The 288,358-nt window shown below is 47.4% G+C and overlaps 2 protein-coding genes across 3 annotated transcripts; both read left to right on the top strand.

Moving 5' to 3' along the window:
* The first annotated feature begins 88,240 nt into the window (after positions 1-88,240).
* On the top strand, positions 88,241-225,867 carry LOC132405668 (synaptopodin). Of its 2 annotated transcripts, none has more exons than XM_059990671.1 (4): positions 88,241-88,369; positions 165,773-166,355; positions 195,502-196,799; positions 218,602-225,867. In XM_059990671.1, exons 2-4 carry the CDS (start codon positions 166,010-166,012, stop codon positions 219,130-219,132), a joined length of 2,175 nt encoding a protein of 724 aa, XP_059846654.1. In that variant the 5' UTR covers positions 88,241-88,369; positions 165,773-166,009; the 3' UTR covers positions 219,133-225,867. The 2 variants fall into 2 exon arrangements, with proteins under 2 accessions (XP_059846654.1, XP_059846653.1); XM_059990670.1 differs by having other exon boundaries at positions 218,599-225,867.
* Positions 225,868-227,627: 1,760 nt separating this feature from the next.
* LOC132405671 (myozenin-2) lies at positions 227,628-286,063 on the top strand. Its single transcript, XM_059990673.1, has 7 exons — positions 227,628-227,750; positions 253,784-253,887; positions 256,869-256,871; positions 263,362-263,573; positions 272,853-273,018; positions 277,354-277,537; positions 285,877-286,063. Exons 2-7 carry the CDS (start codon positions 253,815-253,817, stop codon positions 286,061-286,063), a joined length of 825 nt encoding a protein of 274 aa, XP_059846656.1. The 5' UTR covers positions 227,628-227,750; positions 253,784-253,814.
* The last annotated feature ends 2,295 nt before the right edge of the window (positions 286,064-288,358 follow it).

Raw genomic sequence — 288,358 nt, 5'->3', positions numbered from 1 at the left:
TGTTCCCTCGACTTCCTCTTCTTGAAGTCCACATTCATTACCTTGGTTGTATTGACTTTGTGCAAGGTTGTTGTGACACCACTCAGCCAGCTGATGTAACCCTCCTCATCACCAGTCGATTCATCACTCCTGTACCCCTCTTCGTCACCAGTCGATTCCTCACTACTGAACCCCTCCTCATCAGTAGATTCCTCACTCCTGTACCCCTCCTCGTCACCAGTCGATTCCTCACTCCTGTACCCCTCCTCGTCACCAGTCGATTCCTCACTCCTGTACCCCTCCTCGTCACCAGTTGATTCCTCACTCCTGTACCCTCCTCATCACCAGTCGATTCCTCACTCCTGTACCCTCCTCATCACCAGTCGATTCCTCACTCCTGTACCCCTCCTCATCACCAGTCGATTCATCACTCCTGTTCCCCTCCTCATCACCAGTCGATTCATCACTCCTGTACCCCTCCTCATCACCAGTCGATTCATCACTCCTGTTCCCCTCCTCATCACCAGTCGATTCATCACTCCTGTACCCCTCCTCGTCACCAGTCGATTCCTCACTCCTGTACCCCTCCTCGTCACCAGTCGATTCATCACTCCTGTACCCCTCCTCATCATCAGTCGATTCATCACTCCTGTACCCCTCCTCGTCACCAGTCGATTCATCACTACTGTACCCCTCCTCGTCACCAGTCGATTCCTCACTCCTGTACCCCTCCTCATCAGTCGATTCCTCACTCCTGTACCCCTCCTCGTCACCAGTCGATTCCTCACTCCTGTACCCCTCCTCGTCACCAGTCGATTCATCACTCCTGTACCCCTCCTCGTCACCAGTCGATTCATCACTCCTGTACCCCTCCTCATCACCAGTCGATTCATCACTCCTGTACCCCTCCTCATCACCAGTCGATTCCTCACTCCTGTACCCCTCCTCATCACCAGTCGATTCATCACTCCTGTACCCCTCCTCATCACCAGTCGATTCCTCACTCCTGTACCCCTCCTCATCACCAGTCGATTCATCACTCCTGTACCCCTCCTCATCACCAGTCGATTCATCACTCCTGTACCCCTCCTCATCACCAGTCGATTCCTCACTCCTGTACCCCTCCTCGTCACCAGTCGATTCCTCACTCCTGTACCCCTCCTCATCACCAGTCGATTCCTCACTCCTGTACCCCTCCTCATCAGTCGATTCCTCACTCCTGTACCCCTCCTCGTCACCAGTCGATTCCTCACTCCTGTACCCCTCCTCGTCACCAGTCGATTCATCACTCCTGTACCCCTCCTCGTCACCAGTCGATTCCTCACTCCTGTACCCCTCCTCATCACCAGTCGATTCCTCACTCCTGTACCCCTCCTCATCATCAGTCGATTCCTCACTCCTGTTCCCCTCCTCGTCACCAGCCGATTCATCACTCCTGTACCCCTCCTCGTCACCAGTCGATTCCTCACTCCTGTACCCCTCCTCGTCACCAGTCGATTCATCACTCCTGTATCCCTCCTCATCACCAGTCGATTCCTCACTCCTGTACCCCTCCTCGTCACCAGTCGATTCCTCACTCCTGTACCCCTCCTCGTCAATAGTCGATTCCTCACTCCTGTACCTTTCCTCATCCCCAGTCGATTCCTCACTCCTGTACCCCTCCTCATCACCAGTCGATTCCTCACTCCTGTACCCCTCTTCGTCACCAGTCGATTCCTCACTCCTGTACCCCTCCTCGTCAATAGTCGATTCCTCACTCCTGTACCCCTCCTCGTCAATAGTCGATTCCTCACTCCTGTACCCCTCCTCGTCAATAGTCGATTCCTCACTCCTGTACCCCTCCTCGTCACCAGTCGATTCCTTACTCCTCTACCCCTCTTCATCACCAGCTGATTCATCACTCCTGTACCCCTCCTCGTCCCCAGCCGATTCATCACTCCTGTACCCCTCCTCATCACCAGCTGAGGTCCTGTCGACAAAACTGTCGTGGGTATAGAGAGAGCAGAGCAGTGGGCTGAGTTAATTGTCAGCAAGGAGCAGATGCTATTTCCTTGCATTAAATGTTGTGTGTTATAACATTGAGATCGTTTCCACCACCTTTCCTTCTCACTGTCTCCGTCACTATCTCCACTTTCCTGCACCTCCTCTTGCCTTACAACTGAGGTCTCAATCCTCCTTCAACACTGTCCGCTGAATTCATCTCCCAGTTTAACTGTTCGCTGCTGGTTAGGAAGGTAAATGCAAATGCACTGTTAGAGAGGACTAGAATATAAGATGTGATGCTGAGGCTCTATAAGATATTGGTCAGATTGCACTTGGAGTATTGTGAGCAGTTTTGGGCTCATATCTAAGAGAAGACGTACTGTCATTGGAGCGGTTCCAGAAGAGGTTCACAAGAATAATTCCAGGAATGAAAGTGTTAACATATGAGGAGCGCTTGATGGCTCTGGGTCTGCGCTTGCTGGGGTTTAGAAGAATGAGGGGGGATTTTAGTGAAACCTATTGAATGTTGAAAGGCCTGGATAGAGTGGACAAGAAGAGGATGTTTCCTGTAGTTGGTGAGTCTAGAATCAGAGGAGACAGACTCAGAATAAAAGGAACTCACTTTGGAATGGAGATTTGGAGGAATTTCTTCAGCCAGGTGACGAATTTGAAGAATCCACTGCTGGATATGTCTGTTGAGGCCAAGTCAATGGGTATGATTTGGGGTAAGTCTTTCAGAGATTGGTTGCAGACTCAGGAGATTCTGCAGATGTTGGAAATCTGGAGCAACACACACACGCTGCTGGAGGAATTCAGTGGGCCAGGGAACGCTTATGGAATTGGAACTGGTCTATTACTATCAGATGTACTTAGAAACAGTGAGAAACTTGTGCACTCTGTTCATACAGATCAGATCATTACACTGTGCATTGAGGTAGAACAAGGGAAGACAATAACAGAATGCAGAATAAAGTGTTACAGAGAAAGTGCAGTGCAGGCAGACAATAAGGTGCAAGGTCATAATAAGGTAGATTGTGAGGTCAAGAGGAAAGTGGGCAGTTGACATTTCAAGTGAAGGGTCTCAACCCAACAAGTCGATTGTCCATTTCTCTCCATAGATGTTTTCTGACTCTAAGTTCCTGCAGTTGTTTTGAACAACGGCTGGGACAAGTTTCAGCAATTCTGTTCCGCCCAGAAGCCTGATAATTTGTGCTGAGTCAGCGCCCTTGGTACTAACATCAACCAGATGTTTTCCATTAAAGGTCTCACTTTTGCACTGCTCCTCTGTCTGATAGTATCTTCAAAAACAATATGCCTTTCCTGACTTCCACAGAATGTACAAGGTCGGACTGATCCATGCTACCTTCTCACTTAAAGATTAGTTTGATTTGTCATGTGTGCGTTAAACATTGAAATATATTGTGAAATGCGTCGTTTGCATCAACAACCGCCACAGTCTGAGGATGTACCGTGGGCAGCCCACAAGTTCTGGCATGCTTCTGATGACAACATGGCAAGCCCACAGCTTACTAACCTGAACCGTTATGTCTTTGTAATGTGGGAGGGAATTGGAGCACCCGGAGGAAAACCTCTCCGCCATGGGGAGGATGCTGAAATTCCTTATAGCCAGCAGCAGGAAATGAACCTCGATCATAGACCTGGTGCTGGAAAGTGTTACGCTAACTGCTATGTAACTGTGCTGCCCTGACCATTACAGATCCCTCTTACCAAGTACACGGACTTTGACCACACTTCTCACTGTCTCAATAAAGCAGAATCAAAGACCCCACCGACCCCAGACCTTCTCTCTCCCCCACCCCCCAATCAGGCAGAAGATACAAAAGCCTGAAAGCACGTCCCACAAGGCCCAAGGACAGCTTCTACCCCACTGTTATCAGTGAAAGCACGTCCCACCAGGCCCAAGGACAGCTTCTACCCCACTGTTATCAGAGAGAGCACATCCCACCAGGCCCAAGGACAGCTTCTACCCCACTGTTATCAGTGAAAGCACGTCCCACCAGGCCCAAGGACAGCTTCTACCCCACTGTTATCAGTGAAAGCACGTCCCACCAGGCCCAAGGACAGCTTCTACCCCACTGTTATCAGTGAAAGCACGTCCCACCAGGCCCAAGGACAGCTTCTACCCCACTGTTATCAGTGAAAGCACGTCCCACCAGACCCAAGGACAGCTTCTACCCCACTGTTATCAGTGAAAGCACGTCCCACCAGGCCCAAGGACAGCTTCTACCCCACTGTTATCAGTGAAAACACATCCCACCAGGCCCAAGGACAGCTTCTACCCCACTGTTATCAGTGAAAGCACGTCCCACCAGGCCCAAGGACAGCTTCTACCCCACTGTTATCAGTGAAAGCATGTCCCACCAGGCCCAAGGACAGCTTCTACCCCACTGTTATCAGATTCTAGAATGAACCTCTAGGTAAATAAGACGGTCCCTTGGCCCCACAATCTACCTCATTATGATCTTGCGTGTCATCTGTTGCCTACACTGCAGTCTCTCTGTAACGGTAACGCTTTGTTCTGCAGTTTTACTGTTTTCCTTTGTTCTACCTCGATGATTTGATCTGTATGCACAGTATGCAAGACAAGTTTTCCTTGGTATCTTAGTGCAAATATATCTTGCCGCAGGCGATTCATCTCACTGTATGTTTTGGTGTTTCGATGTACATGTGACAGATAAAGCCAATGTCCTGATGAATGGTCTTGACTGTACTCTTTTCCACAGATACTGCCTGACTTGCTGAGTTCCTCCAGCATTTTGTGTGTGTTGCTCTGGATTTCCTTCATCTTCTGATTTTCTTATGTCTGTTATCATAGGACAATTTACAATAACCAATTAACTTATTAACTGGTACGTCTTTGGACTGTGGGAGGAAACCTATGTGGTTATGGGGAGAACATGCAAACTCCTTACAGACAGCAGCAAGAATTGAACAAATCTTTTTCTTAATCTTTGCTTTAACCCTCTCACTTACCATTTGGGCAACCTTGGCTCCGTCTCATCCTGTACCAAAGTTTCTGCGTGGTCACAGTTCACAAGGCCACAATTCCTGCAGGCCCAGCTCAGAAATCACTTCCAACAGTTGCCCCGAGCCTCTGGTTTGTGGAAATGGTCAGCTGGTTCCTTCCAGAGATCAAAGGCAATGCTCAAAGTCAATTTTTTCTTGCAGACGTTTGCAGGAAAATAAAGAAAAATGATAGAATTTGGGAAAGACTATACATATAGTGACAAATACTGACAAACAAAATAATACGGAGAACATGAATTAAGACCATAAGATATAGGAGCAGAATTAGGCCATTTGGCCCTTTGACTTTGTTCTGCCACTTCATCATGGCTGATCCTTTTTCCCTCCCAGCCCCAATCTCCTGCCGTCTCCCCGTATCCCTTCATGCCCTGACCAGTCAAGAATCTATCACCTTCTGCCTCATAAAGACTTGGCCTGCACAGCTGCCTGTGACAATGAATTCCACAGATTTACCATTGTGTGGCTGAAGAATTTCCTCCTCATCTCCATTCTAAAAGGATGCCCCTCTATTCTGAGTCTGTGTCCTCAGAATCTCCCACTATAGGGAACATCCTCTCCACATCCACTCTATCAAGGCCTTTAACCATTGGGTCACCCCTCATTCTTCTGAATTCCAGTGAATACAGGCCCAGAGCCATCAAACGTTCTTCATGTGACAAGCCATTCAATCCTGGAATCATTTACATGAACCTTCTTTGAACCCTCTCCAGTTTCAGCACAATTTTCTAAGATAAGGGGCCCAAACCTGCCCACAATATTCCAAGTGAGGCCTCACCAGTGCTTTATAAAGTTTCAACATTACATCCTTGCTGTTATATTCTAGTCCTCTCGAAATGAATGCTAACATTGCATTTGCCTTCCTCAGCACTGGCTGAACCTGCAAATTAATCTTCAGGGAATCCTGCACAAGAACTCTCAAGTCCCTTTGCATCTCAGGTTTTTGTATTTTCTCTCCATTTAGAAAACAGTCATCTCTTTCATTTCTTCTACCTAAGTGCACGACCAAACACTTCCCGACACTGTATTCCATCTGCCTCTTCTTTGCACATTCTCCTAATCTGTCTGAGTCCTTTTGTAGCCTCTCTACTTTCTCAAAACTACCTGCCCCTCCACCTATCTTCCATACAGCATGTATCCTTGGACATTAAGCATCCAGCAATCATCTTTCAGTGATGCCTACAACATCAAACCTGCCAATCTGCAACTGTGCTGCAAGTTTTTCTACCTTATTCTGTGTACTGCCTGCATTCAGATACTACAACTTCAGTGAGTTGTAGTCACTGAGTCCTGTGCTCACCCTTTTCAATTTTGTTGCACCTTTGAATTCCTAACTTTGTCTGAGGTCTTACCAACATCCACAATCTCTCCACTAACCGTTCTGGCAGTCTGGTTCCCATCCCACTGCAACTCTAGTTTAAACCTCATCATGCAGCGGTAACAAATAATCCCACTAGGATATTGGTCCCCCTCCAGTTCAGGTGCAAACTGTCCTTCTGTTCAGATCCCACCTTTCCAGGAAGAGAACCCAATGATCCAAAATTCTTATGCCGTCCCTCCTACACCAACTCCTTGGCCACGTATTAAACTGTATAATCTTCCTAGTTCTAGTATCTCTAGCACATGGTACATGTAGCAATCCTGAGTTCACAACTCTGGAGGTCCTGCTCTTTAACTTATCACCTAACTCCCTGAACTCCCTGTGCAAAACCTCATCACTCGTTCTACCCATGTCATTGGAACCTACATGGACCACAACTTCTGGCTGTTCACCCTCCCACTTGAGAATACAGAGGACTTGATCCAAGATCTCCTGGACACTGGCACCCGGGGGGCAACATGCCATCTGGGAATCTCGTTCTTATCCACAGAACCTCCTGTCCATTCCTCTGACTAATGAATCCCCTGTCACCTTAGCGTGCCTCTTCTTCCCCCTTCCCTATGGGTCACAGAGACAGACTCAGTGCCAGAGACCTGATCTCTGTGACTTTCCTCTGTTAGGTAGATAGATAGATAGATAGATAGATAGATAGATAGATAGATAGATAGATAGATCGATACTTCATTCATCCCCAAGGGGAAATTCAACATTTTTCCAGTGCCCCATACACTTATTGTAGCAAAACTAATTACATACAGTATTTAACTCAGTATAAATATGATATGCATCTAAAATCACCCTCCCAAAAAGCATTAATAAATAGCTTTTAAAAAATTCTTAAATGGTTTACTAAAGTGCATTGAGTGGTAACTTAAGCTCAGTCCTAACCCCGGCACTTTAACATGTCTTGCCCCTGGTGGTTGAATTGTAGAGCCGAATGGCATTGGGGAGTAATGATCTCTTCATCCTGTCTGAGGAGCATTGCATTGACAGCAACCTGCTGAAGCTGCTTCTCTGTCTCTGGATGGTGCTGTGCAGAGGATGTTCAGGGTTTTCCATGATTGACCGTAGCCTACTCAGCACCCTCCGCTCTGCCACCGATGTCATACTCTCCAGTTCTGTGCCCACGACAGAGCCCGCCTTCCTTACCAGCTTATTAAGACGTGAGGCGTCCCTCTTCTTAATGCTGCCTCCCCAGCACGCCACCACAAAGAAGAGGGCGCTCTCCACAACTGACCGATAGAACATCTTCAGCATCTCACTACAAACATTGAATGACGCCAGCCTTCTGAGGAAGTACAGTCGACTCTGTGCTTCCTGCACAGGGCATCTGTGTTGGCAGTCCAGTCTAGCTTCTCGTCTAACTGCACTCCCAGATACTTGTATGTCTTAATCTGCTCCACACATTCTCCATTAATGATCACTGGCTCCATATGAGGCCTAGGTCTCCTAAAGTCCACCACCATCTCCTTGGTCTTGGTGATATTGAGACGCAGGTAGTTTGAGTCCTGTATCAGTTTCCTATACTCTTCCTCCTGACCATTCCTGACACACCCCACTATGGGCGTGTCATCAGCAAATTTCTGCACATGGCAGAACCCCCACCCCCACCCCCACCCTGACAGTATCCATAGTGATATACCTGTTGTTGAGGGGGATGGCCACAGGGGTACTCTGCACTGGCTCCTTAACCCCTTTCCCCTTCCTGACTGTCACCCAGTTTCCTGTGTCCTGCACCTTGGGTATAACTACCTCTCTCTATGTCCTATTTATCACCCCTTTGCCTCCCGAATGATCCAGTGGTCATCCAGTTCCAGCTCTTTCACGCGGTTTGTTAGAAGATGCAACTAGAAGCACTTCTTGCAGTTGCAGTGGTCAGGGACACTGGAGGTCTCCCTGCCTTCCCACATCCCACAAGCAGAGCATTCAACTCTCCTGCCTGGCATCTCTACTGTCCGAGCTGAGCAGATATAAAGAAGAGAAGGAAAAAAACTTGAGCTTTTCTTTACTTTGCTTTCTCTGAGCGAAGCTTTGAAGAGCTAAAGCCTTAAGATCACCACTCTGACTCTGTCCACTCAGAAGATGGTCATTGCACTTGCCCCTCCTGACCTTTAATTCGCTTTTACTAATCAATCCCAAACGTCAACTGGCCACTGGTCAAAGCTCTGTTACTGATTGAAACCCCGCCTCCCACCAAACTTCCAGTGTCCGGATTGGCCGCTGGTCAAAGCTCTGTTACTGATTGAAACCCCGCCTCCCACCAAACTTCCAGTGTCCGGATTGGCCGCTGGTCAAAGCTCTGTTACTGATTGAAACCCCGCCTCCCACCAAACTTTCAGTGTCTGGATTGGCCACTGGTCAAAGCTCTGTTACTGATTGAAACCCCGCCTCCCATCAAACTTCCAGTGTCCGGATTGGCTGCTGGTCAAAGCTCTGTTACTGTGCAACGAACTGCTCCTTTTATACTCGGGCTGCGGACCTGATAGGAACCCCACCCCTCTTCAAACATCCAGTGTCCGGATTGGCTGCTGGTCAAAGCTCTGTGACACTGCCACAAACCACTCCTGCCTTTTCTCCTTGGGTGCTGGACCAGATTGAAGTCCCCACCTCTCCAGTTGTAGTCTTTGAGAGTAAGTCTGCAGGTTGTGGGACCAGTTCAGGGTTGAGGTGTGTGGAGTTATCCATGCTGATGGTGGCGTGGGTCCTGAGGCTCCTGATGGCAGCAGCGAGAAGAGAGAACAGCCTGGGTGGTGGGGTTCCCTGATGATGGATGCTGCTTTCCTGTGCTTCTATCCGTTGCTAAGATACACACTCTGCCAACAATAGCACATCAACTTGTCGAGAGAATTTCGTAAATTCACGTATTGTGGCAATTAGCCCATTGAATGTGTGTGCCATAACTGAAGCTGTTTTAATTGAATGACTTTTTATGAGGATTGTGATTGCTGGTCCTTCATGATGAACGCTGCTTTCTTGTTGCACAACTCAGTTGTGGGGAGGGATTTGTCTGTGATGAACTGTGCCATATCCACCACCTTCTCTAAACTTGCAAAAGGACGTGGCTTGTAGAAAGCTCTTGAGGAAAAATTCCAGAAGGACCATAGAGACAAGAAGGGAGGATCTGTGTGTCTGCAGCTGGAATTGTCCGCAGGCAGCTGGGTGGTGGAGGGAGCTGGCTTTAAATAACTACTGTAGAGGATAAGGAGTAAGCCATTCATCCATAAGACCATAGGAGCAGAAGTAGGCCATTTGGCCCATCATGTCCATCCCACCCAAGTAAGATCATCATGGCTGGCTCTTTTACCTCAGTGCCATTTTTCTCACTGACATTAAACTATTGATATCATATGGCAGTTGATTTATTAATGTCCCAATGTAATGACATACTGTTGCATACGGTTCATACAGATCAGATCATTACACGGTGTATTGAGGTAGAACAAGGTAAAACAATACCAGAATGAAGAATAAAGTGTTAACAGTTACACAGAAAGAGCAGTACAGGTAGATAATGTGCGAGGTCATAATGAGGTTGATTGTGAGGTCAAGTCCATTGTATTGTATGAGGGAACCATTCAAGAGTCTGATAAGAGTGAGGTAGAAGCTGTCCTTGATTTTGGTGTTAAGTATTTTCAGATTTTTGTATTTTCTGGCCCGATGGGAGAGGGGAGAAGAGAGAATGTCTGGGGTGGGTGGGGTCTTTGATTCTGCCGGTTGCTTCACTGAGACAGTGGAAAGTGTAGACAGAGTCCGTGGAGGGGAGGCTGGTTTCTGTGACGTGTCCACAACTCTCTGCAGTTTCCTGTGGTCACAGGCAGAGCGACTGCCGGACCGAGCCTGGAGAGGATGTTTTCTGTGGTCACGGGCAGAGCGACTGCCGGACCGAGCCTGGAGAGGATGTTTTCTGTGGTCACGGGCAGAGCGACTGCCGGACCGAGCCTGGAGAGGATCTGCATCTGGAGAGGATGTTTTCTGTGGAGCACAGAGTGCATCCTATCCAAATGCAACAATACTCAGGCAGCATCTGTGGGTAGGGAAACAAAGCCAATGTTTCAAAGTCGAAGAATCCTGTTTGGCATTGCTGCAAGTTGTTCTTACACTGGGTGCTGAGCGCTTTTGGAATCATTATTTGATTGCACGATTTAAGGCTGAGAAGTTAAACCTGGCAGTGTAACACAATGCTTAACAGTACCAGCGACCCGGCTTCAAATCCTGCAACTGCCTGTACATTCTCCCCATAACGACGTGGGTTTCCTCCGGGTGCTCTGGTTACCCCCCACAGTCCAAACACATGCCGTTTGGTAGGTTAATTGGTCATTGAAAATTGTCCTGTGATTGGGCTAGGGTTAAATTGGGGGACTGCTGGACAGTGTGGCTCAAAGAGCTGGAGTAATTAAATGAATAATGGCCATATTAGCTTAACCAAAGTTTGCAGAGCAAAGTGCATACACTTGCCACTTTCCTCAAGAAATCTCTGCCGTGACTTGTTGCACACTACTTTACAGCACTGTGGCAGATAGTGTATATAGCTAGGATGCTGAAGACTTCTGCACAGTACTGAATTTGTCAACGTGGAGCGGAGATCGAGTATGTAAATCTGGTAGGAGCGAAGGATACTGGGAATGGCATGGGTGGAGTGCCATAGGAGATGTGTGGGACCGTGCTATGGCAGGTGCAGACACGCCCAGCCCTGAGACACCAGGAAAGGTCATTTGAATCCAAACAATTGGTTTATTGATCACTACAGAATGTCTCTCTGGTGCTTCCTGCTCCCTCCCCTCTGCCTTCCCCTTTTCCCAACCATGATTCCCCTCTCCCTGCCCCCTTTCCACTCTCAGTCCACAATAGAGACCCATATCAAATCAGGTTTGTCAGGACTCACATATGTATGTTAGGAAATTTGATTTCTTTTTACAGTAACAGTACAGTTCAATACATAAAATTAATACAGTACTGTGCAAAAGTCATAGGCTCCCTAGCTGGAAGTAAACATGTGAATTCACACAAATGCTGGAGGAACTCAGACGGTCAGGCAACATCAACAGTGTAGAGGGGAATCAACAGTCGATGTTTCAGGTCAGTCCTGTTGAAGGATCTAATCAAGGAAGGTCGAAGATGCCAGAATAAAAAGGTGGGAGGAGGGGCAGGAGGTCAGCTGGAAGGTGATGAGTGAATCCAGGTGGGTGGGAAAGGTTAAAGGATGGAGAAGAAGGAATCTGAAAGGAGTGGAGAGTCGACCATGGGAGAAAGGGAAGGAGGGCGGGACCCAGGGAGAAGCGATGGGCAGGTGAGAAGGTGTAAGAAACCAGAATGGGGAATCGAATAAGAGGGGAAAGGGAGGGGAAGTATTTTACCAGAAGGAGATTCCGATTTTCATGCCATCAGTTTGGAGGCCACACAGGCAGAATACGAGGTGTTGCTCCTCCGGCCTGAGAGTGGCCTCACCCCCTGCCTAGAAGAGGCCATGGGCCAACTTGTCAGAATGGGATTGGGAATCAGAATTAAAATGTTTGGCCACGGGAAAGTTGTGCTTCTGGCAGAAGGAGTGGAGGTGCTCGATGAAGTGGTCCCTCAATTTACGACAGGTCTCCCCATTGAGGAGGAACCCTCATCAGGGTAACGGTGGGTCTCATCACCCTGGCTGTGTGTCACTAGCCTGGCCCTGGGACTCTTGCATAGTACAGTGTGTATTTGTTAGTGCTGGGTAGTATAGAATCATTTATTTGATTGTATAATTTAAGGCTGAGAAGTTACAGTAAATCTGAAGTTATAACAAAATAACCAACTGACCTAATCCGGGTTGTTTGAGAAACACTGATTAAGCTGCGTGCAGTGTTATCGGGATGTTTCACAGATGGAGGGGTGAGATATTGACCTGTCATCAAAGTACTTTCCATCCTTTATTCTTTGGTGGAAAAGAGTCATAGCTTCTGAATGAATGTGTTGTGTGCTGACGTGATAAAGCTTCAGCGAGGCAAGATAAGGATAACGGAGGACAAATAGAGCAGAGAGTCGCACACAGGTTCAGTAAAGCTTTCGGTTGTTATGGGAGATGAATTATAGATTAAAATGTTTGCTGCCACACAAATATTAAACAATCTCACAATCCTGGTGGAAAAAACACGAATGTTTTATATTAAGTTTCGAGGTGGTGAAAGCGGAGCCTGTCTGATGCATGAGAGTAAGCATTCAGCTCCAAATCCATGGACAATCAGTTTATACCAGGGCAGGCTCTGGCGAAAAGTGTTATGCTTATAAGCTCTTGGGGTCCATGCCCGTAGATCCCTCAAAGTTGAAGAATGTAGATGGAAAATGTTGACAAAGTGAAAGGGCTGGTCATGGGATTCTGGAAGGGGAGGGGGTGATCCACATGCTCCTGTTTACACCAGAGCTGTTGAAGCTGAGAGAGTTGAGGGTTTCAAGTTCCTCAGCGGGACATCACCAACAGCCTGCCCTCGTCCAGCCACGTAGACCACACAGCCAAGAAAGCTCACCAACACCTTTACTTCCTCAGGAGGCAAAAGAAATTTGGTATGGTCCCTTTGACTCCCACCAATTTTATCCAATGCACCACAGACGACATCCTATCGGAATGCATCCCGGCTCGGTACGGCAAAGGCTCTGCCCGTGACCACAGGAAACTGCAGAGAGTTGTGGACACGTCACAGAAACCAGCCTCCCCTCCACGGACTCTGTCTACACTTCCCACTGTCTCAGTAAAGCAGCCGGCAGAATCAAAGACCCCACCCTCCCCAGACATTCTCTCCTCTCCCCTCTCCTGTAGGGCAGAAGATACAAAAGCCTGAAAGCACATCCCACCAGGCCCAAGGACAGCTTCTACCCCACTGTTATCAGTGAAAGCACGTCCCACCAGGCCCAAGGACAGCTTCTACCCCACTGTTATCAGTGAGAGTGATGCACCATCAATAACTCACACTGAGACGTAGGCGAGATATCGGCTTTTATTGACTGGAAGAAGGAACCAGGAGTGAGTGTCTATCATACAAGGTCCTGGAGACTGAGGCCGATCTTCAGGCCGCAGGTCTCCTTTATACAGGGGCCTGTGGGAGGAGCCACAGGAGCAGTCAGCAGGGGCGTGTCCCGACAGGCACATAGTTCACCACATTCACTCCCCCTTCGTTTGAAAAAGTCCTCATGTAGCGAAGGTTCTTACAAGTCAAGCCGATCAGGCGGTCGAATCTGTCGCTGCGATCTACGTAGCACCGGCTGTGACCGCATAGGTGCCGGCAACATTGGCGATTGCACAGGGGACGGGGGTTGCGCGTGTTCTTGCCCACTAGGCGCCGGTGATCCCTCATGCATGTGCGAGGCGCCTGGTATAAATGCGTACGAAACGCCCGGTATACAAGTGTCGTGAGGAGTCTGTGTAGGGCCTGGTGAGTACGGTGTCACCTCTGGTGCAGGGTTCACAGTTACCGGAGAGCCTTCAGGGTAGTGGTCTGCTGCACCTGCGGGTGCCAGGTCGCGGATGGAGACCGTGTCCTCCCGCCCATCAGGTAAGACCACGTAAGCATACTGGGGGTTCGCATGGAGAAGGTGAACCCTCTCCACCAGCGGGGAGTATTTATTGCTCCTCACATGTTTCCGGAGCAGCACTGGCCCCGGGGACGTCAGCCAAACTGGTAGGGTGGTCCCAGTGACAGACTTCCTGGGAAAAGAGAATAGGCGTTCGTGAGGGGTGGCATTGGTGGACGTACATAACAGAGAGCGGATAGAGTGCAGTGCCTCAGGGAGGACCTCCTGCCATCGAGAGACCGGCAACCCTTTGGACTTAAGGGCTAAAAGTGTGGCCTTCCACACTGTGGCATTCTCCCGCTCTACCTGGCCATTACCCCGGGGATTATAACTCGTGGTCCGACTGGTAGCAATGCCCCTAGCTAGCAAGTACTGGCGCAGCTCCTCACTCATAAAGGAGGACCCTCTATCACTGTGGATATAGCAGGGATACCCGAACAGAGTGAAGAGCTGGCGCAGGGCTTTTATGACGGACGTGGCAGTGGTGTCGGGGCAGGGGATGGCAAAGGGGAACCGTGAGAACTCGTCAATAACACTGAGAAAATAGACATTGCGGTCAGTGGAGGGAAGGGGGCCCTTAAAGTCAACACTCAGGCGTTCAAAAGGGCGGGTGGCCTTGACAAGTTGTGCCGTGTCAGGACAGTAGAAGTGCGGTTTGCACTCGGCACAAATTTGGCAGTCCCTGGTCATCGTCCTGATGTCCTCCAGGGAGTACGGCAGGTTCCGAGCTTTCACAAAATGGTAAAATCGGGTGACCCCCGGATGGCAAAGTTGTGCATGAAGGGCGTACAGCTGGTCGAGCTGTGTGCTAGCACATGTTCCCCGGGATAGGGCATCAGGGGGCTCATTGAGTCTGCCAGGCCGGTACAGGATATCATAGGTGTAGGTGGAGAGTTCTATCCTCCACCGCAAAATCTTATCATTTTTGATCTTGCCCCGCTGTTGGTTGCTGAACAGGAACGCAACCGAGCGCTGGTCGGTCAGCACAGTGAATCTTTTGCCAGCAAGATAGTGCCTCCAGTGCCTAACAGCCTCCACTATGGCCTGGGCTTCTTTCTCCACCGCGGAGTGCCGAATTTCAGAGCCTTGGAGGGTGCGAGAAAAGAATGCTACTGGTCTGCCTTCCTGATTAAGGGTAGCAGCCAGAGCGAAATCGGAGGCATCACACTCCACTTGGAAGGGAGCGGTCTCGTCCACTGCATGCATCGTAGCTTTGGCAATGTCCGCTTTAATGCAGTTGAAGGCCGCGCAGGCCTCAGCAGAGAGGGGAAACGAGGTAGACTTGACCAGGGGGCGAGCCTTGTCTGCGTAATGGGGGACCCATTGGGCGTAATAGGAAAAAAACCCCAGGCACCGTCTGAGGGCCTTGAGAGTGGTGGGAAGAGGGAGCTCTAACAGGGGGCGCATACGTTCGGGATCAGGCCCAATAACCCCGTTTTCCACGACATACCCAAGTATAGCAAGGCGGGTGGTACCAAAAACACACTTGTCCCTGTTATAAGTAAGGTTCAGAGCTGCGGCCACTTGGAGAAACCGTTGGAGGTTGGCGTCGTGATCTGGCCTGTCATGACCACAGATGGTGATGTTAACCAGATAGGGAAATGTGGCCTGCAGTTGGTACTGGTCCACCATCCGGTCCATTTCCCTCTGGAAGACAGAGACACCATTCGTGGCACCGAAAGGGACGCGCAGGAAGTGATAGAGCCGGCCGCCCGCCTCGAAGGCGGTGTAGGGGCGGTCCTCTGGGCAGATGGGGAGCTGGTGATAAGCGGATTTCAGATCTATTGTCGAGTACACCTTATACTGAGCAATCTGGTTGACCATATCCGCGATGCGGGGTAGGGGGTATGCGTCAAGCTGCGTAAACCTATTGATGGTTTGACTATAGTCCACCACCATCCTATTTTTCTGCCCAGTCCGAACAACAACCACCTGGGCCCTCCAAGGGCTTGTGCTCGGCTCAATGATCCCCTCCCTGAGCAGCCGCTGCACCTCCGACTGAATGAAGGCCCGGTCCCCCGCGCTGTACCTCCTGCTTTTGGTTGCCACAGGTTTACAGTCGGGGGTCAGGTTGGCGAACAGCGGTGGTGGAGGGATCTTGAGAGTGGAGAGGCTGCAAGTGTCGGTAGCGCAGCTGTTGGCCTGGTTCTGGATGGGATGTGTGTGTCCGTGTGTGTGTGTGGTCAGTAGCGGGGTATGTGAAGAAGTCCCACAAAACTGAGGATTCTTGACAGTGAGTGGTGGGAGGGGCCCGTCGTATACCATAGTCACACTTTCGAGATGGCTCTGGAAGTCCAGCCCCAATAGCACAGGTGCACACAGATTAGGCATGACCAGCAGTTCAAAGTCCCGATATTCTGTGCCTTGCACCACCAAAGTCGCTACACAACCCGCCCGGATGTCTGCGGACTGCGACCCAGAGGCCAAATGGAACCTCCGACTGACCGGCCGCGTTGCAAGTCCGCAGCGTTGCACTGTGTCCGGGTGAATAAAACTCCCAGTGCTGCCCGTGTCAAACAGGCATCCAGTCCAATGCCCCTCCACCTGGATGTCCATCATGGACCTTGCAAGCTGGTGTGGGGCGCTTTGGTCGAGAGTCACAGTGGCCAGAGTTGGATCGCCGTCGGGGTACCCGGTCAGCATCGGAGGGTCGGGGGCGGGGCATGCTGACGCCGACAAAGATGGCCGCTCACATCCGGGGTACCCGGTCAGCATCCGAGGATCGGGGGCGGGGCGTGCTGACGTCGACAAAGATGGCCGCCCACATCCCGGCATGCAAGATGGCGGCCCCCACGTTTCACCCGCAGCGCTGCACTCCGCTCGAGGTTGAGACTTACAGACCTTGGCGAAGTGGCCCCGCTTTCCGCAGCTGGAGCAGGTCGCTTCTCGCGCTGGACAGCGTTGTCGAGGATGTTTCTTTTGGCCACAGAAATAACAAAGCACGAGTTTCTTACGGGCCACAGCCGTGGTCTGGGTCGGGGAGTTCGTGGAATGGCGACTGGCGGCGGCGTTGGCGAATTCGCTCCCGGGAGCCGGCGGTGGCGGGGTCTGAGGCGTCCACGAAACCGGCGGGGAATCGCGCGACTGGACAGCGTCGGCGTTATGCCGCGCAGCTTCTAGAGCGTTGGCCTTCTCTATCGCCGAGCTTAAGGTAAGATCCGAGTTCTCCAGCAGCCGCTGGCGCATGTACACTGACCTCAGTCCCGTCACAAAGGCGTCTCGCACCAGCAGCTCCGCATGCTGTTCTGCCGTGAGCGTCTTGCAGTCACAAGCTCGGACGAGTGTCTGTAGTGCTCGGAGAAACTCAGCGCACGATTCGCCAGGCCGCTGTTGCCGGGTAGCTAAGCGATGTCTTGCGTAGATGGTGTTCACCAGCCGCAGGTACTGTCGTTTGAGGGCGTCCAGTGCCCCTTCGTAGGTCGGCAGGTCCCGGATAAAGGAGTAAACTTTGGAGGAGACCCTCGAGAGTAGGATTCTGTGCATAACGGCGGGTTCAGTCGCACGAAGCTCCGCCAAGTACGATTGGAAGCATGCAAGCCAGTGTTCAAAAGCGAGAGCTGCGTCAGGGTCTTGAGGGTCCAAATCCAACCGGTCCGGACGCAAAACGGGTTCCATGTTTTAAAACTTCCAGTCAATAAAATTGATGCACCATCAATAACTCACACTGAGACGTAGGCGAGATATCGGCTTTTATTGACTGGAAGAAGGAACCAGGAGTGAGTGTCTATCATACAAGGTCCTGGAGACTGAGGCCGATCTTCAGGCCGCAGGTCTCCTTTATACAGGGGCCTGTGGGAGGAGCCACAGGAGCAGTCAGCAGGGGCGTGTCCCGACAGGCACATAGTTCACCACAGAGAGCACGTCCCACCAGGCCCAAGGACAGCTTCTACCCACTGTTATCAGTGAAAGCACATCCCACCAGGCCCAAGGACAGCTTCTACCCCACTGTTACCAGTGAAAACACGTCCCACCAGGCCCAAGGATGGCTTCTACCCCACTGTTATCAGTGAAAGCACGTCCCACCAGGCCCAAGGACAGCTTCTACCCCACTGTTATCAGTGAAAGCACGTCCCACCAGGCCCAAGGACAGCTTCTACCCCACTGTTACCAGTGAAAGCACATCCCACCAGGCCCAAGGACAGCTTCTACCCCACTGTTATCAGTGAAAGCACGTCCCACCAGGCCCAAGGACGGCTTCTACCCCACTGTTATCAGTGAAAGCACGTCCCACCAGGCCCAAGGACAGCTTCTACCCCACTGTTATCAGTGAAAGCACGTCCCACCAGGCCCAAGGACAGCTTCTACCCCACTGTTATCAGTGAAAGCACGTCCCACCAGACCCAAGGACAGCTTCTACCCCACTGTTATCAGTGAAAGCACGTCCCACCAGACCCAAGGACAGCTTCTACCCCACTGTTATCAGTGAAAGCACGTCCCACCAGGCCCAAGGACAGCTTCTACCCCACTGTTATCAGTGAAAGCAGGTCCCACCAGGCCCAAGGACAGCTTCTACCCCACTGATTTCAGTGAAAGCACGTCCCACCAGGCCAAAGGACAGCTTCTACCCCACTGTTATCAGTGAAAGCACGTCCCACCAGGCCCAAGGACAGCTTCTACCCCACTGTTATCAGTGAAAGCACGTCCCACCAGACCCAAGGACAGCTTCTACCCCACTGTTATCAGTGAAAGCACGTCCCACCAGGCCCAAGGACAGCTTCTACCCCACTGTTATCAGTGAAAGCAGGTCCCACCAGGCCCAAGGACAGCTTCTACCCCACTGTTATCAGTGAAAGCACGTCCCACCAGGCCCAAGGACAGCTTCTACCCCACTGTTATCAGTGAAAGCACATCCCACCAGGCCCAAGGACAGCTTCTACCCCACTGTTACCAGTGAAAGCAGGTCCCACCAGACCCAAGGACAGCTTCTACCCGACTGTAATCAGTAAAAGCACGTCCCACCAGGCCCAAGGACAGCTTCTACCCGACTGTAATCAGTGAAAGCACGTCCCACCAGGCCCAAGGACAGCTTCTACCCCACTGTTACCAGTGAAAGCACGTCCCACCAGGCCCAAGGACAGCTTCTACCCGACTGTAATCAGTGAAAGCACGTCCCACCAGGCCCAAGGACAGCTTCTACCCCACTGTTACCAGTGAAAGCACGTCCCACCAGGCCCAAGGACAGCTTCTACCCGACTGTAATCAGTGAAAGCACGTCCCACCAGGCCCAAGGACAGCTTCTACCCCACTGTTATCAGTGAAAGCACGTCCCACCAGGCCCAAGGACAGCTTCTACCCCACTGTTATCAGTGAAAGCACGTCCCACCAGGCCCAAGGACAGCTTCTACCCCACTGTTATCAGTGAAAGCACGTCCCACCAGGCCCAAGGACAGCTTCTACCCCACTGTTATCAGTGAAAGCACGTCCCACCAGGCCCAAGGACAGCTTCTACCCCACTGTTATCAGTGAAAGCACGTCCCACCAGGCCCAAGGACAGCTTCTACCCCACTGTTATCAGTGAAAGCACGTCCCACCAGACCCAAGGACAGCTTCTACCCCACTGTTATCAGTGAAAGCAGGTCCCACCAGGCCCAAGGACAGCTTCTACCCCACTGTTATCAGTGAAAACAGGTCCCACCAGGCCCAAGGACAGCTTCTACCCCACTGTTATCAGTGAAAGCACGTCCCACCAGGCCCAAGGACAGTTTCTACCCCGCTGTTATCAGTGAAAGCACGTCCCACCAGGCCCAAGGACAGCTTCTACCCCACTGTTATCAGTGAAAGCACGTCCCACCAGGCCCAAGGACAGCTTCTACCCCACTGTTATCAGTGAAAGCACGTCCCACCAGGCAAAAGGACAGCTTCTACCTCACTGTTAGCAGATTATTGAATGGTTCCCTATTGCAATAAAACTAACTCTTAACCTTCATAATCTACTTCAAAATTCAAAGTAAACTTATTTTCATTGTATGTATATGTTACCATATACTAACCAGAGATTGATTCTCTTGCAGGCCTCATGGGAACAAAACAAAATACAACAGAATTTATGGAGAACTATACATAAACAAAGACTGACAGATAAATAATGTGCACAAGAAGACAAACTGCAAATAAAAAAATTGTGAGCAGTTCTGGAATCAGTTCAGTGTTGAGGTGATTGAAGTTATCCATGCTGGTTCCGGCGCCTGATGTTTGTAGGGTAATAACTGCTTCCGAACATATGGTGTGGGACATAGAAACATAGAAAACCTACAACACAATACAGGCCCTTTGGCCCACAAAGCTGTGCCAAACATGTCCCTACCTTAGAACTACCTAGGCTTACCCATAGTCTATTTTTCTAAGCTCCATATAGCCATCTTAAAAGACCCTAACATATCCACCTCCACCACCGCTGCCGGCAGCCCATTCCACACACTCACTACTCTCTGTGTAAAAAACTTACCCCTGACATCTCCTCTGTACCTACTTCCAAGCACCTTAAAATTATGCCCCCTCATGCCAGCCATTTCAGCCTTGGGAAAAAGCCTCTGACTATCCACACAATCAATGCCTCTCATCATCTTATACACCTCTATCAGGTCACCTCTCATCCTCTGTCGCTCCAAAGAGAAAAGGCTGAGGTCACTCAATTTATTCTCATAATACATGCTCCCCAATCCAGGCAACATCCTTGTAAATCTCCTCTGCACTCTTTCTATGGTTTCCACATCCTTCCTGTAGTGAGGCGACCAGAACTGAGCACAGTACTCCAAGTGGGGTCTGGCCAGGGTCCTATATAGCTGTAACATTACCTCTTGGCTCCTAAACTCAATCCCACGATTGATGAAGGCCAATGCACCGTATGCCTTCTTAATCACAGAGTCAACTTGCACAGCTGCATTGAGCGTCCTATGGACTCGGACCCCAAGATCCCTCCGATCCTCCACACTGCCAAGTCTTACCATTAATACTATATTCTGCCATCATATTTGACCTACCAAAATGAACCACCTCACACTTATCTGGGTTGAACTCCATCTGCCACTTCTCAGCTCAGCTTTGCATCCTATCAATGTCCAGCTGTAACCTCTGACAGCCCTCCACACTATCCACAACACCCCCAACTTCTGTGTCATCTGAGGCTTCTGTACCTCCTGCCTGATGGCAGCATGGCCTGGGTGGTGGGGATCCCTGATGATAGACGCTGCCTTCTTGTGGCAGGGCCCCATGTGGACGTGCTCAGTGCTGGGTGGAGTGTTGCCTGGGATGGACTGGGCCATATCCACACATCCTGGCCTATGTACTATTTATTTATAGATACAGTGTGGAGCGGGCCACCGCCCAGCAGCTCACTGAGGTACCTCTAGCCTAACCACAGGACAATTCACAATGACCAATTGATCTACTGAGCATATGTCTTTGGACTAGGAGGAACTGGAACACCTGGAGGTAACCTCTGTGGTCCCAGGGAGAAAATTCCTACAGACTGAGGCTTATTGTCTGCCTGCTCTGCGCTGTTTCAGTAGCTTACTGCTCTTCCCGTTACTACCCATCCGCTCTATTGCAATGAAATTATCTGAGTGGACAGCATGCAGAAGTCGGTTTTCTAGTCCTAACGAAGGGTCTCGGTCCAAATCGCTGACTGTTGACTCTTTTCCATAGATGCTGCCTGACACGCTGAGTTCCTCTAGCGATTTGTGTGTGTGGCTCTGGATTTCCTGCCTGTTTTCCACTTGGCTCAGCACACGTGGCGGTAGTAAGGCAGGTTACTAGTGATCACCCCCAGTTTTTGCAGCTCACTGCTGAGTACATTTGAAACGCGGTCGCAGGAGAGCAGCGTCCAACATCCAGGCCAAGCTCTCTCCTCACTGCCCCTATCGGGAAGGAGCCTCAGGACCCACACCACCAGGTTCACAAACAGTTATTACCCCTCAACCATCAGGAACTGGAACCAGAGGGGGAACTGCACTCACCTCAACACTGAACAACCTATGGACTCTCTTTCAAGGACTCATGTTCTCAGTGTTATTTATTACTTATTTATTAGTAATACTTGGTTTTTTATTTGCACATTTTCTGTTATTTTACACATTGGTAGTTTGTCAGTCTTTGTGTGTAGTTTTTCATCGATTCTGTTGTATTTCTTTGTTCTACTGTGAATGCCTGCAAGAAATATATCTCAAGATAGTATACGGTGACCTACATGTACTTTAATAACAAATTTACTATGAACTTTGTGTCCTGGGGCTGTTTTGTGCTGTTTCTCTATGATAAAGCTACAGAAAGTTGTACAGTCAGCCAGCTTCATTGTGGGCTCCAATCTCCCCAGCATCAAGGACATCTTCATAAATTGCTGCTTCTGTCATTAAGGACACCCACCACCCAGGACATGGCCTCTTCTCACTACTACCATCAAGGAGGAGGTACAGGAGCCTGAAGACCCACACTCTACTTTTCAGAAACAGCTTCTTCTCCTCTGCCATCAGATATCTGAATGGACAATGAACCCATGAACATTACTTCACTTCTTTCCCTCTCTTTTTGCACTACTTATTTAATTTATTTTTTAATATACATGTTATTAAAATGTATGATTTTTATTACAATCTACTGTTGCTGCTAGACAGCACATTTCACAACATATGCGGATGATATTAAACCTGATTCTGATTCTGTTTGAAGAATATAACCAAGAGAAGCAAAGCAATGGCAATTCTTCAACCACCCTTTCACAATCTGCAGCAGAGCCCTTTGCTATCGAAGGGATTGATGCCACTTGCAGGAAACAGGACAATTGCAGAAGAATGTGATGATGACAAGATAATCTGTTTTAGTGACATTGCAGGAGTGTTAAGCAAAGGCCCCGGGCAGAAGCTGTTCTTTTTAACACCAAGCTGCCTGAAATCAAAGACTTTCCGAAGTATAAGGTTCTGTTTTTGATTCCAGAAACAATATAAATTAGGTGTGTGTAATTTCTCTGGGTGTGTTAACTTAGTTTCTGGCCCAGGGATTTGGAGGTGACAGACGGAGGAGTAGCTCACAGGGAAGAGAAACACAAGAGATTCTCAGGTGCTGTAAATCCAGAGTAACACACACAAAGCGCTGGAGGAACTCAGCAGGTCAGGCAGCGTCTGTGGCGGGGTTCATAGCCCCCTCTTCAGCCTCAATGAGGCCACTCTCCGGCTGGAGGAGCAACTCCCCATATTCCATAGGTGTGTCCTCCAGCCCAATGGCAAGAACATCGATTTGTCTAACTCCCGGTAATTTCTCCCCCTCACCCTTCTCTCCTTTTCCATTCCCCATTCTGGTTCCCTCCCCCCACCCCCTCTCTTCTCCTTACCTGCCCAGCACCTCTCTCGTGCCCTGCCTCCTTCCCTTTCACCCATGACCCTGACAGCTGCCAGCTTGTCGTCCACTTTCCCCTCCTCCGCAATGTCTCATTCTGGCTTCTACCCTCTTCTTTTACAATCCTGATAAAGGACCTCGGTCTGAAACGTTGACTGTTTATTCATTTGCATCTTTGCTACTGGGTCTCCTGACGTTCTCTGTGTGTTTGACACTGAACTAAGGGTGATCTCAAGGATATTTTCAGAGTGGCGACCCATCTCTGGTGGGGGTGACCAAGGGATGCATAATTATTTATAGAACGTAGAACAGTACAGCGCAAGAACAGCCTTTCGGCCCACACTGTATATACTGACCGTGATGTCAAGTTAAACTAATCTTTTCTGCCTGCATATAATCTATATTCAAAGTAAATTTATTATTGAAGTATGTGTCTGTCATCAAATACTACCGATTATTTTCAAATGGTTCAAATGTTTCCATTTAATATCGGAGAATGTATACGGTATACAGCCTGAAATTCTTACTCTTCACAGACATCCATGAAACAAGAAACCCCATTGAATGAATGATAGAAACAACAGAACCCCAAATCCACCCCTCCCCCTGCCATGCACAAGCAGGAGCAGAACCATCGAACCCCCCATTTGCATCAGCAGAAACATCGACCCCCCCCCCCCCCACCATGCAAGCAAAGGCTAAAGCCCCTAAAGAGATCTGGAAAAGAGTCCATCGAAAACTACAATCCATAACCCAGCATTTTGGAATCTCGGACTCGACAGAGAAGGAGATCGCTTCTGCAATAACAAGAGCGGAGACCAGCAACGTGCTGGTCAGGTGACACAATGTTCAGATGTTGCCTCTTCAAGCGTACCCGCCCCGCCAACTCAAGGACTGACAGGATCCTACTTGCAGACTTTTACAGGAAAGCAAAAAAAACTACAATAGAATTTATAAAATCTCTTCATAAACAAAGTGACAAATGGCCAATGTGCAAAAGCAGACATATTGTGCAAAAATGACTGAGAACCTGAGTTGTGTAGCCCTTAAAAGTGAGTGAGTAGGTTGTGGAATTAGTTCAGTGTTGGAGTGAGTGAAGTTATCCACACTGGTTCAGGAGCCTGATGGTTGTGGGGTAATAACTGTTTCCTGAACCTGGTGGTCTGGGATCTAAGGCTCATTGTGGTGAGTGAAGTTATCCACACCGGTTCAGGAGCCTGATGGTTGTGGGGTAATAACTGTTTCCTGAACCTGGTGGTCTGGGATCTAAGGCTCATTGTGGTGAGTGAAGTTATCCACACCGGTTCAGGAGCCTGATGGTTGTGGGGTAATAACTGTTCCTGAACCTGGTGGTGTGGGACCTGAGGCTCATTGTGGTGAATGACGTTATCCACACTGGTTTTGGAGCCTGATGGTTGAGGGGTAATAACTGTTCCTGAACCTGGTGGTGTGGGACCAAATGGTTTTGTATCTGCTGCCTGATGGAAGTAGCAGGATGTGAGCATGGCCGAGTTGGTAGGAGTCCCTCTAACAGTGAGAGTAGTATTCCTCCATTCCCTGCATATTCTGTAAGACCACAAGACGCAGGAGCAGAATTAGGCCATTTGATCTGCTCTGCCATTCAATATACCTACAAATTCTTGGCCCTCCACAAAGTCACCACATTCTGACTAAAGAAATTCCTCCTCATCTCCGTTCCAAAGGGAGATCCCTCTATTCTGAGGCTGTGTCCTCTGCTCCTAGACTCTCCCTCTATAGGAAACATCCTCGCCACACTCACTCTATCTCGGTCTTTCAATATTCAGTAATCAATGCTTGAATATTGTTTTGTCTGTCTAACAACCTCCCGAGTGATCGTGTTGTATATGCTTCCACCACCACTCTCCCTGTGCCCCTTGTGGCTGTGACGTTCTACAGACAAAGGTGTGGCACAGAGGAGCAGCAGACAGCCGATACCTCTCAACCCCAGATCCCCGGGTTCGATCCCCACCCCTGGCGCTGCCCGTCTGCTGAGTTTGCACGTTATCTAGCAAATTCCTACAATGGAGAGATTCTAACTGGTTGCATCACTATCTGGCATGGAGGAGCCACTGCACAGGATCAGAAAAAGCTGCAGAGGGTTGTAACTCAACTGGCTCCATTATTCTTGTGAAGTGGTTCTCCAAAACAGATATTGGTGCACCAGTTAGAATGGTACTTCTGTAGAAATTTGTGAGAATATTTGGTAACATACCAAATCCCCTCAAACTCCAAATGAAGTAAGGCCTCTATCATGCCTTCTTTGTAATTGCGTCGATAGTTTGGGCTCAGGATAGCTCTTCAGAGTCCAAATGAAGTAAGGCCTCTATCATGCCTTCTTTGTAATTGCGTCGATAGTTTGGGCTCAGGATAGCTCTTCAGAGTCCAAATGAAGTAAGGCCTCTATCATGCCTTCTTTGTAATTGCGTCGATAGTTTGGGCTCAGGATAGCTCTTCAGAGATGTTGAGGCCAGGAACTTGAAAGACATGAACAATATACAAATTCAGGGAGCCTCCTGTTTCTCTTCACTGGTTAACCATATAACCATATAACAATCACAGCACGGAAACAGGCCATCTTGGCCCTCCTAGTCCGTGCCGAACCCTTAATCTCACCTAGTCCCACCTACCCGCACTCAGCCCATAACCCTCCACTCCTTTCCTGTCCATATACCTATCCAATTTTACCTTAAATGACACAACTGAACTGGCCTCTACTACTTCTACAGGAAGCTCATTCCACACAGCTATCACTCTTTGAGTAAAGAAATACCCCCTCGTGTTTCCCTTAAACTTCTGCCCCCTAACTCTCAAATCATGTCCTCTAGTTTGAATCTCCCCTACTCTCAATGGAAACAGCCTGTTCACGTCAACTCTATCTATCCCTCTCAAAATTTTAAATACCTCGATCAAATCCCCCCTCAACCTTCTACGCTCCAATGAATAGAGACCTAACTTGTTCAACCTTTCTCTGTAACTTAATTGCTGAAACCCAGGTAACATCCTAGTAAATCGTCTCTGCACTCTCTCTAATTTATTGATATCTTTCCTATAATTCGGTGACCAGAACTGTACACAATATTCCAAATTTGGCCTTACCAATGCCTTGTACAACTTTAGCATTACATCCCAACTTCTGTACTCAATGCTTTGATTTATAAAGGCCAGCGTTCCAAAAGCCCTCTTCACCACCCTATCTACATGAGACTCCACCTTCAGGGAACTATGCACTGTTATTCCTAGATCTCTCTGTTCCTCTGCATTCCTCAATGCCCTACCATTTACTCTGTATGTTCTATTTGGATTATTCCTGCCAAAATGTAGAACCTCACACTTCTCAGCATTAAACTTCATCTGCCAACATTCAGCCCATTCTTCTAACTGGCATAAATCTCCCTGCAAGCTTTGAAAATCCACCTCATTATCCACAACACCTCCTACCTTAGTATCATCGGCATACTTACTAATCCAATTTACCACCCCATCATCCAGATCATTTATGTATATTACAAACAACATTGGGCCCAAAACAGATCCCTGAGGCACCCCGCTAGTCACTGGCCTCCATCCCGATAAACAATTATCCACCACTACTCTCTGGCATCTCCCATCTAGCCACTGTTGAATCCATTTTATTACTCCAGCATTAATACCTAACGACTGAACCTTCTTAACTAACCTTCCATGTGGAACTTTGTCAAAGGCTTTGCTGAAGTCCATATAGACTACATCCACTGCCTTACCCTCGTCAACATTCCTCGTAACTTCTTCAAAAAATTCAATAAGGTTTGTCAAACATGACCTTCCACGCACAAATCCATGCTGGCTACTTCTAATCAGATCCCGTCTATCCAGATAATTATAAATACTATCTCTAAGAATACTTTCCATTAATTTACCCACCACTGATGTCAAACTGACAGGTCTATAATTGCTAGGCTTCCTTCTAGAACCCTTTTTAAACAATGGAACCACATGAGCAATACGCCAATCCTTCGGCACAATCCCCGTTTCTAATGACATATTAAAGATCTCCGTCAGAGCTCCTGCTATTTCTACACAAACTTCCCTCAAGGTCCTGGGGAATATCCTGTCAGGACCCGGAGATTTGTCCACTTTTAAATTTCTTAAAAGCGCCAGTACCTCCACCTCTTTAATTGTCATAGGTTCCATCACTTCCTTACTTGTTTCCCACACCTTAGACAATTCAATATCCTTCTCCTTAGTGAATACCGAAGAGAAGAAATCATTCAAAATCTCTCCCATCTCCTTCGGTTCCACACATAGCTGACCACTCTGATTCTCTAAGGGGCCAATTTTATCCCTCACTATCCTCTTGCTTTTAATATAACTGTAGAAACCTTCCGGATTTACTTTCACCTTATTTGCCAAACCAACCACGTATCTTCTTTTAGCTTTTCTAATCTCTTTCTTAAGATTCCTTTTACATTCTTTATATTCCTCGAGCAATTCCTTTACTCCATGCTGCCTATATCTATTGTAGACATCCCTCTTTTTCCGAACCAAATTTCTAATATCCCTTGAAAACCATGGTGATCTCAAACCTTTAACCTTTCCTTTCACCCTAACAGGAACATAAAGATTCTGTACCCTCATAATTTCACCCTTAAATGACCTCCATTTCTCTATTACATCCTTCCCATAAAACAACTTGACCCAATCCACTCTCTCTAAATCCCTTCGCATCCCCTCAAAGTTAGCCTTTCTCCAATCAAAAATCTCAACTCTAGGTCCAGTCCTGTCCTTCTCCATAATTATATTGAAGCTAATGCTATTGTGATCACTGGACCCGAAGTGCTCCCCAACACATACATCTGTCAGCTGACCTATCGCATTCCCTAACAGGAGATCCAACACTGCCCCATCTCTAGTCGGTACTTCTATGTATTGTTGCAAAAAACTATCCTGCACACATTTCACAAACTCTAAACCATCCAGCCCTTTTACAGAATGAGCTTCCCAGTCTACATGTGGAAAATTAAAATCTCCCACAATCACCACCTTGTGTTTACTACAAATATCTGCTATCTCCTTACACATTTGCTCTTCCAACTCACGTGCCCCATTAGGTGGCCTATAATACATTCCTATCAGTGTTACTGCACCTTTCCCATTCTTCAATTCCATCCAAATGGCCTCCCTAGAGGAGCTCTCTAATCTTTCTTTTTCAAATTTTTTATTGATTTTCATATATACATATAAAAAAACATAACATAATAATGAGTAAATTATGAATACAATAGACTTGAAATCACATTGATAATAAGATAACAATATCCTATTAAACATCAGCAGAAAAAAAATACCTTAATCAATCAAGTCCATATGATTATATATGAAAAAAAACAAAAATAACCATTAAAAGAGAAAAAAAATTTGAAAATATGTGAAAAAAGTATATATTAAGAAAAATAAAACTCTAAACTAAACTAACATGGGCAATAATAACAGTTTATAAGTATATGATAGTGTCAAAGAACTCCGGAACTCCATACCTGAACAAGAATAAGCAGAAAGAAGTTCTGGAAAAGGCCAAATTAATTCATATGAAAATGTCGAATAAACGGTCTCCAAGTTTCTTCAAATTTAATTGATGAGTCAAAAATAGTGCTTCTAATTCTTTCCAGGCTCAGATAAGAAATAGTTTGAGAAAGCCATTGAAACGTGGTAGGAGGATTTACTTCTTTCCAATTTTGTAATATAGACCTTCTGGCCATTAATGTTACAAAAGCAATCATTCGTCTGATTGAAGGGGAAAACTGATTACCATCTTCATTTGGTATGCCAAAAATTGCAGTAATAAAATGAGGTTGTAAATCTATATTCCAAATTGAGGAAATAGTAGTAAATATGTCCTTCCAGTAATTATGTAAAGTGGGACATGACCAAAACATATGGGTCAACGAGGCCACTTCTGAATGACATCTGTCACATTGAGGGTTAATATGAGAATAGAATCGAGCAAGTTTATCTTTAGACATATGAGCTCTATGTACAATTTTAAATTGTATTAAAGCATGTTTAGCACATATAGAAGAAGAATTAACCATTTGCAAAATTTTTTCCCATTTATCCGTTGATATATTATATCGAAGTTCTTTTTCCCATTCTTGTTTAATTCTAACTGATATTTCTGGTTGTATCTTCATAATCATATTATAAATAAAAGCTACTAATCCCTTATGACAAGGGTTTAAGGTAAAAATCAAATCTGTAAAGTCCACCAAAGTTGAATTAGGAAAAGATGGTAAAACTTTATGTAAGAAATTTCTAATTTGTAAATATCTGAAAAAATTAGATTTAGGTAATTCAAATTTGTTGGAAAGTTGGTCAAATGACATCAAAGTATCTTCAAAAAAGAGATCACGAAAACATTTTATACCTTTCCTTTTCCATATGTTAAAAGCTTGATCTGTCCAAGAGGGTTTGAAAAAGAAATTAAGTAAGATAGGGCTATCAAGAACAAAGTTTTTCAAAGTAAAAAACTTATGAAATTGAAACCAAATTCGTAATGTATGTTTAATAACAGGATTAGATATTTGTTTATTAAATTTAACTAAATCAGCAGGAAGACAAGAACCAAGAACAGAGAATAGAGAATATCCTCATTACATTCCAAATTTACCCACTGTGGGCACAATGGTGAATCCAAATCTAGTTTCCAATACATTAAATTACGAATATTATTTGCCCAATAATAAAATCTAAAGTTAGGTAAAGCTAAACCACCATCTTTTTTAGATTTTTGTAAATGCTTTTTACTTAACCTAGGGTTTTTATTTTGCCACACAAATGAGGAAATTTTTGAATCAATGTTATCAAAAAAAGATTTAGAAATAAAAACTGGTAAGGCTTGAAATAAGTATAAAAATTTCGGTAAAATCATCATTTTAATAGCATTAATCCGACCAATTAATGATAAAAACAAAGGAGACCATCTTGTAGTAAGTTGATGAATTTGATGAAGCATAGCTAAAAAATTCAGTCTAAATAAATCTTTATATTTCTTGGTAATTTTTATACCTAAATAGGTAAAGTTATCAGTAACAACTTTAAATGGTATCCTATCACTCAATAAAGTTTGTGCATTTAAAGGAAATAATTCACTCTTATCTAAATTTAGTTTATAACCAGAAAAAGTACCAAATTGAACCAACAAGGATAAAATAGCGGGAATAGACCTATCAGGGTCAGAAATATATAACAGCAAATCATCAGCATAAAGTGATAATTTGTATAACTTCTCATTACGGGTAATACCAAAAATATTAGGAGATTCACGAATAGCAATAGCTAAAGGTTCTAATGCAATATTAAATAATAAAGGACTTAAGGGACAGCCTTGTCTCGTACCACGAGATAATTGAAAAAAAGTGGATCTATAGTTATTTGTAAGAATAGAAGCAACAGGTTTATGATATATTAATTTAATCCATGATATAAAGTTAGGACTAAAATTAAAATTTCTCAATGTATTAAATAAATATATCCATTCAACTCTATCAAAAGCTTTTTCAGCATCTAATGAAATAACACATTCTGGGATTGTGGGTGGTGAAGTATGAATTATATTAATCAATTTTCTAACATTAAAAAAGGAATGCCGATTCCTCATAAAACCAGTTTGATCTTCTGAAATAATCTGTGATAGTACTTTTTCTAATCTAATGGCTAAAATTTTTGTAAGAATCTTAGAATCTACATTTAATAGTGATATAGGGTGATAAGATATACATAAAGTAGGATCTTTATCTTTTTTAAGAATTAGAGAGATATTATAAAAAGATTCATAAAAAGATTGAGGTAATCTCTTCTTAGCAAACGCATCATTAAAAATTTCACATAACCAAGGAGAGAGCAAAGAAGAAAAAGTTTTAAAAAATTCTGCTATATAACCATCAGGACCAGGAGCTTTCCCTGAATTCATTGATGAGATAGCCTCTCCTATTTCCACCATAGAGATAGGAGCATCTAACAGGCTATGATCTTCATCAATCAGTTTAGGAATATTCAAATTGTTAAAAAAATTATCTATCATGGACTGGTCACCATCAAATTCTGATTGATATAGAGATTTATAAAAATCTTGAAAAGTATTATTAATTTCTTTATGATCAGTAGTTAAATTACCATCTTGTTTGCGAATTTTAATAATTTGTCGAGGAGCTCTCTAATCTATCCTTCCAAAGCACCGCCATAAGATTTTCTCGGACAAGCAATGCAACACCTCCTCCTCTGGCCCCTCCTACTCTATCACACCTGAAGCAACTAAATCCAGGAATATTTAGTTGCCAATCACACCCTTCCTGCAACCATGTTTCACTAATAGCTACAACATCATAATTCCAGGTATCAATCCACGCTTTAAGCTCATCCACCTTTCTTACAATGCTCCTAGCATTAAAATAGATACATTTAAGATACTCTCCATCTCCTCCTCTCTTTCCATCCCTAACAATGCATTCAAATTTATTATCCTTTTCTTTCTTCTCCCCTACATCTTCGGGCTGAGTGCATCCCTTCTCCATCACCTGCCTTTCCTCCCTCACACACTGTCTATTTACTTGCTCCACTGGTGAACTAACCTCCTCTCCCATAGTCTCCTCAAATAGTCTCCCGCCCCCCCATCTTACTAGTTTAAAGTCCGCCCTGTAGCCCTAGCAAACCTCCCCGCTAGGATATTGGTCCCCCCATGATTCAAGTGTAACCCGTCCTTCTTGAACAGGTCACGCCTGCCCCAGAAGAGGTCCCAATGATCCAGAAACTTGAATCCCTGCCCCCTGCTCCAATCCCACAGCCACGCATTCATCCTCCACCTAATTCTATTCCTACTCTCACTGTTGCGTGACACAGGCAGTAATCCCGAGATTACTACCTTTGCGGTCCTTCTTCTTAACTGCCTTCCTAACTCCCTATACTCTCATTTCAGGACCTCTTCCCCTTTCCTTCCTATGTCATTGGTACCTACATGTACCACGACCTCTGGCTCTTCACCCTCCCACTTCAGGATATCTTGGACGCGATCAGAAATGTCCCGAACCCTGGCACCAGGGAGGCAAATTACCATCCGGGACTCCCGGTCACCTCCACAGAAACGCCTGTCTGAGCCCCTGACTATTGAGTCCCCTATTACTATGGACCTCTTTCTTCTAACCCTACCCTTCTGAGCTACAGGGCCGTCCTCTGTGCCGGAGGCTCGGCCACTGTCACTCCCACCAGGTAGGCTGTCCCCCCCAACAGTACTCAAACATGAGTACTTATTGTCAAGGGGTACAGCCACTGGGGTCCTCTTCCCCTTCCTGACTGTAACCCACCTATCTGCCTCCCGTGGTCCCGGAGTGACCAGTTTGCCAAAACAAACAGTCACAGTAACATCCTCATGAATCTTTTCAGCATCCTCCCCAGATTAATCACACCCTGCCTCTAGCTGGGCAGCCAAAACTGCACACAATCCGCCAGACTCCTGCGAAAGCCACAGAGACGGCACACTACTGTAACAATTAGCTCAATGCCTTGACCACCAGTGGTCGCAATTCATTTCTGCAGCTGTCTGTAAGGAGCTTGTACGTTCACCCTGTGACTGTGTGCGTTTCCTCCAGGTGCTCTGGTTTCCTCCCACAGCCCAAAGGTGTACAATTACAAAATTGAAAAGGGTGAATACAGGACTGAAGGTGTTATATTTCAATGCTCTGTTGGTAAAAGTTGAAATCAAATCATTCAAAAGAGGTGACATAGGGTGGGAAGGTGTTGGATCATTGTTGGATAAGAGCGTGATGGGGGTTCTATACAGACCCCAAACAACAGTAGGATGTGCTCTATAAATTACAACGGGAGATGGAAAATGCCTGCCAAAGGTCGGCGTTACAATAATCATGGAGGATTTCAATACACAGGTAGATTGGGAAAATGGGAAAATCAGGAGGGGGATTTCCTGGAGTGCTTTTTAGAGAGCTCATGGTTGAGCCCACTAGGGGATCAGCCATTCTGGATTGGACAATGAACTGGAATTGATCAGAGAGCTTAAGGTTAAAGAACTCTTAGGGGTAACTGATCATAATACAATCAAATTTACCCTGAAATTTGAGAAGGAGAAGTGTATCAGTTTTACAGTGGAGTAAAGAGAATTACAGAGGCATGAAAGAGGAATTTGCTAGAATTGAAAAGAACACTGGCAGGAATGATGGCAGAGCAGAAATAGCTGGAGTTTCTGGAAGCAATTCGGAAGGCACGGGATATATACATCCCGAAGAGGAAGAAGTATTCTGAAGGAAAGATGACACGGCTATGGGTAACAAGAGAGGTCAAAGCCAACAGAAAAACCAAAGAGAGGGCATATAATAGAGCAAAAATTAGTGGGAAGTTCGAGGATTCTGAAACTTCTACAAACCAACAGAAGGCAACTAAAATAGGTCATTAAGAGGGTAAAGCTGGAATACAAAAGTAAGCTAGCCAACAACATTAAAGAGGATAGCAAAAGCTTCTTCAGATATATAAAATGTAAAATAGAGGTGAGAGCGGATAGTGGACTGCTGGAAAATGATGCTGGAGAGGTAGTAATGGGGAACAAGGAAATTGCAGACGAACTGAATAAATATTTTGCATCAGTCTTCACTGTGGAAAACACTAGCGGTATGGTGGAAGTTCCAGGTGTCAGGGGTCATGAAGTGTGTGAAGTTACCATAACTAGAGAGAAGGTTATTGGGAAACTGAAAGGTCTGAAGGTAGATAAGTCACCTGGACCAGATGGTCTACACCCTAGATTTCTGAAAGAGGTGGCTGAAGAGGCATTAGTAATGACCTTTCAACAATCACTAGATTCTGGAATGGTTCCAAAAGACTGGGAAATTGCAAATGCCAGTCCATTCTTCAAGAAGGGGGAGAGGCAGGAGAATGGAAATGATAAGGAGTTAGTCTGAGCTCAGTAGTTGGGAAGAGTTGGAGTTGAATGTTGAAGAAGTGGTTTGGAGGTACTTGGAGGCACTTGATAAAATAGGCTGCAGTCAATATGGTTTCCTCAAAGGAAAACCCTGCCTGACAAATCTGTTGAAATTATTTGAAGAATAACAAGCAAAGCAGGATAGACAAAGGAGAATTGGTTGATGTTCTGCACTTGGATTTTCAGAAGGCCTTTGACAAAGTGCCACACATGAGGCTGCTTAACAAGCTATGAAGTCCATGGTATTACAGGAAAGATTCCAGCATGGATAAAGCGGTGGCTGATTACCAGGAGGCAAAGAGTGGGAATAAAGGGAGCCTTTCCGGATTGGCTGCCAGTGACTAGTGGTGTTCCACAGGTGTCTGTCTTAGGACCAATTCTTTTTACATTATATGCCAATGACTTGAATGATGGAATTGATGGCTTTGTTGGAAAGTTTGCAGACAATGCTAAGACAGGTGGAGCAGCAGGTAGTTTTAAGGAAGTAGAGAGGCTACAGAAGGACTTAGGAGAATGGGCAAAGAAATAACAGATGGAATATAGTGTCTGGAAGTGCATTGTCATTCACTTTGGTAGAAGAAACGAAAGGGTTGACTATTTTCTAAATGGAGAGAAAATACAAAAATCTGAGGCACAAGGGGACGTAGGAGTCTTTGTGCAGGATTTCCTGAAGGTTAATTTACAAGTTGAGTCTGTGGTGAGGAAGGCAAATGGAATGTGAGCATTCATTTCCAGAGGACTAGAATATAAAGGCCATGATGTAATGTTGAGGCTTTATAAAGCACTGGTGAGGACTCATTTGGAGGATTGTGAGCAGTTTTAGACCCCTTATCTTCAAAAGGATGTGCTGAAACTGGAGAGGGTTCAAAGGAGGTTCACGAAAATTATTCCAGGATGAATGACTTGTCATATGAAGTGTTGGGTGAAGATAGATCATTCTAAGTGCTGAGCTGATTTGGAGAGGTTGGGAATAGCTTCTCCAGCAGTGAAATCTGGGCCAGACGCAATTTGCTGCCACAGGGCCTAGTTCCTAGTGTGAGTTTTGGACAATTTAAATGCCATCCCAGATAGTCTGGGAGCTCCTCTCTCTGCGACGCTACAGCTGTGAGACAGCTCTCGACTACTGTACTTTGTGTCTGCGAATTTCATGGTGACTTACCCCACTAATATGATGAACTGAATACCAAGGCCTTGGGCCTATTCTGAGCTGCTCCGGGGATTTGGATCTAAGAACTTAATTTGGTTCAGAAGGCTGGTGCTGTTGCTTGCTTCTACTGTTTGCGTGATTTGTTTTGTTTTTTCTCTTTCTCTGAGGGCACTGGGGGTCGGTTTTATTTTTTTGGGGTTCTTTCAGGTTCCTTGCTTTACAATTGCCTTTAAGCAATCAGATCTCAAGATTGTATAATCTATATATTCATCGATAATAAATACTTTTAATCTTGAATGTTCTGTTGGCATGTGTTTGGTGTTATGGAAGACAAAATTCCTCAGTTCATTTGATGGAATTTCAGTTTCTACAGAGGTAAGGACAATAATGCAGCCACAGACACCTTCGTCATCATCATTATGTACCGCGATGTATGACATCATCATTATGGGCCATGTTGTATGACGTGGGCGACCATGTTCTCATGACCACAATTGTTCTTGGCAAATTTTTCGGAAATGGTTTCCCATTGACTTCTTCTGGGCAGTGTCTTTACAAGAGGAGTGGCCCCAGCCGTTATGAAAACTCCTCAGAGACTGTCTCCCTGGCTCCAGGACTTGTGATCTGCATCAGCTGCTCATACGACCATCCTCCCCCTGCTCCCATGGCTTCACGTGACCCTGATTGGGGGCTAAGCCCAGGGGTGACCCGTAGGCTAGCGGAAGGTAGGAGCACATTACACTTCCTTTTGTACAGACGTAACTCTACCCCACCACCCTCAGGCACCCTGTCATCTAAAACCTTGACGAACTTCTATAGAAGAGTGGTGGAGAGTATATCGACTGGCTGCATCATGGCCTGGCATGGAAACACCAATGTCCTTGAACCAAAAATCCTATGGAAAGTAGTGGATACGTCCCAGCCCATCGCGGGTAAAGCTCTCCCTGCCTTTGAGCACATCTGCATTGAGCACCGTCGCAGGAAAGCAGTATTCAGCATCAGGGTCCCCCACCAGCCAAGCCGTGCTCTCTCCTCACAGCTGCCATCAGGAAGGAGGTACAGAAGCCTCAAGACTCACAGTATCAGGTTGAGGCTCTTAAATCAAAGGGAATCACTTCACTCAACATCATTCGTCTGTCACTGAACTGTCCCCTAACCACTGGACTCACTTTTAAGGATTCTTCATCTCATGTTCTTGATAATTAGTGCTTATTTATTATAATAATAGTTATTATTATTATTCCTTTTTTTGTATCTGCACAGTTTGCTGTCTTTTGCACGCTGGTTGTCAGTCACGTGCGGTTTTTCATTGACTCTCTTGTGTTTTCTCTCTAATTACCGTGTATGCCCACAAGGTAAAGGGATCTCAGGGTTGTATCTGGTGACATGTATGTACTTTGAACTTCTGAATTTAAACCATTTGTAAGATGAGAGAAGCTGCTACGGTTCAGGCAGAGCAGATGTGGGATGATGGTTTCTGTGGCTGCTGTGTTTGGAGGTCACTGTCTCATTCAAAACTCAATGTAAGTGACAGAACAGACCTGATGACCGAATGGCCTAGAGCTGCTCCTATGACTTGTGAGCTTATGGTCTAAATTTATTCAAAATTATGTACATTACCATTTACTACCTTGAGGTTAATTTTCCCGCAGGCATTCACAGAAGGATTGATAGATAGAATAGAAGTGATGAAAAACCACACACAAAGACTGACAAACAACCACTGGGAAAACTATTTGCAAATTGTGCAAACAAAAATACCGAGGACATGAGCTGTTGAAGGTGAGTCACAGAATCATCTCCTCGGGTTCAAAGCCTGGTAGTTGAAGCCAGTGCTGTGGGACATGAGGTTCCTGTAGCTCCTTCCCAATGGCAGCAACAAGGAAAGCACATGGGCTGGATGATGGGCGTCATCGGTGTTAGATGTTGCTGTCCCGCAACTGTGGTCCAAGTAGATGTGCTCGATGGTGGGGAGGGACTTACCCGTGATGGACTGGGCTGCGTCCACCACATTTTTTAGTCCTTTCTGTCCTTGGGCATCAGTGTTTCCAGACCAGCTTGTTATGTAATCAGTTGCAAATTCTCTTAATTTCTCCTGTATTAAGTCCACAAAGTCCATGGTTTTACTGACTTTGAGCACAAGGTTGTGATTGCAACACCACTCAGCTAGCAGATCTCTCTCTCATTGACCATAAAACGGTGGGGGACACAAGAGCCTTTTGAAATGGCAGACGTTCTCTCTTTGGAATGTTTTATTACAGATACCAGGCCATCTTGCAAGAAGAAGGCTGGGCTGTGTCTATTTCAATGCGTTGCTGCTGGAGGATATGGGAGGAATACTTGGCTTAAGTATAACATTTTTTTTGGCTTCCAATTAGGTTGTTTGAACAGGAAACTGAACCTAGCCCTTGCATTCTGCCAGCTGTTGTCATGAAGAACAAAGATTATAAAACACACGGAGCTGATGGAAGCAGCTTTGCCATGTGGTGAAATGTTAGCCGGGGTGTGTCTCACAACCCAGCCAGAGGCAAAGTAAAGGTAGCGAGGAAAAGACAGGGGGAGGGCCGGGTTCATAGAAAACTTTTGGCGGGGGGGGGGGGGAGAGAGAGAGGGAGAGGGGGGAGAGAGAGGGGGAGAGAGAGAGAGAGAGAGAGAGAGAGAGAGACAGAGAGGGAGAGGGAGAGAGGAAGAGAATAGAGACAGAGCAAATAATTGATAGAAGAGAGACAGGGGGATATGGAGAGCAGTAAGACAAATAGAAGGCCAGAGAAATGAGGATGGAGACAGTGATAAAAAATGCTGGAATGTTTGCGATGAAAATGCAATGACCAGCAGAGAGAATGGCAGGAAAACTCACAAGAACAGCACAGACGGCATATAGACAATGTAGAAACCAAGAGGAAAGCAGGAGAGAGAGAGAGAGAGAGTAAGACCATAAGACTTTGGAGCAGAATTAGTCCATTTGGCCCATTGAGCCTGTTCTGTCATTTCATCATGCCTGATTCAATTTTCCTCACTGCTCCAATCTCATTCCTCCACCCCCCCCCCCCCCCAACTGTATCCCTTCATGCAATGAAGAATATATCCACTGCTAACTTAAATGTACTTGGCTTAAACAGCTGCCTGGAGCAACAAATTCCTCAGATTTACAACTCTTTGGCAAAAAAAAATTGCTCCTTATCTCTATTCTGAGGCTGTGTCCTCTGGTCTTAGACTCTCCCAGCGGAGGAAACATCCTGTCCACATCCACTCTATCAAGGCATAGAACATATAGAACATAGAATAGTACAGCACAGTACAGGCCCTTCAGCCCACAATGTTGTGTCGACCCTCAAACCCTGCCTCCCATATAACCCCCCACCTTAAATTCCTCCATATACCTGTCTAGTAGTCTCTTAAACTTCACTAGTGTATCTGCCTCCATCACTGACTCAGGCAGTGCATTCCACGCACCAACCACTCTCTGAGTGAAGAACCTTCCTCTAATATCCCCCTTGAACTTCCCTCCCCTTACCTTAAAGCCATGTCCTCTTGTACTGAGCAGTGGTGCCCTGGGGAAGGGGCGCTGGCTGTCCACTCTGTCTATTCCTCTTAATATCTTGTACACCTCTATCATGTCTCCTCTTATCCTCCTTCTCTCTAAAGAGTAAAGCCCTAGCTCCCTTAATCTCTGATCATAATCCATACTCTCTAAACCAGGTAGAATCCTGGTAAATCTCCTCTGTACCCTTTCCAATGCTTCCACATCCTTCCTATAGTGAGGCGACCAGAACTGGACACAGTACTCCAAGTGTGGCCTAACTAGAGTTTTATAGAGCTGCATCATTACATCGCGTCTCTAAAACTCTATCCCTTGACTTATGAAAGCTAATACCCCATAAACTTTCTTAACTACCCTATCTACCTGTGAGGCAACTTTCAGGGATGTATGGACATGCACCCACAGATCCCTCTGCTCCTCTACATTACCAAGTATTCTGCCATTTACTTTCTACTCTGCCTTGGAGTTTGTCCTTCTAAAGTGTACCACCTCACACTTCTCCGGGTTGAACTCCATCTGCCACTTCTCAGCCCACTTCCACATCCTATCAATGTCTCTCTGTAATCTTCAACAATCCTCTACACTATCCACACCACCATTCTGCAAACTTGCCAACCCACCCTTCTACCCCCACATCCAGGTCATTAATAAAAATCACGAAAAGTAGAGGTCCCAGAACCGATCCTTGTGGGACACCACTAGTCACAACCCTCCAATCTGAATGTACTCCCTCCACCACAACCCTCTGCCTTCTGCAGGCAAGCCAATTCTGAATCCACCTGGCCAAATGTCCCTGGATCCCATGCCTTCTGACTTTCTGAATAAGCCTACAGTATGGAACTTTGTCAAATGCCTTACTAAAATCCATGTAGATCACATCCACTGCACTACCCTCATCTATATGCCTGGTCACCTCCTCAAAGAACTCTATCAGGCTTGTTAGGCATGATCTTCCCCTCACAAAGCCATGCTTACTGTCCCTGATCAGACCATGATTCTCTAAAGGCCCATAGATCCTATCTCTAAGAATCTTTTCCAACAGCTTTCCCACCACAGACGTAAGGCTCAATGGTCTATAATTACCCGGACTATCCCTACTACCTTTTTTGAACAAGGGGACAACATTCGCCTCCCTCCAATCCTCTGGTACCATTCCCGTGGACAACGAGGACATAAAGATCCTAGCCAGAGGTTCAGCAATCTCTTCCCTCACCTCATGGAGCAGCCTGGGGAATATTCTGTCAGGGCCCAGGGACTTATCCGTTCTAATGTATATTAACAACTCCAACACCTCCTCTCCCTTAATATCAACATGCTCCAGAACATCAACCTCACTCATATTGTCCTCACCGTCATCAAGTTCCCTCTCATTGGTGAATACTGAAGAGAAGTATTCATTGAGGACCTCGCTCACTTCCACAGCCTCCAGGCACATCTCCCCACTTTTATCTCTAATCGGTCCTACCTTTACTCCTGTCATCCTTTTGTTCTTCACATAATTGAAGAATGCCTTGGGGTTTTCCTTTACCCTACTCACCAAGGCCTTCTCATGCCCCCTTCTTGCTCTTCTCAGCCCCTTCTTAAGCTCCTTTCTTGCTACCCTATATTCCTCAATAGACATATCTGATCCTTGCTTCCTAAACCTCATGTATGCTGCCTTCTTCCACCTGACTAGATTTTCCACTTCACTTGTCACCCATGGTTCCTTCACCCTACCATTCTTTATCTTCCTCACCGGGACAAATTTATCCCTAACATCCTGCAAGAGATCCCTAAACATCGACCATATGTCCATAGTACATTTCCCTGCAAAAACATCATCCCAATTCATACCTGCAAGTTCTAGCCTTATAGCCTCATAATTTGCCCTTCCCCAAAAATTTACCTGTCCTCTCTGATTCTATCCTTTTCCATGATAATGCTAAAGGTCTGGGAGCAGTGATCACTGTCCCCCAGATGCTCACCCACTGACGGATCTGTGACCTGACCCAGTTCATTACCTGATACTAGATCTAGTATGGCATTCCCCCTAGTTGGCCTGTCAACGTACTGTGACAGGAATCCATCCCGGACACACTTAACAAACTCTGCCTCATCTAAACCCTTAAAGCCTTTCACCATTCAATAGGTTTCAATGAGGTCACCCTGCATTCTTCTGAATTCCAGTGAATACCGGCCCAGAACCATCAAACACTCTTCATATGACAAGCCATTCAATCCTGGGATAATTTTCCTGAAACTCCATTGAACCCTCCCCAGTTTCAGCACATCCTTTCTAAGAAAAGGGGCCAAAATCTGCTCACAATAACTCAAGTGAGGCCTCACCAGTGCTTTATAAAGTCTCAACATTACATCCTTGCCTTTATATTCTAGTTCTCGGGAAATGAATGCGGACATTATATTTGCCTTCCTCACCTATGACTCAACCTGCAAATTAACCTTTAGGGAATCCTGCACAAAGACTCCCAAGTCCCTTTGCATCTCAGTATTTTCTCTCCATTTAGAAAATAGTCAACCCTTTCATTTCTTCTACCAAAGTGCATGACCAAACACTGAGTGACATCTGCCACTTCTTTGCCCATTCTCCTGATCTGTCTAAGCCCTCTGTAGCCTCTCTGCTTCCTCAAAATAACCTGTCCCTCCACCTATCTTCATATCATCTGCAAACTTTGCGATAAAGCCATCGATTCCATCATCTAAATCATTGACATATGAGATAAAAAGGATCAGTCCCAACACAGACCCCTGTGGAACACCACTAGTCACCGGCAGCCAATCAGAAAAGGCTCCTTTTGTTCCCACTCTTTGCCTCCTGCCAATCAGCCACTGCTTTATCCATGCTAGAATCTTTCCTGTAATACCATGGGCTCATAGCTTGTTAAGCAGCCTCATGTGTGGCACTTTGTCTTCTGAAAATCCAAGTACACAACAGTTGTTTGTCTATCCTGCTTGTTATTTCTTCAAAGATTTGTCAGGCAAGAACTTCCCTTGAGGAAACCATGTGGATTACGGCCTATTTTATCATGTGCCTCCAAGTACCCTGAAACTTCGACTCCAAGATCTTCCCAGCCACTGAGGACAGACTAACTGGCCTATAGTTTCCTTTCTTCAACCTCTCTCCCTTCTTGAAGAGTGGAATGACATTTGCAATTTTCCAGTCTCGTGGAAAAGATCATTACTAAAACTTCCATGATCTCTTCTGCCATCTCTTTCAGATCTCTAGGGTACGCACCATCTGGTCTGGGTGACATCCACTTTCAGACCTTTCAGTTTCCCAAGAGGGTGATGGAGAGAGTGAGGGAGGAGAGGGACAAAGATAGGGAGGGACAAAGAAAGAGAAAGAGTGAGAGAGTGAGTGACAGTGAAAGAAAGAGAAAGGGAATGAAAGAGTGAGTGAATGAGTGAGAGTGAGAGAGGAATAGGGAAAGAGAGAGAAAGGGAGGGAGAGAAAGAAGGAGAAAGAGAGGGTGAGTGAGAGAGAATGAGAGAGCAGGGGTATAGAAAACGTAAGGGATGGAGAGGGATAGGGAAAAGAGGGAAAGGGACAGGGAGAGAGTGAGGGAGAGATAGGGAAGAGAGAGGAAGAGAAAGTGAGAGGAAGAGTGAGGGAGAGAGAGGGAAAGGGAGAGAGTGAGGGAGAGATAGGGAAGAGAGAGGAAGAGAAAGTGAGAGGAAGAGTGAGGGAGAGAGTTGGAGAGAGAGAGGTAGTGAGTCAGTAAGGGAAAGACAATGAGTTGATCTGGTGAACTATGACAATGAGGTGGCTTTGAGCTGGAAATCCAGATCTAGGAGTCAAAGAGTCTGCTGGAAATGGCACTTCAGCCTCAGGTCGACAATGTATCTACGCTAATCCCGTGTTATTTTTCCCGGCACTCCCATCAATTCCCCCAACTGACATTGACATAGCGGGCAATTAACCCACTGATTCCCAATTCTTTGGGATGAGGGAACAAACACGGTCACAGGGAGAACATACATATACCACTCAGACGAGGGCCAAAGCCAGGATTGAACCGGGTTTTCTGGAACTGCGAGGCTCATGGAAGCAGTCTGAGAAGCTATTTGGCCCAATAGGTAATTAGCCATAGAATGAATCAGCACAGAATCAGCCCCTTCAGCACAAACCAACCATACTAGCCCCATTTTCCTGTGTTTGACCCATATTCTTTTAAACTTTTCCTATCCATGGACCTGCCCAAGTGATTTTTAACCGTTGTGATTATACCCACTCTTCAACTTCCTCTGGCAGCTCATTCCATTTTCCCACCCCCTCATATCTTCCCTTATTCTCCTGTTTAGATTCCCCTACTTGCCTATGCACGGGAATCCCCTGTGTGTACATTACAATCCTAGGCCTGCGTCGACACCAGACCTTAGGCCTGTGTATATCCCAGGCCTAGGATTCCATGCACAACCTACACAGACTGTATCATCTCAGCCTGGTCACCAGGATCCAATTAGGCCATTGGGCTCACGTTGAGGGGCCACTTCCCTCAGCTGAAGGAGATTCTCCCTCAGCTCTATGTCCTGTTAGTGAGCTGTGGTTACTGATGTCCCACACCAATGCTGCACCAACCCCTCTATAGCCCTGAACTGTTAGAACAGGACCCAGACATGTGGTTTGCTGAGGGGACGGGGAACTAGGCCGGACCCTGTAGCAGGACAATGAGGTTAGACCTTGCAGATACCCAGTTGTAGGCAGAAGTGAGAACAGGCTCAGGCATGTGGTTTGGTGAGTGGACAGGGAACTAGGCCGGACCCTGTAGCAGGACTATGAGGTTAGAGCTTGCAGATACCCAGCTGTAGGCAGAAGTGAGAACAGGCCCAGGCATGTGTTTGGTGAGCGGACGGGGAACCAGGCAGGACCCTGTAGCGGGATTGTGAGGCTCGGCCTTTTGGATGCCCAGCTGTTTGGAGGAACTTGCAACAACATGTTCAAAGGAAGCAACCCTTATATGTTTTGACATGGGGGGGTTGTAATTTGTAGTATTTTCTTCTGATAAGTGATGTGTTTCAAAATGTACAAGAGCTTGATCCAAGCCCAACATCTGGGACAGCTGTGTCTTTATCTGAGCAAGCGGGAAAACTGTTCTGTACCTATAATGCTTCTTTATTCCTTAACTGATTTAAACAGTGAATAAATAAGGGTCAATCTCCAAAGCACAAACATCAAGTTCATTGTCATTCAACCATACATGAATACCCGGGAACACAGCCAAATGAAGTTGTGTTCCTCTGGGTCAAGGTGCAAAACACAGAACCAACTGCCACACGCAGTAAAGGCCCACATACCACATATAAACATACTGTACAGTCACTAGAAAGCATCATATGGCCCAAGCCCCTGAGCGGAGGTTGTGTCCGTAGATGTAGATAGTGCATGGATATTGTCATCTAGAACAAGCCTGCCACAGTCTGGCCATCATGCACGAGTGCAGCTGCAGATGAACCTGATCCAGCTTGTCTTCCACTGAGCAAACCCTGGAGAGCAGCAGCGAAGGGAGGGACCAGTCCTCAACCCAGCACGGACTGTGCCTTTGTGGTCTCCCACACTACCCTCTGGGTAGCGGCAACAGGCGACCCTACGGCACAAGGGCCCAGCTTGTGCTACAACTGAGGCCACGGAGTTCCCCCACCGTCAGTCTCCTCCAATGAGCCAGTGAACTAGAGAGGTATATTAGAGGTATGATAGGCTGTTAACAAGTTATTAAATAGTTCCCTTGAACAACAAGATGTATACTGTAAGATGTTGGTGAGGTCTAATTCAGAGTATTGCACGCAGTTCTGGTCACCTACATACAGGAAAGATATCAATAAGATTGAAGGAGTACAGGTAAAATTTACAAGGATGCTGCTGGACCGGAGCATCTGAGTTACAATGAAGGATTGAATATGTTGGGACTTTATTTCATGGAGTGTAGGAGACTGAGAGGAGATTTGATAGAGTTATGCAAAATTATACGGGGTATAGGGAGGGTAAATGCAAGCTGGCTTTTTCCACTGAGGATGGGTGGGACGACTAGAGGTCATGGGTTAGGCTGAAAGGTGGAATGTTTAAGGGGAACCTGAGAGGGATTTTCTTCACTCAAAAGGTGGTGGGAGTATGGAACGATCTGCCAGTGGAAATGGTGAATATGGGTTCGATTGCAACTTTTAAAAGAAATTTTGAGAGGTACATGGATGGGAGTGTTTTGGAGGGCTACGGTCTGGTTGTGGGATGATGATACTAGGCAGAAAATCAGTTTAGCACAGACTAGATGGGCTGAAGGGCCTTTTCTGCGCTGTGGTGTTGTATGATGTTACCAGTGCCGGAGGGCTTGTGTTATAAGAAGGGACTGGACGGACAGAGACTGTTTCCCCAACGTGAAGAAAACAGAACAGTAACCTTGTAAATTCATTGTGCCAAATAGGATAAAAACAGGCTGTTCGGCCCAACAAGTCCATACCAACCATGATGCCCAACAAAGCTAGTTTGATTTGCCTGCATATTGTCTGTATCCCTCTAACTTTTTCCTATCCATATACCTGTCCAACCACTGTTTAAATATTACCTGCCTCAGCCATTTCCTCTGGCAGCTCCTTCCATATGCTAACTACTCTCTGGGTGGACATGTTGCCCTTCAGGTCCCTATGAAATCTCTCACCTCTCACCTTAAACCAAGGCAGCACATAAAACTCAGCAGGTCAGGCAGCATCTACGGAAATGAATAAACTGTCGACGTTACATGCCGAACTGTGCATCTGCCTACTCCCATCAACCTGCCCCTGAACCATAACCCTCCCGTCCAGATACTTGTCCAAATTACTCATAAACACTGAAATCAAACCTGCTTCTGCTGGCAGCTCGTTCTACAGTGTGACTCACCTACCTCTACACCTTTCCTATCTGTGTACCTGTTTAAACACTGTTAAAGTACCTGCCTCAACCACTTCCTCTGGCAGCTTATTCCGTAGACAGACCACCTTCTGGGTAAACCTGAGTTGCCCCTCAGGTTCCTCTGGAGTCTTTCCCCTCTCACCTTAAACCTGTCTCCCTCTAATTCCCCAGCTCCGGGAAAAAAAAGCTGGATGCTTTCATCTTATCTGCTCCAGGACTCTGGTTTCCTCCCACATTCCAAACATGTGCTGGTTATGATTTAAAGCTCAAAGCTCAAAGTCACTTTATTATCAAAGTGCACTTTCATTTCAAGAAAAGGAAGATTCATTTTCTTGCAGGTATTCACAGTAAATACAAGAAATACAATAAAATCAATGAAAGATTGCTCCCAACAGGACAGACAACAACCAGTGTGCAAAAGACAACAAACTGTGCAAGTACAAAATAATAAATAAATAAGCAATAAATATCAAAAACATGAGATGAAGAGTCCTTGAAAGTGAGTCCATAGGTTGTGGGAACAGTTCAGTGATGGGGTGAGTGAAGTTGAGTGAAATTATCTCTCTGGTTCAGGAGCCTGGTGGTTGAGGGGTAATAACTGTTCCTGAACCTGGTGGTGTGGGACCTGAGGCTCATTGTGGTGAGTGAAGTTACCCACACCGGTTCAGGAGCCTGATGATTGAGGGGTAATAACTGTTCCTGAACCTGGTGGTGTGGGACCTGAGGCTCATTGTGGTGAGTGAAGTTATCCACACCGGTTCAGGAGCCTGATGGTTGAGGGGTAATAACTGTTCCTGAACCTGGTGGTGTGGGACCTGAGGCTCATTGTGGTGAGTGGTTACCCACACCGGTTCAGGAGCCTGATGGTTGAGGGGTAATAACTGTTCCTGAACCTGGTGGTGTGGGACCTGAGGCTCATTGTGGTGAGTGAAGTTACCCACACCGGTTCAGGAGCCTGATGGTTGAGGGGTAATAACTGTTCCTGAACCTGGTGGTGTGGGACCTGAGGCTCATTGTGGTGAGTGAAGTTATCCACACCGGTTCAGGAGCCTGATGGTTGAGGGGTAATAACTGTTCCTGAACCTGGTGGTGTGGGACCTGAGGCTCATTGTGGTGAGTGAAGTTATCCACACCGGTTCAGGAGCCTGATGGTTGAGGGGTAATAACTGTTCCTGAACCTGGTGGTGTGAGTCCTGAAGCTCCTGTATCTTCTTCCTGATGGCAGCAGTGAGAAGAGAACGTAATCTGGGTGGTGGGGGTCCCTGATGATGGATGCTGCTTTTCTGCGACTACGCTCTGTATAGATACACTCAATGGTGGGGAGGGCTTCACCCGTGATGGACTGGGCTGTATCCACTATTTTTTTGTAGCATTTTCCATCAAGGGCATTGGTGTTTCCATTCCAGGCTGTGATGCAATTAGTCAATATACTCTCCACTCCAAATCTATAGAAGTTTGTCAAAGTTTTGGATGTCACGCCAAATCTTCGCAAACTTCTAAGAAAGTAGAGGCGCTGCCGCACTTCCTTTGTAATTGTAGTTATGTTCTGGGTCTAGGACAGATTCTCTGGAATGATAATACCGAGGAATTTAAATTTGCATGGAGATGTGAGGCGCAGGTTTTTCCACACAGAGACTGATGGGTAGATGAAATTGGTTGCCAGAGCAAGTGCACTAAAAACATTCAAAAGACATTTGCATTTATCAATTCAGGTTTAAATTGAGTTTCAGATTCACTTGTTTTCACAGGTACATACAAACATACCGGAAAAATGTGTGCTTTGTATTAACACCCAACAATCTCAAGGGTGTGCCGGGGGCACCACACATCCCTGCGCCAACGTAACATTCACTCCCACAGTGCTCAGCAGGTCAATGTGTAACGGAGTGTAGCAGTTAGCGCAGCGCTGTCAGACTCGGGAGGTTCTGGAGTTCAGAGTTCATTTCCGGAACAGTTTGAACATTTTGTCGATGTGACTGTACGGAGTTCCTCCAGGTGCTCCGGTTCCTTCCCGCAGTCCAAAGACGTCGAACCCCAGGACAAGCTGTCTTTGGCCTTTGGCCTCCGCCAGACTCACTGTTTCACAGTCCCAGTGGACTCCCAAAGGTTCGCAGACTTTTGGCCTTTATTGTGGATTTCCAATCAAGCTTTGGGCTGCGATCTGGACCTCCGATTGACCTTCAGGTTGGAAAGGTTGAGGGGACATGGGTCAGACACAAGCAAATGGGATTACTGTAGGTGGGACGTCACGTTCAACATGGATAAGTTGGGCCGAAGGGCCTGTTTCTGAGCTGTATAACTAGAACACAAACAGGATATACTGAGCAATGGAAAAAAACATGTAACTGAGCAGAGATTGTGGGGAGTCAGAAACCAGTCACAACTTGTTTAAATTTCAACCTTAAGTATAAAAGAACAACAAACGTGTTGTGTGGTACAACTGTTATAGGGAAGGACAACAGACACAAAATGCTGGAGGAACTCAGCAGGTCAGGCAGCATTTCAAGCAGAGACCTTTCTTCAGGACTGGAAAGGAAGGGGAAGATGCCGGAATAAAAGGTGGGGGGAGGGGATGGAGACGAGCCAGGTGGGTGGGAAAGTCAAGGGCAGGAGAGGAAGGAATCTGATTTGAGAGGAGAGTAGACCGTAGGAGAAAGGGAAGGAGGAAGGGACCTGAGGGAGGTGATAGGCAGGTGAGATGAAGAAGTCAGAGGCCAGAGTGGGGAATAGAAGAAAAAAAAGGAAAAAAAGATTACAGAAGAAGAAATGGATGTTTATGCCAGCAGGTTAGAGGCTACCTAGATGGAGTATGTTTTCCTATCAAATTCCCTCTTCTTCAACCCACCTGTCTTCATCTATAACCTTCCTACGAGGAGGGGTTGAGTGAGCTAGGACTTTTCTCTTTGGAGTGAAGGAGGATGAGAGGTGACTTGATAGAGGTGTACAAGCTGACAAGAGGCATTGACTGAGTGGACAGCAGAGACCTTTTCCCCAAGCAGAAATGGGCTAATACTGGGGGCATCATTCCAAGGTGATTGGAGCATGGGAGGGGTGTCATAGGTTGGTTTTTCACACAGAGTGGTGGGTGTGTGGAACACCCTGCCAGGGGTGGGGGTAGGGGCAGATACATTAGGGACATCTAAGAGATTTTCTGACAGGCACATGGATGACAGAAAGATGGAAGGGTTGTGGGAGGGAAGGGTTGAGTAAATGGCTGGTCCAACACCATGGGCTGAAGGCCTTGTATTGCTGTGGTTTTAAGTTCTTAGATGTAGTGTTGATATTATGCTGACGGTTGCATCACAGCCTGATACAGGATTTCCAATTTGCTGGAATGTAAGAAGCCTCAGAGAGTCGAGGACTCAGCCGAAAATCCCACGGAAACACCCCTCCTCACCATCGGTACTATCCACAGGAGGCAATCCCTCAAAGACCCCGCCATCCCATTGCTCTTACTCTGGCTTCCTCCTACACAGGGGTACAGAGAGAGTGAGAGAGAGGGGGAGAGAGGGGGGAGAGTGGGGGGAGAGTGGGGGGAGAGAGGGGGAGAGAAGGGAAGAGAGAGGGGGGGAGAGTGGGGGAGAGAGGGGGAGAGAGGGGGAGAGAGAGGGGGGAGAGTGGGGGAGAGAGGGGGAGAGAGAGAGGGGGGAGAGTGGGGGAGAGAGGGGGAGAGAGAGAGGGGGAGAGAGGGGGAGAGAGAGAGGGGAGAGAGAGGGGAAGAGAGGGGGAGAGAGGGGGAGAGAGAGAGGGGGGAGAGTGGGGGAGAGAGGGGGAGAGAGAGAGGGGGGAGAGTGGGGGAGAGAGGGGAGAAAGAGTGGGGGAGAGAGAGGGGGGAGAGAGGGGAGAGAGAGAGGGGGCAGAGAGAAGGGTGGGGAGAGAGAGAGATAGAAAGTGAGAGAGAGAATAGAGAGAGAGTGTGAGAGAGAGAAACAGAGAGATGCAGAGACAGAGAGAGAAGACTGATAGAGAGAAAGGGAGAGAAAGAAAGAGAGATAGTGAGAGAGGTAAAGGGTGAGAAGGATACAGAGAGAGAGATATAGAGTGAGATGGAGAGAGAGAAATAGTTACAGAGAAAGGGGGGGAGAGAGATAATATTGACTGTTTATTCCTCTCCATAGACGCAGCCTGACCTGATTTCCTTCAGCATTTTGTGTGTTGTGCAAGATTTCCAGCGTCTGCAGAAACATTTGTGTTTATAAAGAAAGATAGATCTACAGAGAAAAGAGAGAGGGAGTGTGTAATACAAATACAGAGAGATGGAAAGAGAGAGAGAGAGAGAGAGAGAGAGATGTGGAGAGTGATTGAGACAGAATTACAGAGAAAGAGAGAGAGAGATAACAATGATTGTTTATTCTCTTCCATAGATGCTGCCTGACCTGCTGAGTTCCTCCAGCATTTTGTGTGTGTTAGTCCACATGATGCAGGCAATGAAAGAGTTAAAGACTACAGTTCAGTTTATGCCAATTGGAATAGATGCAGTTTCGTCCATTTGAAAGTGATTCATCTGGACATATTTCAACCCCTTGTGAAACGTTCCACGTTGAAAACCACCATTTCCCTTCAGTCATGGCCTTAATTGGAGCTTGTTATACATCTGAAGTCAAACAAAACTCTCTCTGTTCTTTCCCCAGAATGAATTTCGCTCTTCTGCCTTGTACAAACACATGAAAAAGGGGCTCTGCATTTACTTAGACAGATACACTCATTTAGACATCTAGAACAGGGAGATGGAGACAGGCTCCATCAAAAATCAGAGCTTTTGTTTGAGACACTCACTCTCAGTAGCATGTTATTGGGTTCTTCCTGTACCTAATAGAGTGGCCACTAAATGTCAGTTCATAATCTCAGAACGCAGAAGAGTACAGCACAGGAACAGGCCATTCGGCCCACAATGTTGTGCTGTACCAATTCAATTAGCAACCAAGTGGCCAACTAAAATTAATCCCTTTTGCCTACACAATGTCCATATCCTTCCATTTCCCTCACATTCATCTGCCTATCTAAACATCACTGAAAAGTCCCTAATGTATCTGTCTCTACCCCCACCCAGGCAGTGCATTCCAGATACCCACCACACTCTGTGTAAAAAAACTTACCCCTCACATCTCCTTTGAAATTACCCCCCTCACCTTAAATACATGCCCTCTGGTATTAGTAATTGGTGTTTCAACCCTGGGAAACAGATGCTGTGTTTGCTCTATCTACACCTCTCATAATCTTATAAACCTCTATCAGATCTCCCCTCAGTCTCCGCTGCTCCAGAGAAAACAGCCCAAGGTTGTCCAAACTCTCTTCAGTTTCAAGGTTCGCTGTGTTGTGCGTTCAGAGATGCTCCTCTGCATTCCACTGTTGTAACACTGTCACCTTCCTGAATCAGTCTGGCCATTCCCCTCTGACTTCTCTTGAGGCACTTTCACCCACAGAACTGATGCTCACTGGATACTTTTTTTTCATTTTTTGCACCATTTTTGTAAGCTCTTGAGACTGTTGTGTGCAAAGATCCCAGGAAATCAGTAGTTTCTGAGATACTCAAACCACCCTGTCTGGCACCGACAATCAAAGTCACTGCGATCACATTTCTTCCCCGTTTTGATGTTTGGTCTGAACAAAAACTGAGCCTCTTGACCATGTCCGCATGCTTCTATGCATTGAGCTGCTGCCACATGATTGGCTGATAAGATTTTTGCATTAACGATCAGGTTTACAAGTAATAAAGTGGCCAGTAAGTGCACAGACGAACACAGAAGTTTGAGGTATAGTGAGCATTAGGCGCTCGCGGAGCCTATTATTTAGATTGTTGGAGATATGGCATGGAACAGGCCATTCCAACCCAAAGAGCCGCCTGTCCAGCTGACCCCCATTTAACACTAGTCTAACCACGGGACAATTTACAACGACCAATTAACCTGTTAACTGGTATGACTCTGGACATTGGGAGGAAACCGGAGCACCCGGAGGAAGCCCATGTGGTCACGGGAAAGGCGCACAAACTCCTGGCAGATGACGTTGAAATTGAACTCAGAATGTCAATGCCCTGAGTGTAATAACGTCACACTAACCACTACGCTACCGTGGCGCCCAGTTAATCTGACCTTGCGTCAGTGTCGAGGTCCATACGCCTACAGATCACCATACCTCAACTCCACACCCAAGAACCATTCTGTACTGTTACTCTTTCACCTTGTTCTACGCTTTAGAATACTGTCTGCAGTTCTGGTCACCCACCTACAGGACAGATATCAATAAGATTGAAAGAGTGCAGAGAAAATTAACAAGGATGTTGCCCAGAGTTATAGGGAAAGGTTGAATAGGTTAGGACTTTATTCCCTATAGCATAGAGCATGAGCGGAGATTTGATAGAGGTATACAAAATTATGAGGGGTGTAGATAGGGTAAATGCAAGCAGGCTTTTTCCACTGAAGTTAGGTGAGACTAGAACCAGAGGTCACAGGTTATTGGTGAAAGGTGAAATATTTAAGGGGAATCTGAGAAGAACTTCTTCACTCAGAGGTTGGAGACTGTGTGGAACGAGCTGCCAGCAGTAGTGGTAGATGCGGGCTTGATTTCAACATTTAAGAGAAGTTTGGATAAGTGCATGGATGGGAGGAGTTTCAGATGTGTCAGTATTACAGTGGAGTAAAGGGAATTACAGAGGCACGAGAGAGGAGTTGGCCAGATTGATTGGAAAAGAACACTGGCAGGGATGACAGCAGAGCAGCAATGGCTGGAATTTCTGGAAGCAATTCAGAAGGCACGGGATATATACATCTCAAAGAGAAGTATTATAAAGAAAAGATCACACAACCATCGCTAGCAAGGAATGTCAAAGCCAACATAAAAGCCAAAGAGAGGGCACATAATAGAGCAAAGATTAGTGGGAAGTTCGAGGATTGGGAAGTTTTCAGAAACCAACAGAAGACAACTAGAAGGTCATTAAGAAGGTAAAAGTGGAATATGAAAGTAAGCCAGCCAATAATATTAAAGAAGATACCAAAAGTTTCTTCAGATACAGAAAGGTGAGAATGGACATCAGCTTGCTGGAAAACAATGCTGGGGAGGTAGTAATGGGAACAAGGGAGTGGCAGGTGAACTGAATAAGTATTTTGCATCAGTTTGCACTGTGGAAGACACGAGCAGTGTGGTGGAAGTTGCAGGTGTCAGGGGTTTGAAGTGTGTGAAGTTACCATAACTAGAGAGAAATTGTAAGGTCTGAGGGTGGACCTGGATCAGAAGGACTACACCTCAGAGTTCTGAAAGAGGTAGCTGAAGAGATCATGGAGACATTAGTAATGATCTTTCAAGAATTGCCAGATCCTGGAACGGTTCCGGAAGACTGGAAAATTGCAAATGTCACACCACTCTGGAAGAAGGCCAGTTAGTCTGACCTCAGTGGCTGGGAAGATGCTGGAGTCGATTATTAAGAATGAGGTCTCAGTGTACTTGGAGGCACATGATAAAGTAGGCCATAATCAGCATGGCTTCCTCAAGGGAAAATCTTGTCTGACAAATCTATTGGAATTCTTTGAAGAAATAACAAGCAGGATAGACAAAGGAGAATCAGTTGACTTTGGATATTCAGAAGGCCCTTGACAAGATGCCACACATGAGGCTGCTTAACAAGCTACGAATGCACGGTATTAGAAACATAGAACATAGAGACATAGAAAACCTACATCACGATACAGGCCCTTCGGCCCACAAAGCTGTGCCGAACATGTACTTACTTTGGAAATTACCTAGGGTTAACCATAGCTCTCTATTTTTCTAAGCTCCTTGGGCGGGTTTGGGTTCCTTATCTTAGAAAGGATGTGCTGAAACTGGAGAGAGTTCAAAGGAGGTTCACGAAAATGATTCCAGGATTGAACAGCTTGTCAAATGAAGAGTGTTCACTGGAATTCTGAAGAATGAGAGGTGACCTCATTGAAACCTATCGAATGGTGAAAGGCCTTGATGGAGTGGATGTGGAGAGGATGATTCCTTTGGTGGGAGAGTCTAAGACCAGAGGACACAGCCTCAGAATAGAGGAGTGTTCTTTTAGAACAGAGATGAGGAGGATCTGTGGAATTCTTTGCTACTGGCAACTGTGGAGGCTGAATCTTTATGTATATTTAAGGCAGAGGTTGATAGATTCTTGATTGGTCAGGGCATGAAGGGATATGGGGAAAAGGCAGGGGATTGGTGCCGAGAGGAAAATTAGATCAGCCATGATGAAATGACGGAGCAGAGTCGATGGGCCAAATAGCATGATTCTGCTCCCATATCTCATGGTCTTATGTTGTAATAGTACGGAGGGCCCTGGTCTCGGATGGGGCAGTTCAGCACGATCTATATGAGCCCTATGGCTTTTTTCTGTTCTGTTCTGATCTAGGACTCTGACTCATGGGAAGATGATTCAGACTATCTCCACTCGCAGAATCTTCCCCAATTCTGCCAGGTGAATGTCCAAATCTCCAAAACCGATACAGGTTCTAGGGTTGTGGTTCACAGAGTCACAAAACACTTTAACACTTCTAAACGGGATACGAGAGTTAAAGATACTCCACGGGGAATTCCAGGGCCGGGAAGTTCTCCAACATCAGACCGAGAGGAACATGTTGAATGCAGAGACAGAGCAAGGAATGAGAGCGAGCGGGGATTGGAAAAGAACGGTAAGAATCTCATGCCAAGTCTTCTTCCTTCTGAAGAAAATCAGCAACATCTTGTTGCTGGGGACCTTCCCACACCCACAGCCTCGAGCAAAACATTACTTCCTATCATTACATCCAAAACCCAGAGCCGGTCCTTCGGGAGAACTTCTTTGCACAAAGTCCAAGAAAGAATTGGAAATCTCTTTGGCAATTGACGTAGGGGCAATTAGAACAAAGAACGTAGAGCAGTACAGCACTGGGACAGATCCTTCAGTGCACAATGCTGTGCCAAGCTAATTATGCAAATAATGCCTAATTATACTAATCCATTCTGCCTGCTCATGATCCATATCCCTCCATTCTCTGTACATTCACAAGCCTGTATAAGAGCCCTTTAAACACCTCTATCAATTCTGACTTCACCATCACCCCAGGCACCCAACACTGTCTGAAAAATTCTGGCTCCATGCAATCTCCTTTGAACTTTTTCCCCTCAAACGCATGCCCTCTGGGGTGCACGGACCCCTTGCTTAATGGTATTGGTCCAAGACGTAAAAAAAGGTTGGGAGCCCCTGCTCTAGACATTGGTTATGACTGAGAGATTATGACTGTCTACCCTATCTTTGCCTCTGGTAATTTTATAAACTTCCGTCAGATCTCCTCTCAGCCTCTGCCACTCCAGAGAAAACATCCAAAGTTTGTCTAAACTCTCTTTATCGCTCATATCTTCTAATCCATGGGCGGTGGGGTGGAGACGTCTCTGCCAAAGGAAGTGTAAAGTGCTTCTTCCCTCTGCTTGCCTGTAGGTCACCTTTGGGCAAGGTGTGGCACCTGTTTATCCTGAACCCCCCGCCCCTCCAATCAGGGTCACGTGAAGCCACGAGCAGCCGGTGCAGATCACGTCCTGGTTATGTGACCACTGAGGCCAGGCAGAAAATCTCTGAGGAGCATTGATGGCGGTGTGACGCAGTTTGCAGCGGCCTCTCCAGAGTTGATATCTGTTATTTGTCAATCGGGGTGCTGTGCACAATCCTAATTTGATGAGAAACAGATGTGGGAGCACAGAGGAACATCTGGAAATCTCCAGGAAGGCCTTCTTCGCTGCTGCTGCTGCTGTGAGGTCCGGGTCTCTGCTGGGAAGAACAGGCCCCCAGTCTTCCGGGTCGCATTGCCAATGGCCGTTGGCGGGGGCGTCGTAGTGCGCTCGGCAGAGGATGGTGCTCAGAGAGGCTGTGCCGGAGGGGATGGTCGGAGGCTCGGAGGTTCAATGGACTCGGAGTCCACTGTGGTCTGGTCGCTTTCACTGTGTGCTGCGTCTGTGAGGTGCCGTGGAAGCCCATAGCGGGGGTATTCCCTTCTACAGCCTGTGTGGGATGACGAGTCTATCAGGACCCTGAGGACTTGTGGAAACTGTGTGGTGGTTTCTTTCAAACTTACAGTCTTTTAACATCTTTGGACTATTTTTACTGTGCCCATGCTCTGTTTTTTTAATCAATTATGGCATTGTTTGCACTGTTGTAGCTATGTGGTTTTTGTAGGTCTTGTAGCTTTAGTTTTCGGTTTGTTGGGTGGTAGAGTTGGTCTCCGGACTTGGTGTGTCTGGGTAGTCTTGTTTTGTCTGGTGGATTTGGAGCTCCTTTCTGGGGAACGCGCTAAGATGGTAGCGCAATATTAATACGCAGCAGCCTCTCCGGACTCTGGATTTGGGGATTGCCAAACGTTACATGGATTTTCTGGTGTAGTCTGTTTTGTCATGTGCTTTTGTGATATCATTCTGGAGGAACGTTGTCACATTTTTTAACTACATTGCAGTTGTGGTTTCTGAATGACAATAAACCGAAATTCAATTCAATAATGTCCGGGGTGACCCACCTTGTAAAGACCAGAAGAAGGCAATGGAAAGCCACTTCCGAAACTCTTGCCAAGAACAATCAAGGTCACGGATAGAGGAAGGAATGGGAATGGCTCTCTCCCCACGGGCAGCAATCCCTCACAGATTAGCGATGGATGGAAGACCGTGATCACCCAGGGCCCACAACGCAGCACACAATGACACTGATGCTGTGTAAGACAGTTAGCACTGTGGTTTGCACCTTGTCCCCAGGGGAAGGTTGTTTGTTTGGCTGTATGGTTGAATGACAATTAAACTCGCACTTGAACTCTGACAATCTTCTACACCATTCACAATGACAATCCTATCTGCTAACTGGTCCTCTCGCTGACCAAGGTGCCCATTCAAGCTCACCCCGTTTGCTAGTATTTGGCCTCGGAAGCATCTACAGGAACCCTTGGAATTCATAACGCATTAGACAATGAACTTGAATATTGGGAGAGATGCTGACTGGGAAGGACTGTGTTTTGAGAGTGCTGGGCTCTCGCAGTGAGGTATCCTTCTTCGACTGCTTCAATAAACATTTGGTCTTCTGTCATCCGTACTTCCATGGAGTATTGTGGGCAGTTCTGTGCCCCTTATCTAAGAAAAGATGTGCTGGCATTGGAGACGATCCAGAGGAGGATCACGAGAATGATTCTGGGAATGAAAGGGTTAAGATATGAGGAGAGTTTGAGGGCTCTGGGCCTGTACTCCTGGAGTTTAGAAGAATGAGGAGGATTCTCATTGAAATCTATCAAACATTGAAAAGTCTAGATAGAGTGGATGTGGAGAGGTTATTTGTTATAGTGGGGGAGTCTAGGATCAGAGGGCACAGCCTCAGAATAGAGGGACATCCATTTAGAACAGAGATGAGAAGGAATTTCATTAATCTGAGAGTGGTGAATCTGTGGAATTCATTACCACACACAGCTGTGGAGGCCAAGTCATTGGGTCTATTTAAAGTGGAGTTTGATAGGTTCCTGATTAGTCAGAGTATCAAAGGTTTCAGGGAGAGGGCAGGAGAATGGCGTTGAGAGGGATAATAAATCAGACATGATGGAATAGTGGAACATACTTGATGGGCCGAATGGCCCAATTCTGTTATGTCTTATGGTCTTGTAGTCTTTCCCTGGTTTATCACTGGATTTGGAAGTATATTTAGTTCAGGCCCCCCCTCTGAACTGTTGTCCCAATCTAACTGTAATTTATGGTCAGGGATTTTGGAAAGAATCTCATTCTCTATCGAGAAGGACACAGCAAAGATCTGACAAGTAAACAAAATCCGGAAATCATTTGTCAGGGGAGAAGTAATTGCCTGCTTAAGAGACCTTAAACTTTGGGTGGCTTGGCAATCAAACAAGCTCTGGAAAGAGTGGAAAAATCCTGTTCTCCGTGGATCCACGTAAAATGCACTATTCCGATCGGTGTTTAGATGCAATTAATTATCTTTCACAATTATTCTCGTTTGCAAATCAGACCCTAACAAAGCCCAGAGGCAAAATATTATTTGAGCTTTAAATTAAGGCCACCTCGTCTGGCTTCACGAAGAGTTTAAATGAATGAATTTGTTTTTCTTTAGAGAGACAGCACTGTAATGGGCCCTTTTGGCCCAATGAGCCTGCATTACCCAATTACACCCACACAACCAATCAACCTACATCTGTGGACTGTGGAAAGAAACTGGAGCTCCAGGGGAGACCCACCCACACACTGGGAGAACATATAAAGGTCTTACAGACAGTGGGGGGAGTTGAACCCAGGACGCCGGCACAGTTATACTAACCAACATGCCAGCAGTTCGTGGCTGGTTAATTTTCTATCTCAACCCCATTTTCCTGCCTTACATATCAAGAACCTATCCATCTCCACTTTAAATGCACCAGTGACATGGCTTCCACGATATCTCCCAGAGATAGTAATATTTCCTGATGTAATTATCAGCCAGTCACTACAAACTCTAAAGAGGGAGCTGCATTTCTGTAATATCTTTCTCGTTCATTTGCAAGATACAAAGAACCTAACAGAACATTTTACTCTTCCCAGAAACTGGAAGGGGGCATTCAGTCCTTGAAGTCTTTAACAGATGGATATGGGGAGATCATACAGCCTCTCAAAACCTGTACACAAAAAGACCATTACACACCCCTGGTGTGTAAACAGGCAAAAAAAAGAGATTCACTCCATAATTGAGTGAGAGTGGGGCCCTTCACTCCGATTTGGGGCTAGACCCTGAACAGGTTTCCTTCTCGGCTGTGCCCACGTGGATGGGCTCTGAGTAGCCATGCACTCATCCAGCTTTTGAAGTGAGAAGGATTTGCCCAGGATATATCATCTCCAGATGATAATGCACATCAATAACGGCATTGGGTCTAATCTGCCCAATGTTTTAGACCATAAGTAGAATTAGGCCACTCGGCCCATCAAGTCTGTTTGGCCATTCCGTCATGGCTGATTTATTATCCTTGAACAGTTTTGGTCATTGACACAGACAACACATTTCACTGTATGGTTTGATACTTCAATAAACATTTTGAGCTTTTTTTTAACCCATTCAGATACATATTTGTCATGAACTAATTGTGTATGTTGCTAATCGGTGCCTTAAAATAACCTACTGGCCACTGTTCCACAGCCAACACAAGGTTATCAATCTTCATCTTCATCAATTGGTATGTCACCAACTCATTCCAATTTCTACCGGTGTACCATGGAGAGCTTTCTTACTGGTTGCATCACCGGCCGGTGTGGAGTCTCCAAAGCACAGGGTCAGAAAAAGCTTCAGAAAGCTATGAACTCAGTCAGCTCTGTCCCCGGCATCCAGGACATGTTTCAAATACCTCAAAGAAGTGACGTCCATCATTAAGGACTCCCATCACCCAGGATATGGCCCCTTCTCATTGTTATCATTTGGGAGGAGGTACAGGAGCCTGGAGATACACACCCAATGTTTCAGGAACAATTTCTTCCCCTCCGTCATCAGATTTCTGAATGGACAATGATCCCCACTATTTTCCCTCTGTTTCTGCATTACTTATTTAAGTTATATTTTTATTTATACTTCTCTTTGTAATTTATAGATACCATTGTTATGCATTGCAATGTACTGCTGTTGCAAAGTCAAAAGATTTCACAACATATGCCGGTGATATTAAACCTGACTGATTCCGGTACGGAAATGTTCATCTTCAACAGTAGTTTTGTGGGAAAGACATCCAGATATCCTCTCCTCTTTGTGTGAAGGAGTGTTTCCTGTCATCACTCTGAACCCCTAACCCCATAAATCATGATTTAATATGCCGGACAGGGCATTGAAGAGTTGAAACTAGCTCTGGTCTCCAGCGAGAGAGCAGATGGATGCCATTATTTTAAACACTTACATTCACTCACTCTCTGCATGACTTCACGAGTCAAGATTGGAGATTGTTTAATGTCATTTCCAGTACACGAATGTAAAGGAGAATGAAGTAATTGTTACTCCGGATCCGATGCAGCACAAACAAACACACAGTAAGATAAAGAACACAACAATAATCATAATAAACACACTAAAATCTAAATACATAAGTTAGCTTATATAAATAGATTGATTATCTGTCCATAAAGTGACGTTAGGTTGGTACAGGAGGTGACTGACTTAAATAATGAAGTAGGCGTGGGTTAGTGGGTGGAGGTGTTGATCAGCCTTACTGCTTACTGCTTGTTTTTGAGTCTGGTGGTCCTGGTGTGGATGCCACGTAGCCTCGTACCTGATGGGAGTGGGACAAACGGTCCATGAGCAGGGAGGGTGTATACATGTCCTTGATGGCAGATAGGCTGGTTGCCAGGGAACCACTGGGCAGTTTTGGCTACCCATTGTTGAGCCCTCCTGTCTGCTGCGCTGCATTTTCTGTACCGAGCAGTGACGCAGCTTGCTCGGGTGTGCTCTCTACTGTGAGTCTAGAATCACCCGAGTATGGATGTGCAAAGCCTCGCTCCCTAAGCCTCCTCAGAACGCAGAGGTGGGTGAGCTTCCCTGACTGTGTAGGATGTGATCTGGGACATGAGGGTTTGTGTGAGATCTGCTGCCCCAGGAGTTTCAAACAGCTCACAGCTCCGCTGTTTGCAAACAGATTCCCTGGGTCAGCTGTCCCATGCCAACCAAGATTCCCATCTAATCTAGTTGCATTTGCCTGTGTTAGAGTCATTGAGCTCTACAGTATAGAAACAGGCCTTTTGGCCCATCTAGTCCATGTCGAACCATTCATCTGCCTAGTTCTATGGACCCGACCCCAGGCAATTGCCCTCCACACCCCTCCTATCCATATACCTATCAAATTTCTCTTAAATGTTAAAATCACCCACATCCATCACTTGCACTGGCAACTCGTTCCACAGTTTTGCTCATATACCTTTAAACCTTCCCCATCCCTCGACCTGTCTGTCCAAGGGTCTTTTAAATGTCGTTGATGTCGCTGTGTGAAGCACTTCCTCCAGCAGCTCGTTCCAGGTACTGACCACCCTCTCGGTGGAAAAGCTGCCCTCATGTTCCAGTTAAATGTTTCCCCTCTCACCTTAAACCATTGCCCTCTCATTAATTTCCCCAGCTCTGGGGAAAAGGGCTGTGTGCATTCACTCTGTCTGTGCCCGTTGTGGGTTTATACCCCTCTGTACGGTCACCCCTCAGTTTCTGCACTTCAAACCTGCTCACCCTCTCTCCATCACTCAGTCCCTTGAGTTCCAGCAACATCCTCATAAATCTCCACTGCACTTTTCCAGCTGAACGGTACCTTTCCTGTAGCACCACAACCAGAACTGAAGAGAAGGAGAACGAGAAAGGAAAGCAGACAGAAAGAGAGAGAGCATGAAGAGAGATATAAGGAGAGCAACATAATGAGGGAGGGATAGAGAGGGAGAGAGGGAGGGAGAGAGGGAGGGAGGGATAGAGAGGGAAGAGAGGGAGAGAGTTGGAGAGAGGGGAGAGAGAGACAGATAGAGATGAGAGAGAGAGATAGAAAGAGAGAGAAAGAGAGACAGAGAGGGATAGAGAGGGAGAGAGAGAGACAGAGAGGGATAGAGAGGGAGAGAGAGATAGAGAGGGAGAGGGAGAGAGACAGAGACAGAGGGAGGGATAGAGGGAGGGATAGAGAGGGAGAGAGGGTGTGTGTGTGAAAGAGAGAGAAGGAAAGAAAAGGGGGAAGGATGGGAGAGAGGAGGAAGAGAAGGACAGAGAGAAAGTGAATGAGAGAGACAGGATGAGGGAGAGGAAAATAGAAAACAGGGAGAAAGAGAGTGAGAGAAAGAGACGAAAGAGAGAGAGGTAGAGAAAGAATGAAAAAAGTGAAAAAATAGAGAGGGAGGGAGATGGAAAGAGATAGAGAGAGAGAAAGAAAGAAAGAAAGGGAGAGAGAGGTAGAAAGAGTTGGAGGGAGAGAGGTAGAGAGAGGGAGGGAGAGAGAGACAGAGAGTGTGCATGAAAGACAGAAAGAGAAAGGGGGATGGGGAGAGGATAAAGAGGGACAGAGAGAAAGTGAATGAGAGAGACAGGATGAGGGAGAGGAAAATAGAAAACAGAGGGAGGGAGATGGAAATTGACAGTGACAAAGAGAGAAAGAAAGGGAGAGAGAGAGAGAGAGGTAAAGAGAGAGAGGGAGAGAGAAAGGGAGAGAGAGAGAGAGAGAGAGAGAGAGAGAGAGAGACACACACACACCCAAAGAGAGAGAGAGTGTGTGGCCTGAACGAACTGCACAGCCAGATTAACCTGTCACTCTGATTAGCTTGGTGAGCTGCTGACAGTTCAGAAGCTGACTGTTTTGTGCTGGCCCGGCTTATCTGCAGGCACCGCACTTCCTGCTGGTCTTTGATTGCAAATGATGTCACTGGTTCTGCCAGAATGGATTTGTTCATGAATGAACGGGTTAGATTGACTGCCACGAACATGTCTCCACTGCACGATTCCACAGGCTCGACCTCACACTCTTTCTCCCTGTTCCTTTTACAAAGAAACAGCACAAGCTATTCAGCCCATCTTGACAGACTAGCTCTTTAAAGAGATATCTGATACCAGGATCAGGACAGTCTCATATGAACTTTATACAGTAGAGATTAAGAAAAGGGGACTTTGATTTAGAAGACTGTTGTTATTCCAAGACTGAGAGAGATTATATTAAAGATTCACAAGGCTGCAGTTGAGTAAATTGGTAAATTGTTTATCAGTGTCACGTGTACCAAGATAGAGTGAAAAGCTTGCTGTTCATTCAGATCAGATCATTACACCGTGCATTGAGGTAGAACAAGATAAAACAATAACAGAATGCAGAATAAAGTGTCACAGTTACAGAGAAAGTGCAGTGCAGGCAGACAATAAGTTGTGAGGTCATAATGAGGTAGATGATGAGGTCAAGAGTCCATCTTAACATGCCAGGGAACCATTCAATAGTGTTTTTAACAGCAGAACTGTCCTTGGGTCTGGTGGGACGTGCTTTCAGGCTTTTGTATCTTCTGCCCGATGGGAGGTGAGAGGGAGAGAGAATGTCTGGGGTGGGTGGGGTCTTTGATTCTGCTTCACTGAGACAGTGGGAAGTGTAGACAGAGTCCGTGGAGGGGAGGCTGGTTTCTGTGACGTGTCCACAACTCTCTGCAGTTTCCTGTGGTCACAGGCAGAGCCATTGCTGGACTGAGTCGTGGTACCTCCGGATAGGATGCTTTCTGTGGTGCATCGATACAAATTGGTGAGGGTCCAGGGTATACACCAAATTTCTTTAGACTCCTGAGGAAGTAAAATAACTCTCCCGAAGCTGGACTGGGCTGTATACACAACTCTCTGTGGTCAAGGGGCACTGAAGGAGGATTGGTCAGTGTTGACAGCCAGGAGAATAGGATTCCATACACATTTACTAGTCACCTCAGTAGATACCTCCTGTACCTAATAAAGTGGCCAGTGAGTGTATGTATGTGGTATTCTGCTGCTGGAGCCTGTCCACTTTGAGGTTCGACTTGATGTGTGTTCAGAGATGTGCAGCGACACCATTGCTATAATATGTAGTTATTTGAGTTACTGTCTCCTTCCTGTCAGCTTGAGCCAGTCTGGCCAGTCTCCTCTGACCTCTCTCATTAACAAAACACTTTTGCCCACCAAACGGCCGCTCAATGGATATCCGTTGGTTCTCACCCCATTCTCTGTAACTCTAGAGACTGTTGTGAATGAAAATCCCAGGAGATCAGCAGTATCTGAGATACTCAAATCACCCCGCCTGACACCAACAACCATTCCACGGTCCAAGTCATTTAGATCCCATTTCTTCCCCATTTTGATGTTTGGTCAGAACAACAACTGAACCTCTTGACCATGTCTGCATGATTTTATTCTTTGAGTTGCTGCCACCTGATTGATTGCATTAGGTATTTACATTAATGAGCAGGTGTGCGGGTATACGTGGTTAAACCCAGGGCAGGGCTACAAGACTGGGCTGTAAAATATAATTACCAGAGGAATGTAATGAAAAAGAACATGTATACCCTGAGGTCACCCTCCTTGGGGGCCAAGGCCTATCAGGAGTGTGACAGGAAGCCCGTGTTTATGATATTGATGGCAGCTTTCCGATGAACATAACTGTCCATGTAGAGATATCCTGCTGTTTACACAGGGAAGGGATTGGCTCATTCCAGGCAGTAATAACAAGGGTCTCCTGGGAGCTGAACTCCTGTAAGAAACCTACTTTGCCTGGACAAGATTCAAAGCTTCGGTGATGTTTAGACTGGTGCCCATGGTAAGCAGTTTCATGAGGGAGTTAAGGGTGACAGGGAGAAGGTGTGAGAATGGGTGGGGGGTTTAAAACAAAACATGGTTGAATGACGGAGCTGACTCGATGGGCCAAATGGCCAGTTCTGCTCCTGTCTTATGAAAAACTTGGAAGTATGTACCACAGGATGAAGAACCGCTATAACTTTGCAGTTACCAGACTCTTGAACGGACCTCCTGTACGATAGCATAGCGGCTGGAGTGCTCACTTCACTGCACTGGCAATCGCAGAGTGGATTTTGATTCCCACCGCAGTCTGGAAGGAGTTTGTACGTTCTCCCCGTGACTGCATGGGCTTTCTCCTGGTGCTTCAGTTTCCCTCCACATCCAAAGACGTATGGGTTAGGCTTTGTGAGTCTGGGCGTGCTATAGAGGTGTGGTGACACTTGTGGGCTGTCCCCAGCACATCCTCAGACTGTATGGCTGTAGACATAAACGACACGTTTCACTGGGTGTTTCAATGTAGGTGTGACATATAAAGAAAGCTAAAAGGTAGGCTAATTGTACCCACCTCCTCCACACTATCCTCAGAACACCTTGAAACGTTTCCCCTCTCATCCTAAATGTGTGCTTTGGAGGTTGACGAGAATGATTCTGGGATTGGAAGGATTAGTGAATGAGGAGTGTTTGATTACTCTGGGCCGGTACTCACTGGAATTTAGAAGAATGAACTTTCAGGCTTCAGATAGTGGGGGAGTCAAGAACTAGAGGGGACAGCCTCAGAATAGAGGGACGTCCCTTTAGACCAAAGAATGTGGTGGGATCTTGTTGAAACATATTGAATATTGGAAGATTTATATTTCAATATTCGATATTGAAATGTTAGATGGAGTGGACGTGGAGAGGACATTTCCAAAACTGTGGGAAAGTGGAGTGCAGATAGACTATAAGGTGCAAGGCTCTATAAGGCACTGGTGAGACTGCACTTGGAATATTGTGAGCAGTTTGGGACCCCTTATCTAAGAAAAGATCCACTGGCTTTGGAGAGGGTCCAGAGGAGGTTCATGAGAATAACTCTGGAAATGGAAGGGTTAACATATGAGTCGCATTTAATGGCTCTGGGCCTGCACTCAGTGGAGCTTAGAAGAATGAAAGAGGATCAGATATTGAAATACCTAGATGGAGTAGATATTTCCTCTACTGGGGGAAGTCTAGGACCAGAGGGCACAACATCAAAATAGAGGGACATTCATTTAGAACAAAGATGAGGAGGAATTTCTTTAGCCAGAGAGTGGTGAACCTGTGGAATTTATTAACACAGACAGCTGTGGAGGCCAAGTCATTAGGTATATTTAAAGCAGAGGTTGATAGGTTCTTGATTAGTCAGGGTGTGAAAGGTCACGGGGAGAAGACAGGCGAATGGGGTTGAGAGGGATAATAAATCAGCCATGATGAAATGGCAGAGCAGACTCGATGGGCCGAATGGCCTAATTCTGCTCTTATGTCATGTGGTCTTTTTTTTAGACTCTCCACACTGAGAAAAATACCATGACTACCCATCTTACCTACAGCCTTTATTATTTTACAAACCTCTATAAGGTCATCCCTCAGCTCCTCTCCAAAGGCAATTGTCCTGGCCTGACTATTCTCTCCTCATAAATCAAGTCCTCCAGTTCCGGCAAAATATTGTCTGCACTGTTTCTCCGCCCAGTCAGATCCATTTTACAGAGTGGCTACCAGAACTGCACAACGCACAACACGTGTGGCCAACCCAACAATTTGCGCAGCTGCAGAGGCTGGAATCAAGGGTAACATGCACGCATGCAAACCGCTGCAGGAACACAGCGGGCCAGGCAGCAGCTACGGACGGGAATGAACAGCCGACGTGTTGGGTTAAGACCCTTCATCGGGACTGAAAGAGGAGAGTTTTGAATGCAGCACAGCACATTATGTAAATCAACTTCCCCTCATACACACAAGCAAACCTACACGAGCTGGACCATTATGTAAATCAACTTCCCCTCATACACGCGAGCAAACCTACACGAGCTGGACTACTGCAGCATTGCAGACATCTTCTGCCCAGTGGAAACTCAGTTCTCAGCAATATCTAATTGGTTAAGTTTATTTACCTGGTTTATTTACACATTGCATTTGGATAGCCAATGTTTTTCTTATTTAAATATATTGCGAGGGGCCCCATTTCCAGCTTGCAAACTACTCTGGTTTTGAAGAGTTCTCAGGAACAGAACCCTGTCATAGGATGGGAAGGGATTATATCATCGCATTGGTGGCACTAGGACACACTAGGCTGCACTACTATACACCAGGACACTCTGTGACACAATAGGATACACTAGGCCACACTAGTTTGCGGAAGGCCACCTCAGGATATAACAGACCTAATGAAGACATACTAGTACACATTAGGCCTCACTAGCACATGCAAGGAAATGCTAGGCCACACTAGGCTGCACAAGGCTACACCAGGATACTCTTGGCCTCACTAGTATGTTCTAAGATGCACTATGCCATACTAGGCCGCACCAGAACACATCAGGCCACACTAGGACATGCCAGGCTGATGCACCATCAATAACTCTCGGAGACAGGAAGTGAACGATGGGCTTTTGTTAGCAGCAAAAAGGGAGCACGACATCTCGGAGACTGAGGGAGGAGCAGTGCCCCAATCGCCTTTATACAGGGGTCTGTGGGAGGAGCCACAAGAGCAGTCAGCAGACCACATAGGCCACAGCACGACCTATATTAACTAACCAGGTCACACCAGGAACATTAGGTTACATGAGGCCACATTGGATTGCATTGGGACATATCCAGCTGCACCACTGTGTGCTGGGATTCTACACATTGAACACTCAGCTACACAGTTGGACAAGGACAGAGTTAAGACTTAGCAATTCTAACCCAATGCATGCCTATTCCCCGGCGCCTCACTGTCTAAACTCCAAGGGCAGGAGTGGGGAGAACGCAGCACCGGGCTTCACGAACAACTCCTTCCAAAAGGGCGGAGAGAAGCCCAAAACAAAAGCTTCTTTGATCAGAAGACACACCCAACGACAAACAGAAGCATCTGCTTAACCCAACAAGTTTTGACAAGGTGAAGCTCCCACACACAATGCTCCTATCTCCTTCCTTCTGTTAATTCTGCCGAATCTGAGAAAGGGATCTGCCGTGACTGTAGCTCTCTGCCAAGGACCCTGGCTCCCCTCACCACTGATCCTGTGACAGGCAGCTCTCCACATTGGTAGCAGTCAATAATTGACAATAGGTTTATTTGAGGCCATCTGTTGGGCAGGGTCAACCATGGATGTTGCATCTCAGCTGTCCACATGATACACAAGCCAGGGCAGTATGATATAGAGGGCAGGCTGCCTCCATCCCACATAGCTGATGACTCGAAAGGAACGGCAGAGAGTTTGGCACCAGCGGCATCGCAGGAGTTGCCAGTCAAGTGTTGAACACAATGTAGGACTGCGTTAGGGACTCCAACTCTGGATTTTTCCCCCGGGGTTTATTCCCGAAGCCTTCCCAATGAGTGGGTAGAATCGTCAGGCAGTGGAGGTTTGAGATCAGAGTTTTCCCTCTCCTAGGTGAACTGTCAACCATGGCTGACAAGTCCCATCTGCCTGAAGTTTTAAGACATCAGTGACCCACCTTTGCCCCTTCTATCAGTAGAAACAGTACTGCCAGGCTTAGTAGCTAAGCCACACGTGAAGGCCAGGAGCTGGACTTGGGTGTCTGATGCCATTTGAGGCGCACACTATTGGGAGATCATCCCCATTACCATCCCCACCTGGCTATGAGTACCTTAAAGAACCATTAGGTTCATTGTTGTCACAGGTTCTGAGGTGAAAATCTTGTTTTGTATACTGACCATTCAGATTATTTCATTACAACGCTGCATTAAGGTAGAACAAGGTAAAACCATTACAGAATGCAGAATAAAGAAAGTGTTTCACTACAGAGAAAGTGCAGTGCAGGTAGACAGTAAGGTGCAAGGTCATAACAAGGTAGATTGTGAGGTCAAGAGTTCATCTCATCGTACCAGAGAACCATTTAATATTGTTATAACAGTGGGGTAGAAGCTGTCCTTGGGCCTGAAGGGACATGCTTTCACTGATAGTGGGGTAGAAGCTGTCCTTGGGCATGGTGGGACGTGTTTTCACTGATAACAGTGGGGTAGAATCTGTCCTTGGGCCTGGTGGGACGTGCTTTCACTGATAACAGTGGGGTAGAAGCTGTCCTTGGGCCTGGTGGGATGTGCTTTCACTGATAACAGTGGGGTAGAAGCTGTCCTTGGGCCTGGTGGGACGTGTTTTCACTGATAACAATGGGGTAGAAGCCGTCCTTGGGCCTGGTGGGATGTGCTTTCACTGATAGTGGGGTAGAAGCTGTCCTTGGGCCTGGTGGGACATGCTTTCACTGATAACAGTGGGGTAGAAGCTGTCCTTGGGCCTGGTGGGACGTGTTTTCACTGATAACAGTGGGGTAGGAGCTGTCCTTGGGCCTGGTGGGACGTGCTTTCACTGATAACAGTGGGGTAGAAGCTGTCTTTGGGCCTGGTGGGACGTGCTTTCACTGATAACAGTGGGGTAGAAGCTGTCCTTGGGCCTGGTGGGACGTGCTTTCACTGATAACAGTGGGGTAGAAGCTGTCCTTGGGCCTGGTGGGAGGTGCTCTCACTGATAACAGTGGGGTAGAAGCTGTCCTTGGGCCTGGTGGGTCGTGCTCTCATTGATAACAGAGGCGTAGAAGCTGTCCTTGGGCCTGGTGGGAGGTGCTTTCACTGATAACAGTGGGGTAGAAGCTGTCCTTGGGCCTGGTGGGATGTGCTTTCACTGATAACAGTGGGGTAGAAGCTGTCCTTGGGCCTGGTGGGGCATGCTTTCACTGATAACAGTGGGGTAGAAGCTGTCCTTGGGTCTGGTGGGACGTGCTTTCACTGATAACAGTGGGGTAGAAGCTGTCCTTGGGCCTGGTGGGACGTGCTTTCACTGATAACAGTGGGGTAGAAGCTGTCCTTGGGCCTGGTGGGTCGTGCTTTCACTGATAACAGTGGGGTAGAAGCTGTCCTTGGGCCTGGTGGGACGTGCTTTCACTGATAACAGTGGGATAGAAGCTGTCCTTGGGCCTGGTGGGACGTGCTTTCACTGATAACAGTGGGGTAGAAGCTGTCCTTGGGCCTGGTGGGACGTGCTCTCACTGATAACAGTGGGGTAGAAGCTGTCCTTGGGCCTGGTGGGACGTGCTTTCACTGATAACAGCGGGGTAGAAGCTGTCCTTGGGTCTGGTGGGACGTGCTCTCACTGATAACAGTGGGGTAGAAGCTGTCCTTGGGCCTGGTGGGACGTGCTTTCACTGATAACAGTGGGGTAGAAGCTGTCCTTGGGCCTGGTGGGACGTGTTTTCACTGATAACAGTGGGGTAGAAGCTGTCCTTGGGCCTGGTGGGACGTGCTTTCACTGATAACAGTGGGGTAGAAGCTGTCCTTGGGCCTGGTGGGACGTTCTTTCAGGCTTTTGTATCTTCTATCTGATGGGAGAGGGGAGAAGGGAAAAGGTCTGGGGTGGGTGGAATATTAGATTCTGCCGGCTGCTTTACTGAGACAGTGGGAAGTGTAGACAGAGTCCGTGGAGGGGAGGCTGATTTCTGTGACGTGTCCACAACTCTGCAGTTTCTGATGGTCCCGGGCAAAACAGTTGCCTTACCGATCCACGTTCCATCCGAAGTCCAAAGTAAGTTTTATTATCAGGGTACACAGATCTCTCCACATACAACCCTGAGATTCATTTTACTCAACAAAGCTATAGAATAGTAACTATAACAGGATTAATAAAAGATCAACCAGAGTGCAGAAGACAAACTATGCAAATGCAAATATAAGTTAATATAAGGAACATGAGATAACAAGATAAAGAGTCTTTAAAGTGAGATCATTGATTGTGGAAACATCTCAGTGGATGGGTAAGTCAGTGTAGTTATCTCCTGTGGTTCAAAAGCCTGAGGGTGAGGGGTGGTGATTGTTCTTGAACCTGAGGCATTTGTAACTTCTCAATGCTGTATCTCCGCAGACTCCTAAGGAGGTAGAAGCACTGCATTTATATGTTGGATCCAGAACAGGCCCTCCAACATGGTAATACCCAGGAATTTAAAGTTACTGACCCCGTCCACCTCAGACCCTCTGATGATTACTGGCTCATGGACCTCTTGTTCCCTCTCCTGATGTCTACAATCAATTCATTGGGCTGCTGACATTGAGTGAGACGTTATGACACCACTCAGACAAATTTTCACTCTCTCCTGCATGATGATTCATCACCACCTTTGATAATTCCAAGGTACACCTGGATGGAATGTTATCTATGGTACAACAATAAAAATCAGTAAGAGATTTTGGGAACCTGCCAAATTACTTTGGCCTCCTGAAGAAGTGGGTGCATTAATGAGTTTTCTTGTCCTTAGTATCAACATGTTTTGACTAGGACAGGCTATTGGTGTTGTTTATATGAAGGAACATGAAGCTCTCTTACATCTCCACCCCAACACCATTGATGTAAACAGGACCCCAATTTCCTGAAGTCAATGACCAGCTCTTTTGTTCTGTTGACCTTGAGGGAAAGGCTGTTGTCATAACAATGTGTTACTAAGCTCCACAGCTCCTTCCTGTACTCCAACTCGTCATAGCTTGAGATGTTTTTTTAACGAAATTGTAAACTCAGACAGCTTCTTCGTAGGTATTGGTCTTCCCAGCATCCATGACATCTTCCAAATGCAATGTCTCAAAAAGGCAGCATCCATCATTAAGGGCCCTCGACCCCGGCCATCTCCTCATTGCTACCATCAGGGAGGAGGTACAGGAGCCTGAAGGCCCCTCTCCTCATTGCTACCATCAGGGAGGAGGTACAGGAGCCTGAAGACCCCTCTTCTCATTGCTACCATCAGGGAGGGGGTACAGGAGCCTGAAGACCCCTCTCCTCATTGCTACCATCAGGGAGGGGGTACAGGAGCCTGAAGACCCCTCTTCTCATTGCTACCATCAGGGAGGGGGTACAGGAGCCTGAAGGCCCCTCTTCTCATTGCTACCATCAGGGAGGAGGTACAGGAGCCTGAAGGCACACACTCAACAATTCAGGAACAGCTTCCTCCCCTCTGCCATCAGATTTCTGAATGGACATTGAACCCGTGAACACCACCTCACTATATTTTTTTGCTCTCTTTTTACACTGTTTATTTAGTTATAATGTTATATATATAATTGAATAAAATATCCATTAATATATAAAAAATTATATACTTACTGTAATTTATAGTTTTTATTACTATATATTGCAAAGTACTGCTGCCACAAAACAACAAATTCCACATCATTTGCCAGTGATATTAAACTTGATTCCGATTCTGGGATATGACCCACCATGGTGGTGTTGTTTGCGAACATGTAGATGGACTCCGAGCGGAAACTGACCACACATCCAATGATTCCCTGACCCAGGTTTGTAAGCTTTGTACCCACATACAGGAGTTACTGTACCCCAGGAACTCCTTGGAGGAATAACCAAGTGGGATTTCACCAGACTTGGAGGTGACCTCATGGCGTTTTGAAATACAAGGGTTTGACAGGGTAAGGCCTTTCCTCGGGTTTGAGAAGTGGAGAAAAGTCAAGGGATGATGGGTTGGGCCATTTCTTTCTCAAAGAAAAGAATGTGTCTGCCCAATTCTCTGAGCAGTTCCAAGACTGTGTCTGGAAATCCGAAGCAAAACTGACAAAATGCTGGAGGAACTCAGCAAGTCAGACAGCATCTACGGAGAGGAATAAACAATCGATGTTTAGGGCTGAGTCCCTTTATCAGGACTGGTGGAGTACAAGGTCAGAATCAAGTGATTCTGACTCAACGTGACTCTCCCTCTTTTGCACACCACTGTTGTAACACGTTGTTATTTGAGTTACTGTCACCTTCCTGTCAGCTTGAACCAGTCTGGCCAATCTCCTTCGACTTCTCTCATTAACGAGGCATTTCCACCCACAGAACTGCCGTTCACTGGAGGTTTTCCACACCATTCTCTCAGAGACTGTGGTGAGTGAAAATCCCAGGAGATCAGCAGTTTCTGAGATACTCAAACCACCCTGTCTGGCACCAACAATCATTCCACAGTCAAAGTCACAGATCACATTTCTTCCCAATTCTGATGTTTGGTCAGAACAGTAACTGAGCCTCTTCACCATGTCTGCATGCTTTTATATATTGAGTTGCTGCCACGTGATTGGCTGATTAAATATCTGCATTAATAAAGAGTTTATCTATGTTGTTTTGTGGCAGTACAGTGCAAGGACATGAATATGCTACAAAATCAATAAACAGTGAAAAAGAAAGGAAAGTGAGGCCGTCTTCTTGGACCGTTCGGAAATCTGATAGGGGGCTGGAAGAATCTGCTGAGTTTTGGTCTGTGCCGTCTCCCTGATACACATTCAGATACACACTCTCACATACTTACACTTACAGTAAATCTCACACACGCTCACATCACAAGCACACAGACCAAGCACTCACACAGTCACAAACACACGCGCACAAAGAAGATTGTGCAGATGTTTAGACACACAATTACAACTGTGCACAGGCAGAGCCCAATAAACCCTTACAGACACACATATACACAGACAGTGTGTGTGTCTCTCTCTCTCACTCACTCAGTCACTCACACACACTCTTTCTCACTCTCACTCTCACACTCATATACAGACAGAGGCACACACACACATACCCTCTTATATATTCTCTCTCTCTCTCTCTCTCTCTCTCTCTCTCTCTCTCTCTCTCTCTCTCTCTCTCTCTCTCTCCCACCACCCCCCCCCCCACACTTTTTCCAGGAACACAGCCGCTTGTCCCCAGTCCTGACGCTGAGGCTTGTACAATGAACCACGTGCTGTTATCTGTCCCGCCGGCTGGAGTTCTCCAGATCCACTGGAGAACTTGCAAAAATATGGAATACACAGAGAGAGTTATTCATTCTCACAGACAGTTCCTTTCAAGGACAAACCCCATTTGCTTTGAAATACAATAATGCTGGTAGAAATTCACATTTGGATTTAATTTGCAGCCATATGTCTGGAATTGCTCACAGAAAGAGCTACTTGTACCTCGTATAAACTGTAGCCCAAGAAAACAAGGGGAATTTATATCAGGTTTTAAAGCCTCAGGAATCTTTCTGCCTGTTTGTCGCAGGGCATGGTGTTACTCCAACAATGACTCCAGATTCAAACCCGCTCCTCCATTGCAGAAACCCTCTCCCTAATCAATGCCACATCTGTGTTTTTTAAAATTCGTATTCGGAATCTGGGCATCACTGACCAATGAATCATTTAATACCCAGACTTAAAAGATGATTTAAACGCTGGGCTGGATGGATTGAAAAGGCAGGGTGTCAGGACCAGAGGCAAAGGTTGGGCTGGTTCTGCTCATTGTTCTGTGACATTTCCTCCAGTCTTCACTGCACCAAGGCTGAAGGCCTGCTCCGCTGAGTGTGAACCGAGGCTGAGGCTGTGGGCCTGCTCCGCTGAGTGTGAACCGAGGCTGAGGCTGTGGGCCTGCTCTGCTGAGTGTGAACCGAGGCTGAGGCTGTGGGCCTGCTCCGCTGAGTGTGAACCGAGGCTGAGGCTGTGGGCCTGCTCCGCTGAGTGTGAACCGAGGCTGAGGCTGTGGGCCTGCTCCGCTGAGTGTGAACCGAGGCTGAGGCTGTGGGCCTGCTCCGCTGAGTGTGAACCGAGGCTGAGGCTGTGGGCCTGCTCCGCTGAGTGTGAACCGAGGCTGAGGCTGTGGGCCTGCTCCGCTGAGTGTGAACCGAGGCTGAGGCAGTGGGCCTGCTCCGCTGAGTGTGAACCGAGGCTGAGGCTGTGGGCCTGCTCCGCTGAGTGTGAACCGAGGCTGAGGCTGTGGGCCTGCTCCTGATGCACCATCAATAACTCACACTGAGACGTAGGCGAGATATCGGCTTTTATTAACTGGAAGAAGGAACCAGGAGTGAGTGTCTATCATACAAGGTCCTGGAGACTGAGGCCGAGCGTCAGGCCGCAGGTCTCCTTTATACAGGGGCCTGTGGGAGGAGCCACAGGAGCAGTCAGCAGGGGCGTGTCCCGACAGGCACATAGTTCACCACATTCACCCCCCCTTCGTTTGAAAAAGTCCTCATGTAGCGAAGGTTCTTACAAGTCAAGCCGATCAGGCGGTCGAATCTGTCGCTGCGATCTACGTAGCACCGGCTGTGACCCCATAGGTGCCGGCAACATTGGCGATTGCACAGGGGACGGGGGTTGCGCGTGTTCTTGCCCACTAGGCGCCGGTGATCCCTCATGCATGTGCGAGGCGCCTGGTATAAACGCGTACGAAACGCCCGGTATACAAGTGTCGTGAGGAGTCTGTGTAGGGCCTGGTGCGTACGGTGTCACCTCTGGTGCAGGGTTCACAGTTACCGGAGAGCCTTCAGGGTAGTGGTCTGCTGCACCTGCGGGTGCCAGGTCGCGGATGGAGACCGTATCCTCCCGCCCATCAGGTAAGACCACGTAAGCATACTGGGGGTTCGCATGGAGAAGGTGAACCCTCTCCACCAGCGGGGAGTATTTATTGCTCCTCACATGTTTCCGGAGCAGCACTGGCCCCGGGGACGTCAGCCAAACTGGTAGGGTGGTCCCAGTGACAGACTTCCTGGGAAAAGAGAATAGGCGTTCGTGAGGGGTGGCATTGGTGGACGTACATAACAGAGAGCGGATAGAGTGCAGTGCCTCAGGGAGGACCTCCTGCCATCGAGAGACCGGCAACCCTTTGGACTTAAGGGCTAAAAGTGTGGCCTTCCACACTGTGGCATTCTCCCGCTCTACCTGGCCATTACCCCGGGGATTATAACTCGTGGTCCGACTGGTAGCAATGCCCCTAGCTAGCAAGTACTGGCGCAGCTCCTCACTCATAAAGGAGGACCCTCTATCACTGTGGATATAGCAGGGATACCCGAACAGAGTGAAGAGCTGGCGCAGGGCTTTTATGACGGACGTGGCAGTGGTGTCGGGGCAGGGGATGGCAAAGGGGAACCGTGAGAACTCGTCAATAACACTGAGAAAATAGACATTGCGGTCAGTGGAGGGAAGGGGGCCCTTAAAGTCAACACTCAGGCGTTCAAAAGGGCGGGTGGCCTTGACAAGTTGTGCCGTGTCAGGACAGTAGAAGTGCGGTTTGCACTCGGCACAAATTTGGCAGTCCCTGGTCATCGTCCTGATGTCCTCCAGGGAGTACGGCAGGTTCCGAGCTTTCACAAAATGGTAAAATCGGGTGACCCCCGGATGGCAAAGTTGTGCATGAAGGGCGTACAGCTGGTCGAGCTGTGTGCTAGCACATGTTCCCCGGGATAGGGCATCAGGGGGCTCATTGAGTCTGCCAGGCCGGTACAGGATATCATAGGTGTAGGTGGAGAGTTCTATCCTCCACCGCAAAATCTTATCATTTTTGATCTTGCCCCGCTGTTGGTTGCTGAACAGGAACGCAACCGAGCGCTGGTCGGTCAGCACAGTGAATCTTTTGCCAGCAAGATAGTGCCTCCAGTGCCTAACAGCCTCCACTATGGCCTGGGCTTCTTTCTCCACCGCGGAGTGCCGAATTTCAGAGCCTTGGAGGGTGCGAGAAAAGAATGCTACTGGTCTGCCTTCCTGATTAAGGGTAGCAGCCAGAGCGAAATCGGAGGCATCACACTCCACTTGGAAGGGAGCGGTCTCGTCCACTGCATGCATCGTAGCTTTGGCAATGTCCGCTTTAATGCAGTTGAAGGCCGCGCAGGCCTCAGCAGAGAGGGGAAACGAGGTAGACTTGACCAGGGGGCGAGCCTTGTCTGCGTAATGGGGGACCCATTGGGCGTAATAGGAAAAAAACCCCAGGCACCGTCTGAGGGCCTTGAGAGTGGTGGGAAGAGGGAGCTCTAACAGGGGGCGCATACGTTCGGGATCAGGCCCAATAACCCCGTTTTCCACGACATACCCAAGTATAGCAAGGCGGGTGGTACCAAAAACACACTTGTCCCTGTTATAAGTAAGGTTCAGAGCTGCGGCCACTTGGAGAAACCGTTGGAGGTTGGCGTCGTGATCTGGCCTGTCATGACCACAGATGGTGATGTTATCCAGATAGGGAAATGTGGCCTGCAGTTGGTACTGGTCCACCATCCGGTCCATTTCCCTCTGGAAGACAGAGACACCATTCGTGACACCGAAAGGGACGCGCAGGAAGTGATAGAGCCGGCCGCCCGCCTCGAAGGCGGTGTAGGGGCGGTCCTCTGGGCAGATGGGGAGCTGGTGATAAGCGGATTTCAGATCTATTGTCGAGTACACCTTATACTGAGCAATCTGGTTGACCATATCCGCGATGCGGGGTAGGGGGTATGCGTCAAGCTGCGTAAACCTATTGATGGTTTGACTATAGTCCACCACCATCCTATTTTTCTGCCCAGTCCGAACAACAACCACCTGGGCCCTCCAAGGGCTTGTGCTCGGCTCAATGATCCCCTCCCTGAGCAGCCGCTGCACCTCCGACCGAATGAAGGCCCGGTCCCCCGCGCTGTACCTCCTGCTTTTGGTTGCCACAGGTTTACAGTCGGGGGTCAGGTTGGCGAACAGCGGTGGGGAAGGGATCTTGAGAGTGGAGAGGCTGCAAGTGTCGGTAGCGCAGCTGTTGGCCTGGTTCTGGATGGGATGTGTGTGTCCGTGTGTGTGTGTGGTCAGTAGCGGGGTATGTGAAGAAGTCCCACAAAACTGAGGATTCTTGACAGTGAGTGGTGGGAGGGGCCCGTCGTATACCATAGTCACACTTTCGAGATGGCTCTGGAAGTCCAGCCCCAATAGCACAGGTGCACACAGATTAGGCATGACCAGCAGTTCAAAGTCCTGATATACTGTGCCTTGCACCACCAAAGTCGCTACACAACCCGCCCGGATGTCTGCGGACTGCGACCCAGAGGCCAAATGGAACCTCCGACTGACCGGCCGCGTTGCAAGTCCGCAGCGTTGCACTGTGTCCGGGTGAATAAAACTCCCAGTGCTGCCCGTGTCAAACAGGCATCCAGTCCAATGCCCCTCCACCTGGATGTCCATCATGGACCTTGCAAGCTGGTGTGGGGCGCTTTGGTCGAGAGTCACAGTGGCCAGAGTTGGATCGCCGTCGGGGTACCCGGTCAGCATCGGAGGGTCGGGGGCGGGGCATGCTGACGCCGACAAAGATGGCCGCTCACATCCGGGGTACCCGGTCAGCATCCGAGGATCGGGGGCGGGGCGTGCTGACGTCGACAAAGATGGCCGCCCACATCCCGGCATGCAAGATGGCGGCCCCCACGTGTCACCCGCAGCGCTGCACTCCGCTCGAGGTTGAGACTTACAGACCTTGGCGAAGTGGCCCCGCTTTCCGCAGCTGGAGCAGGTCGCTTCTCGCGCTGGACAGCGTTGTCGAGGATGTTTCTTTTGGCCACAGAAATAACAAGGCCCGAGTTTCTTACGGGCCACAGCCGTGGTCTGGGTCGGGGAGCTCGTGGAATGGCGACTGGCGGCGGCGTTGGCGAATTCGCTCCCGGGAGCCGGCGGTGGCGGGGTCTGAGGCGTCCACGAAACCGGCGGGGAATCGCGCGACTGGACAGCGTCGGCGTTATGCCGCGCAGCTTCTAGAGCGTTGGCCTTCTCTATCGCCGAGCTTAAGGTAAGATCCGAGTTCTCCAGCAGCCGCTGGCGCATGTACACTGACCTCAGTCCCGTCACAAAGGCGTCTCGCACCAGCAGCTCCGCATGCTGTTCTGCCGTGAGCGTCTTGCAGTCACAAGCTCGGACGAGTGTCTGTAGTGCTCGGAGAAACTCAGCGCACGATTCGCCAGGCCGCTGTTGCCGGGTAGCTAAGCGATGTCTTGCGTAGACGGTGTTCACCGGCCGCAGGTACTGTCGTTTGAGGGCGTCCAGTGCCCCTTCGTAGGTCGGCAGGTCCCGGATAAAGGAGTAAACTTTGGAGGAGACCCTCGAGAGTAGGATTCTGTGCATAACGGCGGGTTCAGTCGCACGAAGCTCCGCCAAGTACGATTGGAAGCATGCAAGCCAGTGTTCAAAAGCGAGAGCTGCGTCAGGGTCTTGAGGGTCCAAATCCAACCGGTCCGGACGCAAAACGGGTTCCATGTTTTAAAACTTCCAGTCAATAAAATTGATGCACCATCAATAACTCACACTGAGACGTAGGCGAGATATCGGCTTTTATTGACTGGAAGAAGGAACCAGGAGTGAGTGTCTATCATACAAGGTCCTGGAGACTGAGGCCGAGCGTCAGGCCGCAGGTCTCCTTTATACAGGGGCCTGTGGGAGGAGCCACAGGAGCAGTCAGCAGGGGCGTGTCCCGACAGGCACATAGTTCACCACAGCTCCGCTGAGTGTGAACCGAGGCTGAGGCTGTGGGCCTGCTCCGCTGAGTGTGAACCGAGGCTGAGGCTGTGGGCCTGCTCCGCTGAGTGTGAACCGAGGCTGAGGCTGTGGGCCTGCTCCGCTGAGTGTGAACCGAGGCTGAGGCTGTGGGCCTGCTCCGCTGAGTGTGAACCGAGGTTGAGGCTGTGGGCCTGCTCCGCTGAGTGTGAACCGAGGCTGAGGCTGTAGGCCTGCTCCGCTGAGTGTGAATCGAGGCTGAGGCTGTGGGCCTGCTCCGCTGAGTGTGAACTGAGGTTGAGGCTGAAGGCCTGCTCCGCTGAGCGTGAACTGAGGTTGAGGCTGCGGGCCTGCTCCTCTGAGTGTGAACCGAGGCTCGCTGTGGGCCTGCTCCGCTGAGTGTGAACCAAGGCTGAGGCTGAAGGCTTGCTCCGCTTGTGCGTGAACTGAGGTTGAGGCTGCGGGCCTGCTCCTCTGAGTGTGAACCGAGGCTGAGGCTGTGGGCCTGCTCCTCTGAGTGTGAACCGAGGTTGAGGCTGGGGGCCTGCTCCTCTGAGTGTGAACCGAGGCTGAGGCTGTGGGCCTGCTCCTCTGAGTGTGAACCAAGGCTGAGGCTGTGGGCCTGCTCCTCTGAGTGTGAACTGAGGTTGAGGCTGTGGGCCTGCTCCGGGCTTCATGTCTATGAGCTCAGTGACATTTTACTCTGCTGAGTGTGAAACGAGGCTGAGGCTGTGGGCCTGTGCCCACAACTCTCTGCAGTTTCCTGTGGTCTCAGGCAGAGCAGTTCTGTACTGAGCTGTGATGCATCCGGACTGGATGATGTCTGTGGTGCACTGCTAAACACTGTGAAGCATTGATGCGGACAAGCTGAATTTCTTTGTCCTCCTGATGAAGTAGAAGCATTCCCGGCTGTGACATCAATGTAGTTGGATCAGGAGAGGCACTTGGTGATGTACACTACTAGGAACTTAAAGTTATCAACTCTCACAACGTCAGCACCGTTGATTTAGACAGGAGCATGTGCACTGCCTCTGCCTGAAGTTAGGTACACAGATGCTATTCTTGCAGACCCCAGCAAAACTATAGCAAAATTGGAACCCTCCCTTACCATTCCTGGGGGCATCGGTAAAGTGAGGGGTGTACTTTTGTACTGCCCCTTTTGCCACTGGCTTTTGCGGCAGCAATGAACATCCTCTATCTCTGCCAGCTCTTGGCCATTTTGGTCTTGGTCTTGTCAATGTTCATGACTTCCTTCAACGTCCCAGTGGCTTCCTCTCAGTTTTCATGCTGGAGACTCAGGAATACCGTCACACTCAGATGTAGAAGGATTCTTCGTTGCTCTTTCTGTAGGCCCAGTCAGGGGTATTGGCCCTGAGCTGAGCCCCTGAACCTGGAGGACTGGTGGATCACTCTTAGTCTGGCCTCTACCCTTTGACCTTCCAAGAGCCAAAGCGTAAAGCCCTGACTCCAGCCAACATAGCTCTCCAGGTTATTGAGGCACACAAGCCTCCAAGCCCTATGACAGGATTGTGGTCCTCCCGGAGGAATGCGGGGAGGAAGGTGTGAGTTTCACTCCCTGATGACTCTGCTTCAGCCTCCAGCTCTGGAAACTGACGATAGATTGGGTGCTGTTTTATACAACTGGGACTGAGTTAGAATCACAGAGTTATAGAACACTGCCCCACAAAAACAGGCCCTTTGGCCCATCTAGCCAGGGCCAAACCATTAATCTGCCTCTTCCCATCAGCCTGCACCTGTTCCACAGCCCCCCATCCCCCTCCCATCCATGTACCTATTCAAATTTATCTTAAATTTTGCAATTCACCTACATCCACCACTTCCACTGGCAGCTCATTCCACTCCCACCACCCTCTGAGTGAAGAAGCTCCCCTCATGCTCCCCTTAAACATTTTACCTTTCACCCTTAACCCATGACCTCTAGTTCTAGTCTCACCCAACCTCAGTGGAAAAAGGCTGCTTGAATTTACCCTATCTATACCCCTCATGATTTTGGATACTGCTATTAAATCTCCCCTCATTCTCCTACACTCTGGAGAATAAAGTCCTAACCTATTCAACCTTTCCTTATAGCTCAAGAAATCAAGTCCTGGCAACATCCGTATAAATGTTCTCGGTTTGTTTTCAGTCTTATTTATGTATTTCCTGTAGGTAGGTAGCCAGAACTGCACACAATACTCCAAATTAGACCTCACCAATGTCTTACACAAGTTCAACATAACATCCCACCTCCTGTACTCAATACACTGATTTATGAAGGTCAATGAGCCAAAAGCTTTCTATTCACTGGAAATATTAAGGTTGTATTCACTAGAATATTAAGTGCGGATTTTCTGTGGGTGCCACAGTAGCGTAGTGGTTAATGTGACGCTGTTACAGCTCGAGGTATTAGAGTTCAATTCTGACATCTTCTGTAAGAAGTTTGTACATTCTCCCTGTGAGAGTGTGGGTGTCCTCCTGGTTCTCCGGTTTCCTCCCACTGGTGGACGTAGGTTAATTGTACATTGTCCTAGATGAGGCTATTGTTAAAGACAGGGTTGCTGGTCAGCAGGGCCCACTCCACGCTGTCTCTGACAGGGTGTTCGCTGCTGGCTCAGGTGCAGAGGACAGACACGACAGCGAAAAGAACTTCACTGACTTTTAATAAGAACTGTACAGAACAAAAGGAAATTCAAACAAAGTCTAAAACTCTTAAACTAAAACCTACCACTGTCACTGCAGCTTGGAAGCAATATCTTAATAATGAACTAACACCGCCGCTTCACAGCATCGATCTAAATTGTAATCTGCTTTCCTGGAATGCGGACTGAGGTAAGCTGGGAACGTTGTCATCGCTATGCTTTGGTCAAGACTTGACAAGACTGAAACAAAAGGAAGGGAGTTAACACAAACACAATGAAACTCAAACAGACAGGAACGTGCAGTCTGTCACTAGCGTTGTTGTCAACCCCGTTCAGCTGCCCACCTGCGAGGGTGCCCGGTCTCCACCGCTGAGTCCTTGGTTCTGACATGAAAGTCCAACATTTAAAATAAATAAATAAATAATATTCTAATGGAGATAGAATTACAGAGACTGCACAACCTGGGCTGTGTTCACTGGAATATTAAGTGTCGATATAATTAGTTTTTGGGATTTTAATGAGAATATATTAGATGGATGGAGAGAAATGGTTCTTTGGGGACGAAAGGACTGGGAATAATTGAAAGATTAAAGGCAGGCTTCTCAGCAGGGAGTTCTGAAACACTTTGTTCGAACATTTATTCCATCTGCTTTTCGTGAATTCCCACTGTCAAAATCCCTCACCGATCTCACGGGCTGGATCTGCCCCAATCCTTACAACTCCAGGCCCTCACTGACTTCTGCAGCACAGAAACTGTCCATTTGGCCCAACTCGTACATTCTAAACTGGAATTAATGAGCTCAGCTTTGATACATTGCGAGGCTGATACAGTAGTTTGGATGCACAGGAACACAAGAGGCTGCAGAAAGTAGACACAGCTTGGTCCATCACGGGCACTGACAACATATAGAGGAGGTGCTGCCGAAGAAGACCACCAAGGACCATGTCCTCTTTCCAATACTGCCTTTGGGCAGGTGGTACAGACCCACTCCACCAGGTTCAGGAACACATTCAAAATGCTGGAGGAACTCAGCAGGTCAGGTAGCTTCTACAGAGATGTCTTCAACCAAGGCCCTTCATTAGGGCTGGAAAGAAACAGGAAAGAACCAGAATGGGTGGGGGGGGGGAGGGAAGAAGTAAAGGCTGGCAGGTGATAGGTGAAACCAGGGGAGGGGGAAGGTAGGTGGGTGGAGGAGAAGGGATCTGAGTGAGTGGGTGAAGGGAGATGGAGTGAGAAGCTGGGAGGTGATAGGTGGAAGAGGTAAAGGGCTGACGATGAAGGAATCTGATAGGAGAATGATGGACCATGGGAGAACGTGAAATTGGAAGGCCACCAGTGGGAGGTAATAGGAGAAGAGCCGGAATGGGGAATGGAAAAAGAATGAAGAAAATACCAGGAATTGGAGCATCTGATGTTCATGTCATCAGGTTGGAGGCTACACAGGCAGAATACAAGCTGTGGCTCCCCTACCCTGAGAATGGCCTATTTGTGGCCGTAGAGAAGAACATGGACGGACATGTCGGAATGGGAACCTCCTCACCCGTCCTTCACCATAACAGAAATGGGAAATCAGTTTGAAATGCAAGTCTACCATTGGTGCAACGATAACCCTAACTCGTCCATGAAGGTCAATGGACGAACTCACACACCACCGTGGACCTGTCTGATGTTGAACAGCCTAGACTGAGTGGAGGTGGGTAGGATATTTCCTTGAGGGGGGGAGTCTAGGACCAGAGTGCACAGCTTCAAAATACAGGGATGTCCCTTTAGAACAGAGATGAGGAGGAATTTCTTCAGTTTCATCCTGTTCAATGTCTTCTGAGAGGGCAGAAGGGAGAATGTTTGAGTGGAAGTGATCCTTGATTCCACTGGCTGGTTTTCTGGGGCAGTGAGATGTGTGGACAGATTCTCATCTCTGTCTAGGCCTGTACCCACTGGAGTTTAGAGGAATGAGAGCGGATCTCATTGAAACTTATCAAATATTGATAGAGTGGATGTGGAGAGGATATTTCCTATCACAAACGAGGGGAAAGGTGCAGAAGCTGGAGGAACTCCACAGGTCAGGCCACATCCATGGAGAAGAGTAAACAGTCGACATTTTGAGCCGAGACCCTTCATCAGGACTGGAGTAAAAAATTGATGAGGAGTCAGAGTTAGAATGTGAGGGGAGGGGAGGAAGTAACACAAAGCAATAGGTGAAACCAGGAAGGAGGTAGGGGTGAATTAAAGAGCTGGGAGGTTGATTGGTGAAAGGGATAAAGATTTGGAGAAGGAGGAATCTGATAGGAGAGAACAGAAAGCCATGGAAGAAAGAGGAGCACCAGAGGGAGGTGATTGGCAGATCAGGAGATAAGGTGAGAGAGGGAAAGGGGAATGGGGAATGGTGAAGGGAAGTGGGGGGGGGCATGTGTTACCAGAGGTTCAAGAAATCGATGTTCATGCCAACAAGTTGGGGGCTACCCAGATGGAATGGGGAAGTCTAGCACCAGAGGGCACAGCTTCATAATGCAAGGATATCCCATTGGAACAGGGATGAGGAGGAATTTCTTTAGCCAGAGAGTAGTGAATCTGTGAAATTTATTGCCGCAGATGGCTGTGGAGGCCAAGCCACTGGGTATACTTAAAGCAGAGGCTGATAGGTTCAGAATCACAATCAGGTTTAATATCACCGGCATACGTGAAATCTGTTATTTTGTGGCAGCGGTACAATGCAATACATAATAATAAACTATAAATTACAATAAGAAATGCTGTACATTAAAACATGAAATTAACTAGTGCAAATAAAAGTAGTGTAGTAGTGTACATGGGTTCAATATCCATTCAGAAATCTGATGGTGGAGGGGAAGAGGCTGTTCCTGAAAATAGTTCTTGATTAATGAGGGCATCAAAGGTTATGGGGGAGAAGGCAGGAGAATGGGGTTGAGAGGGATAATAAGTCAGCCACGATGGAGTGGCAGAACAGACTCGATGGGCTGAATGGCCCAATTCTGCTATTATGTTTTGTGGTCTAGAATGGAAAATCTAACAGCAAGAAATGAACCTCCAGTGTGCTGAGCCAGGTAATTAGCCAAGACCACAAAAATAGAACATGTCTTTGTTTCAGCATTTGGCAAACGACACCGTGTGAGGATATGGAGCCGGCATCTCGTTAAGGCCTACACCTCTGGGACTCTTGCAAGCGAAAACAGTTTGTTATAAAATATGTCATAAAGCTTAAATGATTCAGGATTATTACGCAGACTTTTTCCAACTCAGCTAACTTCAGAAATATGCAGATGATTAGGTTCATTAACAGCACAGCTGTGGCTATATTGATGTACTCTTATCCCTGAGAGAAGTTTGTTGGAAGACTATTGACCATTGACCAGAAGATATAGGAGCAGAATTAGGCCATTCAACCCATCGAGGGTCCTGCCATTCTATCATGGCTGATTTATTATCCCCTCAATCCCATTCTCCTGCCTTCTCCCCGTAACCTTTGACCCATCACTAATGAAGAAGAACCTTTCATCCTCTGCCTTAATTACACCCAATGATTTGTCCCTCACAGCCGTCTGCGGCAATGAACTCCACAGATTCGCCTCCCTCTGGCTGAATCCTCATCTCTGTTCTAAACGGATGTTCTTGTATTCTGATCTTGTGCCCTCTGGTCCTAGACTCACCCCCATGATTGAACAATAACCTAGTACGATAAGATGGACTCAGCCACACCAGTCCCCTGCCAGCTTGAACTCATAAATAGACAGTAGGGGCAGGAGTAGGCCATTCAGCCCTTCTAGCCAGCACCGTCATTCACTGTGATCATGGCTGATCATCCACAATCAGTACCCCATTCCTGCCTTCTCCCCATATCCCTTGACTCCACTATCTTTAAGAGCTCTATCTAACTCTTTCTTGAAAGCATCCAGAGAATTGGCCTCCACTGCCTTCCGAAGCAGAGCATTCCATAGATCCACAACTCTCTGGGTGAAAAAGTTTTTCCTGAACTCCGTTCTAAATGGCCTACCCCTTATTCTTAAACTGTGGCCCCTGGTTCTGGACTCCCCCAACATCGGGAACATGTTTCCTGCCTCTGGCATGTCCAATCCCTTAATAATCTTATGTTTCAATCAGATCCCCTCTCATCCTTCTAAATTCCAGTGTATACAAGCCCAGTTGCTCCAATCTTTCAACGTATGACAGTCCCGCCATCCCGGGAATTAACCTTGTGAATCTACGCTGCACTCCCTCAATAGCAAGAATGTCCTTCCTCAAATTTGGAGACCAAAACTGCACACAATACTTCAGGTGGGGTCTCACCAGGGCCCTGTACAACTGCAGAAGGACCTCTTTGCTCCTATACTCAATTCCTCTTGTTATGAAGGCCAGCATGCCATTAGCTTTCTTCACTGCCTGCTGTACCTGCATGTTTACTTAAATCCCAGAATAGTTCAGGCCCTTTGGCCCACGATGTTGTGCTGACCCTTTAACCTACTCCCAAATTAATCCAACCCTTCCCTCCCACATAATCCTGCACGTTTCTATCAACAACGTGCCTATCTAAGAGTCTCTTAAATGTCCCTAATGCAGTTTACATTAAAGGTCAGTTTTTTCACTCAGAGAGCGGTGAGTGTATGGAATGGGCTGCCGGTGACGGTGGTGGAGGCGGATACGATAGGGTCTTTTAAGAGACTCCTGGATAGGTACATGGAGCTTAGAAAAACAGAGGGCTATGGGTAATCCTAGGTAGGGACATGTTTGGCGCAGCTTTGTGGGCCAAAGGGCCTGTACTGTGCTGTAGGTTTTCTATGTTTCTATGTACCTGCCTCTACCACCACTCCTGGCAGGGTGTTCCACACACCCACCACACTCTGTGTAAAAACCTACCTCTGACATCCACCCTATACTTTCCTCCAAACACTTTAAAGTTATGCTCCCTCATTTTTGCCAATTCCACCCTGGGAAAATATCTCTGCAGTCCAATGATCTCTGCCTCTTATTATCTTGTGCACCTTAAACTTTAACAACATCCCAGCTCCAATACTCAACGGCCTGACTGATGAATTAGAATCAGGCTTAATATCACTGCCATGCCTCGTGAAATTTGTTAACTTTGCAACAGCAGCACAATGCAATACATAATCATAGAGAAAAACCGTGAATTACAGTAGGTATAAATATGTTTATTTTTAAATAGTTGAATTAATAAGTAGTGCAAAAAAAAGTGAGTTAGTGTTCATGGGTTCATTGTCCATTCAGAAATCTGATGGTGAAGGGGAAGAAGCTGTTCCTGAATCATTGAGTGTGTGTCTTCAGGCTCCTGTACCTCCTCCCTGATGGTAGCAATGAGAAGAGGGCATGTCCTGGGTGATGGGGGTTCTTAATGATGGATGCCATCTTTTTGAGGCATTGCTCCTTGACGATGTCCTGGATGCTGGGGAGGCCAGTGCCCGTGATGGAGCTGACTGAGTTTACACTCTCTGCAGCTTACCCCGATCCTGTGGAGTAACAACCCCCCCCCCCCATATCAGACTGTGATGCAACCGGTTAGATTGCTCTCCCCTCTGCATCTGTAGAAATTTGTGAGTGTTTTAGGTGACGTACCAAGTGTCTCCAGCGTTTTAAATTTCTCCAGGCCCTACCCCTCCATGTACCTGTCCAACTGCTTCTCAACCACCTTCTCCGGAAGCTCGTTCCGTAAACTCACCACCTTCTGGCCGGAAAAGTTGCCCCTCAGGTCCCTTTTAAATCTTCTGCCTTTTACCCTACATCTATGCCCCCTATTTTTGGACTTCCCTGCCCTGGGGAAAATACTGTTACCTTATGCTTCTCATAACACTTCCGTAAGGTCGTCTCTCCCCCTCCATCTCCTACCTTCCAAGGAATGAAGACTGAGGCTGGACCTCCTCTCCCTGTGATGCAGGCCCCGTAGTCCTGGCAGCAGCCTCCTACACCTGTTCTTAGGGAGTACTGGGGTGTGCTCTCTTTTCTCTCCAATTTTGGTATTTTCCCCCCGAACTAACCAAGGGGAAAGATGGACTGATCCCTCTAATGGTGAGGAAGATACGGACTCACTAGGGAGGTTAATGCACTCATGAAGAACAGAAAAAAATTAAAACCCTTCAGCTACCAGCCGGTAACCTTGCCAAGACGCAGAGCGATGACTAACTTCAAGACAAGTTCTCGCTCGTCCCCTCTCACCACTGTAAAGTTTTGAGCTCTTCAAGACTCGTAACCCAAACATTTTAAAAGTCTGAGGTCATTTGCTTTCTTCTCTAACAAAGATATATTCAGCAGAGAAGATATGATCATGGGCCGTCTGTCCCATTCCTATCAGGTGTACCACCCCAGGACCACCAGACTTGAAAACAGTTCCTTTCCCCAAGCAGTGAGGCTGGTCAACACCCCCACCCACTAACCCACCCCTCCACTCCCCCAACCACCACTACTTTATCATTTCCTGTCAGTCACCTTACGTACAGACACTCCTGTGCCTAGTGTCACTTTACAGACATACGATCAATCTATGTATATAAGATATCATGTATTTATATTTATTGTGTTTTTCTGTTATTATTGTGGTCTTCATCTTATTGTGTTTTTGTGTTCAATCAGATCTGGAGCAACAATTATTTCAGCTCCTTTATCCTGTGCTCTGGAAATTACATTAAACTATCTTGAATCGTGAATCTAAAAATTCTGAGGTTTTTTTTGGCTCTCCTCTCTAACAAAGATATTTTCGAGAGAAGGAGAGAGGGGCAAGAGAGACAGAAAGAAAGAAAGACAGAGAGAGGGAGAGGGGAAGAGAGAGGGAGAGGGGGGGACAGACAGACAGAGAAAGACACACAGGGAGAGAGAGAGTCAGAGAGGGAGAGAGTCAGAGAGAGAGAGAGAGAGAGAGAGAGAGGGAGAGGGGGAGAGAGAGAGTCAGAGAGAGGGGGGCGAGAGAGGGGGAGAGAGAGGAGGGAGGGAGAGGAGGGAGGGAGAGAGAGAGGGACAGACAGACAGAGAAAGACACACACGGGGAGAGAGAGAGAGAGTCAGAGAGAGCGAGAGATGTCAGCATCTCTACGGTAGCTGTAACAGTTTGGGTTTGTTTAACCCCAGTTGGACTGCTAACTAGGTCAACAAAGGAAATAGTGTTTCAGATTCACCTCCCTCCCCTCCGCACTCTCCTCCCCGCCTGTGTAAGTGGCAGCGACGAGGGAGAGGCTTGCCGCTAACAGAAGCCACACATCTGTCTGTCTCTCACTTTCTGCGTCTCGGCTCCGAGCTGCACGACCCCTCGGAACGGACCAGGTAGGGTGTCACTGGTGCGGGTTCGCGGGCAGAAAGCGGGCTCGATGCGGCGAGGACAGGGCGAACCCCGGGCAGACACTGAACACGCGAACTGCTGCAGGAACTCAGCAGGTCGGGCAGCATCTCTGGGACGGGGATAAACAGTCGCCGTTTCGTGCCGAGACCCTTCATCAGGTCCACAGAGTGGTCAGCAACACAGGAGTCCGATCGCGGCTTTCGGCCCGACATACCCACACTGCCCCTCAAATACCATCCACCCGCGAGCAGGGCTCGCCCGAGAATTATTTACCCGTTCGGGGCCAGAATATGCAGACGATACGATGCACTCAAAAAATAGAGGGCAAGACGGGCGAGGAGATTGGGGGGGGGGGGGTTGAGGTGCCTTGTACAATGGGGTGGGCGAGGTAAAGGGACAGAGTAAACTTTCTCAGAGGAGATAATCAGAATCGGGTTCAATATCACTGGCATATGTCGTGAAATTTGTTGTCTTTGCGGCAGTAGCACATCGCAATAAATAATAATAATAACAATGAATTACAATAATAAGTATTTATATAATAAATTAAATAAGTAGTGCAAAGATAGAAACATACTGAGGGAGTGTTCATGGGTTCATTGTCCATTCAGAAATCTGATGGCGCAGGGGAAGAAGCTGTTCCCGAATCATTGAGTGTGAGTCTTCAGGCTCCTGTGCCTCCTCTCTGATGGTATCAATGAGAAGAGGGCATGTCCCGGGTGATGGGGGTCCGTAATGATGGATGCCGCCTTTTTGACGCATCACCTTGACTGGGCCAGTGCCCATGATGTTGCTGACTGAGTTCACAACTTTCTGAAGCTTATGATCCTGTGCAGTGGCCCCTCCGTATCACCCCGCTACAGTTACCGCCAGACCGGCTGAGTTCCTCCGCTCCCTCCGTCTCTCCGGAGATCCGCTCCCTCCGTCTCTCCGCAGATCCGCTCCCTCTGTCACTCCGGAGATCCGCTCCCTCTGTCACTCCGGAGATCCGCTCCCTCTGTCACTCCGGAGATCCGCTCCCTCTGTCTCTCCGGAGATCCCTCTGTCTCTCCGGAGATCCGCTCCCTCCGTCACTCCGGAGATCCGCTCCCTCTGTCTCTCCGGAGATCCCTCTGTCTCTCCGGAGACCCGCTCCCTCCGTCACTCCGGAGATCCGCTCCCTCTGTCTCTCCGGAGATCCCTCTGTCTCTCCGGAGACCCGCTCCCTCCGTCACTCCGGAGATCCGCTCCCTCTGTCTCTCCGGAGATCCCTCTGTCTCTCCGGAGATCCCTCTGTCTCTCCGGAGACCCGCTCCCTCCGTCACTCCGGAGATCCGCTCCCTCTGTCACTCCGGAGATCCGCTCCCTCTGTCACTCCGGAGATCCGCTCCCTCTGTCTCTCCGGAGATCCCTCTGTCTCTCCGGAGATCCGCTCCCTCCGTCTCTCCGCAGATCCGCTCCCTCCGTCTCTCCGGAGATCCGCTCCCTCCGTCTCTCCGGAGACCCGCTCCCTCCGTCTCTCCGGAGATCCGCTCCCTCTGTCTCTCCGGAGATCCCTCTGTCTCTCCGGAGATCCGCTCCCTCCGTCACTCCGCAGATCCGTTCTCTCCGTCTCTCCGCAGATCCGCTCTCTCCGTCTCTCCGCAGATCCGCTCTCTCCGTCACTCCGGAGATCCGCTCTCTCTGTCTCTCCGCAGATCCGCTCCCTCTGTCTCTCCGCAGATCCGCTCTCTCCGTCACTCCGCAGATCCGCTCTCTCCGTCTCTCCGGAGATCCGCTCTCTCTGTCTCTCCGCAGATCCGCTCTCTCCGTCTCTCCGCAGATCCGCTCTCTCCGTCACTCCGGAGATCCGCTCTCTCTGTCTCTCCGCAGATCCGCTCCCTCTGTCTCTCCGCAGATCCGCTCTCTCCGTCACTCCGCAGATCCGCTCTCTCCGTCTCTCCGGAGATCCGCTCTCTCTGTCTCTCCGCAGATCCGCTCCCTCTGTCTCTCCGCAGATCCGCTCCCTCTGTCTCTCCGCAGATCCGCTCTCTCCGTCTCTCCGCAGATCCGCTCCCTCTGTCTCTCCGCAGATCCGCTCTCTCCGTCTCTCTGGAGATCCGCTCTCTCCGTCTCTCCGGAGATCCGCTCCCTCTGTCTCTCAGGAGATCTGCTCCCTCTGTCTCTCCAGAGATCCGCTCTCTCTGTCTCTCCTCTCGCCTCGGTCCACTGAGTAACCGCTCTGCCGTTTGACCAGGGTCCAGACGAGGTTCAGGAGAATGATCCCGGAAATAAAAGGGTTAACGTGTATGGCTCTCGCTGGAGTTTAGAGGAATGGGTGGGGGGGATCTTATTGGACGAAAGTGCAGGGGGGATGTCAGAGGTAGGGTTTTGAAACAGCAGGGGTGGTGGTTGAGGCAGACACTTTGGGAACATTTAAGAGACTCAGATAGCCACGTGGATGATAGAAAAATGGAGGGCTATGTGGGAGGGGGGGTTAGATTGATCTTGGAATAGGTTAAAAAGCCCTCCCCCATTTCTAACTAATTTTTACAGCCCACCATTGGGAGCGTCCACCCGCTGCATCACTGGTACAGAAATTGTTGGGCATCTGACGGCAAGTCCCTACAAAGGACAGCGAGGACTCCTGAGGGGATTATCGGGGTCTCTCTTACACCCATCAGAGAGACTTATCTAGAGAGTTGCGTACAGAGGGCATCATCGTCAATGATCCCTCCAATCCGTCCACAATCTCCATGACCCCCTACCATCAGGCAGAAGGTACCATAGCATTAGGACAAGGACTGTAGGATGGGAAACAGCTTCTTTGCCAAGGTTCTGAGGCAAGGTTCTTTGCCAAGGTTCTGAGGCAAGGTTCTTTGCCAAGGTTCTGAGGCAAGGTTCTGAGGCAAGGTTCTTTGCCAAGGTTCTGAGGCAAGGTTCTGAGGCAACTGAACTCCCAGCCACCACCCAGGTCTCATCACGTATGAAGCACCAGTGGCGTTACACTGTTTACTTTTTACCTTGTGTGGTAAATGCACCTGATTGTTTGTAGATTTATTTCTGGTAAAACTACTTTGTGTTATGTGTGTGAGTTAAATGTGCTGTGTTGTGCCTCCTGGCCTGGAGGAACGTTGTTTCATTTGGTGGTAAACAGGTGTAGAGTTGTGTGTAAGTTCTGTGTACGGTGTTGTGCCCCCTGGTCCAGAGGAACATTGTCTTGTTTAGCTACATATATGTGCATGGTTGAATAACAATAAACTTGAACTTGAAAAGAATTGGATGTAAGAGGAAATCGGAAAATAACACGAGGAGGCATAATTTTAAAGTAATTGGTGGAAAGTATGGGGGGGGAGGGTGCCAGAGGTAGGTTTTTTTACACAGGGAGTGGTGGGTGGGTAAGTCACACTGCCTGGGGGGGTGATGGAGGCAGGTACGTTAGTGGGAAATAAGAATCTCTTAGCTGGGCAGGTGGATGATAGGAAAATGGAGGGCTATGTGGGAGCAAAGGGTTAGATTGGTCTTAAAATAGATTAAAAGGCTGGCACAGCATTGTGGGCTGAAGGGCCTGACCTTTGCTGTTCTGTTCTATGTTCTATAACTCGGTATTTGCAGCTGAACCCCAAAATAAGCTGTTCCTCCTGACCCTCCATTCCTGTCTGACCTCCGTCTACACACTGCTCTGTGATCAGGTACAGACTGACCCACAGATGGGAAGAGGAAGCAGGACAGATAAAAATCACTCATTTTCCATCTGTTTTCTGTTATCTGGAAAGGTCTGAGTGATCATTCTGGCTCCGTAAAACTCTTTTCGGCTGTAAGTCAAAGCCGAGGGTAAATTTCACTGATTCATAGGGGCGTCTGTACAGACGTGTTGGGTCACATCTGCCACGTGAACTCAGCCAAGTTTGCAAAGTGCGGTTTGGGACATCTCTGCCGCTTGAAGCAAAATTTGGTTTCACCTATCCCAGGATTATTCCATGCTGCCTCCCAGAAAGAAAGTTGGTCTCCCAGCCTTGTTATCGTGATTGTTTAATGTTACTTCCAATACACAAGTGTAAAGGAGAACAAAATAATTGCTTCTCCTGATCTGATACAGCACAAAAAACACAAATAGAAATGCTTTAACTAAAAAAACACGATAAATACAGATGCATTAGATAGTTTAAATACATAGATTAATTGTACTACACGTCCTTAAAGTGACACTAGACACAGGAGTGTCTGTAAGGTGACTGACAGGAAATGATAAAGTAGTGGTGGTTGGGCTATGGAGGGGTGGGTTAGTGGGTGGGGGTGCTGGTCAGCCATACTGCTTGGGAAAGTAACTGTTTTTGAGTCTGGTGGTCCTGGTGTGGATGCTACGTAGCCTCCTCCCCAGTGGGAGTGGGACAAACAGTCCATGAGCAGGGTGGGTGAGATCCTTTCTGATGTTACCGTCCTTTTCCGGCATTTTTCTGTATATAGAGCCTTGATGCTGGATAGGCTGGTGCCAGAGATGCTTGGACAGATTTGACTACCCATCGTAGAGGCTTCCTGCCCGCCACAGTGCATTTTCTGTATCCAGGTAGTGACATAGCTTGTTGGGATACTCTCTACTGCATATCTGTAGAATAACAGACAGACAGACAGACAGACATACTTTATTGATCCCAAGGGAAATTGGGTTTCGTTACTGTCGCACCAACCAAGAATAGTGAAGAAAAATAGCAATATAAAACCATAAATAATTATATAATAATAGGTCAATTATGCCAGGTGGAAATAAGTCCAGGACCAGCCTATTGGCTCAGGGTGTCTGACACTCCGAGGGAGGAGTTGTAAAGTTTGATGGCCACAGGCAGGAATGACTTCCTGTGACACTCAGTGTTACATCTCGGTGGAATGAGTCTGGCTGAATGTACTCCTGTGCCTAACCAGTACATTATGGAGTGGATGGGAGACATTGTCCAAGATGGCATGCAACTTGGACAGCATCCTCCTTTCAGACACCATCGTCAGAGAGTCCAGTTCCACCCCCACAACATCACTGTCCTTACGAATGAGTTTGTTCATTCTGTTGGTGTCTGCTACCCTCAGCCTGCTGCCCCAGCACACAACAGCAAACATGATAGCACTGGCCACCACAGACTCGTAGAACATCCTCAGTGTCGTCCGGCAGATGTTAAAGGACCTCAGTCTCCTCAGGAAATAGAGACGGCTCTGACCCTTCTTGTAGACAGCCTCAGTGTTCCTTGACCAGTCCAGTTGATTGTCCATTCGTATCCCCAGGTATTTGTAATCCTCCACCATGTCCACACTGAGCCCTTGGATGGAAACAGGGGTCACCGGTGCCTTAGCCCTCCTCAGGTCCACCACCAGCTCCTTAGTCTTTTTCACATTAAGCTGCAGATGATTCTGCTCGCACCATGTGACAAAGTTTCCCACCGTAGCCCTGTACTCCACCTCATCTCATAACATGAGCATAGATGTGTATAGTCCAGCTTTCTCCAGCCTCCTCAGAAAGTAGAGGTGTTAATGAACTTTCTTGGTTGTGTAGGGTGTATTCTGGGACCATGAGAGATTGTGTGAGAAGTGCACTCCCAGGAGTTTGAAACTGCTTGCAGTTCCGCTGCTGTGCTGCTGATGTAAATTGGGGTGTGAGTTCTCCTGTACTCGATAACCATCTCCTTTGTCTTGTTGACATTGAGGAAGAGGTTATTTGCCTGGCAAGAGTTTATATGCTGACTGTCGTGGGTCAGATTTTTATGAGCTCAGAGATGCAGAAAAATGTAGATGCTGGAATCTGAAGCCAAATAAAGTGAACTGCTGTAGGAACTCGGATCACAGCGTTCCAGAGGCAGGTTTCCCTCCTGAAATCCTGACCAGATCACAGGAATATAAAAGGGGATAGCAAAAGCTTTTTTAGCTATGTGAAGAGAAAGAAGATAGTTAAGAACAATGTTGGCCCCTTGAAGAATGAATTGGGAGAAATTGTTATGGGAAACAGGGAAATGGCAACAGAATTTAATGCATACTTTAGATCTGTCTTCACCAGGGAGGACACAAGCAATCTCCCAGATGTATGGATGGGTCAGGGTAATAAGATATCAGAGGAATTGAGACAGATTGACATTAGGAAAGAAACTGTGATGAGTAGACTGGTAGGACTGAAGGCTAATAAATCCCCGGGTCCAGATGGTCTGCATCCGAGGGTTCTAAAAGAGGTGGCTCAGGAAATTGCGGATGCATTGGTAATCATTTTCCAATGTTCCTTAGATTCAGGATCAGTTCCTGAAGATTGGAGAGTGGCTAATGTTGTCCCACTTTTCAAGAAGGGAGGGAAGGAGAAAACAGAGAACTATCGCCCTGTTAGCCTAACGTCAGTCGTGGGGAAGATGCTTGAGTCCATTATTAAGGACGAAATAGTGGCACATCTAGATGGCAGAAATAGGATTAGGCCGAGCCAGCATGGATTTACCAAGGGCAAATCATGCTTGACTAATCTGTTGGAGTTTTTTGAGGGTGTAACAAGGATGTTAGACGAGGGTAAGCCAGTAGATGTTGTGTACCTAGATTTTCAGAAGGCATTCGATAAGGTGCCACATAGGAGATTGGTGAGTAAAATCAGAGCTCATGGCATTGGGGGCAGGGTTTCAACATGGATAGAACTGGTTGGCAGATAGAAAGCAAAGGGTAGCAGTGAATGGGTGTTTCTCAGACTGGCTGGAGGTGACTAGTGGGGTACCACAGGGCTCTGTATTGGGACCACAGCTCTTTACGATTTATGTCAACGATTTAGATGAGGGCATTGAAAACTATATCAGCAAGTTTGCTGACGATACTAAACTGGGTGGCAGTGTGACATGCGAAGAGGATGTTAGGAGAATACAGGGAGACTTGGATAGGCTGAGTGAGTGGGCAGATACTTGGCAGATGTCATTCAATGTGAATAAATGTGAAGTTATCCACTTTGGAAGCAGGAACAAGTGGGCAGAGTATTGTCTGAACGGTGTCGAGTTAGGTAAGGGAGAAATGCAAAGAGACCTAGGAGTCCTAGTTCACCAGTCAATGAAGGTGAATGAGCAAGTGCAACAGGCAGTGAAGAGGGCAAATGGAATGTTGGCCTTTGTTACAAGGGGAATTGAATACAAGAGCAAGGATGTTCTTTTGCATTTGTACAGGGCCCTGGTGAGACCACACCTGGAATATTGTGTACAGTTTTGGTCTCCAGGTTTAAGGAAGGACATTCTGGCAATTGAGGAAGTGCAGCGTAGATTCACTAGGTTGATTCCTGGGATGGCAGGGCTGTCTTACGCAGAGAGATTGGAGAGATTGGGCTTGTACACACTGGAATTGAGGAGATTGAGAGGGGATCTGATTGAAACGTTTAAGATAATTAAAGGATTTGATAGGATTGAGGCAGGAAATATGTTCCAGATGTTGGGAGAGTCCAGTACCAGAGGGCATGGATTGAGAATAAGAGGTCAGTTATTTAAAACAGAGTTGAGGAAGAGCTTCTTCTCCCAGAGAGTTGTGAAGGTGTGGAATGCACTGCCTCGGAAGACGGTGGAGGCCAATTCTCTGGATGCTTTCAAGAAGGAGCTGGATAGATATCTGATGGATAGGGGAATCAAGGGATATGGGGACAAGGCAGGGACTGGGTATTGATAGTGAATGATCAGCCATGATCTCAGAATGGCGGTGCAGACTCGAGGGGCCGAATGGTCTACTTCTGCACCTATTGTCTATTGTCTATTGTTCCGGAGGCAGGTTTCCCTCCTGAAATCCTGACCAGATCACAGCGTTCCGGAGGCAGGATTCTCTCCTGAAATCCTGACCAGATCACAGCATTCCGGAGGCAGGTTTCCCTCCTGAAATCCTGACCAGATCACAGCGTTCCGGAGGCAGGATTCTCTCCTGAAATCCTGACCAGATCACAGCGTTCCGGAGGCAGGTTTCCCTCCTGAAATCCTGACCAGATCACAGCGTTCCGGAGGCAGGATTCTCTCCTGAAATCCTGACCAGATCACAGCATTCCGGAGGCAGGTTTCCCTCCTGAAATCCTGACCAGATCACAGCGTTCCGGAGGCAGGATTCTCTCCTGAAATCCTGACCAGATCACAGCGTTCCGGAGGCAGGTTTCCCTCCTGAAATCCTGACCAGATCACAGCGTTCCGGAGGCAGGATTCTCTCCTGAAATCCTGACCAGATCACAGCATTCCGGAGGCAGGTTTCCCTCCTGAAATCCTGACCAGATCACAGCGTTCCGGAGGCAGGTTTCCACCCTGAAATCCTGACCAGATCACAGCGTTCCGGAGGCAGGATTCTCTCCTGAAATCCTGACCAGATCACAGCGTTCCGGAGGCAGGATTCTCTCCTGAAATCCTGACCAGATCACAGCGTTCCGGAGGCAGGATTCTCTCCTGAAATCCTGACCAGATCACAGCATTCCGGAGGCAGGTTTCCCTCCTGAAATCCTGACCAGATCACAGCGTTCCGGAGGTAGGTTTCCACCCTGAAATCCTGACCAGATCACAGCGTTCCGGAGGCAGGATTCTCTCCTGAAATCCTGACCAGATCACAGCATTCCGGAGGCAGGTTTCCCTCCTGAAATCCTGACCAGATCACAGCGTTCCGGAGGCAGGATTCTCTCCTGAAATCCTGACCAGATCACAGCGTTCCGGAGGCAGGTTTCCCTCCTGAAATCCTGACCAGATCACAGCGTTCCGGAGGCAGGATTCTCTCCTGAAATCCTGACCAGATCACAGCATTCCGGAGGCAGGTTTCCACCCTGAAATCCTGACCAGATCACAGCGTTCCGGAGGCAGGATTCTCTCCTGAAATCCTGACCAGATCACAGCGTTCCGGAGGCAGGTTTCCCTCCTGAAATCCTGACCAGATCACAGCGTTCCGGAGGCAGGATTCTCTCCTGAAATCCTGACCAGATCACAGCATTCCGGAGGCAGGTTTCCCTCCTGAAATCCTGACCAGATCACAGCGTTCCGGAGGCAGGTTTCCACCCTGAAATCCTGACCAGATCACAGCGTTCCGGAGGCAGGATTCTCTCCTGAAATCCTGACCAGATCACAGCGTTCCGGAGGCAGGATTCTCTCCTGAAATCCTGACCAGATCACGGCGTTCCGGAGGCAGGATTCTCTCCTGAAATCCTGACCAGATCACAGCATTCCGGAGGCAGGTTTCCCTCCTGAAATCCTGACCAGATCACAGCGTTCCGGAGGCAGGATTCTCTCCTGAAATCCTGACCAGATCACAGCGTTCCGGAGGCAGGTTTCCCTCCTGAAATCCTGACCAGATCACAGCGTTCCGGAGGCAGGATTCTCTCCTGAAATCCTGACCAGATCACAGCATTCCGGAGGCAGGTTTCCACCCTGAAATCCTGACCAGATCACAGCGTTCCGGAGGCAGGATTCTCTCCTGAAATCCTGACCAGATCACAGCGTTCCGGAGGCAGGTTTCCCTCCTGAAATCCTGACCAGATCACAGCGTTCCGGAGGCAGGATTCTCTCCTGAAATCCTGACCAGATCACAGCATTCCGGAGGCAGGTTTCCCTCCTGAAATCCTGACCAGATCACAGCGTTCCGGAGGCAGGTTTCCACCCTGAAATCCTGACCAGATCACAGCGTTCCGGAGGCAGGATTCTCTCCTGAAATCCTGACCAGATCACAGCGTTCCGGAGGCAGGATTCTCTCCTGAAATCCTGACCAGATCACAGCGTTCCGGAGGCAGGATTCTCTCCTGAAATCCTGACCAGATCACAGCATTCCGGAGGCAGGTTTCCCTCCTGAAATCCTGACCAGATCACAGCGTTCCGGAGGCAGGTTTCCCTCCTGAAATCCTGACCAGATCACAGCGTTCCGGAGGTAGGTTTCCACCCTGAAATCCTGACCAGATCACAGCGTTCCGGAGGCAGGATTCTCTCCTGAAATCCTGACCAGATCACAGCATTCCGGAGGCAGGTTTCCACCCTGAAATCCTGACCAGATCACAGCGTTCCGGAGGCAGGTTTCCCTCCTGAAATCCTGACCAGATCACAGCATTCCGGAGGCAGGTTTCCACCCTGAAATCCTGACCAGATCACAGCGTTCCGGAGGCAGGTTTCCCTCCTGAAATCCTGACCAGATCACAGCGTTCCGGAGGCAGGTTTCCACCCTGAAATCCTGACCAGATCACAGCGTTCCGGAGGCAGGTTTCCCTCCTGAAATCCTGACCAGATCACAGCGTTCCGGAGGCAGGATTCTCTCCTGAAATCCTGACCAGATCACAGCATTCCGGAGGCAGGATTCTCTCCTGAAATCCTGACCAGATCACAGCGTTCCGGAGGCAGGATTCTCTCCTGAAATCCTGACCAGATCACAGCGTTCCGGAGGCAGGTTTCCCTCCTGAAATCCTGACCAGATCACAGCGTTCCTGAGGCAGGATTCTCTCCTGAAATCCTGACCAGATCACAGCATTCCGGAGGCAGGTTTCCCTCCTGAAATCCTGACCAGATCACAGCGTTCCGGAGGCAGGTTTCCACCCTGAAATCCTGACCAGATCACAGCGTTCCTGAGGCAGGATTCTCTCCTGAAATCCTGACCAGATCACAGCGTTCCGGAGGCAGGTTTCCACCCTGAAATCCTTTCACCTCCGTTTGTCTCCATATGTAGAACAGTACAGCATGTGAAAGAGCCTTCTGCCACAAAGCACAACTAACTAAACCAACAACTCCTAATTAAATACAACACAGATACATTTATCTATTTATCAAGTGTACATCCAAATCCAATCAGATTTAACATTATTGGCATACTTCATCAAACATTGTTTTGTGGTAGAGGTAAATTGCAATACATAATTTCAAAACTATATGTTACTAGATGTTATATATTATAAAACCATAAATTACTAAAAATGAGAAATAAATATATAAAGGAAATTCAATAAATAGTGTGAACAGAGAGCAAATAGAGGAAAAGAATAGCGAGGCAGTGTACATGGGTTCATTTTTCCATTCAGAAATCTGATGGCAGAGGCTGTTCCTGAAACATTGAGTATGTGTCTTCAGCTCCTGTACCTCCATCCTGACAGTGGTAATGAGAGCAGGGCATGTCCTGGGTGATTAGAACAGTGAAATGTGTCATTAGTGTTCACTACCAACACAGCCTAAGGGGTTGCTGGGGGCAGCCCGCAAGTGTCAACACAGCGTGCCCACAGTGTCCAGCAGAACACAAGCAACAAGACAACAAGAGTAAAACCAACCCCGACCCTCCCTCCCACCCACTCACCTACGTACCTACCAAGTCTTCTAATGATTATGAGTCGATAAGGTGGTTGGTATCTATCGGCCTTTTCTCCTAGATAGCTGAGTCTAATATAAATCACTCTACGAATCCTCATGTCCTTGGGGCAGAGGGATGGTTGAAGGTTTGGGTTGATACCTTCTACACAAGGGCTGACAGGCAGTTCACAAGGCGCCACCAGGAAGCACCAGGACTCAACGTGCAAAGGACAGCAAACTGTGTAAATATAAAAGAAAAACAAGAAATAATAATAATAACAATAATAATAAATACACAATAAATATCGCGAGCGTGAGATGAAGAGTCCTTGAATGTGAGTCCATAGGTTGTGGGAAGAGTTCAGTGATGGAGCAGGTGGATTGAGTGAAGTTATCCCCTTTGGTTCAGGAGCCTGATGGTTGAGGGATAATAGCTGTTTCTGAACCTGGTGGTGTGAGACCTGAGGCTCCTGTATCTCCTTCCTGATGGCAGCAGTGAGAAAAGAGCACGGCCTGGGTGGTGAGGTGTCTTTGCCGATGGATGCTGCTTTCCTGCGACAACACTCCACATCGATGTTCAGTGGTGGGGAGGGCTTTACCTGTGATAGGCAGGGACGTTTCAGGTCCTGATGGAGGGTCTCAGTTCCTCCTACCACGTCTCCACCCTCCACAGATCCTGCTCGACCTGCTGAGGTCCTCCAGTAGTCTGATTGTTGCTCATAATTCCAGCATCTTCTACATGGAGATGGTCGGTGGTGGCTTGATGTCAGAGTCAGAATCAGGTTCGTTATCACTGACGTTTGTCATGAAATGTATTTTGTGGCAGTAGTGCAGTGTAATACATAAAATATTACTGTAAGTTCCAAAATAAATAAATAGTGCAAAAGACAAGTAGTGAGGTAGTGTTGATGGGTTAATTGTCCAATCAGAAATCTGATAGGGGAAAGGAAGATACTTTGAGTGAGTGTCTTCAGGCTCCTGTACCTCCTCCCTGATGGTAGCAATGAGAAGAGGGGTCTTCAGGCTCCTGTACCCCCTCCCTGATGGTAGCAATGAGAAGAGGGGTCTTCAGGCTCCTGTACCCCCTCCCTGATGGTAGCAATGAGGAGGGGTCTTCAGGCTCCTGTACCTCCTCCCTGATGGTAGCAATGAGAAGAGGGGTCTTCAGGCTCCTGTACCCCCTCCCAGATGGTAGCAATGGGAAGAGGGGTCTTCAGGCTCCTGTACCTCCTCCCTGATGGTAGCAATGGGAAGAGGGGTCTTCAGGCTCCTGTACCTCCTCCCTGATGGTAGCAATGGGAAGAGGGGTCTTCAGGCTCCTGTACCCCCTCCCTGATGGTAGCAATGAGAAGAGGGGTCTTCAGGCTCCTGTACCTCCTCCCTGATGGTAGCAATGGGAAGAGAGGTCTTCAGGCTCCTGTACCTCCTCCCTGATGGTAGCAGTGGGAAGAGGGGTCTTCAGGCTCCTGTACCCCCTCACTGATGGTAGTAATGAGAAGAGGGGTCTTCAGGCTTCTGTACCTCATCCCTGATAGTAGCAATGAGGAGAGGACATGTCCTGTGGGCTTAGGTTAAAATGACCCAAGAACAAGACTATTAGAGCGAATGGGGACATGGGAACAGATTCTGTCAGGGGATTCTGATTGGCCTTCAGTTCTAGAAGACAGCTTACCAGGGCAACCAGGGATGGACATTAAATTCCAGCCTTACAAGAGAAGTCTGTGTCCTGGGAGAGATGGAGGAGAAGGGAACAGGGAAGTTATTGTGGTTCAGGGAAATGGATATAATTAAGGCCTCCCCTATCAGGATGGAATGCAGAATAAAACTTGTTCACTAGATCTCAGTATGTGTGACAATGTTAAACCAGTAATAATATCCCGACAATCTCCATCAGCTCAGACTGGGAATCAGGTTTATTATTACTGACATATGTCATGAAATGTGTTGCTTTGTACCAACGGTACAGTGCAAAGGCGTAAAGTGATTACAAATGACTAAATTAACAGCACAAGAAAGAGTACTCCATGGTTTTTTCTACAATGCTCCTGTATCTCCTTCCTGTTGACAATAGGCATGTCATGGATGGTGAGGGTCCGTCAGGGTGCACGCTGCCTTCCGAGTCACTACTGCTTGCAGATGTCGTCAATGGTGGGAGGGTTATGGCTGAGTCCACAGTTCTCTGCAGCCTCATCTGATCCTGTGCATTGGGGCAGATCCATCCAAAACCCGAATATTTCCTGTCACTGACATGGGCTGCTTCTGCTGAGAGTCACAAATGGAATTGAGAAGACAAAGATTAGCTTTATTTCTCACACATATGTGGAAACATACAGCAAAATGCGACATTTGTGTCAATACCCAACATAGACCGAGAATGTGCTGGGGGCAGTCTGCAAGTGTCATCATGTTTCCAGCGCCAACACACTGTACCATGCCCACAACTTACTAACTAACCCTAACCTGACCAACACACTGTACCATGCCCACAACTTACTAACTAACCCTAACCTGACCAACGCACTGTACCATGCCCACAACTTACTAACTAACCCTAACCTGACCAACGCACTGTACCATCCCCACAACTTACTAACTAACCCTAACCTGACCAACACACTGTACCATCCCCACAACTTACTAACTAACCCTAACCTGACCAACGCACTGTACCATGCCCACAACTTACTAACTAACCCTAACCTGACCAACGCACTGTACCATGCCCACAACTTACTAACTAACCCTAACCTGACCAACGCACTGTACCATGCCCACAACTTACTAACTAACCCTAACCTGACCAACGCACTGTACCATGCCCACAACTTACTAACTAACCCTAACCTGACCAACACACTGTACCATGCCCACAACTTACTAACTAACCCTAACCTGACCAACGCACTGTACCATGCCCACAACTTACTAACTAACCCTAACCTGGCCAACACACTGTACCATCCCCACAACTTACTAACTAACCCTAACCTGACCAACACACTGTACCATGCCCACAACTTACTAACTAACCCTAACCTGACCAACACACTGTACCATGCCCACAACTTACTAACTAACCCTAACCTGACCAACGCACTGTACCATGCCCACAACTTACTAACTAACCCTAACCTGACCAACGCACTGTACCATGCCCACAACTTACTAACTAACCCTAACCAGACCAACGCACTGTACCATCCCCACAACTTACTAACTAACCCTAACCTGACCAACACACTGTACCATGCCCACAACTTACTAACTAACCCTAACCTGACCAACGCACTGTACCATGCCCACAACTTACTAACTAACCCTAACCTGACCAACGCACTGTACCATGCCCAGAACTTACTAACTAACCCTAACCTGACCAACGCACTGTACCATGCCCAGAACTTACTAACTAACCCTAACCTGACCAACACACTGTACCATGCCCACAACTTACTAACTAACCCTAACCTGACCAACGCACTGTACCATGCCCACAACTTACTAACTAACCCTAACCTGGCCAACACACTGTACCATCCCCACAACTTACTAACTAACCTTAACCTGACCAACACACTGTACCATGCCCACAACTTACTAACTAACCCTAACCTGACCAACACACTGTACCATGCCCACAACTTACTAACTAACCCTAACCTGACCAACGCACTGTACCATGCCCACAACTTACTAACTAACCCTAACCTGACCAACGCACTGTACCATCCCCACAACTTACTAACTAACCCTAACCTGACTAACACACTGTACCATGCCCACAACTTACTAACTAACCCTAACCTGACCAACGCACTGTACCATGCCCACAACTTACTAACTAACCCTAACCTGACCAACACACTGTACCATCCCCACAACTTACTAACTAACCCTAACCTGACCAACGCACTGTACCATGCCCACAACTTACTAACTAACCCTAACCTGACCAACACACTGTACCATGCCCACAACTTACTAACTAACCCTAACCTGACCAACGCACTGTACCATGCCCACAACTTACTAACTAACCCTAACCTGACCAACACACTGTACCATCCCCACAACTTACTAACTAACCCTAACCTGACCAACACACTGTACCACCCCCACAACTTACTAACTAACCCTAACCTGACCAACACACTGTACCATGCCCACAACTTACTAACTAACCCTAACCTGACCAACACACTGTACCATGCCCACAACTTACTAACTAACCCTAACCTGACCAACGCACTGTACCATGCCCACAACTTACTAACTAACCCTAACCTGACCAACACACTGTACCATCCCCACAACTTACTAACTAACCCTAACCTGACCAACGCACTGTACCATGCCCACAACTTACTAACTAACCCTAACCTGACCAACACACTGTACCATGCCCACAACTTACTAACTAACCCTAACCTGACCAACGCACTGTACCATGCCCACAACTTACTAACTAACCCTAACCTGACCAACACACTGTACCATGCCCACAACTTACTAACTAACCCTAACCTGACCAACGCACTGTACCATGCCCACAACTTACTAACTAACCCTAACCTGACCAACGCACTGTACCATGCCCACAACTTACTAACTAACCCTAACCTGACCAACACACTGTACCATGCCCACAACTTACTAACTAACCCTAACCTGACCAACACACTGTACCATCCCCACAACTTACTAACTAACCCTAACCTGACCAACACACTGTACCATCCCCACAACTTACTAACTAACCCTAACCTGACCAACACACTGTACCACCCCCACAACTTACTAACTAACCCTAACCTGACCAACACACTGTACCATGCCCACAACTTACTAACTAACCCTAACCTGACCAACACACTGTACCATCCCCACAACTTACTAACTAACCTTAACCTGACCAACACACTGTACCATCCCCACAACTTACTAACTAACCCTAACCTGACCGACACACTGTACCACCCCCACAACTTACTAACTAACCCTAACCTGACTGACACACTGTACCATCCCCACAGCTTACTAACTAACCCTAACCTGACCAACACACTGTACCACCCCCACAACTTACTAACTAACCCTAACCTGACCAACACACTGTACCATCCCCACAACTTACTAACTAACCCTAACCTGACCAACACACTGTACCATCCCCACAACTTACTAACTAACCCTAACCTGACCAACACACTGTACCACCCCCACAACTTACTAACTAACCCTAACCTGACCAACACACTGTACCATCCCCAAAACTTACTAACTTACCCTAACCTGACCAACACACTGTACCATCCCCACAACTTACTAACTAACCCTAACCTGACCGACACACTGTACCACCCCCACAACTTACTAACTAACCCTAACCTGACTGACACACTGTACCATCCCCACAGCTTACTAACTAACCCTAACCTGACCAACACACTGTACCACCCCCACAACTTACTAACTAACCCTAACCTGACCAACACACTGTACCATCCCCACAACTTACTAACTAACCCTAACCTGACCAACACACTGTACCATCCCCACAACTTACTAACTAACCCTAACCTGACCAACACACTGTACCACCCCCACAACTTACTAACTAACCCTAACCTGACCAACACACTGTACCATCCCCAAAACTTACTAACTTACCCTAACCTGACCAACACACTGTACCACCCCCACAACTTACTAACTAACCCTAACCTGACCAACACACTGTACCATCCCCACAACTTACTAACTAACCCTAACCTGACCAACACACTGTACCACCCCCACAACTTACTAACTAACCCTAACCTGACCAACACACTGTACCATCCCCACAACTTACTAACTAACCCTAACCTGACCAACACACTGTACCACCCCCACAACTTACTAACTAACCCTAACCTGACCAACACACTGTACCATCCCCACAACTTACTAACTAACCCTAACCTGACCAACACACTGTACCACCCCCACAACTTACTAACTAACCCTAACCTGACCAACACACTGTACCATCCCCACAACTTACTAACCCTAACCTGACCAACACACTGTACCACCCCCACAACTTACTAACTAACCCTAACCTGACCAACACACTGTACCACCCCCACAACTTACTAACTAACCCTAACCTGACCAACACACTGTACCATGCCCACAACTTACTAACTAACCCTAACCTGACCAACGCACTGTACCATGCCCACAACTTACTAACTAACCCTAACCTGGCCAACACACTGTACCATCCCCACAACTTACTAACTAACCCTAACCTGACCAACACACTGTACCATGCCCACAACTTACTAACTAACCCTAACCTGACCAACACACTGTACCATGCCCACAACTTACTAACTAACCCTAACCTGACCAACGCACTGTACCATGCCCACAACTTACTAACTAACCCTAACCTGACCAACGCACTGTACCATGCCCACAACTTACTAACTAACCCTAACCTGACCAACGCACTGTACCATCCCCACAACTTACTAACTAACCCTAACCTGACCAACACACTGTACCATCCCCACAACTTACTAACTAACCCTAACCTGACCAATGCACTGTACCATGCCCACAACTTACTAACTAACCCTAACCTGACCAACGCACTGTACCATGCCCACAACTTACTAACTAACCCTAACCTGACCAACGCACTGTACCATGCCCACAACTTACTAACTAACCCTAACCTGACCAACACACTGTACCATGCCCACAACTTACTAACTAACCCTAACCTGACCAACACACTGTACCATGCCCACAACTTACTAACTAACCCTAACCTGACCAACGCACTGTACCATCCCCACAGCTTACTAACTAACCCTAACCTGACCAACGCACTGTACCATGCCCACAACTTACTAACTAACCCTAACCTGACCAACGCACTGTACCATCCCCACAACTTACTAACTAACCCTAACCTGACCAACACACTGTACCATCCCCACAACTTACTAACTAACCCTAACCTGACCAACGCACTGTACCATGCCCACAACTTACTAACTAACCCTAACCTGACCAACGCACTGTACCATGCCCACAACTTACTAACTAACCCTAACCTGACCAACGCACTGTACCATGCCCACAACTTACTAACTAACCCTAACCTGGCCAACACACTGTACCATCCCCACAACTTACTAACTAACCTTAACCTGACCAACACACTGTACCATGCCCACAACTTACTAACTAACCCTAACCTGACCAACACACTGTACCATGCCCACAACTTACTAACTAACCCTAACCTGACCAACGCACTGTACCATGCCCACAACTTACTAACTAACCCTAACCTGACCAACGCACTGTACCATCCCCACAACTTACTAACTAACCCTAACCTGACCAACACACTGTACCATCCCCACAACTTACTAACTAACCCTAACCTGACCAACGCACTGTACCATGCCCACAACTTACTAACTAACCCTAACCTGACCAACGCACTGTACCATCCCCACAACTTACTAACTAACCCTAACCTGACTAACACACTGTACCATGCCCACAACTTACTAACTAACCCTAACCTGACCAACACACTGTACCATCCCCACAACTTACTAACTAACCCTAACCTGACCAACGCACTGTACCATGCCCACAACTTACTAACTAACCCTAACCTGACCAACACACTGTACCATGCCCACAACTTACTAACTAACCCTAACCTGACCAACGCACTGTACCATGCCCACAACTTACTAACTAACCCTAACCTGACCAACACACTGTACCATCCCCACAACTTACTAACTAACCCTAACCTGACCAACACACTGTACCACCCCCACAACTTACTAACTAACCCTAACCTGACCAACACACTGTACCATGCCCACAACTTACTAACTAACCCTAACCTGACCAACACACTGTACCATGCCCACAACTTACTAACTAACCCTAACCTGACCAACGCACTGTACCATGCCCACAACTTACTAACTAACCCTAACCTGACCAACACACTGTACCATCCCCACAACTTACTAACTAACCCTAACCTGACCAACGCACTGTACCATGCCCACAACTTACTAACTAACCCTAACCTGACCAACACACTGTACCATGCCCACAACTTACTAACTAACCCTAACCTGACCAACGCACTGTACCATGCCCACAACTTACTAACTAACCCTAACCTGACCAACACACTGTACCATGCCCACAACTTACTAACTAACCCTAACCTGACCAACGCACTGTACCATGCCCACAACTTACTAACTAACCCTAACCTGACCAACGCACTGTACCATGCCCACAACTTACTAACTAACCCTAACCTGACCAACACACTGTACCATCCCCACAACTTACTAACTAACCCTAACCTGACCAACACACTGTACCACCCCCACAACTTACTAACTAACCCTAACCTGACCAACACACTGTACCATGCCCACAACTTACTAACTAACCCTAACCTGACCAACACACTGTACCATGCACACAACTTACTAACTAACCTTAACCTGACCAACACACTGTACCATCCCCACAACTTACTAACTAACCCTAACCTGACCGACACACTGTACCACCCCCACAACTTACTAACTAACCCTAACCTGACTGACACACTGTACCATCCCCACAGCTTACTAACTAACCCTAACCTGACCAACACACTGTACCACCCCCACAACTTACTAACTAACCCTAACCTGACCAACACTCTGTACCATCCCCACAACTTACTAACTAACCCTAACCTGACCAACACACTGTACCATCCCCACAACTTACTAACTAACCCTAACCTGACCAACACACTGTACCACCCCCACAACTTACTAACTAACCCTAACCTGACCAACACACTGTACCATCCCCAAAACTTACTAACTTACCCTAACCTGACCAACACACTGTACCATCCCCACAACTTACTAACTAACCCTAACCTGACCGACACACTGTACCACCCCCACAACTTACTAACTAACCCTAACCTGACTGACACACTGTACCATCCCCACAGCTTACTAACTAACCCTAACCTGACCGACACACTGTACCACCCCCACAACTTACTAACTAACCCTAACCTGACCAACACACTGTACCATCCCCACAACTTACTAACTAACCCTAACCTGACCAACACACTGTACCATCCCCACAACTTACTAACTAACCCTAACCTGACCAACACACTGTACCACCCCCACAACTTACTAACTAACCCTAACCTGACCAACACACTGTACCATCCCCTAAACTTACTAACTTACCCTAACCTGACCAACACACTGTACCACCCCCACAACTTACTAACTAACCCTAACCTGACCAACACACTGTACCATCCCCACAACTTACTAACTAACCCTAACCTGACCAACACACTGTACCACCCCCACAACTTACTAACTAACCCTAACCTGACCAACACACTGTACCATCCCCACAACTTACTAACTAACCCTAACCTGACCAACACACTGTACCACCCCCACAACTTACTAACTAACCCTAACCTGACCAACACACTGTACCATCCCCACAACTTACTAACTAACCCTAACCTGACCAACACACTGTACCACCCCCACAACTTACTAACTAACCCTAACCTGACCAACACACTGTACCATCCCCACAACTTACTAACCCTAACCTGACCAACACACTGTACCATCCCCACAACTTACTAACTAACCCTAACCTGACCAACACACTGTACCACCCCCACAACTTACTAACTAACCCTAACCTGACCAACACACTGTACCATCCCCACAACTTACTAACTAACCCTAACCTGACCAACACACTGTACCACCCCCACAACTTACTAACCCTAACCTGACCAACACACTGTACCATCCCCACAACTTACTAACTAACCCTAACCTGACCAACACACTGTACCACCCCCACAACTTACTAACTAACCCTAACCTGACCAACACACTGTACCACCCCCACAACTTACTAACTAACCCTAACCTGACCAACACACTGTACCATCCCCACAACTTACTAACCCTAACCTGACCAACACACTGTACCATCCCCACAACTTACTAACTAACCCTAACCTGACCAACACACTGTACCACCCCCACAACTTACTAACTAACCCTAACCTGACCAACACACTGTACCATCCCCACAACTTACTAACCCTAACCTGACCAACACACTGTACCATCCCCACAACTTACTAACTAACCCTAACCTGACCAACACACTGTACCACCCCCACAACTTACTAACTAACCCTAACCTGACCAACACACTGTACCATCCCCACAACTTACTAACTAACCCTAACCTGACCAACACACTGTACCACCCCCACAACTTACTAACCCTAACCTGACCAACACACTGTACCATCCCCACAACTTACTAACCCTAACCTGACCAACACACTGTACCATCCCCACAACTTACTAACTAACCCTAACCTGACCAACACACTGTACCACCCCCACAACTTACTAACTAACCCTAACCTGACCAACACACTGTACCATCCCCACAACTTACTAACCCTAACCTGACCAACACACTGTACCATCCCCACAACTTACTAACTAACCCTAACCTGACCAACACACTGTACCACCCCCACAACTTACTAACTAACCCTAACCTGACCAACACACTGTACCATCCCCACAACTTACTAACTAACCCTAACCTGACCAACACACTGTACCACCCCCACAACTTACTAACCCTAACCTGACCAACACACTGTACCATCCCCACAACTTACTAACTAACCCTAACCTGACCAACACACTGTACCACCCCCACAACTTACTAACTAACCCTAACCTGACCAACACACTGTACCACCCCCACAACTTACTAACTAACCCTAACCTGACCAACACACTGTACCATCCCCACAACTTACTAACCCTAACCTGACCAACACACTGTACCATCCCCACAACTTACTAACTAACCCTAACCTGACCAACACACTGTACCACCCCCACAACTTACTAACTAACCCTAACCTGACCAACACACTGTACCATCCCCACAACTTACTAACTAACCCTAACCTGACCAACACACTGTACCACCCCCACAACTTACTAACCCTAACCTGACCAACACACTGTACCATCCCCACAACTTACTAACTAACCCTAACCTGACCAACACACTGTACCACCCCCACAACTTACTAACTAACCCTAACCTGACCAACACACTGTACCATCCCCACAACTTACTAACTAACCCTAACCTGACCAACACACTGTACCACCCCCACAACTTACTAACTAACCCTAACCTGACCAACACACTGTACCATCCCCACAACTTACTAACTAACCCTAACCTGACCAACACACTGTACCATGCCCACAACTTACTAACTAACCCTAACCTGACCAACACACTGTACCACCCCCACAACTTACTAACTAACCCTACCCTGACCAACACACTGTACCATCCCCACAACTTACTAACTAACCCTAACCTGACCAACACACTGTACCATCCCCACAACTTACGCCTTTGGAAACCAGAAAACTGAGTGGAAACCCAAATAGTGAACGAGCAAACTCCTTACAGAGAGCAGCAAATTCAACCCAGGCTGCAGGTGCTGTAAACTCTGCCTTGGACGATCCTCAAAAGCTGGAGCACATTCTGACTGGTTGAATCACAGGCTAGTATGGAGACTTCATACCCTCCATCGAGGACACCTTCAATGCCTCCTGGAGGAGGTGTCGATTATTAAGGATCCACACCATCTAGGCTATGCCCTCTTCTTGTTACTCCTTATCGGGGAGGAGATACAGGAGCCTGAACACTACCCAGGCATCAGCGAGTGTCCCACCTCTGACCTTGCATGGAAGGAAGGGTACTGACCAAGAGGCCAAAGGTGGTCATGGGTTGAACACTGCCCTGAGGCAGTCCCTCAGTGATGTCCTGTGGTTGGGATGATTGACCTCCATTAACTACTGTACAACTCTCCACCACTGGAGTGTGCTCCCTTCAATGGCATTAACCTCACTGGTAAATTGTTAAATGTGTTTGTTATTGTTACATATACTGAGGAAAAAGTTTGTTTTGATTAGTACCATTTTGTCACTACAACGTACTGAGGTTCTTTCATCATCTGCCGTGTCATATTCTATGTTTCATATTCTTGTTCTATGGTTCTATAGGTGCAGGTCAGTGGGACAAGGCAGAAAAATGGTTCAGCACAGCCAAGAAGGGCCAAAAGGCCTGTTTCTGTGCTGTAATGTTCTATGGTTCTATATGACATGGGCGATCAGGGTCTTGACCATCATTGTTCTTGGCAAATTTTTCTACAGAAGTGGTTTGCCATTGCCTTCTTCCAGGCAGTGTCTTTACAAACTATTATCAATACTCCTCAGTGACTGTCTGCCTGGCATCAGTGGTCACATAACCAGGACTTGTGATCTGCACCAGTTGCTCATACGACCGTTCTCCACCTATTGCTTCACATGATCTTGAATGGGGGGGTGTGGGGGGTCTAAGCAGGTGCTACACCCCAAGGGTAACCTGCAGGCTAGTAGAGGGAAGGCATGCTTCACATCTCCTTTGAAAGAGACGTATCTCCACCCCAGCAGAACAAGGTAAAAAGTGTGATGAAAGTGTGACAGTTACAGAGAAAATGCCATGGGGAGAGAGCACAGACTAGGATCAGAATTCTGAGTATGTATAGACCCCTAACCATGCACACAACAGGATTCAATGTCAGCTCGGAGAGTAAATTGGTCAATTAGTTTATTAATATCACGCGTACCGATGTTCTTTGTTTGTATGTCATCCATACAGATCAGATCATTACACTGTGCACTGAGGTAGAACAAGGGAAAACAATAACAGAAAGCAGAATAAAGTGTCACAGTTACAGAGAAAGTGCAGTGCAGGCAGACAATAAGTTGTGAGGTCATAATGAGGTAGATTGTGAGGTCAAGAGCTTATCTTGTTGTACTAGGGATCCATTCAATAGTCTGATAACAGTGGGGTAGAAGCTGTCCTTGGGCCTGGTGGGACGTGCTTTCACTGATAACAGTGGGGTAGAAGCTGTCCTTGGGCCTGGTGGGACGTGCTTTCACTGATAACAGTGGGGTAGAAGCTGTCCTTGGGCCTGGTGGGATGTGCTTTCACTGATAACAGTGGGGTAGAAGCTGTCCTTGGGCCTAGTGGGACGTGCTTTCACTGATAACAGTGGGGTAGAAGCTGTCCTTGGGCCTGGTGGGATGTGCTTTCACTGATAACAGTGGGGTAGAAGCTGTCCTTGGGCCTAGTGGGACGTGCTTTCACTGATAACAGTGGGGTAGAAGCTGTCCTTGGGCCTGGTGGGACGTGCTTTCACTGATAACAGTGGGGTAGAAGCTGTCCTTGGGCCTGGTGGGACGTGCTCTCACTGATAACAGTGGGATAGAAGCTGTCCTTGGGCCTGGTGGGACGTGCTTTCACTGATAACAGTGGGGTAGAAGCTGTCCTTGGGCCTGGTGGGACGTGCTCTCACTGATAACAGTGGGATAGAAGCTGTCCTTGGGCCTGGTGGGACGTGCTCTCACTGATAACAGTGGGATAGAAGCTGTCCTTGGGCCTGGTGGGACGTGCTTTCACTGATAACAGTGGGGTAGAAGCCATCCTTGGGCCTGGTGGGACGTGCTTTCACTTAAAACAGTGGGGTAGAAGCTGTCCTTGGGCCTGGTGGGACGTGCTCTCACTGATAACAGTGGGGTAGAAGCTGTCCTTGGGCCTGGTGGGACGTGCTCTCACTGATAACAGTGGGGTAGAAGCTGTCCTTGGGTCTTGTGGGAGGTGCTTTCACTGAACAGTGGGGTAGGAGCTGTCCTTGGGCCTGGTGGGATGTGCTTTCACTGATAACAGTGGGGTGCTTTCAGGCTTTTGTATCTTCTGCCCAATGGGAGAGGAGGGGAGAGAGAGAATGTCCAGGGTGGTTGGAGTCTTTGATTCTGTTGGCTGCTTTACTGAAACAATGGGAAGTGTAGACAGAGTCCGTGGAGGGGAGGCTGGTTTCTGTGACATGTCCACAACTTCATCAGTTCGGCTCCTGACTACCACAGGGATGTTGTCTCCACCTATCATTAGACCCTGGATTGGTAGGACATTGCTCCCCTGCTGTCTACGAGGTATGCAAACAGTGAACAAGCCAGCACAGTGCGATATGAAGGCCAGGAGCTGCACTTGGTCGTCTGAGGTTATTTGAGATACACCCCATTGGGTAGTGGGAGTGTATCTCCACTGCCTCACCTGGCTACATTGCAATACATAGTCATTTAAAACCTCTCCACTTTAATCTCGGCAGTTTCACGATCTCAGAGTGAGTCAATGTGTCTGCAGACTGCCTTCTGTGGCAACAGGGACCTCAAAAGTTTCATCCAGTAGATGCTTCTGGCAGAACGGGATTGCGAAAGGTTCAACCATCAAGAGCTGCGCCCATCCCTCCCGAACACATGAAACTAATTCTTGCAGTTCCAGTCTGAGGTTTCCCGTCTGAACAAAAGATTACAGGCAGAGGCAAGTTATATTCTGTACTTAATTTGGAGCTGCAACTTGGGTATGTCTGCCAATGCCAGTGTTTACTAACCATGCCCAGATGCCTCGAGAAGGTGGTGAGGAGATATCTTATAAATATCTCTTAAACAATCTTCCACAAAGAATAATTGGCTTCTTGTATCTTTTACAGTTGATTTTAAAGTTCTCTTAGTTGTTTTTAAAGCTCTTAATGGTCTGGCACTGGAGCTTATCACAGAATTGTTTTTGTTTTTTAATGCTGCTGAAGTTCTTCCTCCAGTCTCTTCAATTTATACAATCTCCCTCAAAAGATGATGGTCAGGTCAGCTTTTTTGAACTACGCTCCTAAACTGTGGATTTCAATACAATATCTAAAACTATAAGGGATGCAGATTCAGTTCTGAATTTCAAATGACAGATCAAAACTTATTTATAACTTTGCTTTTAACGAACATCTTTCTGACTTTTATTGTCATGTCTGCTCTTTGAACTACTTCATCCATATGAAAAGAGCTCCCTAAGTTATTATTATTTTTTTCAGCTTAAGCTGGTTAAACCTGAGATATTGCATAGCCAAGCACACCCTTTGGTCCATTGCTATAGGGAACTTCAGCCTACTCTCGTGGGGTTTAGAGTTGTGGCTTTCTACAGATTTACATACAGTTGAAGTCAGAAGTTTACATACACTTAGGTTGAAGTCGTTAAAACTCATTGTTGAACCACTCCACAGATTTCATATTAGTAAACTATAGTTTTGGCAAGATGTTGAGGACATCTATTTTGTGCATGACATGAGTAATTTTTCCAACAAATGTTTACAGACAGATTATTTCACTTTTAATTGACTATATCACAATTCCAGTGGGTCAGAAGTTTACAAACAAAGTCAAAAGAAATCAGCCAAGACCTCAGAGAAAAAAAAATTGTGGACCTTCACAAGTCTGGTTCATCCTTGGGAGCAATTTCCAAATCCCTGAAGGTACCACGTTCATCTGTACAAACAATAGTTGCAAGTATAAACACCATGGGACCACGCAGCCGTCATACCACTCGGGACGGAGACGCATTCTGTCTCCTAGAGGTGAATGTACTTTGGCGTGAGAAGTGCAAATCAGTCCCAGAACAACAGCAAAGGACCTTGTGAAGCTGCTGGAGGAAGCAGGTAGACAAGTATCTATATCCACAGTAAAATGAGTCCTATATCGACATAACCCGAAAGGCGGCTCAGCAAGGAAGAAGCCACTGCTCCAAAACCGCCATAAAAGAGCCAGACTACAGTTTGCAAGTGTACATGGGGACAAAGATCTGGAGTAACGTCCTCTGGTCTGATGAAACAAAAATTGAACTGCTTGGCCATAATGACCATCGTTATGTTTGGAGGAAAAAGGGTGAGGCTTGCAAGCTGAAGAACATCATCCCAATCATGAAGCGTGGGGGTGGCAGCATCATGTTGTGGGGGTGCTTTGCTGCAGGAGGGACTGGTGCACTTCACAAAATAGATGGCATCATGAGGAAGGGAAATTATGTGGATATACTGAAGCAACATCTCAAGACATCAGTCAGAAAGTTAATGCTCGGTCACAAATGGGTCTTCCAAATGGACAATGAACCCAAGCATACTTCCAAAGTTGTGGCAAAATTGCTGAAGGACAACAAAGTCAGGGTATTGGAGTGGCCGTCACAAAGCCCTGACCTCAATCCGATAGAAAATTTGTGGGCAGAACTGAAAAAGCGTGTGCAAGCAAGGAGACCTACAAACCTGACTCAGTTACACCAGTTCTGTCTGGAGGAATGGAACAAAATTCCAGCAGCTTACTGTGAGAAGCTTGTGGAAGGCTGCCCAAAGCGTTTGACCCAAGTTAAACAATTGAAAGGCAATGCTACCAAATACTAACAAAGCGTATGGAAACTTCTAACCCACTGGGAATGTAATGAAAGAAATAAAATCTGAAATAAATCATTCTCTCTACTATTATTCTGACATTTCACATTCTTAAAGTAAAGTAGTGATCCTAACTGATCTAAGACAGGGAATGTTTTCTAGGATTAAATGTCAGGAATTGTGAAAAACTGAGTTTAAATGTATTTGGCTAAGGTGTGTAAACTTCTGACTTCAACTGTAAGTAATGTTATTGTGTAGTGACTTTGGGATGATACAGTTGTAGATATTATTATCAGGACAATGGATACCCTGTTCATGTTCCAAAGTCTTTCAATTTCCTCTTTTAGTTCAGCATATCTCTGGTGTTTTCCACTCAGTGATTTTGATAAGTTATATGTGCTTGGAATGGCAATATCTATGAAGTTTATGATTATTATTAACCCCCTCTGGCTATTTTAACCCTCATTTCACAGGGATGTTAGAACGCAGAATGCAGAGTGTAGCACGTATAACACAGAATGTAGAATGTGGAACATGGAGCACAGCTTGCCCACAAAGAGGGATAATAAATCAGCCATTTTATGGAAGGGCAAGGATGACAAACATTTAAAAAGCCAGGTTGTTGCCGATGTGGATGCCAGTGAATGGGTGCAGTTTGTAAACAGTGCTGGGTGCAACTTGGAACGGGGCAGCAGAGTTACGAGCAAGATCCAGGTAACAAGAGGACAGGGCAGATTACGGGAGAGACCAGCACCGTTAACTGTAAGTGAACAGTGAACGGTTACCTACGTAAGTCAGCAAGCAGAAAGCACAGAGAATTAGAAACTTGCAAAAACTGTAGAACAGTGCAGCACACTACCGACTCTTCGGCCCACCATGTTGTGCCAGCTTTATATCTTACTCTAAGACCAATCTAACCCTTCACTCCCATGGAACGCTCCATTTTCCTTTCATCCACATGCCTATCTAAGAGTCTCCTAAATGTCCCTAATGTATCTGCCCCTACCACCACCCCTGGCAGCTCGTTCCACACGTCCACCACTCTCTGTGTTAAAAAAAAACTTACCTCTGACATCCTCCCTACACTTTCCTCCAAACATATTAAAATTATGCCCATTGGTATTAGCCATTGCCACCCTGGGTAAAAGTCTTTGGTTGTCCACTTGATCTATACCTCTTAGCATCTTGTACTTCTCTATCAAGTCACCTCTCAACCTTCTTCGTTCCAAAGAGAAAAGCTCTAGTTTGCTTGATTATTAGAACAGTTCAGTCATTAAAATGTGATGTGATTTATTGCAAAGCAGATTAGTGGGAAGATTGTATCCAAATGCCTTTTGAATGAGGTGGTGTGTGACGTGTTCAGTATGTTGCTGGGAAGAAATTAGAATTCCAGACACTGAATGAGGCTGTTCAGCCCATTGTGTGGTGCTGGATCTTCGAATATTGCCCCACACTATTGTGGTCAGTTGCTCATCCTCCCCAGCCTATCCAGTTCCTATCTGCAATGGTGGCTGCAGCTGACTCCCACTCTCTTCCCAAGGAGCGTTTTCACACCCTGCCCGCATCACTTCCACATCGCTCTGCTCTTGCCCTTTCCCCTCTCCAGTGCTCCCAGTGATTTTAAACTCTCGCTGTTTTCTGATCAGGCTTCGAGGCAGATTGGAGACAGGGAGACTCGAGGTTACACAGTGCTGAAATGAACTATTTCCTGAGAGGAAAGAATACAAGCTGCTAAGTGTATTTACTTTGAGTGGGAGATAGGCGTAATATGGATTTGAAATACCCAAAATTATAATTTTGTTCAGGAGATTGAGTTTAAGAGCTGTGAGGTAATGTTGCAGCTCTATAAAACTCTGGTTGGACCACACTTGGAGTATTGTGTTCAGTTCTGGTCGCCTCATTATAGGAAGGGCGTGGAAGATTTTGAGAGGGTGCGGAGGAGATTTACCAGGATGCTGCCTGGATTAGAGAGGGTGCAGAGGAGATTCACCAGGATAATGCCTGGACTAGAGAGGGTGCAGAGGAGATTTACCAGGAGGCTGCCTGGATTAGAGAGGGTGCAGAGGAGATTTACCAGGAGGCTGCCTGGATTAGAGAGGGTGCAGAGGAGATTCACCAGGATGCTGCCTGGATTAGAGAGGGTGCAGAGGAGATTCACCAGGATGCTGCCTGGATTAGAGAGGGTGCAGAGGAGATTCACCAGGATAATGCCTGGACTAGAGAGGGTGCAGAGGAGATTCACCAGGATGCTGCCTGGATTAGAGAGGGTGCGGAGGAGATTTACCAGGAGGCTGCCTGGATTAGAGAGGGTGCAGAGGAGATTTACCAGGATGCTGTCTGGATTAGAGAGGGTGCAGAGGAGATTTACCAGGAGGCTGCCTGGATTAGAGAGGGTGCAGAGGAGATTTACCAGGAGGCTGCCTGGATTAGAGAGGGTGCAGAGGAGATTTACCAGGATGCTGCCTGGATTAGAGAGGGTGCAGAGGAGATTTACCAGGATGCTGCCTGGATTAGAGAGGGTGCAGAGGAGATCTACCAGGATGCTGCCTGGATTAGAGAGGGTGCAGAGGAGATTTACCAGGATGCTGCCTGGATTAGAGAGGGTGCAGAGGAGATTTACCAGTATGCTGCCTGGATTAGAGAGGGTGCAGAGGAGATTCACCAGGATGCTGCCTGGATTAGAGAGGGTGCAGAGGAGATTCACCAGGATGCTGCCTGGATTAGAGAGGGTGCAGAGGAGATTCACCAGGATGCTGCCTGGATTAGAGAGGGTGCAGAGGAGATTTACCAGGATGCTGCCTGGATTGGAGAGGGTGCAGAGGAGATTTACCAGGATGCTGCCTGGATTAGAGAGGGTGCAGAGGAGATTCACCAGGATGCTGCCTGGATTAGAGAGGGTGCAGAGGAGATTCACCAGGAGGCTGCCTGGATTAGAGAGGGTGCAGAGGAGATTCACCAGGATGCTGCCTGGATTAGAGAGGGTGCAGAGGAGATTCACCAGGAGGCTGCCTGGATTAGAGAGGGTGCAGAGGAGATTCACCAGGATGCTGCCTGGATTAGAGAGGGTGCAGAGGAGATTTACCAGAATGCTGCCTGGATTAGAGAGGGTGCAGAGAAGATTCACCAGGATGCTGCCTGGATTAGAGAGGGTGCAGAGGAGATTCACCAGGATGCTGCCTGGATTAGAGAGGGTGCAGAGGAGATTTACCAGAATGCTGCCTGGATTAGAGAGGGTGCAGAGGAGATTCACCAGGATGCTGCCTGGATTAGAGAGGGTGCAGAGGAGATTCACCAGGATGCTGCCTGGATTAGAGAGGGTGCAGAGGAGATTCACCAGGGTGCTGCCTGGATTAGAGAGGGTGCAGAGGAGATCTACCAGGATGCTGCCTGGATTAGAGAGGGTGCAGAGGAGATTCACCAGGATGCTGCCTGGATTAGAGAGGGTGCAGAGGAGATTTACCAGGATGCTGCCTGGATTAGAGAGGGTGCAGAGGAGATTCACCAGGATGCTGCCTGGATTAGAGAGGGTGCAGAGGAGATTCACCAGGATGCTGCCTGGATTAGAGAGGGTGTTTTATGAGGATAGTTTGAGTGAGCTCGGGATTTTCTCTTTGTAGAGGAGGATGAGAGATGACGATAGATTTATACAAGATGAGGGATAGATAATGTGGCCAGGCAGAAACTTTTTCCAAGGTTGGAAATGGCTAATACAAGGGGGCACAATTTTAAGGTGATTGGAGGAAAGTATTATGGGGGGGGGGGAATGATGGAGTCAGGTTCTTTTTTACACTGAGAGTGGTGGGTGTGTGAACACCTTGTCAGGGGTGGTGGTAGAGGCAGATACATTAGGGGCATTTAAGGGACTGTTAGACAGGCACACAGATGATAGAATAGTGAAGAGCTGTGTAGTAGGGATGAGTTAGAAGGCGGCATCCATCATGAAGGGCCCACCCCATCCAGAACATGGCCTTTTCTCATTACTACCATCAGGGAGGAGGGACAGGAGCTCGTCCTGGATGCTGAGGGCCCTTCCTCCTTCTGGAGGCACTGCCTTTTGAAGCTGTCCTTGATGGTGGAGAGGCTATAGAATTGGATGAGCTTAGAACCCTCGGCAACATTTTCCAACCCTGCGTGTTGGAGACTCGAAAAGCAGGTGGTGTCGCACTGATCTGCGCGGTACATCTGTGGAAAGTTGCTGGAGTCTTTGGTGACTTACCAAGCTCCTAATGATGGATTGCCTTCCTCATGATTGCACCGGTACGCTGGGCCCGGGGCTGATCTTCAGAGATGTTCAGCTTCAAGTGTAATTGTCATTCAACCACACATGAATGCAGCCAAAGGAAACAGCATTCCTCCGGGGTCAAGGTGCAAGACACAGCACCAACCGCACAAAGCACATACAAGAGAGCAGTAAACTTATAAGATATCAGTAAAATACAGCCACACAATATATATATTGACTCCCAGGAACATGAAAGTGCCCATCCCTTCCACTGCCCATCCCTCGCTGAGGACTGTTTCCTCTCTATCCCTTCCTGAAGCCCACAATCAGTCTTACTGATGATGAATGCAAAATTCAAGTGCGGTTTTTTATTCTTATTCAACCGTACACATGTGTAGCACCAAACGAAACAACGTTCCTCCGGACCAAGGTGCGCTACACGCTACATTGTACAGGGCCTATTAGCGGCATCAACAGAGCTCTACGAAGAGCTGTTTCTCGCAGGTCAGTGACGATAATTTACAAAGAGAGCTTGGCGGGCGTTTGTCCATTGTATGGGGCCTATCAGCGGCATCAACAGAGCTCTGTGAACTAAATAGAAGGAATAAGTGGAGCAGCCGGTGGCGAGAGTAGGCCGGTGGCAAGAGTAGAGGTGACAGGCTTTGGCTCGGAGGAGCTGTCAGCTCTGTGTAAACTGTTAAGGTTTCTCTTACTGGATGATTTAAATGGCTGTGGTGTGCTCTTTGTGCTAGATGTGGAGAACTGGGAGACCCAGAGTCTCCCGGGGAACTACGTCTGTGTGGAGCACATCTGGCCGCAGCTCCTTGAAGACCGTGTTAGGGATCTGGAGCAGCAAGTGGAAAACCGTCTGCTTGTACGGGAGAGAGAGGAGATAACTGATCAGAGTTACAGGGAAGTAGTCACCCCGGAGTTGCAGGAGGCGAGTAGCTGGGTGACTGTCAGGAGAAACGGAAATAGGCAGTTAGAGCAGAGCGCCCCTGTGGCCATTCCCCTCGAAAACAAGTATACCGCTTCGGATACTTTTGTGGGGCATGCCCCCCCCCCCCCCCCCCAGGGGAATGCCACGGGACTGGGCTACAGGCACTGAGCATGGGTCCGTGTGCAGAAGGGAAAGAGAGAGAAGAAGGGAGTGGTAGTGATAGGGGACTTGATAGTGAGGGGAACAGACGGGAGATTCTGTGGATGTGAGCGGGACACCCGGATGGTATGTTGCCTCCCAGATGCCAGGGTCAAGGATGTTTCAAATCATGTCCACAACATTTTGAAGAGGGAGGGGGAGCAGCCAGATGTCTTGGTACATACTGGTACCAATGACATAGGAAGGAAAAGCAATAAAGTCCTGAAAAGAGATTTTAGAGAGCTAGGTAGAAAGTTGAGAAGCAGGACCTCCTGGATAGTAATTTCTGTGAGGGTAGAAACAGGATGGTCTGACAGATAAATGCCTGGCTGAGGAGCTGGTGCAGAGGGCAGGGCTTCAAGTTCTTGGATCACTGGGATCTCTTCTAGGGGAGGTATGACCCATTCAAAAGTGATGGGTTGCACCTGAGCCCGAGGGGGACCAATATTCTCGCAGGCAGGTTTGTTAGAACTGTTGGGGAGGGTTTGAACTAACTTGGCTGGGGGGAAGGAACCGGAGTGAAGGGGCTCAGGAAATGTGGATGGTTAAAAAGTAAAGATAGCGTCTAGTCAGATTGTCAGGAAGGGCAGGCAGGTGATGGGACTTAGTTGCAGCCAACAGGCTGAGTATCAAATCATTATGGATGCAGAGTCAGAAAGGATAGCAAATACAGTACTCAAGGTGTTATAACTAAATGCATGTAGTATAAGAAATAAGGTGGATGACCTTGTTGTAATATTATGGATTGCCAGGTATGATGTTGTGGCCATCACTGAATCATGGCTGAAGGGTGGTTGTAGTTGGGAGCCGAATGTCCAAAGTTACAGGGATAAGAAGGTAGGCAGAGGGGGTGGCGTGGCTCTATTGGTAAAGAATGGTGGCATCAAATCAGTAGAAAGATGTGACATAGCATCGGAAAATGTTGAATCCTTGTGGGTTGAGTTAAGACACTGCAAGGGTAAAAGGATATTAATGGCAGTTATATACAGGCCTCCCATCAGTGGTTGGGAAGTGGACCACAGATTACAACAGGAAATAGAAAAGGTGTGTCAAAAGGGCAATGTTATGGTAGTCGTGGGAGATTTTACCATGCAGGTCGATTGGGAAAATCAGGTTGGTAATGGATCTCAAGAGAGTGAGTTTGTTCAATGCCTGAGAGGTGGCTTTTTAGAACAGTTTGTCATTGAGCCTATCAGGGGATCAGCTATACTGGATTGGGTGTTGTGTAATGAACTGGGGGGGTGATTAGGGAGCTTAAGGTAAAAGAACCCTTAGGAACCACTGATCACAATATGATTGAGTTCAAATTGAAATTCGATAGGGAGAAAGTAAAGTCTGATGTAGCAGTATTTCAGTGGAGTAAGGGAAATTACAGTGGTATGAGAGAGGAGTTGGTCAAAGTAAATTGGAAGGAGCTGCTGGCAGGGATGACAACAGAGCAACAATGGTGTGAGTTTCTGGGAAAAATAAGGAAGGTGCAGGACTGGAGTATTCCAAAAATGGAAGAAATACTCAAATGGTAAAATAGTTCAACAGTGGCTGACAAGGGAAGTCAAAGCTATTGTAAAAGCAAAAGAGACGGCATACAACAAATCAAAAATTACTGGGAAGACAGAGGACTGGGAAGTTTTTAAAAACTTACAGAGAGCAACTAGACGGGAGAAGATGAAATATGAAAGCAAACGAGCAAATAATATCAAAGTAGATAGTAAACATTTTTCAAGTAAAAAGAGATATGAGAGTGGATATAGTATAGCTAGAAAATGAGGCTGGAGAAATAATAACGGGACAAAGAGATGGCGGATGAACTAAATGAGTAATTTGCATCAGTCTTCACTGTGGAAGACACGAGCAGTGTGCCAGATGTTGAAGGGTGTGAGGGAAGAGAAGTGGGTGCAGTTAGAGAAGGGAGAAGCTGCTCAAAAAGCTAGAAGTCCTAAAGGTACATAAGTCACCCGGACCAGAGGAACTGCACCCTAGGGTTCTGAAAGAGGTAGCGGTAGAGATTGTGCTGGCATTAGTAATGATCTTTCAAACATCACTGGACTCTGGCATGGTGCCAGAGGACTGGAAAATTGCAAATGTTACTCCACTCTTTAAGAAAGGAGGAAGGCAACAGAAAGGAAATTACAGACCAGTTAGCCTGACCTCAGTGGCTGGGAAGATGTTGGAGTCAATGTTAAGGATGAGGTGATGGAGTACTTGGTGACACAAAGAGTTGAGGAAACAGGTAGGCTGCAGAAGGACTTAGACAGATCAGGAGAATGGACAAGGAGGTGGCAAATGAAATACAATGTTGGAAAATGCATGGTCATGCACTTTGGTAGTAGAAATAAATGTGTAGACTATTTTCTAATCAGGGAGAAAATCCAAAAATCTGAGATCCAAAGGGACTTGGGATTCCTTGTGCAGAACACCCTGCAGATTAACTTGCAGGTTGTGTCGGTGGTGAGGAAGGCAAATGCCATGTTAGCATTCATTTCAAGAGGTCTAGAATACAAGAGCAGGGATGTGATGCTGAGGCTTTATAAGGCACTGGTGAGGCCTCACCTTGAGTATTGTGAACAGTTTTGGGCCCCTCATCTTAGAAAAGATGTGCTGGCATTGGAGAGGGTCCAGAGGAGGTTCACAAGGATGATTCCAAGAGTGAAAGGGTTATCATATGAGAAACGTTCGATAGCTCTGGGTCTGTACTCGCTGGAATTTAGAAGGATGAGGAGGGATCTCATTGAAACCTGTTGAATGTTGAAAAGCCTAGACAGAGTAGATGTGGAAAGGATGTTTTCCATGGTGAGGGAGTCTAGGACAAGAGAGCGCAGCCTCAGGATGGAGGGTGCGCTTTCAAAACAAATACGGAGAAATTTCTTCAGCTAAAGGGTGGTGAATTTGTGGAATTTGTTGCCACATGCAGCTGTGGAGACCAGGTTGCTGGGTATATTTAAGGCAAAGATTGATAGGTTCTTGATTGGACATGGTATCAAAGATTATGGGAGAGGGCTGGGAACTGGGGTTGAGGAGGAGTTAGAAAAAAAAGGATCAGCCATGATTGAATGGTGGAGCAGACTCGATGGGCCAAATGGCCTAATTCTGCTCCTATGTCTTATCGGCTTTCATATAACTGACATATAATACATGAATTTATATAACACAAACAATTAACAAATAATAAAATATATTCAAGAAGACTGATATTGATCATGAGGTGCATAGTGTAAAGCCATTGTGGTGACCTGGGTGGTGGCAGGGAGTTCAGTAGCCTCATAGAATGGGGGGGCAGATGTTGTTTGCCATCTTAAGACTGAATGCTAGAGTTCCCTCCTTTAGTTATAACATCACCCACCTTGGCAGCAGATAAATACAAGTAAACTGAGAGAGTGATCAATGTGTCCATTGGCTGCTGCGTTCAGTGTCGGTGCTGACCTAATGAGTGTGATACTTGTCACCTGACAGAGATGATTGCACGCTCCGTGTCACCTGAGATTCTGCAGATGCTGGAAGCCCACAGCAAAGCGCAGACAAAATGCTGGAGGAACTCAGCAGGGCAGGCAGCATCTGCGGAGATGAATAAACAGGCCATGCTTCGGGCTGAGACCCTCCTTCAGGACTGTCGTTCAACTGGACTCTTTCAGTTTTATGTTTTTATATTCTGTGTTTTCAGCTGTCCTTTCTTGTTACATTTGTGCGATTAGTTTTTTTTGCGCACGGGGGAGTGGGGTTGATGTTCTGGTTGCTCTTTGTGTGATTTGTGTTTCTTTGCATGGGGTGTGTTGATGTTTTTTCTGAATAGCTTCCATGGTTTTCCTAGTTTGTGGCTGTCGGGAGAAACGAATTTCAGAGTTGTATACTGTATACACACTTTGCTAATGAATGTACCTTCAGCCTTGACAGCAAGGAGATACGTGGAGACGTACAAGCTGGGAGGTGATAGGTGAGACCAGGTGAGGGGGAAGGTGGGTGGGGGAGGGGATGAAGTGAGACACTGGGAGGTGATAGGTGAGACCAGGTGAGGGGGAAGGTGGGTGGGTGGGGAGGGGGATGAAGTGAGAAACTGGGAGGTGATGGGTGAGACCAGGTGAGGGGGAAGGTGGGTGGGTGGGGAGGAGGATGATGAAGTGAGACACTGGGAGGTGATAGGTGAGACCAGGTGAGGGGGAAGGTGGGTGGGTGGGGGAGGGGGATGAAGTGAGACACTGAGAGGTGATAGGTGAGACCAGGTGAGGGGGAAGGTGGGTGGGTGGGGAGGGGGATGAAGTGAGACACTGGGAGGTGATAGGTGAGACCAGGTGAGGGGGAAGGTGGGTGGGTGGGGGAGAGGGATGAAGTGAGACACTGGGAGGTGATAGGTGAGACCAGGTGAGGGGGAAGGTGGGTGGGTGGGGAGGGGATGAAGTGAGACACTGGGAGGTGATAGGTGAGACCGGGTGAGGGAGAAGCTGGGTGGGTGGGGGAGGGGGATGAAGTGAGACACTGGGAGGTGATAGGTGAGACCAGGTGAGGGGGAAGGTGGGTGGGTGGGGGAGAGGGATGAAGTGAGACACTGGGAGGTGATAGGTGAGACCAGGTGAGGGGGAAGGTGGGTGGGTGGGGAGGGGGGATGAAGTGAGACACTGGGAGGTGATAGGTGAGACCAGGTGAGGGGGAAGGTGGGTGGGTGGGGGAGAGGGATGAAGTGAGACACTGGGAGGTGATAGGTGAGACCAGGTGAGGGGGAAGGTGGGTGGGTGGGGAGGGGATGAAGTGAGACACTGGGAGGTGACAGGTGAGACCAGGTGAGGGGGAAGGTGGGTGGGTGGGGAGGGGATGAAGTGAGACACTGGGAGGTGAGAGGTGAGACCAGGTGAGGGGGATGGTGGGTGGGTGGGGTAGGGGATGAAGTGAGACACTGGGAGGTGATAGGTGAGACCAGGTGAGGGGGAAGGTGGGTGGGTGGGGGAGGGGATGAAGTGTGCACTGGGAGGTGATAGGTGAGACCAGGTGAGGGGGAAGGTGGATGAAGTGAGACACTGGGAGGTGATAGGTGAGACCAGGTGAGGGGGAAGGTGGAATGATATGAAGTCAAAGGCCAAAGTCAGTGCATCAGGAGGTAAAAAGTCCAAGGTCGAGTCTGTGATTCTGGGGCCATAGACTGGAGGTTGGAGGCCAGCCAGGGCCTGCTCTGTCGTTGGAGATCTGTCTATGTGTGTGAGTGGGTGGGAGAGGAGTTGCTTTGCTGTTGTTGTTCTGCTGAATATTGTGAACATGCTGTGTTGGCACCAGAATGTGTGGACACACTTACGGGCTGCCCCCAGCTCATCTTTGGGTGTGTTGGTTGGTTGAACAGATTACACATTTCTCTGCATGTGCGAGAAATAAATTAACCTGAATCTGAGCAGTTGCAAGTTGAAAGTTTCTGTGTGTTGTTCAGTCATGTCTGTTGTCCACTGTGTGGCCAAAGTCCCTTCTGATCCCTATATCCATAGTCCATTTGTTCAACCTGTCCCCACTTTCACCGCCGCTGTCTAAAAAAAAGAGGGATCTGCAAATACCGACAGTAATTTCTTGAAATTTCTTGGTGTCACATGTAGATAAAGGCATAAAGAAAGTTTCTGCCACATTGGCCTTCATATCAATATACTGAGTACAGTGCAGGAGATGGGATGTTATGTTGAAGTTGTATAGGATATTGCTGAAGCCTAATTTGGAGTAGTGCATGCAGTTCTGGTCACCTACCTCCAGGAGAGGTGTAAATAAGATTGAAAGAATGCAGACAAAATCTACAAGGATGTTGCTGCAACTTGAGAATCTGAGTTCTAGGGAATGATTGAACTGGTTAGGACTTTATTCCCTGGAGGGTAGGAGAATGAGGGGTATAGATGGGGTAAATGCAAGCAGGCTTTGTTCACTGAGGTTGGGTGGGACTAGAACTCGAGGTCATGGGTTAAGGGCGAAAGATGAAATACTTGAGGGAAACTTGAGGGGGATGTTCTTCACTCAGAGGGTGGTGAGAGTGAGGAATGAGCTGCCAGCGGAAGTGGCGGATTTCATAATTTAAGAGAAGTTTGGATAGGTACATGATGGGAGGGGTGTGGGTCGATGGGACTAGACAGAATAACAGCTCAGAATGGACTGGATGGGCTGGATGGCCTGTTTCTGTGCTGTAGTGTTCTATGACTCTGTGACTCACTCTCTGCAACAAGAGAGACTCTGTAGTGCACTGCTTTGGTTCTGAAAAGATCTCTTGCTGCTTCTATTGAATTCCATCCTCTGCGACTCCCTCGACGAAAATCCATCATTTCCAGAACGACCAATTCTTTGGCTTTTTATAGTAATGTAATTATTTACAGTATGGTGCAAAAGCCTTGGGCATGTGTAAAACAAATCTGTAAAGCGAAGATGCTTTCAAAAATAATGAAATGATGATTTCTAAATATCAATTAAATCACTATGAACAGCAGTAAACAGTAAAAAACTAAATCAAATCAGTATTTGGAGTGACCGCCCTTTGCCTTTAAAACTGCATCAATTCCCTTAGGTACACTGTCGTGCAGTTTTATAAGAAAATCATCTGGTAGGTTGTTCCAAGATTCTTGGAGAACTTGCCAAAGTTCTTCTGTGGACTTGGTCTGTCTTGCTTGCCTCTGTCTCTCTCAGTCACTCCAGACAGCCTCGATGATGTTGAGATCACAGCTCTGTTGAGGCCGTACCATCTGAAACCACGTAAAAAGTCTAGGGTGGAAAATCTAAGATGCCAAAGACTTTAGCACTTTCCGTACTTATTTAGAGATTCAGCATGGAACGGGCCCTTCCAGCCCACCGAGCTGCCTCGCCCAGCACCCATCTATTTAACCCTTGCCTAATCGTGGGATAACTTACAATGACCAATTAACCGACTAGCCGGTACCTCTTTGGACCAGAGCACCCAGAGGACTCATGGGGAGAGCACACAAACTCCTTATAGTCGTTGCTGGAATGGAACTCCAAACCCCGAAGCCCCAAGCTGCAATGACGTGATGGTAATCACTACTCTGTGGAACATCTCGAGAAGTGGTTCTTCCGGCCCTGCTCTTAACTCTTCGGGCTGCAGTGCCTCTGTCGCTAGAGGGACACGAGTGATGCTGGAGAAACACACCTTTGGGCAGAAAGGAAAGGGCAACCAACACTTCGAAAATCCTCTTACCCACCCCTGTCCTCACAAGGGTGAGGTGGGGGGAGGGAAGGAGGAGGGGAGGTGTTTCCTATAGTGGGGGAGTCTAAGACCAGAGGGCCCAGCCTCAGAATAGCGGGATGTCCATTTAGAACAGATGAGGAGGAATTTCTTTAGGCAGAGGGTGGTGAATCTGTGGAATTCATTGCGACAGACGGCTGTGGGGGCCAAGTCACAGGTTGATAGGTTCTCGATTAATCAGCACACCTGTCTTATGGTCCTCTGAGTGAGGGGGAGGGCTGTGCATTCTATCTGGATGTATGATGTTCAAGTTTATCGTCATTCAACACTACACATACATACAGCTAAATCAGGCAACGTTCCTCATGGATCAACGGACAAAACACCTCACACACTGCATGATAAATATTAACACAATATTTATGAATAATAAAATAATTCTGTGGATGTACAAGTTGTCACATGAATATACGTCATGTAGTTAAATTCATAATTGTATTACTGCTGCTGGCATTGTCTTAAATAATGTATACTGCGTGGTAGCAGGGTATTCACAGCTCGGTACGGCAGTCGCTCTGCCCGTGAACACAGGAAACTGCAGAGAGTTGTGGACACGTCATGGAAACCAGCCTCCCCTCCACGGACTCTGTCTACACTTCCCACTGTCTCAGTAAAGCAACCGGCAAAATCAAAGACCCCACCCACCCCAGACATTCTCTCCTCTCCCCTCTCCTGTTGGGCAGAAGATACAAAAGCCTGAAAGCACGTCCCACCAGGCCCAAGGACAGCTTCTACCCCACTGTTATCAGTGAAAGCACGTCCCACCAGGCCCAAGGACAGCTTCTACCCTACTGTTATCAGTGAAGGCACGTCCCACCAGGCCCAAGGGCAGCTTCTACCCCACTGTTACCAGTGAAAGCACGTCCCACCAGGCCCAAGGACAGCTTCTACCCCACTGTTATCAGTGAAAGCACGTCCCACCAGGCCCAAGGATGGCTTCTACCCCACTGTTATCAGTGAAAGCACGTCCCACCAGGCCCAAGGACAGCTTCTACCCCACTGTTAACAGTGAAAGCACGTCCCACCAGGCCCAAGGGCAGCTTCTACCCCACTGTTACCAGTGAAAGCACGTCCCACCAGGCCCAAGGACAGCTTCTACCCCACTGTTATCAGTGAAAGCACGTCCCACCAGGCCCAAGGATGGCTTCTACCCCACTGTTATCAGTGAAAGCACGTCCCACCAGGCCCAAGGACAGCTTCTACCCCACTGTTATCAGTGAAAGCACGTCCCACCAGGCCCAAGGGCAGCTTCTACCCCACTGTTACCAGTGAAAGCACGTCCCACCAGACCCAAGGACAGCTTCTACCCCACTGTTATCAGTGAAAGCACGTCCCACCACACCCAAGGACAGTTTCTACCCCACTGTTACCAGTGAAAGCACGTCCCACCAGGCCCAAGGACAGCTTCTACCCCACTGTTATCAGTGAGAGCACGTCCCACCAGGCCCAAGGACAGCTTCTACCCCACTGTTATCAGTGAAAGCACGTCCCACCAGGCCCAAGGACAGCTTCTACCCCACTGTTATCAGTGAAAACACGTCCCACCAGGCCCAAGGACAGCTTCTACCCCACTGTTATCAGTGAAAGCACGTCCCACCAGGCCCAAGGACAGCTTCTACCCCACTGTTATCAGTGAAAGCACGTCCCACCAGGCCCAAGGTCAGCTTCTACCCATTGTTATCAGTGAAAGCACATCCCACCAGGCCCAAGGACAGCTTCTACCCCACTGTTATCAGTGAAAGCACGTCCCAACAGGCCCAAGGACAGCTTCTACCCCACTGTTATCAGTGAAAGCACGTCCCACCAGGCCCAAGGACAGCTTCTACCCCACTGTTATCAGTGAAAGCACGTCCCACTAGGCCCAAGGACAGCTTCTACCCCACTGTTATCAGTAACAGCACGTCCCACCAGGCCCAAGGACAGCTTCTACCCTACTGTTATCAGTGAAAGCACGTCCCACCAGGCCCAAGGACAGCTTCTACCCCCCTGTTATCAGTGAAAGCACGTCCCACCAGGCCCAAGGACAGCTTCTACCCCACTGTTATCAGTGAAAGCACGTCCCACCACACCCAAGGACAGTTTCTACCCCACTGTTACCAGTGAAAGCACGTCCCACCAGGCCCAAGGACAGCTTCTACCCCACTGTTATCAGTGAGAGCACGTCCCACCAGGCCCAAGGACAGATTCTACCCCACTGTTATCAGTGAAAACACGTCCCACCAGGCCCAAGGACAGCTTCTACCCCACTGTTATCAGTGAGAGCACATCCCACCAGGCCCAAGGACAGCTTCTACCCCACTGTTATCAGTGAAAGCACGTCCCACCAGGCCCAAGGACAGCTTCTACACTGTTATCAGTGAAAGCACGTCCCACCAGGCCCAAGGACAGCTTCTACACTGTTATCAGTGAAAGTACATCCCACCAGGCCCAAGGACAGCTTCTACCCCACTGTTATCTGTGAGAGCACGTCCCAACAGGCCCAAGGACAGCTTCTACCCCACTGTTATCAGTGAAAGCACGTCCCACCAGGCCCAAGGACAGCTTCTACCCAACTGTTATCAGTGAGAGCACGTCCCACCAGGCCCAAGGACAGCTTCTACCCCACTGTTATCAGTGAAAGCACGTCTCACCAGGCCCAAGGACAGCTTCTACCCCACTGTTATCAGTGAAAGCACGTCCCACCAGGCCCAAGGACAGCTTCTACCCCACTGTTATCAGTGAAAGCACGTCCCACCAGGCCCAAGGACAGCTTCTACCCCACTGTTATCAGTGAAAGCACATCCCACCAGGCCCAAGGACAGCTTCTACCCCACTGTTATCAGTGAGAGCACGTCCCACCAGGCCCAAGAACGGCTTCTACCCCACTGTTATCAGTGAAAGCACGTCCCACCAGGCCCAAGGACAGCTTCTACCCCACTGTTATCAGTGAAAGCACGTTCCACCAGGCCCAAGAACGGCTTCTACCCCACTGTTATCAGTGAAAGCACGTCCCACCAGGCCCAAGGACAGCTTCTACACTGTTATTAGTGAAAGCACGTCCCACCAGGCCCAAGGACAGCTTCTACACTGTTATCAGTGAAAGTACATCCCACCAGGCCCAAGGACAGCTTCTACACTGTTATTAGTGAAAGCACGTCCCACCAGGCCCAAGGACAGCTTCTACACTGTTATCAGTGAAAGTACATCCCACCAGGCCCAAGGACAGCTTCTACCCCACTGTTATCAGTGAAAGCACGTCCCACCAGGCCCAAGGACAGCTTCTACCCCACTGTTATCAGTGAAAGCACGTCCCACCAGGCCCGAGGACAGCTTCTACCCCACTGTTATCAGTGAAAGCACGTCCCACCAGGCCCAAGGACAGCTTCTACCCCACTGTTATCAGTGAAAGCACGTCCCACCAGGCCCAAGGACAGCTTCTACCCCACTGTTATCAGTGAAAGCACGTCCCACCAGGCCCAAGGTCAGCTTCTACCCATTGTTATCAGTGAAAGCACATCCCACCAGGCCCAAGGACAGCTTCTACCCCACTGTTATCAGTGAAAGCACGTCCCAACAGGCCCAAGGACAGCTTCTACCCCACTGTTATCAGTGAAAGCACGTCCCACCAGGCCCAAGGACAGCTTCTACCCCACTGTTATCAGTGAAAGCACGTCCCACTAGGCCCAAGGACAGCTTCTACCCCACTGTTATCAGTAACAGCACGTCCCACCAGGCCCAAGGACAGCTTCTACCCTACTGTTATCAGTGAAAGCACGTCCCACCAGGCCCAAGGACAGCTTCTACCCCCCTGTTATCAGTGAAAGCACGTCCCACCAGGCCCAAGGACAGCTTCTACCCCACTGTTATCAGTGAAAGCACGTCCCACCACACCCAAGGACAGTTTCTACCCCACTGTTACCAGTGAAAGCACGTCCCACCAGGCCCAAGGACAGCTTCTACCCCACTGTTATCAGTGAGAGCACGTCCCACCAGGCCCAAGGACAGATTCTACCCCACTGTTATCAGTGAAAACACGTCCCACCAGGCCCAAGGACAGCTTCTACCCCACTGTTATCAGTGAGAGCACATCCCACCAGGCCCAAGGACAGCTTCTACCCCACTGTTATCAGTGAAAGCACGTCCCACCAGGCCCAAGGACAGCTTCTACACTGTTATCAGTGAAAGCACGTCCCACCAGGCCCAAGGACAGCTTCTACACTGTTATCAGTGAAAGTACATCCCACCAGGCCCAAGGACAGCTTCTACCCCACTGTTATCTGTGAGAGCACGTCCCAACAGGCCCAAGGACAGCTTCTACCCCACTGTTATCAGTGAAAGCACGTCCCACCAGGCCCAAGGACAGCTTCTACCCAACTGTTATCAGTGAGAGCACGTCCCACCAGGCCCAAGGACAGCTTCTACCCCACTGTTATCAGTGAAAGCACGTCTCACCAGGCCCAAGGACAGCTTCTACCCCACTGTTATCAGTGAAAGCACGTCCCACCAGGCCCAAGGACAGCTTCTACCCCACTGTTATCAGTGAAAGCACGTCCCACCAGGCCCAAGGACAGCTTCTACCCCACTGTTATCAGTGAAAGCACATCCCACCAGGCCCAAGGACAGCTTCTACCCCACTGTTATCAGTGAGAGCACGTCCCACCAGGCCCAAGAACGGCTTCTACCCCACTGTTATCAGTGAAAGCACGTCCCACCAGGCCCAAGGACAGCTTCTACCCCACTGTTATCAGTGAAAGCACGTTCCACCAGGCCCAAGAACGGCTTCTACCCCACTGTTATCAGTGAAAGCACGTCCCACCAGGCCCAAGGACAGCTTCTACACTGTTATTAGTGAAAGCACGTCCCACCAGGCCCAAGGACAGCTTCTACACTGTTATCAGTGAAAGTACATCCCACCAGGCCCAAGGACAGCTTCTACACTGTTATTAGTGAAAGCACGTCCCACCAGGCCCAAGGACAGCTTCTACACTGTTATCAGTGAAAGTACATCCCACCAGGCCCAAGGACAGCTTCTACCCCACTGTTATCAGTGAAAGCACGTCCCACCAGGCCCAAGGACAGCTTCTACCCCACTGTTATCAGTGAAAGCACGTCCCACCAGGCCCGAGGACAGCTTCTACCCCACTGTTATCAGTGAAAGCACGTCCCACCAGGCCCAAGGACAGCTTCTACACTGTTATCAGTGAAAGTACATCCCACCAGGCCCAAGGACAGCTTCTACACTGTTATTAGTGAAAGCACGTCCCACCAGGCCCAAGGACAGCTTCTACACTGTTATCAGTGAAAGTACATCCCACCAGGCCCAAGGACAGCTTCTACCCCACTGTTATCAGTGAAAGCACGTCCCACCAGGCCCAAGGACAGCTTCTACCCCACTGTTATCAGTGAAAGCACGTCCCACCAGGCCCGAGGACAGCTTCTACCCCACTGTTATTAGTGAAAGCACGTCCCACCAGGCCCAAGGACAGCTTCTACACTGTTATCAGTGAAAGTACATCCCACCAGGCCCAAGGACAGCTTCTACCCCACTGTTATCAGTGAAAGCACGTCCCACCAGGCCCAAGGACAGCTTCTACCCCACTGTTATCAGAGAAAGCACGTCCCACCAGGCCCAAGGACAGCTTCTACCACACTGTGATAAGATGGACTCTTGACTTTACAATCTACCTCGTTATGACCTCACACCTTATTGTCTGCCTGCACTGCACTTTCTCTGTAACTGTGACACTTTATTCTGCATTCTGTTATTGTTTTCCCTTGTTCTACCTCAATGCACTGTGTAATGATCTGATCTGTATGAACAGTGTGCAAGACAAATTTTTCACTGTAAATATGACAATAATAAACCACTCTGGCCTCTTACCTCTTCTCCTTACCTGTCTATCATCTCTCCTTGGTGCCCCTCCTCCTTTCTTTTCTCCCATGGTTCATTGTCCTCTCCTATCAGATTCCTTCTTCTTCAGTCCTTCACTTCTTCCACTTATCACCTCCCAGCTTCTTACCTTATCACACCCCCAACTCAGCTTTCACCTATCACCTTTTATCGTGCCTTCCTTCCCTCCCCCCACCTAGCTTCTTTCCCCTTCCTTTCCAGTCCTGAAGAAAGGTCTTGTCCTGAAACATCAAATGTTTATTCCTCTCCATGGATGCTGCCTGACCTGCTGAGTTCCTCCAGCATTTTGTTTGCGTTACTCAGGATTTCCAGCATCTGTAGAATCCCTGGTGCTTTCCAATTCCAGTTTCAGTTCCCTTTCCCAGGTAGTGATCCAGCTATCCTCTGAACTTGTTTGCTCTCTCACCTCTGACCTTCTCTGCAAAGTCTTTCAATTCTCCTCATTCTGAAGCAGTTGTGTCTGAGTGCTCTGTTTATTGGCTAATAGCTTAAAGAGTTTTTTACAACCAATAAAGACACACCTGGCTCCTCTGCATTCCATCGTGGCAGAGATTCACCTGGGAAAGAAGTGCTGAGAGTGGAAGAACATCGAATCGGAATCAGGATTAACATCACCAACATATGTCGTGGAATTTGGTGTCTTTGTGGCAGCAGTACATTGCAATACAAAATAATTTTTAAGAAGTGAATTGCTGTACGTGTGTGTATTTGTGTGTGTGTGTGTTTGTATATATATATTTAAATAATTAGTGCAAAAATAGAAATTAAAAAGTGGTGAGGTAGTGTTCATGGACTCAATGCCCATTCTTTATGTATTTTTAAGACAGAGGTAAATAGATTCTTGATTAGTCAGGGCATGAAGGGATATGGGAGATTGGGGCTGAGAGGAAAATTGGATTGGCCATGATAAAATGGCACAGCAAACTTGATGGGCCAGATGGTCTTATGGTCATTCATAAATCTGATGACAGAGGGCAAGAATCTGTTCTGGAATCACTGAGCGTGTGTCTTCAGGCTCCTGTACCTGAGAACAGGGCACGTCCTGAGTGATGGGGGTACTGGATGGCATTACTCCTTGAAGATGCCCTGCAGTCTACAGAGGCTAGTGCCCATGATGGGGCCGACTATGTTTATGATTCTCTGCAGCTTATTTCAAACCTTTCGTTATGTGTGCGTAAGGCTTTTGCAGTGCTATACTTGGGGGCATTTGAGAAACTCTGGATTGGCACATGGAAGATGTGGAGGGATGTGTAGAGGGTAGGGTTCGATTGATCTTGGAGTAGGTTAAAAGATCAGCACAATGTCTTGGGCTGAAGGGCCTGTACTACACAGTACTATCTCATCTTTCCTTTTCCTGTCCTGATGAAGGGTCTCAGCCCCAAACATCGATTCCTTACTCCTTTCCAAAGATGCTGCCTGACCTGCCGAGTTCCTCTGGCATTTTGTGTGTGTTGCTTGCCCTGTGCTGTTCTACGAGGGGTGATTGATAAGTTCGTGACCCAAGGTAGAAGGAGTCAATTTTAGAAAAAGTAGTAGATTGCCAGCACGTCCTCGTGGCCCTCCTCGGGTGATAGGCCCTTGAGGCCGAGGTAGTGGATGACTGCACGAAGGCCGATGTTGTCCGTTTTCTCAGACAGTGCTTACTTGCAATTTTCAATTATATGAAACAGAAAAACCACAGAAGTTATTAACTTCAAACTTACTGCATAATCACTCAAAGAGTTGAGCTGCATGTGCATGTAACGAGAGCTGTATAACTCATCTCCTTCCACCTTGGGCCACGAACTTATCAATCACCCCTCGTATGTTCTATGATCAGTATTATACTTGGCATTTTTACCCCAGGGAAAGAGATTCTGCCTATTCACCCTATCTACACCTCTCACAATTTAAAAATACTGGTTCCACCCTCAGTCTCTGCAACTCCGGAACAAAAAAACTTACCTTTCTCCAACCTCTCCCTCTCGCTGATACTTTGCAAACCAGACAAATTCCCGGTGAAACTCTTCTGCATCCTCTCCAAAACCGCCACCCCTTCAGTACTGGGGTGATCATAGCTGTCCACAATACTCCAAGTGGGGCATGACCTCAGTCCCACCCCTCCCACAGTGACCCTCCCTCTGTACCACCCCTCCCACAGTGTGACCCACCCTCAGTCCCACCCCTCCCCCAGTGACCCTCCCTCAATACCACCCCTCCTGCAGTGTGACCCTCCCACAGTGTGACTCTCCCAGTACCAACCCTCCCACAGTTTCAATCTCCCTTAGTACCACTCCCATAGTGACCCTCCCTAGTAACCCCTCCCCCCACCAATCCTCGATTGGCGTTGTGTAGTTCTCTGAATGTTGATGTAAGTTCTCTGAACGTTGATGTAAGTTCTCCCTTCCTGGGACTTGAATGCCCAGCTGTCTTTAAGAGGGTGGGCCTCAGCCCAAGGAGCCCGAGCCAATATCGAAGGTCGGGATAAACCAGGCACATTCCCTCATATGGATTGTCAGGAGAGAGAAACACACACAAAATGTTGGGTGAACTCTGCAGCATCCGTGTAAAGGACAGGCCGAGACCCTTCATCAGGACTGGCAAGGGAGGGGGGAGGAGTCACAGTAAGAAAGCGAGGAGGAGCAGGAGGACCGGCTGACGGGTGATGGGTGGAAAAAGTGAAAGGCTGGAGAAGAAGGAATCTGATAGGAGAGGATCGATGGAGAAAGGGAAGGAGAAGGGGCACCATGGGGAGGTAATAGGCAAGTGCGGAGAAGAGATAAGAGGTGAGCCAAAGCTGGGAATGGAAGAAGTGGGAAGGGGTGGGGTGAAGTTAGAGTTACTCGTGCCGCCAAGTTGGAGGCCAACCAGACGGAACACGAATTGTGGCTCCTCGAAGCTGAGAGTGGCGTCCTCATGCAGTAGTGGAGGCCACGGGCTGATGTACTGGAGACCACGGGCTGACATATTGGAGACCACGGGCTGACGTATTGGAGACCACAGGCTGATGTATTGGAGACCACAGGCTGATGTATTGGAGCCACGGGCTGACGTATTGGAGATCACGGGCTGACGTATTGGAGACCACGGGCTGACGTATTGAAGCCACGGGCTGACGTATTGGAGACCACGGGCTGACGTATTGGAGTCACAGGCTGACGTATTGGAGACCACGGGCTGAAGTATTGGAGCCACGGGCTGACGTATTGGAGACCACGGGCTGACGTATTGAAGCCACGGGCTGACGTATTGGAGACCACGGGCTGACGTATTGGAGTCACAGGCTGACGTATTGGAGACCACGGGCTGAAGTATTGGAGACCACGGGCTGATGTATTGGAGCCACGGGCTGACGTATTGGAGACCACGGGCTGATGTATTGGAGATCACGGGCTGATGTATTGGAGCCACGGGCTGACGTATTGGAGACCACGGGCTGACGTATTGGAGCCACGGGCTGACGTATTGGAGACCACGGGCTGACGTATTGGAGATCACGGGCTGACGTATTGGAGCCACGGGCTGACGTATTGGAGACCACGGGCTGACGTATTGGAGACCACAGGCTGACGTATTGGAGACCACGGGCTGAAGTATTGGAGTCACGGGCTGACGTATTGGAGACCACGGGCTGATGTATTGGAGGCCACGGGCTGACGTATTGGAGTCACGGGCTGATGTATTGGAGTCACGGGCTGACGTATTGGAGCCACGGGCTGATGTATTGGAGTCACGGGCTGATGTATTGGAGTCACGGGCTGACGTATTGGAGCCACGGGCTGACGTATTGGAGACCACGGGCTGACGTATTGGAGTCACGGGCTGACGTATTGGAGACCACAGGTTGACGTATTGGTGACCACAGGCTGACGTATTGGAATGAGAGTGGGGATTGCAATTAAAATGATTGGTCTCTGGGAAATCTTGCTCGTTTCAGATGGAGCAAAGGTGCTCCCAATCGCCAGTGTAGAGGAGACTGCATCATCATTCCAGTTGTCAGGATGGCCTTGGACACAACAAAGGTAGGAGTAACCAGGATGGTTTCTGATGCCTGGAAAAATATCTGTCCAAAATAGGTGAATCAGCGAGAGAGAGAAAGAGGAGATTGTTGCTGAACTATGTAAAATGGGCTGTATTTGGAACAAGCCACTGTGTTGGCTGACGTACAGGCCTGGCATTCTCCAATAACAGCCTCAGATCTGGACTTCTGCCGGGATAAAGTACCTTTATTGAAGCAAGGTGCCCATGTTAAGCCCTAAATGCTTCCCATTTGCACTGAATTCCGAACAGAGCTTGTAAAAACTCTCTAACTGATCGCACACGGTCTCATAATCATTCCTTTCAAATGAGGTTGTGCAGCCTTTTCTTCAATCTCTGCCCCCCACCCCCGCTCGCTCACTCGCTCTTGTAATGGCGCAGAGTCCTGTTCCACTCGCAGTGCGTCCCCCCGAGGAGTGTGTTGTAAAACTACAGGAGCACCTCCACCCCGGCCAGCTGTCGCAGGAGCCGCACACATTGAGCGAGCTAGAGGGATAGAGGCATTTGTTTACAATGTCCGGAACAGTGCTTATCAAGCAGAGGTCTGAATCTAATTTTTTAATACCATTTAATACCATTGGCATACATCGCGTCATTTGTTTTTATGCTGCAGCAATACATTGCAGAACATAGCAATAAAAACCTATACATTACGATTATATATATATATACAGAAGGGTCTTGGACCAAAACGTCGGCTGTGCTCTTCTCCATAGATGCTGCCTGACTTGCTGAATTCCTCCAGCATTTTGTGTGCGTTGTTTGGATTTCCAACATCCGCTGATTTTCTCTTATATAAAGTTAAATTAAATAAGTAGTGTAAAAAGAGAGCAAAAATAGTGAGGTTGTGTTTGTGAGTTCATTGTCTGTTCAGAAATCTGATGGCGGAGGGGAAGAAGCTGTTCCTGAAATCAGTAGAACATCCAAGTTGGTGTGGTCTTTCACTGATTCTCTTATGGTGATTCATCTACAGATTTATTGAATACACTCGTAAGAAAATGAATCACAGGGCTGTATATGTTGTCATATATGTACTTTGATAATAAATTTACTTTGAACTTTGAAACATTGAGTGTGTGTCTTTAGGCTCCTGTACCTCCTCCCTGATGGTAGCAATGGGAAGAGGGGTCTTCAGGCTCCTGTACCCCCTCCCTGATGGTAGCAATGGGAAGAGGGGTCTTCAGGCTCCTGTATCTCCTCCCTGACGGTAGCAATGGGAAGAGGGGTCTTCAGGCTCCTGTACCCCCTCCCTGATGGTAGGAATGGGAAGAGGGGTCTTCAGGCTCCTGTACCCCCTCCCTGATGGTAGGAATGGGAAGAGGGGTCTTCAGGCTCCTGTACCCCCTCCCTGATGGTAGCAATGAGAAGAGGGGTCTTCAGGCTCCTGTACCCCCTCCCTGATGGTAGCAATGGGAAGAGGGGTCTTCAGGCTCCTGTACCCCCTCCCTGATGGTAGTAATGAGAAGAGGGCACGTCCCGGGAGATGGGGAGGCTTGTGCCCACGATGGAGCTGGCTGCATTTACAATGTCTGGCAGCTTTTTCCAATCCCGTGCAGCGACCCCTCCATATCAGACAGTGATTCGATCAATTAGAATGCTCTCCATGGTACATCTGTTGAAACTTCCTCGTGTCTTTGGTGACGTACCAAATCTCCTCAAAGAGACTTAAAACTTATCCCTCAGTCAGAAATGTGGAAAACGGAAGCAGAAAGGCAAGTTAGACCTTTCATTACGTTGAACGTAATCAAACAGCAGAGAGTCACAGAGCATGTCATTTGCCAATTAGATAACATCTGTGCAGGTGGAGACAGTCAACGTTCTGAGATGAAGGAGATGTCTTCCTTTTTTAAACAAAGGGACTTCCCTTCGTCCACCATCAACTCTGCTCTCAAACGCATCTCTCCCATTTCCCGCACATCTGCCCTCACCCCATCCACCTGCCACCCCACTTGGGATAGGGTTCCCCTTGTCCTCACCTACCACCCCACCAGCCTCCGGGTCCAACATATAATTCTCCGTAACTTCCGCCACCTCCAACAGGATCCCACTACCAGGCACATCTTTCCTTCCCCCCCTCTTTCTGCTTTTCGCAGGGATCGCTCCCTACATGACTCCCTTGTCCACTCGTCCCCCCCATCCCTTCCCACCGATCTCCCTCCTGGCACTTATCCTTGTAAGCAGAACAAGTGCTACACCTGCCCTTACACTTCCTCCCTCACCACCATTCAGGGCCCCAGACAGTCCTTCCAGGTGAAGTGACATTTCACCTGTGAGTCGGCTGGTGTGGTATACTGTGTCCGGTGCTCCTGGTGTGGCCTTTTATATATTGGTGAGACCCGACGCAGACTGGGAGACCATTTCGCTGAACACCTACGCTCGGTCCGCCAGAAAAAACAGGATCTCCCAGTGGCCACACATTTTAATTCCACGTCCCATTCCCATTCTGATATGTCTATCTATGGCCTCCTCTACTGTGTCAAAATGAATCCAAACTCAGGTTGAAGGAACAACACCTTATATACTGGCTGGGTAGCCTCCAACCTGATGGCATGAACATTGACTTCTCTAACTTCTGTTAATGCCCTTCCTCCCCTTCTTACCCCATCCCTGACATATTTAGTTGTTTGCCTGTTCTCCATCTCCCTCTGGTGCTTCCCCCCTCCTTTCTTTCTTCCAAGGCCTCCCGTCCCATGATCCTTTTCCTTCTCCAGCTCTGTATCACTTTCGCCAATCACCTTTCCAGCTCTCAGCTTCATCCCACCCCCTCCGGTCTTCTCCTATCATTTTGCATTTCCCCCTCCCCCCGCTACTTTCAAATCTCTTACTATCTTTCCTTTCGGTTAGTCCTGACGAAGGGTCTCGGCCTGAAACATCGACAGTGTTTCTCCTTATAGATGCTGCCTGGCCTGCTGCGTTCCATTTTGTGTGCGTTGTTGTTCTGAGACCGTGATCTGTTTCTCAAAATCAGAATCAGGTTTATTATCATTGACATGTGTTGTGAAATTTAATAAAAAATATTCTAAGTTACAATAAGAAATATATAGATATAAAATAAGTAGTGCAAAAAGGGAGCAAAGATGGTGATGAAGATAGTCCGAAATGTCAAATTATTTATTCCTCACCATAGACGCTGCCTGACCTGCTGAGTTTCTCCAGCATTTTGTGTGTGTTATGCAAATAATAGTGAGGTACAGTGGTATTCATGGACTGTTCCAAAATCTGAGGGGAGATATTCTACTGCTTAAACATTGAGTGAGTTCCTGTACTTCCTCCCTGATGGTGGCAGTGAGAAGCGGGCATGGTGACGGCCCTTCATGACGGATGTTGCATCAGTAGGCATCAGAGTTGGCATGAAAGAGAAAGGGTGAAGGGTCTGCTGTTCAATTCTATAACTGTATACATGAGGCCACAACCCTAACAGCTGATCATTTCTTCAGATTCCTGATTTATTAAGTACATTACCTGAATTTAAACCTGCTTCTGTACAGGGAATTGGACCTCTTGGATTACTCCCTAGTCCACTGGCCGATTAACCCACACACGGGTTCACTTTATATCTGTAATAGTGTTGCGGTAGTGTGGCGGTTAGCAAAACATTTCACTGAGCATTCAATTCCCGCTGTTGTCTGTCAGGAGTTTGTCTGTTCTCCCCGTGATCACGTGCTTTCCTCCTGGTGCTCTGGTTTCCTCCCACAGTTCAAAGATGTACAGTGAGGGTTAGTAAAGGTGGACATGCCGTGTTGGTACCAGCAGCGTGGCAACATTTGCGAACCGCCCCCAGCACGATCTCGGACTGTATCGGTCATTGACGCAAACGATGCATTTCACTGCACATGAGACAAGTAAAGCTAATCTTTAATTGGCTCCATCTGACACAAAGAGCCGGATCCCCTGGTGGCCACCCGTTTTAATTCTGCTTCCCATTCCCATTCCAACATGTCAGTCCACGGCTCCTCTACGCCAGGATGAGGCTGGAGGACCCTCACATTGCATTTGGGTAACCTCCAACCTGATGGCATGAACATCGATTCCTTCCCTCCTGTCCTTCACCATTCCCATTCCTGTTCCCCTCTCTTATCTTATCTCCTAACCTGTCCATTGCCTCCCTCTGGTGCTCCTCTCCCTTCCCTTTCTTCCATGGCCTTCTGTCCTCCCCTATCAGATTTCCTGTTCTCCAACCCTTTATCTCTTTCACTAATGAACTTCCCAGCTTTTTGCACCACCCTCCCCGCTACTGTTAGTTTCACCAATCACCTACCACCTTGTTCTTCTTCCTTCTCTCCCCCCACCTTCCTCTTTTTCTCTCCAGACCTGATGAAGGTTTTCTCCATCCAAAATGTCAACTGTTTACTTTTTTCCATAGATGCTGCCTGGCCTGTTGAGTTTCTCCAGCATTTTGTGTGTGTTGTTCTGGATTTCCAGCATTTGCAAATGTTCTCATCTTTAATCTTAATCACCTTTTCTCTCTCTTTGTCTCGTACTCCTGTTTTCAATTTGTTCTCTCCGCTTCTCTCTCCCTGTTTCTCACCTCTCTCTCTACCTCTCTACCTCTCTCTCTCTCACATCCCTCTCACTCTCTTTCCTCTTTCTGCTTCTCATGCGCTCCCTCTGAATTCTTTTACCTTCTTTAAGGATCTCAATCAGATCACTGGACACATTCCCAGTCTGTGCAACATATCTACATAATTGAACCCTTCACTGCCCAGAAGTGGAGAGTCCCGGATCAGGCAAGGCTGCTTTGCAAACCTTCAATCACCTGGCTTGGATCTGCCCTGTGGCTATCGCTTGTCCGCTTTCTGCATGGACCTGAGGCTTCTTGTTCCTGCTGCCCTTTGGTCAGAGCAGGGTCCCTGATGATAAAGGTTCTGAAAGAAACGGCTGGCTTCTGCTGACAGAATGCACAGTGTCAAGTTTTCAAACACTGGCTATGACTCAAGAGACAATGGCCTTGCCACATGAAATATTCAAGGTGGAAACAGGTATTGGAACACAGCAAACCAAGAGACTCTTCCGATGCTGGAAATCCAGAGCAAAACACTCAAAATGCTGGAGGAACTCAGCAGGCCAGGGAGCATCTATGGAAAAGAGTAAACGGTTGGAAAGGAAAGGAAAGGAAAGGACTGGAAAGGAAGGGTGAGAAATTGGAATAAGAAGGTGGGGTGCGGGGGGGGTGGTGAAGAACAAGCTAGAATGTGATCGGTGAAGCCCAGTGGGGGGGGGAGGGTGCATGAAGCAAGGAGCTGGGAGGTAATGGGTGGAACCGGTAAAGGGCTGGAGAAGAAGGAATCTGATCGGAGAGGAGAATGGACATGGGAGGAAGGAAAGGGAGGGGAACCAGGTGATGGGCAGGTGAGGAGAAGAGGTAAGAGGCCACAGTGGGGAATTGGAGAAAAGTGAAGGGGGACCCTTGAGGAACCAGAATTGTGATTCGGCTAGGGTTAAATAGGTAGGTTGTTGAGCCGTTTGGCTTTTTGGGCAGAAACGGCCTGACAACAAAGCATTTCTAAGTAAAATAAAGAAAGTTACAATGGTTTTCCAGGGCCGGGTGGGTCGTTGGTCTCTATCTGTGTTGCTTTACAGATTCTGTTGGGCCGGATGGGTCGTTGGTCTCTATCTGTGTTGTTTTACAGATTCTGTTGGGCCCGGTGGGTCATTGGTCTCTATTTGTGTTGTTTTAGAGATTCTGTTGGGCCGGGTGGGTCGTTGGGTCTCTATCTGTGTTGCTTTACAGTTTCTGTTGGGCCGGATGGGTCGTTGGTCTCTATCTGTGTTGTTTTATAGATTCTGTTGGGCCCGGTGGGTCGTTGGGTCTCTATCTGTGTTGTTTTACAGGTTCTGTTGGGCTGGGTGGGTCGTTGGTCTCTGTCTGTGTTGTTTTACAGGTTCTGTTGGGCTGGGTGGGTCGTTGGTCTCTGTGTTGTTTTAGAGATTTTGTTGGGCCCAGGTGGGTCGTTGGGTCTCTATCTGTGTTGTTTTACCAGATTCTGTTGAGATTTAGAGTTGGATACTAATTGCTGGGAAGCTGTCATCCTGTATTTCGAGAAGGTGGGTCAGGTGCAGTCCAAACCACGTAACAGCAGTAGATTTTCCTGATTGAAGCCTCACAGTAATCTGTAAATTTGTTAATTTTGTCAGGTGTACCGAGGCACAGAGGAACAGATTGTTTTGTATGCCATTCATACAGATCATTTCATTACGTCACTGTGCTGCGGTAGAACAAGGGAAAACAATAACAGAATGCAGAAAGAAGTGTCACAGTTACAGAGAAAGTGCGGTGCAGGCAGACCTTAAGTTGCAAGGTCATAATGAGTTAGAGTGTGAGGTCATGATTCTATCTTATTGTACTAGGGGACCGTTCAATACTCATGGCAATTGAATAGCAGGATGACCTACTTTTCTCCCACACGCCACGTATTCAGAGTGCTGTGTGCAGTTCGAGTACCGTGTGACGTTCTGGTCACCCACCTACAGGAAAGGTATCTGTAAGATTGAGAGAGTACAGAGAAAATTCACAGGGATGTTGCCAGGACTGCAGGATCTGAGTTAAGGGGGAAGATTGAATTGGTGAGGGCTTCTTTTCCCTGGCGTGGAGAAGATTGAGGAGAGATTTGACAGAGGTGTACAAAATTATGAGGGGTGTAGATAGGGTAAAGGCAAGCAGGCTTTTTCCATTGAGATTAAGGGTGAAGGGTGAAATGTTTAAGGGGAACCCGAGGGGGAACTTCTTCACCCAGAGGGCGCTGAGAGAGTGGAACGAGCTGTCAGTGGAAGTGGTGGATGCAGGTTCGATTTCAACATTGAAGAGAAATTTGGATAGGTACATGGATGGAAGGGATATGGGTGCTATGATCCAGGTGCAAGTTGATGGGACCAGGCAGGTTAATAATTCAGCATGGACTAGATGGGCTGAAAGGCTTGTTTCTGTGCTGTAGTGTTCAGTGTCTGTATTCCATCTTCTTTTTTGAAGCCTCGCAGTAATCAGTAAATTGGTTTATTATTATCCCACGTACTGAGATACAGTGAAAAACTTGTCTTGCACTCTGTTCATACAGATCTGATCATTACACAGTACTCTGAGGTAGAACAAGGGAAAACACTAACAGAATGCAGAATAAAGTGTTAGAGTTACAGAGAAAGCACAGTGCAGGCTGACAATAAGGAGCAAGAGCCACACTGAGGTAGTTTGCAAGGTCAAGAATCTGTTTTATTGTACCAGGCGATGGTTCAGTAGTCTTAACAATGGAATATGGGAGCTTCAGCTTCCTCCCGCATCCCGATAGATTGACCCCAAAGGAAATTACAGGTCACAGTAGCATTACAAGTGCACAGACGTACAAATATTAGAAGAGAAGTAAGAATTAATAAAATAATAAGTTATCACAAGCAGTCTACCAGGAGGGGGTCATCACTCCCCCACTGTAGGTTGATTTATTGCTGAGGGTAAGAGTGACCTCATATCGAGCTCTTTGGAGCAGCACAGTTGTCTCAGTCTATTACTAAAAGTGCTCCTCTGTTCAGCCAAGGTGGCATGCAGAGGGGGAGAAACATTGTCCAGAATTGCCAGGAATAACGTGCAGGCAGGGTTAGTGTGTAAATTGGCCCAGTGGGTGGGTGAGGGGTGGAATCTGTGTCTCTGTTTGGGGGCATTGATGGGAAGTGAAGGGAACAGTTTCAGGTAAAATTAGTGGGGGTCAGGAATTTCGATGGGCTCAATGGGGGATAGACTCCATGGGCTGAATGGAGTCCTGTGCCATAAGTAATTAAGAGGAACAAAATACACAATGGTGGATTCTGCCTGGCGTGCGGCTGAAATATTCAAATCAGGATCGGGTTTATTAGCCCTGTCTAATATAATGTGAGAATTATCATTTTGTGGCAGCAGTACTGAGCGAAGGCATAAAGTCAGTATGAATTACCAAAAAAATAGTGCAAATAGCGCCATCACGGACATTTACACGACACGCTGCATCCGCAAAGGAAACAGCATTATGAAGGACCCCACACATCCCTCATACAAACTCTTCTCCCTCCTGCCATCTGGGAAAGGCTCGGAAGCATTCGGGCTCTCACGACCAGACTGTGTAACAGTTTCTCCGCCCAAGCTATCAGACTCCTCAATACCCAGAGCCTGGACTGACACCTTACTGCCCTATTGTCTTGTTTATTATTTATTGTAATGCCTGCACTGTTTTTGTGCACTTTATGCAGTCCTGTGTAGGTCTGTAGTCTAGTGTAGCTTTCTCTGTGTTGTTTTTTACGTAGTTCAGTCTAGTTTTTGTACTGTGTCATGTAAGACCACGGTCCTGAAAAAACATTATCTCATTTTTACTATGCACTGTACCAGCAGTTATGGTCGAAATGACAATAAAAGTGACTTGACTTGACTTGACTTGACTTGACTTGACTTGACAAAATTGGAATAAGGTTGTGTGGGTTCATGTGTTCATTGTCCATTCAGAAATCTGATGGCGGAGGCGAAGAAGCTGTTCCTGAAATGTTGAGTGTGTGTCTTCAGGCTCCTGTAGCTCCTCCCTGATGGTAGCAACGAGAAGAGGGCATGTCCCAGAGGGTCCTTAGTGAGCGATGCCACCTCCTTGAGGCACCACCTGTTGAAGATGTCCTTGCTGGTGGGGAGGGCTGTGCCCGTGATGGGGTGACTGAGCCATCCTGCACAGTGGCCTCTCCCTGCCTGACAATGAGACAACCAGTCGGAATGCTCTCCATGGCAGAAATCTGCTGGAATCTTCGTCAAGATACCAAATCTCCTCAAACTCCTAATGACGTAGAGCCACTTGCGTGCCTGTCTTATGACTGCACCAATGTGTTGTGGCCAGATAGATCCTCTGTGGGCTGAGGTTAAAATCAAAGTAAATTTATGACCAAAGTACATATATGCCACCATATACAACCCGGAGATTTGCTTTCTTGTTGGCATTCACAGTAGAACAGAAAAATACATAGAGTCAGTGAAAAACTACACACAAAGACTGACAATCAGCCAATGTGCAAAAGAAGACAAACTGTGAAATTAGAAAATAACTTGAGAAAATGAGTTGTAAAGTGTGTTTGAAAGCGAATCTATAGATTGTGCAATCAGTTAAGTTTTAAGGTGGGTGAAGTTATCTCCACTGGTTCACAGTCTGATGGTTGAGGGGTAATAGCTGTTCCTGAACCTGGTGGTGTGGTTCTGAGGCTCCTCTACCTTCTCCTTTGAGGCAGCAGCGAGAAGAGTGCGTGGCCTGAATGAAGGGGGTCCCTGGTGATGGAGGCTGCTTTCCTGAAACAGTGTTTCATGTAGATGTGCTCAGTGGAGGAGAGGGCTTTACCCACGATGGACTGGGCCACATTCACCTACATAACATAACGTCGTGGTTAATGTGGCACTATTACAGCTCGGGGTGTTGGAGATCAGATTTTAATTCTGGTGCCCTCTTCCTGCGTGTGTGAGGGTTTCCTCTGGGTACAGTCCAAAGATATAGGTGTTAGTAGGTTAATTGATCATTGTAAATTGTCCAATGATTAGCCTTGGGTTAAATCGGTGGGTTGCTGGGCTGGGTGGTGAGGCCTGCTCCACCCCATATCTATAAATAATAATTCTAAAAATAAAATAATTCTTTTTGTTTTGCAGCAGCAATACAAGTGCAGGCATAAAATTAATTTAGATTACTAAATAAACAGTGCAAAGACAGGTAGCATTGATGGGTTCGGTCTCTGATGATGGAGGGGAAGAAGCTGTTCCTGAATTATCGTGTGTGTATCTTCAGACTCAAATGGTCAATAAACCACGAAGATCCCTGACTTCAGCTGGCGGGGACCTATGCTGTAAATTCCTTTATTGCCTCTCGACCTCACTCCTAAAGCCTCGTTGAAGTCTGATCAAGCCTCTTAGTCTCCTCACGTGGCTGAACAGCAGCATTTGCTTGGTGCTACTGCTGAGAAGCGTGGTGCAGGCTGCTGCTGCTCTGAGGTAACCCGAGGCTAGAAGACCCCCTCGTTCAGAGAGGGACGAGGCCTCTGCTCTTCAGTGTTCCAGGCTGGAGGAGTGTGGCGATGGAGAACGATCAAGGATCAGGGATCAACTTTATGCACCAAAATACATGTACAAAATTTATGTACAAAATACAACAAAATACAAAATACAACATTCAGTAAGTAAAGAGTTGTGTAAAAATAATGCCAGAAGCATGGATATGGAATAAAGGCACATAAATACATGAACACCAGTGTGTGTTTACAATGTCAACAGCGTTATAAACAGTGGTTTAAAGTGTTTACAGTGTAGTGATGGGGGTGATAGAGGCAGGTCTTCATCGTCCTATGCTGCGTGGTGCTGGCGTGGGTGATTGTGGCCTTTCCATGACCATAACTGTTCCTGGCAACTTTTTCTACGGAAGTGGTTTTCCTTACAGTGTCCTTACAAGACGGGTGACCCCAGACATTGCCAATACTCTTCAGAGACTGTCTGCCTGGCGCCAGTGGTCACATAACCAGGACCTGTGATCTGCACCGGCTGCTCACACGACCACCCACCACCTGCTCCCACGGCTTCACGCGACCCTGGTTGGGGGCTGAGCAGGTGTTGCACCTGCAGGGTGGGGGAAGGAAGGAGTGCCTTACCCCTCCTTTGACAGAGACGTGTCTCCACACCACCACCCGAGGAGCGGGGCTAACTAGAATGATTGATCCGACTAACTGCCTGGGGGAAGGAATTTTTAAAATGGTGTGAAGTTCTTGTTTTAATAGTCTTATAATGCTTTCCAAACGGGAACTTTCGGAAAAAGCAGTTTGTCGACAGTGGGCAATGTTGGCAATGATTTTCCTTGCCCGCTTTGTGTCCTGGACATGTACAAGCCCTGTAGACAATCACCTTTTCTGCTGACCTGACAGCTCACCGTAGTTTTCATACATCGTGGGAGGTTGCCGCACCAAACACGACAGTAATGTCTGACGTGAGGATGATGACAGTGTAGAATAAGAGGAGTGAGCCAAGAACTCAGCCTGGATTCTGGGATTGGACTGGGGTGCCGGGGGTCCCGGAAGAACAGCTAAGTCAAAGTGGGGCTCACTAAAATATAAGATACAGCCCCCCCCCCCACCCCCCAGGACAGCCACTGAATCAGGTTTACTATCACTGACATAGGTTGTGAAATACATTGTTTTGTGGCAGCAGAATACTGCAATACATACAGAAATTACAATAATAAATACATTTATTTATATAATAGTGAAGTAACGTTCATGGTTCTGTTGTCCATTCAGAGATCTGATGGCGGAGGGGAAGAAGCTGTTCCTGAAACATCAAGTATGTGTCTTCAGGCTCCTGTACCTCCTCCCTGTTGGTAGCAATGGGAAGAGGTAACCAGGTCTATATGGTATTAGTAAGCCCCTCCATAACCTGGTGTGGTATTGATAACCTCTTGTTAACCAGGTGTAGTATTGGTAACCTCTTTAGTAACCAGGTGTAGTTTTAGTAAACCCCTCCATAACCAGGTGTAGCATTAGTAACCACTTGATAACTGGGTGTGGTATTAGTAAACCCCTTGGTAAATGGTGTGGTACTGGTAAACCCCTCGATAACCAGGGTGGACTGATGAAAGCGGATGGAGCTTAGAAATGAAGGAAGAGGTTCAGTGGGGGTGTTCCAGAGCTTCGGTTTGAAGGCTGAAGAAACTCTCCCGAGGCAGACACTCGGTGTCGAGGTGATCCGTGTGATATGAGGGAGTGACATTAAGACCACTGTGCTGATGCAGTCACGTGCCCTCTAGTGGCTGGGCAACAGCAGAGAAAGTTACATTTTGGGAGGAACTCAGCATGTCAGGCAGCATCTGTGGAGGGAGAGAGATGGTCAACATTTCACATCAAGACCTACACCTCGATGCTTTGGATGGTCAGTGCCTCAACCCAAAACGACAACTGACCTTCTGTCTCCTCCGATGCAGCTCGAGAATAAACCTGTGGTTTATTTTCAGCTCTAGATTTCAGCATGGGAGAGTAAAGGTGTACTATAAGCATGGAGAGTGCATGCTGGGAAGGTGCTGAACTCAGTGATTGCTCACCCTCTGGACTGTTGTTGGAGTTCGAACATAGAACAGAACAGCACAGTTCAGGCCCTTTGGCCCACAATGTTGTGCTGACCCTTTAGCCAACTCCAAAATCAATCTAACCCTTCCCTCCCACAATAATCAGTTAGTTATGCCCATCACCCCTACAGCAGCCTAGGCAGAGCCTGCCATCCTGGGTCAGCCCTCCATGATGTCCCCAGGTAATCCTTCCTCTCCCAAGGATGCCATCTGCTGGCATTTCTGTAGCTTCTCTCCCACGTAGCCCTCCATTTTTCTGTCATCCATGTTCCTGTCTAAGAGTTGCTTAAATGTACTTCATATCCCCTGGCAGAATGTTCCATACACACACACACACTCACAGACACACACACACACACACACACACTCACAGACACACACACACACACACACACACACACACACACACACACACACTCACAGACACACACACACACACACACACACACACACACACACGCACACACACACACACACACATGCACACACACGTGGACACATTTGGTTTACTGTTTACACATTTTATCTTTTACACACTGGTTGCTTGTCAGTCTTTGTCTGTAGTTTTTGTTGATTCTGTGTATTTCTTTGCTCTACTGTGAATGCCTGCAAGAAAATGGCTCTCAGGGCAGCTTTACGGATCGCACGGTAGTGTAGTGGTTAGCACAACGTTTTACAATACCAGTGACCCGGGTTCAATTCCCATTGCACAGTAACGTAGTGGTTAGCACAACGTTTTACAGTACCAGTGACCCGGGTTCAATTCCCATCGCGCGGTAGTGTAGTGGTTAGCACAACGTTTTACAGTACCAGTGACCCGGGTTCAATTCCCATCACACGGTAGTGTAGTGGTTAGCACAACGTTTTACAGTACCAGTGACCCGGGTTCAATTCCCATCGCGCGGTAGTGTAGTGGTTAGCACAACGTTTTACAGTACCAGTGACCCGGGTTCAATTCCCATCGCGCGGTAGTGTAGTGGTTAGCACAACGTTTTACAGTATCAGTGACCCGGGTTCAATTCCCATCACACAGTAGTGTAGTGGTTAGCACAACGGTTTACAGTACCAGTGACCCGGGTTCAATTCCCATCACACGGTAGTGTAGTGGTTAGCATAACGTTTTACAGTACCAGTGACCCGGGTTCAATTCCCATCACACAGTAGTGTAGTGGTTAGCACAACGTTTTACAGTACCAGTGACCCGGGTTCAATTCCCATCACACGGTAGTGTAGTGGTTAGCACAACGGCTACAGTACCAGTGACCGGGGTTCAATTCCCATCACACGGTAGTGTAGTGGTTAACACAACGGTTACAGTACCAGTGACCCGGGTTCAATTCCCATCACACGGTAGTGTAGTGGTTAGCACAACGGTAACGGTACCAGTGACCCGGATTCAATTCCCATCGCGCGGGAATGATAGTGGTTAGCACAACGCTTTACAGTACCAGTGACCCGGGTTTGATTCCCATCGCACAGTAACGTAGTGGTTAGCACAATAACTTACAGCACCAACAACCCGGGTTCAATTCCCTCCACTGTCTGTCAGGAGTTTGTACGTGCTCCCCGTGACCGCCTGGTTTTCCTCTGGGGGCTCTGGAGCAGCCACAGCTGAATGACGTCCCAGTTGGTACGTTAATTGTCACTGTAAATCGTTCTGCGATTAGGGTTCTATCGAGGAATGCTGGGCAGCACGATTCGAAGGTCTGGAATGGACCTTGTTCCACGCTGCATTCAAATAATTAAATCAATTTAGTAACATCCACCAATGACCACTTTATTAGGTACACCTGTACACCTGTACATGGGTGCACCTGCTTTTAATGCAATTATCTCATCAGCCAATCATGTGGCAGCAACTCAGTGTAGACATGTCAAGAGGTTCAGTTGATCAGACCAAACATCAGAATGGTGAGGAATTGTGACTTTGGCCATGGAATGATTGTTGGTGCCAGATGGGGTGGTTTGAGTATCTCAGAAACTGTTGATCTCCTGGGATTGTCACACACGAGTCTCTAGAGTTTACAGAGGATGCTGTGAAAACCAGAAACACCCAGTGAGCTGCAGTTCTGTGGGTGGAAACACCTCGTTAATGAGAGAGGTCGGTGGAGAATGGCCAGTCTGGTTCAAGCTGACAGGAAGGTGACAGTAACTCACATGTAACAAGAGCAGTGTGCAGAAGAGCATTGCTGAATGCGGAATTCACTGGTCACTGCTTGGCTAACGAGGGTTCTAAGGCTTTGCAAACCCCAAGGGTCACCCCAGATCGTTTGTGGTACCGTCAACTGTTTGATCCAATTATCCAGTGGGCAGCCTGCCACCTCCAATTAGACATTCAACAGATTCCATCTGTAGATTTAGAGCCCAGGGGAGCGGTCTCCGTTACCGCTGATGACGCAGCCCGTTTTCATTTACATCAGAGAGTGTCGGGGTGCTGCATCCTGCCCACTTGACATTTGAGGGAAGATGCAACAGTCAGACTTTGGCCCGAAGCTTTGACTCTTTATTCCTTTCCATAAGAAGCTGCTTGATCTGCAGAATTCTTCCAGCAATATAAGACCATAAGACCATACGACATAGGGGCAGAATTAGGCCATCTGGCCAATGAGTCTGCTCTGCTTTTCAATCAAGGCTGATCCTTTATTTCTATCTCCTCCTCAACCCCACTCCCCAACCTTCTCCATGTAACCTTTGATGCCATGTCCAATAAAGAACCTATCAATCTCTGCCTTAAATACACCCAATGACCGGGCCTCCACAGCTGCATGTGGCAACAAATTCACCACCCTAAGGCTAAAGAAATTTCTCCGCATCTGTTTTGAAAGGGTGTCCCTCTATCCTGAGGCTGTGCCCTCTTGTCCTAGACTCTCCCACCATGGGAAACATCCTTTCCACATCTATGCTGTCTAGGCCATTCAACATTTGAAAGGTTTCACTGAGATTCCCCCTCATCCTTCTGAATGCTGGTGAGTACAGACCCAGAGCTATCGAACGTTCCTCGTATGATAACTAGCTCAGGTAGACAAGTTTAACTGTCTTTCAACTGTACCTGAATACAGCCAAAAGAGCTAGTGTTACTCCGGGATCAACGTGAAAAACACAGAGCCAACTGTCACACACAAGGCATATATATAGGAGAGAAAGATAGTTACAAAAAACATCAACCTAGCCCAAGTCGCTGAGTGTCATGGCCTACAGATTGATGTTGTCCTGGAGCCACGTTTCTGTAAGAACAAGCACGCAGCAGTTCCTCATCTCACACTGGGTCAATCACAGACACTCCAGCTCTATCCACTGGAGAGCAGCACCAGCAGGAGGGGCCACCCCCAGCCCAGCACGGCATGGACAAGGGGCCGCTCTCCATGCTGAGCAGGGCAAGTTTACCCCCTGGAGCACAGGAAAGTGAGGGCAGATTTACACAATTATGAGTGATATAGGTAGGGTGGTTTCCTCTGGTTGTTACAGCCTGGGTGGTTCCCACTACCTATTAAATCCTCCCAGACAGCTTTAGACAGCCAAGTCCATCTCCCAGCTATCGTGTGTGGCTGAGCCACTAAGCCTGGGGAAACCATTTCTACTGACAGCAGAAGGGGCAAAGGCAGGCTACTGACACCTTAAAACCAGTTGCTTTGGGAAGATGGGGCTCATCAGCTGTGTTTGGCAGCTCATCTAGGAGAAGCAAAACTCCGATCTCAAACCTCCGCTGCCCTGTGGCCACACCCACTCATGGGGAAGACTTTTGGAATAAACCCCGAGGGAAAATCCAGAGCTGGAGTTCCTAAGACAGTCCTACATTGAGTTCAACGCTAACTGGCAACTCCTGCGATGCCACTGGTGCCAAACTGTATCAGTCTCTGCCGTTCCTTTGGATTCATCAGATGTGTGGCGAGGGGAGGCTCACTACATGGGCAACAGCTTGTTCTCCACGTTGTACTGCCCTGACTTGCGTATCACAAAGACAGCTAGGATGCAATATCCATGGTCAATCCTGACCAATGGAGAGTAAATGCAAGCAGGCTTTTCTCACTGAGTTTGGGTGAAACTAGAAGTCAAGGGTTAAGGGTGAAAGGTGAGGTGTTTAAGAGGAACCTGAGGGGGATCTTCTTCATTCAGAGGGTGGTGAGAGTGTGGAACAAGCTGCCAGTGGAAGTGGTGAATCTGGTTTCGATTGTAAGGGAAGTTCAGATGAGTAATAAATATCAGATAAGTATTAACTATTTGTCACAGGATGTGCTGGGGCAGCCCACAAGTGCCCCATGCTTTGGGCACCAACATAGCTTGCCCACAGCTTACTAATCCTCGCTGTGATTGGCCAGTGGGCGGAAACCCATGTAGTGACAGGGAGAACGTACAAGCTCCTTACAGACAACGGGAGGAATTGAGTCCAAATCGCTGGTGCTGTAAAGTGTCACGATTGCTGCTAAGTTGGTGGTGTGACCACTCTTAGAGAATTAATTGTGCGCAGTTCTGGTTGCCCGGCTAGAGGCAGGGTGTGATTAATCTGGGAAGGGTGCTGAAAAGATTCACGAGGATGTGACTGTGATTTTGTTTGTTTTGTCAACTAGTGTGGAGACACAGGAGCTTCCTCTGAACCTGCACATCGTTCATGTCTCCTGAGGCTTTATAAGGCCTCAGACCCCACCTGTAGTATTGTGAGCAGTTTTGGGCCCCTTATCTAAGAAAAGATATGATGGCATTGGAGAGGAGTTCAAGAAAATGATCCCAGGAATGAAAGGGTTAATGCATGAGGTGTGTTTGATGGTTCTGGGCCTGTACTCGCTGGAGTTTAGATGGATGGGGGGCAGATGGGATGGAGAGCATCTCATTAATGCCTCTAGAATATTTAATGGATGTGGAGCACATGTTTCCCATGGTGGGGGAATCCAGAACCAGAGGACTCAGCCTCGGAACAGGAGGATGTCCCTTTCGAACAGAGGTGAGGAGGGATTTCTGTAGTCGGATGGTGAATCTGGGGAACTCGTTGCCACAGTCGGCTGTAGAGACCTAACCATTGGGTATGTTTAAAGCAGTTTGATAGGTTCTTGTATAGTCAGGGTGTCAAAGGTTAACGGGGTGAAGAGAGGACAGTAGGATTGAGAGGATAACAAATCATCCATGGTGGAATGGTACAGACTCGATGGGCTGAATGGCCTGGTTCTGCCAGTTTAAACAGTTAAGTTGTACTCATCTCTACCACTTCCTCTGCCAGCTCATTCCATTCACACATCACTCACTGTGTGAAAACTTGATCCTCAAAACTCCTTAAAATCTTTCCCCTCTCAGCTTAAAGCTTTACCTTCTAGTTTTACTATGGTGAAGAGTCTGTGACCAGTCACCTAATCCTCATGAACCTCTCCAACACCTCGTGCACTCCAGTCCCATCCAACCCAGCCTCTCCTTATAACTCAAGCAGTAGAGATGGTTGTCATGGATACGATAGGCCGAAGGGATGTCTGACTATGATCTCATCAATGTCCTAGACAGTTCCCTCGACTACTAAGGACTTAGACCATAAACCCATAAAACACAGGAGCAGAGTTAGGCCAAGTCTGCTCTGCCATTTGGTGAAGAATATTTCTCTTGAAAAATCAAGATTCAAAACTGCTTAATGTAACTTCCAGCACACAAGTGTAAAGGAGAAAAATAGTTTTACTCTGGATCTGAGGCAGCACAAAAAAATACAATAATAATTTTTTAAAATATAAATACATAAAATTGTTTAAATACATAGATTGATTTTATGTCCATAAAGTGACGCTAGGCACAGGAGCATCTGTACATATGATGACTCTGACAGTAAGTGATAAAGTAGTGGTGGTTGGGGGTGTGGAGGGGTGGGTTAGTGGGTGGAGGTGTTAATCAGCCTCACTGCTTGGGGAAAGTATCTGTTTTTAAGACTGGTGGTCCTGGTGTTGATGCTGTGTAGCCTCCCCCATGATGGGAGTGGGACAAACAGTCTATAAACAGTGGGTGGGATCCTTCATGACGTTACTGGCCCTTTTCCAGCATTTCTGTGTATATATGCCCTTGAAGGTGGGTTGGCTGGTGCCAGTGATGCGTTGGGCAGTTTGACTACCCGTTGTAGAGCCTTCTCGCCCACTGAAGTGCATGTAGTGATGCATTAAGTTTGGATATTCTCTACTGCGCATCTGTAGAAGAAGGTGAGTACCAGATGTGGAAATCCCAGCTCTTTACAACCTCCTCAGAAAGCAGAAGCATTCACCAGTCATATTATCCACACCCTATGAACCTCTACAATGTCACCCCTCACTCAGTCTCCTGCGCCTCAGGGAAAACAGTCCCGGCCTGTCCCCTCTCTCTCCATAACTCAAGCAGTAGAGATGTGTGTGTGATTGTTACGGATACGTCAGGCCGAAGTGCTGTCTAACTGTGATCTCCTCGGTGTCCCAGACAGCTCCCTCGTGCTGGGGATTTGGACAGGAGCACAATTAGGCTCTTCATCCCTCGAGCCTGCTCGTCCATTAGGGGGAGAACGTTTCTCTGGAAGAATTCTTGCTCTAACCTTTCGTCCTTTGGGCAGAACAGCTTGCAGCTCCTCCAAACTTGACCTAGAGAAGATAACTCCACTCACCCCAACATTGAATGGTTCCCACAACCAGTGCACTCACTTCCAAGGACTCTTCAAATCATGTTCTTGATTCTCACTGATTATAAATTTACTATTATTATTTTGTTTTATCTTTGTTTTTTTGTAATGACTGTGAATGCCTGTAAGAAAATGAATCTCAGCGTTGTATATGATGACATATATATACTTAGATAATATATTTGCTTTGAACTCTTTACACTTTGAAAGCATATGCAAAATATGAGAAGTAGGTCAAACTGAATGTGTGGGAGGTGGATAAAGACCAGCGGCAGATGTTCTGGTAATGTTTGGCATGGCAACCGATGATAAATATTTTCTGTCTCAGATTATTAGGCCCAGATCTCAGAAGCTCATGAGTAACCTTTGCCCTCTCATGTCCCCAGCACCTGCAGAATCTCAGAGGAACTCAGCAGGTCAGGCAGCATCTAGGGCAGGGGTTCCCGACCCTTTTTATGTCACGGACCCCTGCCATTAACCAAGGGGTCCGTGGAGTTCAGTTGGGAACCCTGAGGAGAGAAATAAACAACCTAGGTTTCATCCAAGACCCTTCATCAAAGTTTGATGTAAATTATTATCAAAGTACAGATATGTCATCACAAGCTAACTTGAGATTCGTTTTCTTGTGGGCATTTACAGTAACTATGAAGACACACAGTAGAATCAATGAAAAACCACACACAAAGATGGACAGTCAATGGGCAAAAGGCAACAAACTGCAAATACAAAAAGAGGAAATAAAAGAAAATAAGCAATGAATAATAAATAATAAGCAATAAATATCAAGAACATGAGATGAAGAATCCTTGAAAGTTATGGGAGCAGTTCAGTGATGGGTTGAGTGAAGGTGAGTGAAGTTACCCCCGCTGGTTCAAGAGCCTGTTGGTTGAGGGGCAATGACTGTTCCTGAAGCTGGTGGTGTGGGTCCTGAGGTTCCTGTACCTTCTTCCTGATGGCATTGGCAAGAAGAGAGAATGACCTGTGTGGTGGGGGTACCTGATAATGGATGCTTGCTTTCCTGTGGCAATATTCTATCATGGGGAGGGCTTTACCTGTGATTGACTGGGCCATATCCACTACTTTTTGTAGGATTTTCAAGTTCAGATTCAAGTTTAATTGTCATTCAACCATTTATAAATGCTGCCAAATGAAACCATATTCTTCCGCACATATAAGATAGAGGTAAACAAAAAGATATAATATCGCCCAAGTTGCTGAGCGACGTATCCCGTAAACTGATGGTGCCCGGATTTCATTGGCCCTCAGCAGTCCACGGACAAGTGCATGCACACAATCCAGCTTGTCATTCCACCGAACGAACACAGGAGGGCAGCACTGATGGGAGGAGCCAGCGTGGACACCGTGCCACACCGCCTCCAGTTTCTCCCCTCCTGGGCGACATGTACGTTCCAATGCTGTTCATAAACTTCAGTTCAGCATTCAACACCGTCACCCCTCAGAAACTGATTGGAAAGCTGAGCCTACTGGGCCTGAACACCTCCCTCTGCAACTGCTTCCTAGACTTCCTGACTGGGAGACCTCAGTCAGTCCGGATCGGGAGCAGCATCTCCAACACCATCACACTGAGCATGGGGGCCCCCCAGGGCTGCGTGCTCAGACCACTGCTGTTCACTCTGCTGACCCATGACTATGCTGCAACACACAGCTCGAACCACATCATCAAGTTCATCGATGGCATGACCATGGTGGGTCTCATCAGCAAGAACAACAAATCAGCTTATAGAGAGGAGGTGCAGCGGCTAACGGACTGGTGCAGAGCCAACAACCTGTCTCTGAATGTGAACAAAACAAAAGAGCTGGTTGTCGACTTCTGGAGGGCACAGAGCGACCACTCTCTGCTGAACATCGACGGCTCCTCGGTAGAGATTGTAAAGAGCACAAAATTTCTTGGTGTTCATCTGGAGGAGAATCTCACCTGGTCCCTCAACACCAGCTCCATAGCAAAGAAAGCCCAGCAGTGTCTCTACTTTCTGTGAAGACTGAGGAAAGTCCATCTCCCACCCCCCATCCTCATCACATTCTACAGGGGTTGTATTGAGAGCATCCTGAGCAGCTGCATCACTGCCTGGTTTGGAAATTGCACCATCTTGGATTGCAAGACCCTGCAGTGGATAGTGAGGTCAACTGAGAAGATCATTGGGGTCTCTCTTCCTGTCATTACGGACATTTACACTACACGCTGCATCTGCAAAGCAAACAGCATTATGAAGGACCCCACACACCCCTCATACAAACTCTTCTCCCTCCTGCCGTCTGGGAAAAGGCTCCAAAGCATTCGGGCTCTCACGACCAGACTATATAACAGTTTCTCCCCCCGAGCTATCAGACTCCTCAATACCCGAAGCCTGGACTGACACCTTGCCCTATTGTCCTGTTTATTATTTATTGTAATGCCGGTACTGTTTTGTGCACTTTATGCAGTCCTGTAGTCTAGTGTAGCTTTTTTTCTAGTGTTTTTTTTACGTAGTTCAGTCTAGTTTTTGTACTGTGTCATGTAGCACCATGGTCCTGAAAACTGTTGTCTCATTTTTACTATGTACTGTACCAGCAGTTATGGTTGAAATGACAATAAAAGTGACTTGACTTGACTTGCAACAGGCAGCATGAGGCCTAGTCTGCACTGCAGCCAAGGCCACACAGTTTCCCCGCCGTCCGTCTCACCAGTAAAGCAGTGAACTGGATTTGCGGTATTCTTCTTACCAACGCCCAGCAGGGTCTTGCACTCTTTTCCAACGTACACGTCAAAATCCAAGATTCCAGACCATTTATTTCCGTTCTTCAGAACACGAGTGTAAACCAAACAGAGTAACTGTTATTCTGGATCTGATGCAGCACAAAGAAACGCAATAAGATAAAAAAGACAATAAACAAAACACAATAAATATCAATGCTATATAAAAACGATCTTATACAACGCAATGTTTGAGTAACTCTTGTGTAAACTCAGTGGCTACTTTATTAAGTACATACGTATACCTGATTAATGCAAATATCTAGTCAGCCAATCATGTGGCAGCAACACAATGCATTAAAGCATGCAGACATGGTCAAGAGGTTCAGTTGTTGTTCAGACCAAACATCAGAATGGGGAAGAATTGTGACCTAAGTGACTTTGACTGTGGAGTGATTGTTGGTGCCAGATGGGATGATTTGCATATTTCAGAAGCCGCTGATCTCCTGGGATTTTCGTGTACAACAGTTTCTAGAGTTTACAGAGGATGGTGCGAGAAACAAAAAACATCCAGTGAGCGGCAGTTCATGTGGGCAAAAACACCTCGTTAATGAGAGAGGTCAGAGGTGAATGGCCAGACTGGTTCAAGCTGACAGGACGGTGACAGTAACTCAAATTACAACAGTTACAACAGTGGTGTGCAGAAGAGCATCTCTGAATGCACGACACATGGAAGCTTGAAGTGAAAGGGCTCCAGCAGCAGTGAACATACACTCAATGGCCACTTTATTAGGTACAGGAGATGACTACTGAGTGTACAGAGACTAATTGCATGTACATGAAGTGATACTAGATGGTGTGTCTGTGGTGGTCAGAGGTGGAGTGGTCGATTAGCCTGACGGCTTGGGGAAAGTAACTGTTCCTGGTGTGGATGGTACGTAGACTCCTCCCTGATTGGAATGGGACAAACAGGCCATGAGCAGGGTGGGTGGGATCCTTCTCTTCACATGTGAATGTCAGAATATAAGATGACATACCACAGGAGGCTAAAGGAATTTGTGACCCCCTCCCCTTACCCCCTTTCTTGTTCCCCTTCCTTCCCAGTCTTGATGAATGGTCTGAGCTGCCAACGGGAGGAATGCTGTTGGCCTTGCTGAGTTACATAGAACAGTACAGGCCCTTCAGCCCACAATGTTATGCCAACCTTTTAACCTGCTTTAAGATCAACCTAACCCTTCGCTCTGACTGAGAGAAGTTTGGGTACATGGTGCTGCCGAGTGCCACTGTTTTAACAGTCCCTCCAGCTGAGTTCTGTCGGTGAGGAAAGACTCCACTTCACTTGTATCTCAAGAGTTCCAGCATCTACGGAATCTCTGGTGTTCAGTATTAGACATTAAAAATTACTATACATAGAAAATATCCATATTAGAAAAAGTGATGTGGTGGAAAAAGTGATGTAGTGCTCATGGGTTCATTGTCCACTCAAAAATCTAATGGCGGAAGGGAAGAAGTTATTTCCGTCCATAGATGCTGCCCAACTTGCTCAGTTCATCCAACATTTTGTGTCAGTTACACAGAAATTTGCCATGTCCCTTTGACCCTTACTGATTTCTATCGACAGACCGCAGAAACATCCTATCCCAATGCACCCAGCTCGGTACGGCAGTCGCTCTGCCCGAGACCACAGGAAACTGCAGAGAGTTGTGGACACGTCACAGAAACCAGCCTCCCCTCCACGGACTCTGTCTACACTTCCCACTGTCTCAGTAAAACAGCCGGCAGAATCAAAGACCCCCCCCCCCACCCCAGACATTCTCTCTTCTCCCCCCCCATTGGGCAGAAGATACAAAAGCCTGAAAGCACATCCCACCAGGCCCAAGGACAGCTTCTACCCCATTGTTATCAGTGAAAGCACGTCCCACCAGGCCCAAGGACAGCTTCTACCCCACTGTTATCAGTGAAAGCACGTCCCACCAGGCCCAAGGACAGCTTCTACCCCACTGTTATCAGTGAAAGCACGTCCCACCAGGCCCAAGGACAGCTTCTACCCCACTGTTATCAGTGAAAGCACGTCCCACCAGGCCCAAGGACAGCTTCTACCCCACTGTTATCAGTGAAAGCACGTCCCACCAGGCCCAAGGACAGCTTCTACCCCACTGTTATCAGTGAAAGCACGTCCCACCAGGCCCAAGGACAGCTTCTACCCCACTGTTATCAGTGAAAGCACGTCCCATCAGGCCCAAGGACAGCTTCTACCCCACTGTTATCAGTGAAAACACGTCCCACCAGGCCCAAGGACAGCTTGTATTCTGCTGTTAATACGCTATTGAATGGTCCCTGGCACAATAAGATGAATTCTTGACCTCACTATCTACCTCATTATGACCTCACACCTTATTGTCTGCCTGCACTGCACTTTCTCTGTAACTGTGACACTTTATTCTGCTTTCTGTTATTGTTTTCCCTTGTTCTATCTCAGTACACTGTGTAATGATCTGATCTGTATGGACGACATACAAACAAACATTTTCACTGAACCTTGGTACACGGGACAATAGTAAACCTGGAACGCCATGGTAACGTAGCGGTTAGCGTGACACTATTACAACTCGGCTTGTCAGGGTTCAGAGTTCAATTCCAGCGTCCTCTAAGAAGTTTTTATATTCTCCCTCTGAGCATGTGGTTTCCTCCACAGTCCAATACGTACCGGTTAGTCAGTTAATTGGTCTTTGTAAACTGTCCTGTGATTGGACTGGGGTTAAATCGGAGGGTTGCTGGGCAGCAAGGCTCATGGGCCAGAAGGGCCTGTTGAGTCCTGTGTCTCTGAAGCCTGTGGCCTAGCAAAGGTTGGAAACCCCTGCATGGATAACCAAATAATAAACGAGCTACTAAGCGAAAGGTGCAACCTTCAGAGGGGTTGTGTCTCCGCTGACCTCCCCTCTCACAGTGCTTTGCCGTGGTCTCTGCAGTCAGAGGAGATGCGCTGGCTGGCGGCGGGAGGATAGGACCATGATTGCTCACATCCCCTCCCTGCAGGGAGGGGTTGCTCCCAGCTTCGCAACTTTGGAAAGAGAACAGTTAAGAGGGTGAATCAAAATCAGAATCAGGTTTAACATCACCAGCATATTTTGTGAAATTTGTTGTTTTTGTGGCAGCAGAAAAAAATGTAATATATAATAATAAAAACTGTAAATTAAAAAAAAAACAAGTATATCTATATAATAGATTAAATATGTAGTGCAAAAAGAGAGCGAAAAGCAGTGAGGTAGGTGTTCCTGGGTTCATTGTCCATTCAGAATCGGATGGTGGAGGGGAAGAAGCTGTTGCTGAAATGGTGGGTGTGTGTCTTCAGGCTCCTGTACCTCCTCCCTGACCTGTCCTGGGTGACTGGGGTCCTGAATAACAGATGCCGCCTTTGAAGATGTCTTCGACACTGGGGGAGGGTTGATGGTGGTGGGACGTGCCCGTGATGGAGCTGATTGAGTTGACAGTTTTCTGCAGCATATTTTGACCCTGTGCAGTGGTCCCTCCACACGAAACGGTGATGCAACCAGTCAGAAGGCTCTCCACATTACTTCCGCAGAAACTTGCGAGAGTCTTTGATGACGTACCAAGTTGGGTGACAAAGTCAGTCCTGTCAGAACCACGGGTGTGTTAGCCTTCGTGAAGCGGAACAGTTGTGGCATGCTGAAGTAAAACCAGAAAAATCGAGGCAGAATGGTAGCATTTCTATGTTCCTTCCATAACCACATCAGTCTCTTTCAAGTGTTCCAGTTTTCTCCCGCATCCTAAAGATGTACCGGATAGGGTTAATGAGCTGTGGTTCTTCCACATCCTAAAGATGTACCGGATAGGGTTAATGAGCTGTGGTTCTTCCACATCCTAAAGATGTACCGGATAGGGTTAATGAGCTGTGGTTCTTCCACATCCTAAAGATGTACCAGATAGGGTTAATGAGTTGTGGTTCTTCCACATCCTAAAGATGTACCAGATAGGGTTAATGAGCTGTGGTTCTTCCACATCCTAAAGATGTACCGGATAGGGTTAATGAGCTGTGGTTCTTCCACATCCTAAAGATGTACCGGATAGGGTTAATGAGTTGTGGGCATGCTATGATGTGCCTGAAGCATGGTTACACTTGCTGGCTGCCCCCAGCACATCCTCGGCCGTTGAACCAAATGATGCATTTTGATATTTCGACGTATGTGTGATTACTAAAGCCAATCTTTAAAACAGCACTGATGTTCAGAGGGATCTTGGGGGCCTAAGTCCATAACTCAATGGTCCCAAGGGTGGTAAGAAAAGGCAAATGCTAGGCCTGCCTTTGTTATTCGTGGTATCGCATTAAAGAGTCCTGAAGTCGTGGTACAGCTTTATCAAACCCTGGTTAGGCCACATCTGGAGTATTGCACTCAGTTATAGGAAGGTTGTGGAGAGGGTGCAAAGGAGATTCAACAGGTTGGAGGCTAAGAGCCTGAGGGAGAGTTTGGACAAACATAGGGGGTTGTTTGTTTATCTATTTATTGATTGAGGTACGGTGTGGAACAGGCCTTCCTGCCCTTTGAGCCACGTCACCCAGCAACCCCCGATTAAACCCTGGCCTAATCACAGGACTATTCACAATGACCAATTGACCATCACCCAGCATGTTTTTGGACTTTGGAGCATCGGAGGAAACCCACAGTAATGGGGAGAACGTGCAAATTCCTTACAGACAGTGGCGTGAATTGAACCCGGGCCGTTGGTGTCGTAAAGCATTGTGCTAACCACTACGCTATCCTTGCCACCCCAAAGAACATCTTTCAGTTTTCTCTGGAGTGGCAGTGCTGGAAGGAGGCCGGAGTGTGGCACGATAGCTCAGCGGTGAGCGTAACGCTGTTACAGCACCAGCGATCGTGAGCTCATGGTTCATTTCCTACCACTCTCTGTCCGACATTATCTCAGTGAGCTGCAGGGTTTCCTCCAGGTGCTCCGATTTCCTCCCACGTTCCAGGAAGATGTATGGGTTAGGGTTAGTGAGTTGTGGGAACGCTATGTTGGCGCTGGAAGTGTGGTGACACTTGTGGGCTGCTCCCAGTACATCCTCGGCCTGTGTTGGCTGTTGACGCAAACAACACACTTCACTGTGCTTTGGTGTTTCATCTACATGTGACAAATAAACCAAATCTTTCTTTCTTGATGGAAGATTACAAGAGGCATAGAGAGAGTAGACAGACAGTGTCTTTTACCCAGGGTTGAAATATCTAATACCAGGGGGCATGCATTTAAGGTGAGAAGTGGGTAGGTTCAAAGGAGATGCCAGAAATCCAGACAAGCACACACAAACTTCTGTAGGAACTCACAAGCATCATCATCAGATGGTGACAGTGATGGGCAATACACAGTTTGGTTGCATCTTGGCCTGGTATGGGATCAGCAGTGCCCTTGAACAGAAACGTGGAATGAGTTGGTGCTGTGGAAGGCTGGCAGGTCTGATTCAGTGTTTATTTGTGGGGCCAATGGCGGAGTTGGTCCCAGAGGTGTTGTGGTGTGGTGTCCATGCTGCTCTCCAGTGTTTGCTCCGAGGAGGACAAGCAGTGTTATGTTGGACTGCAAACTGCTGCAACATTCATGGACTATCTGTTTTTGTGAGACTGTGTTTTGCTGATATTGTATATGCGCTGCACGAGCATTGTGCTGTGAATAACTGTTGGTACTGTGTTTAGCACTCTGACCCTGGAGTAATACTGTTTCATTTGGCTGTATTCATGTCTGGTTGAACGACAATTAAACTTGAACTTGATCTTGAAAACAAGATAAAATATCCACGCAAACTTCATTTAACCATTTTTTCATTTCCCACCTCTCCTACAGCTTGTCTCCTGAGGACACGGACAGCTCTGGCACCTCCTTTGCCAGGCAGCTGAAGCCAGTCATTCCCAACACTCTGAATCCTCGACTGCAGGACCTCACACCAACAGATACAGACGGTGCAGTTGAGACAATCGGAAAGAAAACTCCATTCCTTTCTTCCACAGCCAGCCGTCGGTGCTTGGACGAAAACATTCTGTTGTCTCCTGTTTGCCCGCCTGTTCAGAAGACCCCAGGCAGATGCAGGTGGAGGGCGACGTTCGTGCGTACAGTTACATCAGACAGAGTCCAACGTCTGGATGGTCCACAGGAGAGGCTGACTCACCTCCATCAGACGCCAGGATCTGGGAGGACGTGGATGAACACAAGGTTGGGGAGGCAGACGTGGACAGACAGTGTACCCCTGTTGAGATCTTCGGATACAGAGTGACATGCCCCACTACCAGCGAGATGGTGACCAGGAAGGTGGAGGAAAACTCCCTCGCTGCCCATTGCTCGCTGGAAGCAAGTGAAGAGAAGTGTTCTCGGACGCGGAATCTGGATGGAAGTGGACAGATTGAACCTTGGCGGGTTCCAAGCAGTAAAAGTAGGTACCTCATATTCCGCATGCACAGATCATTAGAAGCTCACAGTTACCCTATCAATGGGAGTTCACTAAATCCTGGGCTATTCGCAATGAAAGTTCCAGAGTCCTATGTGAGCACAGAATTGTGGGAGGGGCAGTACTGGGGGGGAGGTCACACTGTGGGAGGGGTGATACTGAGGGGGGTCAGACTGTGGGAGAGGCATTACTGAGGGGGGTCACACTGTGGGAGGGGAGATTCTGAGGGGGATCACACTGTTGGAGAGGTGGTACTGAGGGAGGGTCCCATTGTGGGAGGGGCAGTACTGAGGGGGGGTCACACTGTGGGAGGGGTGGCAGTGAGGGACGGTCACACTGTGGGAGGGGTGATACTGAGGGAGGGTCACACTGTGGGAGGGGTGGCAGTGAGGGGGGTCACACTGTGGGAGGGGAAGTACTGAGGGGGGAATCACACTGTGGGAGGGGTGATACTGAGGGAGGGGAGGTTCTGAGGGGGATCACACTGTGGGAGGGGTGATACTGAGGGAGGGTCACACTGTGGGAGGGGTGGCAGTGAGGGGGGTCACACTGTGGGAGGGGCAGTACTGAGGGGGGATCACACTGTGGGAGGGGTGATACTGAGGGAGGGGAGGTTCTGAGGGGGATCACACTGTGGGAGGGGTGATACTGAGGGAGGGTCACACTGTGGAAGGGGTGGTACTGAGGGAGGGTCACACTGTGGGAGGGGCAGTACTGAGGGGGGTCACACTGTGGGAGGGGCAGTACTGAGGGGGGATCACACTATGGGAGGGGTGATACTGAGGGAGGGGAGGTTCTGAGGGGGATCACACTGTGGGAGGGGTGATACTGAGGGAGGGTCACACTGTGGAAGGGGTGGTACTGAGGGAGGGTCACACTGTGGGAGGGGCAGTACTGAGGGAGGGTCACACTGTGGGAGGGGTGGTCCTGAGGGAGGGTCACACTGTGGGAGGGGCAGTACTGAGGAAGGGTCACACTATGGGAGGGGCGGTACTGAGGGGGGTCACACTGTGGGAGGGGTGGTCCTGAGGGAGGGTCACACTGTGGGAGGGGCAGTACTGAGGAAGGGTCACACTATGGGAGGGGCGGTACTGAGGGGGGTCACACTGTGGTAGGGGTGATACTGAGGGATGGTCACTGTGGGAGGGGTGGTCCTGAGGGAGGTCACACTGTGGGAGGGGCTGTACTGAGGGATGGTCACTGTGGGAGGGGTGGTCCTGAGTGGGGGTCACACTGTGGGAGGGGCGGTACTGAGGGGGGTCACACTGTGGGAGGGGAGGTTCTGAGGGGGGTCACATTGTAAAGTGTTGCACTATTGGAGTGGCCATTGAGCTCATCTACAAGGTGTTACCACAAAAGCAGCATCCATCAAGCTCCCCCACCCCCAGGACAGGCTCTCTTCTCACTGCTGCCATCAGGAAGGAGGTACAGGAGCCTCAGGGCTCACACCACCAGGTTCAGGAACAGTGATTACCCCCTCAACCATCAGGAAGGAGGTACAGGAGTCTCAGGACCCTCACCACCAGGTTCAGGAACAGTTATTACCCCACAACCATCAGGAAGGAGGTACAGGAGCCTCAGGACCCTCACCACCAGGTTCAGGAACAGTTATTACCCCTCAACCACCAGGCTCAGGAACAGTTATTACCCCTCAACCACCAGACTGCTGAACCAACATGGAGAACTTGACTCAGAGCCACTGTGAACTGATTCCACAGTCCAATGGAGTCTCTGTCAAGGACAGGGCTCTACAACTCATGTTCTCAGAATCATTGATTTATTTATTTGCACAAGTTTGACTTTCTTATTCATTAGTGGTTTGCTCGTCTTTGTTTATGTATAGTTTGTAATAAACTCCAGTGTATTTCTTTACTTTCCTCTAAATCCCTGCAAGAACATTAATCTCAAGGTGATACTGTACATGGTGACAAATACATTCTTCGATAACAAATTTACTTTGAACTTTGATCTTTGGTGGAGAGGGGACACGCCTTCATTGTAGGAACACATGCTACCATTATCTGTTTTATACATGGGGCAGGGCAATAATCACTGTTGTAATGTTCTGTGATACTGACAGAAACTGAGGAGATGGACAATATGGTCTCCTCAGTCAGAAGGGTTTTGAGGAGCCGAGTGACCGGCCCTCACTCCTGACGTCTCTTTGATCTACTGGTAAATCCAGAAGAAACTTTTCAACATACAGGCTCCAAAGGGGAAGGCGGAGGTGGGTGGTAATAACAGGAGAGAACCTAAAACAGCTCAGAGGTGGCGGTGTCACTGTACTAGTGCTGCCCCCATTGGAAATGGGTCCACTGTCAGACTGGGTAACAGCTTCTTCCCCCAGGCTCTGAGACTAATGACTACCTGCCACCACTGGGGTCTCGTCACCAGGACAGAGAGCTGATTACTGTTTACCTGTGCTCGCACTACATGCATTTTGAATTATATTTTTATTAACTTATTTGTGGTTTATGTGCTGTGTGTGATATATGTTTTGTGGGTGTGTCATAGTCTGGAGGAAGGTTGTTCTGTTCAGATTATAATGAACTAGAATTTGATGTAACCGAGTTAGTTTGAACATGTTCTCTCTCTTATGGTTTTGCTTACGGGGAGAAGGCAGGAGAGTGGTGTTGAGTGGGGATAATAAATCAGCCAAGATGGAATGGTGGACAGACCCATAGAGCCAAATGGCCTGACTCTGCTCCTATGTTGTGTGGTCTGATGGTCTCTCTCTAGGTGTTTGTCAGTCATTCCCAATCTGATCCAGAAACGGAGCAACTTAATTAATTTTTGCATCCCAAAATGTGTTTTGGTTCTGGGTAGAAGAAACAGATTGTGTAGAAGAAGCTCGTGCAGCTATAACTGGAAAGGTATGCTTGTATACAGCTCTTCTTTTTCCAAAGGGAAGCTGCGTGTGCCATCCAGGCCATGCGCTCTTCCCACTAGTCCCATCGGGCAGTCAAAGACAAGTCAATCTCAAAGGAAATTTATGATCAAAGTACTTATACCTCATCATGTACAGTGCTTACAGGCATTGACAGGAAAATAATGACAACAGAGTTTATGAAAAACTATTCCAAACAAAGACTGACATATAACCAATGTGCAAAAAAAGACAAATTGTGCAAAATTAAAAAAATAAATAAATAATACTAGAACATGAGTTGTAGAGGCCTTGAAAGTGAGTCTGTGGTTTGTGGAATCAGTTCAGAGTAGTGGTGAGTGAAGTTATCCCCACTGGTTCTCGAGCCTGATGGTTGAGAACTGGCAGGGCTCAATGCAGGTGTGTCCCATAGTGGGGAGGGCTTTTCCTGTCAGAGAGTGGGATATCCAGCACTTTTTGCAGATGTTTCTGTTCCTGGCCATTGGTGTTTCCACACCAGGCCACAATGCCACCAGAAGATACACACTCAACATTTTGAGAACAGCTTCTTTGCCTCCACCATCAGATCTCTGAACTAGTTATTTTGTACATTTCTTATTAAAGAGATTTTTTTACTGTACTGCTGCTACAAAACAACAAATGTCACAACACACACTCAGTGACCACGTAAGACATTTTCTGCAGACAGGGCCTGTGTAATGTGTTCTATTCAGCTGACCTCGCTCTGTATTAGTTCAATGTGTATTTGAGTTTGGTTTATAACTGGACTAACCTATCTGTGAATTATAAACCTTTACCCATGAATCTTACTGCTCTGTACGTGACAACAAGAAACTGCAGAGAGTTGTGGACGTAATCCGGTCCATCACAGGAGCCAGTCTCCATTCCATGGACCACAGGAAACTGCAGAGAGTTGTGGACACGTCACAGAAACCAGCCTCCCCTCCATGGACTCTGTCTACACTTCCCACTGTCTCAGTAAAGCAACCGGCAGAATCAAAGACCCCCCCCCCACCCCAGACATTCTCTCTCCCCCCTCTCCCTGAAGATACAAACCATCCTAGAATACAAATCACCCTGACAGCTTGCATCTCACTGTTGGACTCTTGAACAGACCTCCCATACACTAGAGGTGAAACTTTGATCTCCCAATCTACCTCGTTGTGACCTTTGCACTTTCTGTGTTTATTAGCAGCACACTTTCTATAACACCATAATTGGAAATTTATTTTCATTTTAACTGCAACGGGGTGTTTATGGAATGATCTGTCTAGGTGGCATGTAACCAGAAGCTTTCCACTGCACTTCAGCACACGCGACAATATTAACAAAAAACATCGACCACTGTACTCGCCGATCTTTACCCCTCCTACTTGCTGAGAGGTGAGAACTTTCCCTTTTCATCCTACCTCACCACCCTGGCACGTGCTTATCTGTGGAAGGTCCTGAGATAATTCTGCAAGCACTCTGCAGATCACTTCTGTTATTAATCCACAGGGCCTGGGTGTTGCCAGATCAGCCCTAACCTCTCACCAGAAGGTGGGGTTGAGTCATCCTCGTGTACCGCTGCGGTGCTTCGGCGGAAGGGGCTTCCTGCATGCGCTCGGGGAGGGAGTGCCAGGATTCAGACCCACTGATGGCGAAGGAATGTATTTCCAAAGCAAAAACAAGCACAAACAGAGAACTAGAGTCACTCGATAGGCTGAGTTGGAGATAGACAAAAACAAAGTATTGTCATCTTTACGAGTCCTTGTGTGGACCAAGGAAAAACTTACTTATAGCAGCTCACAGCATCAGGTATAATGTAATATATAATATATTATAAGCAATATAAATAATATATTATTTAATATAACAATATTTCATATATATTAATAAATTACAAAATATTATATATATTATTATATTACATTTTATATATTACATTATATATATTATCATGTAGCATATTATATGTTCAAAGTAAATTTTGTATCAGAGTAGATAAATGTCACCATACACAACCCTGAGATTCATTTTCTTGTGGGCAAACTCAATAAATCTATAGAATAATAACCATAACAGAATCGATTAAGGACCACTCAAAACCAGCGTTCAACCAGTGTGCAGAGGAGAACCAACTGTACAAAAGCAAAAAAGAAAGAAATAATAAAAATAAATAAACAATAAATATTGAGAACATGAGATGAAAGTCTGTGTAAGTGAGCCCATGGGTTGTGGGAACATTTCAAAGATGGGATAAATGAGGTTGATGGTTATGGGGTAATAACTGTTCCTGACCCTGGTGGTGGGGTTTCTGAAGCTCCTGTGCCTCCTTCCTGATGGCAGCAGCCAGATGAAGGCCTGTCCTGGATGGTGGGGGTCCTTGACGATGGATGCTGTTTCCTGCGACAATGCTCTGTATAGATTTGCTCAGTTGCTGGTAGGACTTTACCCGTGATGGGCTGGGCCGCGTCCACTACTTTCTGCAGGATTTTCCATTCCAGAGCATTGGTGTTTCCAAACCAGGCCATGATACAACCAGTCAATAATTCTATAGAAGTTTGTAAAAATTGAGTTTAATTTGTTATATCTAACACACATACATGTATATTATATACGTATAAGTAATATAGATTCAGATTCAGATTTACTTATCAGATATGGTGAGACGTGTAATTTGCTCTAACAACCTGAGGATGTGTATCGCCATGCATCCCAGTACCATGGAAGACTGTGGGAGGCAAGGGTTGGATTGATTTTGGAGAAGGCAAGACTTCGTGGGCCAAAGGGACTGCACTGTTCTATGTTCTATACAGTAAATGACCCCAACAGACTCACAGGTGTAGTGTCGCCTCACCTGGAAGGTGCCCTTCAACTCCTCCCTCACTGCCATTTAGAGCACCAAACAGTTCATCTGTGAGACCGTTGGGGTCATCTACTGTAGCTGGTGCTCCCAGTGTGGCCTCCTGTATATCGGTGAGACTCGACGTATACTGGGAGACCGCTTCACCGAGCACCCATGCTCCGTCCGCAAGAAAAAGTGCGATTGTCCAGAGGCCATTTTAATCCCATGTTCCATTCCCAACCCAACATGTCAGTCCATGGCCTCCTCTACTGTCAGGATGAGGCCACACTCAGGTTGGAGAAGCAACACCTTGTATTCCATCTGTATAGCCTCCAACCTGATGGCATGAACATCGATTTCTTGAACTTCTGGTAATGCCTTCACCATTCCCCATTCCCATTTCCCTATCTCCAGACCTGCCCACCATCTCCCTTTGGTGCTTCTCCCCCTTCCCTTTCTTCCAAGGCCTTCTGTCCTCTCCTATCAGATTCCCCCTTCTCCAGCCCTGTACCTCTCACTAATCAAGTTCACAGCTCTTTACTTCACCCCTCCCCTCCCGGTTTCACCAATCACCTTGTGTTTCTTCCTCTCACCCCCCCCCCTTCTAACTCTGACTCCTCCTCCTTTTCTCTCCAGTCCTGACGAAGGGCCTTGGCCTGAAACGTCGACTGTACTCTTTTCCCTAGATGTTGCTGGCCCGCTGAGTTCTGTGAGTGTCAATAAATTGCAACTTGACGTGAGTATTAGTGTCGTCCAGGTGACCGCCTAAAGAGCCAATGAGATCGCATTTGCCCTAGACTTATCGTGGCAATTGGCAAATTCCAGTGGGTCCATGCTGAGACGGGAGGTAATTCTAGCTATAACCAACCTCTCAAAGCACTTCATCACGTAGATGTGAGAGATACTGGACTATAGTCGTTAAGGCAGCTCGCTGGATTATAAAACAAAAACGGTTCCGTGATGTACTCTGATCCCAGACCATTGAGAGCTTTAAAAACAAGTAAGAGAACTTTAAAATGATTTTTAAAATATTCGGGAAGCCAATGCAGAGCAGCTCGTACAGGAATAATATGTTTCCTCATCCTGTTTCAGTTAAAAGTCTCACAGCGGTGTACTGAATGAGATGAAATTTGTCAATTGATTGCTTTGGAAGGCCAGTACGAAGAGCATTTTAATCTATTCAAAATAGAAGCGTGAATTAGCTTTTCAGCATCAGGAGCAAACATACCTTTGCAATATTTCTCAAGTGTAGAAGTGCTGCTCTGCTTACTTCCTTTAAAATTCAAATCAGAATCAACACAGGCTTGTTACTTCTGACTTTACAAAGGAAGCCAAGTTGCATAATTTATCTAGAAGTTTATCTCTGAGCTTTTGGACCAGCCAGAAGTATTTTAGTGTTATCTGCACTCAGTTTTAAGAATTATTGCTCATTGATTTGTTTATTGCACCATATCAGAGAGGGTGTTATTGTCATTAGATATACAATTGTGTTTCTTCTACACAACTGTGCAAATCAAGTTTATGCTCTTGAATGATGTCTCTGAAGGGAAGTACGTGTAGAGACAAGAAAGGGCCAAGACAGCTTCCCCGAGCAACATCAAAAGGCATATTGTATCTCTTAGGGAAATGCCTCCAATATGAACAAGACCAATTAAGGGAATTGTCAAAGGGGCCATCCCAATCCTCAACCTTAACCTTGAAGAATGCCAACCTCAATGACAACCTTGAGGAAGCTTACTAAACTTTGATGAGGCCATTGCAGGAGGATTCTGTACAGTGATGGTTACCTGTTATGGTAAGAACATTATTAAGCCGGAGAGAGTTCAAAGAACATTTCAAACGCTGCCAGAACTCAAGGGCCTGACTTCTAGGGAGAGGGTTGGGCAGGCTGGGACTTTGTTCTTTGGAGCGTAGGAGGCTGAGGTTCCTGAAGATTGTTACTGCCTACAGTGGTAGTAGAGATAAGCTCCCAATGGCGTGCACCTCAGATAGTTTCTGACGACCAAGTCCCAGCTCCTGGCCTTCACATTTGGTTTAGCTACTAAGCCTGGTAGAACCATTTCTACTGACAGGAGAAGGGGCAAAGGTGGTTTACTAGCACCTTAAAACCAGTCGCTTTGAGCAGATGGGGCACGTCAGCTATGGCTGGCAGGTCATCTAGGAGAAGGAAAACTCTGATCTCAAACCTTGGGGCTATACCCAGTCATGGGGAAGGCTTGGGGAGTAAACCCTGAGGAAAAGTGCAGAGCTGGAGACCCTGAGGCAGTCCGACGTTGAGTTCAACGCTGACTGACAACTCCTGCGTCACTGCTGGTACCAGATTGTACCAGTCTCTTTGGACTCACCAGCTGTGTGGAGAAGGGGGAGACTGCCACATGGACAACAGCCTGCCCTCCATATCAACCCCCCCTCGCCTGCGTATCATGTAGACAGCTGGGATGCAACACCATCGTTGACCCCGACCATCAAAAGGTCTGAAGGAGTTTATAAAATTGTACAGGACATAGACAGGCGAGCACATACAGTCTTCTTCTCAGGGAAAGGGAACCAAAAACTAAAGGGCATTGTTTTCAGGTGAGAAGGAAAAGCTCCTAAGGAGAGAAATAAACAGCTGATGTTACTGGTCATACCCCTTCGGCAGGACTGGAAAGGGAGGGGCAGATGCCAGAATATGAAGGGGGGGGTAGCCTTCAACCTCATGGCATGAACATTGATTTCTCTAACTTCTAGTAATTCCCCCCCCCCCATTTCCACCACTCTGTCTTCCATTTCTCATCCAGCTCCCATCTCACCCCTTCTCTTCTCTTCACTTGCCCATCAACTCCCTCAGGTCCCTCTCCTCCTTCCCTTTCTCCCATAGTCCACTCTCCTCTCCTATCAGATTCCCTCTTCTTCAGCCCTTTAACTCTTCCATTTATCACCTCCCAGTGTCTCACTTCATCCCCCTCCCCACCCACCCACCTTCCCCCTCACCTGGTCTCACCTATCACCTCCCAGTGTCTTACTTCGTCCTCCTCCCCACCCACCCACCTTCCCCCTCACCTGGTCTCACCTATCACCTCCCAGTGTCTCACTTCATCCCCCTCCCCACCCACCCACCTTCCCCCTCACCTGGTCTCACCTATCACCTCCCAGTGTCTCACTTCATCCCCCTCCCCACCCACCTTCCCCCTCACCTGGTCTCACCTATCACCTCCCAGTGTCTTACTTCGTCCTCCTCCCCACCCACCCACCTTCCCCCTCACCTGGTCCCACCTATCACCTCCCAGTGTCTCACTTCATCCCCCTCCCCACCCACCCACCTTTCCCCTCACCTGGTCTCACCTATCACCTCCCAGTGTCTCACTTCATCCCCCTCCCCACCCACCTTCCCCCTCACCTGGTCTCACCTATCACCTCCCAGTGTCTCACTTCATCCCCCTCCCCACCCACCCACCTTCCCCCTCACCTGGACTCACCTATCACCTCCCAGTGTCTCACTTCATCCCCTCCCCACCCACCTTCCCCCTCACCTGGTCTCACCTATCACCTCCCAGTGTCTTACTTCGTCCTCCTCCCCACCCACCCACCTTCCCCCTCACCTGGTCTCACCTATCACCTCCCAGTGTCTCACTTCATCCCCCTCCCCCACCCACCCACCTTCCCCCTCACCTGGTCTCACCTATCACCTCCCAGTGTCTTACTTCGTCCTCCTCCCCACCCACCCACCTTCCCCCTCACCTGGTCTCACCTATCACCTCCCAGTGTCTCACTTCATCCCCCTCCCCACCCACCCACCTTCCCCCTCACCTGGTCTCACCTATCACCTCCCAGTGTCTCACTTCATCCCCCTCCCTCACCCACCTTCCCCCTCACCTGGTCTCACCTATCACCTCCCAGTGTCTCACTTCATCCCCCTCCCCCACCCACCCACCTTCCCCCTCACCTGGTCTCACCTATCACCTCCCAGTGTCTCACTTCATCCCCCTCCCTCACCCACCTTCCCCCTCACCTGGTCTCACCTATCACCTCCCAGTGTCTCACTTCATCCCCCTCCCTCACCCACCTTCCCCCTCACCTGGTCTCACCTATCACCTCCCAGTGTCTCACTTCATCCCCCTCCCCCACCCACCCACCTTCCCCCTCACCTGGTCTCACCTATCACCTCCCAGTGTCTCACTTCATCCCCCTCCCTCACCCACCTTCCCCCTCACCTGGTCTCACCTATCACCTCCCAGTGTCTCACTTCATCCCCCTCCCTCACCCACCTTCCCCCTCACCTGGTCTCACCTATCACCTTCCAGTGTCTCACTTCATCCCCTCCCCCACACACCTACCTTCCCCCTCACCTGGTCTCACCTATCACCTCCCAGTGTCTCACTTCATCCCCCTCCCCACCCACCCACCTTCCCCCTCACCTGGTCTCACCTATCACCTCCCAGTGTCTCACTTCATCCCCCTCCCCCACCCACCTTCCCCCTCACCTGGTCTCACCTATCACCTCCCAGTGTCTTACTTCGTCCTCCTCCCCACCCACCCACCTTCCCCCTCACCTGGTCTCACCTATCACCTCCCAGTGTCTCACTTCATCCCCCTCCCCACCCACCCACCTTCCCCCTCACCTGGTCTCACCTATCACCTCCCAGTGTCTCACTTCATCCCCCTCCCCCACCCACCTTCCCCCTCACCTGGTCTCACCTATCACCTTCCAGTGTCTCACTTCATCCCCTCCCCCACACACCTACCTTCCCCCTCACCTGGTCTCACCTATCACCTCCCAGTGTCTCACTTCATCCCCCTCCCCACCCACCCACCTTCCCCCTCACCTGGTCTCACCTATCACCTCCCAGTGTCTCACTTCATCCCCCTCCCCCACCCACCTTCCCCCTCACCTGGTCTCACCTATCACCTCCCAGTGTCTCACTTCATCCCCTCCCCCACCCACCCACCTTCCCCCTCATCTGGTCTCACCTATCACCTCCCAGTGTCTCACTTCATCCCGCTCCCTCACCCACCCACCTTCCCCCTCACTTGGTCTCACCTATCACCTCCCAGTGTCTCAGTTCATCCCCCTCCCCACCCACCCACCTTCCCCCTCATCTGGTCTCACCTATCACCTCCCAGCTTCTCATAAGTATTCAACCCCTTTAATATGACATACAAAAGTATCACTGGTGCAGCCAATTGGTTTAAGAAGTCACATAATTAGTTAAATGGAGATCTGTGTTCAGTCGCGGTGTTTCAATTGATTGTAGTAAAAATACTCCTGTATCTGGAAGGTCCAACTGCTGGTGAGTCAGTATCCTGGCAAAAACTACACCATGAAGACAGAAGAACACTGCAGGCAACTCCATGAAAAGGTTAATGAAAAGCACAAGTCAGGAGATGGATAGAAGTAAATTTCAAAATCACTGAATATCCCTTGGAGTTAAATCAGTCATGAAGAAATGGAAAGAATATGGCACCTACTGCAGGTCATCCTCAAAAACTGAGTGACCGTGCAAAAAGGCGACTGGTGAGGGGGGCCACCAAGAGACCTGTGACAACTCTGGAGGGGTTACAAGCTTCAGTGGCTGAGATGGGAGAGACTGTGCATACAACAACTGTTACCCGGGAGCTTCACCAGTCACAGCTTTATGGGAGAGTGGCAAAGAGAAAGCCACTGTTGAAAAAAACTCACATGAAATCATGGCTGGAGTTTGCCAGAAGGCATGTGGGAGACTCTGAAGTCAGCTGGAAGAAGTCTGTAGTCTGATTAAACCAGAATTGAGCTTCCAGTCTGAATGTTATGCTTGGCATAAACCAAACTCCGGACATCATCAAAAACACACCATCCCGTCCGTGAAGCATGGTGGTGACTGCATCACGCTGTGGGGATGCTTCACTGCATCAGGCCCTGGAAGGCTTGTGAAGGCAGAGGGTAAAATGAATGCAGCAAAATACAGGGAAATCCTAGAGGAAAACCTGATGCAGTCTGTAAGAGAACTGTGACTTGGGAGAAGATTTGTTTTCAAACAAGACAATGACCCCAAGCATAAAGCCAAAGCTGCACAGGAATGGCTTAAAAACAACAAAGTTAATGTCCTGGAGTGGCCAAGTCAGAATCCAGACCTCAATCCAATTGAGAATTTGCTGCTGAACTTGAAAAGGGCTGTTCACTCACGATCCCCGTGCAATCTGACAGCGCTTGAGCAGTTTCGTAAAGAATGGGGAAAAATTGCAGTGTCCAGATGTGCAAAGCTGATAGAGACCTATCCACACAGACTGAAAGCTGTAATTGCTGCCAAAGGTGCATCTACTAAGTACTGACTTGAAGGAGGAATGAAAGGTTGTAGGGAAAAGGCAAGTAGGTGGAGATGAGTCCATGGTCAGATCAGCCATGATCTTATTGAATGGCAGAGCAGGCTCGATGGGCTGGATGGCCGACTCCTGCTCCTATTTCTTATGTTCTCATGCAACCAATTATTTTGTGTTTTATATTTGTAATTAATTTGTAGAGATATGTTTCCACTTTGACACAAAAGTCCTTTTTCTGTCGATCAGTGTCAAAAAAACCAAATGAAATCCACTGTGACTCAATGTTGTAAAACAATAAAACATGAAAACTTCCAAGGATGAAGAATACTTTTTATAGGCACTGTACTACAGTATTATGCAGAAGTGTTAGGCAACCTCGAGATATACATACGTGCCTAAGGCTCTTGCACAGTACTGTAGAGTTTGTGCAGGCAAGTGGGATTAGTGTAGATAGGCATATTGGCCAACATGTATGTGATGGGCTGAAGGGCCTGTTTCTATGGTGTACAACTCTGTGACTCTAAAAGGCTGAGGCCTAGACAGGACATGATTTTATCATCCAGCAAATCTGCCAATGCAGGAACCAACCTGGCGCAAATTGTTTTTCCCTGGAGTGTAAGAGGGCAAGGACGACCTTATAGAGGTTTCTATAATCATGAGGGGCATAGACAGACAAGGTGAATAGGGATCAAGGATCAACTTTATTCGATATACACACTTACATGGATTAGGAATTTGCTGTGGTGTGTCGGTCAGGGATGACATGCAACAAAAAACAACATTCAACAATGATAAAGAATGAAGAATTATATCAAAATAAACTTAACACAGGGGTTCCCTTCCTTTTTTATGCCATGGACCCTGACCGTTATCTGAGGGACTGTGGACCCCAGGTTGGGAACCCCCGAGTTAGAGGTGAAAGTACGGATTTGTAATGGGAGAGGAGAACATGCAGTGTTTAAAAGGGATCATCGAGACTGCTAATTTAAAGCACTCTAGGGTAAACATCTGGTGATTTAATCTGGCAGATGAGGGCTGGAGGATTAGAGAGAACAAATATTCCAAGAGCCACGTGGCTCCTGGAACAATAGTTTGCTTCTCTCTGTGACTGGTGACAAACTGCAAACGACAGTGCACTTGTTAAACACTGGTCAGCAAAGTACTGACATTGTAAACCAGCTTGGCATGCGTCACGTCACTAGACAATTAAAGTTACAAGGGAGACGGCACGTGGCACTTGGACAGCCAAGAGATGAGTGAATTTGGGAGCTTTAGTTTTACAGTATGTAATCTCTAGAACACTGGAATGAGAAACCCTTAAATCCATGGACATTCAAAATCCAGAGTAAATTTATTATCAAAGTGCATATACGTATGTCAGAATCAGAAACAGGTTTAATATTTCCGGCATATGTCATGAAATTTGTTGTTTTACGGCCACAGTGCAAAGCAATACATAGTAATAAAATACTATTAATTACAGCAACAAGTATCTATAAATATGATAAATTAAACAAATAGTGCAAAAAGAGGAAAAGTAGGGAGGTAATTCATGGGTTTGTTGTCCATTCAGAAATCAGATGGCGGAGAAGAATTGTTCCTGAATTGTTGAGTGTGAGTCTTCAGGCTCCTGTAACTCCTCCCTGATGGTAGCAATGAGGAGAGGGGTCTTCAGGCCCCTGTCCCCCCTCCCTGATGGTAGCAATGGGAAGAGGGGTCTTCAGGCTCCTGTACCCCCTCCCTGATGGTAGCAATGGGAAGAGGGGTCTTCAGGCCCCTGTCCCCCCTCCCTGATGGTAGCAATGGGAAGAGGGGTCTTCAGGCTCCTGTACCTCCTCCCTGATGGTAGCAATGGGAAGAGGGGTCTTCAGGCTCCTGTACCTCCTCCCTGATGGTAGCAATGGGAAGAGGGGTCTTCAGGCTCCTGTACCTCCTCCCTGATGGTAGCAATGAGGAGAAGGGTCTTCAGTCTCCTGTACCCCCTCCCTGATGGTAGCAATGAGGAGAGGGGTCTTCAGGCTCCTGTACCCCCTCTCTGGTGGTAGCAATGAGAAGAGGGGTCTTCAGGCTCCTGTACCCCCTCCCTGATGGTAGCAATGAGGAGGGGGTCTTCAGGCTCCTGTACCCCCTCCCTGATGGCAGTAATGAGAAGAGGGGTCTTCAGGCTCCTGTACCCCCTCCCTGATGGTAGCAATGAGGAGGGGGTCTTCAGGCTCCTGTACCCCCTCTCTGGTGGTAGCAATGAGAAGAGGGGTCTTCAGGCTCCTGTAACACCTCCCTGATGGTAGCAATGGGAAGAGGGGTCTTCAGGCTCCTGTACCCCCTCCCCGATGGTAGCAATGAGAAGAGGGGTCTTCAGGCTCCTGTACCCCCTTCCTGATGGTAGCAATGGGAAGAGGGGTCTTCAGGCTCCTGTACCCCCTCCCCGATGGTAGCAATGAGAAGAGGGCACGCCCTGGGTGACCATACACTATATCAAAATTCATCTTCTTGTAGCATTTACAGCAAAATGAAGAAATACTACAGAATCAATGAAAAACTATGAACAGACACTGACAAACAACCAATATGCAACAGGCAAACTCTGCAAATAAAAAATAACAAATACATAAATAGATAGCTAGATAGACGGAGAGAGAGATGGATAAAACTGAGAACACGAGTTTAGAGTCCTTGAAAGTGAGCCTGTAGGTTGAGGAATCAGTTCAGAGTTGGGGCGAGTGAAGTTATCCCTCTCTACCCACAGTATTTTCACTTGGTGTTTGCTATGTGGTCACAGTTTGCTATAGTGAACGAGTCAGTGAGTTTATAATTAGCAAGATCTGACACGCGCTGAGTGGCCACTTTATTAGGTACACCTGTACACCTGCTGTTAATGGAAATATCTAACCAGCCAATCATGTGGCAACAAACCAATGCATAAAAGCACGCAGACATGGACAAGAGGTTCGATTGTTCAGACCAAACATTAAAATGGAGATCTAAGTGACTTTGACCATGGAATGATTGTTGGTGCCAGATGGGGTGGTTTGAGTATCCCAGAAAGTGCTGATCCCCTGAGAGTTTCACGCACAACAGTTTAGAGTTTACAGAGAATGGTGCGAGGAACATAAAACATCCAGTGAGCGGCAGGTCTGTGGGTGAAAACACCTTGTTAACGAGAGAGGTCAGAGGAGAATGGCCGGACTGGCTCAAGCTTTGAACTTTTGAACTTGAACTTTGAAGCTGATAGGAAGTGATAGTAACTCAAGTAATCACAAGTTACAACAGCATTTCTGACAAACCTACAGCAGCAGAAGACACAATGGCCACTTCATTAGGTATGGGATGTCTAATAAAGTGAGTTCTGCTGAGTGTGCGTTCGCCACAGAGGTGGAGAACTCGCCTTTTTGCTTTTCACATTCTTATTGATGCACCATGGACTGTATCCTCTCCAGTTGCATCCCGGCTCGGTCCGGCAAAGGCTCTGCCCGTGACCACAGGAAACTGCAGAGAGTTGTGGACACGTCACAGAAACCAGCCTCCCCTCCACGGACTCTGTCTACACTTATAACCATATAACCATATAACAATCACAGCACGGAAACAGGCCATCTCGGCCCTCCTAGTCCGTGCCGAACCCTTAATCTCACCTAGTCCCACCTACCCGCACTCAGCCCATAACCCTCCACTCCTTTCCTGTCCATATACCTATCCAATTTTACCTTAAATGACACAACTGAACTGGCCTCTATTACTTCTACAGGAAGCTCATTCCACACAGCTATCACTCTCTGAGTAAAGAAATACCCCCTCATGCTTCCCTTAAACTTCTGCCCCCTAACTCTCAAATCATGTCCTCTCGTTTGAATCTCCCCTACTCTCAATGGAAACAGCCTATTCACGTCAACTCTATCTATCCCTCTCAAAATTTTAAATACCTCGATCAAATTCCCCCTCAACCTTCTACGCTCCAATGAATAGAGACCTAACTTGTTCAACCTTTCTCTGTAACTTAAGTGCTGAAACCCAGGTAACATCCTAGTAAATCTTCTCTGCACTCTCTCTAATTTATTGATATCTTTCCTATAATTCGGTGACCAGAACTGTACACAATATTCCAAATTTGGCCTTACCAATGCCTTGTACAATTTTAACATTACATCCCAACTTCTGTACTCAATGCTTTGATTTATAAAGGCCAGCGTTCCAAAAGCCTTCTTCACCACCCTACCTACATGAGACTCCACCTTCAGGGAACTATGCACAGTTATTCCTAGATCTCTCTGTTCCACTGCATTCCTCAATGCCCTACCATTTACCCTGTATGTTCTATTTGGATTATTCCTGCCAAAATGTAGAACCTCACACTTCTCAGCATTAAACTCCATCTGCCAACGTTCAGCCCATTCTTCTAACCGGCATAAATCTCCCTGCAAGCTTTGAAAACCCACCTCATTATCCACAACACCTCCTACCTTAGTATCATCGGCATACTTACTAATCCAATTTACCACCCCATCATCCAGATCATTTATGTATATTACAAACAACATTGGGCCCAAAACAGATCCCTGAGGCACCCCGCTAGTCACCGGCCTCCATCCCGATAAACAATTATCCACCACTACTCTCTGGCATCTCCCATCTAGCCACTGTTGAATCCATTTTATTACTCCAGCATTAATACCTAACGTCTGAACCTTCTTAACTAACCTTCCATGTGGAACTTTGTCAAAGGCTTTGCTGAAGTCCATATAGACTACATCCACTGCCTTACCCTCGTCAACATTCCTCGTAACTTCTTCAAAAAATTCAATAAGGTTTGTCAAACATGACCTTCCACGCACAAATCCATGCTGACTGTTCCAATCAGACCCTGTCTATCCAGATAATTATTAATACTATCTCTAAGAATTCTCACTGTCTCAGTAAAGCAGTGGGCAGAATCAAAGACCCCACCCTCCCCAGACATTCTCTCTCCCCCCTCTCCCATCAGGCAGAAAATCTCATATCACTAGGTTCAAATATAGCTTCTATTCTGTTGTTATCAGACTCTTGAATGGACCTCTGGTACCATAGCCTCACAGTCTATCTCATTATGATTTTGCACATTATTATTTACCCACAGGCACTTCCTCCATGATTCTTATGCTTTATTCTGCATTGTTACCGTTAAAAGTTCAAGGTAGATTTATTGTTAAAGTACCAATGTGTCACCGTGTACAATCCCGAAATTCATTTACCTGCAAGCATTCACATAGATACAGTAGAGCCAATGAAAGACCACAAAACAAAGACAAAGAAACAACTAACGTGCAAAAGATTGTACAATTACAAATAAGAAGCATAATAATAATAAGCAAATAATGAATACATTGAGAACATGAGATGATGAGTCCTTGAAAATGAATCCATTAGTTGTGGGAACAGTTCAGTGATGGGGTGAGTGAAGTTATCCCCTCTGGTTCACAAGCCTGGTGATTGAGGAGTAATAACTGTTCTTGAACGGGATGGTGAGTGTCCTGAGGCTCCTGTACCTCCTTCCTGATGGCAGCAGCCAGAAGGGAGCGAGTCCTGGTTGTGGAGATCCCTGATGATGGATGCCGCTTTCCTGCCACACCGTTTCATGTGGTGGGGAGAGCATTACCTGCGATGGACTGGGCTGTATCGATTATTTTTCGTAGGATTGGTACCATAGCAGACTGTGATGCAACAGTCAACGTACTCTCCATCACACATCAACAGAAGTTTAGATGGCATGCCGAACCAAAGCTGCTGTGGAGCATGTGAGGATAATAAAGCAGTATCAATCAGAATCAAGTTTAACATCGTCTGCACGTGTCGCAAAATTTGTTGTCTTTGAGCCAGCAGTACAATGCAATACATAACAATAGAGAAAAAACAGAATTTCAGTAATTATATATAATAGTATATTAAAAATAGTGCAAAAATGGAAATAATTTAAAAAGTGAGGTAATGTTCATGGGTTTAATGTCCATTTAGAAATCATATTCCAGAGGGGAGGAAGCTGTTCCTGAAACGCTGAGTGTGTGCTTTCAGACTCCTGTACCCCTTTCCTGATGGTAACAGTGAGAGGAGGGAATGTCCTGGGTGCTAGAGGTCCTTAGTAATGGATGCTGCCTTTCTGAGGCACAACTTCTTGAAGATGTCTTGGATACTACGGAGGCGAGTACCCAAGATGGAGCTGAGTAATTTTATAACTTTCTGTAGCTTCTTTCAGTCCTGTGCAATAGAACCCCCCCCCCCACACACACACACCACTGACACCAGATGGTAATGCAACCAGTCAGAATAACAACTGTCCCAGCTTCCTCCACCCCTGAATGCTTCACAGCCAATGAATACCCAGCTAATTGGTGCCTCATTTTCACACAGCAAAATGTTCCCATACACCAGTAAGATATTGGTAAATATAAGAGGTTCTGCAGGACTGGGTGACGGGTGGTAGACGCTGCCTTCTTGAGCAAGGCCTCCTGTAGATGCTGCCAGTGGTGGACAGGACGATGCCCATGATGGACCGGGCTGAATTGGTGAATTAATGGTTTCACTATCTCCTGAGATGGGATCCCGCCAGGTTGAACAACTTGAACAAACTCTTGAACAAAAGGGAGAAGTGCATTCACTTGTCTGTCCATTGAGATGTTCCCACAACCAGCGATCGCACTTTCAAGACTCTTTATCTCGTTATCTCATGTTCTTGTTATTTATTTACATTTGCATTATCTCCTATGGTCTACTTGATTTTTTATTGATCCTGTTGCAGTCACTGTTCTACAGATTTGCTGAGCATGCCTGAAGAAAGTGAATCTCAGGGTTGTATGTGGTGACATTTATGTACTCTGATAATAAAACTTACTTTGGACTTTGAATGTGTTAATATCATGGTCAAGGGGATAACCATTGGACTCAGATACTGTAGAGTGAACTCCCTGCTGTTCAGTGTGTGAAAGCACGATTCAAGAAACAGCAATGTGTAGGACGTGGTACGCAGAACATACAACGGTACAGCTCAGTTTAGGCCTTTTGACTTTCCTGATGAAGAGTCTTGGCCCAACACGTCAACAGTATTTCCCTCTATAGATGCTGCCTGACTTGCTGAGTTCCTGCAGCATTTCGTGTGTGTTGCACAAAATTTCTAGCATTTGCAGAATCTCTTGTGTTTATAAAGTGCGATAAAGCTACAGAGAACGAGAGAGAGGGGGAGAGACAGAAAAAGAGAGATATCGACAGTTTACTTACATCCTTAAATGCTGCCTGGCCTGCTGAGTTCCTTCAGCATTTTGTGTGTTTTCCTCTGGATTTCCAGTACCTGCAGAATCTCACCTGTTTATAAAGAGAGAAAGACTTACAGAGAAAGATATACATATATATAGAGAGAGAGAGAGAGAGAAAGAGAGTGTGATACAGAGAGAGGGAGGTTACGAGAGAGATAGAAAACATGTAGAAAGTGAGATGGAGAGTGATTGAGATAGAATTACAGAGATAGAGAGAGAGAGAGACAGAGATAACATTGACTGTTTATTCCCCTCTATAGATATTGCTTTACCTGCAGAGTTCCTCCAGCATTTTGTGTGTGTTTCTTGGGGCTATCTGGATAGTCAGTCTTTATTCCAGGGTGGGAATGTCAAATAGTTGTGGGAATGTGCACAATTATATGGCACATGGGGAAAATTTTAAAAGGAGATTTATGAGACAATTATTTTTTAACACAGGGACGGTTGGGTGCCTGTGACGTGTTGGCAGGGTAGGGTTGAAAGCAGATAAAAAGGAAGTGTAGAAGAGGCAGTCAGACAGACCCAATGACAGACAGAGAATGGGGAGATATAGACTGTGCTCAGGCAAATGTGCAGTTTTGATTTGGCCAGCACAGACATGCTGGGCAGAGTGGTCTGTCCCTCTGCTGTACTGTTCTGTGTTCTGTGAAAGCAGGAAACATGGTACCTAACTGCTCTCACTAGGAGAAGTTACAACTAATGACATAGAGTTATAGAGCAGTACAGAACAAAAATGGGCGATTCGGCCCATCTAGTAAGTGCCAAAGCGTCCTTCAGCCTGCTCCCATCGGCCTGTACCTGGACCATAGCCCCACACCCCTCCCATCCACATACCCATACAACTTCACTTAAATGTTGAAATCAAATCCCTCATCCACCACTGGCAGCTCGTCCCACACTCTCACCACCCTCTGAGTGAAAAAGTTCTCCCTCAGGTTCCCTTTAAACATTTCACCTTTCACCCTTAACCCATGACCTCTGGTTGTAGTCTCTCCAAACCTCAATGGAAAAAGCCAGCTTGAATATAGCTCTATCAAATCCCCCCTCATTCTCCTACACTCCAGGGAATAAAGTCTGCCCTGTTCAACCTTCCCCTATAACTCTGATCCTCAAGTCCACCAACATCCTGGTAAACATTCTCTGCACTCCTTCAATCTCTTTCTTACATCTTTCCTGTTGGTGGGTGACCAAACCCGCACACAATACTCCAACAAAATGCTGGAGGAACTCTGGAAGAAAAAAGTAGAGTTGACATTTCGGGCCGAGACCCTTCGACTGTTTACTCTTTTCCAACAGATGCTGCCTGACCTGCTGAGTTCCTCCAGCATTTTGTGTGTTGCTTGGACTTCCAGCTCTACAGATTTTCTCTTGTTCACAATGCTCCAAATTGGGCTTCACCAATGTCTTATACAACTTCACCATAGCATCCCATCTCCTGTACTCAATACATTGACTTATGAATGTGCCAAAATCTCTTTACGACCCCATCTACCTGTGATGCCACTTTCAAGAAATCGAAACATCCCCCTCATTGCCATTACATACCCACAATTAAAGACCATTAGACCATAAGGCATCAGAGTGGAAATAGGTCATTCAGCCCATCAAGTCTGCCCTGCCATACTTTCATGTCTGTCTCATTATCTCTCTCAGCCCCATTCTCCTGCCTTCCCTCTTGAACCTTTCACTGTTCTCCTGCTAACCTTACTAATCAAGAACCTATCAACCTCTGCTTTAAATATACCCAGTGACCTGCCACTCATCTGTGACAATGAATTCCACAGATTCACCACCATCTGGCTAAAGAAATTCCTCCTCACCTCTGTTCTAAGTGGACGTCCCTCTATTCCGAGGCTGAGCCCTCTGGTCCTAGACTCCCCTATGGTAGGAAATATTTTCTACATGTTAGCTATATCTGGACCTTTTAATATTCAATAGTTTTCACTAAGATCCTCCTTCATTCTTCTAAACTCTAGTCAGTGCAGGCCCAGATCCATCTAAAGCTCAAATATGCGAAAATTCACCTTGTTTTCGCTGTAATGAAGATAATTTTAGATCAGCCCAGTCTGAAACATATTTAAGAGCTAGGATCAAAATTACAAATAATACCAGCATTGCGCAATTCGTTGCTTTAAGAGGAGGCGTGTAACAGGGCGGGCGCTATGACCCGGGAGGGGAAAAATCGTCGCTGTCTGGGTTTGGTTTCTGTACGCTGCAAGTTTGGATCGCGATTCAGTTCGTTTGAGATTCTTTGCTATTTAATCCGCTCCGGTGATTTCATTGCGCCGTACAGCAAGTTAGTTTGACAGACGCATGCATCTGCTGTTGGCGATCTAGTAGCACCCTGGCAAGATAAAAAGGGCGTTTCTGATTTCCAAAGGGCAGTGGGCAACTTTTAACGTTTGATCTCAACTGAGAGGCGAAGGTAAGAAACAGAAGAAAATAGGACTGAATAACTAATCCTACATTTTTTTCAACTACAGAAACTAAATAAAGAACTCTACAAAATTAAATGTTAAAAATATCTTTGCTTAATACACTTTAGAATGTTTCAAAACTTTTAAAAAGTTATAAATTTGGTAGCGACGTTAAATTGGAACTAATTATGAAATAAAATTTCTAAGATTAATTAAATGCTGTGTTAAATCAGACTTTATTTGTTTTTAGAGAGAGAACTGCGGGAAGTAGGTCTTGAAATGTTATTAATTAGCAGCGCAGTGAGGAGAAATCTGTTTTAACACCATCACATTAGATGGGATATTTTCCCGACAGAGCAGACAGGAGTTGTCCGCCTCCTCGGGGGCTGAATGCGTTCTGAAAACTCGCTTACTGACAGGTTAGCGGCGTTTTAATTGTTCACTGTTTTCTGTTTAATTCTGCGGCTGAGCCGGACTCTGTTTCGCCCACCCTGTACATGTGGCGCCATCTCCTGGTGGTTCTCACATCTCCAGCGGTGCGGGACGACCCGTCCACAATCAAAATCACCGGCGTACTTGTGAAATTCGTTTTGCGGTACCAGTACATGGCAATACATTAAAAACTAAATTACAGCGAGGAATACATATTTAATTATATCTCATTAAATATGTATTTCTTATTGTAATATATAAATATCTCATAGAGCACGCCTACATGAAACACTGTCCCAGGAAAGCAGCATCCACTGTCAGGGACCCCCACCACCCGGGCCACGCTCTCTTCTCACTGCTGTCATCCATCGTCAGGGACCCCCACCACCCGGGCCACGCTCTCTTCTCACTGCTGTCATCCATCATCAGGGACCCCCACCACCCAGGCCACGATCTCTACTCACTGCTGCCATCCATGGTCAGGGACCCCCACCACCCGGGCCACGCTCTCTTCTCACTGCTGACATCCATCGTCAGGGACCCCCACCACCCAGGCCACGCTCTCTTCTCACTGCTGTCATCCATCATCAGGGACCCCCACCACCCGGGCCACGCTCTCTTCTCACTACTGTCATCCATGGTCAGGGACCCCCACCACCCGGGCCACGCTCTCTTCTCACTGCTGCCATCCATGGTCAGGGACCCCCATCACCCGGGCCACGCTCTCTTCTCACTGCTGTCATCCACCATCAGGGACCCCCACCACCCGGGCCACGCTCTCTTCTCACTGCTGTCATCCACCATCAGGGACCCCCACCACCCGGGCCACGCTCTCTTCTCACTGCTGTCATCCACCATCAGGGACCCCCACCACCCGGGCCACGCTCTCTTCTCACTACTGTCATCCATGGTCAGGGATCCCCACCACCCGGGCCACGCTCTCTTCTCACTGCTGCCATCCATGGTCAGGGACCCCCATCACCCGGGCCACGCTCTCTTCTCACTGCTGACATCCATCGTCAGGGACCCCCACCACCCGGGCCACTCTCTCTTCTCACTGCTGCCATCCACCGTCAGGGACCCCCACCACCCAGGCCACACTCTCTTCTCACTGCTGACATCCACCGTCAGGGACCCCCATCACCCGGGCCACGCTCTCTTCTCACTGCTGCCATCCATGGTCAAGGACCCCCACCACCCGGGCCACGCTCTCTTCTCACTGCTGCCATCCACCGTCAGGGACCCCCACCACCCGGGCCATGCTCTCTTCTCACTGCTGACATCCACCGTCAGGGACCCCCACCACCCGGGCCACGCTCTCTTCTCACTGCTGTCATCAGGAGCCTCAGGACCCTCACCACCAGGTTCAGGAACAGTTATCATCCCTCACCCATCAGACTCCTGAACCAGAGGGGATTACTTCACTCAAATTTACTTGCCCCATCACTGAACAGTCCTCACAAACCGTGGTCTCACTTTTAAAGAGTCTTCCTCTCGTGTTCTCCTTATTTATTGCTTATTTATTATTATCGTTATTTTTCTTGTTCTTTATTTTTGCGATTTGCGCAATGCGTTGTCTTTTGCACACTGGCCCTGTTGGGTGTGGCCTTTCATTGTGTTTCTCGGATTTACTGTGAACGCCCACAAGAAAATGAATCTTGAGGTTGTATATGGTGAGATATATGTACTTCGATAATATGCTCACTAGTAATTTAGATACTTATTTACTTATTTATTATATTTAATTAAGCAGTGCAAGAAGAGGGGAAAAATGGGAGGTACAGAGGTGCTCATGGGTGTATGGACCATTTAGGAATTGGATGGCAGAGGGGAAGAAGCTGTTCCTGAATCTTTGACAAAATGCTGGTGAAACACAGCAGGCCAGGCAGCATCGACAGGGAGAAGCGATGTCGACGTTTCGGGCCGTGACCCTTTGTCAGGTTTTGTGTGTGTTGTGTGAATTTCCAGCATCTGCAGATTTCCTCATGTTTGCTCCTGAATCATTGAATGAGTTTCTTCAGGCTGCTGTACCTCCTACCTGATGGTAGCAATGAGAAGAGGGCGTGGCCAGGGTGCTGGGGGTCCTTAATAATGGATGCTGCCTTTTTGAGGCATTATCTTTTGGAGATGTCCTCGTTGCTGGGCATGCATTTCTGTAGCACCGTTCAACGCAAGATACCTGCTGGCAAATGATGCTTAGTAAACAAAGCCAAAACAAACAGATGTTTTAGCGATGTTAGTGCGGGGGTAAATGTTGACACAAGGCTAGAGCGAGAAGCCATTTAGCTCTGCTGAACCGGGAATGGGATTTTTATCCTCACACATACTCTGAGGCTGCCTGGATTAGACAGTGTGTCTTACAAGGAGTGGTTGAGTGAGCTGGGCCTTTTCTCTTCGGAGTGGAGGAGGACGAGAGGTGACTTGATAGGGGTGTACAAGATGATAAGAGGCAGAGATCGAGTGGACAGAGACTTTTTCCAAGGGTGGAAGTGGCTGATACGGGGTGGGGGGGGGAGGAGTATAATTTTCGGTTGGTTCAAGGAATATATGGGGGATGTCAGAGGCAAGTTTTTTACACAGAGAGTGGTGGGTGTGTGGAATGCATTGCCTGGGGTGGTGGTAGAGGCAGATACATTGGAGGCTTTTAAAAGACTCTTAGATCAGCACATGGGTGATAGAACAATGGAGGCAATGTGGGAGGGAAGGGTTAGATTGATCTTAGAGTAGGTTAAAGGGTCGGCACAACATGGGGGGCCGAAGGGCCTGTACTGTGCTGTACTGTACTGTGTACCGATTGATTCATTACATGGTGCATTGAGGTAGAACAAGGGAAAACAATGACAAGGTAGACAAAAGTCAAGATTCAAGATAGTTTAATGTTATTCCCAGTACACAATTGTAAAGGAGAGTGAAATAACTGTCACCCTGAATCCGATGCAGCACAAAAACACCACAGTAAGAGGAAGAACACAATATAATAATAAAAAACACACAATAAATATAAATACATAAGACAGCTTGATTCTATACATAGATCGATTGTATGTCCATAAAGTGACGCCAGGCACAGGTGTGCCTGCACATAAGGTGGTAAAGTAGTAGTGTTGTGGGTGTGGAGGGTGAGTTACAGGGTAGAATAAGTTGCAAGATTATAATGGGACAGTGGGAAGTGTAGAGAGGGCTGGTTTCCGTGCTGTGTTGAGCTGTGTCCACAACTCTGCAGTTTCTTGTGGTCACGGGCAGAGCAGTTGTTGTGCAAAGCTGTGATGCATCTGGACAGGAAGCTTTCTGTGATGAATCAATAAAAAATGATAAGGATTAAGGCAGACATGCCTCAGAGCAGGGAGCTGGTGTTCTTGGATCGAGAGCCAAATCCTGCTGGAATCACCTCCCCGTCCATGGTCTTTATGTGGGCCCACAGTGAACGGCCAATCTATCTGACCGTCTCTTTTCCCTTCTGCTCTTTGACAATAAGACCATGAGCAGAATTAGGCCATTCAGCCCATCGAGTCTGCTCTGCCATTCCATCATTTTATCCCTCAACCCCAGTCTCCAGGCTTCTCTCTGTAACCTTTGACACTCTGACTAATCAAGAACCTTTCATCCTTTGCTTTAAATATACTCAATGACTTCCCCTCAACAGGCATTATGGCTTTGAATTCCACAGATTCACTGTCCTCTGGCTAAAGAAACTCCTCCTCATCTCTGTTCTAAATGGATGTCTCTCTGTTCTGAAGCCGTGCCCCACAGACCTAGATTCCCCAGCACAGGAAACATCTTCTCCACGTCCACTCTATCAAGGGCTTTCAATATACGATAGGTTTCAATGAGATCCCCCTCATTCTTCTAAACTCCAGCGAGTACAGACCCAGAGCCTTCAAATGCTCCTTATAAGTTAACCCTTTCGTTCCCAGAATGATTCTCAATGACCTCCAAAGCCAGCACATACTTTCTTCGATAAGTGGCCCAAAACTGCTCTCGGTGCTCAAGTGCAGTACTACCGATGCCTAATAAAGCCACAGCGTTACATCCTTGCTTGTGTCAGCCACAATAAACCTGATTCTGCGCCACCTCGATGCGCTGTGTAACGTACAGACAGACAGAATGCAGGGCAGGTTGTACTACTCTGTCCTGTTATATGTGACAGTAATGAACCAACTTACCACAAGCAGGCCTCGGCCGAAATACAACCTGGGGGCAGAGGATTGCATTGTGAGTGGGTGGGTGGGAGGGAGGAGAGGGGCCTTCATATCTCACCTTTCACCCTTAACCCATGACCCTAGTTCTTGTCTCACTCAACCCTCTGCAGAAAAGCCTGCTTGCGCTTACCCACGCCTGCCCATCATTCAGGGACACACGGGAGCGTAGCGATTAGTGTGACACTATTATAGCTCGGGGCGTCAGAGTTCGGAGTTCAATCCCTGTGCCTGTCTATAAGGAGTCTCTGTGCATTCTCCCCATGGAATGTGTGGGTTTTCTCTGCGTGCTTCGATTTTCTCCCACAACCCAAAGGTGTACTGGGTAGGTTAACTGGTCATTGTAAATTGTCCCATGATTAGTTTAGGGTTAAATTGGATTTGTCAGGCGTTGCTGGGGTGGCATGGCTCAAAGAACAGAAAAGGTCTACTCACACTGTATCGCAAAATAAACAAGTAAATAAACAAACAGTATACCTCTATCAAACTCACTGGAGTTTGAAAAGGCCATGTCATTTAGCAAAAGTGAGTGGGAAGCTTTTAAAATCCAATTTAAAAGTAACTAAAAAAGCTATAAGAAGGGAAAAGATGAAATATGAGGACAAACTAGCCAATAATATAAAGCAGTTTCTCCAGGTACATAAAGAGTAAAAGGGAGGTGAGAGTTGATATTGGACCACAGGAAAATGATGCTCGTGATGTAGTAATGGGGGACAAAGAAATGGCAGTTGAACTTAATGAGTACTTTGCATCTGTCTTCTCTGTGGAAGACACGAACAGTGCGCCAGAGGTCCGTGAGTGTCAGGGAGCAGGAGCGAGTGCCATTGCTATTACAAAGAAAAGAGTGCTAGACAAACTGTACGGTATTAAGGTGGATAAGTCACTTCGACCAGATGAACTGCATCCCAGAGCCCTGAGAGAGGTTGCTGAAGAGATAACAGATGCATTTGTCGTGATCTTTCAAGAATCACTTGATTCTGGCATGGTCCCCGAGGAGTGGAAAATTGCAAATGTCACTCCACTCTTTAAGAAGGGAGGAAGGCAAAGGAAAGGGAATTGTAGGCCAGTTCGCCCAACCTCAATGTTGGGGAAGTGTTGGAGTCTGTTATTAAGGATGAGGTTTTGGGGTACTTGGAGACTAATGATAAAATAAGTGAAATTCAGCATGGTTTCTGTAAGGGGAAATCTTGCCTGACAAATCTGTTGGAGTTCCTCGAGGAAGTAACAGGCAAGGAGGACAAAGGAGAGGGAGTGGATGTCATTTACTTAGATTTTCAGAAGTCATTTGATAAGATGCCACGCATGAGGGGCTTAACAAGATAAAATCCTATGGTGTTACAGGAAAGATACTGGCATGGATAGAGAAATGGCTGACAGGCAGGAGGCAGTGAGTTGGAGTAAAAGGGGCCTTTTCTGCTTGGCTGCCAATGCTAGTGGTGTCCCTCAGGGGTCAGTATTGGGGCTGCTACTTTTCACTTTGTTTCACATTCGTGGCAAAGTTTGTGAATTATACGAAGTTAGGTTGAGGGGTAGGTAGTGCTGAGGAAGCAATGCAATTGCAGCAGGACTTAGACAAATTGGAAGAATGGGCAAAAAGTGTGAGATGGAATACAGTGTTGGGAAATGTATGATAATGCATTCTGGTAAAAGGAGCAATAGTGTGGACTGTTATCTAAATGGGGAGAAGGTTCAAACATCAGAGGTGCAGAGGGACTTAGGAGTCCTTGTGCAAGACTCCCAGAAGGTTAATTTACAGGTTGAATCTGTGGTAAAGAAGGCAAATGCAATGTTGGCATTTATTTCAAGAGGATGATGCTGAGCCTTTATAAGACACCAGTCAGGCCACACTTGGAGTATTGTCAGCAGTTTTGGCCCCACATCTCAGAAAGGATGTGTTGTCATTGGAGATGGTCCACAGGAGGTTCATGAGGATGATTCTGGGAATGAAGGGGTTAACATATGAGGGTCATTTAGCAGCTTTGGGCCTGTACTCTCCTGAATTTAGAAGAATGCCGGGAGATCTCATTGAAACCTACTGAACATTGAAAGGACTAGATAAGGTGCACTAGATATGGTGGGGGTATCCAGAACTAGAGGACACGGCCTAAAAATTGAGGGGCAACTTCTTAGATCAGAGATAAGGAGGAATTTTTTTTAGCCAGAGAGTAGTGAATCTGTGGAATGCTCTGTCACAGACTGTGGTGAAGGTCAAGTCCGTGCGTATATTTAAGGCAGAAGTTGATCGTTTCCTAATTGGTCAGGGCATCAAAGGATATGGTGAGAAGGCAGGTGTACGGGGTTGAGTGGGATCCAGGATCAGCCATGATGGAATGGCAGAGCAGACTCGATGGGCTGAATGGCCCAATTCTGCTCCTATGTCTTGTGGTGACGACTTGCTGATAGCAAAGAAAGCAAGCAAAACTATAAATTACTGCATTAATCACACTTTTTTCCCACATATGATCATTGCAATCAACAATTCCTTGCGGAGCTGAGCATGTGAGCGGCCTGTTGACCGGGCATTTTTGTGGTGTGAATTGAAGTCACCCTCCTCATCTCTGTTCTAAATGGGCGTCCCTTATTCTGAAGCTGTGCCCTCTGGTCCTAGGCTCCCTCACTAGAGGAAACATCCTCTCCACAGCCAATCTATTTGATATTCGGTAGGTAGGCATGGAGGGTTTTCTGTTGTGTTGGTCCAGGATGGGGACCACCCACCCCTCCGTAAGTATGCAGTGTATTTCTTGGTTAGCGGTGAGAAGATTCTGGTGTCTGCGAGTGTTGGGGACATCCACTAACCCTGTGTTTCGTCCCTCCCACAGGTCCCCAGGGTGCCAGCGAGCAGGAGACAGAAGGGGCTCAGCTCCAGAGCCAGAAGATTGCCACCCAGCCCACCTCCCCGCCTGGCCCCAGCTCCAAGGGGGTCCTGCTGTTCAACCGCCGCAAGCAGAGGGTGGACGAGCTCACCCTGGGCAGCCCCAGGGCCGGCAGACCGCTGGATGGAGACGGCCAACCCAAGGCCCGTGTAGTTGACGAAGAGGCTGCCGTGCCTTACTTCGAGCAGCGGGACAGCATGGAGGAGGAGGAGGAGCTGAAAGAAGTGGCGGCCAAGGCTGAGGCAGCTGTGCAGATGGAGAACCGCCAGTCTGAAACAGGGCCTGAGGCCCCTGTGGCTCCAGTGAGACCGCCACCTGCTCAGGTCTACTTGGAGATGCCTGTCGAGGCCCGGAGGGACGCCGAGGCCTCAAGCTTTGCTCGACCTCCTCTGCCAAACCCACCATTGACACTCGGCCGAACGGGCATCCTGGAACAGTCGAGGATACGCAAGCCTGGCTGGAAGCCAATGTTCACTTTCCATGAGAGGCCAAGGCTAGCGCCCAACCCTGAGCTGCTGTCATTGGTCCATGGCACCGACGTGCAGCGCAAAGCTGAGGGAGGAGGCAGAGGGGAAGTTGGAGGAGATGAAGGCCTGGGCCTGGGTGCTGAAGCCTGCACGCTAGCACAGGCCAAAGGCCCAGCTGCAGCTCCGGCCCCGAGCCCGGCCGTCACTGCGGGTGAGGAGCGGCCGTCACCCGAATGGGCCTCATGCCTGAAGCCACCCGAGCTGCGGCCTCACCGCAGGCCCATCATCACTCCACATGGCCTGGCTGAGGTGCGGGGCAAAGGGGCCGAGCTGTTTGCCCGGCGCCAAACACGGATGGAACGCTTTACGCTGGAAGCCCCAACCCCACCGCCACGGCCTCCCTCACCCACTGCCTCACTGCCCGCTGGCTGGAAGTGCAGCACCAAGCCTGAGGCCTCAGCCTGTGTCATCAAGGCTGCCCCCCCATTGGGCCACCGCCACCTCAGTTCGGCCACCTTTGTCATCTCGCCTCCACCCATAGCCACAGGCGCCAAACTCAACTCAAAGCCATCGCCTCCTCCTCCAACTGCCGCTAAGCCACAACGCCCGAGGCTTAATGGGTTCACTACCAGCGAAAACCGAAGACAGGTGTTCCAGCCAGTGCATGCCTCCTCTCCTGACAGAGCCACGCTACCACCAGCTGCCCCCAGGTCCTCAGAAGCAACACAGGCCCCGCGGCCCACCTTCTCGGCACGGAGAGCCGGACTCGAGGCCCAGGTGTGGAGGCCCTGCGGCCTGTCTCTCTGAAAGGGGACGTTAATAGCGTGCACACGTTCCCGTGGGGTGTAGGAAGGGAAGGCATCCATCTGAGGAAGGGGGTGGAGGTTTACGTACCCAATGGAGTAGAGTTTGGAGAACGTGCATACACAGTGCCAGCCCGAACTGTGGGTGTCCCATAGTGATATTGGAGTAGTAGGCCCTACCCTGGCCTCAGCCCTCCCTCTGGAGGCAGGCCATCCCCTCCTTCTCCTATCTTGTTCCCCTCCTCCCTCTGCGCTCTCTCCTCCTTTCATCTTCCCCTCCTCCTTTCCGCCCCTCCCCTCCCTCTCACAGGTGTGCATGTGTACCTCGCACACATTATCTCCTCATGCTCAGGCCCATGCTCTTCGCATCCCCCCCATGGTTGTAAAGTGGAGGTTGGTAGGTTCTTTGTTCATAAGGGTATCGAAGATTATGGGGAGAAGGCAGGAGAATCTCCCCTCCTCCATCTGCCTATCATCCCCCCCCTCAAGTGGATCCACCCATCACTTCCCAGCCTCTGTCACTATTCCCACTTCTCCCCTCCTCCATCTGCCTATCAACCCATCACCTCCCAGCTCTTCCCCCAATCACTTTATACTGACTATCTTTCCACTTTCAGTCTCGGTATGGAACATCGACTGTCTATTTCCCTCCATTGATGCGGCCTAAAGAAGGGTATCAGTCTGAAATGGCAACTGTCCTCTTTTCCATGGATGCTGCCTGGCCTGCTGAGTTCCCTCAGCATAAGTTGTTCCACCTTTTCCCCTCATCACCTCACACAGGCTCTCCCTGCTCTTTCAGTGCTGATTGAGGCTCTCGGCTCTCAGTGCCCCCCGTGGATGCCCCGCGACCTGCTGAGTTCGACCAGCAGATTGTGTGTTGCCCCACATTCCAGAGCCGGCCGTCTCTTGTGAAGCCACTGCTCCGTCCCAGCCTGCCTGTCCTCCCCACCCCTCCCTTCTGCATATCTGCCACACCTCCCCCCAGAAATTTCCCTTTGAGAAATTTTAAAACAAGATCATCTTTATTTGTCATGTGTACGTGGAGTGAAATATATGCCCCCCGTGTTGACAAATTTCCATGGAAGGAGCGCCACTGTAGCGCGGCGGCCAGCTTGGGGTGTCAGAATTCGAGTTCAGTTCTGGCGTTTATTGTAAGAAAAGTTTATACGCTCCTTCCTGTATATGTGAGGGTTTCCTGTAGTTTCCTCTCACAAAGACGTACCAGCTAGGGGGTTAATTGGCCATTGTAAATTGTCCTGTGATTAGACGGGGGTTAAATCAGTGGGTTACTGGGCAGTGATGCTAGAAGGGCCGACCAACACAGTCCAAGGATGTGCTGCTGGGCTTCACCGAGCTTCCGGCGCCAACAAAGCTTGCCCGCAGCTCACTGACCCTAACCCGGCATCTTTGGAATGTGGGAGCTCGAACCATATTGAGCTTATTTTACACTGACTAAAATGGGAAGGACGGTGTGCAGGAGTCATAGAGCCAAACAGCACAGAAACAGGTCCACCTGGTCCATCCCAACCAAACACAAAGTACACTGCAGATGCTATGGTCAAATCAAGACGTACAAAAAAGCTGGATGAACTCAGCAGGTCGGGCAGCATCCGTTAAAAATCCCATCCCAACCAAACTGGCCATCTCAGCTGCATTTTGCTCAGGATTATCAACCTGGGGTTCATGGACTCATCGGCCAATGGTATTGGTTCATGGTATAAAAAAGGTTGGGAACCTCTGGTCCAAACCTTTCCTGTCTATGTACCAATTGATGTGCCTTTTAACCTTTCCTATCTGTGACCCTGTCCAGACACCCTTTAATCTTTCCTATCTGTGACCCCGTCCAGACACCCTTTAACCTTTCCTATCTGTGACCCTGTCCAAACATCCTTTAACCTTTCCTATCTGTGACCCCGTCCAGACACCCTTTAACCTTTCCTATCTGTGACCCTGTCCAAACATCCTTTAACCTTTCCTATCTGTGACCCTGTCCAAACATCCTTTAACCTTTCCTATCTGTGACCCTGTCCAGACACCCTTTAACCTTTCCTATCTGTGACCCCGTCCAGACACCCTTTAACCTTTCCTATCTGTGACCCTGTCCAAACATCCTTTAACCTTTCCTATCTGTGACCCTGTCCAAACATCCTTTAACCTTTCCTATCTGTGACCCCGTCCAGACACCCTTTAACCTTTCCTATCTGTGACCCCGTCCAGACACCCTTTAACCTTTCCTATCTGTGACCCCGTCCAGACACCCTTTAACCTTTCCTATCTGTGTACCTGTCCAGACACCCTTTAACCTTTCCTATCTGTGACCCCGTCCAGACACCCTTTAACCTTTCCTATCTGTGACCCCGTCCAGACACCCTTTAACCTTTCCTATCTGTGACCCTGTCCAAACATCCTTTAACCTTTCCTATCTGTGTACCTGTCCAGACACCCTTTAACCTTTCCTATCTGTGACCCCGTCCAGACACCCTTTAACCTTTCGTATCTGTGACCCTGTCCAAACATCCTTTAACCTTTCGTATCTGTGACCCTGTCCAAACATCCTTTAACCTTTCCTATCTGTGTACCTGTCCAGACACCCTTTAACCTTTCCTATCTGTGACCCTGTCCAGACACCCTTTAACCTTTCGTATCTGTGACCCCGTCCAGACACCCTTTAACCTTTCCTATCTGTGTACCTGGACAGACACCCTTTAACCTTTCCTATCTGTGTACCTGGACAGACACCTTTTAACCTTTCCTATCTGTGTACCTGTACAGACACCCTTTAACCTTTCCTATCTGTGACCCTGTCCAGACACCCTTTAACCTTTCCTATCTGTGACCCCGTCCAAACACCCTTTAACCTTTCCTATCTGTGTACCTGTCCAGACACCCTTTAACCTTTCCTATCTGTGACCCCATCCAGACACCCTTTAACCTTTCCTATCTGTGTACCTGTCCAGACACCCTTTAACCTTTCCTATCTGTGTACCTGTCCAGACACCCTTTAACCTTTCCTATCTGTGACCCCGTCCAGACACCCTTTAACCTTTCCTATCTGTGACCCCGTCCAAACACCCTTTAACCTTTCCTATCTGTGTACCTGTCCAGACACCCTTTAACCTTTCCTATCTGTGACCCCGTCCAGACACCCTTTAACCTTTCCTATCTGTGACCCCGTCCAAACATCCTTTAACCTTTCCTATCTGTGTACCTGTCCAGACACCCTTTAACCTTTCCTATCTGTGTACCTGTCCAGACACCCTTTAACCTTTCCTATCTGTGTACCTGTCCAGACACCCTTTAACCTTTCCTATCTGTGTACCTGTCCAGACACCCTTTAACCTTTCCTATCTGTGTACCTGTCCAGACACCCTTTAACCTTTCCTATCTGTGACCCCGTCCAGACACCCTTTAACCTTTCCTATCTGTGACCCCGTCCAAACATCCTTTAACCTTTCCTATCTGTGTACCTGTCCAGACACCCTTTAACCTTTCCTATCTGTGACCCCGTCCAGACACCCTTTAACCTTTCCTATCTGTGACCCCGTCCAGACAGCCTTTAACCTTTCCTATCTGTGACCCCGTCCAGACACCCTTTAACCTTTCCTATCTGTGTACCTGTCCAGACACCCTTTAACCTTTCCTATCTGTGACCCCGTCCAGACACCCTTTAACCTTTCCTATCTGTGTACCTGTACAGACACCCTTTAACCTTTCCTATCCTGTACCTGTCCAGACACCCTTTAACCTTTCCTATCTGTGTACCTGTACAGACACCCTTTAATATTACGATACCTGCCTCAACCACCTTCTCTGGCAGCTTGTTCCAGATACCTATCACTATCTGTGTGAAAAAGTTGCCCCTTAAAACCCTTTTAAATCTCTTCCCCTCTCACCTTAAACCCGTGTCCTCTCATCATACCACAGAAATGGGCCGTTCTAGTCCGTGCCAAACTGTTATTCTGCCAGGTCCCATCGACCCGCACCTGGACTACAGTTCTCCATATCCCCCCCATCCAGGTACTTACCCATATTTACAGCATAAGACATCAGAGCAGAATTAGGTCGTTTAGCCGATCGAATCTGCTCCGTCATTTCATCATACTGATCCATTTCTCCCTCAACCCCAATCTCCTGCCCTCTCTCCATAAGCTTTCACACCCTGACTAATCACGAATCTATCAACCTCTGTCTTAACTACACCCAGCGACGTGGCCTCCACAGCCAACTGTGACAACGAATTCCACAGATTCACCACCCTCTGGCTAAGGAAATTCCACCTCATCTGTGAACAAAAAGACTGTACACACTCATCCCATCCAGACCCTTGTGGTTTCATATTCCCTTTGTGAGACCACCCCTCTGTCTACAAGGAATAACGTCCTACCCTGCTCAGCTTCTCCCACCATCTCCATCCGTCAAGTCCCGGCAACATCTTCGTCGATCTCCTCTGTGGCCTTTCAACCTCTGTGTCATCTCTCCTGTAGCAAGGTGACACAGACTCCAGTGTGGGCGACAGGGTTTCATGTTTGGGCCAGTGAGAGGATGGGGTGGGGGCTTCGCAGGTGGCTAACACTAAGGTATGAGCAAGGTTTGGGATCCCACCTGCTCAGGATCTGGAACTTGTAGCTGTCTGCAATCATTGTGACCCTGGAGTAAATGTATTTCTGCTTGACTTGCTGGGTAATCCACACTGCTAAAACCCCTTCTTCTTGCTTTTTATTCTCTTTCTGTAATTTATTGAATATTTTGCAATGAACTGTGATTCTGTTCCTCTTGGGTTCTTTACTAGTCAGGGCGCCAGAGGTTACGGAGAGAAGATAGGAGAACGGGGTTGGGAAGGATGATAAATCAGCCATGATTTAACAGCTCGGTGAGCTGAATGGCCTAATTCTAAGCCTATGGCTTGTGGCCTTATCGGTTTCTGCTGTAATCTATAAATTCTACTGTACCTCATATGGATTGTACTCTGCACTTTAATAAAGCTATTTCTTTCAATCTCTCTCTCTTTTGCTCTCTCTCCTCTTCATGTCTGTCAGCCTCATTCACATCCTAATGATTTTTACTCCACGAGCTCTCTCTCTCTCTCTCTCTCTCTCGCACACTATCACATTCACTTTCCACACTGACTTTGCAATACAAAATGAAAAGATATCAAGGACAGGGGATGAGGGAGAAGACTGATGGTTGTGGGTGAGGTACAGAATCAGTTTTAATATCCAATATGGTGCTGGTGAACGTGGCGACATTCCACGGGCTGCTGTAGTACATGCTGTGAAATACATTATTTTGTGGCAGGAATACATTGCAATACATAATTTAAAAATCTATAAGTTACAATAAGAAAGATGTATAAAGTTAAATTATAACTGGAAAAAGAGAGCAAGAGAAAAAAAAGTGAGCTAGTGTACGTGGGTCCTTTGTCCATTCAGAAATTTGACAGTAGAGGGGAAGAAGCTGTTCCTGAAACATTGAGTGTATGTCTTCAGGCTCCTGCACCTGATGGTATCAATGAGAAGAGGGCTTGTCCTGAGTGATGGGAGTCCATAATGATGGATGCCGTCTTTTTGAAGACACTAGTACAGTAGTTACTGTTCTCTCTACTCACCAAGGAGAAATAAGGACTAGGTGGTAAAACCACAGATGTGAAAGGTCAGTTTTAAATTGGTAAATTGTTTATTATTGTCACACGTACCGAGATGCAGTGAGAAACCTGTCTTGCACTCTGTTCATACAGATCAGATCATTACACCGTGCACTGAGGTAGAAGGTGGTCAATCAATAACAGGATGTGGAATAAAGTGTCACAGTTACAGAGAAAGTGCAGTGCAGGCAGACGATAAGGTGTGAGGTCATAACGAGGTAGATTGTGAGGTCAAGAGTCCATCTAATCATCAAGAGAACTATTTAATGGTCATTAAACAATGGGTGAAAACTTTTCTTGAGCCTGGTGGGACGTGCTTTCAGGCTTTTATATCTTCTACCCAATGGGAGGTGAGGGGGAGAGAGAATGTCTGGGGGGGGGGGTCTTTGATTCTGCCGGCTGCTTTACTGAGACAGTGGGAAGTGTAGACAGAGTCCGTGGAGGGGAGGCTGGCTTGTGATAAACTGAGCTGTGTCCGCAAAGCAGAGCAGTTGTGTGTGGATCAAATGATTACACCGTGCATTGAGGTAGAACAAGGGAAAACAATAACAGAAAGCAGAATAAAGTGTCACAGTTACAGAGAAAGTGCAGTGCAGGTAAACAATAAGGTGTGAGGTCATAATGAGGTAGATTGTGAAGGCAAGAGTCCATCTTGTCACTCAATAGTTTTACAACAACAAGGTCATAACCAGGTCAAGTGCGTGTGTCTCTTCATACACCTGTAGCTCCTCTCTGATGGTATTAATGAGAAGAGAACGTCCTGGATGGTGAGGGTCTTTCATGATTGATGCCACCTTCTTGAGGCATCTCATTTTAAAGAAGCCCTCGATGGTGGGGAGAATGGTGCCCATGATGGAGCTGGCTGAGTTTACAGCCCTCTGCAGCCTTTTCCGATCCTGTGCAGTGGCCCCTCCATACCAGACGGTGATGCAGCCAGTTGGAATGCACTCCACGGTGCCCTTGTAGAAATCTGTTGGGGTATTTGGTATCGTACCAAATGCTCCTCAACTCCTGATGAAGGAGAGCTGTTTGGTGCTCAGGAAGATTGTATGTAAAGCTAGACAGAGGTCGCAGGAAAATTACAAAGGAAATGTATTATCAAAGTATGTAGGGCTTTGACCAGCGGCCAATCCAGATATCGGAAGCCTGGAGAGGAAGGACTTCAATCGGGTCCACAGCCCGAGGGTAAAGGAGGGCAGGGGCAAGTGCAACAGCTGTCATCGGAGTGGAATTAGTCAGAGTCATGTTCTTAAGGCTTTAGCTCTTAAAGAAAGAGAAAGTAAAGAAAAGGTCCAACTTTTTTTCTTCTTTACATCTGCTCAGCTCAGGCAGTAGAGATGCCAGGCAGGATAGTGGAATACTCCTCTTTTGGGATGTGGGCAGTCAGAGAGACCTCCAGTGTCCCTGATCACTACAACTGTGAAAACTGCTTCCAGCTGCAGCTTCTGACAAACCACGTGAGGGAGTTGGAGCTGGAACTGGATGAACTCCAGATCATTTGGGAGGTTGAAGGGGTGATAAATTGGACACATAGAGAGGTAGTTACACCCAAGATGCAGGACACAGGGAACTGGGTGACAGTCAGGAAGGGGAAGGGGGTTAAGGAGTCCGTGCAGAGTACCCCTGTGGCCATCCCTCTTAACAACAGGTAAGAACGAGATTCTCGGATGGGATGTTGCCTCCCATGTGCCAGGGTCTGGGATATCTCGGACTGAGTCCTCAGCATCCTTAAGTAGGAGGGTTAACATGGTCTATGTAGGTACCAATGACAAGAGTTTGACGAGTGATGAGGTTCTGCATAGGGAGTTCAGGCAGTTAGGTGCTAAGTTAAAGGCCAGGATGTCCAGCGTTGTGATCTCAGGATTGCTACGTACCATGTGCTAGTGAGGCCAGAAATAGGAAGATTGTCCAGTTTAAATCATGACTAAGGTGTAGGAGGGAGGGCATAAGATTTTCAGATCACTGGGCTCCCTTCCAGGGAGGGTGGGACCTGTATAGAAGGGACGGTTTGCACCTGAACTGGAGGGGGACTAATATCCTAGTGGGATGATTTGTTAACGCTGCATGATAAGGTTTAAACTAGAGTTGCAGGGGGATGGGAACCAGAGTGCCAGAACAATAAGTGGGGAGGTTGTGAAGGCAAATGTTGGTAAGACTTCAGACAAAGTTGGGAATCAAAAGGTTGGGCATGGTGTGACTGGCATCCTGAGCTGCCTGTATCTCAATGCAAGAAGTATCGTAGGAAAGGCAGATAATAATGCTGAAGATGAGGTAGTTGGTTCATAAACAGGGCAATGTATAGTGAGGAGAGGCTGTTGATAGGGCAAATTTGCAGTCAACAGGATGAGTTGCAATGTAAAAGGTAGACAAAATTGAAAAGGGTGAATACAGGACTGTAACTGAATGCTTACAGCATGCAGAATAAGATACAGAACTTGTAGCATAGTTAAAGATTGGCAGCTATGATGTTGTAGGCACCACTGAGTCATGGCTGAAAGTTTGTAGCTAGGAATTTATTGGTCAAGAATTCACATTGTATCAAATGTATAGGCAGGAAGGCAGAGGGGGCGGTGTTTCTTGGTTGGTAAAAAATGAAATCAAATCTTTAGTAAGAGGTGACGGGTCAGAAAATCAGGTTGGTGCTGGATTACAAGAAGGGGAATTTCTAGAGAGCCTACAAGATGACTTTTTAGAGCAGCTCGTGGTTGAGCCCACTAGGAGATCAGGTATTCTGAATTGGGTGTTGTGCAATGAACTGGAATTGATTAGAGAGCTTAAAGTAAAAAGATCTTTAGGGGAAAGAGATCATAATATGATCAAATTCATATTGAAATTTGAGAAGGAGAAGCTGAAGTCAGATTTATCAGTATTAGTGGAGTAATGGGAATTACAGAGGCACGAGAGAGGAGTTGGCCAGATTGATTGGAAAAGAACACCGGCAGGGATGACAGCAGAGCAGAAATGGCTGGAATTTCTGGAAGCAATTCGGAAGACACGGGATATATACATCTCTAAAAGGAAGAAGTATTCTAAAAGAAAGATGACACAACCGTAGCTAACAAGAGAAGTCAAAGCCAACATAAAAGCCAGAGAGAGGGCATATAAGGGTGCAAAAATTAGTGGGAAGTTCGAGGATTGTGAAGCTTTTAAAAATCAACAAAAGGGAACTAAAAGTCATTAAAAAGGGAAATATGGAATATGAAAGTAAGTTGACTAATAATATTAAAGATGATACCAAAAGTTTCTTCAGATACATAACGTGCAAAAGAAAGGTGAGAGTGGACATCAGACCACTGGAAAGTGATGCTGAAGAGGTAGTAATGGGGGAACGAGGAAATGGTGGACAAACTGAATAAGTATTTTACATCAGTCTTCACTGTGGAAGACACTAGCAGTCTGGTGGATGTTCCACGTGTCGGGGCGTGAAGTGTGTGAAGTTACCATAATTAGACAGAAGGTTCCGGGAAAACTGAAAGGTCTGAAGGTAAATAAGTCACCTGGACCAGGTGGTTTACACTCCAGATTTCTGAAAAAGGTGGCTGAAGGGATTGTGGCGGCATTAATAATGATCTTTCAAGAATCACTAGATTCTGGAATGGTTCTAGAAGACTGGAAAATTGCAAATGTCACTCAACTCTTCAAGAAGGGAGAAAGGCTGAAGAAAGGAAACTATAGGCTAGTTAGTCTGACCTCAGTGGTTGAGAAGATGTTGGAGTCGATTATTAAGGATGAACTCTCAGGGACTTGGAGGCACATGATAAAACAGGCCATAGTCAGCTTGTCTTCCTCAAGGGAAAATCTTGCCTGACAAATCTGTTGGAATTCTTTAAAGAAATAACAAGCAGGATAGACAAAGAAGAATCAGACCTTTGACAAGGTGCCACACATGAGGCTGCTTAACAAGCTAAGAGCAGGAAAGATCCTGGCATGGATAAAGCAGTGGCTGATAGGCAGGTGGCAAAGATTGGGAATAAAGGGAGCCTTTTCTGGTTGTCTGCCAGTGACGGGGTGTTGCGCAGGGGTCTGCGTTGGGACTGATTCTTTTTACATTATATGTCCATGATTTGGATGATGGTGAGGCCTCACCTGGAGTATTGTGAGCAGGCTTGGGCCCCATATCTTAGAAAGGATTTGCTGAAACTGGGGACAGTTCACAAAAATGATTCCACTTTTGAACAGTTTGTCATATGCGAGCGCTTGATGACTCTGGACCTGTATTCACTAGAGTTCAGAAGAATGAGGAGTGACCTCATTGAATCTTTTGAATGGTGAAATGCCCTGATAGAGTGGATGTGGAGAGATTGTCTCCTGTGGTGGGAGAGTCTAAGACCAGAGGACACAGCCTCAGAATAGAGGGGCATCCTTTTAGAACAGAGATGAGGAGGAATTTCTTCAGCCACAGTGTGGTGAATCTGTGGAATTCTTTGCCATAGGTAGCTGTGGAGGCCAAGTCTTTATGTGTATTTAAAGCAGAGGTTGCTAGATTATTGATTGGACAGGGCATGAAGGGATAAGCGGAGAAGGCAGGAAATTGGGGTTGAGAGGAAAATTGGATTAACCATGATGAAGTGGCAGAGCAGATTCGATGGGCTAAATGGCCTAATTCTTCTATATCTTGTGGTCTTATGGTCTTACATAGATGTCACCATATACAACCTTAAGATATGTTTGTTTTGCAGGCGTAAATTTAAGAACCACAATAGAATCAGTGAAAGACTGCATCCACCAGGACAAACAATCAATGTGCAAAGGACAACAAATTGTGCAAATACAAAAAATAATAATAACTAATAGCTAATAACTAGTAACTAATCGAGAACATGAGATGAAGAGTCCTTGAAATTGAGTGCATGGGTTGTGGGAACAGTTCAGTGATGGGCTGAGTGAAGTTATCTCTCTGGTTCAAGAGCCTGATGGTTGAGGGGTAACGACTGTTGCTGAACCTGGTGGTGTGGGTCCTGAACTTCCTGTATCTTCTTCCCAATGGCAACAGCAAGAAGAAACCTATCCATTTGTCCATTTTAGACTGAGTGGTGAGACCTTCAGTATCCTCTCACACACTGAACAATGGGTGCATTCACAGCTAAACCCATTAAGGGCTGAGACTGTAAGATATCAAGGATATTAGACCAAGCAAGAAAGTGGAGTTGGGTGGCAGTTCGTGCACTTATTTACAAATCCTTGAAAGAAGAGCCAAAGTTAATCATTGGCTCTGGAAAGCTTGTCAGAACATCCTGACTGACCAATTGTAATCTCCACGTTCATAGAACATTCAGCAGATGGTGTAATGACATTTGCACTGGACTGCAAGGCAAGTGGTCTCGGGTTCGAATCCGGCTGGCTCCTTACAGCTTTCTATCTGTGCTAGGTTGAGTGTCGAGGTAGCAACTCGGCCTCATAAAAAAACAGACGAAAGTACTACTGAAACGGCAAGATTGCCACCTGACGTGCCACAAGTGTGGACTGGAACAACAACAACAACAATTCATAGAACACAGAACACGGCAGCCCTTCAGCCCACAACGTAGTGCTGACCTTTTAACCTACTCCAAGAAAAATCTAACCCTTCCCTCCAACATAGCTCTCCATTTTTCTATCACCCATGTGCCTATCTAAGAGTGTCTTAAATATCTGGAACGTATCTGCCTCTACCATCACCCCTGGCAGGGTGTTCCACACACACACCACTCTCTGTGTTTTAAAAAAATATATCTCTGACATTCCCCCTATACTTTCCTCCAATCCCCTTAAAATTTTGCCATTTATGTATATTAGCCATTTCGGCCATGGGAAAAGGTCTTTGGCTAGCCACTCGATCTATACCTCTTTTCATCTTGTACACATTTGTCAACTTTCATCCTCCTCACTCCAAAGAGGAAAGCCTGAGTTCACTCAATCTTTTCTCATACGACATGCTCTCTAATCCAGGCAGCATCCTGGTAAATCTCCTCTGCACCCTCTCTAATCCAGGCAGCATCCTGGTGAATCTCCTCTGCACCCTCTCTAATCCAGGCAGCACCCTGGTAAATCTCCTCTGCACCCTCTCTAATCCAGGCAGCATCCTGGTGAATCTCCTCTGCACCCTCTCTTATCCAGGCAGCATCCTGGTGAATCTCCTCTGCACCCTCTCTAATCTAGCCAGCATCCTGGTAAATCTCCTCTGCACCCTCTCTAATCCAGGCAGCATCCTGGTGAATCTCCTCTGCACCCTCTCTAATCCAGGCAGCATCCAGGTAAATCTCCTCTGCACCCTCTCTAATCCAGGCAGCATCCTGGTCAATCTCCTCTGCACCCTCTCTTATCCAGACAGAATCCTGGTAAATCTCCTCTGCACCCTCTCTATTCCAGGCAGCATCCTGGTCAATCTCCTCTGCACCCTCTATAATCCAGGCAGCATCCTGGTGAACCTCCTCTGCCCCCTCTCTAATCCAGGCAGCATCCTGGTGAATCACCTCTGCACCCTCTCTAATCCAGGCAGCATCCTGGTGAATCTCCTCTGCGCCCTCTCTATTCCAGGCAGCATCCTGGTCAATCTCCTCTGCACCCTCTATAATCCAGGCAGCATCCTGGTGAATCTCCTCTGCACCCTCTCTAATCCAGGCAGCATCCTGGTGAATCACCTCTGCACCCTCTCTAATCCAGGCAGCATCCTGGTAAATCTCTTCTGCACCCTCTCTGATCCAGGCAGCATCCTGGTAAATCTCCTCTGCACCCTCTCTGATCCAGGCAGCATCCTGGTAAATCTCCTCTGCACCCTCTCTGATCCAGGCAGCATCCTGGTAAATCTCCTCTGCACCCTCTCTAATCCAGGCAGCATCCTGGTAAATCTCCTCTGCACCCTCTCTGATCCAGGCAGCATCCTGGTAAATCTCCTCTGCACCCTCTCTAATCCAGGCAGCATCCTGGTAAATCTTCTCTGCACCCTCTCTAATCCAGGCAGCATCCTGGTGAATCTCCTCTGCACCCTCTCTAATCCAGGCAGCATCCTGGTAAATCTCCTCTGCACCCTCTCTAATCCAGACAGCATCCTGGTGAATCTCCTCTGCACCCTCTCTAATCCAGGCAGCATCCAGGTAAATCTCCTCTGCACCCTCTCTAATCCAGGCAGCATCCTGGTCAATCTCCTCTGCACCCTCTCTAATCCAGGCAGCATCCTGGTGAATCTCCTCTGCGCCCTCTCTATTCCAGGCAGCATCCTGGTCAATCTCCTCTGCACCCTCTATAATCCAGGCAGCATCCTGGTGAATCTCCTCTGCACCCTCTCTAATCCAGGCAGCATCCTGGTAAATCTCCTCTGCACCCTCTCTGATCCAGGCAGCATCCTGGTAAATCTCCTCTGCACCCTCTCTGATCCAGGCAGCATCCTGGTAAATCTCCTCTGCACCCTCTCTGATCCAGGCAGCATCCTGGTAAATCTCCTCTGCACCCTCTCTAATCCAGGCAGCATCCTGGTAAATCTCCTCTGCACCCTCTCTGATCCAGGCAGCATCTTGGTAAATCTCCTCTGCACCCTCTCTAATCCAGGCAGCATCCTGGTAAATCTCCTCTGCACCGTCTCTGATCCAGGCAGCATCCTGGTAAATCTCCTCTGCACCCTCTCTAATCCAGGCAGCATCCTGGTAAATCTCCTCTGCACCCTCTCTAATCCAGGCAGCATCCTGGTCAATCTCCTCTGCACCCTCTCTATTCCAGGCAGCATCCTGGTCAATCTCCTCTGCACCCTCTATAATCCAGGCAGCATCCTGGTGAATCTCCTCTGCACCCTCTCTAATCCAGGCAGCATCCTGGTAAATCTCCTCTGCACCCTCTCTGATCCAGGCAGCATCCTGGTAAATCTCCTCTGCACCCTCTCTGATCCAGGCAGCATCCTGGTAAATCTCCTCTGCACCCTCTCTGATCCAGGCAGCATCCTGGTAAATCTCCTCTGCACCCTCTCTAATCCAGGCAGCATCCTGGTAAATCTCCTCTGCACCCTCTCTGATCCAGGCAGCATCTTGGTAAATCTCCTCTGCACCCTCTCTAATCCAGGCAGCATCCTGGTAAATCTCCTCTGCACCGTCTCTGATCCAGGCAGCATCCTGGTAAATCTCCTCTGCACCCTCTCTAATCCAGGCAGCATCCTGGTAAATCTCCTCTGCACCCTCTCTAATCCAGGCAGCATCCTGGTCAATCTCCTCTGCACCCTCTCTATTCCAGGCAGCATCCTGGTCAATCTCCTCTGCACCCTCTATAATCCAGGCAGCATCCTGGTGAATCTCCTCTGCACCCTCTCTGATCCAGGCAGCATCCTGGTAAATCTCCTCTGCCCCCTCTCTAATCCAGGCAGCATCCTGATAAATCTCCTCTGCACCGTCTCTGATCCAGGCAGCATCCTGGTAAATCTCCTCTGCACCCTCTCTGATCCAGGCAGCATCCTGGTCAATCTCCTCTGCACCCTCTATAATCCAGGCAGCATCCTGGTGAATCTCCTCTGCACCCTCTCTAATCCAGGCAGCATCCTGGTAAATCTCCTCTGCACCCTCTCTGATCCAGGCAGCATCCTGGTAAATCTCCTCTGCACCCTCTCTGATCCAGGCAGCATCCTGGTAAATCTCCTCTGCACCCTCTCTAATCCAGGCAGCATCCTGGTAAATCTCCTCTGCACCCTCTCTGATCCAGGCAGCATCCTGGTAAATCTCCTCTGCACCCTCTCTAATCCAGGCAGCATCCTGGTAAATCTCCTCTGCACCGTCTCTGATCCAGGCAGCATCCTGGTAAATCTCCTCTGCACCCTCTCTAATCCAGGCAGCATCCTGGTAAATCTCCTCTGCACCCTCTCTAATCCAGGCAGCATCCTGGTCAATCTCCTCTGCACCCTCTCTATTCCAGGCAGCATCCTGGTCAATCTCCTCTGCACCCTCTATAATCCAGGCAGCATCCTGGTGAATCTCCTCTGCACCCTCTCTGATCCAGGCAGCATCCTGGTAAATCTCCTCTGCCCCCTCTCTAATCCAGGCAGCATCCTGCTAAATCTCCTCTGCACCGTCTCTGATCCAGGCAGCATCCTGGTAAATCTCCTCTGCACCCTCTCTGATCCAGGCAGCATCCTGGTAAATCTCCTCTGCACCCTCTCTGATCCAGGCAGCATCCTGGTAAATCTTCTCTGCACCCTCTCTAATCCAGGCAGCATCCTGGTAAATCTCCTCTGCACCCTCTCTGATCCAGGCAGCATCCTGGTCAATCTCCTCTGCACCCTCTCTGATCCAGGCAGCATCCTGGTAAATCTCCTCTGCACCCTCTCTAATCCAGGCAGCATCCTGGTAAATCTCCTCTGCACCCTCTCTGATCCAGGCAGCATCCTGGTAAATCTCCTCTGCACCCTCTCTAATCCAGGCAGCATCCTGGTAAATCTCCTCTGCACCGTCTCTGATCCAGGCAGCATCCTGGTAAATCTCCTCTGCACCCTCTCTAATCCAGGCAGCATCCTGGTAAATCTCCTCTGCACCCTCTCTAATCCAGGCAGCATCCTGGTCAATCTCCTCTGCACCCTCTCTATTCCAGGCAACATCCTGGTCAATCTCCTCTGCACCCTCTATAATCCAGGCAGCATCCTGGTGAATCTCCTCTGCACCCTCTCTGATCCAGGCAGCATCCTGGTAAATCTCCTCTGCACCCTCTCTGATCCAGGCAGCATCCTGGTAAATCTCCTCTGCACCCTCTCTGATCCAGGCAGCATCCTGGTAAATCTTCTCTGCACCCTCTCTAATCCAGGCAGCATCCTGGTAAATCTCCTCTGCACCCTCTCTGATCCAGGCAGCATCCTGGTAAATCTCCTCTGCCCCCTCTCTAAGCTTCCTCATCTCTCCTATAATGAGGTGACCAGAACTGAACACAATATTCCCAGTGTGGTCTAACCAGGGTGTTATAGAGCTGCAACATTACCTCACGGCCTTGAACCCAGTCCCCTAACTAACAGGGGCCAATGCAACATACACCTTCTTAACCACCCTGTCAAATTGCACTGCAACTTTGGGTATCAGTGGATGTGGACTCCAGGGTTAATTCTACCATTAACCCTGCACCCTGCCTTCAAGTTTGACCTTCCAAAGTGACTAACTTCACATCTTTCTGGATTAAATATACAGTTAGATATGTATGGAGTGATATTGGAGTGATGCTTGGACATTCAAATCAGCGTGGGTCCTATACAGAGAATAGCCAGGTGCTGATGTATGGTGCAGAACAGAGGGACCTGGGAGTACCATACCAGTGCAGAGTTTGCTGGGAGCGGCCACAAAGCAGACAGGGTAGTGAAGAAAGCTTTTAACGTGCTGGCCTACGTCAGTCAGGACATTGAATTTAGTTGTTGGGACATTGTGCTGTAGTTGTATACATCATTGGTAAGGTCACACTTGGAGTATTGTGTACAGTTTTAGTCACCCTGTTACAGAAAATACGTTGTCAATCTGGGGAGAGTTTACAGAGGCCAGAGAACCTGCTGACTGGTGAGCTTTGGGTTACCTGGGGAAACTCACACAGTCACAGGGAGAGCATGCAAACTCCACAGAGGGCAGCACCAGAGGTCAGGATTGAACCAGGCTGTGAGGCAGTGGCTCTAGGTACATTAATGATTTTAATGATCCAGTCTCTGGAACTTAAACAAAGATAATTGGCATGTAAGGTTTTTTTGAACCACACTCCCAAACAGTGGAAATCAATACTTAAGACTATAAGAGATACAGACTTGGTTGGCACTTTTAAACAGTAGCTCAAAACATATTTATTTAATCTTGCTTTTAACAAACATCTTTTTGTCTTTTATTTTCAAGTTTGAACTTTATCCTATTGTAAATTGTGTCCAGTGTCCAAAGCACTTTGAACTACAACATTTGTATAAAAATGCTCTATAATTAAGTTATTATTTTCAAATGTATATGTGATGAAGTTTGCTGATGATTCAAGAATTGATCGTGTGGTTGACAGTGAGGGATAGCTTTAGACCAGGGGTTCCCACCCTGGGGTCCTTGGTTAATGGTAAGGGTCTGTGGGATACAAAAGGTTGGGAACCCCTGCTTTAGATTTCAGCGGGGTATTGATGGTCTGATGAGCTGGGCAGAGAGGTGGCAAATGAAGTTTAATTCAGTGCCGTGTAGGGTGGTGAAATAGGCTTAACATGGATGTACAATAAATGGGAGGGTGTTGAGTAGTCATAGAACACTGCAGCACAGAAACAGGCCCTTCAGCCCATTTAGTCCTTCCTGGACTATTATTCTGCCTAGTCTAATTGACCTGCACTTGGGCTATAACCCTCCAAACCTTTCTCAACCATGTACCTGTCCAAACTTCCCTTAAAAGTTGAAATCAAACCCCCGTCCATCCCTTCAGTTGGCAGCTCATTCTACGTTCACAACACTCTCTGAGTGAAGATCTCCTCCTTAAATATTTCACCCTTCACCATTAACTTATGAGCTCTAGTTCCAGTCTCATAGAAACTTAGAAATCTACAGCACCTTACAGGCCTTTCAGCCCACAATGTTGTGCTGACCATGTAGCCTACTCTAGAAACTGCCTAGAATTACCCTACCGCATAGCCCTCTAATTTTCTCAGCTCCATGTACCTGTCCAAGAGGCTCTTAAAAGACCCTGTTGTATCTGGCTCCACCACCATCAATGGCAGTGCATTCTACGCACCCACCACTCTGTGTGTGAAAAACTTAGCCCTGACATCCCCCTTGTACCTACTTCCAAGCACCTTAAAGCTCTATCCCCTCGTGTTAGCAATTTCAGCCCTGGGAAAAAGCCTTTGGCTATCCACACGATCAATGCCTCATCATCTTGTACACCATCATCTCAGCCAAGCTCAGTTGAAAAGGCCAGCTTACACTTACCCTGTCTATACCCCTCACAGTTTTCTGTACTTCCAGCCACTGTGTGTTCTCCCCACTAACACATGGGTTTCCTCCGGGTGCTGTGCTTTCTTCCCACATTCTCAAGATCAGAATCAGAATCGGAATCAGGCTTATTATCACTGGCATCTGATGTGAAATTTGTTAATTTGGCAGCAGCAGTTCAATGCAGTACATAATCTAGCAGAGAGAAAAAAATAATGATAAACAAGTAAATAAACTACGTATATTGAATAGATTTTAAAAATGTGCAAAAACAGAAATGCTGTAACTGGGCAGCGCAGTTATGTTGGACCCAAAGGGCCTGATACCAGTCGCTAAATCTAAAATCTGTTAAATCACCCCTCACTCTCCTACACCCCAGGGAATAAAGCCCTCGATCTTTCCCTATAACTCAAGTCTTCAAGAGCTGGCAACATCCTTGTCAATTTTCTCTGTACTATTTCAATCTTATTGGTATCTTTCCTGTTGGTAAGTGACCAGAACGGCACACAAAACCCCAATTTAGTGTGCAGGATCTTGAAGCGTACATCCACAGATCTTTAAAGGGAGCAGCTCAGGCTTATTATGCTTAATCCGCCATGGCAGCGCTACAGAGCGATATATAAAATTACTATGAATTACAAAATAAATAAGGCAAAAATAAATAAGTTCATGGATAGTTCAGAAATCTGATAACGGAGGGGAAGAGACTATCCCTGGACCACTGAGTGTGGGTCTTCAGACTCCTGTTCCTCCTCCCTGACGGTCATAATGAGAAGAGGGGATTGCCCAGATAAACCTCGAAGATCCTTGTCTTCAGCTTCCAGGGATCTATGCTCAAATTTTCTGCCTCTCTACCTCACTTATAAATTCTTGTTAAAATCAGAACAAGCCTTTGGTCACCAGCTTAAATATCTCCTCGCAGGGCTCAGCCCCAGTGTTTGCTTGGCGGTAACAAGAAGAGCGCCAATAAGGTGGTTGAAAAACACACACAGGGTGTTGTCCCTTCACTATCCAAGGCTGAGAATATCAGAGCAAGAAGGTTACCCTAGTTGGACATCAGCTTTGGTTCAGCACACAGTTCTGGTCACCACACTACAGGAGATGAGGTTGACTAGAGGGGATGCAGAGGAGTTTTACAAGGATCTAATCAAGTCTGGAAAGAGGAAAGATTGGAGAGGCTGGGATTATTTGGAACTGAGAGGGCTGAGGCAAGACCTAATGGAGTAGTGTAAAATTACGAGGGCACAGGTGGAGAGAATTGGCAGATACGGGTGGAGAAATGGCAGCTGAAGTTTAATGTGAGGTGTTGCACTTCAATAGCAAAGGGACCTTGAGGTCCAAGTCCACAGCTTGCTGAATGTGGCCATAGAAGTTGAGAGGGTGATAAAGAAAGCACATGACATGCTTGTCTTCCTTAGTGCGAGGTGGGGGCATTGCTTATAAGAGTCAGGAGGTGATGTTATGGCCAAACTTTGGGTGGGCTTTCACATGGAGTATTGTGTGCAATTCTGGTCACCCCATTTACAGGAAGGATGTCAAGGCTTGGAAAGGCTGAAGAAGGCATTTATCAGGATGCTGCCTGGATTGTGTATAGTTCTGCCGTCCCACTATAGGAAGGATGTCGAGGCTTGGAGAGGCTGAAGAAGATATTTACCAGGATGTTGCCTGGATTAGAGGGCATGTGAGGGGTTGGATAAACTTGGTTTCTCTGGAGTGGTGAGGCTGGGTGGAGATCTGACAGAGGTCTAAGATACCGTGGAAAGCTGCTCGTGCATAGTGTTCCGATCGGATCATTACACAGTATACTGAGGTAGAACAATAACGATGCAGAATGAAGTGTTCAGGATGGTGCAGGAACATAGCAGTTGGCGTAACGCTGTACAGTGCAACGGCTGTAAGATTGAGGATCAATTCCTGTGGCTGTCTGTCAGGAGTTTGTCTGTTCTCCCTATGACTGTGTGGATTTCCTCTCACAGTCCAGAAGCAAATGGTTAGGCTGAGTAGAATGTGGGCATGCTATGTTGGTGTCAGAAGTGTGGCAACATTTGTGGACTGTCCTGCCCCGCCCCCCCCCCCCACCGCATATCCTCAGCACAACTGATGCACTTCGCTGTATGTTTCAGTGTTTTGATGTGCACGTGACAAATAGAGATCACCTTTAAAGAGTAAAAATTACCGAAAAAGTGCAGTTCGGGTAAACCTAGGGTGCAAGATCATAATCAGGTAAATTGTGGAGCCAAGAGGTCCATTCAAGAGTCTGATGACAGTGGGATAGAGGTTGTCCTTGAGCCTGGTAGCATGTGCTTTCAGGCTTTTGCATCATGATTGATTGTGAAGAGTTTTGTTAACTTGGTTTAGCACCATTACATGTACTAAGATAGAGTGAAAAGCTGGTCTTGCACACTGTCCACACAGATCAGATCATTACACAGTGCATTGAGGTAGAACAAGGGAAAACAATAAAAGAATGCAGAATAAAGTGTCACAGTTACGGAGAAAGTGCAGTGCAGGCAGACTTTTAGGTGCAAGGTCATAAAGAGGTAGATTATGAGACTAAGAGTCGATCTTATCGTACAAGAGGTCTGTTCAATATCTGCTAACAGTGGGGTAGAAGCTGTCCTTGGGCCTGGTGGGACGTGCTTTCACTGATAACAGCGGGGTAGAAGCGGGCCTGGTGGGACCTGCTTTCACTGGTAACAGTGGGGTAGAAGCTGTCCTTGGGCCTGGTGGGACGTGCTTTCACTGATAACAGTGGGGTAGAAGCTGTCCTTGGGCCTGGTGGGACAGGCTTTCACTGATAACAGCGGGGTAGAAGCTGTCCTTGAGCCTGATGGGACGTGCTTTCACTGATAACAGTGGGGTAGAAGTTGTCCTTGGGCCTGGTGGGACGTGCTTTCACTGGTAACAGCAGGGTAGAAGCTGTCCTTGGGCCTGGTGGGACCTGCTTTCACTGATAACAGTGGGGTAGAAGCTGTCCTTGGGCCTGGTGGGACGTGCTTTCACTGATAACAGTGGGGTAGAAACTGTCCTTGGGCCTGGTGGGACGTGCTTTCACTGATAACAGTGGGGTAGAAGCTGTCCTTGGGCCTGGTGGGATGTGTTTTCACTGATAACAGTGGGGTAGAAGCTGACCTTGGGCCTGGTGGGACGTGCTGTCACTGATAACAGTGGGGTAGAAGCTGTCCTTGGGCCTGGTGGGACGTGCTTTCACTGATAACAGTGGGTAGAAGCTGTCCTTGGGCCTGGTGGGACGTGCTTTCACTGATAACAGTGGGTAGAAGCTGTCCTTGGGCCTGGTGGGACGTGCTTTCACATAACAGTGGGGTAGAAGCTGTCCTTGGGCCTGGTGGGACGTGCTTTCACTGATAACAGTGGGGTAGAAGCTGTCCTTGGGCCTGGTGGGACGTGCTTTCACTGATAACAGTGGAGTAGAAGCTGTCCTTGGGCCTGGTGGGATGTGCTTTCACTGATAACAGTGTAGAAGCTGTCCTTGGGCCTGGTGGGACGTGCTTTCACTGATAACAGTGGGGGTAGAAGCTGTCCTTGGGCCTGGTGGGATGTGCTTTCACTGATAACAGTGGGGTAAAAGCTGTCCTTGGGCCTGGTGGGACGTGCTTTCACTGATAACAGTGGGGTAAAAGCTGTCCTTGGGCCTGGTGGGACGTGCTTTCACTGATAACAGTGGGTAGAAGCTGTCCTTGGGCCTGGTGGGACGTGCTTTCACTGATAACAGTGGGTAGAAGCTGTCCTTGGGCCTGGTGGGACGTGCTTTCACTGATAACAGTGGGGTAGAAGCTGTCCTTGGGCCTGGTGGGACGTGCTCTCACTGTTAACAGTGGGGTAGAAGCTGTCCTTGGGCCTGGTGGGACGTGCTTTCCCTGATAACAGTGGGGTAGAAGCTGTCCTTGGGCCTGGTGGGACGTGCTTTCGCTGATAACAGTGGGGTAGAAGCTGTCCTTGGGCCTGGTGGGATGTGCTTTCACTGGTAACAGTGGGGTAGAAGCTGTCCTTGGGCCTGGTGGGACGTGCTTTCACTGATAACAGTGGGGTAGAAGCTGTCCTTGGGCCTGGTGGGACGTGCTTTCACTGATAACAGTGGGGCTTTCAGGCTTTAGAATTTTCTGTCTGATTATGCTGGTTGGTTTATTGAGGCAGTGAGAAGTTCAAAAGGGGAGGCTGGTTCTTGTGGTGTCCATAGAACAGGTCTTTGCTCTGCTTGTGAATGGATTTAGGAGTTCTAACGTCTTCTTTCCTTCTCCCAGCAGGGTTGGACATCTCCAGTGACTCCACCCTGGAAGGCCACCCTTATTCGGAGTTCAAGCATCCCCAGGACCTACCTGGAGACCATCCAGCCAGACCGGGCAAGCGATACTACCCCGCAGAGTCCCCAAACGCCCTCCTACTCACCGTCGCCCAACAGCTGTACCCCGCCCACTGAGCAAGCGCCTGGCTCGAGCGAGGGCCAGCGACTGAAGGACCTGCTGGCCAAGAACGTGGTTAGCGCCGCCCGCCGCAAGAAGCTGAGCAGATCGGCCACCTCCCCCGGCAGCCCCTCGGAGATTCTTTCCCCCTTCAGCCCTCGCAGTGACTGCTTCTCGCCCCTCACCACCCCACCCTCACCCAGCTCCCCTTCCCCTGTCACTCACGTCCGCTCCCCGCTCAGGCTCTACCGTCGCTCCCTGACCGATTCTGAGTTTTCACTGGGGTCAGACGGCTCTGGACCCCGGTCCCCTAGCTACCACAACTTCTGCCCCAGGGGGTGGACAGGGAGCAGGGTGAGGCAGAGTGAGCAGTGATTAAAACACTGCCCCCAGCCCCTGGAGAGATAGAGGAGCACGGTGGGGCGGAATAGATGGCCAAGGGATTGGCTTACATGGGCTGCTGACAGCAGCCTGCCAGGATCCTCTATCCTGGGCTAGTCTTTCACGTTGTCTCCTATTTTCTCCTTCCTCTCCCAGGGATGAGGTCTTGAGAGCTTCTGTTGGCATTTCTGTAGCACTGGGTTACTGGATGGGGGTTGCTAGCCTCTTGCCCAACCTTCCTCCTTTCACAGCCGGGCTTGGGACCATCGGAGTTCCAAAGGAATGGGATCTGACACCAAACCAGGCCACGTTAGAGGGTACTCAAGTGTCCACGGAGGAAATCAGGCGTGTTTTAAATGTCTGTGATCATCCATTACAGGGCAGAGAGCAGGAGATCTGAATGGCAGAGTGAGTGAAGAGGGAGGATGCTGAAGGTGGGCTAATCCCATCTGAACTTCCCTAAGGAGGGTCGATGAAAACGAGAAGGGAACCATTGGATTTGGATTATTAGTCATGTCAGTGAAAAGCTTGTCTTTAGCATTCTGTTTATATGGATCATACAGATAGGGTGGGTGATACAGAGAGTTGGTGGGTGCCTGGAATGTGCTGCCTAGGGTGGTGGTCGAGGTCGAAACATTAGGAGCTTTTAAGAGACGATTAGATGGGTACATGGATGTGAGGAAAGTGGAAGGATGTGGACATTGTGTAGGCAGAGGGGATTAGTTTATTTACTAATTTAAGTGGTTCAGCACAACATGAGGGCTGGACCGCCTGTTCCTGCTCTTGTTCTATGTGTCTGGTGTTCTAGATCAGATCATGACAGTACATTGAGGTAGAACAAGGGAAAAGAGTGACAGAATGCAGAATAGAGTGTTACAGTTACAGAGAGCGTGCAGTGCAGGCAGACAATAATGTGCAAAGTAGATTTTGAGCTGCAGTCCATCTTGTGCACTGTAATTGATATAGATTTATTATTGTCAGGTGCTGAGACACAGAGAACAGGGCAGACTCTTCGGCTCACAAGGTTGTGGTTCGGTTAGTTAAGCTCACCACCCCTTCTGGGACACGGGCTGCCGACAGCAGCTCGACTGTGTCCCCTGCCCTGGGTCAGTCCTTCGCGTTGTCCCCAGGTGTAGCCCATCTTCTCCTTGCACTCATAGGGATGCAGTCTTCAGAGCTCCTGCTGTTGTTTCTGGTTTTCCAGAATGGGATTATTATCCCTAAGTCCAAACCTTCTCCTTTCACTGGCAGGCTTGGGACTGCCCACGGCAGAGTTTCACAATGCCGTGCCAACCTTTCAACCTACGTGCCTACCATGAGCAAACCAATTCTGAATCTACACCATAAAGTTTCCCTGGCCCCCATTCCTCCTGACTGTCTGAACGGGGAAACTTATAAAACGCCTGATTAAAATCCATCTGCACCACCTCCAGTGCTCTACCTTCATCAACGTGCTTTATCACATCCTCACAGAATTCAGGCAGGTTCGCGAGGCAAGATCTGCCCCTCACAAAGCCAAGCCGTCTATCCCGAACCAGACAATGCTTCTCCAAATGCTCGTAAATCCTGCCTCTAAGAATTCACTCCAATAGTTTGCCCGCCACTGAAGTAAGACTCACTGGTCTATAACTCCCTGCGTTATCCCTACTTCCCTTCTTGAACAGAGGAATAACATTTGACATCCACCGATCATCTGGTACGACTCCTGTGCTTGTCATGTGTCCTGCTCATACAGATCAGATCATTACACAGTGCACTGAGGCAGAACGAGGGAAAACAATAACAGAATGCAGAATAAAGTGTCACAGTTACAGAGAGAGTGAGTGAGGGCAGGCTGACAATAACGTGCATGCACACTGGGAGAGGCAGGAAACACTCAGCAGCTTCTGTGGAGAGGGAAAGCATTTTCAGGTGGATTAAATTCTGACCATGTCATAGAAACATAATTAGGCCATTTAACCTATCGAGTCTGCTTCATCATTCCACTGCAGTTGGTACGTTACCCCTCTCAAGACCATTCTCCTGCCCTATTAGACCCTCTACCACCCCAAGCATTTGCTGCCCCTCCCCCCACTGCCATTTTCTGGAAGGTGCTTTGTGATTTCTTCTCCGGACCCCTCCAACAAAGCCTCACAAATCCACCAAAGATGCCAGGGATGAAGGCAGCAGATGCATTAGAAAATCCCCCCCAGCCCCCCACAGTATCAGTTTCATAAGATCATAAGACATAGGAGCAGAATGAGGCCATTCCACCACGGCTGGTTTATTATCCCTCTCAACCTCATTCTCCTGCCTTCTCCATGTAGCCTGTGTACCTTGACTAATCAGCCTCCGCTTTGAATATATTCAACGACTTGGCCACCACAACTGCCTGTGGCAACAAATTCCACAGATTCACCTCCAGGTCCCGGACTGTCCTGGCTTGGAAGTGCATTACTCTCCCTTCCTCGTTGCTGAGCCTAAATCATGGAGCTCCCTCCCCATTAGCATGTGGGGGGGTGTAGGCACCTTCCTCAGAATGACCATATTGGTTCAAGATGGCGGCTCACCTCCCCTGCCCCACCCACCTCTGCAACAGTTATGGGTGAGGAATTACGATTAGTGATTCCTGATACTCAGAAAAAGGCACAGAAGTACCTTGTACTAAAGTTCACCGGCTCTATTTTACCTTGGACCCCAATCACTAATTCTGGAGGAACGTTCTCTTTAGGGTTTTCATTAAGCTCTTGCCTTACTGACCATCAGTAAGCCACTGTCCATTTTCCCAATGCTCCATCTCATGACCACACCCTCCTCCGGCTCTCCTACCATCACTCCCCTCGCCTGCCTTTGGCCACTGCGCTGCATCCCACTAGCCTAACAAATTGCTTTATTACATAGAAAGGTACAATGTTGTGCCAATCTTTTAACCTATTCCAAGATGACTCCTCTGCAACAAGGTGATGGATCTTCTTTGTCTGAAGGACTCCCTTATGACCTGACAGGTAGACGCCCAGGATTAAATTCAGTTGAAATCCTTTGGAGAAAGGGCCCGTTTTGGGGAATCTTGGCTGCACAGCTATGAAGAGGTTTCTCACATTACTGGAGACACAAGAGATGGCAGATGCTGGGATCTGGAGCGGTGAATGTGGAGGAATTCAGCTGACTCTGTCATGATGATCCCAAAGCTGGCAGAAAAGCAGGAGGGTTGGGCATGTGGTTAGCAAACCAATCCCATAAAAACCCAGAGCTACGGAAACGCCAGCAGAAGCTCCAAAGACATCATTCCTGGGAGAGGAAGAAAACGCCAAGAAGATGGACTAACCTGGAGTCAACATTGAAGACTGTTCCAGGACGGAGGATTCTGGAGAGCTGCTGTCAATGGCCTATGCTCACATATGATGGGCTTAGAAGGAGTAGGAGGAGGAGGAACTCAGCGGGTCGAGCAGCATTGGTGGGAGGAAAGGAATTTTCGACCTTTCAAGTCAAACCCCTACAGGGTTCTGCAATTGCCTTGTGGAGTGGTGTGATCACAGCAGAAGGTCCCGTAATGTTTGCTCTTTGTGAGTGTTTATTGACAGATTCCTCTCCGTACCAATCAAAGGTTTAAAGCAGGGAGTTCTCAATTTTTTTTTATGCCTTGGACCTCTACCATTAACTGAAGGAACCCCTGGCTTAGAGGGATATAACCCATTTGCTGGCAAATAGGACTACCTGAGGTTGACATCTCGGTTTTCTTTTAAGAGACAGCAAGCTGTTAACCTGAGCCAGGCAATTTACCCGAGTTCAGCCCATGTATCTCTACAGCAGGGGTTCACACCCTGGTGCCCACAGACCCCTCGGTTAATGGCAGGAGTCCATGGCATGAAACAATGTTGGAAACACCCACTCTAAACCTTTCCTATCTATGTACCCTTCCAAACTTGTACCCATCTCTACCACTTCCTCTGGCCACTCATCCCGTCTACCCACCACCCTCTGAGTAAAAAAAGTTCAAATTTAAAGTCGAGTTTATTGTACTGTGCTCAAGTACAAGACTGGTACAGAAGCACATCAGTTAACTTAACACTTGACAGCACCTGCAGTCGGGGTTCAACTCCCCCTGCTGTCTGTACGTTCTCCTTGTGACCGTGTGGGTTTCCTCCAGGTGCTCTGGTTTCCTCCCACAGTCCAAAGATGTATGGATGGGTCAGGGTTAGTGAATTGTGGGCGTGCTATCTTAGTGCCAAGTGGCGACCTTTGCTGGTTGTTGATGCAAACAATGCATTTCACTGTAAGTTTTGATGTAAATGTGACAAATAAAGCTAATCTTTAATCTTTAACCAAAGGTACAAAACATGGGTTGCAAACCATTTGATGCACATCTGAATCCAGGCAAACGGCAAAGTGTCACAGTGGCTAGTGTTTCTACAACATCCCACCAGTGATCCAGGTTCAGTCCTGGCCTCTGGCGCGCTGTGTGAGTGTGTTTGTGTCCATATGCCACTGTGAGTGAGTGTGAGTGTGGGTGTGTCCATGTGTGAGAGTGGGGTCTGCATGTTCTCTCTGTGACCTGGTGTGTTTCCCCTGGGTGCTGCAGTTTTCTCCCACATCCTAAAGATTAGTGAATATGCTACTGGAATTGGAATTGGTTTATTATTGTCTCGTACTGAGATACCGTAAACTGTTCATACAGCTCAGATCATTACACTATGCATTGAGGTAGAACAAGGGAAAACAATAACCGAATGCAGAATAAAGTGTTACAGCTACAGGGAAAGTGCAGTGCAGACAGACAACAATATGCAAGATCATAAGGTACTGTATATTGTTAGGTCAAGAGATAACCTTATATTCAAGTCTGATAACAGTGGGGTAGAAGCTGTCCTTGGGCCTGGTGGGACGTGCTTTCACTGATAACAGTGGGGTAGAAACTGTCCTTGGGCCTGGTGGGACGTGCTTTCACTGATAACAGTGGGGTAGAAGCTGTCCTTGGGCCTGGTGGGACGTGCTTTCACTGATAACAGTGGGGTAGAAGCTGTCCTTGGGCCTGGTGGGACGGGCTCTCACTGATAACAGTGGGGTAGAAGCTGTCCTTGGGCCTGGTGGGACGTGCTCTCACTGATAACAGTGGGGTAGAAGCTGTCCTTGGGCCTGGTGGGACGTGCTTTCACTGATAACAGTGGGGTAGAAGCTGCTCTTAGGCCTGGTGGGATGTGCTTTCACTGATAACAGTGGGGTAGAAGCTGTCCTTGGGCCTGGTGGGACATGCTTTCACTGATAACAGTGGGGTAGAAGCTGTCCTTGGGCCTGGTGGGACGTGCTTTCACTGATAACAGTGGGGTAGAAGCTGTCCTTGGGCTGGTGGGACATGCTCTCACTGATAACAGTGGGGTAGAAGCTGTCCTTGGGCCTGGTGGGACGTGTTTTCACTGATAACAGTGGGGTAGAAGCTGTCCTTGGGCTTGGTGGGACGTGCTTTCAGTGATAACAGTGGGGTAGAAGCTGTCCTTGGGCCTGGTGGGACGTGCTTTCACTGATAACAGTGGGGTAGAAGCTGTCCTTGGGCCTGGTGGGACGTGCTTTCATTGATAACAGTGGGGTAGAAGCTGTCCTTGGGCCTGGTGGGACGTGCTTTCACTGATAACAGTGGGGTAGAAGCTGTCCTTGGGCCTGGTGGGACGTGCTTTCACTGATAACAGTGGGGTAGAAGCTGTCCTTGGGCCTGGTGGGATGTGCTTTCACTGATAACAGTGGGGTAGAAGCTGTCCTTGGGCCTGGTGGGACGTGCTTTCACTGATAACAGTGGGGTAGAAGCTGCCCTTGTGCCTGGTGGGACGTGCTTTCACTGATAACAGTGGGGTAGAAGCTGTCCTTGGGCCTGGTGGGACGTGCTTTCAGGCTTTTGTATCTTCTGCCTGATGGGAGTGGGGGAGAAGAGAGAACCAAGAGGCAAAATAAATCAAAAAGGAGTCAGTGACAAATGAGTGAGAATGGGTAAGAAAACTACACGGGAAAGAGAGGAGAATGGGATTGTTGGGTGTTAGTATGGTTTGAAAGGACTGCAAGTAATGTAGACCAAAACTGGTTTTAATTTATAATTTCTCTAAGGACTGAATTCTAACATGATTGATTCCAGGCTACGCTTTGTGATTGTCGGTACTGAGTGGAATCTAGTATCAATGGTCTAAAACAGGCCCTCATGGTAGTACAGCAGTTAGCGCAACGCTATTACCATGTGGGGCATATCAGAGTTCAGAGTTCAATTCCAGCGTCCTCTGTGAGGAGTCTGTACGTTCTCCTCATGACTGTGGGTTTCCTCCAAGTGCTCCAGTTTCCTCCCTCAATCCAGAGGAGTACCAGTTAGTAGGTTAATTGGTCATTGTGAATTGTCCTGTGATTAGGCGGGGGTTAAATTGCTGGCTTGCTTGGCAGGGTGGCTCGTTGGCCACACTGCATCTCTAAATAAAAGTGTGCACCTGAAGACATATTAAACAAGCAAGCAAAGGGCAAAACCTGTTCTTCTTAACAAGCACTCCAATGTTAGATTTAACCATTCTGAAATCCACTTTTTTTAACTCGTCACCACACAATGTACACCTTTAATCCTGCTTTCTCCATTTGAGATGTAACATGTACACTTACCACATCAGTCATTCCTGTCTATGCACCTTACTGTCTAGCAGATTTGGAATTATAAAAGATTGCAATCATTTTTATATGTAAATGAAATGCTCTAGTATATATATAAACTTATGGATGTGAACTGGTTCAATGTGGTCTAAATTTCTTCCTGTGATGTTTCAAAGTAATTCCCAGTTAATCACAACAACACGAATGAATCTGCAGATGCTGGAAATAAATACACAAAATGCTGGCAGAACTCAGCAGGCCAGACAGCATCTATGGGAGGAGGTAATGACAACGTTTCGGGCCGAAACCCTTCATCAGGAGTGAAGTAACATGGGATGGTCGAGGGGGGATAATTAGTGGGCGGAGGGGTGAAGTAGAGAGCTGGGAAGTGATAGGCTGAAGGGAAATGGGCTGGGGGAAGGTGGAGAATTAGGGGAAATAAAAGAGAAAGAAAGGTAGGGCTGGGGGGAGATTATAGTGAGGGGGGGGAAGAGAAAGAGAACCAGACTGAAATAATAGATAGGGATGGGGGTAAGGGGGGGGTGGGCAGGGGTATCAACGGAGGTCTGTGAGTTGAATGTTCATGCCGGCAGGTAGGAGGCTACCCAAGCGGGAGATAAGGTATTGCTCCATCGACCTGCACGCGGCCTCAACTGATTTCACATCTCCCCGGATGCAGCTTTGATCGCAATCTCAAAAGGACTAGAATGTAATGAGCGTTTTTCTGTGGGTGGCATAGTTAGCACAATGCTTTACAGTACAGGCAGCCTGGGTTCAATCCCCACCGCTGCCTGTAAGGAATTTGTACGTTCTCCGGGTGCTCCAGTTCCCTTCCACAGTCCAAAGACATACTGGTTGGTAAGTTAATTGGTCATAGTAAATTGTCCCATGGTTAGGTGAGGGTTAAATTTGGAGTGCTGGGTGGCACGGTTTGAAGAGCCAGAGGGGGCCTTTCCACGTTGTATCTCAACAAGTACAGTGCCTATAAAAAGTATTTGTCCCCCTTAGAAGTTTTCATGTTTTATTGTTTTACAAAATTGAATCACAGTGGATTTCATTATTTTGTGTTTATATTTGTAATTAATTTAGATCACTTTGTAGAATCTGTTTTAACTTTGACATGAAAGAGTCTTTTCCTGCTGATCAGTGTCAGAAAAGCCAAATTAAATCCACTGTGATTCAATGTTGTAAAACAATAAAACATGAAAACTTCCAAGGGGGAAATTAATGCTTTTTATAGGCACTGTAAATAATAAATAAATAAAACAAGGATTTAATGCTGAGGCTTTATAAGGCATTGGTCAGACTGCATTTGGAGTACTGAGAGCAGTTTGAGACAACTATCAAAGAAAAGGTGTGCTGGAATTGGAAAGGGTCCAGAGGAGATTCACGAGAATGACCTCATGGATAAAAGGATGAATATATGAGGAGCGTTTGATGGCTCTGGGCTTATACTCACTGGAGTGAGTGAGGATCTTATACAAACCTGTCGAATATTGAAAGGCCTCGATAGAGTGGATGTGGTGAGGATGTTTCCTATAGCACGGGATTCCAGGGCCAGAGGGGACAGTTTTAGAGTAGACAGATGCACATTTAGGACAGAGATAAAGAGGAATTTCTTTAGCCAGAGGGTGGTAAATCTGTGGAATTCATTGCCACAGGTTGCTATGGAGGTCAAGTCATTGTGGAATTTGATAGGTTCTTGACTTGTTAGGGTGTCATTCTTCTGAACACCAGTGAGTACAGGCCCAGAGTCATCAAATCAGGAATGAAACGTCCAAAGCATTGACTGTTTCTTACTCTCTGTAGATGCTGTCTGACCTGCTGAGTTCCTCCAGTATTCTGTGTGTTGCTCTGGATTTCCAACATCTGCAGAATCTCTTGTTATTCACATTCACATTCCTGGCTGTAAGAGCAGGACTGGGAATCCTGTGGTGAATATCTCCCTTCCTCCCCAAAGCCTGTGCACCATCTACAGGTTTCAAGCCAGGTGTGTGACAGGACACTCAACACTTGCCTGGGTGAGTATGGCTTCAACAGCCCTCGCAGGCTCAGTGGTGATGCAGCCATCCTGATAGCCACCTCATGCACAACCATTCTCATTCGCAGCACCTTGTACTGTCTATGGGGCGCACACAGCGACCCATTGAGAGTCCTCAGACACCACCATCAAAACCGTGTGCCTTTTAATGTACCTGTCTTGACCACCTCCTTGGGAAACTCGAGCAACATACACCCCACTCTCTCAATGGAAGCTCAATGCACATACACCCCACTCTCTCAATGGAAACTGGATCCACATACACCCCACTCTCTCAATGGAAACTGGATCCACATACACCCCACTCTCTCAATGGAAGCTCAATTCACATACACCCCACTCTCTCAATGGAAACTGGATCCACATACACCCCACTCTCTCAATGGAAGCTCAATTCACATACACCCCACTCTCTCAATGGAAACTGGATCCACATCACCCCACTCTCTCAATGGAAACTGGATCCACATACACCCCACTCTCTCAATGGAAGCTCAATTCACATACACCCCACTCTCTCAATGGAAACTGGATCCACATACACCCCACTGTCTCAATGGAAGCTCAATTCACATACACCCCACTCTCTCAATGGAAACTGGATCCACATCACCCCACTCTCTCAATGGAAACTGGATGCACATACACCCCACTGTCTCAATGGAAGCTCGATCCACATACACCCCACTCTCTCAATGGAAGCTCGGTCCACATCACCCCACTCTCTCAATGGAAACTGGATCCACATACACCCCACTCTCTCAATGGAAGCTCAATTCACATACACCCCACTCTCTCAATGGAAACTGGATCCACATACACCCCACTGTCTCAATGGAAGCTCAATTCACATACACCCCACTCTCTCAATGGAAACTGGATCCACATCACCCCACTCTCTCAATGGAAACTGGATGCACATACACCCCACTGTCTCAATGGAAGCTCGATCCACATACACCCCACTCTCTCAATGGAAGCTCGGTCCACATACACCCCACTCTCTCAATGGAAACTGGATCCACATACACCCCACTCTCTCAATGGAAACTGGATCCACATACACCCCACTGTCTCAATGGAAGCTCAATTCACATACACCCCACTCTCTCAATGGAAACTGGATCCACATACACCCCACTCTCTCAATGGAAACTGGATCCACATACGCCCCACTCTCTCAATGGAAACTGGATCCACATACACCCCACTCTCTCATAGAAACATAGAAAACCCACAGCACAATACAGGCCCTTCAGCCCATAAAGTTATGCTGAACATGTCACTACCTTAGAAAATACTAGGCTTACCTATAGCCCTCTATTTTACTAAGCTCCATGTATTTATTCAAAAGTCTCTTAAAAGACCCTATGTTACCCGCCTCCACCACCGTTGCCGGCAGCCCATTCCACACACTCACCTTTCTCTACGTAAAAAATTTAACCCTGACATCTCCTCTGTACCTATTCCCCAGCACCTTAAATCTGTGTCCTCTTGTGGCAAACATTTCAGCCCTGGGGAAAAAAAACTCTATCCACACGTTCAATGTCTCTCATCATCTTACACACCTCTATCAGGTCACCTCTCATCCTCTATCGCTCCAAGGAGAAAAGGATGAGTTCACTCAGCTTATTCTCATAAGGCATGCTCCCCAATCCAGGCAACATTCTTGTAAATCTCCTCTGCACCCATTCTATGGCTTCCACATCCTTCCTGTAGTGAGGCGACCAGAACTGAGCACAGTACTCCAAGTGGGGTCTGACCAAGGTCCTATAAAGCTGCGACATTACCTCTCGGCTCCTAAACTCAAATCCCCGATTGATGAAGGCCAATGCACCGTATGCCTTCTTAACCACAGAGTCAACCTGCACAGCTGCTTTGAGCGTCCTATGGACTCGGACCCCAAGATCCCTCTGATCCTCCACACTGCCATGAGTCTTACCATTAATACTATATTCTGCCATCATATTTGATCTACCAAAATGAACCACCTCACACTTATCTGGGTCAAATTCCATCTGCCACTTCTTCACCCAGTTTTGCATCCTATCAATGTCCCGTTGTAACCTCTGACAGCCCTCCACACTATCCACAACACCTCCAACCTTAGTGTATTCAGCAAACTTACTAATCCATCCCTCCACTTCTTCATTCAGGTTATTTATAAAAATCATGAAGAGTAAGGGTCCCAGAACAGATCCCTGAGGCACACCTCCATACAGAATATAACCCATTTACAACCAATCTTTGCCTTCTGTGGGCAAGCCAGTTCTCGATCCTCAAAGCAATGTACCCTTGGTTCCCATGCCTCCTTACTTTCTCAATAAGCCTTGTATGGGGTACCTTATCAAATGCCTTGCTGAAATCCATATACACTACATCTACTGCTCTACCTTCATCGACATGTTTAGTCACATCCTCAAAAAATTCAATCAGGCTCGTAAGGCATGACCTGCCCTTGACAAAGCCAAGCTGACTGTTCCTAATCATATTTTACCTCTCCAAATGTTCATAAATCCTGCCTCTCAGGATTTTCTCCATCAACTTACCAGCCACTGAGGTAATACCCACTGGTCTATAATTTCCTGGGCTATCTCTACTCCCTTTCTTGAATAAAGGAACAGCATCTGCAACCCTCCAATCCTCCGGAACCTCTCCTGTCTCCATTGATAATGCAAAGATCATCGCCAGAGGCTCAGCAATCTCCTCCCTCGCCTCCCACAGTGGCCTAGGGCACATTTCATCTGGTCCCAGTGATTTATCCAAATTGATGCTTTCCAAAAGCTCCAGCACATCCCCTATCTTAATATCTACATGCTCAAGATTTTCAGTCCACTGCAAGTCATCACTACCATCACCAAGATCCTTTTCCATAGTGAATACTGAAGTTAAGTATTCATTAAGTACCTCTGCTATTTCCTCTGGTTCCATACACACTTTCCCACTGTCACACTTGATAGGTCCTATTCTTTCATGTCTTATCCTCTTGCTCTTCACATACCTGTAGAATGCCTTGGGTTTTCCTTAATCCTGCCCGCCAAGGCCTTTTCATGGCCCCTTCTGGATCCCCTAATTTCCTTCTTAAACTCCTTCCTGTTAGCCTTATAATCTTCTAGATCTCTAACATTTCCTAGCTCTCTGAACCTTTTGTAAGCTTTTCTTTTCTTCTTAACCAGATTTATTACAGCCTTTGTACACCATGGTTCCTGTACCCTACCATAACTTCCCTATCTCTTTGGAACATACCTATGCAAAAGTCCATACAAATATCTCTGAACATTTGCCACATTTCTTCCATACTTTTCCCTAAGAACATCTGTTCCCAATTTATGCTTCCAATTTCCTGCCTGATAGCCTCATAATTCCCCTTACTCCAATTAAACACTTTTCTAACTTGTCTGTTCCTATCTCTCTCCAATGCTATGGTAAAGGAGATAGAATTATGATCACTACCTCCAAAATGCTGTCCCACTGAGAGACCTGACACCTGACCAGGTTCATTTCCCAATACCAGATCATGTACAGTCTCTCCTCTTGTTGGCTTATCTACATATTGTGTCAAGGAACCTTCCTGAACACATCTAACAAACTTCACCCCATCTAAACCCCTTGTTCTAGGGAGATGCCAATCGATATTTGGGAAATTAAAATCACCCAACCACAACGACCCTGTTATTATTACTCCTTTCCAGAATCTGTCTCCCTATCTGCTCCTTGATGTCCCTGTTACTGTTGGGCAGCATATAAAAACACCCAGTAAAGTTATTGACCCCTTCCTATTCCTAACTTTCACCCACAGAGACTCCGTAGACAATCCCTCCATATCTTCCTCCTTTTCTGCAGCCGTGACACTACCGCTGATGAGCAGTGACACACCCCCACCTCTTTTACCTCCCTCCCCGTCCTTTCTGAAACATCTAAAACCCGGCACATGAAGTGACCAATCCTGTCCCTGGGCCATCCAAGTCTCTGTAATGGCCACCACATCATAGCTCTCAATGGTAGCTCGTTTCACATACACCCCAACTTGTTCAATGGAACAATTCTTCATCAGTTTCTATTGGGGTGCTATGGTACTGTAGCAGTTGTTGCAACACTATTACAGCTCGGGGTGTCGGAGTTTGGAGTTCAGTTCTGATGCTGTCTGTAAGGAGTTTGTGTGTCCTTTTCCATGACTGCCCGGGTTTCCTCCGGGTGCTCTGGTTTCCTCCCACAGTCCCAAAGACGTAGGTTGGTTGGTCATTGTAAACTGTCCTATGATTAGGCTGCGGTTAAATAGGTGGATTGTTGAGCCTGTTCTGCACTGTATCACTAAATAAATAACAGAAATAATTCTCTCCCCTCTCACCCTAATGCTCTGCACTTTGGTAGACAGAATAAAGGCGTTTAATAACAATACGATTCGACAGTGATGTGAAGAAGAGCATCTCTCTACGCACAAGACATCAAACCTCGAAGTGGATGGGCTACAGCAGCAGAAGACCACAAACGTACACTCAATGGTCACTTTATTCGGTACAAATTCCAGTTCCGTTGTCATTCAACCACACACATATATACAGCCAAAAAAAGCAGTGTTCCTCCGGGACAAAGGTACACACGGCACGCAGCACCTATAGCAGAAAGACATAGTTACAAAAATACAACAAAATAGCCCAAGCCCTGAGTTTCATGGCCTGTACATTGATGGTGCATGGGATGTTGGCCTGGAGCCAGGTTTCTGCAAGAAGCCCGCAGCAGTTCCTCATCTCACACCAGTGCAGCTGCAGATGGAAGCAGTCCAGCTTGTCTTCCACCAGCAAACACGGGAGGGGCCCGTCCCCCGCCCAGCGCAGAATTCAATGGCTCACAACAGCTCTGGCAGACATCTCCAAGGCACAGGAGCCTGGTCTGCGCCATAACCGAGGCCCCACCGTCGGTCTCGCCGACACATCAGTGAATCAGACTCACAATATTGTACGTTGGAAATGGCCAACCGCTCACACCTTTTGTTGGGGTGGCACGCCTTCTTCCCCGGGTGGCCCAGCGATGAGCAACCGGCTCCTGGAGTAGGTCTGCTGCACTTCACCAGCAGTGTCTGACAATCGTAAAAAAACCCCTAAAGGATGAAAAATTACACCTTTGCTTCAACGCAGAGACACTCTTACTGGCACAGGAAGTACCTTATAAAGTGGCCGCTGAGCCTATCTCTGTAATTGATTTATTTTGTATATTCATACTCGTGACGTAACGGGCCCTCACTAATCCTTCTCAGGTTTTTAAGGCTATGGCTTCAGCGCCCTTTTCCCTCTGTCAGCTTTACTCTCTATTAACTCAAAGCACCGGACAGCTGCACGCTCACATCGCAGGCGAGAGGCGACAAAGATGTCTTGAACTAAATATATGACTGATGTAGGATGCACAAGAACTTGGAATTGATTAGACCCGCTTCTGGGACTGGGAGAGTCTGAGAGAGGGCAATTAGGACCCACACACATTTCACCGCCTCTGTGGGAACAGGCTGATTTCTGAACGAAAGTTAGAAGGCAACGTAAAGAAGGTTGTTAAAAAGTGGGATTTACTGAAGACCGAAGCTCAGGTAAGAGATGGAAAACTTGTAACTCTTTTGCTCCAGGCGTCACAGAATCTAGAGGAGCAGAGGAACACAGGGGAAGGAACAATTAATTTTTCTAGGAAAGAGATGAACACTTTTGATCGGGCAGAGAATTACTGTCTTTAGTTACATATCGCTATTTTTGTGTTTGTGTTAATAATTCACAGAATAAAATTACTTCCTCTGCCTTTTGTTCCTGATGTGAAGATTGTGCAGTGGCTTAATGCACTGCTATTGAAATTGGTTTATTATTGTCAGGTACACACACAAACAAAATTATGAGGGGTATTGATAGGGCAAATGCAAGCAGATTTTTTCCACTGAGGCTGGATGAGACTAGAGCTAGAGGTCATGGGTTATGGGTGAAAGGTGAAACATTTAAGGGGAGCATGAGGGGGAACTTCTTCACTCCGAGGTTGTTGAGAGTGTGGAGGGAGCTGCCAGCACAAGTGATGGATGTGGATTCAGTGTTAGCATTCGAGAGAAATTTGGATAGGTGCATTGAAGGGAGGGTTATGGTCCAGGTGCAGGTTGACAGAATTAGACAGATTAATAGTTCGCCATGAACTAGATGGGCTGAAGGGTCTGTTTCTGTGCTGCAGTGTTCTATCACTCTATGTAAGAAAGAAAAAAATATTCAAAAGGGAGGATGAGGTAACCGTGACTGACAAGGGAAGTCGAAGACAGCATAAAAGCAAAGGAAAGGGCGTATAACATAGCAAACATTAGTGGGAAGTTAGAGCATTAAAGATCAACAGAAGGCAACTAAAAAAGTCATAAGGACAGAAAAGATGAAAGATGAAGGTAAGCTAGCCAGTAATATAAAAGAGGATACCAGAAGTTTTTATAAAAATATAAAGAATAAAAAAGAGGCAAGAGTTGATATCGGACTGCTGGAAAATGACGCTGGAGAGATAGTAATGAGGGCCAAAGAAATGGTGGAGGAACTTAATAAGTATATAGCTTCAGTCTTCACTGTGGAAGACACTTGCAGTGTGCCATAAGTTTGAGAGTGTCAGAGGGCAGTAGTGAGTGCAGTTGCTAATACTAGGGAGAAGGTTCTTGGGAAACTGAAAAGTCTGGAGGTAGATACGGTCACCTGGACCAGACGGACTACACCCCGGGGTTCTGAAACAGGTGGCTCTTGATTTTGTAGAGGCATTAGCAATGATCTTTCAGAAATCACTGGATTCTGGAATGGTTCCAGAGGACAGGAAAATTGCAAATGTCACACCACTCTTTAAGAAGGGAGGGAGGGAGGCAGAAGAAAGGAAACTACAAGTCAGTTGCTCCAGTTCCCTCTCACAGTTCAAAGGCAAGCGGGGTTAGAAGGTTAATTGGCTCTTTGGGCATTACGGTGCTGTATCTCTAGAATATATACTGTATTTGCAGCCCATTATTGTACCTGCCTGTTAGATCTGGAGATCCTTGCAATGCAGAGGTTCTTCAGAAATCAAGAATGAAGCATAAACTTTGCTGGTTATGACCATTTTTATGAGTGTTATAGAGTCACAAAGTCATAGAGCACTCCATCAGAGAAACAGGCCCTTTGGCCCATCTAGTCTATGCTGAACCATTACTTAGCCTAGTCCCATTGACCAGACCAATCGCTGTGGCTCTCCATACCCCTCCCATCCAGGTATCTAACCAAATTTCTCTTAAATGTTGAAACCGACCCTGGATCCACCACTTCTGCAAGTTGTTCCACACTCTGAGTGAAGAAGCTCCCCCTCACATTCCCCTTAAACATTTCACCTTTCACTCATAACCCATGACTCTAGTTCTAATCTCAGTCAACCTCCGTGGAAAAAGCCTGCTTACATTTACCCTCATATATCCAGACATCCCACCTGCAAAAACTCATTTCAGGGAGGTAGCACCACCACCCCCGCCACCCCATATCCACCCCCACCCCATGTATGTATATAGGACATTTGATTATAAAAGAACACAACAATTTATTTGATCACATATTGAAACTATTTACACACACACACACACACACACATATATTCCTTGTTGAGTATTTTGTTGGCAGTCTCATTGCTAATATCTAAATATTAATGCAAATAGCTTTCTATTTCTTTTGCAAACTTTCCCTGTACTGTGATGTGACTTGCTCGGCAGATTTGAGCATTTTGCCGGAAGTCTCAACCTCACAGCAGTCTGCGTCAATGAATTTGTTAATTTTGAAGACATCAGATTCATAAGTGTTTTGTGAGACAGCTAACTTCTGAACTGTGTCTTGATGTGACGCACCATGCTGAATGCCCTTTCTGCATCACAGTTAGAATTTGGCAGCACCAAAAGCTGCTTCATCAACTGGCAGAGCTCTTTGAATCTCAAATGCCCTGTGCTCACAGATTTTACTTTGGACAGCTTCCCCCAGAACTCATCAACTGGCAAACTTTTGTAGTTTGGCACCAGTCCTTCAAGGTTAGTTGAGACATAATCCAGGACTTCCAAGTGGAGCTATTCTCTTGCACCTGCCTTGATCACATTTGGAGATCTCTCTGCCAAATCTGCTCTGGATTCACCTCATCATTGGCTCTGTATTGACCACTGACAGATTTTTCAAGATTTGGTGTCTCATTGGGAACTTCTGCAAGATTTTTTTAAAGCTCCTGACATAGAATACTTTGACATCTTTGAAGAACCACTTTGTCTTGTAAGGGGGGATCTCTTGTGCTTCCTCTCTTAGCAACTGCCCCCTTGCCAGGTACCCAGTAAAAAGCTCTTCATCTGGGCGATGAATTTCAGGGTTGCTCACATCGATCTCCTGAACGTTCTGTTCTCTCAGTACCTTTGGCTCAACAAATCTGCTTGCTATGTCGTGCAGGAGCTCTTCCACACTCTGACCCAACTTGAAGAGGATAGGTGCCTCGTTTAGAAAAATCAAATTGAATTTGTCAAAACGTTGTGTGACATTATGGAGAAAGCATGTGTATATTTTCATTTTGGGGTCTTTCAGCCTCTTCTGAATATGAGATGGCTTCTAATTCTCACTCTTGGACTCAAACTATGAAATAAAGGCTGGCCATTGGTGTAGCAGATGGACCAAACCTTTTCCTAAAGAAAGCCAGCGTGTAGGACAATGCTTTTGTACTCTCTGCTGGGCAACACTGCAGAACTCCTGAAACTGTGTTAGGTCCTCTCTTCGTTTGGAACTTTTCTCAGAGTAGTAGTAGATGTTAATGAGCAGTTCCTCAGGTGACACTGACAGCTCCTTAGCAGCAGTGCTGGCACAAATGTTGACCAGTTGATGAACAGCCAACGCTGTAAATGTGAGGAGCCTGTGCTTGATAAGACAGAATTGTTTTTGCCAATCATCACATTGCAGTTGTCACTGCTAAATCCTACACAGTTAGACCATTCAAGGCCTTTGTCATACATGGATGATGCAATGCGGTAGGATACGTTTTCAGATTTGGCATCATTGCACACTGGCATGTCTACAAATCCGACTGTTACCTTATCCTGTGTTTCATTATAGTACCTGGATAAAATGGCACATTCCTTCTCACACATGATATTGTTGCTTTCTTCAATCAAAATACTGTACAGCCTTTTTCCTGTCCGGATGAACATGTACAGATCCTCTGAACATTCAGGTTCCAGTGCCACGTCTGGGGTGAAATATGTTTTATACTTTACTTTTTTTGGAACACTCTGCCATGGCACTGCAGGACACTAAACTGAACCGATGGACAATGAAAGAGAGAGAGGTTGACTGTAAAACCCACCCACAGAGAAAACTGATAGGTCTACTTAGCACAAATAAAGACTAATCAGGATGCAGGATTCTCCCTCTCCCTCCCCCTTCTCCCCCTCCCCTCCACCCCCTCTCCCCTCCCCCCTCCACTCTCCTTCCCTCCCTCTCCCCTCTCCCTCTCACTCCCTCTCCCTCTCACTCACTCGCTCTCAAAAAAATCGATTTCCAGGATACGGTACATAATTTGTGGGTGTCAGGGAGCCGCTATCAATATGCGGGAGGCTCCCAGAAGTCCCGGGAGAGGTGGGATGTCTGCGTACCTACACTGTAATATAGGAACAAAGAAGTAATGGTGGTCCCATACGAGAAAGCTCATTCAGATTAGACAGACATTCCAGTGATAACAATTAATAACCAGATTCAGTGATGTGACACCTGCCGCAGAGGAACTTATCAAAAAATTGTTGGTTGTTCAACGTACCCAGTGATGACAGAACTATGCAGGAGAGTTTTTGAAGCGGAAAAGCTTTGCACTGGGCCAGTTCCACTCTCTCATCCTCGGAAGTGTGGGTCCAATGGTTTGAACAAGCGTCACAAACTGGGACCTGATCATTACACAGTGCATTGAGATAGAACAAGTGTTACGTCTTCAGGCAACAATAAATATATGAGTTCAGCAAGGGTTTCTTATAACAAACAACACGTTTATTAAACACAGAAAACAAACCCCCCAAAAGTAAACAAACACTACCGTGACCGGAAACAGCTGCTGAGCAGCAGCCCAAACAGTTCTTAAAGTGATATTGCAAAAACAGTTCTTAAAAGTGGCATTGCCAAAAACAGTTCTTTAAAGTGGTATTGCCAAAAGTTCGATATGCTCATGGTCCATTTTAAAAAGGAGAGACTTTATAGGATGATTTAGGTTCTCTTTCACGTCGCTTGGCTCCGATCCCCGACATCGAACTTCCCACGAAGAATTTACGAAACAGAACGGTTTAAAGGCACTGACCTTTCCTTCTTCACTATCCTCAATCCTTTCTGGTAAACCCAGGGATTAACACAAAGATAGTCAACGAAATCCTTCCAAATAAGGATCAAACAAAGGTTGCCCCCGTTTCACCGTAGAAAGCGATTCTCCTCAATCTTTAACTTCCGAACTTCCAATCTTCACTCTCCACTAATTTTCTTCGAACTAGCAGAATCGTAAAGAACCTGCTGGCAATGACCTTTTAAACTTTAGGCATTAAATAAAAACTTCATCCTTCAACTAAACTGCGTCATCACTTCAAACACGCAGTGGCATGAAGACAACCTGGCAAATCCAGCCACAAACTGCCCCTCCTCACAGGGTGGGGTCTACCTTTTATAACCAAAAAAAACCTGTCACATGATCTCTACTGGCAGGAAAATGACATCATTCCACCATCACAAGACCATCACCTCAAGTCCAGTACAGTTTCAACCCCAGTCACGTGACAAGGGCTCCACTGTCATGTGTCACGAGTACGTAGCACAAGGTAAAACGATAACAGAATGCAGAATAAAGTGTCACAGTTACAGAGAAAGTGCTGTGCAGGTAGACAATAAAGTGCAAGATCATAATGAGGTAGATTGTGAGGTCAAGAATCTGTCACATGTATCAGAATTTTTATAGATGCACCGTAGAAAGCATTCTTCTAGGGTGCATCACAACCTGGTATGAAAGTTGTCCTGTCCAAGACTGGAAGAAGCTGCAGAAGATCGTGAACATAGCCCAGCACACCACACAAACCAATCTTCCATCCTCGGACTCACTTTACACCACACGCTGTCGGAGCAGTGCTGCCAGGATAATCAAGGACACGACCCACCCAGCCAACACACTTCTTGTCCCACTTCCCTCCGGGAGAAGGTTCAGGAGCTTGAAGATTCGTACGGCCAGATTTGGGAACAGCTTCTTCCCAACTGTGATAAGACTGCTGAACAGATCCTGACTCGGATCTGGGCCAACCCTTCCAAATATCCGGACCTGACTTGCACTACCTTACTTTCCCTTTTCTATTTTCTAATTATGATTTATAATTAAAATTTTTATTATACTTACTTCGATTTGTACTTCAGAGAGCGCGAAGCACAGAAACAAATATCACTCTGATGATTTTACACTCCAGTATCAATTGTTTGGTGACAATAAAGTACTAAGTATTAAAATACAGTGAAACACTTTGTGATAGTAGGTGATTTTAACGTTCCACATAGTGACTTGGACTCCCACTCTGTAAAAGGGCTGGATGGAAAAGAGTTTGTCAAATGTGGTCAGGAAAGTTCCTCAATCAGCACATACTAGAGAAAATCTGCAGATGCCGGAAATCCGAGCAACACGCAAAATTCTGGAGGAACTCAGCGGGCCAGGCAGAATCTTGGCAAAAAAAAGTACAGTCGACATATCGGGCTGAAACCCTTTGGCAGGATATAGAAGTCCCAACTGGAGAGAGAGTGAAACTGGATCTCCTATTGGGGAATGAGACAGGACAGGTGACAGAAGTTTGGAAAGGGGAACTCCTTGCACCTGGTGATCATAATGTCATTAGTTCCAAAGTAATTATGGAAAAGGATAGGTCAGGGCCTCAATTTGAGATTCTAACTTGGAGAAAGGCCAATTTTGACGGCATCAGAAAGGATCTGGCAAGTGTGGATTGGTTTAAGTTGTCTTCTGGCGAAGGTGTAAGTGGGAGATGTTCAAAAGTGAAATCTTGAGAATACAGAGTTTGTACTGTATGCTCCTATCAGAATAAAAAGCAAAGACTGTGCAATTCTGGTCATCTACTTACAGAAGAGATGTCAATAAGATTGAAAGAGTACAGAGAAAACTTACAAGAGTGTTGCCAGGGCTTCAGGACCTGGGTCAAAGGGAAAGGTTGAATAGGTTAGGACTTCACTCCTGGGAGCGTAGGAAAATGAGGAGAGATTTGATAGAGGTATATGAGGGATATTGATAGGGTAGACTTTTCCCCTTGAGGTTTGGAGAGACTAGATCTAGAGGTCATGGGTTAAGGGTGAAAGGTGAAATGTTTAAAATGAACATGAGGGGGAACATCTTCACTCAGAGGGTGGTGAGAGTGTGGAATGAGCTGCCAGTGGAGGTGGTGGATGTGGGTTTGATTTCAACATTTAAGAGAAATTAGGACAGATACACAGATGGGAAGGGTATGGATGGCTAAGGTCCAAGTACAGGTTGTTGGAACCAGGCAGATTAATGGTTTGGCACTGACTATATGGGCTGTTTCTGTCCTGTAGAATTCAATGACTCGATGACTCTACAGAATCAGTTATATTGCAATTACTAAAAGTTTCACTGAACTTTTAAATGTATAAACATTATATTAAAATACCGGCGAGCATAGAAAAAGTTAAAAATATAACGATTTTACACTCTTTTCCAACATGTGTATCACTTCTTCTGGCAGGTCATTCCATAAACCCACAACTCTCTGAGTGGCAACAGGACCTCTTTAAATGCAGACAACACAAGAGGCTGCAGATGCTGGTGTCTGGGGCATCAAACAATCTGCTCAGTGGGCCAAACAGCTTTTCTGGGTGGAAGGGAATTGTCCATGTTTGGGTTAACTATTCCTCTTTGCATCTCTATAAAATCCTGGTTACACCAGACTTGGAGTAAGTGAGTTCAGTTCTGGTCACCTCATCATAGGAAGGATGTGGAAGCTTTAGAGAGGGTGCAGAGGAGATTTATCGGGATTCTGCCTGGATTAGAGAGCATGTCTTATGGTTGAGCAAGCTAGGGTTTTTCTTTTTGGAGTGAAGGAGGATGAGAGGTGACGATAGAGGTGTACAAGATGATAAGAGGTACAGATCGAGTTGACAGCCAGAGACTTTTTCCCATCAATGGCTAATAATGAGGGACATATTTCTAAGATGTTGGAGGAAAGTCAGAGAAGATTTTTACACAGTGAATGGGAATCCTGTGGAAATACCTGTGTGCATTCACTCTGTTGGTGCCCCTAGAAGAGCCCTGGTTTCTCAGCCAATGTTCCGTCTTCAGTTGACATACCAAGTGCCATGTCTCCTCTGACGTGACAAGGACAGCAAGATGGCACAGTGTGTAGATCCCCTAGTTCCGAGTTTGATCCTGACCACTGCCACTGTCTGTGTGGAGTTTGCACGTTCTCCCTGTGAATGCATGCTTTCCCCCAGTTGGTCAGGTCTCCTCCCATAACCCAAAGACATGTGGGTCTCCAACCTGACATCGAGTTTTCTAACTTCATGCTGCTCTGCCCCATTTTTCCCTTATCCCCCCAACTCCCATCACCTCCTTTCTTTCCCCCTCTGTCCTTTTAATCTCCTCATCACCTTCATGTTTTTCCCACTGGATCCTTTCCCCATCTCCCTCCCTTTATTCCACTGTCCTCTCCTATCAAATTCCAACTTCCTCCGCTCTTGTTCATGTGCATTTATATCCTCCTAGCTTCTTACACCATTCCCACTCTCACTTGGGTCCACCTGTCACCTGCCACCTCTTCCCCTCACCACTAGTCACCAGCAGCCAGCCAGAATGGGCCGTCTTTATTCCCTCTCTTTGCCTTCTGCCAATCAGCCACTGCTCTATCCATGCCAGTATCTATCCTATAATACCATGGGCTCTTATTTTGTGAAGCAGCATCATGTATGGCAGCTTGTCAAAGGCCTTCTGAAAATCCAAGTAAACCACATTCACTAATTTCCTTTTGTCCGTCCTGTCTTATTTTCCTTAAAGTATTCCAACAGTTTTGTCAGGCAAGATTTCTCCTTAAGAAAACCATGCTGACTTCAGCCTATTTTGCCATGTGCCTTCAAGTGCTGTGAAACCTTATCCTTAATAATGGACTCTAACATCTGCTCGACCACTCAGGCCAACTGACCTGTAATTTACTTTCTTCTGCCTCTCTCCCTTCTTAAAGGGCAGAACGATATTTGTAATTTCCCAGTCCCCTGGAATCATGTCAGAATCTAGTTATTCTTGAAAGATCATTACTGAAGTGTGTCCTGATGAAGGGTCTCAACCCGAGATGTCATCTGTTCATTTCTCTCCGTCGATACTGCCCGATCCACTGAGTTTTTCCACCATCTTCTGTGTGTTGTATCCAGATAGGGTGCTTTCGATAGTCCATCAATGAAAATTGACAAGGGTTGAGGGGTCGTACCGAATTCTTTTGGCCTCCTGAGGAAGTAGAGACATCGATGACCTTTATTGGCCATGAGATTGCTTGGTTCCATGTTTGCTGATGTCACTACTAGGGCCTTGAAGTTCTGGCTAGCACACACAGTGCAGCAGTTAGCATAATGATTTACAGCTGGAGTGTTAGGGAGGGGTGGCACATCTGGTGAAGGGGCGTCGTGTCCAGTCTGGGGCAGCTCACTCACCTTTGGGAACTCACAGGACATTCAATGCTCATTTGTGGTTCCAAGTAGCTGTTTACATGCAAATGTGGCCACATCCTGGTACACCGCTTTGACAGGCGGGCTAAACCGGTGGGCCTCATACCCCAGAGAGATGGGGACATGTCTCCGTAGCTCCAGCTGGCAGGGCAGATGAGAGCCACAATGACATTCGATGACCAGGGATGCCATTCCGCAGTGTTGCTCGGAGAGCGAAGACAATGATGAGGCACAGAAGAACTCATGGTTGTCCACTGCAACCAAGCAGGACCCATTTGTGAGGACGACTTGTAGCACTGTACCTGGACTTCTGAGTGCCCCAATGCACTACTTTAAAAGCTCTCCTGAACAGGGCTTCTGTCATCATTAGACACAATAGGCAACTACCAATATTACAATCGCAACGATCGGGGTTAATTTATGCCACTGTATGTAAGAGATTGAATGCTCTCCCCATGACCACTTGGGCTTCCTCCAGATGTTCCAGTTTCCTCCCACATTTCAAAGACATGCAGGTTGGGTTGGTGAGTGGTTGACATGCCATGTTGCCAAGAACATGGCAACATTTGCGGGCTGCCCCAACATAATCCTCAGGCTGTGTTGGTTGTGGATGCAAACGACTCATTTCACTGTGTGTTTCGATGTTTCAATGGAGATGTGGCACTTTAATCATAAGCTTAATCTGAGGGGAACGACCTCTCATCCTCAACACCATGTTACAGGCACATCTGTACTCCTGCTCATTAATGCAAGTGTCCAGTCAGCCAATCATGTGGCAGCAACTCAATGCATAAAAGCATGCAGGCATGGTCAAGAGGTTCAGTTATGAGTTAGATAAACATCAGAAGGCTGAAGAAATGTGATCTGAGTGACTCTGACTGTGGAGTGATTGTTGGTGCCAGATGGGGTGGTTTGAGTATCTCAGAACCTGCTGATCTCCTGGAATTTACGTGTATAACAGTTCCTAGAGTTTACAGAGAATAGTGCAGAAAACATTTTAAAAATCCAGTGAGCAGCAGTTGTGTGGGGGAAAGCACCTCGTTAATGAGAGGGGTCAGGGGAGAATGGCCAGACTGGTTCAAGCTGACAGGAAGGTGACAGTAACTCAAAAACCACGTGATACAACAGTGCTGCCCAGAAGAGCATCTCAGAATGCACATGTTGAAACTTGAAGCGGATGGGCCACAGAATCACAAAGTCATAGAAAGCAGGCTATTCAGCTTCCAGTCGATGCTGAACTATTTAAACTGCCTGGTCCCATCAATCTGCACTGGAACCACAGCCCCACTCCCATACCCTTCCCATCTACCTACCTCGCAAATTTCACTTAAACACTGAAATCGAGCATCCACCACTTCTACTGGCAGCTTGTTCCACACTCTCACCACCCTCTGAGTGAAGTTGTTCCCCCTCAGGTTCCCCTTAAATATTTCACCCTTCACCCTTAACCTCTCGTTGTAGGCTCACCCAACCTTTATGGAGAATTTCTGCTTGCATTTACCCTACCATAATCCTCATAGTGAGCATACAGTCAGTGGCCATTTTGTTAGGTAAGGGGGTACACAATAGACTGGCCACTGAGTGTATCCCATATATGAACCTTCTCCCCTCTCCCAAAGTCAATGAGGAGCTTCTTTGTGTTGCTGACATTGAGGGAAGATGGCTGTGACTAGGCTCTCAATCTCCTCCCCACCGCAGTCCCTCAAGTTCCATTCTATTTGAGACCGTAAAGCTGAGAAGATAAATATTCCATGCCAGCCGTGGCGACAATGATGACTGACAGGACTGATTTATCCCCCGCCTTCCATTTCCCAATTTACTTAGTGCTTACGTGGGGTAATGTGATCAGCCTCACAGGGACGGTATGAGTAACTGCAGCCAGCTACGCCACTCTGCTCCAATCTCAGACAGTCAGACAACACAGAAACAGGCCCTTCACACGTCAAGTATCAGCTGACCAGCAGCAACTTTCACAAAATGCTGGAGGAACTCAGCAGGTCAGGCAGCATCCATGGAGAGGAATAAACAGTCAGCATTATCAGGCTGAGAATTTTCATCGGGACCGGAAAGGAAGGGGAAGAAGGTGGGGGGAGGGAGGAGAATACTGACTGGCATCTCCTGAGTGCAAGGGGGATAGATGGGGCTGAATTTGTCAGGTGTGTTCAAGAAGGATTCCTGACACAGTATGTGGACCGGCCGATGAGAGGAGAGGCTAAACTGGATCTAGTTCTGGGTAATGAACCTGGTCAGGTGACAGACCTCTTGGTGGGGGAGCATTTTGGTGAGAGTGACCACAACTCCCTTTGCTTCAGCATAGCTATAGAAAAGGATAAAAACAGACATAATGGGAACGTGCTTAACTGGGGAAGGGCTAACTGTGAAGGGATGAGATGGGAACTAGCGAGAGTAAATTGGAAACAGATGTTCAAGGGTGAAAGCACAGAAGTAATGTGGAGGAAGTTTAGGAACCACTTGTGCTGGGTTCAGGATAGGTTTGTCCCACTGAGACAAGGAAAAAATGATAGGAAAAGGGAACCATGGCTGATGAAATACGTGAGGTAACTTGTCAAGAGTAAGAAGGAAGCATATACAAACAAGCTGGATGAGCTCAGCAGGTCGGGCAGCATCCATTGAAATGAGCAGTCAACGTTTTGGACTGAGACCCTTCGTCAAGACTGAAGAAGGAGGGGGCAGAGGCCCCATAAAGAAGGTGGGGCGGAGGGTGGAAAACCAATCAGAGGAAAGATCAAGGGTTGGGGGAGGGGATAGGCCGGAGAGGTGAAGAAGGAATGTAAGGGGAAAGCACTATGGGTAGTAGAAGAAGGCAGAATCATGTGAGAGGTGATAGGCAGCTGGAAGAGGAGACAGAGTGAAGGTGGGATGGGGGAAGGGAGAGGGAGGGAATTACCGGAAGTTGGAGAATTCGATGTTCATGCCAAGGGGCTGGAGACTACCCAGATGGTAGATGAGGTGTTGCTCCTCCAACCTGAGTTTGGCCTCATCGTAGCAGTAGAGGAGGCCATGTATGGACATATCTGAATGGGAATGTGAAGCAGAGTTGAAGTTGAGTTGAACCTCTCTCATGGTTTTGCCTTCTTCTACTACCCATAGTTCTTTACCCTTAGATTCCTTCTTCACCTCTCCTGCCTATCCCCTCCCTGCTTTCCCTCCCTCACCCCTTGATCTTTCCTCTGATTGGTTTTCCACCTTCCCCCCACCTTCTTCAGTCCTGACGAAGGGTCTCGGCCCGAAACATTGACTGCTCATTTCAACGGATGCTGCCCGACCTGCTGAGTTCATCCAGCTTGTTTGTACGTGTTGATCTGACCACAGCATCTGCAGTGTACTTTGTGTTTAGAAGGAAGCGTATGTTGGATATAAGAAGCAGGAAGCAGGAGGGGCAGGCTCCTGAGAAATATAGGGTAGCCAGGAAGGAGCTTAAGAAAGGACTTAGGAGAGCTCAAAGGGGACATGAGAGGGCCTTGGCATGTAGGATTAAGGAGAACCCCAAGGCGTTCTATACGTATGTGGAGAACAGGAGGATGACAAGAATGAAGGTGGGACCACTAAAGGATAAAGAAGGCAACACGTGCCTGGAGGCGGAGGAGGTTGGGGAGGTCCTAAATTAACACTTTGCTTCAGTATTCACAAGCGAGAAGGACCTTGATCAGGGTGAGGTCGAAATAGAACAGGCCTGTGTGCAGGACAATGTGGAGATTAAGCAAGAAGAAGTGTTGGATCTTCTTAAAAACATCAAGATTGCTAAGTCCCCAGGGCCGGATGTGATATACCCCAGGTTGTCGTGGGAAGTGAGAGAAGAGATCGCTGGAGCATTAGCTATGATCTTCGAATCCTCTTTGGCTACAGGGGAAGTGCTGGAGGATTGGAGAATGACAAATGTAGTTCCCTTGTTTAAAAAAGATAATAGGGAGAATTCTGGGACTATAGACTAGTGAGTCTTGCGTCGGTGGTCTGCAAACTACAGGAAAGGATTCTTAAGGATAGGATCTACGAGCATTTGGAGAAGTACAGTCTACTCATGGATAGTCAACATGGCTTTGTGAAGGGAGGTCATGCCTCACGAGCCTAATTGAGCTTTTTGAAGCGGTAACAAAAGAAATTGATGAGGGTAGAGCGGTAGATGTGGTCTACATGGATTTTAGCAAGGCATTTGACAAGGTCCCTCATGAGAGATTCATCCAGAAAGTCATGAGGCATGAGATCAATGGAACCCTGGCTGTCTGGATAAAAAATTGGCTTAAAGGAAAAAATCAGAGGGTAGATGTGGAAGGAAAGTACTCTGTCTGGAGGTTGGTGACTAGTGGAGTGCAGCAGGGATCTGTCCTGCTCTTTGTGATTTTTATAAATGACCCAGATGAAGGGGTAGAAGGATGGGTGAGTAAGTTTGCGGATGACACGAAGATTGGAGGAGTTGTGGATGGAGCTGTAGGTTGTTGGAGGTTACAAGAGGATATAGACAGGCTGCAGAGTTGGGCAGAAAAATGGCAGATGGAATTCAATCCGGACATGTGTGAGGTGATGCATTTTGGAAGAACAAACCAGAAGACTGAGTACAGGATTAATGGTCAGTTACTTAAGAGTGTGGATGTAGAAAGGGACCTTGGGGTTCAAATCCATACATCCCTCAAGGTCGCTGCACAGGTTGATAGGGTAGTTAAGAAGGCCTATAGGATGCTGGGCTTCATTAACAGGGGAATTGAGTTCAAGAGTAGAGTGGTCATGTTGCAACTCTACAAATCTCTGGTGAGACCACACTTAGAGTATTGGGTTCAGTTTTGGTCACCTCATTATAGGAAGGATGTGGAAGCTAAGGAGAGGGTGCAGAGGAGATTTACCAGGATATTGCCTAGATTGGAAAACAAGTCTTATGAGGGAAGGTTAGCAGATCTGGGACTTTTCTCTTTGGAGCGTAGAAGGATGAGAGGGGACTTGATAGAGGTCTACAAGATTATGAGAGGCATAGATAGGGTGGATAGTCAGTACCTGTTTCCCAGGGCACCAATAGCAAACACCAGAGGGCATATATACAAAATTAAGGGAGGGAAGTTTAGGGGAGACATCAGGGGTAAGTTTTTTTACACAGAGGGTTGTGGGTGCCTGGAATGACTTGCCAGGGATGGTGGTGGAGACTAAAACATTAGGGGTATTTAAGAGCCCCTTGGACAGGCACATGGATGAAAGGAAAATAGAGGGTTACGGGATAGTGTGGGTTTAGTACTTTTTTTGGGAATATATGGATCAGTACAACATCAAGGGCCAAAGGGCCTGTACTGTGCTGTAGTGTTCTAGTGTCTAGTGTGTAAACTGAGAATTAATAGTCGAAACCAGGTGAGGGGGAAGGGGGATGAAGTGAGACACTGGGAGGTGATAGGTGAGACCAAGTGAGGGGGAAGGTGGGTGGGTGGGGAGGGGGATGAAGTGAGACACTGGGAGGTGATAGGTGAGACCAGGTGAGGGGGAAGTTGGGTGGGTGGGGGAGGGGGATGAAGTGAGACACTGGGAGGTGATAGGTGAGACCAGGTGAGGGGGAAGGTGGGTGGGGGAGGGGGATGAAGTGAGACACTGGGAGGTGATAGGTGAGACCAGGTGAGGGGGAAGGTCGGTGGGTGGGGGAGGGGATGAAGTGAGACACTGGAAGGTGATAGGTGAGACCAGGTGAGGGGGATGGTGGGTGGGTGGGGGAGGGGGATGAAGTGAGACACTGGGAGGTGATAGGTGAGACCAGGTGATGGAGAAGGTGGGTGGGTGGGGAGGAGGATGAAGTGAGACACTGGGAGGTGATAGGTGAGACCAGGTGAGGGGGAAGGTGAGTGGGTGAGGGAGGAGGAATGAAGTGAGACACTGGGAGGTGATAGGTGAGACCAGGTGAGGGGGAAGGTGGGTGGGTGGGGAGGGGGATGAAGTGAGACACTGGGAGGTGATAGGTGAGACCAGGTGAGGGGGAAGGGGGATGAAGTGAGACACTGGGAGGTGATAGGTGAGACCAGGTGAGGGGGATGGTGGGTGGGTGGGGGATGGGGATGAAGTGAGACTCTGGGAGGTGATAGGTGAGACCAGGTGAGGGGGAAGGTGGGTGGGTGGGGAGGGGGATGAAGTGAGACACTGAGAGGTGATAGGTGAGACCAGGTGAGGGGGAAGGGGGATGAAGTGAGACACTGGGAGGTGATAGGTGAGACCAGGTGAGGGGGAAGGTGGGTGGGTGGGGAGGGGGATGAAGTGAGACACTGGGAGGTGATAGGTAAGACCAGGTGAGGGGGAAGGGGGATGAAGTGAGACACTGGGAGGTGATAGGTGAGACCAGGTGAGGGGGAAGGGGGATGAAGTGAGACACTGGGAGGTGATAGGTGAGACCAGGTGAGGGGGAAGGTGGGTGGGTGGGGGAGCGGGATGAAGTGAGACACTGGGAGGTGATAGGTGAGACCAGGTGAGGGGGAAGGTGGGTGGGTGGGGGAGGGGGATGAAGTGAGACTCTGGGAGGTGATAGGTGAGTGGGAAGTCGGGTGTGTGGGGGAGGGGATGAAGTGAGACACTGGGAGGTGATGGGTGAGACCAGGTGAGGGGGAAGGTGGGTGGGTGGGGGAGGGGGATGAAGTGAGACACTGGGAGGTGATGGGTGAGACCAGGTGAGGGGGAAGGTGGGTGGGTGGGAGAGGGGGATGAAGTGAGACACTGGGAGGTGATAGGTGAGACCAGGTGAGGGGGAAGGTGGGTGGGTGGGGATGGGGATGAAGTGAGACACTGGGAGGTGATGGGTGAGACCAGGTGAGGGGGAAGGTGGGTGGGTGGGGGAGGGGGATGAAGTGAGACACTGGGAGGTGATAGGTGAGACCAGGTGAGGGGGAAGGTGGGTGGGTGGGGATGGGGATGAAGTGAGACTCTGGGAGGTGATAGGTGAGACCAGGTGAGGGGGAAGGTGGATGAAGTGAGACACTGGGAGGTGAGAGGTGAGACCAGGTGAGGGGGAAGGTGGGTGGGTGGGTGGGGGATGAAGTGAGAAGCTCGGGTGTGATTGGTGGAACAGGTAAGGCAGGAATGGAGAGGAGAATGGACAATGGGTGAAAGTGGTGGGGAAATGGTAGCAGAGGAGAAGAGGAGAGATACAGAAGGTGCCAGAGTGGGGAATGGAGGAGGAGGGAAGGGGGGAGGGGGAGAATTATCAGAAGTTAGAGAAATCAATTTTTGACCAGCAAGTATTTTTGCCCTGACTGTCTATATTAGTACAGCTCCTGAGCGTGATAAAATGGATGACTGACTTCACAATCAGCCTCGTTATGACCTCACACCTTATTGTCTGCCTGCACTGCACTTTCACTGTAACTGTGACACTTTATTCTGCTTTCTGTTATCGTTTTCCCTTGTTCTACCACAACGTCTGGGTCTGTGGCCTCTGTCGCAGAGCTGACCATGGATATTGCATCCTAGCTGTGTAGATATGCCCGCCTGGGCAGTGTAATATGGAGAACAAGCTGGTGCCCGTTAGCAGGCTCCCCCTCCCCACGCATCTGATGATCCCAAAGGAAAGGCAGAGACAGGTAGAGTTTGGTAACAGCAGCCTCACACTGTGTAATGAAGTCATCTGTCTGGCTGACATGCAAAACAAAGCTTCTCACAGTACCTCAGTGCACATGGTGATAATGCAGTTACCGACACAGAGAATATGCAGTGCAGGCAGACAAGCAGCATTCAAATGTGACGATGAAGTGGGCAGGGAGATCAAGAGTTCAGTGTTTAGAGTATGAAATGTCTGGTAACAGTGAGATAGAACTGGAATTCCAGCCCAGGCCATGCTAACTTCTCACTGCTACCATTGGGAAGGACAAACAGGAGCCTTAGATCTCACACTACCAGTTTCAGGAACAGTTGTTACCCTTCAACCATCAAGTTCCTGAACTCATCTCAACACTGACCTGATTCGTTTATAATGATTGGCCCTGGGCCCAAAACATCCAGCTCGGAAACATGCCAGGCCTCATCGAGGGATCCGTAATGGGAAGGATGAGCAGTGCCAAGTTCAGATGTATGGTGGAGAGCATTCTAACTGGCTGCATCACCATCTGGTATGGCGGGGTGGGGGAGCTCTGCAATGGACTGTAATAAGCTGCAGAAAGTTGTAAACTCAGTCAGCTCCATCATGGGCACTCACCTCCCCAAAATCCGGGACATCTTCAAGGAGCAATGCCTCAAAAAGGCAGCAACCATCATTAAGGACCCCCATCACCTAGGACATGCCCTCTTCTCATTGCTACCATCAGGAAGGAGGTACAGGAGCCTGAAGACACACACTCAATGATTCAGGAACAGCTTCTCCCCCTCCGCCATCAGATTTCTGAATGGACATTGAATCCATGGACACATTCCTTCCTGCCACAAAAAAACAGATTTCACAACATAAGCCAGTGATATTAAACCTGATTCTGATGCAAAATCACAAAGAAGCCAGTCGCTCTACTTCATTCGCAGTTTGAGGAGGTTTGGTATCTCACCAAAGACTCTTGCAAAATTCTACAGACGTACTGCACAGGGCCTTACAAACGGCTGCATCACAGTCAGATTTGGAGGGGCCACTGCCCAGGATCGGAAAAAGCCAATGAAGGGTTGTGGGCACCAGTGTTCACCATAGACACCAGTCTCCCCAGCACCAAGGACGACTTCAAGAGCTGATGCCTCAAGAAGGCATCAATCACTAAGGGTCCTCACCATCCAGGACATGGCCTCTTCTCATTGCTACCATCAGAGAGAACGTACAGGAGCCTGAAGGCACACACTCAACAATTCAGGAACAGCTTCTTCCCTTCTGCCATCTGATTTCTGAACAGTCCATGGAGCCATGGACACTACCTCTGTATTCCTTTTTTTTGGCGCGATTTATTTATTTTGAAATTTGTAGTAATTTGATGTGTTTGCGCTGTGTTCTACATTCCATGTAATGTGAGTAAATGCAATTGGTATAGGTGAGCAAGGAGGTTAGCATGGATGATGTGGGCAGAAGGGCCTGGTTCTATATTCTATGACTCTGACACCGACAGAGTTCATAGTTTATGTCAGTGGGTAGCCAACAGCCTCATGGGCAGATGACACCTACTGCGAGATCCAACAGCCAGGAAGCTGGTACTGTGACACTCTGCGGAGAGCGAAGAGCATGACAAGGCTCAGAAGACATCATGATCATCTACTGCAACCAAGGAAGACCTCAGCTCGTTGCTCGTTCATTCCACTGGACCTGGACTCCTGAGGTTCGGAGAGTGGAACTGCCCCAGTGGAATGGCTTTTCCACTTTAACAACTCTCCCACACAGGTTTCCCGTCATCATTGAATACATGATGGACAACCACCATCATATATCATATCACCCTGAGATTCATTTTCTTGCAGGCAGTGACAGTAGAACAGAGAAATACGACAGAATCAATGAAAAAAATACACACTAAGACTGACAAACAACCAATGTGCAAAAGAACTTCATCTCTGAAGATAAAAACAAATAAGTCAATAAATAATACTGAGAACGTGTGTAGAGTCGTTGAAAGTGAGTCCACAGATTGTGGAATAGATTCAGAGTAGTGGTGAGTGAAGTTATCCACACTGGTTCTGGAGCCTGATGGTTGTGGGGTAATAACTGTTCCTGAACCTGGTGGTGTGGGACCTGAGGCTCATTGTGGTGAGTGAAGTTATCCACGTTGGTTCAGGAGCCTGATGGTTGTGGGGTAATAACAGTTCCTGAACCTGGTGGTGTGAGTCCTGAGGCTCCTGTACATCCCTCGTGGAAGAGAGCGTGTCCTGGATGGTGGGGGTCTTTGAGAAAATGTGCTGCTTTCCTGCAACAGTGTTGCATATAGATGTGTTCAACAAATTTCACAATGTACTGTCTGCTGATGATATTAAGCCTGCTTCGGATGGGGGGCGGAGGGGGAGGGATTTTCCCATGATGGGCTTGGCTGTGTCCACCACTGTTTGTACGCAGGCTTCTCTGTCCCTGGGCATTCCAGGTTTGGAAGCGACCAGTCAGGAAACTCTCCACCGTGCAGCTGTAGAAGTAGCTGAGGTTTGAGATAACATGAGTTGTACTGTGGAGTAAGAGGCTCTCTCCTGAAGGGATGAACCCATTCAGACTGAGTGCGATCGACAGACCGGAGATTGTCTCATTACTGTGATGAACCAGTTATGCTGAGAAGCAGTTCCTTGTGAGGTCTCTCCATTGGTCGGGGCCGACCATGGATGTTGTGTCCTAGCTGTCCGTGTGGTACACAAGCCAGGGCAGAACAACGTCAAATGCAAGCTGTAGCCCGTGTGCCGGGCTTGCCCTCTCCTCATAGCTGATGAACCCAAAGGAACGTAGAGACCGGTACAGTTTTGCCCACAGGGGCATCACAGGAGTTCCGGTCAGCTTGGAGCTCAATGTAAGACTCCAGCTCTCGACTTTTCCCTTGGGTTTACTCCCAAAGCCTTCTCCGTGAGTGGGTGTAGCCGGAAGGCAGAGGAGGTGTGAGATCAGAGCTTTCCTTCTCCTAGATGAACTGTCATCCGCAGCTGCCAAGCCCCTTCTGCCTAAAGCGACAGGTTACAAAAGCAGTGACATGTGGCTGGATCAATACTCCAGGCCCCACAGTGAGACTGTAGCCCTCGAGACCGGTGATCTCCCCCTCCCCCCTTCTTTCTTTTTCCATTCCCCGTTCTGGTTCTCTCTCACGCAGTCCCTTCCCCATCACCTCCCTCTGGTTCCCGGTCTCCTTCTCTGCTCCCATCTCCCATCAGCTTCCACCTATACCTTCTCAGCTTCTCACTATATCCACCCAACTTCCTCCTCATCTGGTCTCGCCTATCATCTGTGTGGTAAGCTACATATACCTGTCTGGACACGCCCCTCTGCTGACTGCTCCTGTGGCTTCTCCCACAGACCCCTGTATAAAGGCGATTGGGGCACTGCTCCTCCCTCAGTCTCCGAGATGGTTGTGATCCCTTTTCACTGTTAATAAAAGCCTATCGTTCATTTCCAGTCTCCTAGAGTTATTGATGGTGCATCGATCTGTCAGCTTGTACTCTCTCCCCTCACCCCACCTGCCTTCTGCCCCCTTCCTTTCCAGTCTAGATGAAGGATCTTGGCCTGAAACATTGACTATTTATTCCTCTCCGTAGATGCTGTCTGACCTGCTGAGCTCCTCCAGCATTTTGGATGTGTTACTCTGGATTTCCAGCATCTGCAGAATCTCTTTTCTTTGAGTGTCAAGTGTGCCTGGAAGCACAGTGTGGCTCACTTCCGTCTAACTTCTCTCCCCAGCCTCTCGACGCTGGAGAAGGAAGAGGGAATAATGTCGTTCGCCTCACTGATCAGGGAGAGAAAGGAGCAGGCTTCGGCCATTGCCCGGGAATTCCATGGAGGAGGTAAGGACTGTCAGAACAGTTATTTAAGAACAGAAGGGGGCCATTTGGCAAGTCTTGTTTATTCTGGCCTAAATAGACTGTAGGTTAATGAGGTGAAAACATCTTGTTGGCCTCACAATCTACCTCACCATTACCTTTGCCTCAATTGTACTTTCTCTATAGAGGTTACACTTAATCCTGCATTCCACTATTAGTTTTCCTTTATGCTACTTCACTGTCCACAATGGTCATCTCCATGGCACTGAGGCTACGTAGACCGCCCCGGCTATGGTGCACCATACCTGCTAATGTGATGAACTGATAAGTGAGGCTTTGGGCCTACTCCGGGCTTTCCAATACGAGGATCACTTTTGGTTCGGAATGCTGTTGTTCGCTTCAGTTGTTTGCATGATTTCTATTTCTATTTCTTTCTCTTGCACATCGGGTGTTGGTCTTTTACTCTCACTTTTGCTATTTTTTTCTTTAATTGGGCCCTTTCGGGTTTCTTGCTTTGAGGCTACCTGTGAGCAAGCAAATCTCAAGGCTGTATAATTTCTTTGATAATAAATGTACTTGCAGCCCGAATGCTGAATGTACTGTGGTGATGAGATGAACGGTGTGAATGGTGTGCCAGACAAGCTTTTCCACTGTATGTCTGACCGGGTGATGATAATAAACTTACCAATCAACTTATTATGCTTATTGTATTTTCTTCCAAATTCTGACAAAGTTCATCGTCGGCTGATTATACAAATATACAACCAAATGAAACAACATTCCTCAGGGCCATGGTGCACCCATTATACAGATATCACACGCAGCACATGCTGTAAAACAAAACATTACCTCAAATACTGCAAGTTAATAAAATATAAATCACAATGTATGTAACGCACAGCACAGGTGAAGAACAAATAGTAAACCAGTACAGGAAACAGTGAGCAGCTCGCTGTCCTGGTGACGAGACCCTGGTGGTGGCAGGGTATTCGTTAGTCTCACAGCCCGAGGGTAGAGGCTGTCCTAGTCCTGTTGCTCCTGTACCTCCTTCCTGACGGTGGTGGGTCAGAGAGATTGTGGGATGGGTGGTGGGGATCCTCAACAATGCTTTGAGCTCCTTGTCTACAGCGCTCGGGGGGAGGGAGACCCCAGTGATCCTCTCGGTGGTGAAACTATCCTCTGCAGGGTTTGCCACTCAGCAATCAGGCTCCTAAACAGGCGTGAATAACCTCACTGGCCTCAACCCTGAACTGAATTCTACAACCTACAGACTCACCTTCAGGAACTCTTTACAACTTATGTTCATAGTATTCATTTTTATGTTTGCACAGTTTGTCTTCTTCTGCACATTGGATGTTTGTTAGTCCTGTACTGCCTCGATGTAGAATATAGAACACAGACCAGGAGCAGGGTCTACTGTCAGTGATGTTGTCTTGAACTAACTAATCTAGTAATTGAAAGTAAGTAAGTTCAAGTTTAATTGTCATTCAACCACACATGAATACCCTTAAATACAGCCAAAAGTTCTTTAAGGTTTTTATAGCCAGGGATGGTAATGGGGATGAGCTCCCACTACCTATTAAATGCTCCCAATGGTGTGCACCTCAAATAGCCTCTGACAACCAGGTCCAGCTCCTGGCCTTCACGTGTGGCTGAGCTACTAAGCCCGGTGGAACCATTTCTACTGATGATGCACCATCAATAACTCTCTCTGAGACGTAAAGGCGAGATATCGGCTTTTATTGACTGGAAGAAGGAACAAGCAGTGGTTGACCACCATACTACATCCTGGGCAGGGCTCAGGCCTTGATCGCCTTTATACAGGGGTCTGTGGGAGAAGCCCCAGGAGCAGTCAGCAGGAGGCGTATCCAGACAGGTATATGTAGTTCACCACAACTGACAGGAGAAGGGGCAAATGCGGGTTACTGGCTCCTTAAAACCAGTCACGTCAGGCAGATGGGGCTTATCAGCTGGGTATGCCAGCTCATAGAAACACAGAAAACCCACAGCACAATACAGGCCCTTCAGCCCACAAAGCTGTGCCGAACATGTACTTACTTTGGAGATTACCTAGGGTTACCCATAGCCCTCTATTTCCTAAGCTCCATGTACCTGTCCAGGAGAAGAAAACTCTGCTCTCAAACCTCCTTTGCCATGCGATGATACCCACTCTAGGAAAGATTTGGGAATAAACTACAAGGAAAAACCCAGAGCTGGAGTCCCTAAGGCAATATGTTAAGTTCAACGCTGACTGGCAACTCCTGCACAGCTGCTGGTGCCAAACTGTATCGGTCTCTGATGTTCCTTAGGATTCGTAGAACATAGAAAACCTACAGCACAATACAGGCCCTTTGGCCCACAAAGCTATGCCGAACATGTCCTTACCTTAGAAATTACCTAGGGTTACCCTTAGCCCTCTATTTTTCTGAGCTCCATGTACCTGTTCAGGAGTCTCTTAAAAGACTCTATCATTTCCACCTCCATCACCGTCGCCGGCAGCCCATTCCACGCACTCACCACTCTCTGAGTAAAAAACAACTTACCCCTGACATCTCCTCTGTACCTACTTCCAAGCACCTTAAAACTGTGCCCTCTCATGTTAGCCATTTCAGCCCTGGGAAAAAGCCTCTGACTATCCACACGATCAATGACTCTCATCTTGTAGACCTCTATCAGGTCACCTCTCATCCTCTGTCCCTCCAAGCAAAAAAGGCCGAGTTCACTCAACCCATTTTTATAAGGCATGCTCCCCAATCCAGGCAACATCCTTGTAGATCTCTTGAAATGAATGCTAACAATGCATTTGCCTTCCTTACAACAGATTCAACCCGCAAACTAACTTTTAAGGAATCCTGCACAAGGACTCCTAAATCCCCTTGCACCTCAGATTTTGAATTTTCTCTCCAGTTAGAAAATTGGCAACATTTCTTTGGCTGGAAGTCCATCAGTGCTGGACTTTGGGGTGAGAGGTCCCGGGTTCGAATCCAGCCGGCTCCTGTTAAGAGCTGGTGATCTCTTTAAAAAAACTCACCCGGCAGAAGGCAATGGCAAGCCACTGCTGTGACTTGCCTAGTACGCGATTTTCCAATACATCAGAGCGGTGTGGAAGGAAATCATCTGCTACCTGGAAGTAATTCTGGATGTGACATACCTGCTACCAAAGTGCATCCTGACCCTGTATTCCATCTGCCATTTCTTTGCTCATTCTCCTAATTTGTCCAAGTCCTTCTGCAGCCTCAAAGCTACCTGTCCCTCCATCTATCTTCTTATTGTCCACAAACTTGGCTACAAAGCCATCAATTCCGTCATCCAAATCATTGGCATATTGAAGACAGACACTCACCGATTCAGGAAAGCATTCTTCCCCTCTGCCATCCGATTCCTAAATGGACATTGGACCCATGAACACTACCTCACTTTTTAAATATATATTATTTCTGATTTTGCATGATTTTAATATATTCAATATACATACACTATGATTGATTTATTTATTTTCTTCTTATGTATTGCATTGAACTGCTGCTGCTAAGTTAATAAATTTCATGACACATGCTGGTGATAATAAACCTGATTCTGATAAAACACAAGAAGAATCAGTCCCAACACAGACCCCTGTGAAACACCACTGGTCACCGGCAGGCAGCCAGAAAAGTCTCCCTTCATTCCCACTTTTTGCCTCCTGTCAATTAGCCACCACTTTCTCCATGCTACAATCTTTCCTGTAAAACCTGCTGAAACCATGCTTATCGTGTGACTCCAAGCAGTTAAACTAGAAAGAGTGCAGAGAAAATTTACGAGGGTGACAGCGTGACCCTCCCTCAGTGTTGCCCCTCTGACAGTGGGAATAGTGACACTGTGGTGGAGGTGACGGGAAGTGGTGGAGCAAGAGCTGGCAGGTGATGGGTGGGTCCAGGTTAGGGGGGATGATAGGCGGATGGAGCAGGGGAGAGTGGAAGTTGTGACAGAGACTGGAAGGTGATGGGGATGATAAGAAGATGGAGCAGGGGAGAGTGGGAAAAGCGACAGAGGCTGAGTGAGAGGTGGAGGTGACAAAGGGCTGCAGATGGTGGAATTTGATTGGAGAGGAAGGTGGAACATGGAACCACTGAGGGAACAGGGGAACAATGATTCCAGTGAGAGGGGTTTGTGGGTGATGGGCAGATGGAGGGGGGGGGGGAAGAGAAAGGGTGAGTTCGAGAGCCGTGAGGTAATGTTGCAGCTCTATAAAACCCTGGTTAGACCACACTGGGAGCATTGTGTTCAGTTCTGGTCGCCTCATTATAGGAAGGATGTGAAGCTTTAGAGAGAGGGCAGAAGAGGTTTACTAAGAGAGTCTTTCTTATGAGGGTAGGTTGGAATGAAGGATGAGAAGTGTACAAGATGATAAGATGCATAGATTATGGACAACTGGAAATTTTTTTCTCAGGGTGGAAATGACTGATACAAGGGGCCATAATTTTAAGTGATTGGGGGTACGTATGTATATGGGGCATGTCAGGGGCAGGGTTTTTACACAGAGTGCTGGGTGTGTGGAACTGCTTGCCAAGGACGGTGGTAGAGGCAGATACGTTTGGATGGATGTCAGGAAACTGCAGGGAAAGGTCAGACTAATCACAGAGCAGGTTAGAAGGTCTCCAGCACATTGTGGATGAAGGGCCAGTGCTGTGTCATACATGGGGGCTGGGGAGGGTGTAGCAGGAACTGGGTGGAAGAGGAGGGGAGAAAATAATGTCAGGCCCAGTCACAGAAGTGGGACTCAGGTCACAGAGAGTTTCACCAAGTGCAACAGCACTCCCGGGATCCTCACTCAACCCTCAAACATGGACACTGTGCACAGCTGCGGGGTTTCGGATAACAGTGCCTAATTTAACCGCTGTTTTGATTGGCGGAAGGAGAGCGTTGCTTAGTAAGGAAGCAGGGAGAGAATTTAACTGTGAACATTTGACTCTACCTGCTTGGAAAGTCCGAGTTTGGAACCTCCAGTCCCAGATCTCATGAAAATGGAGAGACTATTTAGGACTGAGATGAGGAGAATTTCCCACATATGAAGGCTGTCTGATTTTAGAACTACCTCTCCTGGAGAGATTTGGGAAAGAGTGAGGCTGTATTGAGGGAGGCCCTCTGCTGGTCAGGGCTGATATTGCACCCTGGTTGTCTGCATTCGGTACGCAAGCCAGGGCAGTATGATACGGAGAGCAAGCTGTTGCTGTCTCTACACAGCTGATGGGTGCACAGGAACGGCAAGGACCAATATAGATCAGCACCCGTGATGTTGCAGGGGTTGTCAGTTAGCATCAAACTCACCGTTGGACTGCTTTAGGTTGTCCAGCTCCGGATATTTCCCTCGGGGTTTACTCCCAAAGCCTCCCCCATGAGTGAGTTCAGCTGCAAGGCAGCAGAGTTTGAGATCAGAGTTTTCCTTCTCCTAGATGAGCTGCCAACCATGGCTGATGAGCCCCATCTGCCTGAAGTGACTGGCTTTAGGGCATCAGTAGCCTACCTTCGCCCTTTTGCCCCACCTTTGTCGGTAGAAATAGTTCCGCCAAGCCTAGTAGCCAGGCTACACGTGAAGGCCGGGAACTGTGCTTGGCTGTCAGAGGCTGTGTCAGATGCAGACCACTGGGAGCAGTGCAGAAATTCAAAGTACATTTGTTATCAAAGTATGTACGTAATACACAACCCAGAAATACAACATCTCCACAGAATCCACGAAACAAATAAACTCCATGGAGCCTGTCTAAAGAAAAATGCCAAGCACCCAACGTGTAAAAAAAGAACAAATCACGCAAATGGCAAAAAAACGAGCAAAAAACAGAATATAAAGGTGCATTTGGTAGGTAATAGGAGCTTATCCCCACTAACCACACCCACCTTCCCCCCCGCCACCGGCTGACATAACCTTAAGGAACCATTGAGGGAGAAGGGTCGAAGATATCCAGAGAGTGAGAGTCACACAAAACAGAACTATACCCTTCTGTCCAATCTACCCTACCAACCGAGGAGCCGGCATAAACCAGTCCCAGTTGGTGCGTCACCCTCTAAAGCTTCCCTATCCATGTACCTGTCCAGCTCAAGTATCTCTTAAACATTGTTCACCTCCCTGCCTCAAACACCCCAGACACAGACAACAATATACAGACAGGTACAGAGTGAGATGTATCAGCTAGTTGGGTGGTGTCACAGCAACACTCTTGCACTCAACAGTAAGACCAAAGAATGGAATGTAAACTTCAGAAAGGGTAAGACAAGGGAACACATGCCAACCTGAAACTGCTGCAAGTTCTTCTACCTTATTCTGTACACTGCACACAGTACAGGGAATAAGATCTTGTAATGAATGTTGCTTTCTTGTGGCCTAAACAAAGTCCTAAACTAAAGGACAAGGCTTCGGGAAGAGAAGGTGACAGTTTGGGACTGAGATGAGGAGAATTTTCCACGCCCTGATCTTGCCTGGTTGGAGATTTTTCTCCCAGAGGGTTAAGGATCAGGCCACCGTTCGGACAGAGTGAGGCGGCGTTGAGGAACAGCACCCTCTGGGTGCATCATCACCTGGTATGGAAACTCCAATGCACAGTATCACAACAGGGTTGTAGATACAGCCAGCCAGGATGGACATAACCCATCGAGGACACCTTCAGGAGGCAGTGCCTCGAGGAAGTGGCATCCATCACCAAGGATAAGGACCCTCACAATCTGGGACACGCCTTTTTATTACCACATCAGAGAGGAGCTGGAGAAAGCATTTGACAGAGTTGAATGGCCTTACTTATTTAATGTGTTGAAGAAGTTTAATTTTAGTCCGACATTCATTTCTTGGATTAAATTGATTTATCACACTCCAGTAGCCTTAGTGTTTACTAATAATCAAAGATCTCCCTTTTTTCGCCTATTTCAGGGCACTAGACAAGGAAGTCCTCTTAGTCCATTACTATTTAACATTGCTTTAGAACCTTTGGCAATTGCCATCAGAGAATCACAGGATATTTTGGGTATTAATCGTGGGACAGACATTCATAAGTTATCTTTGTATGCAGATGATTTACTATTATTCATTTCTAACCCTGAGAAATCTATTCCAGCAGTTTTATCATTGTTGGCGCAATTTAGTGAGTTTTCCGGGTATAAGTTAAATCTTAATAAGAGTGAATTGTTTCCTTTGAATAGACAGGTCCCAATATATGGAAATTTACCTTTTAAATTAGTTAATGACTCTTTTATTTATTTAGGGATCAAAATCACAAAAAACCATAAAGATTTATTTAGGTTTAATTTTTTACCCTTAATTGATCAAATTAAAGGCTTGTTTACTAAGTGGTCACCATTATCTCTATCTCTAATAGGCAGGATTAATGCTATTAAGATGGTTACTTTACCTAAGTTCTTATATATTTTTCAAGCGGTACCCATTTTTATTCCGAAATCTTTTTTTTATTAATGTTGATTCAAAAATTTCCTCATATATATGGCAGAATAAAAATCCCAGGTTAGGTAAAATATATTTACAGAAGACAAAGAAGGAAGGTGGGTTAGCATTTCCTAATTTCAGATTTTATTATTGGGCAGTTAATATTAGATATTTGGCTGAAAGACTGGGTTGGATCTTTTGGCCCTCATTGGGTGAGTTTAGAAATTAAATCGGTATCAGGTTATGCTCTGGGTTCTATTTTAGGGACTTCTCTCCCTTCTGCTCTTTCTAAATTGCCGAAACGAATTGACAACCCGATAGTTAAACATACTTTACGTATTTGGTTTCAATTTCGGAAATTTTTCAGATTGACTCAATTCGTTTTAAATAGTCCTATTGTATCTAATTGCTTTTTCCACCCTTCCATTATAGATCGAGCTTATTCAGCTTGGAAAACTAAGGGATTGCTAAGATTTTCTGATTTATTTTTAGACAATTGTTTTATGTCTTTTGAGCAATTATCCAACAAATATAATTTGCCTAGATTTCATTTTTTTAGATATTTACAGATTAGGCACTTTTTAAGTACTGTACTTCCTACATTTCCAAATTTTGTGCCTTCAGATATTTTGGAGAGTTTGTTTGAATTAAACCCTTTTCAAAAAGGGCTTATTTCAAAACTTTATAATATAATTATGAAGATATGTTCAGAGCCCCTTTATAAGACCAAAAATGATTGGGAAAGAGAGCTTAATCTTATTATTTCTATTGAGAATTGGGATAGAATTCTTCAATTAGTTAATACATCTTCGATATGTGCCAAACATTCATTAATACAATTTAAGGTCGTACATAGGGCCTATATGTCCAAGGATAAATTAGCTCATTTTTACTCTTATATAAATCCTATTTGTGATAGATGTCAATTTGAAATCACATCTTTAACTCATATGTTTTGGTCATGTCCGCTTTTGAAAAAATATTGGAAAGATATTTTTGATATTATCTCTGCGGTTTTGAATATTGATTTACAACCTCATCCTATTACCGCAATTTTTGGTTTACCAATGATGGACTCACTGCATTTATCTTCTTCCGCCCGTCGAATGATTGCATTTCTAACTCTGATGGCTAGAAGATCTATATTGTTGGATTGGAAGGAAATTAATCCTTCCACTGTATTTAATTGGTTCTCTCAAACTATGTTATGTTTAAATTTAGAAAAAATTAGAAGTGGTACTTTTGAGACTTCTATTAGATTTGAAAAGTTATGGAGACCATTTATTCAACATTTTCATATGATGTAATATGACCCTGTGCCAAGTTCATTTGATTTCCCAGCTTTTAGCTTACGTACGTTCAGAGGACCGGAAGTGACGGCATTGATGATTATGTATTCTTGTGAGATATTATAAACAGCCCTTTTTTTTCCAGCATTTCTTTTTTTCTCTTTTTTTTGTCTCTTTTTTCTTCTTTATTAGTCATTAGATTAGTAGATTAGTTAATTTAGCATTATAATTTTTTTCTCTTTTTTCTATTTCTTTTATATCATATTTTATGAAATATCTAGATTTATTATGTTCATACATATACTGTATGGTTCATGTTTTGGTAAACTCATTTATACTGTAACCATTGTTTATGTTTTTTTTTCATCTGTAATGGAATTTGTATGTTTTTAATTTCTTTATTAATATATCATTTGTATTTTGTTTATATTATTAATAACAATAAAAAGATTGAAAAAGAAAGAAAGAGAGGAGCTGCAGGAGCCTGAAGACACAATAATTCAGGAACAACTTCTTACTCGCCCTCAGATTTCCAAATGGTCCATGTACAATACCTCATTATTCCTTTTTTATGTCTTTGCACTTCATGCTGATGCAAAATTTTAAAAAAACTTCACATCCTATAGGATGGTGACAATGAACCTGATTCTGATCCTCTCTCCACAGATACTGCCTGACCTACTGAGAATTTCCAGCACTGTCTGTTTTTATTTCAGAGTTTCATCAGCTGCAGCTTTTTTTTTGTTGCTCCAATTTCTGGTCTAAAATTTGTGATCTCTCTCTCTCTCTGTTTTCAATAAGTGGTCGAGCTTGACCTGGGAAAGAAGGTCAGTATACCACAGGATGTGATGATGGAGGAACTCTCTCTTCTCACCAACAAAGGATCCATGATGTTCCAGAGGCGGCAGAAGAGAGTGGACAAGTTCACAGTGGAAGGGATAGGAGGACAAGCGGCAGGGAGTGGTCCTCAAGGTGGCGTAAATGCTGGACAGTATCCCAGCCAAGGCCACGTGGTAAATTAACATTGCTGAGATGAGCACTGATTGGCTTTCTGGGGCTTGGGTGGAGGGTCGATGGTCCCACGGTGGTGAGGGATGTCAAGGTCCATGGGCAGAGCTAGACTGATGGTCCCACGGTGGTGAGGGATGTCAAGGTCCGTGGGCAGAGCTAGACTGATGGTCCCATGGTGGTGAGGGATGTCAAGGTCCATGGGCAGAGCTAGACTGATGGTCCCATGGTGGTGGGGGATGTCAAGGTCCATGGGCAGAGCTAGACTGATGGTCCCACAGTGGAGGGGGACAGAGAAAGATTGAGTGGTCCTTGAACAGAGGGAGAAATCAACAATCCCCTGATGAAGAAGGATTTAATGGTCCCCAGATGGAGGGAGAGTCAATGCTGTCTAGACAGAACAAGAATCAATGGAACCAAGTTAGTGGACAGAAGGGGAATAAATTCTCACCTGACAGGAGGAATTTAATGATCCATGTGTGAAGTGGGAATCACTGGACCCTGAACAGAAGGGGATTCAATTGTCTCTGGACAAAGGGGGACTCAATGGTCCCTGGGTGGAGAGGGACTCAATGGTCCCTGGGTGGAGGGGGACTCAATGGTCCCTGGGTGGAATGAGTCCCTTAAATGACCCTAAGGTATCTGCTTCTACCATCACCCATGGTAGTGTGTTCCATACACGCACCACTCTCTGTGTAAAAGGGAAAAAACTACCTCTCACATCCTACCACCACCCCCATGTACTTTCCTCCAATCACCTTAAAATTATGTCCCCTTGTATTAGCCATTACCGTCTTGGGAAGAAGTCTCTATCTTTACTCAATCTCTGCCTCTTATCATCTTGTACACCTTTATCAAATCAACTCATCCTCCTTCACTCCAAAGAGGAAAGCCCGAGCTCACTCAACCTGTCCTCAGATGACATGCTCTCTAATCCAGGCAGCATCCTGGTAAATCTCCTCTGCACCCTCTCTAATCCAGGCAGCATCCAGGTGAATCTCTTCTGCACCCTCTCTAATCCAGGCAGAACCTGGTGAATCTCCTTTGCACACTCTCTAATCCAGGCAGCACCCTGGTAAATCTCCTCTGCACACTCTCTAATCCAGGCAGCATCCAGGTGAATCTCCTCTGCACCCTCTCTAATCCAGGCAGCATCCTGGTAAATCTCCTCTGCACCCTCTCTAATCCAGGCAGAATCCTGGTAAATCTCCTCTGCACCCTCTCTAATCCAGGCAGCATCCTGGTAAATCTCCTTTGCACCCTCTCTAATCCAGGCAGCATCCTGGTGAATCTCCTCTGCACCCTCTCTAATCCAGGCAGCATCCTGATAAATCTCCTTTGCACCCTCTCTAATCCAGGCAGCATCCTGGTGAATCTCCTCTGCACCCTCTCTAATCCAGGCAGAATCCTGGTAAATCTCATCTGCACCCTCTCTAATCCAGGCAGCATCCTGGTAAATCTCCTTTGCACCCTCTCTAATCCAGGCAGCATCCTGGTGAATCTCCTCTGCACCCTCTCTAATCCAGGCAGCATCCTGGTAAATCTCCTTTGCACCCTCTCTAATCCAGGCAGCATCCTGGTGAATCTCCTCTGCACCCTCTCTAATCCAGGCAGCATCCTGGTGAATCTCCTCTGCACCCTCTCTAATCCAGGCAGCATCCTGGTAAATGTCCTCTGCACCCTCTCTAATCCAGGCAGCATCCAGGTGAATCTCCTCTGCACCCTCTCTAATCCAGGCAGCATCCTGGTAAATCTCCTCTGCACCCTCTCTAATCCAGGCAGCATCCTGGTGAATCTCCTCTGCACCCTCTCTAATCCAGGCAGCATCCTGGTAAATCTCCTCTGCACCCTCTCTAATCCAGGCAGCATCCTGGTGAATCTCTTCTGCACCCTCTCTAATCCAGGCAGAACCTGGTGAATCTCCTTTGCACACTCTCTAAACCAGGCAGCACCCTGGTAAATCTCCACTGCACCCTCTCTAATCCAGGCAGAATCCTAGTAAATCTCCTCTGCACCCTCTCTAATCCAGGCAGCATCCTGGTAAATCTCCTTTGCACCCTCTCTAATCCAGGCAGCATCCTGGTGAATCTCCTCTGCACCCTCTCTAATCCAGGCAGCATCCTGGTGAATCTCCTCAGCACCCTCTCTAATCCAGGCAGAATCCTGGTAAATCTCCTCTGCACCCTCTCTAATCCAGGCAGCATCCTGGTAAATCTCCTTTGCACCCTCTCTAATCCAGGCAGCATCCTGGTGAATCTCCTCTGCACCCTCTCTAATCGAGGCAGCATCCTGGTGAATCTCCTCTGCACCCTCTCTAATCCAGGCAGCATCCTGGTGAATCTCCTCTGCACCCTCTCTAATCCAGGCAGCATCCTGGTAAATCTCCTTTGCACCCTCTCTAATCCACCAGGCAGCATCCTGGTGAATCTCCTCTGCACCCTCTCTAATCCAGGCAGCATCCTGGTGAATCTCCTCTGCACCCTCTCTAATCCAGGCAGCATCCTGGTAAATCTCCTCTGCACCCTCTCTAATCCAGGCAGCATCCAGGTGAATATCCTCTGCACCCTCTCTAATCCAGGCAGCATCCTGGTAAATCTCCTCTGCACCCTCTCTAATCCAGGCAGCATCCTGGTGAATCTCCTCTGCACCCTCTCTAATCCAGGCAGCATCCTGGTAAATCTCCTCTGCACCCTCTCTAATCCAGGCAGCATCCTGGTAAATCTCCTCTGCACCCTCTCTAATCCAGGCAGCATCCAGGTGAATCTCTTCTGCACCCTCTCTAATCCAGTCAGAACCTGGTGAATCTCCTTTGCATACTCTCTAATCCAGGCAGCATCCTGGTAAATCTCCTTTGCACCCTCTCTAATCCAGGCAGCATCCTGGTGAATCTCCTCTGCACCCTCTCTAATCCAGGCAGCATCCTGGTGAATCTCCTCTGCACCCTCTCTAATCCAGGCAGCATCCTGGTGAATCTCCTCTGCACCCTCTCTAATCCAGGCAGAATCCTGGTAAATCTCCTCTGCACCCTCTCTAATCCAGGCAGCATCCTGGTAAATCTCCTTTGCACCCTCTCTAATCCAGGCAGCATCCTGGTGAATCTCCTCTGCACCCTCTCTAATCCAGGCAGCATCCTGGTGAATCTCCTCTGCACCCTCTCTAATCCAGGCAGCATCCTGGTGAATCTCCTCTGCACCCTCTCTAATCCAGGCAGCATCCTGGTAAATCTCCTTTGCACCCTCTCTAATCCAGGCAGCATCCTGGTGAATCTCCTCTGCACCCTCTCTAATCCAGGCAGCATCCTGGTGAATCTCCTCTGCACCCTCTCTAATCCAGGCAGCATCCTGGTGAATCTCCTCTGCACCCTCTCTAATCCAGGCAGCATCCTGGTAAATCTCCTCAGCACCCTCTCTAATCCAGGCAGCATCCTGGTAAATCTCCTCTGCACCCTCTCTAATCCAGGCAGCATCCAGGTGAATCTCCTCTGCACCCTCTCTAATCCAGGCAGCATCCAGGTGAATCTCCTCTGCACCCTCTCTAATCCAGGCAGCATCCTGGTAAATCTCCTCTGCACCCTCTCTAATCCAGGCAGCATCCTGGTGAATCTCCTCTGCACCCTCTCTAATCCAGGCAGCATCCTGGTAAATCTCCTCTGCACCCTCTCTAATCCAGGCAGCATCCTGGTGAATCTCCTCTGCACCCTCTCTAATCCAGGCAGCATCCTGGTAAATCTCCTCTGCACCCTCTCTAATCCAGGCAGCATCCTGGTGAATCTCCTCTGCACCCTCTCTAATCCAGGCAGCATCCTGGTAAATCTCCTCTGCACCCTCTCTAATCCAGGCAGCATCCAGGTGAATCTCTTCTGCACCCTCTCTAATCCAGGCAGAACCTGGTGAATCTCCTTTGCACCCTCTCTAATCCAGGCAGCATCCTGGTAAATCTCCTCTGCACACTCTCTAATCCAGGCAGCATCCAGGTGAATCTCCTCTGCACCCTCTCTTATCCAGGCAGCATCCTGGTGAATCTCCTCTGCACCCTCTCTGATCCAGGCAGCATCCTGGTAAATCTCCTTTGCACCCTCTCTAATCCAGGCAGCATCCTGGTAATTCAACTCTGCACCCTCTCTAATCCAGGCAGCATCCTGGTGAATCTCCTCTGCACCCTCTCTAATCCAGGCAGCATCCTGGTAAATCTCCTTTGCACCCTCTCTAATCCAGGCAGCATCCTGGTGAATCTCCTCTGCACCCTCTCTAATCCAGGCAGCATCCTGGTGAATCTCCTCTGCACCCTCTCTAATCCAGGCAGCATCCTGGTGAATCTCCTCTGCACCCTCTCTAATCCAGGCAGCATCCTGGTAAATCTCCTTTGCACCCTCTCTAATCCAGGCAGCATCCTGGTGAATCTCCTCTGCACCCTCTCTAATCCAGGCAGCATCCTGGTGAATCTCCTCTGCACCCTCTCTAATCCAGGCAGCATCCTGGTGAATCTCCTCTGCACCCTCTCAAATCCAGGCAGCATCCTGGTAAATCTCCTCAGCACCCTCTCTAATCCAGGCAGCATCCTGGTAAATCTCCTCTGCACCCTCTCTAATCCAGGCAGCATCCAGGTGAATCTCCTCTGCACCCTCTCTAATCCAGGCAGCATCCAGGTGAATCTCCTCTGCACCCTCTCTAATCCAGGCAGCATCCTGGTAAATCTCCTCTGCACCCTCTCTAATCCAGGCAGCATCCTGGTGAATCTCCTCTGCACCCTCTCTAATCCAGGCAGCATCCTGGTAAATCTCCTCTGCACCCTCTCTAATCCAGGCAGCATCCTGGTGAATTTCCTCTGCACCCTCTCTAATCCAGGCAGCATCCTGGTAAATCTCCTCTGCACCCTCTCTAATCCAGGCAGCATCCTGGTGAATCTCCTCTGCACCCTCTCTAATCCAGGCAGCATCCTGGTAAATCTCCTCTGCACCCTCTCTAATCCAGGCAGCATCCAGGTGAATCTCTTCTGCACCCTCTCTAATCCAGGCAGAACCTGGTGAATCTCCTTTGCACCCTCTCTAATCCTGGCAGCATCCTGGTAAATCTCCTCTGCACACTCTCTAATCCAGGCAGCATCCAGGAGAATCTCCTCTGCACCCTCTCTTATCCAGGCAGCATCCTGGTGAATCTCCTCTGCACCCTCTCTGATCCAGGCAGCATCCTGGTAAATCTCCTCTGCACCCTCTCTAATCCAGGCAGCATCCTGGTAATTCAACTCTGCACCCTCTCTAATCCAGGCAGCATCCTGGTGAATCTCCTCTGCACCCTCTCTAATCCAGGCAGCATCCTGGTGAATCTCCTCTGCACCCTCTCTGATCCAGGCAGCATCCTGGTAAATCTCCTCTGCACCCTCTCTAATCCAGGCAGCATCCTGGTAAATCAACTCTGCACCCTCTCTAATCCAGGCAGCATCCTGGTGAATCTCCTCTGCACCCTCTCTAATCCAGGCAGCATCCTGGTAAATCTCCTCTGCACCCTCTCTAATCCAGGCAGCATCCTGGTGAATCTCCTCTGCACCCTCTCTAATCCAGGCAGCATCCTGGTGAATCTCCTCTGCACCCTCTCTAATCCAGGCAGCATCCTGATGAATCTCCTCTGCCCCCTCTCTAATCCAGGCAGCATCCTGGTGAATCTCCTCTGCACCCTCTCTAATCCAGGCAGCATCCTGGTAAATCTCCTCTGCCCCCTCTCTAATCCAGGCAGCATCCTGGTAAATATCCTCTGCACCCTCTCTAATCCAGGCAGCATCCTGATAAATATCCTCTGCACCCTCTCTAATCCAGGCAGCATCCTGGTGAATCTCCTCTGCACCCTCTCTAATCCAGGCAGCATCCTGGTGAATCTCCTCTGCATCCTCTCTAATCCAGGCAGCATCCTGGTGAATCACCCTCTCAAAAGCTTCCACGTCCTTCCTGTAATGAGATTACCAGAACCAAACACAATACTCCAAGAGAAGAATAAACAAGAAAAGTATAATTTATGGCAATACACACAGAATGCTGCAGGAACTCAGGTCAGGCAGCACCTGAGGAAGTGAATAAACAATCGCCGTTTTGGGCCGAGACCCTTCTTCAGGACTGGGAAGGAAGGGCAAGGCACCAGAATAAAAGTATGGGGGGAGGGAAGGAGGATAGCTGGAAGGTGAAGCTAGATGTGTGGCAAAGCTCAAGAGCTGGAGAAGAAAGGAGAGGAGAGTGGACAATGGGAGAAAGGGAAGGAGGAGGAGAACCAAAGGGAGGTGATAGGCAGGGGAGAAGAAACAAGAGGCCAGAGTGGAGAATCGAAGAAGGGGGGAGGGAATTTTTTTAGCACAAGGTGAAGTCAATGTTCATGCCATCAGGTTGGAGGCTACCCAGACAATATAAAATGTTGCTCCTCCACCGTGAGGGAGGATTCATCGTGGCACAAGAGAAAGCTGTGAACCAGCATGTTGGAACGGGAATCGGAATTAAAATGTTTGGTCGCTGGGAAGTTCTGTTTTTGGTGGATGGAGCGGAGGTGCTCGACAAAGGGGTGCGCAGTTTATGACGGGTCTCACCAGTGCAGGGGAGCACCGGACACAATAGACAACCCCAACAGATTCACAGACCAAGTGTTGATCAGCAGGGAGGACTGTTTGAATGGAAGAGAGGGATATTTATGGACAGGTTTGGCACCTTGGCTGCTTGCAGAGATAAGTGCCGGGAGGGACGAATGGACAAGGGAATCGTGGAGGGAGCGATTCACGTGGAAAACAGAGAGGGTAGGGGAGGTAAAGTTATGTTTAGAGGTAGAATCCCTTTGGGGATTGCAGAAGGTGCGGAGGATGATGTGGTGCCTCATGGGGTGGTAGGACATGAGGACACTGTTAAGGTGGTAGGAAGATGGGGAGAGTGTGGATGTTCATGAAATGGAGGAAATGTGGGTGAGGGGAACATCAGTAGTGGAGGAGGGAAACCCTGTGGTTTGAAGAAGGAGCTCACATCCCTGATGTCCTGGAACAGAAAGGAACAGATGTGGCAAGACGAAGGAACTGAGGAAAGGGAATAGCATTTTTTCAGGAGATAGGGTGGGAAGATGTATAGTTGAGGTAACTGTGGGAATCCGTAGGTTGATAAAAGATAATAATTTATGTTCTTCGTGTGAATGCTTCTCATCTGATGCTGTGTGCCTGTGACGTGCACACAGCAATAAACTCAACTTTCACTCGGACAATCGCCTTGGTCACCTTCTCCAAAAACATAACTGAGTTTCCATAAGACATAGGATCAGAATGAGGCCATTCAGCCCATCAAGTCTGCCCCACCATTCCATTATGGCTGATTTATGATCCCTTGCACCCCCATTCTTCTCTCCATAACCTTTGACACCCTTATGAATGACTTGGCCTCCACAGCCATCTGTGGCAATGAATTCCACAGTTCACCATCCCCTAGCTGCAGAAATTCCTCCTCATCTCCATTGTAAAAGGACGTCTCTCTATTCTGAGGCTGTGTCCTCTGGTCCTTGATACCCCGCTATAAGAAACATCTTCTCCACATCCACTCTTACTCAGCCTTTCAGGATTCGATAGGTCTCAGCAAGATTCCCCTTATTCTTCTAAACTCCAGCGAGTACAGGCTGGTAACCCTATCATTCTTGTGAACCCCCTCATTTAGACATACACATATATGTAACATGCCTGTTCACCCCCCCACCCCCAGCAAGTTTTCATGTTTTACTATTTTACAACATTGAATTGCAGTGGATTCAATTTGGCTTTTTAGATTCTTAGCAACAGAAAAAGACTCTTTTGTGAAAACAGTTCTCTACAAAGTGATTTAAATTAATTATGAATATAAAACACAAAATAATTGATTGCATAAATATTCACCCTCTTTAATATGACACACCAAATCATCCCAGATGCAGCCAATTGGTTTTAGAAGTCACATAATTAGTTAAAAGGAGATCACCCTGTGTAGTCAGTGTGTTTCAATTGATTGTAGTGAAAATACTCCTGTATCTGGAAAGTCCAACTGCTGGTGAGTCAGTATCCTGGCAAAAACTACACCATGAAGACAAAGGAACATTCCAGGCAACTCCATGAAAAGGTTATTGAAAAGTACAATTAAGGAGATGGATACAAGAAAATTTCCAAGTCACTGAATATCCCTCAGAGTACAGTTAAATCAATTATCAAGAAATGGGAAGAATATGGCACAGCTGTAAATCAGCTTGGAGCAGGCCATCCTCAAAAACTGAGTGTGCAAGAAGGGACTAGTGAGGGAGGCCACCAAAAGACCTATGACACCTCTGGAGGAGTTACTAACTTCAGTGGCTGAGATGGGAGAGACTGTGCATACAACAACTGTTACCCGGGAGCTTCACCAGTCACAGCTTTATGGGAGAGTGGTAAAGAGAAAACTACTATTGAAATAAACTCACATGAAATCTCAGCTAGAGTTTGCCAGAATGCACGTGGGAGTCTCTGAAGTCAGCTGGAGAAATGTTCTATGGTCTGAAGAAAACCAAAATTGAGATTTTTGGCCATCAGACTAAATGCTATGGAAGGCTTCTGAAAGCAGAGGGTAAAATGAATGCAGCAAAATATGAGGAAAACCTGATGCAGTCTGCAAGAGAACTGCGACTTGGGAGAAAACCTGTTTTCCAGCAAGACAATGACCCCAGGCATAAAGCCAAAGCTACACAGGAATGGCTTAAAAACAACAAAGTGGCCAAGTCAGGGTCCAGACCTCAATCTAATTGAGAATTTGTTGCTGGACTTGAAAAGAACTCTTCACTCACGATCCCCATGCAATTTGTCAGAGCTTGAGCAGTTTTGTAAAGAACGGGGAAAAATTGCAGTGTCCAGATGTGCAAAGCTGATAGAGACCTACCCACACAGACTCAAGGCTGTAATTGCTGTCAAAGGTGCTTCTACTAAATACTGATTTGAAGGGGGTGAAGGTTTTTGCATTGTAGGGTAATTAAAGGATATGGGGAAAAGACAGGTAGGTGGAGATGAGTCAATGGCCAGATTAACGATGAGTGGCTGAGCAGGCTCAATTTGCCAGGTGGCCGACTTCTGCTCCTATTTCTTATGTTCTTATGTACTTATGCAATCAATTATTTTGTGTTTTATATTTGTTACATATAAAATACCATATGTGTACATTTCTCACACACACTCCCACTCCTCCTGAGGTTGGGATCGAACCTGTGTCTCTGGATATTCATCGACAAGTGCAGGCCAGTGTCATCATATGTTATCTCATTCACTGTTTTCCCTCTCCGCAGGGTGCTGGTCAATATGTGGACGGGTTGAAGGAGAACTACAGAACAGAGGTCCACATCATGCACCCCTGTAAAGGGTCTGGGCCAGCTGTCCCCCCCAAACCCTTCGGCAAACTCTCTGCCGCCAAGAACATCAAGGTTGTGCTGAACCCTAACATCATTGCTCCAGGTAACTTCCACCACAGTCGTACTGAAGGAGCCATCTCTGCATACTGGCAAGATGGGTGAGAGTCGCAAAGTCAGGACCTGACAGACCAGATCTTCACCTGGGTGTGGAGAAGATTATGAGAGAAAGGTCACCACTCCAGTTGGAAATGGAATCGCCCCAGACAATACTCACTGGAATTCAGAGGACTGAAAGGGGATACAACCACACAACAATTACAGCACGGAAACAGGCCATCTCGGCCCTTCTAGTCCGTGCTGAACGCTTACTCTCACCTAGTCCCACCAACCTGCACTCAGCCCATAACCCTCCATTCCTTTCATGTCCATATACCTATCCAATTTTACTTTAACTGACAATATCGAACCTGTCTCTACCACTTCTTCTGGAAGCTCATTCCACACAGCTACCACTCTCTGAATAAAGAAATACCCCCTGGTGTTACCCCTAAACTTTTGCCCCCTCTCAACTCACGTCCTCTTGTTTGAATCTCCCCTACTCTCAATGGAAAAAGCCTATCCACGTCAACTCTATCTGTCCCCCTCATAATTTTAAATAACTCTATCAAGTCCCCCCTCAACCTTCTACGCTCCAAAGAATAAAGACCTAACTTGTTCAACCTTTCTCTGTAACTTAGGTGCTGAAACCCAGGTAACATTCTAGGAAATCTTCTCTGTACCCTCTCTATTTTGTTGACATCTTTCCTATAATTTGGTGACCAGAACTGTACACAATACTCCAAATTTGGCCTTACCAATGTCTTGTACAATTTTAACATTACATTCCAACTCCTATACTCAATGCTCTGATTTATAAAGGCTATCATACCAAAAACTTTCTTCACCACCCTATCCACATGAGATTCCACCTTCAGGGAACTATGCACCATTATTCCTAGATCACTCTGTTCTACTGCATTCTTCAAAGCTCTACCATTTACCATGCATGTCCTATTTTGATTAGTCCTACCAAAATGTAGCACCTCACACTTATCCGCATTAAATGCCATCTGCCATCTTACAGCCCACTCTTCTAACTGGCCTAAATCTCTCTGCAAGCTTTGAAAACCTCCATTATCCACAACGCCACTATCTTAGTATCATCTGCATACTTACTAATTCAATTTACCACCCCTTCATTCAGATCATTAATGTATATGACAAACAACATTGGACCCAGTACAGATCCCTGAGGCACACCACTAGTCACCAGCCTCCAACCTGACAAACAGTTAGCCACCACTACTCTCTGGCATCTCCCATCCAGCCACTGTTGAATCAATTTTACTACTTCAATATTAATACCTAACGATTGAACCTTCCTAACTAACCTTCCGTGTGGAACCTTGTCAAAGGCCTTACTGAAGTCCATATAGACAACATCCACTGCTTTAACTTTCCTAGTAACCTTTTCAAAAAATTCAATAAGATTTGTCAAACATGACCTTCCACGCACAAATCCATGTTGACTGTTCCTAATCAGACCCTGTCTATCCAGATAATTATGTATATCTTACGGAAACATATATAAAATATATATGTTACAGCACAGTCCAGGTCCTTCAACACACAATGTGCTGATGTTTTAACCAACTGGAAGATCAATCTCAATGGTTCCATTTGATATGAGAGAATGTACACGGTATACAGCCCGAAATTCTTGCTCTCCGCAGATGTCCTTGAAACGGAAGAAAAACCCCAAAGAATGAATAGCAGAAAACTTTAGAACCTCAAAGCCCTCCTCCTTCCTCCCATGCACCAGCAGCAGCAAAACAGCAGCCCTCCCCCCACTTTTCCCAGCAGAAAGCATCAGCCCCCCCCCCCACATACAACCCATGATCTAGAGTCCATCATAAACTGTGGTCCATAACCCAGCAAGTCATTGGGTGTATTCAAGGCAAAGGTTGATGGATTCTTGATTAGTCTGGGCATAAAGGGATACTGAGAGAAGGCAGGAGATTGGGGCTGAGAGGAAAGTGGGTCAGACAGGAAATGGCAGAGCAGACTCGATGGGCCAAATGGCCTAAATTTTCTACTTTATCTTATAGTCTTAATCAGAAGTCAGAGGTTTTTCCCTTGTTCTACCTCAATACACTGTGTAATGATTTTATCTCTGTAAAGCAGGATACAAGACAAGCTTTTCCCTGTGACAATATTAAACCAATTTACCAATTCCAATTGATTTATTATTGTCATATTATTGTAGCAAGATGCAGTGAAAGATTTTTTTCAATGTGCCATCCAGACAGATCATTCCATACATGAAGACATGAAGGCAGTATAAAGGAAAACAGAATGCAGAATAAAGTTCCCGAGAGAGTGCAGTGCAGGCAGACAATAAGGGGCAAACGACAAGATGGGGTAGATTGTGAGTTCATCAGTTGGCATTCATCGTGTGGGAGAGGGAAGGGCTACTGCACTGGATCAAAATAAGCTGCAGATTCTTGTAAACGTAGTCAGCTCCGTCATGGGCAGTAGCCTCCGTGGTCTCCAGGACATCTTCATGGAGCCATGCCTCAAAAGGGTGGCATCCATTGTTAATGACCCCCATTACCCAGGATATGCCCTCTTCTCATTGCTACCATCAGGGAGGGGGTGCAGGAGCCTGAAGATACTCACTCAACGATTCAGGAGCAGCTTCTTCCCCTCAACCATCAGACTTTGAATGGACATTGAACCCATGAACACTACCTTAATAGTTCTTGTTATTTTTATTTTTGCACTACTTATTTTAACTATTTTATATATATATATAGTAATTCACAGTTCTATGTTATCATGTATTGCATTGTACAGCTGCCTCAAAGACAACAAATTTCACGACATATGCCAGACATATGCATGTCAACAAATACATTCATAAACTTCTACAGATGTACCGTGGAGAGCATTCTGACAGGCTGCATCGCCATCTGGTATGGAGGGGCTACTGCACAGCACTGAGAGATGCTGCAGAGGGTTGTAAATCTAGTCAGCTCCATCTTGGGTACTAGCCTACAAAGTACCCAGGACAACACCTTCAGGGAGCAGTGTCTCAGAAAGACAGTGTCCATTATTAAGGGCCTCCAGCGCCCAGGGCATGTCCTTTTCTCACTGTTACCATCAGGTAGGAGGTACAGGAGCCTGAAGGCACACACCCAGTGATTCAGGAACAGCTTCTTCCCCTCTGCCATCTGATTCCTAAATGGACATTGAAGCTTTGGACACTGCCTCACTTTTTTAACTATACAGTATTTCTGATTTTTGCACATTTTTAACCTATTCAATATATGTATACTGTAATTGATAAACTTATTTATTATTATTATTTTATTCATTTCTATATTATGTATTGCATTGAACTGCTGCTGCTAAGTTAACAAATTTCATGTCACATGCTGGTGATAATAAACCTGATTCTGATATTAATCCTGATCTTGATTAGAGGCCTGGGGAAGAGTCTGGGGACTGCGGGGTAGAAGCTGTCCTTGAGTCTAGTGTCATAAATGAAAGAAGGGATGTGGACATTGTCTGTCCTTGGGCCTGCTGGTGTACATGGTGTAAGGGATGTGGAGCATTGTCTGTCCTTGGGCCTGCTGGTGTACATGGTGTAAGGGATGTGGAGCATTGTGTGCGGTTTTGGGCTCCACAGTTAGGAAAGAATGTGCTGACGTTCTGAGGGTCCAGAGGAGATTCATAAGAATTACCCTGGGAATGAAAAGGTTAATGTACGAGGAGTGTCTGATGTTTTGGGCCTGTACTCGCTGGAGTTTAGAAGAATGAGAGAGGAATCGCAGTGAAACCTTTTGAATATTGAAAGGCCTGGACAGAGAGAACATGGAGAGGACATTTCTAACAGTGAAGGAGTCTAGGACCAGAGGGCACAGCCTTAGAATAGAAGGAATTCCCTTTGAAACAGAGATCAGTTGAAAGAGGTTTTCTCCTGTTTCTTCCCACAGTCCAAAGATGTACCTGTTAGAGGTTAATTGGTCATTGTAAATTGTCCTGTGATCAGAATAGTGTTAAAAATAGCTTGGTTGCTGGGGCAGCCAGTTCTGCACTGTATCTCTAAATAAAGTCTATTTCTTTTGCCAGCTCTGTGGATGGCAGTGAAGGCCAAGCCATTGGGTATATTTAAAGTGCAGGTTGGTAGGTTCCTGTCTAGTCAGGGCGTCAAAGGTTACGAGGTAAAACATAGACAAAAAAAGGCTGGAGAATAGGGTTGAGTGGGTTAATAAATCAGCCATGATGGAATGGTGGAGCAGAATCGATGGGCCTGCTCCTATGTCTTATGATCAGCGGCTGGGAAAGAAGTGAGAGTGTGGATCAGGTTTCACTGTGCTCTCTCCTCTCCGACCAGGTTACTCTGGCCCCCTGAAGGAAATCCCACCAGAGAAGTTCAATGTCACGGCCATTCCCAGATCCTACCGATCACCCTGGGCTGAAGCACTCGATGAGCAGGCAGACATCCTGGAAACTGTGACGACTCAACTGCCGGAGGCCCCTGCAAAGGCTGAGGCCCAGGCCTACAAGTGCTTCAACAGGTAAATCTCGGCGAGCTGCTCTTGATCCTCACGTACTCCCTCCCAACGTCAGCCCACACCTCCCTCCCCCATTTCAAACTCACAGGGTTAGCTTCCGCTCCAGGATGGAGCGCAAAGTCCTGGTGAAATGTCCGTTGTTTATTCCCGTCCATAGACGCTGTCTGGCCTAGAACATAGAACAGTACAGCTCAGAAACAGGCCCTTCAGCCCACTATGTCATGCTGAGCCAATTAAATTAGTCATCAAATGGCCAACTAAACTAATCTCTTCTGTCTACACAATGTTCATCTCCTTCCATTTTCCTCACATTCATTGGCCTATCTAAATGTCTCTTAAAAGTCTCTCATGTATCTGCCTCTACCCCCACCCCGGGCAGCACATTCCTGGCACACACCACTCTCTGTGTATTAAAAAACTTGCCCCTCTCACCTTAAATGCATGCCCTCTAGTATTTGTCTGTCTACTCTATCTACGCCTCTCATTATCTTATAAACCCCTATAGGATCTCCCCTCGGCCTTAGCCGCTCCAGAGAAAACAACCCAATACTGTCCAACATCTTGTTATGGCACATGCCCTCTAAACCAGGCAGCACCCCCTCCAAAACTTGTCATTCTTCCTATAATGGGGTGACCAGAACTATACACAATCCAGGCTGCGTTCTGGTGAACCTCTTCTGCACCCTCTCCAAAGCCTCAACATCCTTCCTATAATGAGGTGACCAGAACTCTATGAGTTCCTCGAGTGTTGTGTGTTGCACCAGTTGTTTCTGTGGTGTAGCAGTCCTTGGGCCTGCTCCAGAGACCTAGGTTCAATCCTGACCCCCGGAGCTATCTGTGTGGAGTTTGTACGCTCTCCCTGGGAACGTTTAGGAATCAGAATCAGGTTTATTATCACTGACCACTATGATATGAAATTTATTGTTTTACGGTAGCAGTACAGTGCAAAGACACTTACTGGAAATCTAGGAAGAGTTCAAGTTTTAGACCGGAAACTAGAGCAACAAATAAAATTCTGCAGATGATGAAAGTCTAAAATAAAAACGGACAATGCTGGAAATACTCAGCGGGTCGACAGCATCTGTGGAGAGAGAATCAGAATCAGGTTTATTGTCACCATCCGACAGGATGTGAAATTCATGTTTTTACATCAGTGCTAAGATGTAAAATTACTATAAATAACAAAATAAATAGTGCAATAAGAGGAAATAGTGAGGTAGTGTTCATGGACCATTTAGAAATCTGATGGCGGAGGGGGAGAAGTTGTTCCTGAAACATTGAGTGTGTGTCTTCAGGCTCTGGTACCTCCTCCCCGATGGTAGCAATGAGAAGAGGGCATGTTCTGAGTGGTGAGGGTCCTTAATGATGGGTGTCGCCTTCTTTAAAATTGACCTTCCAAAGTCAATCACATCACACATTTCCAGATTGAACTCCATCTGCCACATCTCAAAGCAGCCCTGCATCCTGTCAATGTCCTGTTGTAACCTACGACAACCTTCTACGCTGTCCACAACACCACCAACCATCATGTCATCTGCAAACTTACTAACCCACCCTTCCACTTCCAAGTCATTGATAAAAATCACAAAGAGCACGTGTCCCAGAACAGATCTCAGTGTAAAATCACTGGTCACTAACCTCCAGGCAGAATCCTCCCGCTGCCCTCTGTGGGCAAGCCAATTCTGTCTCCTCGCAGCCGGCTTTCCCTGGGTCCCATGCCTCCCGACTTTCTCAATGAGCCTACAATGGCAAACCTTGTCAAACATCTGACCAAAATCCATTTACACCACATCCACTGCTCTACCTTCATCGATATGCTTTGTCAGAGGTTGAGCTGTTCCCACTGGTAGGAGAATAACAAACAAGGGGACACAGCTACCAAATAAGAGGCCGGTCATTTAAAACTGAGGGTGTAGAAATTTCTTCTGTCAGAGGTGATGAACCTCTGGTATTCTCTGCCCAGAAGGGTGGTGGAGGGTAATCACTAACCATAGAAAAATACTTGTACTGTCAGAAGATTTTCCATTGTATCTCGGTTCATGGGGTTGCCTCATTAGTTGGGATTGAGTTCAAGAGCCGTAAGGTCATGTTGCAGCTCTATAAAACTCTGGTTAGACCACACTAGAAATATTGTGTTCAGTTCTCATCACCTTATTACAGGAAGGATGTGGAAGCTTTCGAGAGGGTGCAGAGGAGATTTACCAGGTTGCTGCCTGGATTAAAGAGGGTGCAGAGGAGATTTACCAGGATGCTGCCTGGATTAGAGAGAATGCAGAGGAGATTTACCAGGATGCTGCCTGGATTAGAGAGGGTGCAGAGGAGATTCACCAGGATGCTGCCTGGATTAGAGAGGGTGCAGAGGAGATTCACCAGGATGCTGCCTGGATTAGAGAGAGTGCAGAGGAGATTCACCAGGATGCTGCCTGGATTAGAGAGGGGGCAGAGGAGATTCACCAGGATGCTGCTGGATTAGAGAGGGTGCAGAGGAGATTTACCAGGATGCTGCCTGGATTAGAGAGGGTGCAGAGGAGATTTACCAGGATGCTGCCTGGATTAGAGAGGGGGCAGAGGAGATTTACGGGGATACTGCCTGGATTAGAGAGGGTGCAGAGGAGATTTACGGGGATACTGCCTGGATTAGAGAGGGTGCAGAGGAGATTCACCAGGATGTTGCCTGGATCAGAGAGCGTGTCTTATGAAGACAGACTGACTGAGCTAGGGTTTTTCTCTTTGGAGTGAAGGAGGATGAGAGGTGACTCGATAGAGGTGTACAAGATGATAGGAGGCATAGATCAAGTGGACAGCCAGAGACTTTTTCCCAGGGTGGAAATGACCAACACAAGGGGCATAATTTTAAGGAAAATGGAAGAAAGTATAGGGGGTATCTCAGAGGTGGGGTTTTTTTTACACAAAAGAGTGGCGGCTGTTAGGAAGAAGCTACCAGGGTTGTGTTAGAGGCAGATCCTGCCATTAACCCTGCTGTCAAAGTGAATCACTTCACACTTACTGTATAGCAGAGATGCCAGAGGTAGTTTTTTTTTTACACAGTGTGGTGGGTGTGTGGAACACGCGGCCGGGGGCAGTGGTAGAGGCAAATACATTAGGGACATTTAAGAGACTCTTGTATGGGCACATGGATGAGAGAAAATGGAGGGCTGGGCAGGAGGGAAGGGTTAGATTGATCTTAGAGTAAGTTTAAGGGTCGGCACAACATTGTGGACCAAAGGACCTGTACTGTGCTGTACTGTTCTACGTTCCACATTCTAGAAGTCTGGATAGATAGATGGATGGGAGGGGTATAGCAGGCTACGGTCCAGGGACAAGGTCTCATTATAGGAAAGATATGGAAGCTCTAGATGGGTGCAGAGGGGATATAACATATAACCATATAACAATCACAGCACGGAAACAGGCCATCTCAGCCCTCCTAGTCCGTGCCGAACTCTTAATCTCACCTAGTCCCACCTACCCGCACTCAGCCCATAACCCTCCACTCCTTTCCTGTCCATATACCTAAATCTGTTGACTTTGTGTGAGAAGTGGCCGAAGGTGTTCAATCACATCCACTTCCTTATCCAGGACCTTCCCCAGAACAAAATCTCTGGTCACCAACCTCCAAGTAGCTTACTCTCATCTACAACCACCCTCTGCCTCCTGTGGGCGGGCCAATTCTGAATTGAAGGCATGATGGATGCATCTCCTCAGGTCCTGGACAACCAGGGAGTCCCAGCTGCAACACTACCAGATCACCTATCCTGTGGCCTGTTCAAATAACTTGTGTGCGCAGGTTTATCCCGAGGTAATTCATTAACCACACGCTCCATCTGTACATGTTGGAGACCTAACTGGTGTATTCTGGTCTGAGTGATTTCACTGCTTTGGACCGTAGTGAACATATGATCTAAACTGGGCTCAGAGAGCAGAAATAGAGTATTGCTAACCCAATAATAATCCTTTATGGGCGGTCTCGCTGCCCTCAAGAGAAGGTAACACAAAGTCTGAACTGACCATAGAAGACCCTAAGCCGACATGCTAGTCCATGGCCACCTCTTTAGCCACAATTGAGCCACTCTCTGGGCCCTGTATCTCCTGTCCTGTATCTCTTTCATTGGGAAACAACTTCCCAGCTCTTTACCTCTTCCCTCTCCCAGTTTCACCTATCACCTACCAACTTGTACTTCCTCCTCTCCTTCTTATTCTGACTTTTCATCTTCCTTTTTCTCCATTCTGATGAAGAGTTTCGGCCCAAAAGGTTGACTATTTACTCTTTTCCACAGATGCAGCCTGGCCGGCTGAGTTCCTCCAGCGTTTTGTGCATGTCTCTTGGGTTGTTTTACTCGTATACCTTTACTGGCCACACCTGTTTCCCCTCGGTGGGGTTGAGCCGCCACCTTGTACTGCTGTGCTCCTTCTGGGGAAGGTGTTGCCATGGTGCTGGTGGTGAGGTTCCGGGACTTAGACCCTGCAGTCATGAAGTAACAGCGATGTAGCTCCAGGAACAGTGGCTGACCTGGAGGGAAGGCTGGAGATGAAGGTGTAAGGAGTGAGGCCACTTGACCATCGGGTCCATGCTAGGAAAGAGAGTTTACAACTCAAAGTGCCCATGCAGTCTCTTAACAACAAGACAGAGGAGCAGAGTTAGAGCAATGGCCACAAAACGCTGGAGGATCTCAGCAGGTTAGGTAGCATCCATTGAAATGAACAATCCACTGAAGTTTTGGGCCCAGACCCTTCATCAGGACGACAAAGGAAGAGGGAAAAAACCAGAATAAGGAGGCAGAATGGAAGGAGTACAAGTTAGAAAGTGATAGGTGAAGCCAGGTGGGTGGACGAGAGGTCATTAAGTGAGAAGCTCTGAGGTGAGAGGTGGAAAAGGTAAAGGGCCGATGAAGGAAGACTGTGATATGGAAGGAGAGTGGACCGTGGGAGAAAGGGAAGGAGGAGGGGAACCAGAGAGAGGTGAGGAGAAGAGGCAAGGGGTTGCCAGAGAAGGGAGATCAAATTAGCCCATTCAGCCCATCAAGTCTGTTCTTCCATTCGATCATGGCAAATTCATTTTCCCTCTTAAACCCACTCTCCTGCCTTTTGCCCATAATCTTTGATACCCTGACTAATCAAGAACCTGCCAATCTCCTCTTTAAATATACCCATGTAGAGCAGACCTTTTAACCAACTCCACAATCAATGTCCCTCCATTTTTCTATCATCCATATGCCTATTTAAGAGTCTCTTAGATGTCCTTCATGTTATGTTGAAGCTGTATAAGATGTTGGTGACCCTGATTTCGATTACTGTGTGTGGTTCTGGTCACCTACCAACAGGGAAGATGTCAATAAGGTTGAAAGAGTGCAGAGAAAATTTACAAGGATGTTGCCAGGACTCGAGGACCTGAGTTATAGGGAAAGGCTGAATAAGTTTATTCCCTGGGGTATAGGAGAAAGAAGAGGGGTTTGATAGAGGGGAATAGATAGGATAATTGCAAGCAGGCTTTTTTCCACTGAGGTTGGATGAGGCTAGAACTAAAGGTTAAGGGTAAAAGGGGAAACCACTCAGAGGATAGTGTGAGTGTGAACGAGCTGCCAGAGGTGGAAGGGGGTTGGATTTCAACATTTAAGAGAAACTTGGATAAGTACATGGATAGAAGTATGGAGGGATCTGGTCCAGGTGCAGGTCGATAGGAGCAGGCAGTTTGCATGGTCTAGATGGGCCAAAGGGACTGTTTGGACAAATAAACGAGCAGACTATTATTTAAGCGGGGAGAGAATTCAAAGTTCTGAGATGCAACAGGACTTGGGAGTCCTCGTGCAGGATACCCTTAAGGTTAACCTCCAGGTTGAGTTGGTGGTGAAGAAGGCGAATGCAATGTTGGCATTCATTTCTAGAGGAATAGAGTACAGGAGCAGGGATGTGATGTTGAGGCTCTATAAGGCACTGGTAAGACCTCACTTGGAGTACTGTGTGCAGTTTTGGGCTCCTTATTTAAGAAAGGATGTGCTGACATTAGAGAGGGTTCAGAGAAGATTCACTAGAATGATTCTGGGAATGAAAGGGTTAACATATGAGGAACGTTTGACCGCTCTTCGACTGTACTCCTTGGAGTTTAGAAGAATGAGGGGGGACCTCATAGAAACATTTCGAATGTTGAAAGGCATGGACAGAGTGGATGTGGCAAAGTTGTTTCCCATGGTGGGGAAGTCTAGTACGAGAGGGCATGACTTGAGGATTGCAGGGCACCCATTCAGAACAGAGATGCAAAGAAATTTTTTTAGCCAGAGGGTGGTGAATCTGTGGAATTTGTTGGCACAGGTGGCAGTGGAGGCCAAATCATTGGGTGTATTTAAGTCAGAGATTGATAGGTATCTGAGTAGCCAGGGCATCAAAGGTTCTGGTGAGAAGGCGGGGGAGTGGGACTAAATGGGAGAATGGATCAGCTCATGATGAGATGGCAGAGCAGACTCGATGGGCTGAATGGCCGACTTAAGCTCCTTTGTCTTATGGATGCTGTACTGTTCTATGACTTTATGTGTCAGCAACTATCAACACCTCCGGTATGGTGATCCACACACCCACCACTCTTTGTGTAATAAAACCTACCTCTGACATCCCCCTATACTTTTCTCAAATCACCTTAACCAGAGGTTCCAACCTGGGGTCCACGGACCCCGCTTAATGGCATTGGTCCACTGCATAAAAGAGGTTGCGTCTCCCTGTCTTAAAAGGATGTCCTCCAGTATTAGTTATTATTTGTGTTGCCTTCAAACTTAGCCAATCCATATTCACATCCACACCATTTATATATAACACAAGGGGCACTTAGAAACATAGAAAATAGGTGCAGGAGTAGGCCATTCGGCCCTTCGAGTCTGCACTGCCATTATGATCATAGCTGATCGTCCAACTCAGAACCCTGTACCTGCTTTCTCTCCATACCCCCTGATCCCCTTAGCCACAAGGGCCATATCTAACTTCCTCTTAAACATAGCCAATGAACTGTTTCCTATGGCAGAGAATTCCACAGATTCACCACTCTCAGTGTGAAGAAGTTTTTCCTCATTTCGGTCCTAAAAGGCTTCCCCTTTATCCTTAAACTGTGACCCCTCGTTCTGGACTTCCCCAACATCGGAAACAATCTTCCTGCATCTAGCCTGTCCAATCCCTTTAGAATTTTATATGTTTCAATAAGATCCCCCCTCAATCTTCTAAATTCCAGTGAGTATAAACCTAGTCGATCCAGTCTTTCTTCATATGAAAAGGTGGAAGGTGGAAAACGTGGCTGATGTCCTCCAGAGCGTCAGAAGGTGAGGGCAAACTGCGAGCAATATATAAGATCACGAGAGACATAATTGTGGTGCTGTGGAAGCGTAGCAGTAAGCATGGTGCTCGTAAAGCTCAGGGCGTCAGAGTTCAGAGTTCACTTCTGGTGCCGTCTGTCCGTTCTCCCTGTGACCGTGTGGATTTCCTCTGGGGGCTCCGGTTTCCACCCACAATCCAAAGGTATACTGATTAGTAAGTTAATTGGTCATTGTAAATTGTCCTGATACACAGTTCTCAAACATGCAAGAGTAACAGCTATGGCAGGCCGGGCCTCAGAGATCCAATACCAGCGTCCTGGGAAAGAAAGTTTATACGTCCCGTTCTGTGTGTGCACGGGTTCCCTCCGGGTGCTCCAGCTTCCTCCCACAGTCTAAAGGCCTACCGGCTGGTAGATTAATTGGTCATTGTAAATGTTCCTGTGACTAAGCGAGGGTTAAGTGGGTGGGTTGTTCTCACTGGAAAGGCTTGTTCCATGCTGTATCTAAATAAATAAATAGGGCAGGTAGAGTCTTTTCCGTGGGGTGGAAATGCCAAATACTAGGTTTAAGGTGGGGGAGGGGAAAGAGTCACCAAGTGCTGGATGATTTCAGCAGGTCAGGCAGCATCTAGAAAGGAATAAACGGTCATCATTTCGGGCCGTAACCCTTCAGAACAGTTCATTTAGGGGGAACTGTTGAAGGGTCTCGGATCGATTTCCATAGATGCAGCCTGACCTGCTGAGTTCCTCCAGCATTTTGTGTGTGTTGCTCTGGATTTCCAGTATCTGCAGAATCTCGTGTTTATGATTTAGGAGGTATATTGTTTTTAGTGGTGGGTGCTTGGAACACACTGCAGGGGGCTGTGCTGGAGACAGACAGGAATTTGAATGTGCAGAAAATGGAGGGATTATGGACAGGCAGATGGGATTAGTTTAAACTGGCATCGTGGGTTAGTACAAGCAATGTGGGCTAAAGGGTCTGTTCCTGTGCTGCAGAAACGGCAACTGATGTCTAAACAGCCACAATTTGTGTTCCTTCCCCCTTCCCCAGAGCTGCCACGCCATTTGGTGGTCCGGGCGCCTACAGGAGGCTGTCCGAGGTGAACGGCCCAGAGACCATGGCGGTGCCAATGGAGCCCGTCGTCATCGAGACTCCGCGGTTCACCAACAGGCGCTGTTTCAACCGCCTGCCCCGAGGATGGACAGGGCCGCCTCTCCCAGAATCCGCGGAACTCTGAGACCATCCTCGGTCGGCTATCTAACAACTGGAAGCCGTAAGCACATGCAACAGGTGAAGGGAAGGTTTCACAGAGGGCAGTGTGCCCCGAGTACATCTCTGATAACACCTGCTTCCCCACAACTAACATACAGTACTGAATGCAATTGTACTGAACACAACTGGTTTCTGCAGTGCAAACCAGCCAAGATGTTAAACACTGTTAACCTAACATATACTAAATAAATGTGTCATGTATGAAACTAACGTTATTTCACTGTGTTCTCTTTCAGTTTACTGTCCAACAGTTTGAGTGATGGAAATCTGGCCTTACCAAATCCGTATATAAATGCCAACATTCAAAATACATTTATTACCAAAGCATGTATGCTACTTGCAACTTTGAGATTCATCTCTTTGCCACAAAACAAAGAATCAGAGTAGAGTTCACAAAAAGCACACACACCACAAACATCCACTGTGCCAAAAAGAAGGAACAAATCGTGCAGACAATAACAAGCCAATAATAATCTGCAGAACGTGGGCCACAGAGTCGCAGAAAGTGAAGCCACAATGTGTATCAGCTCAGTGCTGCAACGTTCAGCCACGGAGTGAAGAACTGTTCTTGCAGAATTTTAGTCAGAGAGAAAGAAACACAAAAATGAGAAAGAAGCAAATATCTTTGGCAAGGGCTTTCATTATGGGCATTCAGTTGTTCTCTAGGAATGAGTCAGATTATCACTGATTTATTTCACATGAGATCTGTTTTGCGGCCGCCATACAGCGCAAAGGCATAACGTTATTATAAACTGCAAAATAATGCTTTAAAAAGGAACAAAGTGGAAGTGTTAATGGGTTCATGGACTGGCCAGGACCCAAACCACCAGGTTACCCTACATCCATCGGGCTCTTGAACTTCACTCACTACAACAATAAACCGATTCCACAAGCACAAGAGATTCTGCAGATGCTGAAATACTAGATCAGTGCTTCCAAAACCTTTTTGGATGACTGCTCCTTGGCTCCTAGACCATCTCCCCAGCTCCCTTCTCCCTTTCCAGCTATTTACATAAAAACAATAATGAATTTTGATTTGCAATGCAACTTCAAAGCAAAGACAAATAATTGAAAACAACATTTAAAACTACAAATAAAATGATTTCTGTAATTACAGTAAACACAAATTTCATCAATAATTTCAGAGCATACATTGGTGGTCCAACTATTCTCTCCTTCATTGCTTTTTCACTCTGACGCAGCTCACCCCGGTAGACACAGTGAACGTGAAGATCATCATCTGGAATTCTTCCTTTCTCTTCCAACTCAGAGAGGCTCAGAAACTGGGAAAGGTTGCGACAACCAATGTCACATTTAAGTAGGGTTAACTTGGACGCTACCGTGGGCGCTGTGGTACTGCAATGCTATTACAACTCAGTGTGTCGGAGTTCAGAGATCACTCCTAGCATCCTATGTAAGGAACTCCATGGACTGCATGAGATTTCCCCGGACGCTCTGGTTTCCTCCTACAGCCCAACCCACTGGGCGGGTTAATGGGTCATTGTTAAACTGGCCTGTGATTGGGTAAGCGTCAAGTCGGGGTTGTCAGAGGTTGCTAAGCAGCATGGCTCAAAAGGCTGGAATGCCTACTCTGCATTGTATTGCTAAATAAATAATAAATACATAACTGTGGAGACAACTGACTTGACTTTGATAAGGTTCACATTGCTTCCTTGTAATTGAAGAGTGATTTTATTCAACTTTGCAAATAATTCTGACAAATAAGCAACGCCATGCCTAATATTCTTGTGTTGATTACTGAATGAAGCATACAACTCTTGAAAGAATGTTATGACTGTTTCAAAAAGCGCATTAAAAGTGTCTCAGGCAGTTTCCTTTTGGGAGCTGCGTGCTACTGGAAGCCTTCAAACTGTTCATCATTCCAAATACAATGCTCTCAGGATTGTCGAGAAATGAAGCATGGGACTGGATTTTATTTACCACTGTGATAACAATATTTAATGATTTGTGCATCTGATCACTAGCTTTTTTTTGTAAGAAGATGTCTGTGAATTATAAATATGTGTAGCTATTTTTAAAAAAGTGATAACCCCACAGTGGTGTCCTGTCATTGATGGTGCCCCATCTGTTTCACAAGTGGAGAATGCTGGTGAGCGGCATGTCTTTCTCTTTGAAAAATTGCTCCCCCACCCAAGATATTGACTCTCCCTTCGAACCTGTTTCTGGTCCCCTGACAAATAACAACTCTTTTATGAAACAAACATAACCACGAAGCAAAGATTAATTACACGATCCTACA

This window comes from Hypanus sabinus, chromosome 15, assembly GCF_030144855.1.
Source record: "Hypanus sabinus isolate sHypSab1 chromosome 15, sHypSab1.hap1, whole genome shotgun sequence".
Taxonomy (NCBI): Eukaryota; Metazoa; Chordata; class Chondrichthyes; order Myliobatiformes; family Dasyatidae; genus Hypanus; species Hypanus sabinus.
This window is presented reverse-complemented; position numbering and strand designations above follow the sequence as displayed.

Coding starts and splice junctions, on each gene's coding strand:
- LOC132405668 (XM_059990670.1), top strand. CDS start 166,010: ATGCAGGTGGAGGGCGACGTTCGTGCGTACAGTTACATCAGACAGAGT. Junction 166,356..195,501: donor GCGGGTTCCAAGCAGTAAAA/GTAGGTACCTCA, acceptor TCCCTCCCACAG/GTCCCCAGGGTGCCAGCGAG. Junction 196,800..218,598: donor GAGCCGGACTCGAGGCCCAG/GTGTGGAGGCCC, acceptor TCCTTCTCCCAG/CAGGGTTGGACATCTCCAGT.
- LOC132405671 (XM_059990673.1), top strand. CDS start 253,815: ATGTCGTTCGCCTCACTGATCAGGGAGAGAAAGGAGCAGGCTTCGGCC. Junction 263,574..272,852: donor ATCCCAGCCAAGGCCACGTG/GTAAATTAACAT, acceptor CCCTCTCCGCAG/GGTGCTGGTCAATATGTGGA. Junction 273,019..277,353: donor CCCTAACATCATTGCTCCAG/GTAACTTCCACC, acceptor CTCTCCGACCAG/GTTACTCTGGCCCCCTGAAG.